This window comes from Buteo buteo, chromosome 16 (assembly GCF_964188355.1).
Source record: "Buteo buteo chromosome 16, bButBut1.hap1.1, whole genome shotgun sequence".
Classification (NCBI taxonomy): domain Eukaryota; kingdom Metazoa; phylum Chordata; class Aves; order Accipitriformes; family Accipitridae; genus Buteo; species Buteo buteo.
The window spans coordinates 31,040,952-31,314,828 of NC_134186.1; the positions used below are offsets into that span (position 1 = coordinate 31,040,952).

A 273,877-nucleotide genomic window follows, 5' to 3' on the forward strand; every position below is an offset into this window, starting at 1 on the left:
GGTGGGAGAGGAGCCTCACCTGCAGTCAAGGGTCCTTTCCAAGAACATTGCACTCCCCAGCCTACGCAGGAGACAGGCTTTTCCAAAATGCAGCCCTTCCTCTAGGTGTGTAAAAACCAGTGGGAAAAAGAGCAAGCCATGGCTTCCTTCCCCAGTTCTCAAACCTCACCTACAACAGAGGTGAGACGTTACGATCCCGAGGGACATGGCAGGCCGTCCCCCTTCTGCAGCGCAGCCCGGGACACCAGCAGCCTCTTGCGGGGCCACCTCAAGGCTCCATCACTTCAGCAGCTGACCTGCAGAGAGCTGTTTTAAATGGGACTGGGTTTGGCTAAGTTTTGGTAATCTCCGAAGGCCCCAGTTTGGCACCTGGAGATTTATCCAGTCTCTCACAGATGCCAACTAATCCATTAAAAATCAGTTTCATATTGCTAACAGATGGCATGACTTTATCATCACCCTTGTGCTTACTTAGGTCAGGCCTTTGATAGCTGTGAGGATAATTAAATAACAGCAGTTAAACAATGCAGACTGCTAAAGCGAACCCTCCCAGCGACCAACACACAAGCAGTTCAGGTAGCGACAAGGTGGCCCGCACACCCCTCCTGGGTTTATTTACTTTTTTTCCACCACATGGATGTAGCAGAGGTCCCTCAGCTGCCTTCTGCTTCTGGTGGCACGTTCAGCCAGCCCACCATGCAGGAAAGCTATTTATTCTTGGTCAAAATACTCCTGGAAAAGCTCCCCAACAATACTTGTGTCAGAAGCTGACAATTCCATAAACATCACACAGGCCCTTTAAGACCAGTAATAGGACCAAAAATTCACAGGGAAATTAAAAAAAAAAAAGCAGCAAAGAAACCCTTCCGCAGCCCCAGCTGCTACTGCTCCCTCCTCCCAGCACGACAGGCAGCTGGAATAGCGACTGGGGGGAGCAGAAAGGATGGCGAGATGGACCCACAAACTGGTGCTAATCAGAGCCTTAGAGACTGGAGGGTACAGGCCACTCGCATCGAGCCATTTTCTGACTGCCCAAGTCAGCAGACTTCCAGTGTAAGCCTGTGCAGTGGGTACTTCTATCTGGAACAATGAAGTAAAGCTAATTGCCAACTAGCTTAAAATGCTCTGAAGCAGCTGTTTCCCCCTGAATTTTCACCCAGAACGGCACGCCTGCCGCTGCGCCGGGTCAGCACCTCCTCTGTGCAACACCAGGGAGTTTCAGGCAGCCCCTCTGCTATCGAACCCAACGGCTGCATTCACTAGAGCTGTGTGTGTACAGCAAGGGGAAGGCAACAACAGGCTTGTAAGGGCTGTGGAGCACTACTGCATCATGTGCAAGCAGGGACAGAAACGAGGCTGCGGGCAGGCAGGTGGTCTCCTCAGAGGCAGTTACCCAAGTACTAACAACTTGGAACCACCACCTAAAATCCTGTCTTAACAAATATAACAATCTGCACAACTGGGCTTGAGGGACATCAAAACTATATACCTCAAGGCAGTGTCAAATCCCCTGCCAGCTTGCCTCCAAAACAAAGAGAAAAAACACTTGCAAGAAAAGTCACCCACAACAGCATTAGCTGAGCACATTCTCACCCACTCACCCATTTCCCTGCATTTCTTCTTTTTTAAAGCCAACAACTTACCTTTGGTAAATCTCACTACAAATATTAGGGCCTACCCACATGAGAAAGGTATCTTGTTCCAGTTTTCTGACAAAGAAGGTAAGCTAAGAAAATAAGCAGCAAGATACAGGTGTGTATAGAAGTGGGAGACTGCTGCCTCTTTCATCTCCATAGGGATGGTCTCATTTTATGACACTCCAAATGTAATTTAAGTGAGGCTTATCAGCTGTCCTTTCATCTTCTCCACAGGAGGCTGCTTTTGAGTACTTCTCTGAGAGATGATCACAAAAGGATTCCTAAAACCAGGCAAGACTGCAGTGATTAGAGCCCACCTGCAACACTAGACATTAGTCTGCAAGGGAAGCACTCAGACTACAAAGTTACTCAACACATCATGCATAGCCCAATTCCACTTTAGAGGGGAAAGATCACCCTTGTAAAATGTACTGCAAGAAGCATTTCCAAATTACAGAAGTGGACCGAGGGCTTGTAACATCTATTTCTCTGAAAACCTGGACAAGTTCATTAAGGCCCAGCATCCATTACGGACAGTGCCAACACATTTGATAGCCTTGCTACTGGAGGGGAATTCAGACCAAGTCCCCTTAGCCCCCCAGTTCCATTCGCGAGGCAGCAAGCAAAATAAACCATGAACACACACACATTGTACCAAAGAACACACCAGCAAACATCGCTTTATTACACCAGTTCAGTTATCCAGACTAACCATAAAAGCTGTTTAGAAGGATGTAGACAAACAAGTCAGTGTTTTATGTATTAGGTCAAAGCTCCAGAATCGTTACCAGGGAACATATATAGAAGAATACCTAGAATACTAGGTGTTCTTCACCAGTTGTTTCAAATGTACATAAGTGGGTCTTTGGCAGGGAGGGGAGGAGGAGGGAGGTACAGTGACAGATCCTCCTCAGGTGCACCGGCTACCCCCCAAATCATGAGACAGACCCTGGAGGTTGTATTGCAAAGAGATCGGAGGGGGGGGGCCACAGTGTTAATCAGCACAAACAGAATGGAGATATACCGACCTGAGCCTTGCTCAGCTGGGACTACACGAGCACAACACACTGGTACGAGCTACCAAACAATCAGTTAACAGTTTGTAAGACTGGTCTAAAGCTGGAACTAGAATGACTCTGGGTGGAAAGGCATAGAAATAAATACTTGCTCAACTCAGCACTCTCTGCCCATTTACAAATTTGTCAGCATCTAGTTACACAGCCGTATATTCTTCACTACCTCACAGCAGCAAAATACTATCATTTAAGAGCAGCCGTTGAGCGACTATCCACAGTACATTGTACATACTCGAGAAAGAAGCCTGATGCTACCTCTCATATTGGTCACCCTCCTCTGCACCTGCTAGGCAACTGGGGCATCCCCCAGCCCATAAACTCTGGCATCATTTGTTGAGCTCTTCAGATGCAGCCAAACTGCTCAACTAATTGAAGACTGCCCAACTGCTGAGTGCCCATTCTTTAGGGGTGGAGAGTATTTGGGTCACTCTGTAAACATGGGAGAAATGCAGATTTTGGTTGTCATTCACGTACAAGACCAAAACAGATAAAAAATGCAGACGTTTGCTAGTCAGCAGCTCTGCAGGTCCTCCTGCCACTTAAAAAGTTTGGGGTTGCACTCTCAATATTTTACTGGTGGTGTTTATGTTCTTTTCTTCTGGATAAACACTTCCCTAAAAAATACCCTTTAACAGCCAGATTAGATCACAGTATTTAAAACTGATATGGTTACGGTTACGTCAGTGCCTTAGATGCCAATGCAAAGGCTTAGAGCAGAGGTTACAAAATTGATGCTTAGTGTAGCACTTACATTTTGGAATAATGACCCCCCCCAAAAAATGCAGCCCAGGTTTCCGATTTCTTTTCCTAGATGCTGAGTCACCAGCAAAAATGCTGTCTAGCTTAGCCTGCAGACCTTCACTGCTACACAGTGCTCAGGGAAGAACGATGCACTTTGCCTCAGTTTGTTCTTTTGGCAGGGATGGCGGCACGTTAACAGCTATTTTGTGCGTGACTGCAGAGAACGCCTTTTCCAGATGGACTCAGGAGATTGCTCAGTCTGGAGTTACCTTGCGAGGAAAGGGGCAGCTCTGAAGGATGGCAGAACCTGATGTGCCCCATACAGCAGACATCAAGAATGAAACCCCTTGGTAAGTGAACTAAAAGAGCTGAGAATAAGGCAAATAACTTAAGACTGATGGAGTAACTCCCAGTTTTCTGCTTGTAATACATTTTACTCCAGGAAGCAAAGGAAAGGCAGGTTGACCTTTCTTATTTAACCTTCCCTTACATTTAAAAGACGACCAAGACTAAAAGAAAAACTTAAAAAAAAAAAAAACAACCCAAAAAACCCCCTAAGGAGCAGCTGTCTGTCTCCCTAGAGCTGTGATACAACATAAAACTATTGTAGGCTATTCAGGATGTTGAAAGTCAGTTTAGAGAAAGGCAATAACCCCCGTACTACAGGGGCTGTAACAGTAGTGTACTGTATTACATTCTGTGCAAGTTACGCAACTTGTTCACAAGTTTCAGTTTATCTACTTTTATCTCACTGCAGTTCTACTAATTGGTGGCTGAACACTTTACACAATCTTACTCCACAGCTCAAGGTAACTTCAGCAGAAAAAAAAGATTCGTTTCCTGTGTCTGGTATCTGTACACTCCAAAACAAGTGTTCCTAATGCCCAAATGTCAAAATCGAAATCTCACAGTTTACTGGAAATAGATCAGCTAGATTCCCTTTGCGCTTTGTTTTAAAGCCCCTTGTCTCTAAACCTTGTTTTCAAGGAAGACATACAACATGCTTGAATGAAGATCCCATCTCGTTGCAACAGCGTTGGTTCTGACTTCCCTCTACACAGACTTTCTCCGACTCTGCCTAGGTGTACACAAGGAGAAAGGGCGTGTATGTCAAAGTGACATCTTTTCCCCAAGAGGATTTTCACATGTTGGAAAGCTAACAATGAAAATTACAAGTTAGGTAAGATACGGTTGAAACTGTCCACCAGGCCAACTTGAGCACTCTGAGTTCCTTTCAGCCCTTTGTCTGTTCCTCAAAGTTTCCTCTCCCTTAGTTTGTTCCCATTTTGTTCATCCATTATTGATGAGTGTCCATCACCATTGCTCAAGCATTTGTCCTTTTCATATTTGTGCTCTTGCTTCTGTCGCCTTATCTCCTTATACCGCAGAGTGATGTCACTAAAAAGAAGAACAGAGGTGAACCAGTGGTGTGAATAAACGATTTCAATATACAATAAAAACAGTAAGGCAAGCCTGTTCTGGATGCAAGTGCCCTTGGGATAACTTAACCCACTTGAGTCTACTGGCTGTAAATTTCTAAAATTGCTGATGGCATCGATTCACTTGAAATTTGTGTTTCTTGCTAGTAGTCTGGCTATTATCACCTCTTTCAGAAGCATAACACAACAGCATTCTCAACAAGAGCAACCACTGCTGTTGCACTGGGCCTCCTCTATAGATTAGTGTAATTCTTTCAGCCTTGTGTAGCTGGTTTTCATTTACTTGCACAGAGCAGCATCCAAACCAAACACATTTAACTACGCTCACTTGTTGCCGACACTGGGACAGCTCAGACAATTGCAACACAGCAGACTGTTCTTGCAATGAAGCTGTAAAACACTTTAGTCTTTTCTAATTCAGAGCACAGAAAAACCAAAACACTGATCTTGTCTGCCATCTTCACTCATCGAGGAAGACCAGGTGCAGTCAGGCACTTAACTGTTCACCTGCTTCTACAGCAACACTAACACAAGTAGTCCCACAAAGACCAAAGCTACCAGAGGCTTGATCCAGAAAGAAAAGCGCCAGGATCATGCACAGAAAACTCCCTGTTTATTTAATAACTCTTACAGAAAACCACTGCAGCTGTAGCCATCCAAAAGAGTTGTGATCTATCTTCAGGAGGCACTAAAGGCTAATGACTGCATACATTTGAAGATGCACTGTTGAATGGATGTCCAGAACAACCCACCCTATAAGACCCAGGCTCAACCTGAATGTAGCCCATCAAATGCTGCTTACCGAATGAAAAAACGCCAGGCTGTCCAGGTGAGCACAAGTATAATCCCCAAGATCCAGCACTGGGTAATGTAGAAAGGAAGAGAAAGCGTGAGTGTATAGGGATCATACTTGACGACAATCAGAAACTCTGTGGCAGTAATAGCAGCAACCAGCCATGCCTGCTGACCCAATTTCTTATGGAACTTCCTGCAAAATAAATGCACAGATAAAACAAAGCTATTGCTGTAAAGTTAAGCATTCAGAGAAATATTCATAAAAAGACAGCTGGGGTAATAATTTCATTCATCTTGGCACAATTCTAAAAGTCTAGTTCGGATTACACATGTACTACGGCTATGCAGGCTGAGGACTTTCACGTTGATGTTACTTAAGTTTCCTATCAGAGGCTCTGAAAACACATGAAAAGTCAAACATCATCATATGATGCAAGGAAGAATCCCAATTTTCAGGTCATTGGTAAATCCACATCAAAAAATTATCTGACCAGCTTGAGATCAGCTGAGGTTCAGGGTATGGTATGAAATAGGAGCTCTGCTCCTAGATTTCCTCTGCAAACATCAAGTCACACTGCTGTAACCATATTTAACTCCTATACAATTGTATTCTGAAACTTACTCTCTTTCCAAAAAGGTACTCAATGAGCTGTCACTAATGATCTCTGAACAGATTTTAAAAGAAGAAAGCTTAATAACAAACAAGCAAGATAATGAAAGATGCAAGGACAGCCTTTCACTTCTAGGACAGCACAACCTTGGGGCAAATACGTGATTAATATTTAATCCCCAGGGTTTGTTTTTAAGCAGTACCAGACAAGTCAGTGAGAAGCTGCAGTGCTACGTACAAGTCTAGTGAAAGACTCATCAATCAGTAACGCTAGAAATTAAACTGCAGTAGAATCAAGACATCTATTCAGAGGCTCTACTTGCAGAAGGAGAGATTGGAAGTATACCATCTCTTGGGTCACCTATTCCTGCATGGCAAATACATAAAACAAAAATACCTATAGGCTGCCTTTCAGGAAACCTCATTACCCTCACGGGTAACAGCCTATTGCTAGAAGCCTAGGTAAGTTGCTTGATCTAAACCAGCCAGATCCTCTACTTCTTGACCTGGTCTGCTCATGTCATTTCTAGACTTGACATTTTTACAGCTTACTGACCTGACAGGGCAGATGATTCATGTGTCAATAATCAAATGGGATTCTGTTTGGGCAACAGAACAAGCCCTTTTTTTTATGCATTGGATTGCACTGAAATCTTGCCCACCACAGCACCACTGGTGTGTGCAGATGTGCTATCCATCAGTACAGAGTCAAGTATATCACTTCCTGCTTGGTAGACTAAATTTTTGTTCTTCCATCACCCATCTTCTGAATCCAAAATGGGATTTTATTCCCATTAGAGGAAAGAACCAAGAGAAAGCTACTAGAAGTTTTATGTATTTTTTTTTCCTTTTCTTTCTCAAAGGCATGATTTACTTAAATATTTCCTGAAATGCAACTGATTTGAATCAAGTAAGACTGAACTTGAGAAAAGAAATACCCTCAACCATCATAATCACCAACTGTTTCACCAGCAAGCACACACAACTAACTTTTCTCAACAGCCTTTGGATTGTATTTTACTTAAAAACCACACAAAGAGGCAGTTTGGTGCACCTTCCTGTTAGCCCTAAACCTACTACCTTAACTGATCATTATATCTCTGAAGATGCCCGAGATAAACCATGCAAATAGAAGCACCACCAACTAAACTTAAAGGTGGCTGTTCTTTTTGCCTTCTATTACTCCTTATTCTGCCTTTATTCTACATGTCTCTGCTTTAATCACAAGGTGCATCTATTCTGCAGAGTGCCTTGCTCTCTCACTTAACCATAGTATATTCTGAAGTACATTTTCCTACCAGGTCCTTTCTCTTGTCCAGCTGACTGTGTTATTCCATTCCTACCACAGCATGAGATGTGAAGTGAAACACACCCAGGAAGAAATCCGTGTAAAGTGGCAGAACTACTGGGGCAGGACAGAGGAGATGGGGAGCAAAGCAATATAACAAATCTACAGAGGGCTGGGGAGAGAGGGATGGACATGTTAAGATGACCTCTGCAGTACTTCTAGGGCATTGCAGCAATGACAAATTCTAGTCTGCTCTATGACCACTGTGATGCATAGCCTCCTGTCTGGCAGAGGCACTGATTAGTAAGTGCTGTGACAGCCATGTAAGCTCTCTGGGCTGTATTTTCTTGCCGGTTTTGCCACACAGTGGATGAAAGAGAAGCCACCTAACAAATCCCTGATTAGGATTTCCTCAGAGAGTAGCTGCTCTGCTAACACTTCCCTCTGCTAGGCAGAGAAACAAGCCTGCCCGACACCCTGCCACCTCCAGCTGGTATACTACCCAGTTCACACACATTCAAACAGGTCCCAGGCATCTCCAATAGTGCTGGGGCAGAGGGAGCTGCGACTACACATTTGCTCCCAGTTTCTCCTCCCCTCTTCTCATCAGATGCCAGCAGCTGCACTGGGGAGACCATCCTTCCTTTAGCAGGTGTTTTCCTGTTGCTAAGACATTATCTGCTCCGCTGCATCCCCGTGGATTCTCAGTATCTGGGAAGGGATCTAAGCACAGAGAGCAAACAGAGCTTCTCTCCCCTCTCCTGAATCCAGGGGAGTCATTGCAAGTCAAGCACACAAACCACACAGTTTCTTAAACGTGAGGCCAGAGAATCATATTTGACACCAATGCATAAGTTCAAACTACACAAAATCATCCAAATACACTGGAAAAAAATATGATGCAGTAAATCAAGTGTAGGTTATTGCTGATGCAGATGGGATGAGCGCATTCAATTTTGAAAAGTATCCCGCCTAGACCAACTCAGATGAAAGGACTTCAGAAACTGCTCCAGGTGGTTCATCTGGTATGACAGATTAAATGGGCAGAAACTAGCCTTAACACATGGATAAAGAGAAAAAATGAAACAGCAAATCTCTCACTGTGAACTCAAGCTATTCAGATGACTAGGTCAGCTTTCTGCTTTGTTGATCTGCTTCCTCATTTGCTATTGTTTTCTTTCACCAGCTTATGACAGCACACTGACAAAAGAATTAAAGGTAACACCGACAGAAGAGCTGTGCAGAAGTTAAAGCTGCTGAGGAAGAAAGTTGGTTTCCTGCCCTTCTGCTCATGAAAGATTTTTAAAGAAAAGTCCTTTTTTTATTTGATGAATGAGATTAAAAATCATGGCCTCAATGCAGACTCCTTGGAAGAGATGTGAAGACTAGGAACTAGGAAGATATGACAAGGTCAAATACTACACAGACTCTTACATCAAGACATTTCTGGTCAGGAATATTTCACACAGCCAGTCCTCAAGAACTCAGAGGCAGCATGTCGATCACAATAGCAGCGTGGTATGTAAGAGCTGGAGAACAGCTTCAAGAACCACCCCTCTTCTTGGACTATTTCAATTCTAGATACTTTATTGTCACCATGCTCAGATCAAGAATTGTCTGCAGATACTAAGAATCCTGAATAAGAAAAAAAAGTCTTCATATTTGAACTTCACTACTTTCTATACTAAATATTGGAAGGTTAGCTGAAAAGATCTAATCAGTTTACCTCAATCTCGTCACTACCAGACAAGGCAATGAGCCATGTTTCTGACAAGGAGGGTCAATGGAATATTCCAACCTTTGTCCGTTAAGTTGAGCATTTCCAAAAGGAAAAGGTCAGGAAGGTTTCTCATGTGCTGTTAGCTGGGAGCCTCCTGTACAGCCTGCTCTCCCCCAGCAGCTTCTCCCTACAACACAACACAACAGGAAGAATCCAGCATGGTTCCTTGGTTCAAAATTATGTGCAAGTAAAAATGCACCCAGGTAAGTTGGTAAAACAGGGGTAGATTACCTCTGCTTGGATGACCTGAAATGCACAATGGAATTGAAGTACAGTTGCAAAAGCCTTCGCAGAGAAGATATTAGGTAAGACCAGATGCTAGTTTCTGCCATTTTGCATGAACGGCCTGATGAGGTCATCTCTGTGGTGCATCAAGCAGAGCCATGAACCTCAGAAGTGAGCAGGCTAGTCACCTTACCCACCAAGAGAAACAGAACAGCAGGTGGTGGTGGCAATGATGAAGACATGCAGTTCAGGATGAGTCTCTGCTTACTGGATTAACTCCTCCAGCTCATTGAAAGAATGGCAACAAACTGAATCAGCAATGAGGCACCAGTGACTGATGATTCTCCTAAATTCCAATGTTATGCCATGTGGTTGAACAGAGGGCAAAGGAGTTTTTCCCCAAACACGAGGGCCAGAAGATTGTGAATGGTGCTAAGGAGAGGAGCTCACCAGTGAGAGGCAGAGACCTCTTCTTACCTTTGAGTTGGAGGCACGTCCCAAACCAGTAGGTCCGACACCAACGGCAGGGGCAGCCTGCCACTGCTGAATGTCCTGAAATCCGACTAAGCAATGTGGGTTGACCCTTCTTCCCAGTTCTAGGAGTCAAAGCCTTGCAAGGGAAACTGATCTTCATAGAATGTTGGAACCCTAAATTCTGAACACAGACACTTTTTGTGTTGGTCAATGACAGACAATGAACATCCCTTGAAGCCAGATGTTGTCTTAGGCTTAAGATGTGGGCTCAGGCAATTTGTGACATTACTACTAAAACTTAAAAGAAAACATGATTTTGAGAACAAAGCTTTCTCAGGTCTTACATGGTCTGCAGAAACAAAAGCAGCAAGGACAAATATGATGCTTAAGTAGGAACAGTCTGAAAGTACATGCACTGCTGTGTATGGGTGCACTTTGCCTTCAATACACTTTGCTATACAGGGTCCTCTGATCTGCAAGAGGATGCCACAAGAGCTCCAGAGGACCAGGGACCAGTTGGAAGAATGCTCAAGAAAAGAAGCACCTTTAAGAAAAGGGTTTTTTTTTTTTAGTTTGGGCCCTGTTGTCCTTAGAAGGTACGTCTAAGGACTGTAGTTCCTGGCTATCAACCTGAAAGTGGAGTTCAGTACTCCTCTGCCCACAAGCCAGTGGCACTCCAGCTAATTTACGCATTACATTCTCAAAAGAGTGATCATTTATTAAAAACTGATGTTAAAAACAGTGCAGATAGAATGCCCTTAGCAACAGCTGTTCTCTAACCAGATGTAGTCAGAATTTTACCTCCAAAACAAAAGAACACAAAGTAGATGCTTTGGGATTAGGTCTTTTTGTCCCCAAGAAGCTGAACTCTTTCCCTGAGATGGATGCCAACAAGCTGGAGCAAATTCAAAATAAAGCAAGTGAAGCTTGACATGGTATATACACAAGAGGACTGGCTTACGGGTCATCCATGAAGTCGTAGATCTCCCTCATAGCCACACCTCCCACATTGACAAAAAAGACAAGTCGTAACAGGACCAAGTAGTGTTCTGGTGGCATCCAAAGGACAAACTTCAAGTAAAATGTGTTCAGCTCTGCCAATAAAAACTGAGAAAAAGGACATTTTAATTACATTCAGAAGACTTCACTGAATGAAGCCTGGAATCTCCCTCTCTCCCTGCATGAATCCCCCCACCATTTCTCTAACACCACAAAGCCCTACTCAGTATTACTGAGTACACTATTATCAGTTGCAATAATGACCAAGAACAGCTGGGTTTTTTAAATTTTTCTGTGTTGGAAGAGGTATTCAAAAAAACCACAACAGAAACCTGGACAAGCACTACCTCTAATTTTGAACAAGTTTATTGGGAGTTTGAAGTACCTGCAGAACCACTGATGACAAATCCTGAAAGCAACCACTTGTCCTTTCACTATCATTTAAAATCCGACTGAGGGAACCCCAAAATAACAAGAGGCATAAACAGTACATCCTGGGTTTTGGTTCGTTTTTTTTACAAAGTTATGCAAACATCACTGCCAAAGCCATCTTAGGAGAATTGGTTATACATTTATAGCAAGATGTTCTCAAGTGAGCTGCCCTGGCAATGTGATTAAGTGAGCAAGTAGACACAAGTTTCTCACTTCAAAAGAAATGATAACAAATGGCATTAAGCATTGTTTAATCCAAAAGAGCAAGCCAATACCTGAAGCTGCTTATAAACTGTCAGCTGAAGCTAGGCTTTGCTAAGAGAAAAATTATTATACCAAAGACTAGTATAAATTCAATACTCCGAATCTCTGAGTTGCAAAATCTGCTCCAGCACCTAAAACCCAATTTCGTAAGCGTGCAAAAAGTTGGGAGCATGCACACAGTAACCATTTGGAGAAACATGTTAATTTTATTTATGCAGGCACATTTCCTTTACTTCTATAAACTATGGGAACCTCAGCAAGGCTGTTGTACTATGTGAACTTGGCAAATGTTTTATGTAGCGGAAATCAGGTGATGTGAACTTGTATTCAACTGACTGAGTTTGCAAACTGCCTGGCACTCGCTGCTGGCACTGCTGTATGCTGCTTGCTTACTTACAGACAGCACATTGTTCCTGAAGCACACTCAGGTCTGAAATTTGACATCAGCATAAAATGCAGGGTTATTATGAGAGAGAGAGAGGTGGTGGTGGCTTGCCAAGCTCACTAATGTGTCCCACTCAGCAAATCGTAATAGGGAACTTCACTGGACAGACCCAAAATAAACCACCACCATTTTTCATATTCCACATTATTTCAAGATGCTTAAAGGTATGCTGTCCTAGCATCTGTTAAAAAATACACACTTATATCCTGTACCATAGCAGTTATACAGAAGCTGGTTAATGCCCATTGTCTCCGGAATCACTAGAAGTGTCACATTTTTTTTTAAGTTAAACTTCACAGTTGCTGAAATGAAGTAAGTTTGAGTTGCTCAAAACTGAGCCAAGTGACATCCAATGGATAGCACAAAGGCCAAAGTCCCCTAGCTGACAAAAGACAGGAGTGGGGTAAAAGCACTTAAACTGCCAAGTTTATCCTCCCTATCAGTGTCATGTGCATCATACCTGTGACTGTGAAATGGAAGTTATGAATTCAAGATGTTACATTCCCATAATATAGCCTCAGCCACTCAGGTGGCTAGATGAAGGAGGCAAGACTGTCAAGTTGCTGTGGCTGCTGGAGAAGCCAACTTTCTCTTTTGTCTAAATGGGGGAGCTAGTTTACCTGAACTGCTCAAGCTGGATACTGTTAACACCACCAGGTGCTACATGTTCAGTGAAACAAAAATTTAAAAAATAACCTGGGATAATTGAATTAAAGTCTGTATAAAAATATTATCCGAGGCAAAACTGTGCACTTTGGGAGCTGCGCTGCCCAGAGCTAACAAAGAGAAGCCTAAAGCTTTGGTTCCAGACCTTTCTAACTGTAATTATGATATATATCTGCTTAAGACTGAGAGAAACAAGTCATTTTCATGCAAAGCCAATGTTTTTGGTAGAAGCAGTTACATGCTGAATTAGGAGTAGATCACAGTTTATATTGCTTACACTGCCAATCAATGCTGTTCAGCAAGAACAAATATTTATGCAATGGATCTGTAAACTGTACCAGAGACATGGAAACAGATACTGAATCCTGCAGGATTCGGAAGTGATCTCTTCCAGCTTCAACTAAAGAAACATCACCATGTCAAGAGTTTCAGCCTAAGTTACCGTTTGTACAATTGCTTGAGTGTTACAAAACATTAAATCAAATGGTAGAGAAAAGACAGAGAAGTTTCCTTACTACAAAGATTATGCCACAAACTGCTAGCCATCTGCGTAAGCTGGATGCTGGCTTCCACTCAAATTTGACCCAGCTATACGGGGTGAACTGGAAGACAATTCTCTTCATTTTACCTCTGAAAAAAAGCAGAACACATTCTTGCAATTTTAAGAAACAGCACATAAGAGACATCTCCTAACATTTCCATTTCAGAAACTAATTCACATATGCAAAATGCCTTAATTTACTCCATAAAAATTACTGCTTAATGAAATTAACATTCTGAGTTAGAGAAGCCTGTTATTTGGACTATAATTTTAAACTTTAATATACCACACCCACTGTAGTAAGCAGTTCCTCAGTTCTGCTCTGCTCAGCAAATGATAGTTCAGAAAAGGACATTTCATTACTGGTACAAGACTACAAGGGATTTATTAAGTTTTAAGTTTCAGTGTCCCAATTACTATGAAGTTCTGATTACTAGGGAATGCATTATTTGCACAAGGACCAAATAGATCCTTGCTGTGAATTAGAGAGTATGATCCCTACTGCATTGCCTTTAACAGTTTCATTGAATAAGTTCATTTCCACAAGATGCTCTCACTCCTAGACATCAGGCATCAACGATTTCATTGACAAGTTAAGTAGAACTCTCATAACAAGCTTCCATGCAGTAATAAGTTACTAGATACTTGAGTCATCTAAACACACATGAATTCTTTAATTCACATTAACCCTAACAGAACAACCCTTCAACAACCAAGATCTTTAACACGGGCCCAAACTTTGTGCCATGCTACTACTTGCGGAATTACTTTCTACACCAACTTACTTGTATGTAGGAATGTTCCAAAGTCCTTGCCATTTGTATGTTTTCAAAGAAAGCCAAGACAGAGTCTTCATCCCACAGTAAATTCCTAATCCATTACATAAGATCACATCCATTATCCACTGAAAGGAGAAAAACACAGTGATGCTGGAGAAGAAACACTAAAGGTTGTAAAGGGGAAGATACTACAGGTACAGAAACACACAGACACACTCTCAGTCACAAGGACTGAACATCCCCACAGAATAGAGATGCGTGAACTGTCAGGAGAAAGAATCTCAGCTACCCAAGCCTACTCAAATAAGCAAAAGTGTTCTACATATGATGGCTGTTGATTCTCTTTTGCTGTATTCATTCTGCTACAGAACAGACTTCTTCCTACTTACTCTCAGCTCAACTCCACTCTTAAGCGATAACTTTAGAAACACACCAAAAAAACCCATCTGAACAGGTTCCTATGGACTGGTTTTTACTATGCCCAATAACTTAACATACTCTTTAAGCTTCAGGCTGCCTCCTAAAGAAGTTATTTATATCCAGGCTCAAGATGTGAAATTAAACAAGTGATTTCTCCCTATGCTCTGTTTTATGGCTAAGCATTAATTCTAGAGATGGAGCTCTTGAGCTGAAAAAAACCTGGCTGTCCTCCGCATTCAAAGAAGCGGAGCACAGAGTGTTAATTTTGTAAGAAGTTTTTTTTGAAGGCAAAATAGCTTTGCTAGATGTCTTTATACATAATGCATTTATTTTTATAAATACAACCACGTAGCAAATCATTACAAGCTTGGGAAAGAGCTTGTACTTTAAGTATAAAAACAAGCCAAAATAATGTTAAGAACCATAGCTGTGTGCCCTGAATGTAGATAATTTTGATCGCTCTCATAACCAATTTACATTTCATAGGAAAATAAAAGTGTCACTTTAAGCTACAGAGCTTTTTTTTTTTTTTCCCCATAGAGACACTACTAGATCACAGTAGTCACCCTGACTTGAAAAAATAGACACAAGCAGTATTTCAGGACAAGAACAGCTACAGACTATCATGTGCAAAGACCATACAGCTTTTCAAGTAAGGCCAAATGTTTATCTTTTAAAATCTTTTTTATAAGCCACACCAGAAATTGTAAACACAGTACTATTTACTGTTTTCAGAAAACAGCGAAGGTAGGTTTGCACAGAAGGAAGACCTGGACACAAATTGCACTGAGTCTGTGTGTTGCGTTTTTTGGGGTTTTTTTTAACAGGCAAGAAAAATCACCATCTGAAACTTTATAAACAATGTTTTACGTTTCTCTTAATTTCAGATTTTATGGTTTGTACCATCACCAAATATTTGAAAATGTTCAGGTAAAGCTTTAGATTCTTTCTCTGGTGTGAAATGAACCAAAACAAGTATTTAACTATGTGCAACAGTTTGAAAACATGCAAAATTATACAAACAGTGACAAACATATTACAAACGCAACACAAAGAAGCACCAATGCTCCTGAGCTGCAATAGTCACACATACATCTTTGGCCACATGCACATGATATAATTTAATTCTCACCACCTCCTACCCACTCCCATTAAAATATATACTTCCATTTAGACAGATATATCATGATTTATGCAGTACATACGTGATCCCACCAACATTCACTGAAGTTTGGAAGTTGGTGTTCCAGACTGTACTCCAGAAACTCAAACATTACACTGATGATCATACACATCCACCAGTCTCGAATCATCAATGTCTATATAAAGGGAGAAAAAAAAAAAGTCTTTCAAATATCCACAAGAGTTGCACAACATACTAAAAAAACATTACAAAAATGAATACTTGCACACCAGACTGAGTAGAACCAGACACCACTTACACTAATGCCCTTTAGAAATCTAAATAAAGGAGAACTCCATAAACACTTGTCCTGGTTTCAGCTGGGATAGAGGCACTGCTCAGATTTACAGTTTCACAACAGTGTATGGAAAAATTATTACCTTTTTTCCTAATTTTAAAACTGATCACATAAGGGATATGAAATTAACCCTTCCAGACTCTGAACACACAGGACACACATGGTGTTCTTTGTTTACTGGTTATTTCTACAGCTGAGTATCTTGTCTCCAGCATCCAGCAAAGGATCAGGAAACTCATGACAATCTTATTTTTATCACGTGATAGTCTAGTAAAGCCAAATGCTCACAGGCCTCTAAACTTATCAAGTATGCAGCATAATAGACAAGAAAGACGCTGAAGAATATGGATGATGACATTAATACCATTACATGAAAGAATAAAGGCAGGCAAGATGGGATACAGAAGGAAGTTAGTTAGATGAATGGAATTACTGGGTGCTCAACCACCACAGGTAGCATTGTTCTAATGCTGCTCAAAAAAGGCTTTTCAGAGCCTACTTAATGCAAACTTTAAAAAAGTCACCTGCACTAAATCTCAGCCCTAACTATGCTGGGACACCTGAGTCTACTTTATACCAGCTAGCAGCTTGTCAGGGCAAGCACTGAAGAGCAGCATCTTCTTCCACATTCAGCGTAAGAATTCAGCTGAGCTGCAGTCCTAGAACATACATATCATCCAGGCTTACTCTCAAAACAAGGGAAGAGATTTGTGGTAACACTTTATTTCATATTTGTAAGTGGATAAGAGCACAGAGAGCCTGTACATATGGTCTGCTGCATGGGAACTCAACTGTGCATGCAAATCCTCAGCAGCGTGCCTAGATGGAAGGCGGCAACCCCAAATGTGCTAGTACCAGTTCTGCAGAAGTAAATGTAGCTTGGTGTTGATCGCCTCAACCAGAAGATGGAAAAATACGATAAGCATTATCACACATTAGTCTGACAACATGTGATCTAAATGACTCCAAACCAAACAGGGAGGCCCACAATAATTGCTGATGAATGAGGCACATTAATTCTCAATATTGCCATTCTGGTGCTTTGAGATAGATATAGCTTAAGAGTCTGTTACTCAAACCAGATTAAAAAAAAAAAAGAAAAAAGGAAAAACCCAAACACATGCTCATCTCTGTTTATGAAGACAACATACTCAACTTCCAGCTTTTTATTAAAAAAAAAGTTAACTGACAAATAAGAAATATAGCAGCTAGTTTACTTGAAGGAAAGCTTGAAGCTTAGCGGCACAGAAGTAAACACCTTGTGGAGCATGCTGGGCTCTTCAAACCAGACTGCAGGTTGACAAGATGACATACCATCTCAAGCATTTCTGCAGGAACAGTCTCTTTAATAAAAACTATGCTTCTTCCAGACCAAGACAGATAATAGCTTGACTGAGTAGACTGGCATATTGATTTCTATCCCATTCTAGTTCCTCAGGAATGTGTTACTATTCCCCCTATGTCTTGTTACCAGGCTCTCACTATTTTGGCATTTTTTCCTCAGTATGACATTATTTGTAAAAATAAATATAGAATGTAACTGAAATGCTGTTTTGATATTTAAGTTTCTAATGTAATTCTCTTGGATGAAGAAGATCAAAGTTTCTCCAAATGTACAATTCTGTATACTAACAGAGCAAGCCACTGACAAGTTGATCTGAAATCAAAGCCTCCCCATGCCTACCATACTCATCTTTTGGTTATGGGAGTGGGGCAGGGGGAAACAGACCAAAACAAAACGCTCATAGGAAGACATCTGCACTTTCAAAATGGAAAACCAAAACAACAGTTGTAGCTTATTTTTAAAACGGCCTGAGCTTTTTCAGCTTATTATTTATGGTGGTCTTCTAAGTTTAAAAAACCAAACAAGGTGTGCAGGGCAAAATAAAAGTTAGCTAGTAAATTTGCTCAGGTTAAAAAAAGGCTAATATTTAGACCAAAGTAATCAGCAAAACATGTGTTGAATGTGTTCTGCCAGACAAGCACAAGTGGAATTCCTTCCACAGTTGGTTGATACTGACTAGGAAAGTAAATGGGTAATGGTTTAATTCTTGTTAACAATTTAAAATCCTGATTTAGATGCCACTGGGAAAAGCCTGCCTTAGAATAGTAGTAGTATATCATCACGCATTTGTGTCTGGGTAACAGTAGACTTTCACTGCCTTCTATAAACACTGTCTTCCCCATACTCTCTACACTCATAGGTCAATCAAACATTTATCTTGCTACAGGAGTAAAGGTTTTTGCTTTTATTGATCTGACTTCAGAATGAATTATGGCGGAGGAGGGAGCTTGTCAATGTAATGTTACTTTGGAAAGAAATGAGGTGACCTAACATGGTCGGGGCCAGGGTTGGGCGGGGGGGGAAGCGCCTTTCATGTATTACAAACACTTAGTCTAGTTCACAGATGACTGCCTAACACAATTGATCACGAAGACTGGCATCACTAAAACAGAAGCAGTCAAGCTTTATAAGTAGAATAGCACTGTAACAGAAATGTAACAGAAGACCCATTCTTACTTTCAGGTACCAGCCAAAAAAGTGAGCAGGAACAAATCCATCCAGTTTGTCCTATAAAGCAAGAAGAGAGTGTAGGTCACTTTGCATTATAAACAATAACCCATTCTTAAGGCTTACTTTTTTCCCCCCCAAGAACAATGCAGCAATAAGCTTCAGTTGTTTCACATATAAATACAAATGCATTTTATGAATTTCTTTGTTCTCAAATACAGTGAGCAAACAAGCTATCTTCAAAGCGAAGCCACAATTTTAAGGGGCAGAAACTGGAATTAGGATCGTATTGATAAAGCAGAGACTACCTTTTTAATGCTAAATGTCATGTTCCTTGCCTTCCAAGGGGACAGAAGCAGAACACATTCAAGCCAGAGCAAGAACATGTATTTCTTCATCAGACCCCCATCTTGTATCTAGCAGAGCTTCTTAAATCTTATCAGTCCTGCCACCATAAATCCCTGGGCAAAGAGTGCCTTTCCTCCTCCTAGTTTTGATGCAAAACTAGAAAAGGACAGCTGTAATTGCTCTCAGTTATCCCAGCGCCTGATGCACTGAAGACGCAAAGGATTCAGTGCTCCTCACTACACAAGCACTAGCAGCTTCATGCAATCAGGGAGTCCTAAATAATCAGAATTCCTTTGCCCTTGAATTTCAAGTCTTCTGTTTGACAGCAAGAAACAATAACCTGACAGTTTCTGGTATTCAGAAAAGTGCCACTTAAGGGTTGCTTGGCAACATGCAACTTTTGAACTTTGTGCCTCAAGGTGACTGTAAGTAGAAGATTCTTTAAGCACACAAATAAACCCAGACTCCTAGGGGAAAAGGTTTACATCAATAATCTGAGAAACAAGGGTTATTAAGCGGTTTACCCTCTCTCCTGTGCAATGTAATTAGGATAGAGACACACATCTCCATCTGATCAACAGGAAAGGTCAAGAGAAGAGAAATAAGGAAGCTAAAAGAGTCAGTCATGACCTGTTCTCTCATTCAAGACTCAGACTCATGACTGCACTTTTAAGAGTTCAATTAAGCAATCTTTTACCAAAAAAAATAGTCAGACTTATTAGCAAGTAACTGTATTTGTTTCTTACCCAGACATTGTGAAATGGATCAGTTTCATTGCCAGGATCATAAATAAGGCAGTTGCCACCATAATCTCTTTCTGGCAAAGGAACACCTAAATGTGGATCAATGTACTTCATAAACTGTCTGCCATCTTGTACAGTCTGCAAAAGGAACACAAACCCCATGTTTCCCTCTTAGTAAGTATTAATGCACAGAAAAGTACAAAGATAATTCAGATCAACATTGTATCTTCAAATAGGTGGGTTTTTTTCAAATTTGTTGCAGAACAATTATTGAAATATATCCAGACCTCAAAGCACCACACAGCATATACACCTGACTTTCCAGGCCTCTAATGCTAAGTATTAAGGAAAAAAATCACTACAGAATGAACTTAAGATTTCTTAAAGATGAAAATTGGAGATACTTAACTCTGTTTCCTAAGCCACTTCTGTATGCCCCCTCCCTCCCAAAAGCTTAGTACTCGAACTAGCACACAATTCATCCTTCCCACTGACCCTTTTGCCCTTCCTCTCCTCTCCTCAAGCTTGGCGAGGGTAAAGAAAAAGCAGCCAGTAACTCAGGAAAGGCTCATTTAATGGCTGCATCTCCTGCTTTGGTGACCTTCTGGTTTCCTAGAACGGGAAAGATCCAGCAGCACTTTAAACAAGCAGCTCAAACGAAACACAGTACATGCAAACATCAGCAGACTGAGCACACCAATTAGGTGCACTGTTAGCAGGATTAGTTGCACATGTGTGCTCAGCTCACTTCAGCTACAGAAAGTCAAGAACTGCACTGCATTTCATGGCAGAAAAAAAATTAGTGCCACTCATTGAATAAACAGTCATTTCAAATAAGGTCCCACTAGCAGCACAGGTAATAAACTTGAAGCAAACAGCAAGGAAGAAATTGTCAAAATATTAGTTATAAACAGTGACCAAATTTACTAGTAACTCAGACACACATTTGCTGAATAAGTATTTTCCAATGAAATTGCTCACTGTTGTGGTCAATGTTTTACAACAGAAGCAATGTAACATCTATGACAGACTAGCAGACAGTAAAAGCAGGGCAAGGCCAACATTAGTTAATAGCAATAATAAAAACATTATAGAATAACACCACTAAAGTCACATTAACTGTAAGACAAGCTTCAACTATGAGCGAGCTTGTATTTGCTTTTAGGGAAGTTTAGTCACTTATGGACTCAGCATAATTTTAACCTTATTTAAATCTATGCAAAGTAATAATGTATTTTTAGTAAAGAGCTGAGCAACAGCTAGCAAGTGTCCTTAACAACTAAATGGCTGGTAACATAATATACCACCAGAGGAAAGCAACACAATTCCAGGCTTTTCTATTAGAATTCAGAACTACAACAGTACCATCAAATAAAAATGAAACATATTATTCAGTCTGACTGCAGCTAATCAGCAGTATCATTTACAAGGATGCCTGGAAAAAAAAAGGTGACATGAAACAGTAGTAACATAAGAATAAATTGGAACTGAGTAAGTATTCCTCAGTGGTGAGGAATAACAACAAAAAAGGCAAGACAGACCTGTTCATGCCCGTGAAAGGGTCAGAACTCCACTCCCTCCAAGCAGGACAGGCAGCCTGAAAGAAACCCTAATGAGACATTAGGGCCCTGCATAAGGGTTTACACTGAACCCCCAAGTTACATCAACGGGACAGAAACTCACACTGTTGTTTACTGATCTACTGTGGACACAGTCCAGCTGCTGACTGAAACAATGAGCCAAGCATAAAAAAAAAAGAGAAAAAAATAGACACTTCTGTGTTCTTAAGAGAGCTTGGCACTGACTTTTGGGGAGGCTCCAGGAAAGCCAAGCAGAACAAGAAATGCTGGAGCCAAAGGAAATCTTTGATTAGCTGGAAAGGGTGTGATCAATATTAAAAACTCGTTTGCAAAGCAAATGCCCTACTCCAACAGAAGACAGATGACAGATCCTGACACCTCTGAATTCCAGCCCCACTTCTTCCAAGCTCACTTGGCCTCTAGAGGCAAAACGTTTTGGTTTTTTTTAAAAACATGTTCCTCATCCTTCTCATCTAAAATGATTTTTTAAAGCTACCTGATGAGTATGTGATGGTACTTGCACTACCTTTTTAAAATAGAGCACCAAATGTTACTAAGATGTCAGCAAGAAGGACCTATCTGAAAATGAACAAATGGGGACTCTAATTGGAATCTAAATCTGAAAAGTAGCCAGCTGTCTGACAGGACAGTTACCTCTCACGGTTTAGTACCTCTACGTTTGCTTTTGGTTTCAAATCATGCTGTTGCCTGAGATGACTGCAACAATTGGATTGAGTAACTGAAGAAAGGATGAATCTCCTTCAAATTCTCGAGCTCTTTCTTGGCACTCAAACTTGATTTGCAGTGGTGCAAGTATACATATAGGAGCACAAAGGCTTTGTTAATAGCATCAGGTTTACTGCTCTTGCTTATCTTAAAATATTTTACTTTAACTGCTGCATTTCTGAGAAGTCATAGAATTGTAAAAGCCAGGGGAAAATTCTCAGTTTACTAAAGGACAAGAATATGGTAAAAAATAAGGTACTTTATTTGGAAGTACCAATAGCATGTCTTTCTAGAAAAAACATCATCCTCAGTTTGCTGCCACTACACAAAATTGTGTATTAAGTTTTGTGAATTTTTGGCAATAAACTGAAGAAATGTTCAAAGCACCTATCATTCAAGGTAAAAAGTATTTCAAAAGATTGAACAAGATGAATTCACTCTACAACCTGTAGGATCTAAGAAACTAACAGCTGGTATGCAACTTCAGCAAGTCACAAAGTCCAGCAGAGCAGAGACTAAACATGAGAAGCATCAACTCCTGATTGTTTGATCTAAAGAACTCCTCTGACTTCTCATCGACTTATTTAAGAACACTGCACTGTGGTGTCTAACCTAGGCCGAGACTAACTGGAGGTTAGACAAGGTGAAATATTTTTGTAATATTGTAATTTTTCCTCAATCTAGAAGTCTCAAATAGCACAATAATTTGATTTCACAAAAATGAAGAGCATATCCTGTAGTCAGCGAGAATCCTAAAGAACACCACAAAGGATTTTATATCCACATTAAACTGGCATTTAGTAACTAGAGGTTTAAGTTACTTACCTGAAAGAGTATAAAGATGAGGAAGAGCTCATACACAACGCTGACACACAGCCAAAACCTCCAGTAAGCTACAGAAACAAATGGGATATTAGCAAGCTTTCAAGAAAAACAGCAGTCAATTATTCATTTACTGTAATATAACTTAACACTTCAAGAAGAGATGCTCCCACCAACAAATTATAAAGCCCAGCATTCAAGTAAAGTGTTCACCATCTCACCATCCTTCCTAAAGTGTATAACCAGAAAGGCTCTTTAACTACCAGATGGGCTGCTATGTAAATTTGCCAGAATTGCTCAGGCCATGACCTAGATCTGTGAGGATGGACCAGGATCCATAAGAACGCTTCATCCCAATGAACTAAGTATTTAGAAGGAATGATACATGCCACTTGCAATGCTTTCTAGCAGTCTTTGGAAGAGAACTATATCCTTCTTGAACTAATCTAATTTCTTTCTCCAAGATCTCACGGAACCAACTTTGGTTTTCCCAGCCCTATCACAGCTAACGTGCTTTGCCAACTTCTGCCTATGTACTGCTAAAACAGACAAGACTAAGACTGGCAGGAGGAACCACTGCTTTTACTTTTGTAAGCCCATTTTACTGTGAAGACAAGGTTGTTTCCTCAAGGGGCACAAAGCATTTCAAAATACCAAAGATATTTTCACTTTTACTAGGAATTAAATAAATCAAAAAAAGTACCAAAGGTGTAGCTGGTGCTAGATGCAAGACCTACAAGATCATCTGAAACTCTTCATAATAAGAGAAATATCATGCAAAACTCAGCTACTTCAGAGTCTGCAGTTGTTTTTCACCCTCCCAAGATGTGCTATTACAGATCTTCTCACACTTGAAGCAACACCTGAATCTAAAGGGTACACAAATTAAAGTATTTGTACACTTCCAGCTCCATCATCGTCACCTCAGTTCTTCTGAAAGACTCAGTCCTCAGGTAATAGGCTCTCTGACTGTCCTGGGTACAAGCCTTGTGGTCCATGGGCTGCATTCATGCCCCTAATTCATCCTACTCCACCCAGAGTCTGGTTTGGCCTCCATTCCGTAAGGTGATTTCTGGGCTCTGAAATCTCATCCAGCGTTTTTGTTAACTCCTATACAAGAGGAAGCAGGTTAATGCAGAGCCAGTATGTGTATGGAGTGCTCCAGCATTTTTCCTAACCACATCCAAAAATTTACACAAGGTAATTCAGCAAAACTTGACTCATTCCAAGTGGATATTTAAATTTCGTAGCAACATCACATACTAATCACTCTGGCATGATTTGAATAGACTTTCCTTCAGGTGTTTCCTGTTTACACTTATAAAACAGAACTCTTCTTACATGGTTACATCTAGGTGATAGTTAGAATTGGATTGGGGCAAAGAGGAATCAAGACAGTCGTTCATATGGTTGAGTGGAAACAGCAAGCTATTCCACCTGCATGAATATGGTTTGCCATGAAGTAAAAAAAACCAAGACCCTTAAGGCCTGATTTGGGCACTTATTAACTCCAAGGCAACTTAGGTATGTTAATGCTTAAAAGCAGGACCATGATATAAATAATGCAAGAACTAAACAAAGTCCAGGCTTGCAAACATACTTGTTTATCAGCTCAGAACCTGAAATCAACTAGCCATGGTGTTGCAGAGCTTGGTGGAGGCTTGTTTGACACCCGAAAAAAAAGTAAGTATTGTCTTTGCCTGCCCCCCCCAAAGAAATTCCACATTTTCAAAAGAACTCTCTAACAGCCTGCTTCTGACACCATCATTAAAATAGATTGAAATGTGAGAAGGTGTGACCTTTTTTCAGCAAAACTGCTAAATTAATTTCATAAAAAATGGCCTACTTTACACTTTTAGAAAAAAAAGGAAAAATAAGAGAGGCAGGTGTGGCCTGGGTAACAGGAAGTTCAGCGCTCTGTAACAGCTTTCACTGGAAATTTGGAACTTTTAAGACTTTTAAGTAAAAGTCTACAAACATAATTTTCATTTCTTAATTATGCAATATGAAGTGTCTTCTTAGGGGTCAGTCATTAAAAAACCAAACCAACCTCTAAACACACATTATGAAGTGGTTTTGCCCCTTGGTCTCCTTGAGGGAAGGAAAAGCAGAGTTCAGCCTACCTGCTCCTTGGTGAGGCAATAGCTAGTGCCTCTTGTGCAGCTGTCCTTACACAAAAGTTGTAAAAACAGTTATTTGAGACTTCTGTCCTTCCTTCAGATTTGATTAACTTTCAAATCCACTGGCAAATTTCACTTGGAAGGACTGACCAGGAGTGTGCATGCACCTTCTTGTCTTTCTAGAATGCAGCTTAGGAAAAACAAACAAGCAAAAAAACCCCTCCACTGGTCAAAAGATTATTTGGAAGAGAGGAACCTCTCCCCAAACCAGCACCACTGCACTGCTGAAAAGTACTTTAGCCTTTTGAATGCAAGCCTGCAGGACAGAAATACAGTGGTGACTTTCTTAACATGATTAAAAAAATCTTTTTAAAAGTGATTAAAATTTTAAAGTTTGATAAGGTGTTTTCTATCCTTTCCTATAACAGCTGCATACCTTGAAGAGTAGCCATTATGTTCAAGCCAGACGTAAGAATTAACCTTTCATTAACACACTTCTCCCACATGAACTAAGCATTGTTTCCTTCCAACATCACCTTCAGACTAGGAGCCTTAAAAAAAGCTGAGTTTTTTCTGACCTATCAAGCCTTGTTTGACAATTTTTACACTACTCACAGACATAAATGTGGCAGACTAGTTCTGACACTGATATACATACAATTCAGAAAGCAGAAAAATCTAAATCCTTATCTGAGCTTTTCTTCTCCTATATATGTAGGGTTCCAGCAACAGATGATCTGCAGCTGCTGATTATGCTCAGCAATACTACATAAGTAAAAAGAAAAATACAATCTGGTTATAATTTAGTGTGCTTTCCTCCCTGGCTGACATAAGTACCCAAGATGTTTTGAAGACTACTTTATATCTGTACATGTACACCAGAAACAAGATGTTTTCAAAGCTGTACAAACACTATGTTCTCTGTCTTCCTGGACTGGCCTCAGCTTTAGCTATAAAGTTATTTTTGGCATACCTCTAATATTTGTTTTCCTTAAATGCACCTGTCACCATGAACCTTCCTCAAATTAAGACTATCTTCCTGATTAAGTAGGCTTCAACTAATCATTTACATACCTGATAGTTTAGTGATTACTATGCTCAAACACTGAACTGTTGCCATTGTAGGGAGACTTGAAAACACAAGGTGAAAACTTAACAAGAGCGCGCTGCCTGGCTGAGTGCACAACCAGCCACTTACTCCTATTTAGCAACAGAGGTTTTGAGTTTGACCTATGCCACCTGAAAGGCTAAACGAGTAAAGAAAAAAAATTCCAAGGAAAGTAGACTTACATTGAGGGGGGAGACTAAAAGCAAAACTTGTTGCTTTAGCAAAACCAACAGTGAGTTGGCATACGCGAGCTGTGTATGAATAAATCAGGTGGATAAACACCAAGTAAAAAGAGCTATTTCAACAGAACAACATTAGGCACAAAAACCAGACAAAAATATAAAACATCTCTGAGCTAGTCATAAATAGGTACACACATACTGAATAATAGGGCTCCAAAAATCACCTGACAGAAGCAGGGCACGAAACCTAGCTACTTTTATGATACAGCTTGAAGAGTTCACGTAACAGATCTGATGTGGCTGTATGTGATCGTAGTGACCTCACTGACCCAAAGGCTTCTTTCTGCCCTATAAATGGAAGCAGCGCACACCAGCAGCCTGTGCTGCCAGTTCCTTTGAGATGAGATCTTTCTCCCAGAACAGCACCACAAAGCTAAGGTCAAAGACTTGATTGCCTGATGGGAACTTCCTAATACGCCCCTCTAACTGGAGAGCTGACGCTGAATCTCATGGGGCTGCAATGCCGTGCTCTCTGCTACCTGCTAGAGCCTTCCCACAGGAGAGGTATGGAGAAAGACTGCCATTCTCCTTTCAACAGGCACCCAGATGTCTTGCTGTGACTGTGGAAGTATCTGTTACCGTAGCAAACTGCTATAGCCCCTGAAAACCACTCTTCAAAAATCATCCCATCAAACAAGATAGAGGAAAGATGAAGTTAAGACAAAAGATGTCATGAATACACTCAATATTTGAAGTGATTGAATACATGGGAACTTCTTCAATCACCCTGTTCATGGACGATTTGATTCTGCTGAAAGATACTCAGCTTCAGTCCAGTAACTGCTGTTTCCAAGACAGGAGCATACAGAGGTGGTAGACGTTGGCTCAGTCTACACTAGAAGTTTGCTGCAGACATCTCTGACCTTTGGACTTTCCCCATCCAATTTGTACTATGTTGTTCTAGGGAATAAAAATTACTTCCATCCCAGACAAAACCACTGGATATTCTAAAACTGAAAGCACCCAAACATCACTGGTGTCCTTAAAAGGAGTAATTTGACTTATAGGAAGAACCAGAATTAACTGTAACAGAAAAGGAAGACTAAAAACTGCTATTTAATAAGACCTCAGAAATGCAAACTTCTGAATAAAACCTTAAGTTTGCAGAGGTGTGCTGTGGGCATTGCTCTAGAACAACATCTGCTTTGATCAAGGTTTTTAACATGTCTGCTGTTTCTCATATAGAACAGCATTCCTAAACTTTACAGTTTAAAGGTTAAATTTTTGGCATAAGAAATACTTATAGCTGTATTTGACTGTAGGAGAGACTAATGCTTTCAGGAATATTATGTAAGCCTATATATATTCCCTTAATTATTTCTCAGTGATTCACATCTAAAAATAGGCAAAAAGATCAAAGATATTAAAACATTTTCATACTTCATCTGATGTAACACTACATGGAAGAGGTTTTGTGTTGTGCTTTCAAATGCTTTCAAGACTTACAGTCTTACTAGAAATCTTTAAAATCATAATCAAGGGCTTCTAATTTACCGGTTATTGTGGATAATGGACATACAGTAAAAGGAGCATAGTGCTCCAGCAACTGGATACATGGTCAGAAGTGCAGTCCCATTATAGAAAGGGGGGGGGGGGGGGGGAGGAATAAGCAAGGGAAGTTAAGGCTTCGAGAATCTGGCAGTTCACACAAAGCTTTTGCTAACAACAGGAAGCCAAAATAGGGAGACAAAAAAAAAATCCTATGCTACATGCAGATTGAAAGCACAGGAGGATCGCTATGCTGTTTGCAGACTGAGAGGCTATGTGCTAAGTGTGCAGTGTTAATGAACCTATATTATTATTACTTAAAATTACGACCTACCTTCTCTACAAGTAACACAAATATTTACATTCACCATAAACCATGCAATTTATCAGAAACATTTGAATGACTTAAGCAACATAAATTACCTGGATGAGGTCTTGAAAATGGTCCATCTTTAGCTTGTGTAACTCCAAAACATAAGAAAACCAAAATACTGGCAACAATACCTCTGAAAGTAAAAAACAGAACAAACTGTTCATATTGCTTCATCTTCCTAATGAAATTGTAATTTATATTCTTCGACGTAAAGAATGTCTGGTCTTTGTTTCTTAACTACTAAGCATGTCAATCATAAGTAGGTGACTTTTGGAGATTATATTTCAGGGAAACAGGTATAAATTCCTATACTTTTAAGTGTGGTTTCATGACAGACTGTCTCAAATGCCAAACTTTAGCCATCCCTCCTTCTCCCTTCCTCCTCAGTAACTGCATGCTTCCATTGCTTCCATTTTGCTGTCATTTACTAGTATCTGGCCAGCCAAGCAAGGAGCCTGATCTGGCTGAGAACTCATCCAGCAAAAACAAAAGAGCAGTTCCTTGATCGACATGATGAGCCTTAGCCTGCAGGTGATCGTGAGATGCACAAGTCAAATGCTTCCCTATGTCTCTGAGAAGCTTTCATGCCCACTTTGTCAGAAAGACACTTAAAATTTAGCAGTGAGAAAGCTCTCAAGTTAGAGAGCTTCTAATTGCTCCAGTAAAATTTCAATTAAATTTAAAAATGAACTGTTGAACTTGTCACCACTCCAAAACATTTTCTTAGTCAACTAAAGACAAGAAGGAGCCTATAAGGCCAAACAGCCACTGGTGCTATTTCAAAAGCTAGAACTATAATATAGACCCTAACAGAAACATTAAAGAAAAATAAGAAATATCAGACCACGGGCCCAAGTATACTAAATACCCACAATGTCATCCCAAACCCCTAAGCCCAGACCCACACAGTTTTGTCATCCTCAGCAAGGTAAGACCTAAATAAGGGCTGCCGCAGTCCTGCTGTCTGCCTCCTGGAAGAAGGCAGAATTTTCTGCATTACCAGAATGAGATGGTACAAGGACTGATCTGGCTGAAAACTAACCTAGGAAAAAACAAACTTCTATTCAGTTGGCTTGGCTCACCTCTCTCCCAAGGAAGGAACACAGCAGTCCCAGTTAAGGCTAAACCATCAGCTTAAGCCAATGTGGAATAGAACCCTTAAGGGCAGCCAGAAGGCTCCAGGAAGAGATCCTTACTGATCAAACAGCAAACTAAGCAAGTAACATTCGAGATCCAGGATTTGAAACCCACTGATCACATACAGTATGCTTTTCAATAAAGTTTTGTTTTGCAAGTAAAAGAAAAATGAGAAAATGCAAATACTCATGTCTGAATGCCTGACCCTTGCCATCAGGAACACCACTCCTTCAGTATGCAGTAGAGACCTCAAGAGACTGAGATGCGAGTTCGGTGGGTGAGGTCTGGAATTTAATTTCAAGGTACCTAACATCAACTTAAAATTCTCCTGAGATTTTAAGTAATTGAGATTTTAAACATCTTACATGCACAAAACGGCATTTCTTTTTCAGGGGGTGCCACCTGTTTTTCAAGAAGATAAGACCCCATGGTCTATACTTGGGCACGTTCCTTTAGTCTTAATGAATGAAGCAGTATAATGCAATCCAAAAATGCTCTTTTTTCTACATCTGCACTCCCAATAGAACTTTCATGCTTTCTCATATTACCTGCTTAAGAGCTGGCTGAAGAGACAGATAATTGAGAAATACCTCACTACATTGTAGGATAAGTGTAGGCCACATTTGCAGTAAATGATGCAACCCTTGACTGTAAATAAAATGGCTATGTTTGCAGGAGCCACAGAAAATACCCAATAATTTTGCTTTTATTAAGGAAATGTTACATACAAGAAGTAATAGTAGACTATTCATGCTTTAAACATTTCAAAATCTTATTTCAAAATAAAAACCAAAAGGATTTATGAAAACTATTTTGCAACATTCACCTCCGAGTATAAAAAGTATCTGCTTCCTGAAAATAAAAATGGGTTCTACTTAACAGATGCAACTCAGTTATTTTATTTGCTTTATGACACTGGGAAGCACAACAGAATTAGCTACCGCATGAATCAAAGATGAAGATGCTGAAAAAGTTTCAGCTGATCTCAAATGAGAATATTCTGCATTTTGAGTCACTAGTCTGTATTTGGAAATACCAGGACTACAAATTTACATTTACACAGAATAGTCTGCATTCTGTATCATGTAACAATGCACAGCTCTTTGTTCACTATCATTATGCTCAGCCATGAACCAGTGTCCAAGATCATTGTTTCAGGCCTTGTGAGGGTAATTTTCCCAAAGCTGGAGACGACATGAATCCAAATCACCACAGGAACTTAGTTATGTTCCTTTTTCTAAAATCTACTCTCAGCCAAACAGCAGCTGCAGCAGCTGTGCTGAAATAAGCTGGAGTTTCAGCTATATTATTTTACTTCAAGTTCACCATGAGAAGTTTTGAAGAAAATAACAAATTTGCATAATAACCATGTCAGCTCCATTATCTTTTTTTTCCCTGTGGTAAATAAATTTCTCCCCTTAACATCATCATACTGCCTCCTTATGAAGCTTTCAAAGCCTAACCAGCCTGCTGGCTTACCACAGCTTGAGGTAAGAACTTCTCTAGGATTTGGGGGCGACGGTTCTTCGAACTACCCCTGCAGGCAGCCTGGATGGATGCAGCTAACATATCTTCCTGGGCTAACAAATTTTCTTTAGCAGCAGATAGTAAAGCATGCCTACAAAAATAATTTTAGCACTTAACCAAATAAGAAAGGGCAAACATGGCAACAGTTTCATTAGTGCAAACAAGCTATTGCTTGTGTTATTTTAAGAGTTGATTCAGAGACACAAGACAATGAAGCTTGTCTGTATCTGTATATTGTCCTTTGTTCTAGGCTCTTAACAAGACAGCTCCCACTCCCTGTCCCTTCCCTGGCTGTATCTACAGTAGCATGACTGGTACAATCCCCTCAGTGGTGTCACAAGCTGAAGAACTGGTAGACTGGCAGATGGAGGTCTAGCCTCCTTGTTACCTTGTTTCCTCTGTGGGTGTTCAGCAATAGGAGGTAGAGATCATCAACTTATAAATACACATACACCTAGATTTGTTACCATGGCTGAGCAGTTATTGCCAAAAACTGGTGTAGAAAGGCATCTTAGAAGTGACACTGTTTCATGGCTTGAAATTCAATGTACAACCCTAATGCATACAGGATTTTAAACCTGAATGTGTTTTTTATATGGACAAAATATTAACATTTTTTCCTAAGAACGCCTACTCAGCATTCAAAGTATTTTGGAGATGTGGATTTCTTCCACTGCCATTGTATGCAAAGGAGGTTGCTGAATATTTATTTAGCTACCCTCAGAGCTGGAGCTCAGTCCTGTCAGCTCCTTCTGGGTGCTTAATGGCAGAGAAGTTGACAGTTGTCAGACGGGGTGGACTATTTCAAGGCTGCTTTGAATGCTGTAGGAACTGTGTGAATAAAGTCTCATCGATCAGACAGGCTTTGGAGCGCAACATCTCTTTGGCTAAGGAAGTAAGTTTTCAGCTGTCTCTACAACAGAGGCAATCTGGTCACATATCACATGATCACATCAACATTTTTGTGTGTGATCCTAATGAACTTTAACTAGATTTACATACAAAACGTTTCTATAAATCTTATCTTAAAAAAATAAATTCCTCCTTTATTTGCCCTAACATGCTGCAGGAAGAAAAATGGCACTCAAATGTCAGCATATAAACAGATGCCAATATAAACCTTTGCTATAGATACCACACCCCATGACCTCACAGGTTCATGCTCTAATTTGTTTTTTGGTCCATCATTTCTCCTGATGGCTTATTGCATGAATCCAGCCACTCACCCTGCCCTCAGCTGCGTCTGTAAGTGACTGGATGAAGCACTTTTATAGGGGAGAAGACAAGAGCCTCAGATGACTTCCTATTGCTTTAGCTAGTCCAGGAAACAGCAACAGCAGCTAGCACAGCAGTTTGTATACTTTGCTTCAATTTAATCATAGAATCATAGAATCATTTAGGTTGGAAAAGACCTTTAAGATCGAGTCCAACCTTTCTGCTCTAAGCACCTAATGCAGTTCACAGGCACTATGGCACCTCTCAGCAAGAGCTTAAGAACAAAGGAGGTTTAAGTGTTTGCAAGCATGTATTTAGACTTTTCACCTAAGCACCGAAACACTGTTCCACTGTCATTGTGCAGTAGTTGGAAATAAAAAAGCATGACAGCCAGAGACATTGCTCACTGATAATAAAACTACTTCTGTTCGTTAAGCAGGCAAGTGTTCCCATGAAATATTTGCACACAGTGACAGCCTCATGCAGGCCAAAATTTTAGATCAAAACACACAACAGCTCTACGTTAAGGCTGAAAAAGATCTGAGGGTAGGATAAGGTATTTTAAGTTATGGAAGCAAAAATAAAAATCTGTGAAAACTGGGGATATGGATATACTTACACAAGTTGTGACCATCTCACTCCTGCTCTGAAATGCCTCTTTTTATTCAAACATACACTTAAAAAGCCACATAAAATTGGTCAGGAACAATGAGATATGAGCACAGCAGGCACACGGATGCTAAGGAAGGTAAGGATAACGGCTGGGACATGAATTGAGCTGGAATCCTTCATGCTTAATGGTGATAAACTTGCCATAGCACTTCCCTCAAAGACCTCACAAAAGAGATTTAATTGGGACCAGACAGGAGTTCACTGAAAATTGACTCAGCATAAGGAGTGTGCTGAACAACACAGACACTTCCATCCATTTTGTAAATCACGGCCAAGGCAACAGAGGTGAAGCTTAGGAAAAGTCCACAGGACTTGTGCATTATGTTTGCATTGATCTTTAGCTTGGATGTAGAAATGATTTGACCAAATTAACTACCGTCTCAGACTTTGTCATGTAGCATGAATGACTGTGGCAATAGTGTAAGGGTGCAGCATGAATGGAAACAGAGATGCATTCTTCAAAACCGATTAACGTAAACCAGTATTTGGAAGACTGTATACAATTCTCAGGATGCTGCTTTTCAAGTATTTTTGCATCTAGATATTGCAGGCAGTATTCCACAAGCAGCGATGCAGAAGTGATCAAATAACATTCATTACCCATTGCCTGTTATGATGCTGTTACATTGATTTTAACAACTGGGCACATTCTTCCCTGCACTAAATATGCAGAAAGTAACTTCTATTTCATGAAAGAAAGCCTAGTCTGCTGATTAATCTTCCCTGGTTTTGCTTTTATTAAAGCAGTAAAGGCTCTAATCTCAATAATAGGATATTCCACTGAGTCACCTTAGATGTTTATTACTCCCTAATGATGTGTCATCACTTCTCTTACAGCTTTTCCCCTTCTTTATTTTTGAACTGCCATTCCAAAGAATGTCACGCCACCATCCGCTCCCCAGACTCGCTCGTTATAACTGGGAATAAAATGGCATTTATTCACACCAAAGGCTTGCAGAAATTTTCCCAGCTCCAGGCAGGGCACTGTGTTCCAACTTGTTTCATTTCACTCACACACATAAAAATACAAACCCTCAACTCGGCACACGTGTGAGTGTGAATTAAATTAGCTACATCTATTGTGTAACTGACAGAATAACAACCAAGATCACCTCAGGAAACACCCTAATTCCTGCATCTCCATGACAATGAATACTATATCCTGAGTCACTTTAAAAAAAATGTAAAAAATAGGAAGAAACCCTTTAACAGCAAGGGGAAAAAAAAAAAAAGCATTATATTTAAGCAACCAGACTGGTAGAAAACAGAATGATTTTCATGCTTATAGCACAGATGCTTTGCAGTCTGTAAGCACAGCCTTCATTTTTAAAATATACTTAGATTTTTAAAAGACCACTTTTCTTCCCCCTTTTTGTTCCTGACTGTATTTCTTTAAAAAGAAGAGAAATTCAACTACATTTAATCAGTTTAATTATGGTACAAATGGACTACATATGTAAGACTCTTCTCATTCTTATTTTCCAAGAGTTCCCCTTTGGGCTACAAGTTCTAATGTTAATTTTCAACAACAAATAATAATCTGTATTGAACTCCTGAACATAATTTTACAAAAACCACTTAAGTCAGAAAAATTTAGTCACAGCTCACGTAACTTAGAAAGTTAGGTTATTTTAAGAAAAAGAGGCAGAATCATTGCCAAAGAAACACAGCCAGTACTTCGAGGCTTTAGAAAGAGTTTCGTATTTTGTTCTAAATCACACACACAGCAGCCACCAGGTATGACAGTGAGTGACACTAAACTGATTAGAAATTAAATTCAACGACCAGCATCAAAGGAGCTTATAGACTTATGCTTGGTTTTGTCACTTTCTAAGGGTTGGGGCATTTAAACAAGTTAATGCAAAGGTCATTTGAGGTAGCTTATCCACAAGGTAAAAGCGTGTATGGTAACTTGTTCATACAGCTACCTTTTTCTAATATACACGTTATAGAAACACTTTCTCAAATATTTACCTCTTTGTATTATAGGCTGTATCTTGTGGTGTTTCTTCAAGCAAGGTTACGTAGCCCAGCGCACATGTGAGGATGAACAAGACTGTTAAGGTATGAGCTCTCCTAAAAATTAGAAGAGAGAAAATTGACATCAGAAAGCAGAAAAAACTTTCATCTTCACCTGTCAGTGAAGCCTCAGTAAGTCTAAATACATAGACAGCAGTCAATAATACTAAAGAAGCTCTATGTATTGTACAGCACAGAAAACGGAATTTACAGTGGCACTAAATTTAGTTATCAGTCCATTGTGCACTAGCACACAACAGAAGCCTACCACAAGAACGGATCTTGCTCATTTTCCCCCCAGTGCTCTGAGTTAAGGAAAATTTGGACAAACACTTGCCAAGTGAACAACAGCAACTTGAAAAAAATTAGCACCAACTGTGCTAACACTGAGATCTAAAAACCTCCAGATTTCTCTCCTGGTTTGTCAGGTATATACTTGATGGTGCTGCTCCACAGCTCTATTTCAAAGCCTGTTAATAAAAACTGCAGCAGACTGAACAGACTCTTAAGACTAAACAGAAGGGAACTCACTCCAGACATGGGAATTACACATTACAGGAAAAACTAGTCATTAAAAAACCAAAAACAAAAAAAAAACACCTCTGAATGAGACCAGTTGCAATTGTAGGAATTAGGATGCTGCCTCTAGATGCCTTATTTCCAGTAATTCTTACAGTTTCATTCCATCTTAGATCTGAAGAGCAGGTACAGACTGACAGCTAGAGGTTTGTGCCGGCAGAACTCTATGTGGCCACCTCTACACAAGGGGTTTCGGCAGGAACAACCGTGTCAGCAAAGCTCCACAGTAAAGCTTGGTGGTTGTTTTTCTACTCTCTTAAAGTGTGCAACCTTGCTGGTGTAATATACTGGTACAGGCAGAACATTGCTAGTGTATATGGAGTCACAAGTTCTTGTTTCCCCATCCATGAGAGTCCATTTGCTTATACTGATTTTGGTGTGAAACAAAAAAGAGCTAAGTACACACAGCCAGACCAGGGAGTTAAGAAGAGAGCTTACTGCAGCTAGTTGATGTGCACACACATACACCTACTGATTATGACATACGTTATATTCTTACATTGCACTGTCTGCATTTTTTTATTTAAAGTTGAAAATTCCTTTCCTAATGAGAAGCCATTTATTGTTTTCAGTAGAAAACTTATCTGACCTCAGCTCAGAAGCATGTGAAGTCTGGCCATTTAAGATCAAATCAAAGACACAAGTTCTGTTTTAGAGGACTACACAACATCTCTTAATACAAATGATTAAAATAACACAGGTATAAAGCATCAAGCTTAGAGAACAGAAAAAACATGAATTAAAATAACTGTATGTGACAAGTATTTATAGTGGCTCTTTTTACATTTTCTTTATATTATATTGTAATAGAAGCTAGCATTACATTTCCATTTTATGCCAAAAGACCAAAATTTATATATATTCAAGTTGTACAGTGCATGATAAACTGCAGATCACCAAAGATTTCTGAGAAGTTCACTGACTTAACTTTCAGAGCAATTCTAGGTAGGTTACTGGATTTGATGTTTAAAGGTAAGGTAAGCGTTATTTTGAACTACAATTTCATCCTAATCCAAAACACAGCCACTTCTCACAGCATCCTTTTAATCCCACTGGAAAACACATGCAATACCTCATAAGCAGATGCAATCCTCTTCTGCCACTGCTAAAAAGGCGTTCGGCATTTAACACTATCCTTCCTTGCAGTCCAGCGGACACAGACTAACCAACTCCAGGAAAAAAAAAAAAAAGAAGAAAAAAGGGAAGGACCCACAAGTATTTTCAAAATTTGCAAGGAAACAACACATAAAAAAAAATACGCAAAGGCTTTGCAGCGGCAAGCTTCCTGCCCAACAGATGCACTTTCCCTTTGACTTGCCACCCAGGATGCCAAATAACAGGTGATTCAGACATCATATACTTAACATTCATTTAACAGACACGTGACTCAGTGCCTATTTTGTAACCTACAGTAGTTTAAAAAACCAAATACAGTCCTCTCAAAGGAGGCAGTACAGCAGGGGACTGAATTAAATGCTCTAATTCACTTAAATCAGACCATGGTCTTGTTTGCTGCATTTATAGATGTATATAATTAATACAAAAACAACCCATATTTTGATCATAGAAAAAGGTTATGTTAACTGCAAGGCTATGCATTATGTTTTATGCCTTGCTTTATTGCTTACTTTTTTGAAACTAGTATCTAAGAGGCTACTAAAATAAATCTAGAAATGCTGTCTTCCATCTTACCATTTCATCATCTGAATGCCTATATGAAGTTGATTACTTTTTCAGTGCATTGAGTGTCGTGTAAATTGCCAAAACAACAGTTACTAGCACGGCCTCATTTAGATAAACACATCTAGAAACTCATCGATGGCCTAGGTTCATTTATCCCTGTGGGGAGTTTGTAGCAAAGTGAATGGTCAGTGTTTGAGAGCTACATGCACCCTGCTTTCGGTTTATTTTTGGTGCCACAACCACCAACTTGAATTTCAATGAGCTGCCCTGTTTAATGAGAAACAAGAGGCTATATATCTCATCATTACCCTTTTAGCTCAGTTTTCATTTCCAGCTGAAGCCAGATTGTCTTGTAGCAAGTTTTCAGGATGGTTAGTCATGTAAACGAATTTGCAGTCTAGCATGAAATCCAGAAGCCAGGATGAAAGACTTTATAGATTGGTTTGTCTTCTGGAAAGAGCAAGTTAGCAGCTCTAACCAGAAAATTGCAAGTAGCAACAAAGTGATGGCAGCTGCTAGAGGTAGCAGAGCACCATGCAAACCTACCTATCAGAAGGAAAAAAAAAAAAAAAAAAAAAAGGGCAAGCATAGATACACACCATATCTTTCCACAGCTTCAGAGTTAAAAAAAATAAAATAGAAATCCACAGTCATATGGAACAAGACAAAATGTGAAACAGTTACAGTAGCCAGAAAAATGAACAGCGTACAGAAGCACTTATATGAGTGATGTCAGTCTGGATGAATTAAACTGCATAAAGAGGGATTATTTTAGTCTCCACATACACTTTAAAATAACACAGCAAGAGGAAGACAACTAAGAACATCCCCAGCAAGGTAAGCATTACAGGAATTATGCAGAAAGGCTTTTATGTTCTCCTAGCCTGAAGTCTGTGGAGACTGAAAACAGCTAAGCAGACCAGGTATCTTCCCCTTGGAATCATACAGGAGTTCAGGCAACACACCAGAAGCAAGGGGGTACAGACTACAGCCAGTTCTAGGAGGTTTTATGTCAAAAATTCTGAGAAAACAGTGCCTAAAAGTATACGTGTACAAAAATATGTAAGACCAGGAAGGTCAAAGAGAATTCACAACAAATCCCAAACTACTAAAAAGCTGGAACATTAAGTAGTTTATTTTTCTGTCTTCCTGTACCTTACATCTAGCTCTTTCTCCATTTAAACACTCAGGCATTTAAGTGAAATAATTCAAGTTTTGTTTTTATAAAAATACTTGCCCTGCTAACTTACTTAAACACCAAGTGAGGGCAACTTAGGCAGTCCAACAGGCAGCATCAGTCACTACACCTCTCCAACACTGCAGTTTACAAAGAAATGGGGGCTTTTCCAATGCATGGGATTAAGTTTGATTCTAACTTCTGTTTTTCATGGTAATTCATTCTTCTGTCATATTTAGAAACTGTAGGTTTTTCAAGGAAATTACTATCATATCTTTTATTTTCCAAATAAAGTCTATGAGAAAAAAGAGCTAAGGAAATTTTTAAAGTATCTCTTTTCTGGGGAGATTCGGAGAGATCAGCTCCCTGGATGGAAAGGAGGGAGTAATACCCCAGCAGAGCGTGCAGTGGATGACCTCATTCAATCTCCAGTACAAACTAAAATCAGCTTAAGTGAATGGGACCACACCCTTATTATCCATTGCTTTGCATTAGTGTTCTTGTTTGTCATAAATGATGCAATAACTACATTAAAAACACTAACAATCATTGAGAATGGCATGCAAAGGATTTATTTATCAATCTTTTTGTCACTTCTCTAAGTGAAACAAAATTCCAAAGAACAGCTAGTACAGTTTCCCTCTTTGCTTTAAAAAGTTGCATTAATAGCTACTGCTAGAGAAAGAACCCGTCAACTAAAACAACTAGTCCCATCTTAGCCTATCATCAACTTTTTCACAAAGAAATATTTTTTTCTTTTTTCCAAATAATGGTAAAGTCATAAAAGCGTTTCTGAAAGAGATTTTAAAAGATGAACGAATGTCAAAGCTCTCTACCCTCCATACCAACGCATCATCTGACACATGCTGGGAATTCTAAAGAAAATATGACAAATAGACAGTACAACAAATCTACTACTTCAACAGCAGTATAGTGTTTAAGTTATTGTGAAGAATAAGATACAGGAAAATACAATAAAAATTAATAACAATTTAAAACTGACCAATATTTTGACATTCAAAATCAAAATTGTAATTAACAGGGAAACAATCCTGTTTGGATATAGAGAGGTTTTTGAAACCTTCAAGAAAAATTCAACCTTGGTCATAATCTTGATAATACATCCAAAATTAGAGATATGAAACCGAGACATTCATGTTGCACAGGGCCAAAGCAAGTGGTCAGGCCTCAACATTTCAAAACTAAGAGGTTAACCGCCAGTTTGTGACATGAGATCTCTCTCATCCACCTAGATCGCAAAAAAATAATCAGTGGCAGCCAAAGCAAAGTATGTACTTCGTACGTGACACTGTCTGAAAGCTCCAAGCATCTACATCTGTAATGCAACAGAAACATGGCTGTTGGTTTTAAGCTGTAGGCTGCATTTTAAAATCTGTTTAAACTCTCGGAGATAATAAAAATGTACCTATTCTTAGACCAGTAACAAGTCTTCAGTACATCTATAAAGGTACATAACACTGATTAAATTTCTGTACGTACTTGTGACACTCCAAAATAGTAACGTTGATTTTCCTTGCCATAAATTGGTGCCTCTCATAGAACAATCACTCAGTAAGAGAAGTACAACAACACATACCTTCACAGAGAAACTAGAACAATGGATTAAAAAGCAAAGCTTCAACAAATTAGTCGTTTCCTTTGAAGAAGAGAGGAAAGACAAAGTTTCCATTCATCAGTTCTAGAGAGTTCACAAGTTAATCAAAGTTTGCAAAATGATCTGTTTTAAATATTAAACATTTCTATACGTTTAAACCTATTGAAATCTTTGTTGCGGGTTTTAGTTTAAAACAGTTCCACAGAGACAGCATGACTTTGCATTACAGATAACACACACTTTAAGCAGGTTTTTTTTTTAAAAAAAAAAAAAGGCAATAATCAGGAACGAGAAGAAGGTGCCCTTACGCCAGATTTAACTGCATAAAAGCACAGAGCTAATTCTTCAGGCTGATGATTTGTTTTGTAAACTGCTGTAGAATTCAAGTCATATGACAGCGCTCTGATGAGCCAGAGTTCAAATGCCAGCATGGAAGAAGCTGTCTGCAGAGAGCTCCTACCATCCCAGTGTGCCCTCACAAACACAAACTCTTTCTGTGCACAGGGTACACCACTACAAGGAAAGTGACTTCCCCAGGGTGAAACTAATTCTGCATACTCTTGGCATGCTGAACCTTTGATTTCACCAGATACTGAAAACTCACTTGTATCACTTGTGGCAGCGGGGGGTCTGCCTTTGCACTCCCCCCTGAAAACCACCCCTAGGGACCCCAGGCTGACTTTCACCACGTTTTTCTCCATTCTCCTTAAAACTTCTGCAGCATGTTTACAAAAAAGAAACTGATACAGAGAATTAACACTAGCGTAAAGCCCAGCTGGGGCATTAAACTCTCACAGGGTCTCTGCACAAAGATACTTCTACACTTCTAGTTTACTTGAAGGAACTATGCAATCCCTTCCTTTCAGGAAAGGGTAATGACATTCTAATAACGCAATTCTCAGGAGACAGCTGCCCTCATCCTTGACAAGAGTTAATACGCCCAGCCGACTAACGTGGCTTAGCCGGATTGCACAACTGCCTCCTGGATGTTCTAGCAACCGGACACTGCCAGGGCATAGCTAAACACTAAAAAAGCACAGGCTGGGTGACACATCAGTAGCCTGATGCAAGATTTCTCTGCTCAAGTTAAGCAACATGCTTAAACTTGGTCAATTCTGACCAGGTAGAGAATCAGAAGAGCGGATTCAGCAAATACAGAACCTCACCATGGCCCACTTTAAAGCAGGAAGCTTTTATGGCATTGGGGGGGGTGGGTGGGGGGAACAATCCAACAAATGTTAAGTTTCCAACAAGCTTGAGGAACATTGCCTTGGAAGTGCTGCAGCCAACCCTCACGAGAGGGTACGAAAAAAGCTCCTGCTAATTTGCAGATCATCTCCCTAATCTCTCTTTCAGCTAAATCATCATCTCTTCCTCCAGACAGCCTTTTAGAAAATCTCACCCTACTGTAAAGTTAGTTTTTTAGAGGTAAGAACAATGTGCAAGGAGTGGCCAAGTAGTACTTTGCTTTGAATACTAGTCCTGTGTTTCCAAAAACGGCTGGTTTGCACACACATATCCTCATTTCCAAAGAAAAGTCCCCGCGCTGGCCATCAGGAAAGATTTCTCACAATACTGGCCAAAACAAGAGAAAGATCCAGGCACAGCCATCTACACACTACCTTTTCCTTACCTGCAATTTCTATGCTTTCTGCACCAAACAGGCTGAATTAATTCCTACAAAAGCTCTATTAGCCCATGGAGTCTTCTACCTACCATTCCCCTCTTTTTTTTTTTTCCTTCTTTTCCTTTTTTTTCCTTTTTCTTTTTAAAACTTCCTGAGCTCCATAGATCTCTGCTGCCACACTATGACCTTAGTAACTAACATCACATCCACATGATGGCAATATAGAATTATTTAGTGAGAGACAAAAACACATCAATAACCAACAGAGGACATTAGAGCTAATTAGATTCAAATTAAATTAAGGCTTACTTAAAGCAATTAACCCATAGAGTCACAATGCAATGTGGTGGCAAAGATCTATCTGGCACCTCCCAATGTCTTCAAATCAAGACTGGAAGCCTTCCTGGAAGATACACTTTTGTTAAATTCAAGCTATGAAATATATACAGAAATCAGGGGTAACACAGAAATTTTAGGAGAAAAACCATACACGATATTTAACTAGATGATCCCAAACTGGTAATCCAAGACCAGGCTGGGCTGGCATGAAAACACTCAACACCACACCACCTTCTGCTGCCTTTCACTGGCTGTGAGGAGGGGGAGGAACATTTCTTCTACTCTTTAAAAAAGTTGCTGCACACCTCCACATTTATCATTTATTTTATTTAGTGGAGATAAATCAATTTACTATTTCACTGAGCTTTTTTGCTCCCCTACAGAAAGACACACAGCTCCTCTTTTTCCAGCTTCAACTATCTTTAGGCATCTGTCATGGTTACTGCTCACAGGTGACAAAACCTCCAGTTCTATTGGATTCACCTTTTCCCACACAGAACAAAGTCCCACTAGCAAAAACCTGTAAGACACATCAGCACTCACTCTGCTGCAGGTTACAGAAACAAAGCCACAGAGATGTTGTAGAAAGCTCTATGTGGGGATATTTGAAAAAAAAAAAAACAACAAACAAAACCGGTGGTTCTTCCATGCTAACTCAGTAAAAATATCAGATCTACTGTGCTTCACACCATACAAAAAATAAAAAGTCAAAATCTCAGCCACAAAGAGGTCCTTTGTTTGTATTCAGAAAGCTAATTCTGTAAGCAGACAGGCAAGAAACAATCAAAGGTACTGGAAACAACAGTGAACATGTTTGCCTACAACAGCGGCTTGCCAGGCAGCCCTGATATTTCTAGCTCTCTGCTAGTAGTAATAGATGTTTTGAAATTAGTTCAGGGATAAAAGATACAGAGACCGCCAATCTGTTTCATAAAAGCTTCTTCCCATTTCCTTTCCTTGACATTTCCCAATGAGAAAAAGAGCTGTCAAGGTACTGACTGAGCAGGTTCCCACAACATAATTAACATATAGTATTTACCAGTTTCAAGTTACGACTGAATAAGAATAGAATTATTATATAGCATGTAACTTGTTTTTCAAAGTTTTAGGAAGATGCAAAAAGAGCAGGCAGACAGCTAGAAAGTACCACCTTTCCAAAGGATTGCATTTATAGCAGTAAAATTACCTTTGCAAATTGAACTACTTCTAGAATGATTTCTGACTGCATCTACAAGTCCCAAGTTCTTGAATTTTTCCAAACCGAGCACGCCACGTGGGTAACCTTATCCCCTAGCTTCTGAACTTCAAAGAGAAAAGGTATTTTCCATACAGGCAAAGACAGAGAGCGCCCACTCTCTTGAAATTTCCATTTTCTGTGACCACCTCCATAACACACAGCACAAGAAGAGTACCACGGGTCACAGGAAAAAAAATCATTCCTCTGTATAATCTTTATTCTTGGCCACTGTAAGAACTGAGTCATTACCAAAGGATACACTGACACACTCAACGCTGTCATGCACAGGTCAAAAGTAACAGTGGAAAAACCATGAAACTTACAAGCGTTTAAACTCCTGGCTGCCAGCACAAGTGACATACACTACTAGAGAAAATAAAATAAACAGGTAAGTTAAGGAACAATTCAACACCACACTTGTCCGCACTGCCCTCCTAGAAGGGACTAGCCAACATGGGGGAAAATCCTTAAAGAACAGTGGCACATTGGGACTTCCAAAGGAACAATTCACATGGACAAATTAACTGCAGCTACAGCCTTTATTTTAAGATGAAAATCCTGTAGGGGTGCCAGACTGCATGCTGGCCGCACACCCCCACAACAGGAAAAAGGTGCAACGAGGTGAGATTATAGAATAAAACCAGCAATAGGTGTTTTTAAGGCATCACAAAATACCTGGCAAGAGCCACCTTAACTAGATAGTAAGAAAATGTCAGTTTTACCCATTTTCCATTTATAAGATGGCACTACTCTGCAGACCTCAGCAGGATCCGGTTATTCAGTCGCTCACTCAGCCTACATGTGGCAATGCTAAGGTGCTCTCCAGGAAAGGTCCTCTTGCCCTCAAGGTGACAGTGTCCCTCGGCTACACTCACGTCTGTCAGGCTTCTGCAGAGACCACCCTGCGATCCAGCAGCATCTAAGTGTTTCTCTGCCGTTTGCACTGACAGAAATATCACCTAGAATCAGCGGCTTCATCAAGATCAACACCCTCCACTCCACTACTGCCCAGATTGGCAGGGTGAGAGCCAAGTGCCCTCCCCCTCCTACTCCTTAATGTCAAACTCAAGCCAAATCATATCACCCTCAGTTCATATTCCAAACAAGGGACTTCAATGTCAGCTTGGTTTCCTTAATCAAAAAGGATGTGCATTTAACATGCACAGAAAAACTATGGATGTGTTCACATGTGTGCTGAAGCGGATTTCTAGAACAACCCCAGCAAAGATGGGATTTAGAAGCACTTTTCTAGAAACGCATCCCTTCCTGCAAGGGCTGAATTTAACAAAAACTGATTTGCCCCACTGGCCTAACACAGACAGTCACAATTTTCTGCACTGATTTTCTGGACCGAACATGCCGCAAAACCATACCAAATACCTCACCAGCAGAACTTATGCATAACAACTTTAGCCTTCTAGCATAATTACAGGAAACAACACGGAGAGAGAAGACCTCTTCCGAGACCGAGGGAGGGGGAAGAAGTAGGTGGAGCTCACCTAAAGGACGCTGATAAAACAACCAGAGTCAAACAAGAAAGCTTGCCCACAGTCGGTGGGCTCCCCGAGTGCCAGCACCCACCTCCAAAGCGCTCACCTGGCGCGACTAGCCCTCCCGGTTAGCTGTAAGGCACTGCTCGCTAATGACCGGGACTGAGAAAGGAGATGCTGCTGCCAGAAGTCAGTCCCAAATCACTGTTAAATTGCCAGGAAGCAATAACTGATAGTGCCACAGTACCAGGAAGAACATCTGGAGACACAGCCTACGGCTCCTCAGTTTTAGCACCGGCGCCTGTCGCAGTCGCAACGTAAATTGCCGATAACGCGCGGTAACTTTTCATTTCTGCTCCCGGAGCCCCCAGCCCGAGAACCCATTTCCTCAGCGACTCCGCGGAGCCGCGCCGCCTGCACCGACAAGCCGCGCATCTCGCCACAGGCGACGGAGGAATTAAAGGCCGCTGCCGCCGGCGGAACCCCCGCAACAGCGAGGAGCAAGCAGGGCGAGCTGAGGGGAACCGGGAACCGCAGCTCGGTGCGGAGGCCTGCTCGCCACAGCGGGACCGCGGGGCCGGGCGGGAAGGGGCCCCGTCGGGGCCTCGGCGTGAGGGGGGCGGCTCTCACCAGAAGAAGGTGTTGGTACCGTCGTCGTAGACCTCGGACTCGGTGCTGCGGCGCAGGCCGGGGCCGGGGCCGTCCCTCTCGGCGCCGGGCGGCGGCGGGGTCCGCTCCACCGCCGCGGCGGAGGTTCCGCCGTTGGGCTGCGGGGGCTGCTCCTCCAGGGCGGCCTTGCCCAGGGCCCCGCCGTGGCCCCGCCGCTCCCCGCGCCTCATGGCGGCACCGGCCGCGTAACGGCCGCGCACGCGGGGAGGGCGGGCAAGAGGGGGAGGAGGGCGGGGCGGCCCACGCCCCCGACGCGACCCCACGTAGCGCGGAGCCCGGCGCAAGCGCAGAGCGCTCCTAAGGAAAGGGCGGGGCGGGAGCAGGGCGTCTCCCGTTGCCGTGGCAACCGCGCGGTTCCCGCCGCCGCCGCGGGGTGGGGGCGCGCGAGGTGCCGCCCCGCCGCCCGCCTCCTGATTTCAAGTACCCGAAATCGGGACTGAAGTTAACGATCTGTGTTGAGTGTTCTGTCTCAAACAGAGTTTAAATTCTTGTTCTGAAAATCAGATTCCAGCTATTTCTCGAATAATAAGGTCAGGTTTTAATATGGTATGTTGAACCACGGACATGCGCTTTCAGGGTCATTAGAAAATAATGAATGCTTCCTAAAGTTTATCAGAAATCACATTATCCTAAATTCCTCCCGTTTTCTACCCAAGATTCACCTTCCATCAGTAAAAATATTCAAGTTAGGTTTTGAAATAGAAGTTGTTACATATAGATCCATGTTGGAAATATAAAGATGGCTGTCAAGGAAATAACTTTTGTTCCAGAAGATGGAGCTATTCCATCACTAGCAATAATGTTTTTGAAGTGGTTACTGTGTTCAGATCAAACATTGTAAACTGCTGAGATACTGCATTTAAGAATGCATCATGGTTCAGTGCAGTTTATTCCCAAGTTTGAATGGCGACACAAAATGCAATAAAAGGCCTTAGTTTCTGAAAAAATAAAGACATACAATTTTATAATAATTAGGACTTCAGGGCAAATACATTTTCTTTTTCTTTGTAAGAACTGTCAGCAGCTGGACTAGAATCAGGTTGGCGTCAAGTGACCTGCAGGTTGCTGTGCAGGAGGACATACGATTCCCTCTTCTACACAGAGCTTCCAAGTTGATGACACACATTGGGAACCTGCCCTCACTTTCCACCTTAAGATGGTGTGAAGTGGCAACCTGGCTGTTCTGGCCATCCCTGCGAGCTCTGGCACAACTCCCTTGAGAAATGCGGCGTGGGGACTATACTGCTTTGTCCGCAGCGAGCCCTGCAGACGGTGCTGGCAACGCAGTCCCGAGCCCCGCCGCCATCGCGTTCCTCCCCCTCGAGGACCGGAGTCCCGTGGCCTGTCCAGCTCCCTCACCGAGGAGACGCGGCCTCCTCCCTCAGGGGTCTCTGCCCCGCCATGACAGAGTCATGTCTTCCCCCGGCCTCTCCGCAGCCGCCACGAAGGAACGTCTCCTGGGGCTGCCAGAGGTGGAAACCGAGGCCGAAGGGCAGGTCCCGGCCTGGAGGAAGAGGACCCACGGCATCGCTGCTCCCCACAGGGCTGCGGCCTTGCCCCCTCGTTGGTGCCGCTGCCCGGGACCCAGGACATGGCGCTGAGGGAGGAGATGCATTAACACGCTTCAAGACCGGTTCTGCTCAACACCCTCACAGCCCAGGTCCGGCAGTCCCCGAGCCGGAGGTTCGAGTAGCGTTTTGAGAACACAAAACAACGCTGCAGGATGGGAGAAGGGAAGCGTGGCTAATTGAAAGCGCACCGGGAATTTAGGTGTGTTGACATTTCAGGCGACTGTTTCACCGCGGCCCAGGAGGAAGCGTCCCCAGCGCTGCCGAGAGCTCCCAGGTGATCTTTGGTGAACGTGCCTTGAGCGTGTGAAACCTGGAGGTACCTTTGTTGGAGGTGGCAGGCATCAGGAAAAAAAAAAGCAGATGAGAATGCTGTTTTCTCTTTCCAGGAAAATACAAAGGGGGGGGAATAGAGTCCTTTCAGCTCTGACAGGACAGTGTTATGCTATGAGTACATAAACTTGGCATTTGCAAACTGTAGCAGTATTGTAAAAATATTTGATGCTAAAATTCTGTATCTTTTGGCAAAAGTAACCAAAGAATGCTAATTAAAGAAAATGGCTTAATTCTATACACAGTCACTGGAATTACTCAGGGGCAAGTGCTCTTTGCCAGAGTGTTGTGCAGCTTTCAAGTACCCCAGATTGTGCTTTCCGGCTAGTCCTATCCCTGATGCCGTGGCTGTCCCAACTCCCGCTTCCTTGTGCGATGAAACATTAACCGCCTGACCGCTTTCGCGTTTGCAAAAACGTGAGTGTTTTGCTGGCAGAGGTTTTTGTTTCCCCGCTGAGGGGTCTGGCCAGGGCTCTCTTCTTCAGGTGCACGCTGGAGCGTACCTGGAGAGACAAGTGCAAACGGAGGGTGCTGTGTGCTCCTGTGCCCTCAAGCCTGCTGTATTCTTAGAATTCCTCAACCCCCCCTCGCGGGATCTCTTACCTGCAGCAGGGCTTTCCAAATTATTCTTTGAAATCAACACCAGGTCAGGCTCTTCAGCCACAACAAATCCAAACACGACACGGTGCTGCCGGCCTGCAGGCAGGGAGACCTTTCTTTCTGGGAAGACGCTGGAGCCATCCTGACAAGGCAGAAAGCACCAGAGGATGCTATAGGGAGAAAAGAGAAAGCCCTGCAGGAGCAGAGAAACGAAAACCGAGGAAGAAATGACTTACGTGGCTGCAAATAAACGAGCTGGCCGCATGATGGCAGCAACCAGCTGGGCTAGGAACAGGGAGTGTGCGGTTTAGTGGCCGCCCGGGCTCTGGCAGCAGAAGTTACCTTAAACCACCAGTTCCCAACTATTAGAGCCATTTGTGTTTGAAAGCAGCTTTGCTGTGGTGGCAAAACCACGCTTCTTCTTGGTTTCTCTCTCAATTAGTAACGACAGCTTAAGTTGTGTAGTCGCCACGTCTGAGCGAGAAGGATTAAACCAAAGATTCCCTGAGAAGGTGGAATACTCCTGCCCTTTGAGAAAAAAAAAAACCACCACAGTTCTGCAGATACATAAGGACACTTCTGGCTGCTGCATAACCCCCTATCAACCTGAAACACTCTCTCCTGGCCACCCCACTATGTTTTATGAGACCTGGAGACACTTAGCTTGTTCCAAGAGATGCCACCTCCCACACTAAAAGCAAAGGCTGAGGTCGCACAGCTTTCTGCCATAGTGGGGAGCATGCACCGCACCTCATGAAGGAAATGTGAATAGACTCTTCTGGGTGTGCCTTTCCCCCCACCTTATAGCCATGACATGTGCAAAACATCAGAGAAAAAACACACAATACTCACGGCGCAGCTGATGATTCGGCTTTCTGCAGTCATGGCAAGCACCAAGACAGGTCCAAGTCTCCTGGTCACTCATGGCCTCTCGTCTGCCTGTGTCTATTGACGTGGGCCCATCACTGTTGCTTTGGGCCTTCAGGACAGGTAGGAATTCTTCAACGGAGGGAAACACTGATACCTTGCGAATGACATGTCAAGGAAAGTCCAGTGGAGCTTCTTCAGCAGGCTGAATGGTGTCAGTACATGAAAGCAGTCCCTGAGGTCTCAGAGCCTCTCGCACTAGCAGGTGGCAGCACAAAAAGCCTTTCCTCATGCTTGGAAAGGAGATTTACCCTCCTAAGCACCCAGTACTTTTTAATTACAAGCAGGGCTTCACCCCAAACCACATCCCCTGCTGTAATCTATCAACTGTAGCTCCAGGGATACCAATGGATCTAAACAGACTAGGGTTTGGGTGAAAATGCCTCTGTTTTACAAGAGAACACAGGCAATTGTACTGCCACTCAACTCTACAGCAAAATGGCCTTTGGCGTCACAGGACCCGGCTTTTCAGAGACACTTGCTGGCCAGAAGTAGTCCACAAGAGGCCAAGAATGTACAGCCAGAGCAGACTTTGCAGCAGAGGCCATAAACTGCAGTTGGAAAGTGCAGTTTGAACTTTAGGAGAAGCTTTTTCCTGAGGATGGTTGCGCAGGGCTGCAACGGGTCACCCAACGAAGGGGGGAGGAATCTCTGTCAATGGAGGCTTTCAAGACTCAGCTCGACAGAGCCCTGATGAGCTAATGCTGGCAATTCCCCCACTTTGAGCAGGAGGTTGGACTAGAGACCTCCAGGGGCCCCTTCCAACAGCACTTCTGTGTTTCCATGACTTCCAGGGTGAAGCCAAGCCTCCCAGTACTTTTACACAGAGCAGCACCACATCCCACAGCCAGAGAAAGGCTACACCACTCCGCTATCACCTCCAGAGGCAGCTGTGGGCTAGCCTCTCTGCAGCACACTGGCTGTTCCTCTGCCTGAGTCTCAAATTTCAAAACAACTTTTGGCCAAGAAAGTGGAAATTTTCCCAACCAGAACCATTCCTGCTGAACTATCCCCAAAGCACAGTTGGTGGTGCTGGATGACAGCAGCTTGAGTGTTCAGAGCCAACATATTCTTCTTGCCAGGCTCTCGGTTTCTGGCCAGCTTGCTCATTAGCGCTGTTTTCTAACAGGATTTTTACTGGCTGCTGAGAAACACAGACATTACAATCAATCCTAAAGCCTAACAGGTTCAACAAGTATTAATCAGGCTTCATATGCTGGTTCAGCATCACTGGCTTCTGTTTGAAGCTTGTCTTCCCTCTCCTTTTCCAATAGCAGATAGGATTCAAGTCTTACATTAATTTTTTTCAGCCAGTTTCATTTAGCAGTTTTACCCAGACACTTCTATCTGGTTTTGACGGATGCCTTCAAAATGAAGACAGACAATAGAAGTCCTGAATTCTTTTCTTTTTTTATTTTCCCCACCCATTTTGTGCCACTCATTACACAAACTGAATTGAAATTTCTTGTAGTAGCTAAGATATCTCTAATGCTGGGCTCTCATATGAAGCTGAGCAGCCAGCTACTGTGTTTCTTGGAGCAACCACATATCTGGGCAGGATGAAGGACCTCTGCTTGAAATCAGTTCATGAGTGACATAAAGGTAAGGTGGTTCAGGGAAACACAGCCCCGCTAACCAGAAAGTTGCAGTTTGGTGCTGAAAAACATCTAAACAACCTCTTCTGAAGGATCTTTCTTCTTTCCTGTCCTTCTAGCCAGATACACAGGAAGGCAGCACCCTTTAAACTCCTCTCCTGAGCTAAAAAAAAAAAAAAAGAAATCCAAGACCCTAGGAACTGAAAAGAGCAAATAAATATTTTAGCACCATCCTAAATTAGGGATGCTTGCATGCAGTAAAGCCTTTGTGCACTCAGAAGAAGAGCTCCCTGTCAGAAAGCATCATTGTCAGGTAAGGGTACAGACAGGCATCCTCTACCTAACTGGAGTGGTTTCATCCATGAAAGCCTTCAGTGGTTTGTTACCACTTCTCAGGCGGAAACTACCATTTCCGCATCCAGCCGGGATTAACAGGTCAAGGGAGTGCTCCTAGAGAGCTTTGATGCCAACTCGTGCAGTCGGGTCAAACCACTGCCCAAAGCGGTTGGAGTCTATCGGGCTGATGTGATGGCACGGTGGATTAGCATGGGAACACCTGACCGGCCCCAGCAGCACTAAACAGTGGAGGGTGATAACATCTTAAATAATTCTGGCTGCTTACAAAGGGTTTGTGCGGTTGCAATACCTCGGCGCATGTACAACATTTCACGTCTGTCATGGTTTAACACCAGCCAGCAACTAAGCACCACACAGCTGCTCACTCACTTCCCCTGCACCCAGTGGGATGGGGGACAGAATCGGAAACAAAGTAAAACTCGTGGGCTGAGATAAAGACAGTTTAATGGACAGAAAGGAAGAAAATAATAATAGTTATAATAATAGTAATAAAATGACAATAATAATAAAAGGATTGGAATATACAAACCAAGTGCTGCACAATGCAATTGCTCACCACTCGCTGACCGATGCCCAGTTAGTTCCTGAGCAGCAATCCCCCCTGCAGGCCAACTCCCCCCAGTTTATATACTGGGCATGGCATCACATGGTATGGAATATCCCTTCAGCCAGTTTGGGTCAGCTGCCCTGGCTGTGTCCCCTCCCAACTTCTTGTGCCCCTCCAGCCTTCTTGCTGGCTGGGCATGAGAAGCTGAAAAATCCTTGACTTGGTATAAACACTACTTAGTAACAACTGAAAACATCAGTGTGTTAGCCACATTCTTCTCATAGTGAATCCAAAAGATAACACTATACCAGCTACTAGAAAGAAAATTAACTCTCCCAGCCAAAACCAGGACAATGTCTTAAGCAGATTTTTCACCAATGGACTGGAAGGTACATCATCTCCCTCCCTGACTTTAGTTGTTCATGCTGCCATCCTCAGCATCAGTCCTCCAAGAGCAATAAATGCTGAGACGGTGCATTGCAGGAGGGTTGCCTGGGAGGGAAAGCACTGAAAGAGGAACATCATCAATTTGGTCACCTGCCCTGCTGCAAAATGAGCTAAATCTTGCCTAGGCAAAGCCAAATTCCTCCTAAACAGAAGCAGCAGCGCACCGTCTCCTCTGAGTGCCATGAGAGATGCTGCGAGGCTCGGATACCTTGGACAAAGCCAATCTGCAGGCACAGACTCACCTTCCCCACTGGCTAGTAAAGCCTGTGAGTTTTCGGGACTGCTGCTGGATTCCCGCATTCAGTTAGCTGGCCCATCTGGAGAGCAAAGTCCTCCCAGTCCTACTCGGCAAAGTTTGCAGGAGGAAGAAAGAGATGTGCAGGTGGAGTGACGTGGCTGTCCCACCTACACGTAACCCTGTTTCCGTTTAACCCAGCAGTGCTCACGTTGCAAAGGTCTTCGGTCTTCAGTCAGGAGATGTGGAAAGCACCATCTATCCTATCTTACAAGGCTTCACTCTCTCTCCAGGTAAACACACACACGTTCTCCCACACCCATGGAGAGCTGCTGGTGATAAAGACAGTTTTTCCCTCCTGGCCAGGCCTGCAGATTGCCTCTGGGAGACTAAAGGTCTGCCCGCTCCTTCCCCTGCTCTGCTTTTCATTTCACACACAGCAGGAAATTTGGAAGACAAGTTTTGGGCGGGGGGTGTTCCCCCTTCTTTTTTTTTTTTTTTCCTATTTTTTAAAATTCGCAGGTCTGATTCCAAGTCTGTTCAAGGCACTTGGCAAAGCCACAGAGTGATGTTGGCTTGACTGGGAACAACACTCTGGAAATGCTGGCTGCCTTTCCTGCCAGGACGCAGCCAGATCACTCCCCAGGATGTACTTTATTTAAGAGCAACACACAGCAATGCTGTTAGAGAGCCCAAGGGAATCCAGACCAGTTATTGGCCCTTCTGCTATACCCAGGAAAGGCAGCTCTTCTTACCTTGGAAACTAAAGCAACAAAAAAACCCAGAAAACAAATATAAGGAGAGCTGTCAGACCCGGCTTACACATAACAACCTTTTCACTCACGCTTTTTGTTAGAGAGCTATACCCTGCTCCAAGCTGTAGCTCCAGATGGATCAAGCCTTTATGAACAAAAAAAGTGCTCAGTGATTTGGTTACGATTTCCAGTGGGCCACAGCCCAGCTTCCCAACACAAATGCCATCAGGAAAGCCGAGGCTGAAGCAACTGTACTCTAGTAAATCATCTAGTACTCTAGTAAATCTACCTACTTAGAAGTGACAAGATTTTAAGGAGCAGGGAGGCAGGAGGGCTCTGTGGTTTGGAGGAACATTCAGAGCACACTTTGATGCTTTCCTCTTCAGCCAGGAGGGAGGGGACACTTGTTCTTAAGGACTGTAAAACACTTACAGATGTTCCTGTAATCATTGACGCCAAACCCTGATGCCCCTCATGCAACAGCACTATTACACAAAGGGAAAAAAAGCATGCGACTTCCAGTGCTGTTTTTGCCAGCCAGCGAGGCGTGAAGAAAGGATTTCTTGGTCTAAGTTCAGTCCTTCCAGGAAGCCAGATTTTTCTCTGAGGTTCACAGAAGGGTTTCTGAAGGCCACATAGGGAAACCAAAGTGGTGGAGAGCAAACCAGGCCACTGTCCAAGGCAGGGAGGAAGAGGGCTGCGTTCAAGTGGAAAAACTGTGGAGCAGTCTCCTCACTTATCGGGAAGCTCATGCTTTCCCTGTTTTCCTTGTCCTGGCTGTGAACAGGCTCACCCTTGGCCCCATCCCATCCGCTCTCAAAGCCTGTGCTGCTCCCATCCCCTACCTCTCACTCCCAGTCTCTTCTGTGGAGCCCAGACTTCACCCTGAGAATCGGGCAGGTTACGCACAGCTCAGCTTTATTTTCTCCTTTTAGGTTTAATGTTGTTTTCCCATCTTGTAAGAAAAAGTTTAATGCTTTCTAGACCTTTTACTAATACCTCCTTCCTCCTTTTGGCCCCTGTTTGTGATGCCTCTCTGGGGATGTTCACAGAATACAGCAAGCAGCGTTGGCACCGAGAGGGGCGAGGAGGAAGACGGAGGTGGCAGAGCACTGGGGTTGGCAAGAGGAACGCGGCACGGCTACCTGCCGGCTCTGCTGGGCGGTACTGGGCTTGCCACTCCTTTGAGCAAGGGTGAAGGGCAGATTTCTCACCTCCTCCTTGATATCTGCCCACTGCCAGGCAGAGGCAGCTCCCTCCCACGAGAGTCCCACACGGAAGTCAAGTCACTGCTCCGTTCACATGAGACCTCAGGCGAAGGAGCTGGGGAAGGAAACCACGCTCTGCGAGAAACCCCAGGAGCCTCGCGGCTCGTCCCGCCTGCGGCCCCAGCTTCACCATCTGCCCGACAGACAGCTCCTCAGAGATCTGCCCGAAGGAGCAAAAAGACCGTGGGGGAAAGAGAAAGGCTCTCCACTCCACCATGCAGGTAGGAAACAGAAACTGCTCAGCTATTTCCAAGAGGTTGCTCTTCAGCACCTCTGAGCCACCTGTAGCTTGGAAACGTGGGACACGCTAAGCTCCAATCTCGACCACTCACGTGCTTTCAGCCTTTAAAGTACTCAAAAAGTACTACAAAGCTCCTGTTCCTCTTTCCAGCCAGCAACCTCATTCCTCCCATGAATGTGCGATGGGGAAAGCGATGCGTGCCGCTGGCTCTGCAGTTCCCTGCAGCCGGGGAGCGAGGCAGAGCTGAGCCTTGGGCTGCTCCCCAAGGTGCAGCAGGGGCACGCAGGGCCCCAGACGTTGGTACCAGAGTTCAGAGGTGCCAGAGCACAGGTCAGAGAAGGATGGTTTGGACTAAGACCAGATCTTCAGCTTATATAAACCCAGGGAAAGGCACTGCGTATAGCAGCGGAGGTGACAGCCCCAGATGCTTCAGGAGCACCTGAAATAAAGCAAGGGGAACTGGGGAGCTGTGAAGTTTAGTTTCTCTAGCTTGAAAGAAAAGATGTGGTTTTCTCTTATTCAAAAAGCCAGGCAAACTCTCTAAGATTGAGGCAGCTAGTAAATGTACAGGCATACCATCTGCCTGTTCAATTAAAGATTGTCACATTTCTTAGGAAACTATGAGGTAAGGTGGAAGTGCTGCAAGGGAAGCGTTTGTAAGAAGCATCCCTGAGATAAGAGCAATTTGATCATCTCAGTGTGGGTGATGGGAACCACCCAAACCCCCACCAATCCACAATTAGAAAGGAAAACAAGGATGCCAGGTCCTATCCGGGTCCTTTGCCTGAGTTACTCACACAGGTGACTACACCTTCAGCCCAAGGGTGCCTGTTACCATCTCTCTGGAGGATCCAGTCACCTCACGCAGGGCAGCGGGTAACCTGGCCTGCAACAAAGGGACAAGGACTCACTGATACAGCTGGAGAGAAACTAGGCACGCTTCAGGGCACGCCAACCCTTTTTAACATTGAAATTCCTGCTTCTCGTTGTGCCAGTTACTTCTACACCTTTGCACAGCACACCTCCAACCCTGCTCCAACCACTGGGCAGGAAAGAGTGAAGCAGGCACCGTCCTCCTTGATAGCAGGGATTAGAGTCCAGGTTTTATACAACCGCTTCAGAGCCACGGTGGCCTTGCCTGCACGTGGGGCCAATCTGACTGTCTCGTGCTGCCAGAGCAAAGCAGCCATAATCAGACAGTGTCACCAGTCCCCCAGGGACAGAAAAAAATATATAGGTGTGGGAGTACTAGTGATCCGAAGTCCCTGCCTTCTGCAGCTGTCCCTGTGTACAAGCCACATCTGGTCCCAAAAGCAGGCTGGGCTTCTGCACAACGGTCCAAGCAGCCAAGGCTTACAGCAGCCACTGTAATGAATTAAACCTGCTGAAATGCTGCTCTTCCATCATCACAGGTTTGCAAATCCCCCTCTGCAGCTGAATGCAATTTTTATCTGTTAACTCTCCGGAAGTGGGTAGCGGGAATTGCCTGTGCTAATCTGCAAATAATTCACAAATTCCTCCCCATTTTTCAGTCCTACGCAGAAGCACTCGCAGTGCCTGCAGAGTGGGTACCAGGTGGTAAATTACACTGCTATGGGAACACAGAGAAAAGCCAGACCCTGCTACCATGACATCCTTATTGCCTAGGGAGCCGTACCATTTCTTAGGGCTTGACTGGAAAATTAGAAAGCAACAAGTCCCTCCTGGGATTAAAATCAGTGCTTGCTATTTGAGGAACATGGAGAAGCAGTGACAGGATCTGGCTGCATCAGGTCTGAGAGACCAGCAATATTATGACTGGGAGTGCTGGTGGAGGAAGGATGCTCTGCTGACGCTCTGCAGGCTCAGCCTGAATGGTCTCCTCGTGGGGAAGGCCCTGAGGCACAGGCAGGGGCTGGTAGCACCATCAGGGATCGGGGGGGGGGGGGGGGGGGGGGGGGGGGGGGGGGGTGGCAAAGCTTCCGATACTCCAGCCACCCAGCCTGGCTACACAGACCAAGCCCCATGGCTGGATACGTCCCATTTGTGAGCCTTCCTCTGTAATCCCACCAGCCTCTTCCCCAGGAAATGGATGTGCTGGTCAGGATGCTCTGACTCCTGGGCAGGGGGCACGCCTGCAGACGGTGGAGGTGGGAACCACCTGGAAACAGAAGCTGCGGTGCTAGCAGGTCCATTCCCCTCGTCCTGAGCTCTGTTGGGGTCAACACCAGCAGCACAGCTGAGTCAAGGTGCTGACCCTAGTGGCATCTAGGAACACCCTGAAACCCCGCTGTCCGCAAAGGGTGGTTTCCCCTCCACATCGCAGGGATCAGCGATAGGGCTGGAAGCCTGGCAGCCCCAGCAGGCGATCTTTGCAGGATGAGGCTGGTGCACACGCAGGCTGAGAGAAACCAGCCAGGCGGGAATGAGACAATGCGACCTGCAGAGAGGGGGTGCCAGGCTAGATCTGTGCCAGCATCAGAGCATCAGCAATGGGGTAGAGCCCCGATGGGACTCCTACACCCTCCCCTGTGCCCAGAGAGGGGCTCTCGGCCAGGGACAGGGAGACCTGCCACACCAGCTAGGCACTTACCCACCTGGGGAGACCAACCCGAGCCAAAACCCAATTCTCCCACCCCAAAGCCTGCTTAGAACTTTGGCAAGAGCAGATGACAGCACCATAAACCCCCCTCTGCGTCCTGACCTAAACTGGGGTACCTTTTAGCAATGAGAAGTTCTGGTTCTTATTGCTACAGCACCTCTGGGGGGAAATATCCCTCTTCTCAAGCCTTCTCACTTTGGCTTTCTGTTGGCCAGTCTCCTCATGGCTCTTTCCTTTGGGTGAAGCCAGGGCCTTAGCTCCACATGAGAGAGCATTTGGCAGAGCATTTCAGCCCTGTCCTCATCCCGGTCTCTTCTGCTCCCATGGCCTCATTCTTCAGTGGAAGCTTGGGATCCAGATCTTGCATCAGGGCATGGTTGCACCACCACTGCTCTGCTCCCAAGATTACAGCTGGATGAACTTGTCTGGCTGGCCACTGTTTCAGGTCACAACACCTTTGGTGGCAATACTGACTGACGATACCCCTATCCCCTGGCAGCTCCTTCCCACTTCTGTGCTGCATCACTATGCCCTCAGGAACAGCGGCATAACTCTTTGTGGGGCTGCACCATGAGTCGCATCAAAGAACTCCAAAAAAAACCCCCAAATGCTGTTTTTAAGACAGGATCCATTCCCTGCCCCTGTCACAGCATGGCCTACAGAGCGTGTCTTTATTAAACATTGCATTCACCGGGATGTGAAGCCTGGCATGCTCTTGCCAATCCATTGAAAGGCTGGTTGGACTAATCCCTTCTTGCCTAAGAGGGAACTATGGCTGCAAAACCAGGCTGAGATCGCATCAGGGAAGCCAGGCATAGAGGACAGGGACAAAGTGGTTTGAAGGTGATGCACCCCAGTTCTGGGCACCCACCAGGTCCGGGCCACCCAAGGGGGCTCGCTGCAGCATCCTTTCACAGAGGGACACCGCAGGCTGGAAATCACGCTGGGCAGAGGGCAGCTGCTGCCACAGGGCCACCCTCTTTGCTTCATGCACCACCAGAGCTGCACCACTTGGATATCTGAGCATAATTAGGCTTAAATAGTGAAGGCGAGCAGCTGCAGTCGCCCCTGCACACTGTCTCCCTTCAGAGCTGGTAGCAAACAGGAGGGAACCAGGCAGAAGCCAAGTGTCAGCAGCTCATCTTCCCCTCTCTGTCCCTTGGCCGCAGACTGAGGCTTCTGAGGTGTTTTCCAAGAACTCATTTTTCACCTGCTTTGCTGCAGTCCGCAGGGTTGTGCAAGCCTCCAATTGCCCGTGCCCGACTCTCCCTTCACCGGAATTTACAACTACCTTCCCCACCCTTGCCAAAAAGCTAACAGTGCCCTATCTGAAAGGAACAACTAAATAGGGGAAAAGGTTGATTAAAGATTGTAAAAACCACTGTAGCATGGAGGGAGACTTGAGTGTTGACACTCATCCAGTACAAATGTCAGGGCATCAGCTGAAACAAGACAAAGTGGGGTCCAGAACAGAGGGAGGGTTTTTTTCCCTCCTGCCTGGCCTCCTTGTGACCCCAGGGTGCCATAAATTTTGGGCATTACATGAGTTCATTCAAGATGAGGCTGCACATACTCACAGAGCAGCATTCCCTCCGGGATCCCTAAACACAAAGCCATATTTGGCTCAGGAATTCTTAGAACTGGAGAGCAGTAGTGTATGGGAGAAGGTTTCAGACAAGCCTGTTCATACCCTCCTCCCTGGGCATCCCTTCGTGGCTGCTGGAAGAGGAAAACTGGGCCAGGTGGATCTTGATCTTATGTTGTAATGCAATTTTATCTACACGGGCTCTGCCTTTTTTGATGTACTGCAAGTACAACCAGTGACACATCCGAGAGCACCCAAACGCCAGGCAGGCTTTGCTGACGGGCAGGTTTCTGTGTATCACAAGCAGAGCGCTGCTCACCCGCACTCACCACCTGGAGTGGGGCAGCTTGATCCCAATGCCCCCAGGAGGCTCTGATCCAGGGCATTGCGATGCCATCCAAACATTTGTAGGGAGAGCTTTGCTCTGTGCCCAGACATGGGATCTCCCAGGAAGCCCACTGGAGCCTTGGCTGGTTTTCTCTTCCGCAGGATGAAATTCTGTTGACTCCCTGGAGGGATTTTCCTGTCGAAGACACGGACCCATTTGCCCCCCCGGTAAGCTTTGCTCCCTCTGCACTCACAGCAAGTTCAGCACAGCTCAAAGAGGGGAGTGGGGCAGTGTCAGGGCAGCTGCTGACTCAGTTTCCCCATCCCCATTCTCCTGCTCACTCCCAGTTCCCAGGGACCCTTTACACAGTCATGATGAAGGTCCAGACCTCTGAGAGGCTGGAGCCGAGAGGGAAAGGTCTCAGCTTGCCACCCCCATAAATTCCCTGGTGTTTTCTGTGGGCAGGATGAAGAGAAGTGGGATTTCGTCCTGGTAAGCAACATTCACGAAGTGGGCAGCGAGAAGGAGATCAAGAGGAAGAAGTTCCTGGATGAGCTGAGCAAGAAGGGGTTTGCCATCAAGGTGAGGTGCTGTAGGAGGAAAAGGCAGCAGATACTTGGCTATCTTGTGGTACCCAGGATCCAAGCATGGTTTGGGCTCCTGCATCCCAGGAGATGGGAGAGACCTGAACCATTGAGCTGATCACCATATCAGTGCTGGAAAATAAACTTGCTCCACCAGGGGAGACCCCAGCCCCAGGACTCACACAGCCCCTGGCCTTTGCAGGTCTGCCCTTTTCCCTGCACCTCTGGCTCTGCCCGCATTGTTCTAACAGCCCTTCTCTTCCACCCACTAGAAAATTGAGGACAAGAAGCTATTTTATGGAGTCCGTGCCCCAAAACAGATCTTCCGGAAATATCAGTGGCTCTTGAGGAACCCCGACAGCAGGCTGCAAAACTGTGATGTCCATCATGACATACCAGTGACCACCAGGTGGGTGCTGAGCTGGACTACTGACTTCCAGCATCTTGCACTCCCCTTTCTCCACACCAGCATCCATTTTCCAGCTCAGCTCAACAGTTGCCTCAGGCTTTTCATTTTCCACAGAAGGCCACCTCCACCCACCATGTGCAAAGTTGCCAGCTTCTCACTGTCCACAGCCAGCTCCCTATTTCTTCCCACCCTTTCTTCTCCCTTCCCTTCTCTGTTTTCCAGGGCCACACAACACAGGTCTGTATCCCCAGAGCAGCCTTTAACCACTGTTTCTCCTTGCTCAGGATACGGATCGTGAACTTCATCCTGCAGAACACAACGACGCCCGACCTCGGTAAGGGAACAGGGCCAGCGGGGGTGATGCTCAGCCTGGGTCTGCAGTAAGGCTTTTGCCCCATGGCAGGCGCAGGCACCTCCAGCAGCCTCACCACCCCCAGGGACGATGCAGAGGGGAGGAGAAAGCCAGGGTGCAGCTCAGACAAGTACCTTTGCTGCTGCATCCAGAGGCTGGGAGATTGGGACTGCAGGAACCAGCAACAGCCCTCTACTCCCTCTCCCCAAACCCCTGACCTCAGCTGCCCACCGCCACTCTCCTGTGTCCCCAGAAGAGTTCATTCCTCTCTGACACCCCAGGATGAGCAGAGCAGCACAGGCTTTCTAGCCATCTCTAAGCACCTGCCTACCTGGCTTGCTCCCAGAGCCAGCCACAACACAGCCTGTGGCAGCCCGGCAGAGTAGCACAACCACAAGGATTAGTGCTGATCCCTTTCGAATAGTTCAGCCTCTCCCAGGCTTTTTTTTTTTTTTTAACCCCCCTCAAAGGCTCCAGAAAAGGTTTGGGGTGATTCTGCCTGGCAGGGAATACACAGGCGCAAGAGCAAAGCTTTGTCTCACTAATCCTCTCCATTCTGCTCTGCTACCAGAGAAGCTGGATGAGCTGATAAAGAAGAAGGTCTTTGAGGCAACGTTTCCCCTGCACGAGGTGAGGCCGAGCACACATGTGCCTGGGAGGAAAAGCCATGAGAGGTAGAGGAGCAAGACTGGGCGGGGGAAGATTTTTGGGTAACTGGGGCTGCATCAAGACCTCTCTGGATGAAGGACATGACCATGCTCCCAACAGCAGCCTGGGAGCTGGGCTGGGGACTAAGGTTGCCCTAACATTCCTGTGTCTGACCAATGTCTCTGCTCTCCAGAAAGAAGAAGTAAGGGAATTCCTAAAGGAGAAATGGTTTCACTGGAGAGATATATTTTGCGAACAGCGGATTGAGAAGATCAGGTAACACGGGCAGAAAAGGCACGGCAGATCCTTCTAACCAAGAGGTCCCACTTGAAATCCAGACAGCTTTATGCCCTTTGCCAGGGTCCTGTGTTTTCTTTTAAATCATTAGTTTGAACCTGGCTCTTCTTGCACATATTGGGCTTCTTCTGAAGCCTGCAAAGTTCTTAGCCTAAGGGTTATCCCTGTGGCACCAAGCTCCATCTGCTAATTTTGCAGTATGAAACAACCCCCGCATCGGCACGGTTTTTAATTAGCTGTTTCATTTTCAACCACGCATTCCCATGTTCAAAAGGAAGGCGAGATGGGAACAGAGCATCAGTGCAGCACATCCAGCCTGAGGCAGAACTTGGGGCATTAAAGGCAACAAGGGGCTCCTATAACCACATTAAAACTCAGGGAAGAGCACAGCTCTTATTTTAAAAGGAGAAGAAAACTAACTCTCCATGGTCAGGGGAAGGAGGGCAAAAAGAACATGCTACTTCATAAAGTTGTCAGTGGGCTCTGTTAAGAAGATGAGATGTTAAAATGGAGATGTGCTCTCCTTCCTTATATGTTTACTACAGTTCACAAGTCTAGCAGAGGCACTAGGGACTCGTGATGCCTCCACGGTGCACAAGGTCAGACAACTCATCATTTCTAAGGTCAATGCATCATGACTTGTTGCTATCACGGAAAGATTTAGGGGCCGAGTATGAAACTGGGGCAGGGGGAGCGGGAAGTGTTGGGGTTTTTGTTTGTTTTAAACAAAGGTCAGGGAGCACATCACCACCTTTGACTGCTGGTAGAAAGTTAATTCCTCTGGAACATAGGAGCAGAGGCAGGTCCATCAGTCAGTAGTTACCATCATTTCTTACCTATACCCCCAATCCTCTTCCCCACACCAGAAAAACTGGGATACTGCCACCATAAGAATGAGACATGAAAGCATTGCAGGGAACTAGCTGAGCCCGGAAGAAATTGCTCTGGTTTGAGAAACATTGCACCCTGCAGCCCCCTCATCATCTTCAGGCCCAGTGTTTCTAAAACTGTTCTGTAGGTACTGATTGCAACTGTTCCCACCCTTCTTGCCTGGCATACGGTCAATCTGACCAGATGCAGGCATCTCCCCTTGAGTTAGACCCTCTGGGCTCCCTTCATGGAAAGGCAGAAGCAGCGCTTGTGGGACTGTGCCCACTTCATAGGGAAGTGGGCATCAGTGAGAGTGGCTCTCCTTGTGGCATATTAACCAAGGGGGAGAAAAAAAAAAAGGGGGAAGAAAAAAAAGAAATAAAATCTCACTCCTTAGTTTGCATCAGTCACCAGGTTGACTGAGAACAGGAGAATCTTCTCACAGGTTTCTCTAAACCTCTGCAGGACAGCGTGCCCTGCACCATGCGGTGTAGACCAAGGCAGCCCCCACAACGGCCTCACGTTGCTCTCCGTCCTGAGTTCATCCCTCAGCCGGAGCTGTGCTCTCAGCACGTCTTTGCTGTGCAGCCCCACAGTGACATCCACAATGCACTTCACTGCACTCCCATGCAGTCAGAGCACAAGGAGACCCAGCTGTCTCTCCTTGCACATGCTGCTGCTGAAATCCCCTGGGAAATGCTGCACGCTTCTGGTTCCTCCAGCTCCTCTACTCAGTTGAGCTGACCCTCCCAATCCCAACAAAATCCCCAGACATGCAGACAGCACTGCCCCTCCTGGACCTGATATCCTTTTAGGAGTGGAAGAGCATTTTCTAGCATCCCCTAACAATGCGGTCTCTTCCAGTTGCTGCAAACCACATCTCACCTTTCCTTCTAGGTGCTATTTTGGTGAGAAGGTGGCCTTGTACTTTGCCTGGCTGGGCTGGTACACCTACCTGCTGGGAATCGCTGCAGTGGCTGGACTGGTGGTCTTCACAGCTGGGATTACTGTTTTCAACTCCAGCCAGGTGAGGTAAGGCAGTTGGGAATGCCAAACACGCATCCCGTTCACAAGCCTTTGTTATGCGTGCCCCTTTGAGCCACTGTTATTCCCCTTTGCTTCCCTCTATACCTTTCTCTCTAGCAAGGAGATCTGTGAAGCCAGTAACATCATCATGTGCCCGCTCTGTGACCAGAAGTGCCCATTCTGGCTCCTCTCCGACACCTGCACCTACGCCAGGGTAGGTAGCCCCGTTCCCAAGACAGGCTCAATGCAAAGGATGGGGAAACACTCCCAGCTTGTGCTGTTCCCACACCACTAGAAAGAAAAGCCACCCCAGCAAACTGGCTACAACACACAGGAAACCTCCGCTAACCTCTGTAATAAGGAGGAGGTATAGCCAGATCACAGTCCCAGTGTCCATCCCCTTCCTGCATTTTGCCCTCCTGGAGCACCCCGACCTGTCTCAGGGGGGACCAGGGTGGCAAGAGGACTGCTGAGCACAGAGGCTTCTCCCCAGACCCTGAGGTGCAACAGCCCCTGCACCCTGCTGCTCCCATCACGCTCTTCCTTGATCTTCTCCAGGTCACTCACATGATTGACAACGAGGGGACGGTTTTGTTTGCCATGTTCATGGCGATCTGGGGTAGGTGTCAATGTCTTGGTGCCAAGCACACACAGCTTGGAAAAGGGATCAGCCCACTGTGGCTTAGGGGGAGCGTAGGTGGAGGAAAATGGGACACCAGCACAGCTCCACCATTCAGGAGCTTTTTAGTCCTTATCTCCTCCTCTTCCAGGGCCATCAGCTCCCCTTCCAGACAAGGCAAGGAACAAAATCACCCCAGCAATTTCCTTCAGCTCCCCAAACACTCCTTACCTGTCCTGCCTGAAAGCTTTTACTCCTTCACCCACCCTCCTGCAAAGCATCTAACAGCCTCTCTAGTCGGGCTTTTCTAGCACCAGCCTGTAAGTGGTGGCAGCTGCAAGAAGGAGGGACCACCAGATCCCTCATTAACCTTCCCAGATTGCTGCTGGGAAGCACAGCAGACCACTGGGCCATGAGCTGATATGATCCCATCACCATTTTAGCTACACATCTCATTTGGCTTTACTACAGCCCTTTCAGCTACAAACACCACCGCAGGGGTGGGCTGGGCATTTCACCTGCAAGACCATGGTCTGAGCAGGTCACGGACATGGTCTTGCGTGTCACTGTGGGCTGGTTTACATGGGGACAAGCTCAGGAAGGTCAATCCAGATTAACAGAAGAGGTGGTTGTAAATGGATTTGCAGATGTGTAGCCACGCTGGGGTGCAGTCCAGGATACCTATTCCACTTGAAAGGTGTATTTTTCATTAATCCAGAATAATGTGTCTGGCTGGCACCACATAAACATGCCCACCACAGCAGAACAGCCCTGATGCTTACTCTATGCCAAAACTCCTACAGACACTAGAGCTGGCCTGACTCCCGGTGAAAACTCACCCGCACACCTCCATCCCCAGCCCCACGTGGGGCCGAGTGCTCATTGCTGCATGTCCAGGGTCCTTCCCGGTTGCTGAGATGCAGAGGTGGCTGCCTGTCCTCCATGGGCCAAGGGCAGTCCAGGCTGATTTGCCATCAGGGTGGATAGTAACATGACTATCCATCCCACTCTGTGGGACGGAGAGGTGACTTTGAGAGCTCCTCCAGTGTCACAGTGCTCTATCCTTCCCCCCACAGCCACTGTGTTCCTGGAGCTGTGGAAGAGGAAGAGAGCCAATGTGGTCACTGACTGGGACCTGTACAGGTGGGATGAGGAAGAGGTGAGGATGTCATCTTTCCTGCTTAGTGCTTCCCTTTTCAGGGCAGGAGTCAGCCCGACCTACAGAAAAGACACGTCACAGGGACCCCCTTGCCCAGCTTGATTCTCTGTAGATGTAAACATCTAATGGAGACACTTAAACAAGCAGCAAAGCCAACATCTGACAGTCCTAGGAGAGTTCTGGGAGAGATGGAGCCCTCCAGAGACTGACGCAGATGCTAACCACTTCTCTGCATTGCTAGTCACCTCTCCACCTGTACAAGGGCTTGAACTTAATCAGGATTGGCCATGCTGTTGTGCGTTGTGTTGCATGTTCATCCCTGTTGTTCTCTGGTGCTGCTCATCCCATATGCCCATTAATACAATGACCCCTGGACTTCCCACTACTTGGGCACAGCTCTGCTGCATCCTTTTTTTTTTTTTTTTAAAGGAGGAGCTGGCTATGGAGCTGATCAATAATTTGCAACATGAACCCCGGCGGTACCAGCACTCCTACTTCCGCAGCACCATCATGCTCCTCTTGGTTCTGGTGATGGTATGTGCCAGGGTGATTATAGGAAGATCTGATTTAAGGGCACATGGGCTTTCCTCCTGATCCCTCCTTACTCTGCTGCAAGAACAGCACCTCAGTGTGTCCTACGGCTAGAGCAAAGGCAGAAACCAGGTTATTAGGGCAGGTCCATGCCCATCACAAGGATCCAGTGGTATCCCTACATTCACACCTTGCTGTGCTGATGGGAGAGGCCAACCACCCCTTGGGGATTTGGGCTGAAGACTCTGCTCTTGCAAGGCAGTGAGGATCAAGGCAGTAACACAGAGGGTAGGAAAAGGCAAACCCTTGATGCCCTCATTTCTCCACGCGGGCCAACAGAGACAGTCTAGTGGAGTAGTTCAGGTGGAGACATCCACCTTATGAACCTCTCATCCTTAAGTGAAAAGCACAGGCTTGCATTTGAGGCCAAGGCCGGATGAGCTCTGGTGAAGGGAACCAGGGTTTGAAGGGCTGGTGGTCCTCAGGCTGGGGTGGAGCACGTGCCCTCCATGCACAGCTTCTCACCACCCCACCGCCCTCCTCCGCAGATTGCCGTGCTGATCGGCATCGCCCACGCGCTCATCATTTACCGGGTGATAGCAACGGCTCTCTTCACCCAGAGCAACTTTGAGTTCCTCCGCGAGCAGGCTGACACGATGGCAGTGATGACGGGGGCCGTACTGCACTACATCACCATCGTCATCATGACCAAGGTGTGGAGCGAGACACGGGACGGGCAGCAGGTCTTCTCCTTGCTTTTCCACCATCAACCCTCCCCTCACATTTTATACCTCTCTCCTGCAGGTCAACAGGCACGTGGCCCTCTATCTCTGTGACCTGGGTAAGGGAAACTGGGGGCTGTCTCCCACCTGCAGCGCCGAGCCACCCAGCAGTACCCAGGGAGCGCAGCGCAGCACCCCCTTGGTCCCCAAATGCAGACAGGCTCCTGGCCCGTTCCCTTCCTCCGCCATCACAAATCATCTACTGGGCAGCTCTTGCCATGCAGGTCCCCGTGGGAGGCCAGCAGCCCTCCAACACACAAGCTCATCTGTGGCCACCAGGCTGCCAGCTGGCTGTCCCACAGCCACGTTACGCTTTGGAGGGGCAGCCACCCTACGGGGCTGAGACCTGGCACGAGCAGGAATCCACCACAGCTGCAGGAGAGCTCTCAGTATGGTTTCCCTCCCAGCTGAAGTGCCCCTTCTCCCCCAGCTCACGGCTCTGAGGGACCTCCCTGCTTAGCTGGGCTCAGCTCCATCTAAGGGCTCAGGGGAAGGGCAGGGAAGACTCCACAAGGGGCAGACACCCTTCCAACCTTCAAAGAACTGCTGTGGCATCCAAGGGGGAGCAGGGCAAGGTCCCACCACTCTGTGACCAAGCCCCTGCGCCTTGCTCCCTTCCCCAGAGAAACCGCGGACCTTCTCCCAGCGTGAGAACAACTTCACTGTGAAGATCTTCACCTTCCAGTTCTTCACAAACTTCTCTTCACTCATCTACATAGCCTTTTTCCTGGGACGGTGAGCGGTGGCTGGGGACCCGGGGGAGAGCAGAGGGGAGTCTGGGTTTGGGGCATACCTCCCCAACTCTCCCCAGGGTCTAGGGACAGCCCAGTCCCTCTACCCACCTCACCAGGCACAGGGGCCCCATTTGGGACCTCAGGAGGGCCATGACTTTTCCCCGTGGGCATGTTAGATGGGGGAAGCCCCTTGCCTCTCCACCAGTGCCCAGAGGATTGTGGCCTCCATCCTGCGCCTGGATGTTCATCCAACAGGGGTGAGCAGCGGGGCTCAGCAGGTATCGCTGTTGTTGCTTCCTTGCTCAGGATCAACGGCCGTCCAGGGAACTATGTGCGCATTGCTGGCAAGTGGAGGCTGGAAGAGGTGAGGGACTTGCCATGAAGCTCTCCGACTCACACCACAACTCCTACTCTGCCTTTCCCTACTGCCCAGCAAGGCTCTGGGAATCTCAGCCTCCTCCTATAGTACCCGCCTTGGCCAAACAGCCCCTTGGGCCAGGCCACCCTGCTTGCAGAGCACAACTCCTCTCATCCCTTCGCAGTGCCACCCCAGCGGCTGCATCACCGACCTCTTCATCCAGATGGCCATCATTATGCTGCTCAAGCAGACCATCAGCAACGTGATGGAGTATCTCACCCCGTAAGCTTTCCTCCAGCCCGCGGAGCGCTCACTGGTGCTCCTGCACATTCAGGACAGCTTACGAGCTCTTACAGAGAGTAACCCTGGTCTTTGGGCCAAGAGTTCCTCCTTTTCCTTCCTCGGGTCTCCAGGGCTGTCGCTGGCAGCAGTTCAGCCCTGCTGTCCTCTGCAGGTAGCCGTACAAATCGCTCCCTCCCCTTGCAGCTGGGTAGCCCACAAGCTACGCAAGAAGAAGCAGCGCCCCAAGAAGAGAAGCATGATATTAGGAGAGGAGGAGGAGGAGGCCGAGGACCCCTGCAAAAGGCAGTGGCTGAGCAACTATCAGCTCAAGGAGGTCAACATCTTCAGCTTGTTTGACGAATTTTTGGAGATGGGTACGTAGGGCAGGGGGTCGAGTGAGGTGGGATGCTGGGTGCAGAGCCACGTGCCCTCCTTGCCTGGAGAGAGCCTGATGCTGGGGAGCCCATACACAGGCAAGGGAGAGCTCTGAGACCCAGCTCCAAGCCCAGCCCTGCTCCAAGAGCTCTGGCACACCAAGGAGATCATTCCCAAAACAAGAGAGAGCGGGCAACTGTGCTGGCCTTGGGCACCTGCCTAGGACCTTCCTCTCCTCCCAAGAGTGCCAAGGTGATGGCTGTAACCCCAGGGCGGTCCCTCTGCCTGGCTGGCTCAACCAGCGCCCTGTGGGGCCCCCCCAGATCCCCCTCTCCAACAGCCCTGTAAGAGGTGGGTGTCCCCTGTGGGGGTGTGGGGTCCCCAAGGTAGGTCTATCTCCCCCTTTCACCTCTGCAAAGCCCCTCTGACACAAGCCACAAAGCAGGACAAACCCAGAGAGAGGTCAGGACCCTGCGGGATGTCCCCTCTGCTGTGGCTTCGCACCAGCACCCGGCGTTTTCCCCCTCCACAGTGATCCAGTACAGCTTCACCACCATTTTCGTCGCTGCCTTTCCCCTTGCCCCGCTGCTGGCATTCTTCAACAACCTCTTCGAGATCCGCCTGGATGCTATCAAGATGATGCGGCTGCACCAGCGCATGGTGCCCAGGAAGGCCAACGACATCGGTGAGATGGGGCCCAAGGAGAACTCTCCTTCCACTACTGCTGCTTATGCAAACGGTGCCGGCACTAAGCCCTTTCTCCAGTGTGAAGCCCTTGAGCATCCATCCCTTTGCCAGGGACTGGTATCACTTCACTGTGGAAGTAGAAGAGCACAGGGAGAGCTGTGGGTTGGGGAAGGAGAAGCAATTTCAGACCCTGCAGAGGCTGAAGGGCAGCTTGAAGGCCTCCTTCCTTGACCTCTTCTGGCCATGCCAAACCTGTCCCTGAGCTGGGACTTGGTCTGCAACGCTGGAACGGCAGCAGTGAGCTGTCAGAGGGGCCTCGCTGACCGCTCCTTTCCCACAGGAATCTGGCTGCAGGTCTTGGAGGCTGTCGGCATCCTAGCTGTCATTGGGAATGGACTAGTGATCGCCATCACATCCGACTTCATTCCCGTGCAGGTCTACAAGTACACATACAGCCCCTGCATGATGGAAAACAGCACTAGCGTGGAGTGAGTGCTGCCAGCCGGCTGCTCGCAGCCCTGCCTGCCTCGGTGCCACCAGTGCAGAAGAGGGAGGCAGCTGAGCGGTCCCCCACAGCAGGGTGGGGGGAAAGGGGAGCAGGGAAAGGTTTTCCAGATGGCACCACCTTCAGCATCCCAGATGGCCTCCCACTCACATCATCCCCGTGGTGGGTAAACTGGTACCCCTGAATGAAAAGAGCACCATGTAATGTTGGAGAGCTGCAGGACTGCCCGGGTGCCTGTGCACACTCTCCCCTGCCCTCCCCCTTTTCCTCCAAGCCTTGGCTCACCAGCCAAGTTCAGTCAAACTGGACAGAAGTCTCAGAGACATTAATTTCCCCCAGGCTTTGTGCAAATGGGTAGCTAGGGAGGGGAGGGAGAGCCCCAGATGGGTGCTGGCTTCCCCAAAATGGGAGGCTACAGTCTGTACTCAACCATACTACTAGTCATCTGAGAAGCCACACAGCAGGGAAACTGTAGAAACGAGAGCTGCAGATAGACAGGCTTTGTAGCAATCAGAGGCCTTCGAGTCCCCTAGAAGACACAAGAGCTGCAGCTTTTGGTTAGGGCATGCCACAGCCCCCCAGCATGGCCATGAACCAGGAGCGCCCACCTTCACCGCTGGGCCCATGTCTACAGACAGACATGATCTCTCCCCCCTGCAGCTGCTCAACCGGCTACATCAACCACAGCCTCTCCGTCTTCCGCATTCAGGACTTAGAGCCATACACAAAGCTGCCCGAAACGCTGCCAGGCTTTCTCAGCAACGAGATCAAGGAGTGCAGGTAACAGCAGCCCGCGGCCATTGCTCAGCAGCCTTCCCCCCACCCCTTCCCCAAGCCCCTCACCGTGACATCCAGCCCGCAGCTGGGGAACAGGCAGGTGGTGGAGCAGGGCTTGGAGGCAGCCGTGCCGAGGAAGCTGCCGGGGCTCCTCTCGGACCCCCACGGAGGGAGCCGAGGCAGGGCACGATGCCCGGCACGGGGGGACCCTGGGCTGGCACCGATGGGGCTGTGCTGCAGGTACCGGGATTACAGGAACGCCGATGACTACAGCTACACGGTCCAGTTCTGGCACGTCTTCGCAGCCCGGCTTGCCTTCCTCATCCTCTTTGAGGTGAGCACCCAGGGAGGCAGGAGGAGGCTGGGGCAACTGGGGGGATGGCAGCAGGGGGAAACAGGCTGGGTCCGTGCCGCTCGCACAGGTCACATTAACCAGCCCGGAGAGCTCCTCACTGCCTGTGGCGGCTCCTTTTGCTTTCTGCAGCACGTGGCTCTGTGCGTCAAACTGATTGCAGCCTGGTACATCCCTGATGTCCCCCAGTCGGTTAAGAATCAGTTTCTGGACAGAAAACACAGCAACCTTCGTAAAGATCTGAGGTGGGTGATGCCCTGGAAGGTGCCAGGGGCCGCTGTGCTCAGAGACGGCACAGCCTCCAGCAGGAGACCTGCCTGGCCGCAGGATCCATCTGCTCCAGAGCCCCAAGATCAGGCTAACAAACACTCACCACCGCAGGCATGGAGAAGGTGGGGCTGTGAGCTCCTGCCCTCGGGGCAGCTCCTCCATCACCCTTGTCAGGGTAGCTTCTCCCCCAGCTTTCAGCCCAGCCTCTACTACGTGGGACCTACAGCAGAAAATGTTCTTTCTAAGATGAGCTGCATTACCCATAAATGAAGATCCATCTCCCTCCATGCCGGTGGCCTTGCTCATTAGCCCAGGTGCCTGACTTTTAGGAACTCAAGGCCAGTGAAATGAGTCCCACCTGAGGCAATTCAATACTAGTGCTCACCAGAGGAAGCGTCTGCTTGGCTTTGGCTTTTCCTTCAGAAAAAGGAAAGCTCCAAGTTAAAACAAGGAGCAACTTTGCCCAAATTTTCCATTTAAACTTTGTTTAAAAAAAATCAAGTATTTCAGCTGGAAACAGAACCAATGTAGCTGAGAGCCATAGGGCGGGCCGCCCTGGTGCTTCTGTCCTGCATGGACTGAGCCCTGTGTTGGAGGACGGCTCAGACTGCCCCTCTTCACAGTCACCTTGTCCCAGCTGCCACCCCAAAATCCAAGCAAGAGCAGAATTGAGTGGGGCTCAGGAAGCACCACGCTGCCACAGTTCAGCTTTCAGGCTCTGGCTTCCCGTTGACGGATTTCCCACAAACAGGGATTTTCCACAAACAGTGTATCATTCTTTCTCCATTTATTTCTCGCAAAAGGCCCTGCTCCCACTCTGAATATTTTTCCACACCTCCCCATTGCTTCCCATTTCGGACAGTTCCCTTCCACAATGCCCCTCTCCTTTCTCCCCCAGCGTGATGGAGTACTCCACCGAGGTGTAGCCACCGCTCACCAAGGAGAATGAGAAACACGGACTTGAGCCCCCCTCCCCAGCCTGGCAGTGCCATGGGTGCAGGAGAAACCACCGCAGCACCATCCATGGAGACGGGCCATGTGTCCCGGCTGTGACCGAGCTTGGACTTGAGCTGGGAAGCGACAACATGACGGTGGCTTCGCAGGAGCAGGATGCTTTTCAACTTGCATGGCTGCGAGAAGGAAGGAAGTTGTGGCAGAGCTGCGGGAATGGCGCCTTCCCAGCATGCCGAGAAGCTGGGGAAGAGCTTTGGCACTAGGGACAAACCACAGTGCAGCATCCAGCCACTGTCGGATGAGCACGACGCTGGTCTGCAGGAGGATGACCTGGCTTCCTTGTCAATCATTGCCTTAACATGCAACTCGGCATTGCAGGAAAAGCCAGCTACCTCATTCCAGGTTCCCCCTCCGCTCTTTTTTTGCACTTTGGCTTCTTTTTCCTCTGCCTTCAGTGACCTCCCTGCTCTTGCACCGCTGAGAAACTTGAGTCCTTCCTCTTTCACCACAGCCAGCACAATCCTTCTCTTGGCACAACTACCACATGGCTGCAGCTCCAACCTGCTGTTTTCACAGACGTTGGGAAAAATCCAGTTGTTAGCCTGGCTGTGTTTTGCTCCAGGCTCAGCCGAACCTCTGCATCTGCCCTAAGCACACCCGACAGTTGTGCCTGGCTCAACTACCATAAGCAAAATGGTAAATAAACATAACACCCATGCGGACACAAGTGGCCAGATCTTCAGTTGCCGTTGAGTCACTGCATTCACACTGGTATCATTCCTGCCTCCCTCCTTTGCCATCCACATCACCCAAAGAAATTGTCCCCCCCAAAAACCTTTTTTTGTCTTAATGTGGACAATCAGAAAAGGCTGGAGCTGGAGTGTGTGCATAGCCCAGAGCGAGGGCTGTGCGTGGGTGCTGGCTGGGGAGACACTGAAAAGAAGTTGGCACTTTGGCCACACACAGTGGTAAAACAACCTGTTAAATGTGCTGGGGTAACAGAAATACTGAGCTGCACAGAAAATACTGAGCTGCACAGAAAATCCCGAGCAATAGGGCTAGCAAGGGTCATCTCGTGCTCCAAAACATGAGCTGCTAGCCTAAACCCGAGCCCCACCACCCTGACACCAGTGCTGGCTGCAGCTGCTCTCTTCTCCCTACAACTGCAGACAGAAGGGGGTTTGTCTGCAGCGGAGCACAGGGGTTACATCCCACGGCTGGACTGGTGTCACAGCCAACACTGTGACTTTTCAAATATATGTGCTTTCCCAGCCTCTTAGCTTTGCTCTTTGCCGGGTCTACCTTTAGCAAGTCATTTACTGACTCCAGGCAGAGTTATTTGTGCGTAAGGAACAAAGTCTTTGTTCATCGCTGCCCAGGAATGATAACGTGCCCTCAAACACGTGACTCTTCGCTCAGCTTTGAGTGCACAAACAGCCCTTTGATGCCCCGTGAGATTCCCCACACATTACATCAGGCTTACGCAGCCTCCCAGAGCTGGGTTTGCAAATGTACAGGGAAGAAGCTTTTCTCTTAATTTTTCCGAATTTCAGTTAATGAGGAAGGCAGTAGCATGGGACAGGCAACCGCAGCTTGATTTCCAGCTTTCTTATGGTCTCTGTAAACTCCAGGGCAAATCCACTGACTTTCAAAGCTTTAGAGTATTTTTTCTTTATAAGACCTGGAAACTTTTAACCAGTTTGTAAGTTTAACCTCAAGCTCCACCCTTTCATCCCCTCCTCTATAAAATGGCAATAGGTGCCTCCCTGTGTTGGAGGTGAATTGTGGGGATAAACTGAATGAAACGTGGGAGTTAAAAGGGTGCCACAGCGTGAACATGTGTGTGTGCACGTGTAACAGCTGTGACAGGCTCCCTGCGAACTCAGAAAGATGCATATAAGCAAACATGAGCACCAGAGGTCAGGAACAACTATTTCATTAGGGCTGATTTGTCTTGTTCTGTAATTAAAAGTCAGACTGGCCCAAGCCCCTGCTGTGGCTAAAGCTGTACTGCTGTACAGAAGTCTGCGCAGTGATGCTTCTTCTCATAATGAAACCAGTTCTCACTGTATAAAGCGCTGTGAGCGCTGCATGTGTCACAAGAGGCCACACCGCTTTCAGCTCGCTTGAAGGGTCAGAGCAGCCATGCACCCGCAGAGTCCTCGGCCCCGATTTAAGAGCAAAAAGCCAGCACTCACTGTGCCTCCTCAGAGAGGAGCAGCGATTGTGATTAAAGGTCTGTTGCTAGGTGGCACCTCATCCTGTAGCAATATTCTTGTTTCTGGGACTTGGAAGCGAAGGTTTTGTATTATATCAATGGCCTTGGAACACAGTCACCTGGCATCTCTAAGTAGCTTAAATTTAATTAGCTTCAAGCTGTTAAATGCATTGAGAATTGGCTATTAGCGAGCTCGCACTACACAGGTATCTTCATTCACCTGCTAGTTTGCAGGGAGCCATTCGTGCCTCAGCAGTGCCTGCTCACCTCGGGCTGGGGTGCGGCAGCAGGCAGGATGGGGTCACAAGCCCCGATGTGGCACAGGGTCTGAAGACAACAGCCTCAGCTCAAGAGCATTCTGTCGGGGGAATTCAGATGCAGGGCTGGAGGAAGCCACCTCCTTCCCCAGAGACATGCTGACCCCAGCCACTGCCCTCCTGGCAGGACACAGCTCTGTGGAAGCACAGGGCAGGCTCACGGCTGTTCCGCTGCAGAACCTGCAATGCTGTCAGAGTCCCCCGAGGGTCCCACCAAAGGCACCTCCACGAGGTGGTGGGTCCGCAGGGGCTGAGGCCAGCCACAGGCAGGAGGTGACTCTCCCGGAGGTGACGTGCCTGAGTCAGTACTGCAGAGAAAGGCACCAGGGTTAAGTCAGCCTCAAAACTTCACTTCCGAGAGCATGGAAAGCCACTATCTCGCAGGGAACTGAAACAAGCTGTGCTCTCAGCCCTCCGGCTTGTTTTGCCCTTTCACCACTGCAACCAAAACCACCTCCACTCTTTCTCGCTTTTAACTTACCTACCCACAGGAATAACGCTGGTGGATAAGAGGTTTTATCAGCTCCCAATTTGCTACCAAGCCTCCTCACGCTGTTACCATCCCCTGGACCTGGGCTTGTTCCTTGGGATCCTTTATCATCCCACAAAGCCAACTGGTTTACACTGGCTTTCGCAGCCCATACATCAAAGTGACTGTGGTATTGTGGATGACAGAGCAGCCCTCCCCAAAAGAGCTGCTTAAATAGCTGCTGCCCTGAACACACACACAGCTGCCTTGCTGAAGGGCACAGGACCGAGGCCATTCCCAGAGCACCAGCCCTCCAACAGGGCTCCCGCTATCCCATTTTTTCCTCCCACAACAGGTCAACAGCACCAATATTTGACATAATAACCAACAGGGATTCAGCGTTGGGGGGTGTTTCTCCTTGTCAACAGGCCCACAGACCTACCTGTGACCTATACCTCTGTGTGTACATTAAAAAAACCCCAACATAGATATGTTGCAAATATTCTGGTAAAGAAATAAAAATTTAATCCCATAGAAGAGTTAGGTTTGCTTAAGAAGTAAAATTGTGAAGCATAATGTATAGGATTGTTAAGTTTGAAATGTAGCCATAGAAACTTTAGGAACTGTGTTATGTGTGACTATTGGAACCTTAATATTGTTAAAGGCTGAAATAGCTAACCATAGAAACCTCACCAGGAAATTACTGGTTTTTCTATGTTTTGTTTCAAGAAACTAAAGAAACCGTCATGGACACCAGTTTGATGCTTCAAAACCCCCTTACCCTTCCCATCTCGATTTGAGTATTGAAGATTCCCATCAGTAGAGCTAAGTGTAACTGACCAATGATTGTTTTTAAATAAGAATATTGATAAGGTTATATAATCAAAGGACCAATCGTTATAAAGGTTAAATTTAAGAGTGAGCACAGTATGCATTTTTTATGTAAAGAGCTTATGTAACAACGACCTGACAGAAAAAGTCTGTAAAAACTGATGGATTTTGATACTAAGCGGGACACGCCTTTGGAGGAGCGATCCCCCGTGTCCCCAGCGCCGCAATAAACGAAGTGCCTGCTTCTTAACTTCACATTGGTGTTAAGGATTCCGGATTTCGGTAACAGAAACACTTCACCCAGGGACAACAGGCCCTACCGGGAGCGGTACACGCTTTGCCAGCGCTTGCCTCCCTCGCCCCTAAGCTGTCCCTCACGGGGTGGAGAAGGCCCCGGCGACGCTCCGACCCCCGACCGGCGTTATTCAGCCCCCGGTGGCCCCCGTTTCCACGCGCGGGGAGAAGCCCGGCAGTTGCCCGGCGCGGGCGGCCCAACGGCCCCGGCCCCGACACCGGCTCCGGCCCCGAGAGCGGCGGCTGGCTGAGCGGGCTGCCGCCATCTTGGCGCCGCGCGGGGCATGCTGGGAGCCGTAGTGCCGCGGCCGCAAGGGCGGGGCGAGCCCGGCGGCGACGGGACTACAGTACCCGGCGTGCACCGCGCGGCGGGCAGTTGCCATGGAAACGGCGGGAGGGAGCGCGGCGCTGCGAGAGGGGTTTGCTAAAAACAGTACAAATAAAAGAATAACTAGAGGCGAAAACACGCCGGGCAGGGCAGCGGGGAGGAGGGGGAAGGCCGGGCGTTCAGGGTGGGGGGCGCCACGGCCGCCGTCTTGCCCGGTTCCGGCGGCACGTTGCAGCGTTTGACCCGCCGCGCGCTGCCGCCCGCCCTACAGCACCGCTCCTCTGGAGGGGTTTTATTCTTTTTTGTTTGCAAAGGGGAGGTTGGAACCTTTTTTTTTTTTTCTTTCCCCAAGTCGGGGATTGGGGAAAGCTGAAGGAGCCCTTCCCGGCCGGCTCTTGGCCCACCCCAGCCTCATCCCGGAGGTGTGAAAGCCGCCGCTGACGAGGCCGGCGAAGGCACGAGGGCCCCGACACCATCCCCGAGCCTCTCATCCTGCTTGAGCTGGGGCCTTGCAGGAGGGAAATACCCTCTTTTTTTCCCTTCTTTGGCCCCAAAGCCCATGCAGGCCAATGTTTTTGCTGCTCAGCCACTGCGGCTCGGGTCAGTGTTTCTCTTGCGCTGGCTGAGGCTGTTCAGTGCCAGGCGGTGCCACCGCTATGAATGCAGCCCGTGCCTGCAGTGTGCTAGGGCTGTAATTGCCTCCTTGGTAATTATTACAAGTGATCACCTGCTGTTTGCAAGCAGCCATGGCTGGGCCCGGTTCCCTGCGGCCAGTGCCGGGTGGAGGAGCCACCCCGCGGTACCGGTTTCAACTTGCAAAGAGGCTTTTAAAATCACGGAGGAGAAGGAAACAGACAGGAGACCCCGAGACACCCGTAGGCACAGCCGACGGTTGGCCGGCCTCCCCTCACCTCCCTCCAACTCACCTTAAGAAGCCTGAGAGTATCAAGTTTGCTGGTGCTCAGCAAACCATGGCATCAAAATGCAGGCTCTGCCCTGGGCTCTCCCCACAGCGCTGTGTCGAACAGACACCTCCAACCCCCCCAGGCACGCTCCAGTGCAAGCCCCCGGCTGCCGCCGTGGCACGGTAAGCTGGTATTACTGGTGGTGGCGGATGCTGGGTGTGGGTTTTATCTTGCCCCAACACCTCCATGGGCTTTTCCAGCCATGGAGAGCTGGGGGGATTCCTCCTCGGCCCTGGGAGCCTTGTGCAACCTGTGTACACCCAGCTCCCCAGGGCTGCTGGGCCAGCAGGCTGGGTGGGTTGCCTTCCCCCTCCTTTTTTCTCTTTCTTTTTTGTTTTTCTTTTCCCCTTCCCAAAAGCCAGAGTTATTTATTTTTTTTCCCCCCACAGGTTCAGGTGGAGGTGGAGCAGCAGGAGGGAGGGACGGCCAACCCCTCCTGCAGGCCTGGCGCCCAGCGATTGGGGCGGCGGGAGAACCCAGCAAAGGGCAGGGGCTGAACCGGGGAGGGGGAAAAATAAATAAATTTGAAAAAAAAAAAAAAAAAAGGAGAAAAAACAAGCACTGATCTGGCAGGTCCAGTCAGCTCGAGCAGCGCACAAGGGAGGCAACTGGCAGGAAGCCTGCGGCCAGGGCACCGGGGGAAGCTCCAAAGGTAAATGCAGCTTGCCTCTGCTTCCCTTTCTGCGTCGATGCTGTCTCAGCCAGGGTCAGCAGGCTTTCACCCTCGCCCTGCTGCTCTCCTCTGGCTCTCTGGCCCCGCTTGCTCCCTCGGCTCCCTTGCTGCTGTGCCTCTCTGCCTGTCTCACTTTCCCTGTGGCCGTGCTCTGGGGAATGCCGCAGCCCAACCATTGCCTACCACCGCACGGTCCTCTGCCGCACTTAGAGCACTACAAAACCGGGGTGTCCCCAACCCCAAGACATAGGAAATGGGAGCGTGCTGCTGCCCGTTAACCTGTGCTCCTCCCTCCCTCGCAGTCAGCAGCCCTGACACCCGGCTGCCCTTTGGGCATCCATCGCCATTTCATGCCCCAGAGCAAAGGGGCCCCAGCTGGCTGTGTGTCTCCATTGGCCTGGGGAGGCATTTAGGGCCTCCCTGAGCTCTCTGATCAGTCTGCATCTTATCGGGGCTTCCTTATTTCCGACCATCGGAGCGAAACCATTTAGGAGTGACCCATCCAGGCAGGACCGAGCAGAGTCAGAGCATCCCCATCGGGCAGAGAAAGCCCCACGGCACCCCGGTGTAGTGTCTCCCATCCCCTTCCCCACGTGAAAACCAGGTGGGCTGCCTCATCTCCATCCCTTGCTCTTCCATCCCCAGCCACAGAGAAATCCAGTTAATACTTTAGGTATAAATCGCTTTCCCGCTGCTCAAGCTGAACATGTTATAAGTGTCCCTTGCGTACCTTGACCCACAGTTTCACCCCATGCCTGGCACCAGGGCTGCTGTGCTGAAGGGGAGCAACGTGCCTCCATCCCTCTTCACAGCAGAGCAGCGCTGCAGACCTCTCCACTTCCCGTTTCACACCAGCAGCAGAGACGCGGTTTCTCCAGGGATGAGCCCAACCTCAGCAGCCCTGCTGTTACCCAAAACCAGTTTGCAATCGAGAGCGATGAAGCTCTGGGGCAAAGAGGCAGCTGAGAGAGATTTTTATCCCTCCTGGCCCCAGCAGTTATGCTGGATGTGTTTACAGTCAACCTGACGTCCTTGTTATTTCCACGTCAGCCCCGGCAGACACACCGCCCGCAGCAGGGGCTCTGCGGGTGTTTGGGGTTGGAGGAGCCCGACCTCGCCACTGGGATCTGCGGTGCCCCTTTGCACCGCTGCAATTTATCGGCGGGGCGCAGTGTGTCCTCCCTGGTCCCCCTCTTCCCGCGGGGCTATTGCAGCGGCGCTGCTGCTGGTTGTGCGATGCCGGCCGGGGACCGGTCCCCCTTGTCCCCCTGCACCATCCTTGCACTCCCCGCTTGCCTGCACGCATGGCACGTTGTGCGGCTAACGCCTCTCCCCGGCACGGCCGCAGGGCAGCAATGCGCCGAGCCTCCTGACGCGAGGGGAGTGCTGCACCCACTTGGCTTAGCTCAACGCTACAAGAGTTCATGAGATAGGAAGCCTGTGTTGCTATAAATAAACCACCCTGCTGTTTAATTAGCAATTCCAATGGGCACGTCAGGCTGGAAGTAGCACTGCAGCCAAGACAGGGAGTTGGTCGCATGAAGGGGGTCCCCCTGAGGCCCCCCAAATGCAGCCATGGGGCAGCTCACTGTGGTTTCACAGGGAGGTGTTGCACGCCCTGCAGTTGAGCTACGACCGCAGCTCGTTTCCCCTCGCTGGCCTCTGGTTTGAGCCAAAGCCACATTTTTAACATCCTGCAGCCCCCGGTTGGTCATTAATCGCCTCCCGCCCTTAAATTCACGGTCAGGAAAGCCAGGCTGCGAGTCGACGCTGCGCAGGGAGGGCAGGTGACACGGCGGCCACCAAACTGTGGCGGGGACATGGGTTTGGCTTTACCCCAGAGTGGCACCCGCCGCCCCCCGACCCGAATTGCTGCGGGGAGCAATGGGGACTGCTGGGGCCCTCCCTGTGCCGGACCGGCCCGGAGCAGCCAGCACTCGGGGAGCCATTTCTGATCCATTCCAGGCCCAGCCCGCCCTGCGGCAGTGGCAAGTGGACTTTGTCCCCCGGAAGACGCCGCGCCGTGGGGGCCCTTCTGTCGCAGGTGGCCCGCTGGTGATGCCGGCAGCTCCCCCGCACGGCACCTGAACATACCATGGCAGGTAGGCTGCAAAATCAAAACTTTCACCTGTTTTCAGCTGGGAAGGACCCCTCACTGGTGGGCATGGCAGGGGTCCGGCTCGCTGCTCCGACTTTGCCTCGTAGGGCAGGCGAGGGTCCATCTCAGCCCCGAAAACCGGCTCAGCCTGTTGAAAAACAGCTGCAAGCGCCGCTTGCTGCCAGACCCCCGTGGCAGAGCTTGTTTTTCCGGGGAAGCCGGGATGGCTACGACAGTTGCCCGCCCAGCCGGGAGCTGGATCAGCTTTCCCATCTGAAACCCCCTTCCTACTGTGCCCCCAGACCTTTGCAGTGTGCCCCCCGAAATCCTCGTCCCAGCCACCAACGAGACACTGGAACTGGCGCTGGGGAGCCAGATAGCACTGAACTGCACCGTGCGCTGGGCGGCCACCGAGGGCTGCGAGCCTGTCCCTGCCTGGATGAAAGATGGGCAGTGGCTGGGCAGCGAGAGCAGCCAGGACACCACCTGGTAAGGAGCCCACCCTGGGGTATGTCCATCCGTCTGTCTGTCCATCAGGGTGGGTGACCACATGGCCCAATCTCACCCCAGGTTTGCCCAAAATGCCTCAGAGCGGCTCCTCGCCAGCGTCCTGCAGCTCAACCTCACACACGATGCCGACTTCGGGGTGTTTGCCTGCTGGGTCAGCAATGCCACGGCCACCTTTACCCTGCGGCGAGCGGGTAGGGACATGCTGGGGACAGAGGAGGGGCACCTCCAAGGAGGGCTTGCTTGCCTAGGGCAGGAACAGGGATCCCATGGGGCTCATCAAGGCGGGTGTTAGGAGCATTGCTGCCTCTTCCAGGGCAGTGCAACAGGGTGCAGATCTACACCAAACCCAGAAAACCTGGTCCAGGGTTCACCAGTCACACTCACCGTGCCCTTCCCTGTCCTTACAGAGGTGGCAGGGCACGTGCCTGCGGTGCTGGCAGCCCTCCTGGTCCTGGCGCTCCTGGTGCTTCTGGCCGGGCTCTATGTCCGATGCCGCCTGAGCGTGCTCCTCTGGTACCGGAATCGCTATGGCGAGCTGGAGATCAATGGTGAGGCACTGGGAAGGGCACAGATGCGGTGCCCCCACCTTGGGAAAAGCCTCCCCTGGGCCAGGGGCTTGCCCATGTGCAGAGCCCTCCCTGGCATGACACCCCTCCCTTTCCCCATGGCTCTCCCCAGACGGGAAGCTGTACGATGCCTACGTCTCCCACGCCACCACCCCAGATGACCGAAAGTTCGTCCACTTCATCGTGAAGCCGCAGCTGGAGAACCGCTATGGCTACAAGCTCTTCCTGGATGAGCAAACCATCCTGCCCAACTCAGGTAGGCACCAGACCTGCGCAGGGTTGGGCAGAGGGGCAACACCAGCACCTGGGGGCTTGAAATCCTTTTGCCTGCAGAGCCATCAGCCGACCTGATCATGAACGTGAGTCGGTGCCGGCGTCTCATTGTGGTCCTCTCCGTCGCGTACCTGGAGCAAGACTGGTGCAACAGCAGCTTCAGGTAGGAGCAGCTCCTGCCTGCTCCCGGGGTAGAGGAGCCGGTGGATCCTTTGCTCTCCTGCCATGTGCCTGTCTCGCAGGGAAGGGCTTTGGAGGCTGCTGGAGCTTTCCAAGAAACCCATCTTCATCGTCTTTGAGAGCCAGTACCGGGAGATCACCCACCCTGCTATCAGCATACTGAAGCAGCACCGGAGCGTGGTGACCTTGCTGGTGTGGCGAGCCGGCTCCATGGTGAGAGCCAAGCAGGACCCCATCCTGCCAGCACCCCCCTTTCTATCCCCAGTGACCCATCTTATGTCAGCCTCCCCGTGACGCTCTGGGGCTGCTCCCCGTGCTTCAGTGCTCCTAAAAAGCAGGTTGAGGCCCTCATCTTTTAGAGGCAATTTAAAAAAAAAAAAACAACCAACCAAAACAGCCCTAGTTCTGGGTGCTTGCTCCCCAAACTTGTGCGATCAGGAGCCTTGTGCCATTCTGGGGTCTCCCCCAGCCGAAGCACCAGCACAAAGCCTCAGCTCTCAGAGTGAAGCTTTGGCCTGTGGCTGCTCCGGCCATTTCAGGGCCAGGTTGGGAGCTGCAGCCCTCAGGAGCATTTCAGCAGGTCAGGCCGGTTTCTCCACCGATGCATGGGCACACTGCCACGCCAGGAACACAGCCCTCGCCTTGGCTGAGCTCCCAGCACTAGGAAGAGCGAGCTGAGCCCCACAAAGCCTTCCCCAGCCCTGTGCAGGGCTGGGCTTGGCTTCGTGGTGGTCCCAGCACAGCTCGTCTCCTTCCTGCCCCACGCAGACCCCGTCATCGGACTTCTGGAAAGAGCTGTGCCTGGCCCTGCCCCGCAAGGTGTCCTTCCAGGGGGCCGTGGGTGACCCACAGACCCAGCTGCAGGAGGACAAGGACCCCATGCTGATCCTGCACAGCAGCTACCTGGACAGCAGTGGAGACCTCCACCCAGATGGGGACCTCGGTACAGGTCCTTGTCCCCTCCTTCTTCTCCTGGGGGGGGACATGTGCATTGGAGGTCACCTTTGGGCTTTGCTTCACCCTCCTGTGGCAGGCAGGCTGGGTTTAGCCCCTTCCCCACCACCTAAAACCCAGCTCCCCGCTCCTTCCAGGCCTCCGAGGGTGCGTTTTCAGAAGCCTCCCGCCTCCCCGCATCGGTGGCCCCAGCGCTCCCATGGCTTCAGCTGCTGGCGTGATGGAGGACGCACAGCTGAGAGCCGGCCAGAGACCTGAGCTCGACATCTCGGACCTGGGATCACGCAACTACGGCGCCCGCACAGACTTCTACTGCCTGGTGACAGAGGATGACATCTGAGCAGGTCCGCAGGCCAGCAAAGGCAGCATCCCCCTTCCCCGTGGGGCTGCACAGTCCCAGATCACGGCCAGAGGAGCCTGGGCTTTATGATGGGACCAAAGCCAAGGTCTCGGTGGGAAAGACAGGAGCCGGCTCCTTCTGGCAGCATGCTCCATGGTGGAAAACCATCACCAGGGGACACCCCTGCCTGTAGTGCCTGGGCACCCTTGGGTGCCAGGCCCCACTTCCCTCGCCATGGGCGGCAGGGACATTTTTCCTGCATGATGGACAAGCGTTGTTCACCCATCACAAGATGGGTGATGCTCTCTGAGAAGCAACGTGCCCCAGTCCCAGCGACCCAGAGGCTGGGAAATGCCTGACAGGAGCAGCTGCGGCACACGTGGAAACCCCTGCGGCAATAAAATCCTGCTGCTCCGAGTGGGTCTTGTCCATCTGCGGGGACGTGGGTGCCACTGGCAGGTCTCTCCCAACCACGGGCAGCAGGGCAGCCAGCATTGTGCTGTCTCCCGTTCCTGTGCCGCATCCCATCCCCGTGCCAGCATCCCCACCACACTGAGTCGGAGCAACACCCGGACGTGGCGAGCAGGCTGGCACTGCAGGGTAAGCCCACCCGCACGCCGGTGTCCGGCGGGGCGCTCTCCTCCCTTCACGCATGCCAGCTGAGCACGGAGGCAGGTGGGCATCGTTCAAGGCCTTTATTTCAGGGATACGCAGCGCTCGGGGAGTTTGTACACGGAGAGCTAGGGAGACAAACGCACCATAACACCCCACCCTGGACCGCGCCGGGTGCCAGCTCACCGAGGGGACCACACCAGCCCTGGATGCGTCCCCTCCTGGCAGCGCCGCTGGGTCTCCCCGACCCTGCCACCCCTGTACCTACTCTACCTTGTTTCCCAAACGGGGTGTGCCATGCCCCCCCAAGCGCAGGATCTCCCCACCCAGCCCCAAACCCGCCGGCAGACCAAAGCCACCCCGCAGCCCACCCGCGTGCCCCGGTCCAGCCACCGCCTCGGCAGGGAGAGCTTTGGACCCGCTGCCCCACCTGCGCCAGCCGCGCCGGGCACCGAGGGCATCTCCCCACCCCGCGGGGAGACGCCTTCCAGCAAACACAAGCCGGCTGGCCCTGCCCGGATCCTGCTTACACAGCACCGGCCAGGCCCAGCCCTGGGCAGAGCAGCCAGCAAAGAGCGGCAGCAGCGGCTCTGCCTGCACAGGGACGGTCCCCGTGGGGTGTACGGATGGGGACGGCGTGGCAGAGAGGTGCCCCGGCTTCTTGAAGCGAGGGCACGGGCAGCCTCAATCAACCTCCTCACGCCCAGCAAAGGAGGGGACTCAGCACCATGTCACCGACGCCATTTCCCAGCTCCTTACAGCCGCAGTGCCAGCCCATAAAAATTTGGGAAGCCACCTCAGACCTCCCACAAACCCCCTGAGCCATGCGAAGCCCCCTCCCCACCCAACCAGGGCAGAGTGTGTGTAACCCACGGCGCACCCCGCACCAGCACCCTCCCAGCCCCCGGTGCGCTGCAATTCGGGGCGCTGGGACGGGGTGCCCCCAGAAGCCCCCCTCCCCACCAGTATTGCTTTGCAGGAGCGTCCCCAAAGCCCTGCAGCTCCTGCCCCTCCGCCGAGCCACCAGACAAGCTGAGCTTTGCAGCTGGCTCCCCGGGAGCGGAGAGGGTCCCCAGGGGCTGAGGACCCTTGGGTGCCATGGGGCAGTCCCCCACTAACTGGGGTCCCAGCAGGGCCCCGCCACAGAGCCAAAAGCAGTTGCTGGGTTTAAGGCTGCAGCAGGAGGGAGGACAAGTGTCCCCCCACCCAGGGAAGGGGGACCCGGTGGAGGGGGAGGTGTGAGGGACGCGGCGGGGGCTACACTACGGAGCGGGTATCCAGCGGTGAGCAGCCTCCCCAGGCCAGGGCCAACAGCAAGGAGCATCCCGGTGGGGAGAGTCAGGGCCGGGCAGTCTGGCTCCCGGGGGTTGTCCTCACAGGCCGAGGAAGTCCTCCTTCCGGAACCCCTTCTGCAAGGAGACAGGCCACCCGTCACCTTTCCTGCCCGAGGACATCCCTTTCTGTGCCTCGCTGGGCAAGGGGAACGCGAACACAAACCCGCTCTGCTCCGGCACCGACGTGGCCACGCTGTCCCCACACGGGGCACGGGGCTGTCCCCACCCCACTGGTGCAGGTGGCACCACAGGGACGATGCTCTGGGGACATCCCCACCCCTTCAGGAGGGGGAGGCGTGGAGTTGGGACCTGTTGTATGCCTGGAAGTATTTGGGCGGTGTGACTTTCTGGGGTGAAGCCCTGGGCCTTAACTCCCTTGGGATCCACCGTCGGGATCCATCCCAGGATCCCACCGGCTGAAGAAGATGCCGGAGAGTGGTACGTACCATTTTGAAGTCCCGGTGGAGCTTGGTGTATTGCCACATGTTGCCAAGGAGGCTGGCTGCTGCTCTGGAGGACTTCTCGTTGTCCGAGCTGGGACAGGGAGAGGATGCAATAAGCTTTGGTTACCGCTGGGCATGGGATGGTGCCCACCAGCCCAAGGATACCAGCCCAGAAGGGCCCGGAGGGGCTGAGGACTTAGCACTGGTGGGAAGAGGCAGAAGACTAAAGGCTGGAGCCCACCACAATGGGCAGGGTGGCAAGCAGTTCTGGCAGGAGAGGTGAGAAGCACCCAGATGGGAAGAAGGTGGCTGCAGCAGTGGGCAATCCCATAGCAGGGTGTCCTGAGGAGAGGGCAAAGGGCTGGAAGGTGGCCATGAGGCCACTCTACGCTGGTCTGGGGACTCCCAACGCCAGTCCTTGGGAAGGGAGACTGGTTGTGACCCTCTTCTACCTCGCTGGACCAGGGGAGTAAGGGGAGAGCAGGACTGGACCCCAGGTCTGAGCTGGGACAGCAGAGCAGACAGGGAGCTCCTACCTGTCCCTCCTCTTCTTGATGTAGAAGAGCTTCCTGAGGCCATCAAAGTAGACGATGTCACGGGCAGCCATGGGGCTCTCCACCACCAAGTTGTTGAGGACCGCGATGATGTTCACGATGACGTCGGCGGGCGGCGCCTTGTCCCCGATGCTCCCTGGCAGCTTCTCAATCAAGTGGCTGACCACCTTGGTTGCTGGTGGGCAAAGGCATCATGTCAGGGCTGGTGGCCAGACCCAGGGGACACGCGGCAGCCTAGGGATGAACCTTGCAGCCTCCCGCGGGCAATGAGGGGACAGAGAGTCCAGCCAAGGACCCACAGGGCAGCACCAGGGATGTCTTCAAGCCCTTTGCTCTCTGGAGCCTCTGCTGAGACTCTTTAGCACCTGAGAGAGGAGTTGGGGGATGAGGACAAAGCCAAGTGAGATGGTGGGGTTGCGGGCAGAGCACAACGTGGGGGGGGTGTTCGGTAACTGGGGATGGACTAGCCACCACACGCTCAGCTGTGAGCAGGGGTTCAGCAGGCAGGAATGTGCTGAGACATGGCTAGAGGTAACTGGAGGCCAGACCAAGGAGGAAAAAGAGTGGAGGGCATCCATCGGGCTCCTGCCCACAGCCCCAGCCCTGCCCATCCCTCCCTAGCACTCACACATCTCGTCCTTGTTGCGGGCATGGCGGGACAGGTTGCGGATGAGCCCCGTCAGAGAGCGTAGCTGGTGGTGGTCGGCGGTGCGGACACGGTCCAGCACAGGGTTCAGGATGCGCTCCTGCTCCAGGGCCAGCCGGCTCAGCACGCCTGCCCACTGCCAAGACAAACATCCACTTGGAGACTCCCACCTGGAAGCCGCCGGCTGCCTTCTCCTCCCACCCCATCTTCCTCCTCTTGCTCGACGGGGCCAGGTCAGGGTGACCCATGCCCAGGTGGGGTGAGTAGCGTGATGGCCATGTCCCCCACCCAGGAAAGGCTGGTACCAACCTGCAGGGAGATACATCCCCTCCCTGGGCACGTCTGGTGACTAGCCAGGTGGTGGGGACAACCAGGCAAGATGGGGCGAGCCCCAGGGGATGTTCCCCTCCCGTGCTCTCACCCTGCGATCCCCGGCAGTGATGTTCTGCAGGGCGCCCGAGGCCGCCTCCGTTGTGTGCTTGTTGAGCTCACAGCGCTGCAGCAGCCGGTTGTAGATGCCCACGATCTGTGGGTTCCAGAGCCACTCCATGCCCTTAGGGTCCTTGGAGACCTCCGTGAAGGTGACGATGTCTGCATTCAGGTAGTGCTGCGGGGATGGGGGTGGCACTGTTAGACTCACAGGGGACGTCCCCTCTACGGCATCCCTCGCTGCTGGTGTCCCCTTTTTCCCGCGTGCCTGGCCTCAACCATTGAGCAGCTCCAGGCTGGCAGGGACCCGGCAGGTCACCCTGGCTGCGCCATGCCCCGTGGCATAGCAAAGTGGGGTTTTGGCACCCTGATTCACCCCACACACCTGATTCACGCTTCGCTGAGCTCACCCGCACGTCCCACCCATCAGCTGAGGCCAGCATCCACCTCCACCCCAGCGTCACGTCCACTGCCAGCTGCTTCCCAGTGCCAGTCCCGCCCCAGGTGACGCGGCCATCACGGTGCCCACCACCTCCCAGCCACTGACCTCTCGTGCTTTCTTGCTCTGGGGGCTGAAGCAGCCCACCAGCTCCCCCGTCACCATGCTGCTGTTATTCCTCCTGTGGCCTTCCAGGCGCTGGAGGGAGGATGGGGGCATTTCGTCGTACAGGCGGTAGGAGAGGTTGCGTAGGACACAGACGGCGTTCTCCACGCTCTGGGCCGGGGGCAGATGAGACATGAGGGTGTCAGTCCTCGTGCTGTCTGCCAGGGCAGCTCCAGCTGGCATGTCCCCTAGGGTGCAATCCCATGGGGCTCCCTGGCCAGAGTCATCCTGATGACACCAGCAGTGCCTCACTGTGCCCAGTAAGCCCAGATGGAGCCAGGCTGGTTTTCCCACCATCACATCAAGACACGCCTTTGTACCATGATGACCAGGCAGCCGCCAGGAGGAAGGGAGCAGCACCCTGTCTGAGGGCACCCAAACCCTCCCAGCACCCAGCTCCCGGGGCTCACCTTGTCCTCTGACTTGCCCACTTCCAGGGAGCTGTTCACGTAGTGGATCATGGAGTCCACCAGCCCGTGGCACTCACGCATCTTCTGTCGGGTCTGCTGGCTGGCAGAGCTGAGATTCCTGTACGGGGAACGTGGGTCCATCATGGCGAGAAGGGGCTTCCCCACAGCCACCCCCCCTCCTGCCACTGGGCACCACCGCGGGGAGGGCAGCTAATACCTCTCCCATGGGGTTGACCAGGCTTTGCCTTGATGCACAAGTGCTGCAAGGGATGGGGACCCCAGAAATGAGCCCTAGAGACCTTGCTCCCTACGTATACAGCACAGATGGTGTCTCTTCTTCCACCCAAAACTTTACCCACAGTGGGAGGACTGGAGCCGTCCCAGAGCAGGTACCTGAGGAAGCCTGTAGAGTTGTAGAAGATCTCCGCCTCTGAGGGGTTCTGCTGGATGACACCCGAGCCCCCCAGCCCAGAGAGGGGGACCAGGACCAGGTCTGTGAGCTGCTCCAGCGTGTCCCGGGCCAGGCGATCCTTCAGGTTGTCACTGGAGGAAAGATTCCACAGGATCCCTGCGCAGAGGGGGATCTTCAGTCCCAGGAATGGCTGGAGAGCACGTCCACCCTGACTCACCTCCCCAGGGGGCTTACGCCGACCACCCTCAGCTAGGAGCAGCCACGGGACAGACTGGGTAACAACGACGCAAAGAAACCATCCCCGTGAAGCATTGCCCCAGCTTTACTCATGGGGTGGGGGCACCACATGCCACCCCCAGGGGAGGAGGACCCTTGCCTGCCCCGCCATCGTCTCCAACCTGTAACATTCTTGCGGAGCTCGTCGTCGGGCTCCCGCAGCGTCCGCATGAGCTCATAGATGCCATTCTCCTCCACCAGCGCCAGCTTGTTCTCAGCGTTGTCGTAGATGAGGTTGCGCATGGCGCCTGTGGCATGGCGCTGCACCTCCTGGTTGGGGCTGTTGAACAGCTTCACCAGCTTGGGCATGGCCTGGAGGCTGCGGGCCTGGGAGGGGAGAGCCCAGCCAGGTTGAAACACCCAGCCGTTCTCCCGTTCAGCTGGGGCTCCCTCCATCTCCTCCACCCTCCCTGGGGTGCCCCACCACAGCAGAGGGGCTGGGGACAGCCCCTTCTCCTTCAGCTCCTCAGCACTCACCTGCTTCTTGGCATTGCTGTCGCTGTAGCATTTGTGCTGGAGGTAGGCAGCGCCCAGAACCTGCAGGTTGGGGTCGCTGGCTATCAGGTATTTCACTGCGGAGGGCAGGTCGATGTCATCAAACCTGGAAGCCATAGGCAAGTGAGGAAGATCCCAAGCAAAGCATCCCACAGTAGTCCTCCACCGCTGCACCCCACCACGTCCTGCATCTCAGAGGATACCCATCAATCCATCTCCCTCCCCCGTCACCCTCTTGGGACCCAGCCGATTGAGCACCTTCCTACCCTCCCGTCTCAGGATGCATCCATGAGACGAGCTAAGGCCACAGGTGGGACATGCTTGGAGGTCAGTCCATGCCACGGTCCATCACTACAGGGCCAAACTGTGCCCACCATCTCACCCCTCCTCCTGCATCCCTCGCAGCAAGGTAACGCCAGGCAAGAGATGGAGAATTTTGCCCTCAGTCGGCCAAGCGACTAAGGTGGGGACAAGGACTAAGCTGGTGCCGGCCCAGCCCCGTTAGCACTCACCCCCCCGACTGGTGGCTGAGCAGCGTGCTGTGCCCGTTGTACATCTCCATGGCACGCTGGTCCTGGAGGTGGTGGCTGGACTCGGCCAGGCTGCGCACGGAGGGGGCGCGGGAGCTGTGCTCCACCATCCCCATGTACGAGCTCCCGCCGCCCGCCTGCGAGGCCGCCTGGATGCTGCCGAAGGAGCCGGTGCTAAGCCGCGACCGGTTGTTGCTCTGGAAGCGCTGGAGCGTGCGCATGGCAGGCGCCCGGATGGTGCGGCTCTGGGTCACCTCACCGCCCTCCAGCCAGTCGGAGGCAGCCTTGGCGGTGGAGCCGGCGCTCATCTGCCTCTCAAAGGTGTAGGAGCGAGTGAAGCCGCCGTTGCCTTGGCTTTTGTAGAGGGAGCGGTGACCCACGGGGTCCAGCTGCTCTGAGATGATGCTGTAACGGTCGTCTGCGATGGCGGTGGGCTGCAGCGGCCCGTCGGCCAGCCGCAGGGAGTGCAGCGAGAGGGTGTCGAAGTTCTGCCGGGGCCGGTAGTTGCGCTCGTGGAAGGAGCTGGGCCGTGGTGAGATGTTGGCGGCCTGTGACATGGTGTAGCCGGTGCTGTAGCCCCGGCCCTTCGCCAGGCCCCCATTGCTGATGGTCGCCATCCGCTTGTGCGGGGTGAGGTCCACCGCCGAGCGTGAGGACCAGCTGCTGCCCTTCAGCGTGCCAAAATCCTTCTTGGCCAGCGGCTGATAGAGCTGCAGGGGGAAAGCGGGGGGTTAAGGGATGCCCACAAGCCTCCTCCTCCATCCCCACCGTGGGGAGAGGACAGGATGGAGCCAAGAGCCTCCCCTGGCACAACCAAAGCTACAGCCAGCAGCTGGGTCTCCACTGGCATCCCCAGCTGCCGCGGTGATGGGCACTAGTGTGGGGCGGGAGACAAAACCTCCTTGTACATACCGAGGCTTTGGGGTCCAAGCCATTGCTCTGGGAGCGGGAGCTGAAGGAGGAGCGCAGGGTTGTGCCGTACTGACCACCTGCGAGACGGAGACAGAGGGATCGATGTGAGCACTGGGGGGCCTAAGGGGCGGTCTTGGGTACCAAAGATTCCCCCCCAACTCATCCCAGGGGGACCTGCTTCGGGAGCTGCGGCAGTGCCGGCAGCGCCGAGGGGAACGAGGGAGTGGGGGGACACTGCCTTCGCCTGCCTGCTGGCAACGGAGACCAGGAGAGACGGCGGCAGCACCGAGCGGCAGCTTCCCCGCCTTTCATCGAGCCCTGACGGCGAGGGGACTAATTGCCACCTTGGCGGGGGGACGCGGCGGCTGAAGCCCGGTCCTCTCCGCCGTAGCCAGATTGGCAGACCAGGCATCCCCCCAAAAATCCAGTCCTGGCTTCGCCACCCTGGGGACAGGAGCCCAGCAGGGACCCGGCCGCCCCACTGCACCCCATGCCGTCCTCCCGCCTTGCCACCGCCCCAGAGCCGCCGGCGGGGACCGGGAAGACGCTGCCAGCCCCGGCGGTGATGGGAGCGTGACTCACGCCCGCGCCCGGGGCAGCCCTCGGGGTGCCGGGGGGGGTCTCTCCCCACTGCCGAGGTACCCCGGCACTTTGGATCGGGGGGGGCCTCGGTGAAACCCTGTGCCGGTGCCAGGCGAAGCGGCAGGGCGGAGGCCACGAGCGCAGACGTTAAATGGAGGAGCTTGGAGCCCGGCCAGCGGCGCTGCTCAAAGACTGGGGGGGGGGACAAGGAGGGATCTGCCAGGGCAAGAAAAACCTCACCCCCCCACCCCGCCAACCCAAAGCGTGTTGCGGGACGCCCCCGGCGCCGATCCCCCCGTGGCGGACAGGTGGGGAAACTGAGGCACGACCCCCGAGCGGGGTGAAACAAGCCCACGCTGGGGCCGTGCCTCCCCATCCCCGGTGCTGGGGGTGCTCGGCCGGGGTGGGGGACACCCCCCCCCCAGCCCCAAGCGAGGGTGCGAGCCGAAACCCGGTGCCGGCCGAGGGTCTCCCGCCACCCGTTTTGACGCGGGCGCCCGGGAAGCCGCGGGGGTTTCTCCCACCTCTGCCGCCGTCGGCGTGGTCGGGGCCCTCGGCGCGGGCGGCCGCTTGCCCCCTCAGCATCATCCGGATGCGGACCTGCTCCTGGACGCGGGCGCTGCGCAGCCGCTGGGCCTCGGCCGCCTCCCGGCTCCTGCCGTCCAGCTGCCGGTCCGAGGGCAAAGCCAGCGAGCAGACGCCGGCCTCGGGCTGCAGGGCCGACAGCAAGAAGGTGTTAGTCTCCTGCATGGCGGCGGTGCGGAGGCCGAGGCCGCCCGGCGCAGGTGAGCGCGGCCGCTTCCCCGCAGCCGTAGGGAGGCACCGGGCCCGCCCCGCCGCCGCCACGCCTCGGCCGCCGCCGAGCGGGAAGGAGGGGGCCACGGCGGGCCCCCCGCCATCGCCATCGCCGTCTCCGCCGCAGGTGGAGGTGCCCGGGACGGACCTCGCGGGGACGAGGGCGCGAGGGAGGCGGACGCCCACGGCGGGGCGGGGGGCGTCCGGGGTGGTCGTACCTGCGGCCCCAGCCACGAGAGACGGACACCCACCCCGGGCAGCCTCCCCGTGGACCCCCCAGACCCCTGGGCAGCCCCAGCAGCGAGCCCCAGACCCTCACGTTGTCCCTCTGGCGAGACCCGGACCCCCATTTGCCTCCCAGGAGAGCCCCGGACCCCCACATGGTCTCCTGGGAGAGCCCCGGACCCCCATTTGCCTCCCAGGAGAGCCCCGGACCCCCACATGGTCTCCCAGGAGAGCCCCGGACCCCTATTTGCCCCCCCGCGGACGCGCAGAGACCCGCATGGCCCTGCTGTTCAGCCCCAGACCCCTGCATTGTCCCTCCAGGTGAACCCAAGACCCCCAGGCCACCTCCCTGGAAAGCCCCGGGCAAGCTCCTCAGCCAGCCCCGGACCCCCCCACGGCCCCACCAGCGAGCCCCAGGCAGCCTCCCCAGAGAGCCCCGGACCCCTGCGCCACCTCCTAGGAGAACCCCGGACCCCCAGGCAGCCCCCACTGGCAACTCCAGCCCCCCGGGCTGCCCACCACCATATGGGGCCAGCAAACCCCTCCGGCACGGGGGGGGGGGGGGGGGGGCTGGCCTGCCAAAGGGCCAGAGCAGGGGCTAATTGGCAGTAATTACTGGCCAGGCCCTCCCTGCTTTGCTTTTCAAATCAGCCGGGGAACAACACTAATAATAAAATGAAAAAAAAGGGGCGGCTCAGCGCCGGCAGGCCTGACGGTAAGGAACGCGGGGTGACTCAGCCGCTGCCACCACACAGGTACTAATTAGGCTTGCCCCACCCGCCGAGCCGCCCTGGCCGACCCCGGCATGGCCGGGGTGGGGACGCCACGTACCCCCCAGCCCGGTGTGCTCAGGCACGGCTCCCTAAATCCCCACAGTGTTGTTTCACACCGCTCTCCCTCAGCCCCCGACTCACTAACTGAGCTGCTCACTCCTGAACAGAGTTGTGCCTGTCCTCAGCCACAGCCGGGTGCCGAGGCTCTGCCCCTGCTCATGACCATAGGGTGTTTGCCCATCGGCTCTGGCACAGCGCATCGGCTGGAGAAGCCGGCACTGGCTTTGGCCGTTTGAAGGTGAGCGTGGCAACGCGGCCTCGGCTCTGCAGCGAGCCACGGCTCAGCACTTGGCGTCACCGCTCCGAACCCGCCTGGCAGAAGCATTACGGGCTTTGCCAGCTGGTGCTTACGACACCCGGTGATGACAACGCCGGGACGTTGATGACAACACCGGGACGGCTTCTGTGCTTTGTTAGGAGGGTGAAAAGGGCGGCTGTCCCGGAGGAATGCGCCGCCGTCAGCAGGAGCAGCGGCTGATGCCGGGGCAGGGTTGCAGGAGCTGCGGGCAAGTGTTTTGGGGTGACGGCCCCTACTTTGATGGCCTCCCCAAACCCCAGTGGGCTGTAAACCCCTGTGCCACCATCGCATCGTGCCTGGGGACCGATGTGGGGGGGTAGACCCACCTCCCCAGCTCTTGGGGGGGGGGGGGTCCAGGGACTCTATGGGTTCACTGGGAGTCCCCCCTTTTGCTGAGGGGTCAAACCTGACCCTTTTGGGGTACAGCATCCAGGGATAACCCCAAGGCCCCCCCCCTTCTCCCACCTCAGCACCACCCACACGGGGAGCGTCGGCGGGTGCACCGAGTTTGGCAGAGCTCAGCGGGGCGCTCCCAACCCTCCGAGCCTGGATGAATCACGGGTTCCCCCCCGGGAGCAGGCGGGGAGGGTGGTTCGCTCCCCACGCAAGCCGATGCTTGCCCGCCATCCCCGTGCCAGACGCCGAGGGTCTTGAGGACAGCCCCAGGAGCCCCTCCGTCCCCAGGGGATGGAGGGGCTCCCAGGGATGGCCCCGAGCCCACTGGCAGCCCCGCTCACCCAGGCTCTGCCTCCGTTCCAAGCCCCCATCCCCCTGGTGTGACACTGCCCTGCAGCTTAAAGATGGCAACTGGGGGGGGTCATGGGGGGAGTTGGGGGGGGGTTGCGGCAGGTTTGAAGCTGAAACCAGCAGCACTCGCCCTGTAAAGTGGCTCGTTAATAGGGGAAGTGTTGGATGGGAGCAGGGATGCGCCGGGATGCTTAAAAAGCAGCAAAGCAGCAGAAAAACCCCTCAGATTTGGAGCAAAAGTGGGGGATTCCCGAGGGGATCCAGCCACATTCAGGGTGATACAGGGTTAAATAACTTGGTCTGGGAGTCCCTAAAGTGGTGAATGATTCCCCAGCCTAGAGGCACCCATATCCCTTCCTCTGCAGGGTGACAGAGCCACGTCCCCAGGGAGACCCCAGCTCCTGGGCGCGCATTGTCCTCTCCCACCCCCTGAGCACCAAGTGCCTGTTCCCCAAAAGCGGGTCCCCGGGGAAGCCTGTGGCTGCTGGTGCCATCGGCGTTTCAAGCAGGGAGTGGCCGACACAGCACCACGCAGCCTGGCCACGACGCACGTGTGCCAAGAGCCACGCTGGGGAAACCGAGGCACGAAGAGATGAGGAAAAAAGCCTCTCGGCCAAAGTTGGCCGGGAGCAGGCAGCTGCTGGATCCAGCATCCGCGCTGCCCCTTTCCACTGGGTGCATGGGGACTGGTGGCAGGGTGGGTACCACCAGTTTTCCCAGGGGACCCGCATCGGGGACAGCCACGCCGATGGGTGCGGGACCGGCCGGCACGTACCTTGTTGGGTGGCCCCGGAGGGCCGTTGCCCTGCAGCATCCTCCCGGGCAGGCGGGTGCACCCCTGGGTGCCACACGGGTGCCGGGCGCCCCGGCACGGGGTGGGCGATGCCGTCTGCGGCAGGCGTGGGGCTGCGGCACGATCCCGCCCCGGGAGCTTACCCAACCAGTCTCTTCGCCGTTGTTTTGCATGTGCGCTCGAAACCCGCTCCCCTCGCAGCCAAGTTTGCGCTTTTGGGGCTTGTGGAGGCTCCACAAAAAGCCTCGGCACAGCCAAGATGCCGGCGGGGTGGCCGGGGGTCTCGGCTGCCCCATCCCAGGCAGCAGAGCCACATCTCAGCTGCCTTCGTGGTGCTCCAAAAAATCACCGTCAGTCCCCACCACCACGGCCATGGTCCAACGTGACCTTTCCACTGTACCCCCTTGAACCTCCCCAGCACCCACGGGTGCGGCGAGGAGGGCTTTGGGATTGCTGAAAGGAGAAGACGGAGGGGAGGCAGAGCTAGGCGGGCACAGGTCTGTGGGGTGCAGGGGGCTCCCCCAGGCCCCAGGGGTTCACGGGGAGCATGTTTGTGTGCGTGGGATGGAGCAGGAGCCCTTTGAAGCCAGATAAGCCAAGAGGGAGCGCTTGAAACGGGCCAAACCAGTTCGGGGGCCATCGCTTCCACCGGCACTGCAGCCCGGGCTCCACACCGCACCCGGCGCTCACTGGGGGCTGCTGAGAGGTGACCCCTGGGCAAAGCCCAGCGCAGGGCAGGAGGCTGCCCAGGCCCCTCCACCTGGCCGCTGCTGCCACGCTCGGCCAGTTCTCGGTCCGGAGGCGTTGGGTGGGCTCCCGTGCTCCCCCTCGCCCTCCACCGCCACCTCGCTCGGCCCCACGGCCCAGGCAGCCCTACAGTGAGGCCGCCCCAGGCTGGGGTTCGTCTCCGCCACCCCAAACAAGCCCCAACGCCTTCGCAGCACCCCCTCGGGGGAGGGCGAGCCGCCTGGCCAACGCCTCGCCCCAGCACCGGGGCTGCTCCTCTAAAAGCGGGGACCTACCTGCACCCCACCGTCACTTGGGGCTCCAACGCCTGGCCTGGGAGAGGCTCCCCGTGGTCCCCATGACCACAGCTCAGCCGCTGCCGGAGAGGCAAAACCCTCCGGCGTTTTGCTGCTGGCCCTACCCCAAGCAGTCGCCATCGGCTGGCTCCAAATCGTCCGCCCAGCAGGGCTGGACCAGTGTCCCCAGTGGGGACAGCGCGGGTGGCACCAGTCCCTTCCAGCATCAGCGGCAGCTCTGGCTTTGGCTGAGCCCGGTGCCTACTCCGATGCCGGTGGTTTTGTGAGCGCTCCCAGCTGGGAAGCTGCTGGAAAAATTGTGCCTAAGGAAAGGCAGCTTTAGGGATCCCGCTGCTGGCCCCGGGGACCGCGGGGCTGCCCGCCCTGCCCGGGACTTCTCAGCCCACAGGGCCAACTCCCGGTGCAGCGGGCAGAGCCCTCGCCCACAACAAAGCGCTTCCAAAGTGCTGGAAAAAACAGGCAGCAGGGTGAGGAGAGGAGCCCGCGAGTGCCAGCACAGAGAGAAAATCCCGCTGCCTGCCGAGACCGTCCCCTCCCGGCAAATCCTGGGGCCAGAAGTACCAAATTCGGGATAAAAAGCCCTCAGCGCCCCAGATTGTGGCTGTTTTCTGATGGCAAGCAGGTTGCTGAGCCCACCACCTCCATCCTCACCCCAAAACTCAGCGGATGCTCAGACAGAGCCCAGGGGATGCGGATGGGGAATAAACACTTGGGGAGGGGGGGAACTTGGGGGCTATCTCCCCTCTCCCGGGGCTGCTCACAGTTGTTGCAAGCTCATGGTGGAGGGCAGCAAGGACGCGGTGGTGGCAGCCCAGGGGATCCTGCAGGGACGGGGTGACCCAGCTGAGGAGCAGAAGGAGCTCACGGCAGCCAGGCCCGAGGCAAAGCGGGTTTGCCAGAGCCCACGAGGCGCTGCGTGCAGGCGGGCACGTCCACGTGCAAGTGGAAAAGGTGAGCAAAGAGCTCGGGCAGGGGCTGACACGGCCACGCGGCGAACAAGCGTGCAAGGGCGTGCGGGAGCGAGCGGAGCAGCTCGTGGCTCTCCCTTCGGCTCACCAGCCCCGGGGGCACCGGAGCGAGCCCCCCGTGCAGCGTGTGGGGTGCAGGCAGCTCCCCGGGAGGAGCCCAGGTGTGGGGCGGAGGCTCAGCAACCTCCCTGCAAGCCCGGGCGTGCATCCGGGCATCAAAACACGGCTGCTGCCTCCTCCTCCTCCTCACTGCACGAAACAGCAAAGGGGCCCCTTGCGATGCCGCTGCTGCCCGCTCCCACCGAAGAGAGCGGATCCTTGCCCCGTACCCGTCCTCCTCCTCGGTCCCAGCGGGAATTTCTGACCTTGCCTCCCGGCGCCAGCCAGGCTCAGCCCAATGCTTCCACCAGCGTGCTCCCTGCAAGCTCCTCTCTCCTCCAGGACACGCCGGCGGTCGGGGCTTCCTGAGCCCCCCTGGGTGTTACAGACGGCAGGGGTGATTTCAAGTGGGCAAAAGCATCTCCCAGCCTGCGCGGTGAGGGACAGAGGCCAACTTGGCTTTTCGTGCCCTACGCCCAGCCGAGGGCCACATCCCTGCCAAGGCACGAGGGTGACGGAGGGGAAGGAAATCCCAGCCAAGACATTGATTTTATTTTTTAAGAATAAAAAAAACCCCAAAACAGACAAAACTTCCTGAAAACAGCTTCCTACCTCATAATTTCACAGAAATTAGCTTGGAAACATCATTTGCTCTCCCCCTGCTCCCGTACCTGCTCTGGGCTCTGCCCTTTCCCATCCCAACCCAGCCCCCCCCGAGCACAGGCAATGCCAGCCCATCGTGCCAAGGGGCTCTGCCCCCCACCCCGTATGGCCGCAGTGGCATGTCCCCATGCGGCAGGGACAGAGCCGAACCCTTTTTTGCCTCCACGGTGGCTCCATGGGTCCCAGGGAGGGGAGCAGGAGGGTTTGGGCAGCCCCAGCAGGCTCATACCCCCAGTTCACTCCTGTGGGTACCGGCAGCCGCCCCAAAAAGCTCAGCTCTCCAGCCTGGCACAGGGACAAGGTGTTGGGCATTTGGGGCGGGGGGGGCGACCCAGCAAAGGGGCTGTAGAGCGAGCGCCGGCTGCGAGCTTGGGTACCACTTTTCCGCCTCTGGCATCACTGGCCCAGCACAGTCCCCAGAGACCCACCGGCTCTGGGGATCAGCTAGGAGGCTTTATCCCTCCCGACAGCAGGATGCCCATTGTCCCGGCACTAATGAGTTAATAAATTCGTTTCTGACTAAGAAATTAGACCCTTAAGAAAAAAATCACCGCCCGCTTTCACCCTCCCCGCTCCCCCCTTTCCCAAAATAACTGCGGTTCCTTTACGGGTGCCCTCCGTGCCGGCACCGAGGTGCGTCGGCAGAGGTCGGGGACAACCGGGCGCCGGTGGTGGCCTGCCTCCGGCGGGTGCGGGGGGGTCAGTGGCTTCAGGCCGGGCTCGGGGCGCTAGTCCTTGGGTGGCTTCTTGCTGCGGGCGTTCCACATGCCGCGCTTGGAGTGGTAGTAATGGTAAAAGTTCCTGAGACGCAAGCGCTCCACCTCCAGCCCGCTCTGAAGGACCCTGCAGCCAGACGGGGGGACAGCCGCTCAGGGGAGGGAGGGGACGGACGCGGCCCTCCCAAAGGGAGGTTTTGCCCCTTCTCTGCCACATCGCCCCAGCCTTTAGCCGGCCAGATGGAGAAGAGGGCAGGTTTCCCAGGCGATGTGCCCAAATCCACATGGCCAGCCCTGCCCCGGGGGGGTAGGGGGCTGCCAGGACCCCCAGCCTCACCTGTCCAGGAGCTCCCAGTCCTCCCCGCCCCAGCGGTCTCTGAACTCCTCCGTGTTCATCCCTCCCACGCGGTCGAAGTCCGACTTGTAGATGCCAAAGAGGCCAAAGCCGTTCACCTCCCAGTAGCCTGGAGGAGGGGGAGAGCAATGAGGCGAGGGGTGCGGGGGGACCCCAAATCCCCAGGCCATCACGTCCGTACTCTCCCTGCTACCTGGGAACCACAGGAACACCCTGTCCCAACCTCTCTTCCCACCACAGCTCTGTCCCCATCACTGCCACCTCCTGCGGGGGTGCACCGGGTGACAGCCCGGTTCAGGGGGGGCATCGCACCCTGCGTGCCTCGAGCACCCTTGGGTTTGAATCCCATCTTGCCAGAGCAAAAACAAACCCATCCTCCCTGCGCATCCGAGCCCAGCTGTAACCCAAACCCAGCGCCGCAGCTCTCTTCGGGCAGGCGGTGGACATTTTCCAGCTGGAAAGGTGTCACGGCAGAGGGGACCCCGCTTACCGTTGGGCTCCCGTGGGGAGCTGCCACAGCTCAGCCTCATGACGATGGGCGCGTAGGCCAGCTTCCCCTCCACGCAGTGCTTCCGGATGCTGTCCAGGATATTGGGGGGGAAATGGATGTGCAGGTCGCAGAGGAACACGATACTGTGCCCGTCCTATGGGAGGGGACAGACACAAGTGAGAGGATCAGGGCGAAACAGTTCTGGGAGAGAAGCCAAGGCGAGAGCTGGTTCCTCTCCCCCAGCTCACCTCGACCGTGTCCACACCAGCCTGCAGCCCAGCCGAGCGCTCAAAGTTCCCCGTGCGCCGCAGATACTGGTAGCTGAGGAGAGAGGACAGGGTAGTTAGTGCTGGTGATGGAAAGGGACACAGCCAAGAGGGGGACAGGGACCATCAGTGAGGAGAAGGGACCTTCTCAGGAGGGGGTCGGGTGCCTACAACTCACGCCGAGGGTGCCCCCACGGAGGCAGAGGAGGTCTCTGCACCCCCGACTCCTCTGTGCAGAAAACAAGTTTAAACCCCCAGAAAAGAGGAGGAGGCAAGGGGCAGTGAGGCAGAGACACGTGCTGGGCTGGGGAAGGAAAGGCAGGTTGCGAGAGCACCACCAGGATGGCCTGTCCCACCATGAGGAGCCCCGCAGACCCCCTCGGCAGCCTCAGAGGGAGCAGGGTGGGACGTGGAGCTCGCACAGGGTGGGTTACCGGGGCAGTCGGGCATCCCGTAGGGCTTTCTCGACATCCATGTCGTCGCTGTCGAAGTCCACCAGGATGACGTTGAAGTTGGCGTCCTTCGTAGCCCCGTACAGGCGGGCCATGTCCGAGATGAACTGCTGGACCCAGCGGGCTTGGTTCTTCACTGCCAGACACAGCCACAAACGTCCCTCAGGCTCACCATAAGGGTCCCAAGAGCACCACCTTCCCCAACCAAACCAACACCCCTTCTGATGAGAAGCAATAACCTCAGCATCTCATGAGAAGAGAGAACCTCATCCCCCTTGGGCCAGCCTGAAGGGTACAACCAGGGAGCAAAGGGGTTGCCTTCCCCACACCAGAGGATGCCGAGGGCAGAGGGAGCAGCAGAGACCCTGGAGAGACACGTCCTGCTCTCACCTACCAGGTACCACGAAGTGCACCATGACGTCCTGCTTCCAGCTGAGCCGCAGGGGCCGGCACAGGACGGGCTTTCCGTAGAGGATGCTCCAGGTGCTCGGCTGGGGCTCAGTGGCCCCCAAGGCCAGCCCCTCGGGGTTGGCCTCGGCGCTGTCGTCCTGCTTGCCCTGGTGCAAAAGGACGTAGACGTACTCGGAGAGCCGCACCGTCCGCTGGCCCCGCTCTGCCAGCTCCAGCTCCAGCAGGTAGCGGTTCCCCCGGGCCGTGTCCCGACGCTTCTCCACGTTGACGATCCTCAGGAGGGTGTAGATGCTACAGGGAAAGGAGAAGCACTTGAAAGCACCATCACCATGAGCTTCGCTCCCCGCAGCTGCCTTGCTCGAGGGGTTGGCCTGAACCCACCATCCAGCTCACCTGGCCCCAAGGAGCCAAGCGGGATGAAGGCACATCCCCCCGACCTCCCGCCCACACCCCGCTCCCTCCCTACCCTCCATTCTTCTCGTTGAGCTTCTCCATGTACTGTGCCACCACATCGACGACCTCGCTCTCGCTCAGCTGCAGGTTGCCCGACACGTTGCAGCGCAGGTCGTTCCAGTCGGAGCGCAGGAGCTCAAAGTCCACCGAGCTGACGCTGAACGTCCTCTGCCAGTTGATGGAGTCTTCCAGCCAGCTGTGCTGCAGCTCCCCGGTCTCATAGCTGTAGTCCGACACCTCTTCCTCCTCCTCCTCCTCCTCCTCCTCCTGGCCCTTTCCCTCCTCCTGCTGGGATGCCGTCGTTTCTGACACCTTCAGAAAGGATGTCACCCGCGTCCCCTCTGAGTGGGTCGCCTCGGAGGAGTTGTAATCAGTGGTGGCCGCTGTCCTGCCCGGGGCAGGGGTCGTGTCCTCGTGCATCTCCCTGCTGAAGAGCCCTTCGGTCCCCAGGGCAAGGAGACTGGGCAGCGCCCGCCGCTCAGTCCCCGGCTTGGACGGCTGTTCCCACCTCCTGCCACCCGTACGGGCACTCTTCCGCCTGGCAGCGTCCCTTTCCTTGGAGAAGTTGCTCAGGAGCCAGGGGGTCCGGCGGCCAGGGACAGCATGGAGCTTGCTGGAGGCGATGGGATGCTTCTGAGGGGTCCTGGAGCGAAGATGGACTTTCTTCAGAGGTTTTGGGTAAAGGAAGATGCCAGGGAAGGCTGGCTCCTGGGCTGGGGCTTTGCGCTTCCCCGGCTGCAGCCTGGTCACGTAGACCTTCTCCTGGGCTTTCTGGGGTTTTTTGTCCTCCCTGGTTGCTGCAGCCTTGCTGGGACCCGGCGTTTTGGCTTTGCCACCAAAGATGGGAACAGAGAGGTGGGGTTGGAGGCTCAGGGCCCCAGCATGCTTCGAAGGCGCCAGCAGCCCCAGTTCATCCTCCTCGCCCTCGCCGGGATCCTGGGGTAACCAACTGAGCATCCGCCCACGGACCGGCTCCAGCGCGGGGCCCACGTCCTCCTCGCCGTGGAGGTCCTCGAGGACAGCCGCCGGACTGGCGCTGGCCTGGCGGGACGTGCTCCATCTTCCCGGCTGCCCAGGCGTGCCTGCATCGTCCCGGGCCTGACCCTGCTTGTGGCGAAAGCTGTAATAGTCCAGGTCGTCTCCATAATCCCCAGTGACTGGCGGGGCCTCTTTCCCTTTGGCTCCGGGTACCGGCCCAAAGCCCTTCTCCTTGGCTTCGGGAGGTGGGTCTGTGGGCTCAGGGCTGTCCACTCCTTCCTCCTCCTCCTCCTCCTCATCCTCGAGGAAATCTAGGGAGTAAAGGCATAGATAAATACCCCGAGGGTCCGAGCCGCTGGGCACACCCCCCCGCAGCATGCTGGTCCAAGACAAGGAGGCAAAGCTTGTCTCCAGCAAGAGATTAACCTGCGAGCGGCCGCTGGGCGAGGGAGACTGAGAGCTGGTGGGCACTGACTGATGCTCACCGGGGCTGGTAGCTCCAGGCTCTGCCCGTTAACCCCTCCAAACCTTGGCCACATATTGGCACCTCTCTTGTTTCATCTGGGAGCAAACCCAGCCTGCCAGGGCTTTGCCAGGCTGCAAACCAACAGCAAGGCAGGCTCTGAACAAACCAGCTCCTGCAGGTCCCCATGAGCATCCCCAGACTCCACACCAGGTCTGGTCCCACATCCTGCTGCCCCCTGACCAGGCCAACCCAGGAGATGTGGGTACACAGCTTCAAGAATTAGGGAGGGCGAATCCCAACCCTAGCATCCCACTCCCATATCCCACAGCGCTTTGTGGCTGAGCTGAGCAGGATGCGTGACCACGGAGCGCACGGGACCACTCAGAGGCAAGCTGCTCTGCGCAGCCCAGCCCTCCTCGAGGCCCCCCAGCATCACTGGAGGCATCCCTATGAGTTGCATCTCTGAGTGGATGGGCTGGTGGGCAAGGATGCCAGTGCTCAGCCCCATGCCAAGCTGATGAGAGATGCCCAAAAAGCTGCCAGCGGGGAGCGGTGACTCACTGTCTGGGTTGAGGAAGAGAAACGCTCGCTGGCGTGGATCCTCCTCCTCTTCATCCATCTTCATGTACTTATAAAAACCAAACCTGGGAGACAGAAGAAAGATGAGGTCCCGGAGGTAAGGGAGGGGTGTACGCGCAAAGGGACAGGCTCGCACACACACAAGCCCACGCAGGGAGGCGCGTCCCCGGCTGCGGCACAGGTGCCTGGGCACAGCCCGACTCCGAAGGGAGGTGGGATTCCCAAAATCCAGGAGCACTGCCAGGTCCCAAGCTGCTACATGCCCAAGAGATGGGAAGAGAGCCAGCCCGGAGGTGGCCCTTCCATGGAGGATGGAGCTTGGGGACACGCGGCTGAGGATGCATCATCTCAGCGCCGTTTCTCCAGCTCTTTGAGCACCCTGTTGACATCAGCCCCTTCCTCTCCTTCCATGTACCACCCCCAAATACCAGCCCACCAACACTTACTTCTCCAGGTAGAGGGGGGACTCCCTGTAGAAGCACTTGTTCTCCGTCTCCATGTGAGTGAGGCGCGTGAAGTCGTTGGGGTACACGAACGAGAGGTAGACCTAGGGAGACGACCACGCCACCATCACCCCGGTGCAGAGTGGGCTCACTCCGAGGAAGTGGGGGCCAGCAGGACTAGGAGCCAGAGACCCAAGGCCAGTAGTGCAGCCCCTCAACACCAAGGTGACCTCCAGCATCTCAAACACACCATGGGGCTTTTAACCCAAACCCTCTCGGGTCAAGATGGGGAAGCTCAGCCTGATCCTCCAGCAAGAGACATTTTCTCCTGGATTGTAACCAGGTGGAAAAATCCCTGCCCTGGGGTGAGGGCAAAGCACCCTGCTTCGCCATGTCTCCCATGGGAGCGTGACCCCATCCCTGTCACAGGGAGGCACTTACAAATTGCAGGCCCTGATAGCGGGCGATGGGGAAGTCCTTCACCACGTAGGTGGGGCTGTAGGCACAGGGCACCAGCACGTTCTCCACTCGGGAGGCCTCGATCGCAGGGGCTGAGGAGAAGCAGCCGCAGCTCAGCCTCAAGCCGTGCTCTGCCACCCTCGTAGCCCAACCCACCTTACAGTCAGTAGCCCAAACCATCCCAACTTGCCCCCCTACAGACCCCAGCAGAGATGCCCTCCACCCAGGAGACAGGCAAGAAGGTAGGAGGGATGCTCTGGGTGCCCCTGGCAGCCAGGTCCTGCCTTTTTCCTCCTACAAAATTCCACGGAGATTTGCAAGGGTCTGCTCCCAGCTGCTTACTGAGAAAGAAGGTGTCCCTGGGGTCAGACTTCAGCATGTCAGCCCCGTGCTCATCTTGCTGTGCCTCCCAGAGGTAGCTCCCGCTGTGGCTGGCCAAGGTCTGCGGGATGTGCTCCACGTGGTTCATCTTCAGGGACGATTCATCTGAAGAGGGCGAGGACAGGAGCTGAACCCCAAGGGCATACCCATACAGAGCATTGTCCCAGGAGCATCCTCCGAGGTGGCACTTCCCAACCTCTCCATCCCTCCCACCAAGAGAGCTCAGAGAATTGTGGATTCCTCCTGCTCCCAGGGGCACAAGGGGAGCTGACGTGTTTGCACGAGGGCAAACCCAGCTCCTCCAGCCCTCTCACGTGCTCACAGACCCCGTGACTAATCAGCCTAATGATTATTGCCATCAATTAATGAGCACCGAGAGGACAAGGGTACAGCTGATCTCAGCCAGGCAGCCCAGCTCCCATTACGGCATCGCTCACCACGCTCAAAGACAAGGGGTGGGAACGCTCTGGGCTTTTAATTCCCAAGGACACAGGAATTAAACCGTGAATGTTCTTCCCCGTAGAGGTGCAGGTAAACGTAACATGAGCTGGTTTTGCCTCCTATTCAGGGATGAGGGTGGCATGTTGTCCTTGGCTATCAACCAGCCCCCAGACCTCCCCAAGGGAGGTCACCTTGCTCCGGTCACCTTGGCCATGCTCAGAGCTGCCTGCCCCGAGCACCCGAGGGTGCTCCCTTTCCAGGCAGCTCTCCCCGCTGCAGAGCTGCAGGGAAACAGGTGGGTCCAGAAGCAAGCAGGAACCCCCTTCCCGAGCCCCAAATTCTTCTGCTTGCAGCAGGGAAAGGCTCCCCAAACACCTCTGTGCAGCTGGCTGAGGTTGGGCTGCAACCCCTGGAAAAGCCTGGAGAAAGGGAAGGAAGGAGGACGCTCTCCACGCTGCTGGTGTCCCCCACGCCATGGGGACAGGCTCCCTACGAGTGATGTGGCTTTGCCCTGGGATGCTGCTGGGGTCCGAGGGAGCACTGAAGGACAGCGGCTGGGGAGGGGGAATTTATCTGCACGCCATCCGTCTCATGGGCACCTGCATCAATACCAGCAATACCCCTCCATCCCTCCTCTCCCCACTAATCCCTGCCTGTTGCCTGTCCCCTCCTGCCTTATCGACACCTTCCAGGGCATGTTTGATGACCGGTCCTCCAGCGTATTGAGCACTGGGGCAGGACCCATCTATCAAGTCCTTTCTTGCTGCCAGGGAAGGGGCAGGAAGCAGAAGATCTATAGATTTAATTAAACCTTGCGCCATCCATCCCTGGTTACACGACAGCTCCTCATAACTCAGGGCCAGGCCAAGGAGCCAGCCCTCCATGGTCTCATTAGCAGGGACGAGGCTGGAGCACCAGGAGAGCTGTGTTTCTGTGGCGTGTCACCTCTCCAGCCTGTTTTTAGGAGGGTCGCAGCACACTCCCAGCATCACCACTACCTGCCGCAGCCCCTTGCCCCCTTCCTTACACCCAGCAGAAGCTCTAGAGGGGCTGAGAGGCTGAAGTCTTCCCCCAGGATCTGGTTTCCTTCCCAGGCTCTGGTGCCATCTCTCCCCGGCTGCACCAGCACATACAGCCCCCTCGAGAGCTTGCTTGCCATGGCTGCAGGCGGACACGTGTGGCCCTTACCTGTGTACAGGGAGATGTAGGAGGAGTCGATCACTTCGAACTTCAAGCTGGGCAGGAAAACTCGCCACTAGGAAAAAATGAAAGGAGATGGAGAATGAGCGAGAGGGTGGCAGGGGTTCAGGATGCAGCTGCCCAACCCCAGGCACCCTAGGATGGGTTCTCCCCTGTCCTCAGCTCCCACAAACTTGCCTGCACTGGTCCCAGCCCCAACCCTGCAGGAGGGAAACAAGGGAGAGGACTGATCCTGCCCCAGCACAGACCCAGACCCATCTCCTGCCTTTATCCCGGGTGATTTGGGATTAGTAGGCTTCCCTTGTGTGGTCAGAGAAGGGAAGGCTCCCGGAGGTGGGACACGGGCTCATGCTGCTTTCCGCTCAGGACTGCCACACGACCATCCGTTGTCCTTTTGGGACAGGCAGGCCAGATCCAGCCCCGCATCAGCAGCAGCATCAATAACATCATGGGAGGCAGCACAGTCACACGTCCTGCCTCGCAGGGGAGGGACGATGCTGGGGCACAGGGCAGCTTCTCCGCACACCCCCCTTCAACCTCAGGGAACAGAGCAGGGAGGCCACGGCACCCATCAGGACCTGAGCCAAAGCCAACACGCACCGAGCCCTACACCACCTCCCCTCCTTCCCGTGCCTCACTCCGGTGCTGCGCAAACGCACATTAACAGCAGACAAGTTTGCATTGACTTAAGAGGGTCTTCATAGCTGCCTGCGCTGATCTAGCTACATGCATTTTAAAAGCATGTCTTGAGCCTTTGTCAGGACAAGCCCTCAAATGCCCGCAGGGAGAGACGCATTGGGGTCCTGCTTTTTTGTTGTTGTTTCTTTCTGAACATCTGAAAGGCTTCCCTCCCTCCAGCAAAAAAATGTCTCCCCCATCTATTTGTTTTTCACAGCAGAAATGCAGATCTTATCAGGATGGATGGAGATGGAGCCCTGGGAGGGTGAGGTTGAGCGATGGGGAGGAGAGCGCCAGCAAGGAAGGGGTGTTGTCAGCCTCCCTGATGCTTTGCTGGCACAAGTTTGACTCCAGTGATTAATGACTGCTTGGGAGAAAGGAAACCTTTGCTAACGAGCCAACATCTTCCCCTCCCAAAGACAGCCCCAGCTCCTGACACACACGCTCCAGGCTTTGCCAGGGTTGTGCAGCCAAGGCAGACAAGTTCAGATTTGAAACTCACGGTATCTCTAAGGGTGAAAAGAAGCAAGGGACCCACTCCATCACCCCGGCCATTTCTCCCACCACTGGCCCTGGGATGCAAGCCAGCAAGGTGGTCTGCCACTTGCAGATGGTGTCCTGGGACCTGCCTGCTCTGATCTTACACGGTCTGGGCTCTCCTTGCCTGTGGCAACGGGGTCCTCAGAGAAGAAGCCCGCAGGGGACCTTCCCCCCTCTGCCAGCCCTTCTGCAGAAGGCCAAGGAGAAAGGAGAAGGGATGGGACTGGCCACGTGGAGCTGGATGTCCCACCACCGCTGGAGCCTGGAGCGGAGGAGGGGCTGCTCTGTTAGCACCCATTGTGGGAGCACATCGGCAAGGCAGGAGCACAGTGGAGGGACAGCAGGGTCTTTAGGTCCCAGAAGGCCATGGCACGAAAGGATCAGATGAGCACAGAGAAAAGCAGCCTGTGCCAGGTGCCCTGCACAGCAATAGCCCAGGGGCACGGGGACACGAGCCCCAGCTCCATCGGAGCAACGCTGACTTGTCCCCTCTGTGGGCTGAGCCACTGGCAGCCACGGGACAGGGGAAATCGTGGCTTTGCTCCAGGAGAAAGAGTTTTAACGCACATCAGGAAAAGCCCTGGCGCCAGCTCTTGACAGGACAAGCCTTGAAAGGAGCACCGGGTGGGGGCATTTACTCACGCCAACTTCCACGTGGTCTGAACCTCGGTCGTCTTGTTTGTGGAGCAGCTCGAAGTAGTAGCGTCTGGAGGACATGAGGCTGCGCAAGAGAGGAAGAAGCCAGTTAGAAATCATTGCTGAGCCAACTGTTACCGCTGCCAGGGCAATGGGAGCTCCCCTGCTAGAGCAGCCGTCTCGGGAAACCCTCTCTGTCTTGCTCACGTGTGGCTAAACCTTCCTGGGGCAAGGAGACAGGCAGCATGATGTGGGTATCTGCTCCCCCATCCCACTGCTGAGAAGCTTCATGAGATCAGGGGGATCCCCTGTGCCCACTTCATCATCTGCAGAGGTGGCTGCGGCCCCCAATACCTTCAAGCCGTGGACCTGGAGGCATGGCTGGTTGAAGTCCTGCCCAGCCCAGACCCCACGTGCCTTTTGGGAAGAGGCCATGGCTGGGGTCTCCTCCCAGGGAGGAGGAACTGAGTCAGCATGGAGCCAGCAGCTCCGTCTCCCCGACTCCATCCACCCGGGATGGGCAGCGGGAGCAAGCACACACTTACCGCAGAGGCTTGGAGACTTGTGAGCTGAATTTGGTGAACTCTCCCGGTGCCGTCCACTCGGTGCCCAGCTGGGGGAAGGAAGAAGGAGCATGTGAGAGTACCGGGGACACTACGGGCCAAGCGGGCAAAAGGCCCAAACCCCACCAGGCTGCGAGAATCTCTCCTCCACCTCCATCAGGCACTATGCCATGCTGCAGAAAGGCTCTTCAGGCAGGAGGATATCCCAGAGGCTCTATCCCAGGGGCCGCTTGTCCCCAGCTGCTGGCACTCCTGCCACAAGAACTTGTCACCAGCTAACACCACCAGGATCCCAAAAAGGCATGGGTGCAATGACGGACCATGGGGTTTCCGATTATAGGAGTTAATGCCAAGAAAATCCAGGAGCAAATATTAAATCTCCTACTCTGGAACATAAGCTGGTCTTTGGTAGCTACAACTAGGATGGGATGCAGGGGCAGAGATGGGACCAGGCTGAAATAGCCTGGCATTTCCCAAGGGGGCAAAGAAGCAGGAGAGCTGCTTCTGGCAAAGTCACACATGGACCCTGCACCCTCCCTTTTTAAGAGGTGCTGCAGCAGAGGGACCTGTAGAAGGGAGAATATGCGATGGCTAAAGAGCGCCCATGGGTTTGAAACATCGTTAATTGAACACTGCGGATCCCCAGAAGGCACTTGGAATGGTTATCAGCATGCTGGGAGCAAGGAGCCAGGCACCCCAAGGGAGGAGACGCTCTCAGTGGGAGCTCCAGCATCCCTGGTGCAGGGAAAGGCAGAGGGTCAAGGACGATGGCGCGTACCTTGCCCACAAATGCAGCCAGCCGGGAGTTGGATGGACTCTCGTCGGAGCTGAGCCAGAACTCCGAATTGTCATCTGAAGCCACAGAAAACTGGAAATCCCCTGCAGAGAGCAAAGGAGAAGGTCACCACAGAGCGATACAGCAGCTCCGGTGGCATGGGCTCAGTCCCAGTGCCTCATTGTGAGATGGGGAAACAGGGATGGATGGACAGAGGTGATGGGGCCACCCCAGACCCCACGTCATGGCTCTGTCCTGGATGGGTCGTGGGCCTTGCCTCCAATTGAAGCAACCAGGGAATAGAGTCTTTGCTCCAGAAAGACCCTCTTGCCTGGGAGCCAGTGATTTGGAGACTGTCTTTAAGAGCTTTTCTGTCCTCGTGTGGCCCAAGAAGGGGGAAGGTGGCAGCTTCTCCACATTGCTGCAGGGGGAGAAGAGGCCAAGCTCCATCACTTACCATCCTTGAAGGGGTGGATGTAGCCAAAAATCCTCAGCCCATAGTTCTTCCACTTGGGCGACACAGCCAGCTTCTTCACTGTGGTGCGGGTCTGTGGAGGAGAGACAGAGATGTGAAAGCATGAACAGTTCATGCCCAAGGCTCACGCCTTGCACCAACATCACCCAGCCCACCTTCTCCTTGTTATCCCAGGGTCCTGTGCCCCTGGCACCAGAGGGAATGTGGATGTCCCATCACCACCCACCTCTTCTTCCATCCCTGCTCTGTTGAGAATTACCTGCCCCAAACCAAACCAAAAAGCCTGCAAGTAAAGGTCTTGAGGACCAAGCCCACACCCAGTGGAGATCCAGCAGCATGAGGAGAAGGACAAGCAGACCTTCCCTCCGACCCACCACCATCAGCCCTGGAACTCACGTGGGGAAAGAGTGGAAAATGGAGGTTCTTCCTCAGGTGCCTCACGGCCCCTCCGCACCAGTCTTCAAAGACGTGCAAGTTTGCCTTCCCTTTGTACTGCAGGACAAGAGAGGGAGGTGAGCGGGGTGTCCTTCTCAAATCCCCCCTCTGCAAGGACAGCATTAGGGCAGGCTGAAATGTGGATGTCAAGCCCTAGGGATATCACGCCCTAGGGGTGTCACCTGCCCAGCCTCAGCTCTTCTGCAGTGACACTGAGGAAGGGCTGAGTTCCCATCCCTGTGCCAGCCCCTGGGTCACAACACCAACCCCCAGGAGATAACCCTCCTGCTGCTACTCCTTTGGGTCCCAAGCACACTTGGACCCTTCACCCACCCCCAGCATCCATCCCACCGGCACACAGCCAGCACCGGGAGATGGGCACAGCGTGGACCCATCCAGAGAAGACATGCGGCAAGATGTCCCCTTGCACACCCGCACAGACCGATGAGGGGGCTGACGCACACCCGCAGCACACAGCCAGGGAGCTCATCCTCACGGGCACCACGTTAACCCCAGGACCAGGCAGAGCCCCCGGGAGGGGTGATGGAGAGCAGGGAGGAGGATGGCTGGAGATGGCTTTGGAGCCTGGCATGCTGGGGGAACATGGGCTGCGGTGTCCCCAACAAGGGTCAGTGTGGACCTCCTTCTCCACCATCACCCCTTTTGCTGCTCCCTGCCCACCTACCTGCTCATTCCAGGGCAAAGCCTGCTTGGTCAGGTTGAGTTTGGGGTGTGTTGTGGCTCGGTCGGACCGTTGGCCTCTGGAAAACCAGCCGTCCAAGTCCTGCCCATCGTTCTGCCAAGGAAGAAGGAGGGAGATATGAGAGATGGGGGAGGATCAGGGCCAGCCCGGCTGCATTTGCATGAGGTCTCCCTAGATCTAAACATTTCATTTTGGATGTCAAGCATTGCCAAACCAAGGCGAAAGCTTTCAAGGCTAACAGCAAAGGAAAGCAGGGGCAGGAGGAGGCAGAAAAATATTGGCAAGGTGTCCCGGGGAGCAGAGTTTCAAAATGTTCCAACTAAACTCATTTCCCTTCCTCTGCTGAGAGAAACTTCTCCAAAACAGTGAGTTTTCTGTTCATCCAAAATGTTTGGCCAGTCCGATGGGCTACTGGAAATGGAGTATTTTGGGCTCCATCTCCAAAAGAGCAGAAGCAGTCTCTATATCTGCTCATGGGCAGAGGAAGCAGGATGCTTCTCTGCTCTCCCTCTTCCTTTAAAGGGGATTAGGTTAATCTGATCGCTTGTGTCTCGTAATTTAGAGGGATTAGGTGAGCATTCACCTGCCCCCGGCTTGCTGAAAAGGTGATGGGTGGCAAGGAAGAGCCAGGAACTTCTGGAGCCCACACAGAGCATCCTCCTCTTCCACCACGTTGGCAGCTGCAGGCAGAGCCGGAGTGAGCCCGTGCCATCCCCGTGGGCATTGCCCTCTGCCATCACATCCCGGGAAGCGCGGGCGGAGGAGGGATGAGGGACCAGCTAGCACGTGCGGAAGGAAAAGCCACCAACCCTCTCCAAAGCGACCGCCGACCTGCCGCTGTGTCCCTTGCTTGGGGTGATGGGAAGCTGTGCCTGTCACGCAGGGAGCTGGCTGGTGTCACAGCCCATCGTCACACTGGTGATGCCCACACGCAGCATCAGTCCTCTCCGGGGATGGGACTGAGGGGGACGTGGATGTCCCTGCCACCCTCCACTCAGGAGGATTCACCATCATTGTCCCCTGTGGCCTTGGCCAGGGAGGGAAGGACCATGCCACCCCGCGAAAAGCAGAGCCAACACCTCTTTGAAAGCAGAGCCCAGCTCTGAGCCCAGGCGAGAAGAACCACAGCACCGACAAAGCGCAGCCCGTTAGGATGTACAGTGCCAAAGGAATAATTAGCAAACTTTGCCTGAATGAACTCATTAGCGTCCCGGAGGAGGGGAGCGGTGCCCTTGGAAGATGTTATTAGGGAGGTGGCGTAATTGTGCCGTGCTTGTTGGAAGGATTCACCCTCCTCCCAGGGAAAGCCACGATGCAATTCCTGCTGTCCCCCTCCATCCTCACCCAGCACCAGTCTATGTTTTCTCCAGGCACATCATTTTCCTCCTTTGCCCATCTGCCCCTTATTTATGAGGAGCTGGGAAAGATCAGAGCAGGGGTCGTCCTTTCTCGCCCACCCCCTGCCTGCCAGCCAGGCGCAACCAGCCTCTTCCCCATCCGTATTTCTCACTGCCTAATTGCTGCCTAGCCTGAAGCCAGCTCTCCTTACTGGCACATGGCTCTCTACACCCAGCGCCTGGAAAAAACTCTCTGTCCCTCTATGGAGAGGGACTGGGAGGGGTCTCCATCCCATGGGTGAGACAGGTAAAGAGGACAAGCCACCGGCATCCCTGCCCTGCCCCAAAGATAAAGAGCCAGCTGTGTCGACAGCAAGATCCGTGGTTGGGAGCTCACCAGGAGGAAAGTTTTCCATCTCCTTTTTTGAAGCAGCATTTTTTTGCTCCAGTTTGCAGAGTCCTTTCGAGCCAAGCTGTTTGCTTTCAAACTGGAGTGAACTTTTCCCCCGCCTGCCCCAACAGAGGGGACTATTCACAGCCCAGCTCTCTGCAGCTGGAAACAGGGGGTGGGTTATTTGCTGAAGGTGGGGACAAACCGGCCTTTTAATTGCAGAGCCAGTGATGCTGTAGATGTCCAGCAGCTGCAAAAGACACTGGGCAGGGCGAGGCATAAAAAGATGGGCACCGAGGGGGTCTGGGTGCAGGGACTCGATGCTTTGCCCTCCCTCCAGACACAAAACACTCACCTGTGCTCAAAGTACCGTGGCTTGGGAACAGCCCAAGCAATGCCCACCCCGATGGTGACTCGCTGTCACAGGGACCTGCAGCAGTTTGGCAGTGACCTGCTGTTGGGACGGGGCAGGGGACACTATGTGGTTTCCCTCTCCTGCCATCCCACCTGCCTGCCCTGCTCCAAAGCCTCTTGGTGACAACAGATTGAACAGGGTACGGCGGGGTGTCCTCGTGGCTACAATGCCAAGTGCCTCCTGGGCTGTTAGCAAGGAGAGATCCTCTCTCTGGATTCTGTGTGGAGACCCCACCTGGGGTACACTGGGTCCAGTTTGGGGTTCTCCAGTCCAAGACAGACAAGCGGAGGTTAGCAAGACGGAGCAGAGGACACAGGAGAAGGTGGCTTTGCCCAGCAAAGCAGGACTTTATTGCCATCAACAGCTATGCAAGAGCGGGGTGCAGAGAAGATGATGCTGGACCCTCCTCAGAGAAGCACAGCAACAGGGCAAGAGGCACAAGGTGCAACACTAAAAGTTTCAATGGGGTATTAGGGTTTTTTTTAATTCACGACGAGGGCTGTGGAGCAGAACCAGAGAGGTTGTGCCCTCTCCATCCTTTGATCTACTCGGATGGACAAGGCTTGGGGCACCCTGCTCTAGCTGGCCATGTGTTGGATAGGGGACTCGGATGAGCAACCTCCACGGGTCCCTTCACACCCGACCGCACTGCGGCTCTCCGCTTACCATCAGCTCCTCCTCATGGCTCTCGCTGGAGTCCTCGGCTTTCCTCCGCCGTGCCGACGCCTGGGCTGCCACCGGCCGCCTGCCGGGATCAGTCACCTCCCCCAGCCTCTCGCCATCTGTGAGGGGAGCAGAAGGAGTGAGACCACAGCCACCTCCCACGTCCTCCCCATCCCAACATCGCTCCTCTTTTGGGGACACCCCCTTGCCCTGGCAGGGGGAAGGGCAGGTGCTGCCATCGCCGCTGCTCCCAGCGGGGAGGGACACAGGGGACGATGGCACGGGACAACGGCGGGGGGCTCTGGCTGCGATTCCCCTCATTGCATTTGTACTAAGCAGCTTGCAGCAGCTCATCAGCATCAGGTTTAATTACACTCGCCGCAGCCCAGCTCATGGCCCTTTACGTAAGAGACAGTCGGGATAAGCTCCTGTGGGATCTCACTCCCCATCCATCCTCAGGGACGCATCCCTGCTCCCCTGTCCCTCCGGTCCCCGGCTCTCCTGGTGCATCCCACAGCTCTGCCCAGAGCACACTGGCTCCGAGCACCCCCCAGACATATGCTCCCCAAACCCATCTTCCCACTCCCCAACACCACACTAAACGCACCATCGTAAAGACCTCACTAACAGCCCTGCTGCAGATGACTTTGTTACCGTGTGCTGCATTAATTATCCCCAACCTACAGACTCCCCTCTGCTGCTCACACCCATCTGCCTTGGGCTGCGAAGGGAGGGTTTCTTTTAAACCACCCTCACTTCCCAGCATTAAAATAACTGACTTCCCCCCAAATAACGGCACAGTCTTGGAAAACGTATTAGTTATTGGGGGGGGGAACATCCTCTATCTCTGACATAGCAGGTAGCTGCCTCTGAACTTTTTAGACAGGCACCCCAAAACCTGGTGGGATGGAGGGAGTTTGCAGTTCAGCCGTTGCTTCTGGTGCCGGTGCACGGCTCAGCTCTGCATTTCAAACCGACATCAAGGGAAGCTCAAGGCGATGCTCGGACAGGAAGGTGTCTAAGAACACCCATGGGTCCCCCCAAAAACCAGCCACCCCCATATCACAATAAGGGGGAGCCCCAGACGTTGCGAGCAGCCCCACAGCCCTGGCCCCAGCCGTGGGCATTGCAGCAAGGGGGTCACCGACACCCTCCAAAGGGTACGGCAAGACACTCTCCAGTCCCTCCACACCCTCTTTCCCCCCAACAGCAAGTCCTGGGGGGGGTCCTACCCCCCCAAAGTGAAACAGCCTCCCTGTGCTGGGAGCTGCTGGGGTGGCTTCAGACCCCGCAGCCTGGCCAAGGAGGGGCTTGGGGTGCCCCTGGAGCCCCCCACCGCATGCCTCCCATGCCATTAGTATTCCAGCAGCCGCGCAGCTGGCGTCTCCTTGGAGATGGCAGCACAAATCCCATCCCCACCGCGGGGACAGGAAATTAAGCTCTAAAGCCCCTTCTTCTGCTCTCAGCCATTCTTCAGCCCCTGGCAGCTCCGACTCTCTCCTGGCAACTCCCTGCCTCCCTCCAGCCACCCTCCTCCCCTCGCCCATCTTCATCCCCGCACCGTTCCTCCCGTGGCCCCAAGGAGGGTGATGGGGAGCATTGCAGGGAGGAGCGGGACCAGATCCAGCACCCTCCTTTCATCGTCTCTGCTCTCAAGACCCCCCATCACTCCTAGGGATGCTCCTGCCAGCACAGGCGGTGGAAATAAAGCCAATCCTCGCTGTGCTGAGGCTGCAGATGCTGCTACTCCGGCACAGAGTGCCGGGGACAGCGTTATTTCCCCCCCACTGGACACGAGGAAGATCTCGGTGCATCCCCAGGGACCTGCCAAGGGATGGGATGCAGCAGCCAGCTCCATGGTACCCGTGCAGGGTATCTTTCCTGGCCTTGGAGGAGATGAACCTGTCTCATGGGATTTGCCAACTCGGCATCTGTTTGCGACGCAGGCTGGGGGTGCCACGCTGCAAATCCTGTCCCTGGGATGGACTAAACCCATATGGGCCTCTGCTGCCAAGCCCCGGGTCCTGGTGAGCAAACCCGAGCCAGCAGCATTCCAGGCTGCATCCGCAGGGGATGGCTGGACATGGGCACCCCCACTTCGCTCAGCCCTTTTCGCTCACCTCTGGGTACAGCACCCCGGTTTGGGCCCCTGCTACAAGTCATTGGGTAAATCAGAGAGAGATTATTTGATATAAATTGGAGCAAAGCGGGGAAAAAAGAAACGCGTTCCCCCCAGCAACGCTGCGCAGGCTCCATCCTTGCAGGCTTTCAAGAGCCAAAGCCATAAGCCCCTGCTCGCCCTCCACCCCCATCACCCAGCTCCAGTCCCGTCAGGGACCCTCTCAAACCCAAGCAACTCCTCTCAGCCACCACAAAGGAGCAGGATAGGGCTTGTGCTCCCTGCTTCGGTTTGCATCTAAATTAAACGCCGCCGCTGCTCTGGTGGGGTTTAAGTAACACCGAGGCTCAAAACCTGCGTGCCTTCAGCAAAACCCTCTCTCTTCTTGGCGGGGAGGCTAGTGCTTGCATCCCCGGAGGAGTGAAAACGCCAGCAAAGCCCCAGAAAAAGGCTTCCAGGCTTCTGCGCTGATGTTTATTCCCCTGCAATTTAAATATTGGATAGGAAAGTCAAGGGCAGCCTTAGCCAAACACCCAAATGCTAATCAGCCTGTGTGGGAATGGGAAATAAATGTTGCCCTTGATAAGGGGAAGGAAAAGCCAGCACCTTGTACCAACAAGCATCACTTTGCTCCCCTCTCAAAAAATCAAGCCCCTTTGGTCTGAACCTCGCCCCTGCAACAGAGGAGTGGGTCAGGGGGTACAAGAAGAGGAGGGAGAAAACAGCACCAGGAGGAAGGAGGGTTTTGGTTTTCCCCAGCTTGGTTTCCTCCTACGCATCCTCCCAGCGCCCTCCAGGACTGCTCGTTTGCCGTGCCCAGCCCGGCTGCTCTCCCTGCATCCCTCCGGGATGCAAAGCCAGCACCGCCGCTCTGATTAATTCTGCTAACCTGCCTCTTTTTCAAGGACCAGAAAGAGCCGCATAAAGGCGGGTAGCAGGGGGTGAGAGGATGGGGGAAGGTCTGGAGGATGAGCAAGGGACCTGCTCACTCGGGGATGGCATTACCCGGGGGGATGCTCGGCAGGGATGCATTAAGAGCTCTTCCCCCAACAAGCGCGGGAGCTACGCTAATGCTTTCAGAGCGGCGCAAGGAGGGGTCAGGAGATGCGCACGCCATCGCATGAACCATCTCCAAGTCACAGCAGCCTCCAGACAACGAGCCAGGGCCAGAAGCGGTCCTCAGGATGAGACCGTGGGTGTGAGGGACCAAGTTCCAACCCCATCGCACGACCCAGAGACCAGGGTGACGCCTCTCTGGGAGATAAGAGTTTCCCCGTTATCACAGCCGTATAAACCCCCTGCTGTCGCCTCCCCCCTCCGCCGGGAAGCACAGAGGGCCTTTCACGCAGCCAGCTCCTGCCTCCCCACCTCCTTCTCCTCCCCTCCTGCTCGGCTGACGGCACGCAGCTCGCTCGCCCCGAACACAGCCCCTTTCTTCGGTTGGGTTTCGGAGCCGGGATTTCTCTTGCAGCTTTCTGGACCCTTGCCAAACCCTCCAACGTGGTTAGAGATGCCCCCTCACTTATGCTTCCTCCTGCATCTCCTAATTGCTTCTAATGAGTCTCCCCTCCACAGTCACTTGCTGCGAGCTTGCTCTGCTCTCACCCAGCACGTACCCAAACCAGTCACCCAGGGATAAACCCAGACACAGCCCAGCGAGCCGAGCTGCCTTGGCACAGGTAGGGGAAAGCTCATAGGACCATCCGCAAAAGGATCAGGGCTGAGATTCCCAAAATCCCCAGCTCTTGCCCTCCAGCTGGATGCTCAGCCCTGATGAGCTCTGGCTGCTCAATGGGCAGGGTCCCACGGGGAGACATCAGGTTGGACAGGCTGGTCCTGGTCATCAGGCAGTCACGTATGGAACAGATGGAGCCACCGGAGAGAAAGTGCCGGGATGGGACAGTGGTCGGGCAATGCCTTGGCATGCTCTGCCCAGCTCCAGCTACTGCCAGGGCTCTGCTCCCCGTCCCGGAGGTGCCCACACGAGGATGAAAACCCCTGAGTGGCAGACTCCGAGGACTCTTCGGGGATGAAGAGCATCGGCTCGGCAGTGGGCATGGCCCTGGAGGACGAGGCAGCACCACCCAGGACCTCGGAGCATCTTCCCATCCCACACGGGTGTGCAGTCAGAGTCTGACCCTGCTTTGGTCCAGGCTGTGTGCCCTGGTGAGCAATGCTGAGCCCTTGGGGCTTCAGGGGTGAGACTTCTTCCTTTGGGAGAGGTCTCCTGCAGCAGCACCAGTGGCAGCGGCAGACCCTTGGGACCCTTCTTCTCTCTTTTTTTCCCCCAAAACAGAGCCTGAAGGGCACCAAGCACTTGGGCTCAACCAGTGAGAGGAGAAACGACACACCCCAGCCCCAAGTTCCCAAGCACATCAGCTGGGTGGGATTCAGGGCACGGTCCCAACCCCTTTCCCACCAAGCTGATGCTCCAGAGCAGATATGTGGAGCAATTCATCCATTGCCAGGAGCCATGTCCCACTGAAATACAGCCCTCTGCAGGGCTGCCCATCCCCTGCCTGCCCTGCACCTCCCTGCCCAAGCCCGGCTGCCTGCAAAGCTCCCAACCCCTGCAAAGCCCAGAAAAAGATGCAGGTGAGCTGGCTGGGACCAGAGTGGACTGGAAAAATGATGACATTCAAGCAAAAAAATTGTGTCTGAGCTCAAACACCCAAAATCTTGTGCAAAAAAAAAAAAAAAAAAAAAAAGGCCTTTGAGCTGCAATTTGGAAGTGCCCTGTGGGGCCTCCCAGGAGCCATGGTTTGGTTTCCCAGGTCCCATGTTGCCTGCGAGGATCTGACACCTTGGCCAGCCTCCCCTCAGTGGGGCATGGCACCATACCCCAGGGGACATGGCTGGCAAGGGCAGCCCGGCCACGGGAGAAGATTCCCGTGCCTGCGAGGAAGCCTCAGCGCCCCAGGAGCCTACAGTTCCCTACCAGCTACCCCGACAAGCAAACCGTGACCAGAGCAATGGAAAAGGAGAGGGATGGATTTAGCTTGGTGCTCCAAGAAATCCCCCCTGGGGTGACCATCTGCTTTCCTGTCTTCCCATTCCTGCAGCAAAATCCGCGCTGGATGGGAGATGCCAAAGCAAGCCAGAGCTGCCTCCAGCCCAGCTGCAAGCAGCCTCGCCACCATCCATCCCTGAAATGCCAGTGGACTGGGCTGCAACGGGTTGCCAAAACCATGTAGGTGTGTTCAGAGCTGCATCTTAACCTGGATCCCCACCTCCCGGTAAAAAGATGAGCTGAGAAGCAGCACCACCATCCATGCACAGAAGATGGGGAAAGGCAAGGAGAAACTCAACCAGAGCCAGAGCGCGGACATCCCCACCGATGCCAAGCCCTGTGGTCTAAACCAGAGCTGGAGGTGGGTCTTACTACTCACAGAAACACAAACCTGGGATTTGCTGCTCTCCTCAGCATCCCAATGCTGCTCCCCAGCACATCCCAAAGCCGAGGGATGGGTGACGGGGATGAGATGTGGGATGAGCACTGGTGCCAGGCTGCCCACCCCGAGGGATAACTTCATCCCATGTTGCACTTCCCAGCAACGTGGGGCTGCTCCCCCTTTTTGGCTTGGGGAAGGAGCCTGCCAGAGCAGCCAGCTCCAATGATCTAAAATCAGGCAAAGCCTTTGGAGGCTGGAAAACATGAGGCCCTCGGTTATTTCCCTTAATTCCCACTGCCAGCTGCTGCCGGAGACCTTGGGACCAACGCAGGAGATTGCCGAGGGACTTTCACAGGCACATGCCGCTACCTTGCCTTCCTCAGAGGATACAAATACAAGAGGAAAGGCCAGGGAGGGGCTGGGATGGGATGTATGTCCTGCATCTCCCTGCCACAAGGAAGCGCTGCTCAGGAATGTGCTGGAAATACCAGGACAACACCGTGAAGGTCAGGATGCTAAGGACCAGGTTTCAGGCATGCTGAGTACCCCACATCTGAGCTGACATCTTTTGAGGTCCACGACCCAAGGGAGATCTGCACATGTCCTGGCTGCTCCTGATGTCTGAAATTCTGCAGGATGCTTTTGAGCTCTCCAAATCCAGAGGGACTGGAGAGGGACAAAGCTTCTCCAGCATCCAGCCCAGCTACTGAGTCCATCTGCACAGCTGTGAAATGCTGCAAGGCTTCTGTAAAGAAACCCTTGCCCATCCAGACCATCGCATCCATCCCCTCTCTCCCCATGGAAAAAGAGAACTCAAACCCTACCAAACCAATGAGCCTGCAAAGAAAGGGGGGGGGGGAGCCAGTCCTGCTCTTGGGAAAAGTGTGGTGGTGCAAAGATAGGGGAGAGGACCTCACTCATGGCTGCACATGAAGCTATTATCGTGCCAAAGGGGAATGCCAAGCCCCCAGCAAGAAGCGGTACCCGTGTTGGGAGGATGCCAGCAAAAGAGGGATGAAGGCAGCAACTTGAGCCAGAAGATGAGCCAGGGATGCGGCAAGCGGGCGAGCAGCTCAGGAAGGACCATCCCAAGCATCTGCCGTGGGTTCAGAGAATAGAAAAGGAGGAGACAGCCCAACTCCAACACATTCCCAGGACAAGGAACAGGGCAGCTCGGGGGAGTGGGGCTCTGCCCAACAAGTCCTTACCAGCAAGAAGAGACACCAGATGCACAGCTGCAAAAGCAGTGGGGTTAAACTGGGTTTACACCCCTGGGGAATTCAGGCTGATCTCTCCCCGACTTCACGGGGGACACGAGCTCGGTGGACAGTAACAAATTAGTCCCAAACCATGTCAAGACCAGCAGCAGAGCGATGCCCAGGAGGTGCCCACCTCTGCAGGAGCCAGCAGAAAGGAGAAGTGCCCTTCCCAGGGCTCTGGTGCCCATCCTCAGACCTCTGAGCGCTGCTAACGCTCCTGTTTTCCCCTGCAATGCGAACAGTGGCATCCCTCTGGCCATGCAGGACCACTTCATGCCCCAGCACATCCTTCCAGGATGCTGCCATGGGGCAGAAAACCGAGTCCATCTCTCGGGGCTTGACCCCCAAGGGCTGAACAGGGGCACCCCGCCATGACGGAGCTTGGGGATGGAGTGAAAGGAGCGGCAATGTGAAGCGAGGTGACATATAAACCCAGACACAGCTGCAGCAAAGGTGGCAGTGTCGGCATTTTTATTAAACCCACCGGTTTAATTACCAACAGCCCGGTGCTCTCCAGTGCAGACACAGCCTCCGAGTCAGCCGCCAGAGAAAAGAAGCACAAGCATCCCTCCACTGATCCTCCTAACGAGCTGTTAAGCAATTATAATTAGCCAGCAAGGAGTCAATATTGCAAATCCCCTTCCACCACCACAAAAACGCAGCACTGCCCACCGGGAAAAAAATACTGTGCTGCCCGCTGCGCTGCCCGCAGTAATGCGTTTGCTCCACGGCACCTGGGGGGAAACCCAGGCGGTGGGTGCTCACACGAGCTGGGTGACAGCCAAGTGACAGCAGATGACATTGATGGGGCTGAGGCGAACGGGGCTTGTGACCGTCATGGGGATGCAGGCAGGGATGCAGGATCAGTCCCCCGGACAGCCCTTCCCTGCCTCCTTCGGTCACTCTTGCCTGCTTAGACACCGATTTTACCTGCTGCCGGCTGAGAAAAGGGTTTTGGGTTGGTCCCTGGGTCACCACCTCAAGGAACAGATGCCTCGCCGAGGGAACTAGAGGAGCAAGGGGAGTTTTTTCCTGCCTCTCCCAAACCCATTCGTTTCATGCTGTTTACCCACTCTGTGACATCCCTCTCGGCTGGAGCAATGGAAATCGATACTGAATCGCTCAGGGCTGGCGATGAAGCTGCCATGAGACCACTCATGCTGACAAACGCCCACCAGGAGTGGCAGCCCTGACACTTCCACGCTCAACTCAGGGTCCCAAAATCCCTCCTGTGCATCGACAGCACCCAGATCTCCCCCATCTTCCCCCAGCCCACACCTGACCGTGCATCCGTTGGCCTCCGGTCCCCATCTGCTCCAGCAACGTTTCATTTTCCACCAGTTCCAAAGTGAGCCAGGGCAGCTCCGGCCAGACCATGCACCCATCCCTCCACCCTGCCCATTTGAACAGGGATGATGCTCACTCACAGCCCTCAGCACAAAGATTTCGCTTCCCGGGACACAGCCTCCGGAGGTGGTCACTTTTAGCCCACGATGTGCCGGGAATTGGGCAGAATTCATTTCACCCTAAAAATATTTCAGTCTCCAACCTCCACGCTGCCCTGCAGACAGCCCGTGGGGTTCACCATTTCACCTGCCAGCTTTCCAACCCGTTTCAGCCAGCGTCTGGTTTATCTCCACCAGCGCCAGGTGCTTTTAACCTTTCCCTTATCTTTAATTTGGCAGCAAATTTGGCTGAGCTCTACCCCTTTGCAGAGACCATCCTCTCCTGCTTCGCCTCCCCCCCGAAATCCTCCTGTGCATCACGCTCGTGCCGTCCCCGCCGGTCAGCAGCTGGCTCCCACCCGTCTCCTCGCCCAGCCGACATCCCTCGGTCCTGCCATTGCCAAGGCAACCAGCCACCGATACCTCGGGGCGGCTGCTCATCCCCTCCCAAAGAGCGGCTCCGGAGAGGGGGAGGCCTGGCCACGCACAGAGCGGGGAAGGGATGGAGGGCAGACGCGTGGCGGTGCTGGGAAGCATACAGCTCTCCAAACACCAACGCAAAAAGCTCCTGGTGCTTGGGAAAAGCCCGTACCGTGGGGTGTGGAAAGGGTTTCTCCCTCCCTGAGTGTCTCCAGACGTAGAACGGCTACACCTTCGGAGCAGAGCGTTTTCCTAATAAAAAGCCAATATCCCTGCCCCGGTCCTCGCAGCCGTCACCTCCAGGCCAGGGGAAGCCGAATGCGACGGCAGCAGCCGAGAAGCGTGTCGCCCACCGAAACGCCCTTTGGGGTAACTCCGCGGCACCTCCCAGCACAGCCACGGCCGCCCGAGCGCCCGCTGCCGGAGCGGTGCCGTGCCCGGCGCCGTCACGGGCTCGGAAGGCATCGAGCCAGCCAGCTGCGGGACAGGGCTCGTGCCGCCACGGCCGGTCCCGGCACGTCAGGACCCACCTGCTCCTCTCCCCCCTCCGCCACGCTCCCTCAATCGTCTCTTTGATGCCAAAGCCAGCGGCACAGAGAAGGCTGTGACCGCGGCCGCACAGCTGGCGTCCAGTTGCCTCCCCGCATCCCTCCGAGCCCGGTGGATGCAGGCAGCGAGCAAAAGTCCCCCCCGCGCCAAATCCCCCGGGCCAAATCCCCCGGGATGCAGTGCTGGATGAGCAGAGCTACGGGTCCTCCGATGCCCTCTCCGGGATGCTCTGAAAGCTGCTCGACTCCGTCGCAGCACAGCGAGGGCGGAGGAGAAATGGAGCAGAGGGACCTGCCGCCCCACCGCTTGGCCAGCCGGGCTTTCCAGAGGCCCCTTCCTTGTGGATCTGCCTTTTCCCAGACACAGAGGAGGCGACTGGTGACCCCGGCTCGCTGCAGAGCATCAACAGCTCTGCAGTTAAAGCAGACTTCAAAAGAAACCCCGAGAGGAGGAAAACAGCACAGGAAATTAATTGACAGCAAATGCCCACATTAAAGGGGACAGAGAATAATATTTATAATCAGGTTGTTTTATGTCTCTCTTCATGTTTTTAAAAGGACTCAAGCTGCCAGGTCTTGGAAGAGCCTCCATGGCTGAGGAGCAGTGAAGGGACAGAGCACTTTGCTCTCTTCTCCTTCCGCCATCACCGAGGTCCAGCGGGACCTGCTGACCCATCCCCGCACAGACACACACACGCCGAAACCATCCCCTCTGCCCGGGGTCTGGGGTTTCACAGAGACCGGAGAGACAAACGCACCCACGACATCCTTTCCCTAGGGAGGGACCGTGCAGCTCCCAGGAGGGCAAAGCAAAGGGCAAAGCATCCCTAGAAATAAAGCCGCATCCCTGCTCCTGCCGTCGCACGCTCAGTGCTGGAAATCCTGGGGCTCGCAGGGTGAATCCCCAGGGATCTGCTCCCACCCTCACCCATCCCGCACATGAATATTTCAGGCAGAGGAAGCAGGACCCAGGGCCAAGCCCTCTTCCCTGGGTACGGGGTCAGATCCAGGCTCCCCCCACACCCTGCCTTACTGGTCACAGCTGCAGGCAAGAGGACCGGCTCTGGCACCGAGCTCTCCGCGGCCGAGCACAGCTCAGAGTCCCCACACGGTCACTCCAGCCCGCCATGACCCTGGGGACAGATGGCCGGAGCAGAGACAGGATCAGGCCCAGGCTCCCTGCCCCGTCCCACCGCTGAGATGCATCACAGCCAGCCCTCAGCCCCCCCAAACAGGCAGCAAGGGGAGCTGCAGCAACCAGCAGCAGGAGGGCAGAGTTAAGGATAAATTACCCCAGCGTAACCCATTTGTTTTCGCTCCACTATCAAGCCCTGCAATTCCCCACCTCCCCTGGCTTCAAGGGGCTTTTTTGGGGAACCCCCCCAGATGCCAAGGGGACCAGGTCACAGCCAGGCTGGGGAGAGGTGCTGCTGCAGGGTGGTTCAAAGCCAGTTGTGCCTTTGAATAGCCAAATTTTTGCCTTTGACTAACCCAAAGTACCATATTTTTCCCATACTTCTCCCCCACCACCTGCCAAAAAGCCCCGAGATGCCCACAGGCCCCCCCAGCCAAAGGACAGGGCTCGCTTGTCTGTCTGTCCATCCGCCTCCTTTTCCATCCGGCTCGCTCTTGGCAGGTCCAGCGCGGTGACAAAGAGCCGATTCAGAGGAGCGGGGCACCTGAGAGGAGCAGGGCAAGGAGCCCAGGGCAAACCAGGCCACAGCCTGGAGAGGAAGACGAGGGCTGCGGGGCTTCCTGGCTGGAGAAACAGTCCCAATGACACCAAAACCAGCCTCTTCCCCTGCTCCAAACCTCCCTTGTCAGCAGCAGGGATGGGACCAGCCTTCCCCAGCACCAGGGCCCCGCACCAAGGGGGTGTCCGACCAAGGAAAGTAGCCTCTTCTAGCAGGGATAGGAGAGCAGGGTGATGCCAAGAGAAAAAAAAGCAGCACCCAGCCTCCTCGCAAACCCTGCTGCCCTTCGTCTTCAAAGGGCTCTTTCTCATTCTCTTCCCTATCTGCTCCCAGCATCCCTGACAAAAGGAATGAAACCCACAGCGGTTCGCAGCGTTTCAGCATCCCAATTAAAATCAAAGTGCCGATCGTAACTGCTCCGTCCAAAAGAGATGCGTTATCCCCTGCAGTTCAGGGAAATGCTGCTGCACATCATCCCAAACCTTCTCCCTCCTGCTATCCCTGCGTGCAAGACCCCGAAGGACAGGTCCCCGGGGAGGGACAGGCAAGTACAAGGCTCTGCAGGCAGTGACGGGCTGAGCCAAACAAAGAGCATCCAACCCATCACTGCCTCTGGCTCACAGTATTTTGGGGAGCCCTCTGGACCATGGCAGAGGGGTGTCTCCTGCTCCCACACATCAGCAGCTCTTCTTCCAGACAAAGTTCACGAGGACGCACGCAGCCAGACCCAGGCAGTGCCACATCCTGCCGGCACCAAGAAGCCCGGCTGGGTTTTCCTCCCGACGGCCCCGCTTTAGCAGCGAGTTGGCTTTAGCATCCTCCAGCACGCATCCTGCGCTCCCCCAGTCGCAAAACTCTTCCAAAACCTGGCTCCCAGCACCACTGCTTGTTCAGCACGGGCAGTAGCCCCGTGTGCTAAATCACTGCCCCAGCGAGATGGCTGCCAGGGGAGCAGGACCAGCCCCACGCCCCTGCTAAGAGCCATTTTAGATTTTTACTGACATTTTTTTTCCCTTCTTCCTTTTCTTTCTTCTTTTTTTTTCCTTTCCACCTGGCACGCCAGCATTTCCACCCCATTGCCTCCGAGCGGTTTCCAGCCGGGAGAACACCGTAATGGCCTCATTATTTCAGATGAGGAATCTGTGTGTTCAATTACGCAGAGAAGGGTAATTATCTACTTGTAGAAGATAAGAAAAGGGGGGTTATTTTACCAGGGACATAGCACCAGCACAGTTCCCAGCCAAGTCTCCGGATGCTCCAGCTCCATCTGTGATCACCAGCTGGGCCGAGGGGACACGGGTACCCCCCAGATAATCCCCCCACGCCTTCGCTGTGCTCCCCAACATGTGCAGACCCCACTGCCACCACTTGGCCTGGTCCTCCCCACCTTACACCCTTCCAAGCTGCCGAAAGCCCTGTGCACTGCACCTTCAGCCTCCAGAAAGTACCTCTGCCAGGTGATACTTCATTTAATGAGTAATAAACCCTTTTTTTCCATACATCCTCTGCCAGCTGACACAAGCCGGGCAGCATCCAGACAGGTTCCGACTCACAGTGGCCAAAAAAAAAAAAACCTCATCTCCAAATCTCAGACACCTTTTGGTGCACAGACCCTTGCAGTGATGCTGAAGAGCCCTGCATCCTCCGCAGCTACCTCTCCCCCTCCAGGGACAGGTGTCCCCCTCATCCCTAAGGGATCTGGGACCAGGACACACCAGAGCTCCCTGGAGATCCCACGGCCCCACTGAGCAGGTAGGAGAAAGGACACATGTGAGCCAGGAGGGCACGGTGACCCCCTCCTCCCACTTGCTCACCCCAGCTCAGGGACACCCACTAAGCCCCTGGGAATATCGGGTACTGGCTGCTTTCCATCGGGAACACAGTGCACACCAATGACTGTGCTCTGCCACCAGCTTGGGGGATGTCTCCTGCAAAAGCTGGGACATGGAGAAGAGCAAACCCCATCCCCACCGTGACAGGACCCCCGTGGCCATGAGAAGCAAGCTTGTCCTCCCAGCACAGCTCAGAGGAGCTTCAACACAAGCGAGGTGACAGGGGAAAACATCACCGGGTAGAGGGGGGCTGCCCCAGAGCCCTCCCCCGGCACAGCTCTGCCTTTCAGCTCTCTCCACGACTCAGCCCCAAACCCTTCCCTCTCCCCTCAAACTCTCGCACCAAGCTTTTTCTTGAATTTTTTTTTCTCAGATATGTTTTGGTTTTTTGTTTGGTTTTTTTTTTTTTTTTACTCCATTCAATATTTTTTCCCACTAAAACAGCTCCCTGGCTCTCCCACTCTGGCGCTCTGTTGGGTCGCAGCAGCAGGTCTAGGGTCCATCTATGTGTGACCGAATCCCCTCCCCAGCCTCCACCCAACCTCTCTCCATCACCACACTTCCAAAAAGACTCAGCGGGACCTAAACTCCAGCTTTGCCACACGTTCAGCCAGGCTTTAGGCACCGATGGGAAAATCCCAGTGCAAGGAGCAGCATCTCCCTGGAGTCTGGTGCCAGACAGTGGAGGGGGCAGGATCCAGCCCAGGCAAGGTTCAGCTTGCCCTGGGGAAGCACCCACCTCGCCGCACCCTAGCCAAAAAAGATGCCCATGCTCCCCATGGCATGGGGCAAATCCAAACCCCATCACCGGACCAGTGGAAAACACTCCGGAGCGCTGTCCTTGCCTGGCACCTCCCAAGTCACGATCCCCCCACGCTATCCCCATCTCTTTCCCCACCTCCCGCAGACCCTCTTCTCCCCAAAAGCCGCGCGCCTATCACCCCCCCAGCTCACAGCCGTCCAGCCGCGCTGCAGGGTATCCCCGCTGCGAGCCGGAGCGGGGCTGTGCATCTCCTCACTGCTACAGCAAACCCTACGGCCCCCCCTCAGAGCACCCTGAGGGGCAGGCTGGGATGCAGGGCACATAGGGAGGAGGTAAGGGAGAGCAGGAATAGACACCCACCGGGTTCAGCACCCGAAAACACACTCAGGGAAGGCAGCAGCACACAGGCATTGCTCTGTTCACCCTCCCTGGGTGAAGCCACGGAGGAAAACCTCATCTCGCCCTCGCACCGCTGCATCCTGACACCCAGAGGGACCCCGATCCGCAGTTTTCACAGCCAGCCATCCGCAGGGCCGGTGATCCCACACCATCTACCCCCCTGCCCGGGGCTGCCGGCCCCGAAAGAGGAAGGACTCGGCCCTTCTTAACACCAGGATAATTGCAGAGACATGGGGCAGCCGCTTGCGGTTAGACTTCTGTAACTTGTGGCTTTTCCATTAAGCACGACCCTGCAGCGGAGAAAAGAAAACAAGCGGCGCAGCCTCCCCATAACCCCTCCTTTGAGGCGATGCACAAGCAGCCTCATTTCCTGCTTCTCGTATTAGCATTATCCCGATTTTACCATAAGGCCCAAAAATTTGCAGGATCATGCTGCTGCTATGGTCGGAAACTTTGGGTTTGCCAGCTGAGAGGCTTCACTGGTCTCCAGAACTGCTCTGACCCACTCAGGAAAGTAATTTCTTGCCTAAATAAGCAGTAACGCTCATTTCTTTCTTTTTTTTTTTTAGGACAAAAACCGCTAGACAAGTTCAGTCCGACCAGAAATGTTACAGCTCAAGTTTCACCCGGCAAATATTTTGTGCAGTTTTATGCCACCCAAGCAGCCCAACGAGGTCTGCAAGGGTAAAGCTGGGAGCAATTAACCACAAAGCCGAAGCGTAGGGCGAGTGCTAGCACCTGTCCCTCCAGATTAGCCCTGCCTGAGCATCCCAGATTGCATCCCTGGGTGCGAGCCGAGGGTTGGAGGAGGAAGGATTTTTATTTTTGTTTCCCGATAAAGAAGGACAGGCTGAGAAAGTGTTGGGAAAGGATGGGAGGGTTTGGGTTTGCCCCTTCCAGGCAGCAGCGAGTGGCTATAAATGGCCTTCTTTGTCATCGCAGCCAAAGCGGCGGGCGGAAAAATGAGGACGGAGCCGCTCGAGGCTGGGGGGGCGGGGGGGTGGCGGGGAGAATGAAACCCCCCCGACAGGTTTGGGGTCCCTCCTGGGTCTCCTCCGGTCCCCCACTCCCTGACGGTGCGATGCCGGGGCGCGGTGCCGAGGTGCCCGTGGCAGGGTCCCGCTCCCCCCAAACCCACCTAGGCGGTGCGGGATGGAAAGCCGCCGTCGGGCCATGGGCGGGGGGGGGGGGGGGGGGGTGTCCCACTCTGCGGGTACTGGGTGGGAGCGGGGCCGGCAGGAGTGGGGGGGATGCTCTAGAAGCCCGGCGTGGTGGGGGGCACCCACCACCCTTTACGGGGGGACCCCAAACCCCACCGAGGCCTCGCACCGAGGGGTGATGGGGGTCGGGGGGGACCCCCGGTGCTGTCCCCGGTTGGGGAGGGACGTCGCCCGCCTGCCCCCCCCTCCAGTTACCTCTGCCGTAGGCGAAGGGGAGGCGCAGGGCGCGGCCCTGGCGCACCAGGCTGATGTGGAGGTAGGTGAACCAGACGGCGAAGGTGAGCAGCACCAGCAGCAGCAGCAGCTTCAGCTGCTTCCGGAGCTTCTTCACCGGGAGCCGCGGCATCCTGCCGCCCGCATCGCCCCCGCCGCCGCCGGCCTAGCCCCGGCCCATCGGGCCCCCCGCCCGCCCGAGCCCGCTCGTTACGGGCCGGCTGCGAGGGCAGCGGGGCGGCGGCGCGGCTCGGCGCGGTGACCCCCGGCCGCCCGGTGCATCGCCGCCGCCCCGTCGCGCCGGCACCCGCGGGTGGGGGAATGAATGAGCGGGGCCGCGGCGGGATGGAGGCGGGGGGGTACTGCGGGGCGGCGCTGCCGCCACGCCCCCTCGGCCCGAGCGACGGCACCGCCGGCCAATCGCGAGGCGCCCGGCGCGGGACCGCCGCCAATGGGTGGCCCGCGGGGGAGGAGCCCGCGGGGGAGGAGCCGGCGGAGGCGCCGCGCGTCTCCACGCCAACGGGCCGGCATCCCCGCGAGGCGCCGCGGGAGAGGCCGTGGGGAGCGCGGCGGGACACGCACACACACACACACGACGGGTGACCGTGTCCCCGTTCCCGTTCCTCTCCCTGTCCCTGCGCGGCGGCGGGGCGGGAGAGGAAGGGTTCTCCGCGCCGCTGGGCCCGGCGGGACCGGTGACGCGGGCCTCGGCGGGGCCGCCCCCCGACCTCTCCCCCCCCCCGGCGGGGATGGTACGTTCCCGCGCGGCCGCGGCAGGGGCTGCGGGGCCCGATCCCGTCCGCGGGGGGGAGCGGGATCCCCCTCACTGGCGCGAGGATCTCCCCGGTGCGCCCTCGCCGGGTGCAGGGATCCCACGGGCTCGGATGCAGGGAGCCCTGGGACCCCCCCTCCCTGGGTGCAGGGATCCCATAGGGGCGAGTGGTGGGGTCCCCCTGATCCCCGCTTGCTGCGTGCAGGGATCGCACGGGGGCTGGGGCCCCCGGGACCCCCCCGCTGGGTGCAGGCATCCCACGGGGGCTGGGGTCCCCGGGATCCCCCTCGCTGGGCGCAGGGATCCCTTTTGCTGGGTGCACGGGATCCCACAGGGGCTGAGATCCCCAGGATCCCCCTCACTGGGTGCAGAGATCGCCCCTCGCTGGGTGCACAGGATCCCACGAGGGCTGGGATCCCCGGGATCCCCCTCACTGGATGCAGGGATCCCCCTTGCTGGGTGCAGGGATCCCATGGGGGCTGGGATCCCCCTCACTGGGTGCAGGGAATCCCCCTCGCTGGGTGCACAGGATCCCACAAGGGCTGGGATCCCCGGGATCCCCCTCACTGGATGCAGGGATCCCCCTTGCTGGGTGCAGGGATCCCATGGGGGCTGGGATCCCCCTCACTGGGTGCAGGGATCCCCCTTGCTGGGTGCACAGGATCCCATGAGGGCTGGGATCCCCAGGATCCCCCTCACTGGATGCAGGGATCCCCCTTGCTGGGTGCAGGGATCCCACGGGGGCTGGGATCCCCGGGATCCCCCTCACTGGGTGCAGTGACCCCCGGGGCCGAGGCCACTTCTGTCAGCAGGACCGTCTGGAAGAAGGAAGGCTGTAGCTCACCCTGTGCAAAGCCTAACAGTAATTAACAGTAAGACGTAATTACACCGACAGCAACCGAGGCCTCACTGACGGAGGGTTACAGGTCGCACCGCCTTGAAGGAGCCGCTTGCCAGGGCTACTCCTCAGGGCTGCAGGGGCTCAGCCAGGCTGAGACCGGCCACAACTCACTTCACCGATGCACAGGCTGGTTTTTCCCGCTGCAGCGCAGTGGCGAAAACATCGGGGCGCTTTTTTTTTTGTCTCCTTTCCCGCTCCACAAGTTGAGGCAGCAGCTCCTCCTTGCTGCGGCTCGGAGCTGGGACAAAAACACACAAGATATCAGTTATTAGAGAAAAAAGTGCATTCACAGCTGAGAAAACTAGAGGGCACCAGTGCTCTGGGTTTCGTTTCCCTGCGCTCCCCTCCCTTAAGGATGTGGAAGGTTAATTAGACGGTAATTAAGCCCAATTTAGACAAACAGGCAGGGAAAGCAGCAGTGGGAAGCTCGGTCCTTGTTAGGAAGCAAACCGGCACTGAGCCCTGCAGCGGGCTGGGGTGGCCAGGGGCTGGCAGGGCTGCCCCAGCCAGGAGGAGGAGGAGGAGGCCGGGATGAAGGGGATCTCTGCACAAGGCTCTCCCAACTGATGTGGAAGACGCACATCTGGGGAAATTAAGCCGTTATTTCTCCCATTTTTTTGCACCTCTGCAGCAAAGGGAGCGGGAGGCTGTGGGTCGGGACGTGGCTGTTTGCACAGCCTTCAGCCAAGGGACTGAAGTTCAACCTCTTCCCACCCTGCCAGCAGTCCTGGGGGGGTCCGGGAGGTTTGGGAATACCGGTGGGACATCCCAAAAGATTTGCGACTGGCCCGTAGTGACCAAGGAGAGAAGCTGGAACACAAAGTACAGAATTACAAAAGCAAATATTCATGCACAAGGGGTCCCAGCCCAACTGGGGCACCCCAAATGTGGCTTCGCAGAGGGTTCTCATACCCTTCGATCGGTCAAGTACAAGACGACTCAACTAATCACTGGCACCTACGCTACCGATTACGAATTGTAGTCAAACTTTGCAAAGCAACTCTAGTTTTGCGGTATTGCAAATTCTCACTGATTATCCACTGAGCCAGATGTCCCTGCAGTCAGTCTTGCCGGAGTGACTGCTCTGTGATGCCAGATGATGCTGGGAGGGATTCCAAGATGTGTCAGAAGGGTTTAGGATGCTGGCATGATCCTGGTTGTCCCGGGGCATCCTTTAACCTTCATGGACAACTCGAAGCTTCTGAGAAGCAAAGTCCATATTTCCAGGGCCAGGCTGCCCTTTTGTTTGTTTTACTTAAGCATGAACAATCCCAGAGTTGCCAATAAAATTTTGTTACCTCCTCATATTACAGTGTATAATCTGAATTAAGATGTATTAACAAAGTTAATACACTGTCATACTATAAAGACTGGTTGGTATAATAGTGAGGGAGGGGAATTTTCATAAGGGGTCTGGTACCCTTGGGGACCGCAGGGAGCTGGCACAGGGCTTTTTGCAGGTCCCAAATGATGTCCCCAACAAGTGGCATCTTCTGGCCTCCCCCCATATTTGGGGGGGATGGAGTCAGACCCGGGCTCGGGTCCCTCTGCGAGAGCAGGGTTTGCTCCTGACTGCTTCGACCCTGTAAAGGGCTGCCTGAGAGGTAACAGAGCTGGAGGGGATGAGCTCGCAGCCAGCCATCCCAGCGCTGCCTGAAGCCGGTCTCCCCCCACCCCAGCGGGATTTCGGGGATTTCACAGGCAGGCACAAGCCCAAGCCCTTCGCACGGCATCCTGCCTCCCCACGCCAGCCGTGCACTCAGCCCTGCCTCGACGAGGTTTCCGGGAAGAAACCCCCTCCAAAAAATTAAGGGAGCGGCAATCCGCACCCTGCCAAAGGGACAATAATCCCGGCCAGGGCTTCTTCTGCCAAAAGCCTTTCTCCTCGATGGAGCTAGAAACTTTAGGGGCCTTGAAGTTGTGTCCTGTTGGCCTTGACCGCTTCTACTGAAAATCCAAACTGTGGGGAGCTGGGGTTTGAGGCTGACAGGGGGAGGCAAAGGGGGTTCCCAGTGCTATGCGGCAGGGACCTTATTTAGAGTTTCTTCACCAAGCACCCCAAAACGCTCACGGTTGACCCCAGATGGTCACCCCGGGAGGGGACAAAGAAGGGGACAGAGAAAGGGGCAAGGAAAGAAGGGGGCAAAGAAAAAGGGGGCAAGGTAAAAGGGGACAAGGAAAGAAGGGGGCAAAGAAAAAGGGGGCAAAGGGAGGAAAGAAGAAGGGGTAAAGAAAAAGGGGGCAAAGAAGAAAGAGGTAAAGAAGAAGGGGTAAAGAAGAAGGGGGCAAAGAAGGGGTAAAGAAAAAGGGGTAAAGAAAATGGGGGTAAAGAAAAAGGGGGCAAAGAAGAAAGAGGTAAAGAAGAAGGGGTAAAGAAGAAGGGGGCAAAGAAGGGGTAAAGAAAAAGGGGTAAAGAAAATGGGGGTAAAGAAAGGGGGGCAAAGAAGAAGGAGGCAAAGAAGGGGGTAAAGAAGAAGGAGGTAAAGAAAAAGGGGGCAAAGAAAGAAGGGGGAAGAAACCGGGTAAAGAAAGAGGGACAACGAAGGGAACGCAGAAAAAGAAAGCAAAAAAGGGGGCAAAGAAGCGGACACGGAAGGAAGGGGACGAAGAAGGGGGCAAAGACGGGGGGAAGACGGGGACAAGGGGGGGGCCAAAGGAAGAAGGGGGGGGCCGGGGACAGGCGGGGGACGTCCCGTGCCGCCCGGGGGGGGGCGGGGAGCTCCTCCCCCCCCCGAGAAGGGGAGCCCGGACGGGGCGGCCCCGACCCGCCCCATCCTCGGCCTCGGGGAAACGAAACCGCCGGCGGCCGATCGCCTCCCCCCCCCGCCCGCCGCAGCCCCCACGCCGCCGGGATGGAGCGGTCGCGTCCGCTGGGGCCGGCGCTGCCGCCTTACGAGCCGCTGGCGGAGGGGCTGGACATGGAGGGGCTGCCGCGGAGCACCGTCGTGTCGGTGGAGCCGGCGCCGCCGCCCCCCCCCCGCGACCACCTGGCCTGGTCCCTCTGCACGACGCTCTACGCCAACGTCTGCTGCCTGGGCTTCATGGCGCTCGTCTTCTCCGTGAAGGTGGGGGGGGTACCGGTGGGGAGGGGGGCGAGCGCGGGCGTCGCCTGCACGGTGGGGTGGGGGGCGGCCCCGGGACCCCACTGAGCCCCCGGCCCCAGGGAGACTCATGGAGCCCACAGAGCCCCCCGCAAGCAGCCCCCGGAGCCCCCAAGCCCAGGGAGACCCGTGGACCCCCCAGAGCCCCCAAGCCCAGGGAGATCCGGGGACCCCCCAGAGCCCCCAAGCCCAGGGAGATCCGGGGACCCCCCGGAGCCCCCAAACCCAGGGAGACCCGTGGACCCCCCAGAGCCCCCAAGCCCAGGGAGACCCGTGGACCCCCCGGAGCCCCCAAGCCCAGGGAGATCCGGGGACCCCCCAGAGCCCCCAAGCCCAGGGAGATCCGGGGACCCCCCGGAGCCCCCAAACCCAGGGAGACCCGTGGACCCCCCGGAGCCCCCAAGCCCAGGGAGATCCGGGGACCCCCCAGAGCCCCCAAGCCCAGGGAGATCCGGGGACCCCACAGAGCCCCAGCCCTGGGGTGCCCAAAGCACCCCACAGCACTCCCAAGACAGGAGCCCCATGGACCCCACAGAGCCCCAAAGCCGAGGGTGCCCAATGGACCCCACAAAGCCCCCACTCCGTGGACCCCTGGCCCCACAGAGCCCTGGCTGGAAGCTCCGGAGGAGGCAGGGGTTTGGGGCAGTTGGCACCCCAGAGTACCCCAGTGTTTCACGGGGAGCTCAGCCCGGCATGGCGGCTCAGGCTTAGCACAGCCCCTCCAGCACCTCTCCCACCCGGCTGCAGCCTGGAGCCCCCCGGGGTGTCCCCCTCCGCTGGCTCCCCCCAACCCTGCTGACTGTCCCCTCTGCCTCCCCACAGTCTAGGGACCGCAAAGTCCTCGGCGACTACAGCGGGGCGCTCAGCTACGGCTCCACCGCCAAGTACCTGAATATCACCGCCCTGTTGCTCAACATCTTCCTCGTCATCCTCGTCATCGCCCTGATCGCTAGCGGCACCATCGTCGTGGTGAACCTCTTCAACCAGGAGCATCAATCCTTGTTCGGCCCCACTTAGCCCTTCCCTTGCTCCGTGGGCAGAGCATCCCCCCTTACGTCTGCTAGGAGCCCCCGTCACCCCTCAGAGCTGGGGGTTGTCATCCATGCGGCCTCCCAGACCCTGCTGGGGTCCTGTCCCCCTTTCCTCGCTGCTCAAAGCCCCTACGGAGCCCTCTCTGATGGCTGCCCTCATTGGCCTCCCTGGAGACACCTCTCTTCTGGCAGCAGCTGAGCACCCAGGAACTGGCTGTAGCAAAGGAAAAGAGCGTGCTTTTCTGCTTGCTGTTTCACTCTGATTTTGTATCCCCAAGTGCCTCTAAGAATAATCCGAAGGAGAATTGCCTCGTTCGGAGAAAACCTGGTTTAAATAAAGGTTTCTTTCACTTTTGCCCCGGCTCGGTTTCATTTTGGCAGGGGGTGGTTTGGGGTCCCCCCACCCTAGTTTGGCCAGCTGAGAAATGGCATCCACCCTCAGGACGTGCCTGAAGAGGGAAAATTGTCCCTTGGCATGGAGCATCACACAGATGATGAGCCAGGTTCGGTGAACCCGGGTACCCATGGGGAAGAGGCATCCACACAGGATGCAAAGCGCTTGTAAGGCTCACCCCAAGGATGCGAGTAGCACCTCGTCTTTGCCGGGGTGTCACCAGGGGCACCCCCATCCTCACTGACCCTCAGGAGGGTGGTAGGAGCAAGCAGAGCTGAGAGCAAGCTTGTTCTGGGAGGGGGGGGCGCTGTGCAAAGGGCTCAAGCAAAATGAGCTCGAACATGACTCTGTGCAGCCATGCGTGGGGCAGTGGGGCCAGCAGAGGCTTCCAGAAGGAAGGGGAAGCTGTGGGTGGTGTGGCTCCATCCCAAATCGCCTTGCTGCAGGACAGAGCCGTACAACTCAGCCCTGAGACATGGGGTGGCGCTGGGACCGCCGGGTGACAGGGACACCAGCTAGGCAAGGCTGCTTTTGGGGTGAAGTGAGAAGGTGAACCCCCCCACCCCCCCACCCCAAAGCTTTTTCAGCATTGTGCTGGGATAGAGTTAATCTTCTTCATGGTAGCTGGTATGGGGCTATGTTTTGGATTTGTGCTGGAAACTGTTGATAATTCAGGGATGTTCTTGGTACTGCTGAGCAGTGCTTATACAGAGTCAAGGCCTTTTCTGCCCTCACCCCACCCCACCAGCGAGCAGGATGGGGGTGCACAAGGAGCTGGGAGGGGACATAGCCGGGACAGGTGACCCCAACTGACCGGAGGGATATTCCAGACCGCAGGATGTCATGCTCAGCATATAAAGCTGGAGGAAGAAGAAGGAAGGGGGGGGGAGGGGATGTTCGGAGTGATGGCGTTTGTCTTCCCAAGTCACCGTTACGCATGATGGAGCCCCGCTTTCCTGGAGATGGCAGAACGCCTGCCTGCCCATGGGAAGTGATAAATTACTTCCTTGTTTTGCTTTGCCTGCGTGCGCAGCTTTTGCTTTACCTATTAAACTGTCTTTATCTCAGCCCATGAGTTTTCTCACTTTTACCCTTTCAACTCTCTTCCCCCATCCCACCGGGGGAAGTGGGCAAGGGGCTGCGTGGTGCTTAGTTGCTGGCTGGGGTTAAGCCACAACAGTCCTTTTTGGTACCCAACACAGGGCTCGAAGGGTTGAAGATAACAACAGCTTTGATTGGAATGTGCTAGATCAAATTTATACCTGTTATTGCTGTTTAGCTATTAATCGAGAGGCTCCTGTGCTTGCCATGGGGCTTGTTTGCCTCACTGTGTACTAGAGTCTAGTGCTCGTTAGTGGCTGCTTTTTGCTTTTGCTGCTTGCTGTACTGCTGCACTGCTTATCTTCTGACTGCCATGCCTGGGAACATTTTGATAACAGCAATGGCGATGCGCCTGGGCTGGCAGATGGCCATGGCATCACTCCTGTTTCTGTGGTGCTGTACTGGACAGGCTGGAACTCCAGTATGAACTCGAGTAGAAGGGACTGCGACCTGCAGATGAATTCACATGGGAGCAGGACAGCCCGAAGCATCTGTGGCCGTGGATAACCCCATGCCAGAGCTGGTACATCTTGAAGCATCTGTGGCGGTGGTTATGTCTGTGCCACAGCAGGTACACCTTTGAAGGGATTGTGGCCCAAGGAGAAGTCCAGGCTGGAGAAGGTACACCTCGAAGCATCCGTGGCTGTGCATGCGGTCATGCTGGAGCACCTCAAAGCAACTGTGGCTGTGGATAAGTCTCTGCCGCAGCAGGTATATTCCTGAAGAGACTGTGGCTCATAGACAAGGCTCCACTCGGAGCAGATACACCCCTAAGGGACTGCAGTCTGCAGGTAAGTCCAAGCTGGAGCATGGACAAGGGGAGGAGTTCATTGCAATGTTAAACCCTACGGTCTGCTTTGCATACTAAACTGTTTTTATCTCAACCCATGAGTTTTCTCACTTTTATACTTCCAAGTCTCTCCCCCATCCCACAGTGGGGCAGTGAGCGAGGAGCTGCGTGGGGCTTAGTTACCAGCTGGGGTTAAACCATGACAAGCATCAAGCCTTCACGCCAGCCATTCCTGCTGCCTCAACATAAGGGCTGGCTGGGAAGCGGACAGTAATCCTCACGCCTCCAGGGCTGCTGGCATGTGGCACTCGGCTGCCTGGCTTCGGCAGTGTCCGAAGTGACCTGGGCAAGGCCCCGCAAAAACTCCTGGCTGAAGCCCATCTGGCAGAGCTTCAAGTATGTGGTTGGCCTGGCTTCCCCTTTTCCCAGCTTGCTGGAAGCCTTCGCACTCCTCGCCCTCGGCAGGCTCAGGTCCTTGGGGCTGGGGCCTCACAAGGATGGGAAAAAAAAGCTTTTTTTTTTTTTTTTCTCTCTCCCCAAGAACATCAGGCTCCTGCCAAGAAGCCACGCTCATGAGTAAGATGTCAGAAATGCTGCCCGCAAAACAAAACGGTTATTTGTTGCAGGCTCCCTGGCACCGACCTTCTGGTGAATCATTTATTCCTCTGCTTCTTCCCGTAAGAGCAAACAAGCACATGCTCCCAGTTGCAAACTGGGCTGCTCACTGCCCACCCGGCTCACAGGCCACTGACATGCTTGCCAGCAGGATACTGGTTCAAACGTCCCCATCCAGCTGTGGGAGGGGTGAGAAGTTTTTTAAAAGAGCAGCAAACCCCTGCTCGAAAACATCGCCCTGACTGTTCAGGCTCTTGGCTGCTTCATTACAGTGCTGGCAGCAGCCACATCCCATTGTCCAAGGGGTTGGCGGCACGCCGGCGGGCTGTGCTGGATCGCACCAGCTCCTGTACCCGCCTTCCTCATCCTGCTTTCTTCCCGACCCCTGCAGAAGCGGGATCCAGCCTTGTTCTGCCCAAATCCCTTGCTGTACATCGCTGCCCCAGGGGGTTTTGATGCCCGTCTGGGCTTGCACGGGGGTGTGGGCTCACTGCATGCTCTTCCCCCTCCTCAATCAGCCAACGCATGCAAAAAATCCTGGGGCACATCTTCCTAGGGATGTTCTGCAGCCCAAAACCCACCAGGGCAGTCCTAGTTGGATATCCCTGTCGGGAGCAGGATGGAGTCGGACAGGAAGAAGCAGCCCCTCACCCTCTGCACCCCCCCAAAACCCTCCTCTGTCTCCCCAAAGTGCAATTGGGGCTTTTCAGCATGGGGATGCCCCTCGGCACAGGGTCCTGGTGAGTGCTGGGAGGGAGCCAGGTGGGACGGCAGGAACAGGGTGGGCTTTGAAAGCAGGGAGAGCAAAGCCCTTTTTCTGGGGTAAATCCACCCGATCCGGGGGCTGCCGTCCCGCAATGGGGAGGGGCAGGACAGTGGTGCTCTGAGAATGTGAACAGCCTGTTCCTGCTCTTACGGCAATGGCTTCAGGCTGTTGGCAAGGAGCCACCGAGCCCCTGAGCTCCCAGCCACACTGCCAGAAGCGAGTGCTGAGCAAGCGGTGGGACCCGTGCCGGCCCTCGATGGGCCGTGTAACCCAGTGAGCCGCTCTCAACCCAGCTGAACAAGCCTCCTGCAAACCTCACGGTCCTGCATTCGCCTTGCAGACCCTTCCCTCCAGGCATGCAAAAGCCACCCTCCACCCCGGCGTTTTGCTTTCCAGCACCTTCCCTCCGGCACTTGCCCCAAAAGCCATCAACCACCACATCCCCTTAACTCTGCCCGGCCCCGCTCGGGAGCAGCCCTGGGAACTGAAGCACCTCCCCAAGGGCTGGGGTGCGGGTGGGAGTGGGGCCAGGCAGAGGCACCCAGCCAGCAGCAGTAATGAGGATTGAACTTTGTCTCTTGGCTTTCTAGTGTCTCGTTTGTTCAGGTGCAAGGGCAAATAAATGAAATAGCTGGAAATGCAGATGGGGAGGTAGGGATTTCGGTGGGAGGGTGGCAGCAAGCGTGGGTCAGTGAGACACCAGCTGTAATCCCACTGGTGGCAGGGGTTTGCAGGAAATGTCCCTAAACGGACACTCAGAAATGAGGGACAAGGAACAAACCAGCTGTGCTCGGTCCTGGTGGCGGCCAGTTGCCCCGGCCAGCATCCCAATGCCACAGGTCCCTTCGCCTCCACACAAGCTGCAGAAGCAGATAATGCCCCATGGAGGGACACCAGCAGCCCAAAATGGGGAACCTCCGCTGGGCTCCTGCCAGCAGCTTTTTCAGCAGCACATACATCAGGTGTTGGGTCTGGGGTGCAAACACCCACCCAGAAAACCCCACCGAGCCCAAGCCCTCCTCCCTCCATCCCCTTGCCCATCTCCACCAGCCTCCCTGCTTCTCACAGCAATTCCTTAATTATCACCACAACCTAATAAACCTCATTACCAAGGTAATGTGTCACCATTACCACTTCCTTGTGCCACCAAGGAAGTAGCTGAGAAGGGGAAAAAAAAAAAAAAGAAAAAAAAAAAAAGAAATCTCTATTTTTGTGTGGGCTTGGGACAAGTGACGTCAGGGGCTGGGACTTTCAGATCCGCACCCAAATTACAGGGACAGCCAGAAAACCTGAATGGCTACAAGTGCAGGTGACGAACGCCTTTGCCCTCCTCCTGGTGCAAACCCTCTGCTCTTTCTGAGTGGGATAAAACCCATTTCTCAGAAAAATACGAGGGCTGAGTTTCCCTTTATCAGCCTCTCACTCGGCTTCCAGGAGCCAGCCACCAAGCAGGAAGGATGCTGATATTTCCAAAACCCACATAGTTTGTAGCTCTGTGCCTTGGTGGTTTTTTGATTCAGACAGTTTTTATGTTCCTGCTGCTTTCTCAAAGCTTTCTTCTTTCTTTTTTCCACCCCTCAACCTTCTTTTGGAAGCCACAAGACTTCATCACAGCTGCAAGACCTCATCACGGATGCCCAAACCAAAGAGAGGAAGACCCCCTTGAAACCCAACAGGCAAACCCAGCAGTTGGGGGACCCCCGCCACTGCTGCTGGTTTTAGCTTCCGCAGATGGGGATCGAGCCCTCAGTGGTGGTTTGCATCTGGGGAGGGGGCTTTGGGGGGCTGGTGGGTGTCCCCCACCAGTGGCATGTCCCCTCTGCGACTGAGTAACCCCAGCGGCGCACCTCTGCCCTAACCTGCCCAGGGCAGGAATCGCTTATCAGCCCAAGAGGGCAAAAAGCAAAGAAGCGCAGGTGAGGCACCCGCCCCGTGGCATCGCCCGACCTGTGGGCATCCCCCTCCGCCTGCCCCGCAGACCGTGCCCGGGGCTGCGTCTCTCTCCCCCAACCTGGCCTTAAGCCCCCAGCCCACCCAGGGAACCCACCCCACCCTGTGGCCCGTCCCCCAAGAGAGCCGGTGTGCCCATCCCAGTGCCCTGAGTGGTGTCAGACAGGGTGGCCCCACCCTGGCAAACCCTTCCTCTTACCTATAACTAGCCCAGGCACCTGTGCACCTGCTCCTCAGTAGTGCCAAGCTGCCATGGAGAACTTCCCCCAGTCCGTCAGCATCAACATGCAGCCCTATGGCAGGAACGGGGCAGGCTCCCCAGCCACTGCCTTCGGCCCCACCATCACCTCTTTTGTTCAGCTGGAGCCTGTCCCCAGCCCCCCGGACTTTGTGCTCTGGTCCTTCTTCAACACCCTGTACGGCAACTTCTTCTGCCTGGGCTTCGTCGCGCTCATCTTCTCCATTAAGGTGAGGTAAAAGTCACCCCCATCCCACCGCTCCTGTGCCTGGCTCGGGGGTCCTGCCTGCTGCCTGCCCCCATACCAGGGCTCCCTAATCCCATCTCTTCCTGGCTCATCTTGTCCCACCCCGCCAAATCCCATCCTGTCCCATCTTGTCCCACCCCATCTCACCCCATCCCATCTTGTCCCAAACTGCCCCAAAGCCACCTCCGTCCCCATCTTCCCCCTCCCACTCCCTCCTGCCGCATCCAGCCCCACCACGCCGCTCTGCACCCAACGTCCCCAGCAAAGTCACCGTTCCAGGACTGCCCATCCTCCTTTGGTGCTTTGGGAAAGGGGGACCCAGGCAGTGCGGCGGGTCTGGCTCTCCTCCCATGGGCTCGAGTGAGCCCCGAACCGTCTCCTGCCAGTGGGGTAAGGTGGGCAGCCAGCTCCTGGCTCCCTCCCACGGTGCTCCTGAAATCATGGCAAGGCTTCGCCCCTACCTGAGATAAGAAACGGCTGCTCCCTTTTCCTTTATTACCTTGAAAGTGAATAATTTTTAATGGGCACCTTGATAACCCCTCCGCCCTGCTCATCTGATACCCACCTGCCTCACTCGTGGGGGGAGACGTGCGGGTCCTGTGGGGCCTTTCTCCCCACTCCCACTGGACAAGGGGGTGTCCTCAGGCACCCTCCTGGTGCCCCCTGACTGAGACAACCCTCTTCAGCATGAACCCGTGGGGTGAGCTCAGAGAAAATAAAGCTCCTTCCCCACACTTCTCCTTGGAAATGTCCTGATTCTGGGTTTGGGGAGACGTTATTCCCCCCAGGCATCCGCACCTCAGGGGGCCGGGGCTGCCCCGAAACTCAGATGAGCGGGGAGGCAGGGCTGAGTGAGGAAGAGCAGCAGCAAAGGGGCTTGGCAAGGGGGTGCCGTGTCTGCGCTGTTGGTTAAAAAGCAGCGCGCACCCTCTCCCCAGGCTTCTGGGGTGCTCAGAGACGCCCCGCACCCCTCCCGGCTGGCGTTATCTGCCGTCCCAGTCCCAGCCGGAGATGGCCACCGCCAGGCTCTGCAGTCGCTGCCGGGGAACCCGGGGCTCAGTGGGGGAGCTGGGGGGGGGTCCCACCTTTCCTTGCAGCCGCCTGCCCCTCGTCTCAGCACCCTGAAACCATCTGCCCAGCCCACTCCCTCCCTGCCCCACCTCGGTGCCGTCTCCGCACCCTTCGCTGACAAGGGAGCGGCCCTCCAAGGGGGAAAATTTCGCTTTGGAGTCCCCAAAGTCCCCCCCGAGCCCCCAAGGTCCCCCCGGAGTCCCCAGAGCCCCCCCCCCCGAGTCCCCACAGCTGCCCCACACCCGCCGGGTGGAGGTAGAGGGACACGGGCGACCGTGCCCTGGGGCGACCGTGCCCTGGGTGGCAGCGCCACCCACCCAGGAGGGGGGCTGAGCCCACCCACCCCCACCCGGGTGGCCCCGGGCCGGGGGCTGTCCGGCCGCTCTGCCCGCCCCGGGGGGGGCCGGGACCGGGGCCGGCGCGATAGGGCGGTGCGGGGCCGGGTTTCGTTTCCCCAGCGTTCCCTCCCCTCGGCTGCTGGCTCGTCCCGGCCATGAAGCCCCGACAGGCGGAGGTGTCCATCCCGCTGCAGCCCCCCGAGCGGGAGGCGACCCCCGCCGCCGGCCCCGACGGGCAGCCCCGGGACTACGTGGTCTGGTCCCTCGTCAACGTCCTGCTGGGCTACGGGCTCGCTTACCTGGGCTGCCTCTGCTTTCCCGCGCTCGTTTTCTCCATCAAGGTGAGGGGGGGGGGGGCGGCCCGGGGACCCCCACCCGCCACCCCCGCACCAGCCCGGCTCCGTCCCCTCGAACCGGCCAAGCCGTCCCGGGACCCCCGGCCAGCTCCTCCTGCCACCCCCAGAGCCAACCCGGCCCGGGACAGCCGACACATCCCGATCCCCGCCCTGACCCGGGACCCCCCCGCCCCAGCCCCCTCCGACGCCCCGATCCGCCCCCCCCCACCCCGACCCGGACCCTTCCCCGGCCAGTGACCCCCACTCCCCGGGACCCCCCGACCCAGCCCGACCCGGACCCCTCTCCTGTCCCAGCACCCCCAGCTCTGCTCTCCCGTCCCAGGCGCCCCTGATGCCACCCTGCCCTGGGACACCCCCCCCCCCGAGTCAGCCCTCCCCCGATGCAGCGTCGTCCCCGCCGCCCGAGCCTGCCCACCCATGTGTCCGTGAGCTCCCAGCACCACGTTGCAGCCAAGCCCAGTCCGGCCCCCCCAGCCAGGTCCCCCCCTAATGAGCCCCCCATTTGCCCCCACAGGCCCGTGACTGCAAAGTACTGGGGGACCTGGAGGGTGCCCGGCAGCATGGCAACCGTGCCAAGGTGTTGAACATCATCTGCTCCGTCCTGCTGGTCCTCAGCGTGGTGGCCGTCATTGTCATCGTCATCATAGCGACCACCCGGTGAATCAACTGACTGCCGCATGGCCACGGACCTGCTTGCTGCCACCACGTGGAGTGCTTCTCCTCCCCTCCTCTTCCTTCCCCCAAAATGTCCCCACTTGAGGCGCGTGGCGGAAGGGAGAGAAGCCCTGGCCCCTTGCTGCCCGCACCCCTGGGCATCCCAGCGCAGCCACCGTGAGGAAGGGGAGGGGTGGGCCAGGTTGGGACGCAGGGGACAGCCCCCCTCTTTTCTCTACTTGGGCGCTTCAGCAAGGAGCTGTTGAGCTTCCTGGGATCTGTGACACACATGTACATCACTGCTGCCACAAATAAAGCTCGCCTGCCAAACCCAACTTGCCTGTTGCCTTATTATCAGTGGGGAAGAAGAGCGTCCTTGTGCATCTTCAGGGCAGCCTCCTCCTCCTCCTGCTGCCAGCTCCACAGCTCTCTGCTTCTATCCCCACCACGGTGCAGAGATCTTCCAGTCCAGAGCCAGATAAGTTTCTTCGTAAATGCTAAGGCATAGCAGAAGGAGGAAAGAAAAAAAAAAAACACCTCTGTTTTTCTGGCTGTACACACCCCATCCCACTACACAGCTCCATCTCCTCTCGCTTCCAGGGAATCCTGTAGAAGTAGCTTTTCCAGATTTTGGTATTAAGTTGCCATTTAATGCATTCGACAGCCCGAACATGCTGCAAACGAGGGGTCTTCCCAGCCAAGACCACCTGGAGGGATTAGGCTGAAAGTATTGGTGCGAGCCAGCGCAGCCAGAGGTCCCGGCACCAAGGGTCTCTCTCATGTCAGCCCCTCGGAGTGACAGTCACTTGGCTTCGAAGTCATCCCATGGCTCCATTCTGATGGTCCTCCTCAGGCGCTCGGCCTCTCCTTTGGTGATGCTGGAACTGTCTGTGCTCCTCATCGCAGGAGGAAGGCTGGATATAAAAAGCGTGTAGGCTCACAAAACCAAGTTTGTTTCTCCTAGCTCCCAGCCAAGCATGTCTGATAACCACAGCCCGGGGAGGGCTGTAATTTCTCGGGTTTATATATAGAGGAGACGAGGCCGTGCCATAGGCAAGGACTATATAAAGGGGACGCCCTGTCCCACTGCCCCAGCCAGGCTGCTGGAGCAGGAGAACCGCGGTGTGCCCCTCTCCGTGGCCATGGACACCTCCTACCCACGGGAGGACTACCTGCCCGTGCCATCCCACAAGCGGGAGCCGTCTCCGACCGTCCTCATCTCCTCGCCACCCCGCGACCACCTCATCTGGTCCATCTTCAACACCATCTACATGAACTTCTGCTGCCTCGGCTTTGTGGCGCTCGCCTTCTCCGTCAAGGTAGGGGCACCAAGCGGGGATGGGAGACTTGAATGTTTAGGGTCACCTGGGAGCCCTCCCCATGTTGGTCCCAAGGGATGGACTTCCCAAGGAGGCATAGAGCATCTGAAATAACTACCTGGGAGGGCTGGGGTAGGGGACAAGAGCCCACCACCCTCAAGAGGCTGGTTGCAGCTGACACCATCGCCTGGTAAAGCCCCCCCCATTTTTCCTGCCACCTATTAACGAGGCTGCGAGATGGCCTGGATAACCACAGCCTCCTGCCACTGCCAGAGGACCAACCGCTTCTTCCTAGAAGGTGTTGGGGGGCCATGATGCCCCCGGCCCCTCCACCTGCCATCTGGCAGGAGCAGCTCCAGGACCGGACCAGGGTGGAAAGACGGGGGCAAGCAAGAGCTGGAGCCAGTGAGGCTCTGAAAGACGCAGAAGGGAAAATCCCAGCGGCAAAGAAAGCGGGGCGAGAGGGGAGCAGGAGCATGTAGAGCCGGTGCGGACTAAATTGCAGGCTGCAAGAGGGCCAAAGCCACGTAGCAGGGCTGGGGGGAGGCACAGGGAGGGAGCTGCAGGCAGCCCAGGCACTGCTGCCCCATCTCTCGGCTGTTGCAGGCACGGGACCGGAAAGTGGCCGGGGACGTGGAAGCCGCTCGGCGCTTCAGCTCCAAGGCCCGGTGCTACAATGCCCTGGCCACGGCGGGGAGCGTGGTGCTGCCGCTGCTGCTCGCCGCCCTGGTCATCACGGGCGTCATCCACCTCTCCAAGCTCGCCCAGGAGTCTGTTGGCTTCTTCACCTACCAGTTCAGTGGGAGCGACGATGAGGACAAGTGACCGGCGGGCGACGGGCTTATAGAAATTCCTTCGCATGGCTGGTGGCCCCCCCCCCAAGAGACCACTGGTCCAGCATAACCCTGCCACCACCCATCTCTGCCACCCAGGACCACGTCCACAAGCTTTCATGCCCACTGGGCAGCGTGTGGCTGGGGGGGAGGCAGCCCCACAAGCTTCTCCCACACCGTTGCATCTCCCCTCACCCTCCGCTGCCTGGTCCAGCACTCCTAGCCCTGCGGTGCCCAACCCCGGCTCCTGGCCACGCTTCTTGGGGCAGCTCACTTATTTTTGTTTACCCTGGTGTTTTTTTAACTCCTTTTATCCTGTATGGAGCACAGCATCCCTCCAGCTTCGGTGATTACTATTTAAATCATTAAACCATTTCACACATCACGAATCTTCTGCGTGCCTGTGTGCAGTGCAGGGGGGGGTGCTAAAGGAATAATATAAATACAGCTTTTCCACTCCGATCGTGCTCTTCGCAGCCAAGAGAAGTAATAATCTCCGTGAGCCTTAGAGCCACCCAGCGACTGACGAGGGGAAAGAAGCAGAAAAGTTTCTTGGCCCTGTGAGGACATGCTCAAGCAGATGAGATGTCATCCCCTCCAAGGGGAGCTGAGACTTGCAAACTCATTGCAGTAAAGCAGATGTCCCCCAGCAGGTCCCCAGGCAAGGACAGAGGGGATGAGCGCAGGACGCAACCCCATTGCTCTGTGCTATCCCTCCCTATTGCACTCCCTGGGCCAGAGCCAGCTTGTTTTGGCAACTGGACTAAAAGGATGCCTTTTTAGGGGGAGGGGAGACCCCTTTTAACGCCATCTGAGATGCAGCTTAGAGCTGAGCTTTATCCCCAGCCCCACTGAAATCCAAATCCAGGTGCAGCCCACAGGGCTGTTATCAGGGGCGAGAGAACGGAGGGGTCCCTTTGTCCTGCCCTGCTGCTGAGGACTGCTGCTAATTAGGGGTTGGGTGACTTTTGACTAGGCCTGATGGAGAGCCAGCATAATTACAAGGTGGGGGAGTCACTTTGCCTCCTTCCCTAAGCATTCCCACATGTTGCCTGCAGCAGGGAGTGGCCGCAGGGCTTTTTATAAACTCCGTGGGATTCAGCTGAGGTTCCTGGTTTTTTTTGAGAAAGTACGGACCCTGGCAGGGCAGGGAATGCCGTTGACATCCCCTCGCTTTGACCCATGTCTGCTCTAGCAAAGGCTTGGGGCTGGGAAACAAGGCACCAAACCCACCCCCAGGAAGGGGGATGCAGGAGGGGACAACGCTGTGAAGTGCAAGCTGCTTGCTGGGGGGGCATCATGGCCCCCATTTGCATGTGTACATGGGCACAGCCCTTCTCCTTCTCTCCCTCGGGCTTTCTAGGACACCGAAAATGCCTTTAACAAATACACAGCAGGTCTGTGGTTGCCCTGAGGCTGCTTAGCCGGAGGAGGACTCTGCTCAGACCCTAGAAAAACACTGCACTTATCATCTGACATAATATTAATGATAACTGATGCCTGGGCTTCCTATAGCCCTTCAAATGTCAAGTTAGAAGGGCTTTAACTCCAAAACTGCTTAAAAAGAGAGATGATAATGTAGATAACACGATAGGGATTTTATACGCCAAATAAAAGAAAAGGAGCTGTGTGCTGCCCAAATGGGGCTAAAATGCTTTTGGCTGTGTATTTTGTGACTAACATTAGTGCCAAAGTAACACTCAGCTCCAGCCTTACTTCCATCCACCCTGCCACGCTGCCTGCTGCCCCATGCTGCCTTTACTGAGTTTCTTATTATGGGGGTCAGCAGGATTTGGGGTGTATTGAAAACCCCGGAGGCTGCTGTGCGTCGCAGCCGAGGGATCCTCCTCTTTCTGCTCGCTGGCAGGTGGGACTGACATGGCAAAGCAGCACTGGCTGAGCCTCCACAGCCCTTTGAGGCCCCGGAGTGACGCAGGTGGCTGGGAGAAGGTGAGGACCAAGCCAGGACATGCCAGAGGAGCTGGGAGACAGTGCCTGTACAGGCTGGACTAATTACAGATCCATTCAGCTTGGGGCATCCTTATAAACATTTATGCTTTCAACATCTGCAAGTCATGGGTTTTTAGAAAACTGGTTTAAAACAGTCGCTTTCAGGCTTGATGTCGTCTCCTCTGTTAAATGAGAGATGTTGAAGGCATGTGAATGGGAGTCAGGGGGCTCAGTGCCACCTGGCACAGACAAAGATGCTCAGCATCCCTCAGGGAGCTGCTGCCACCCCAGCCACAGGGAGAACTCCGAGTCCACCCCCCTCCCCAGGGCCACAAAGACAGACAGTGCACACACTCCCATGGTGGCAAAGGGTTTATGGCACAGCCTAGGACTGCCCCCTTCCACCCCACCTTTACCTTCCCCCTCCGCCGACATCCACTCTTCAACTTGTTTCTGCTTTCTCTGGTGGGTAAAACCTGGATCAGCCAAAGTTTAAAATATCTCAGTGGATGACTTCTGAATCCAGCCGGCCACCATGGGGATAGAGATGCTCTGCCCTACAACAAAAAACAACCCATGTGAGATATGGGAATGGTTTCTCCCTAAATTGTCTTTATTTTAGGAAGCAGACCCAGGTGATGACACCATACCTTCACGCAGGGGAAACCGCTGCCCCGACTCCTCCAGCACAGCTTCCAGGGGAGGTGCCAGAGGGTCCTGGTGAGACTCGATCACTTTGATCCTGATCTCTTCTTTGGCGATGGTGAACTTCAGTTTGTTGCCAAAGTAGGAGACACCGGTGACGTTCAACTTGTTGATGTCATTGGGAAGGGCAGGGTTGAAGCGGAGGCTGGACCTTGTGATCCTGGAAAGGCAGGAGCACGTCAGCAGTGGGAACAAAGGGTGGCCACAAAGGAAAGGAGCTTTGTGGGGTCGGTCACCTCCGCAGGCAGCACAGCCTCATACATCCCAGATGCCCCTCCCATTACTCCGTGTCTCTGTGGGCAGAAGGAGTCCTTGGTGTATCCCAAGGATCTCCAGGCAAATCCCAAACACACGGATGAAGCATGTGGTGAAGAGCTACTCGGGCCATGATTACACAGCCCAGCACCCTAAGGCGTTCCTGTCCCCCTTCCAGTTCCTCAGCTGGGGTCTGTGATTTCCATTAGGTTGGATTTTTTTTTTTTTTTTTTTTTTTTTTTTAATGAAAAAGAGAAAAAGAATTTTTTTTTTTCTTCCAATGCAGCTCCAGTTCCCCACTCTGGTTCAGAGGTTGGCTTCAGCAGCAGCTATGCTGGCAAAACTTCAGGAATGCCCTGCTCTGAGACAGGGAGGGGAATGGAGCACAGGAACAAGCAGAGGTGCCCATGGACCCCAAGCAGGAATTGCCATTGAAATCTGGTCACACGAACCTAGGGGCACAGGCTCTGGGCCATGTACTGGAACTAAACTCCAGCCACGTAAGGAGCTCAGGAGATGGCTGTAGCTGGGATTTTTAGGATGCAAGTTTAGCTTTAGCCCAAGCACCTAGCAGCAGGTATCTGTTCTCACCTGCTGTTGCTCTGAAAGCTGTATGATGCTAGCGAAGAGATGGTGGGAGCTCGCCTCACGCCTGGTGAGATGCTCCTGGAAGCGCTGCTCAATTAAATCACGAGACACGCCCGACCACTAGCACTGTCCCTCTCCTCTGTAATTTGCCACCTCAACAAAGATGCGCCCACACAGCTCGGTTTTCACTTTCCCTCCGGGCTGTGACCAAAGTGCGTTGGCAAGGTGACCTTCGGAAACCCACATCAGCTCCCGCTCCCACCGGTTTCAAAGGCTTTAAACTCAGCACCACTATATGTCTTCCTTCACCGAAAGATAAAAATCAAGCAAACAGCTTGAATCCTTTCTCCAAGACTTTACCCAAAGTCAAGCAGAGCCCATTTGTGTGTTTTGGCTTTGGGTGAGAAGAGACAATGGCCACTTATCTCCTACTCAAATCTTGACACAGGAGAGCTCTTGACCATAATCTCCAGCCTGTTGAGAGGGCTCAACAGACTGGAGAGGACTCAAGAGAGGCTCAAAAGACTGGAGAGCCTCAGGGGCAGGCCAACACACCAGTCAGGCTCTGTGGCTCACAACGGGCAAGGCAAGAGCGCAGCCTTGAGGGCTGCATAAATGTCATCTCAACATCTGCGGAAATTTGGCTGGAGCCCCAAAGCCTGTGGCTTAAGCCTGTGCCAAGAGGGGCCCAACCTGACACACAGAGCATCTGAAGACCTTTGAGCTTTGCAAAAACTGAGTTTGAGGTTTTCAGCTGGGAATATGGTAGCTCACACCCAGCTCCACCAAGAAACTGGTGGGTTTCTCAGCAGCTTCTGCCCACACACATGGAGTAAAAACACATAGTTAGTACTAGAAGGTTTCAATGGAAATCAAAAGGCTTGTCAGTTTGATCCATCCTCAATTAAACTAAGAATATGCTCAAGAGCCCATTGCTTCAGGGTTGAAACCACCGGGCTGCTTTGGATACTAGACACAGCTTTGAAATTATATGAACAGCTTAATGTTTTTTCTAAGATATTTTAATGCTGTGGCGATGCCAGCTGAGCACTTTCCTCCACAGAGGCTTGTCAGCCACATGTGTGCAGATGTCAGATTGCTTCAGAGGGGCTGTAGAAGGTCTTTCCACACCACATCCAAAGGAGATGGGATGATGTTATAGCTAAGCCTGAGGACAGACTTAGGGAATGACATTTAGCTTCTCAATTGTGCAACTAACTCATCAAGCGACCCAGAGAGAGTCTCTTACCAGTTCTGAATCTGTTTCCTGTCTTTAAAGTGGGACTAGGCCTACGGCAGCTCAGTGCGGTTGTAGAGGACTGGGGCCTCCATTTACAAAGGTCTGCTTAGAAAGGCCGCAGTGTATAAGGTGTGTTAAGAAGAAGTCCTGTATTTGCCTGCAAGGTGCTTGTACAGACTTTCTCTTCAATTAGTTAACGAAAAGGCCAATGTAATTGGTGGATCGTAGTCTTTAAGCTTCATCCATGCTTTGTGAAGAAACCAAAGCTACAGCCGCCTACGGAGCAGGCAGGTCCGGATGTGTTTCTGACGTGCAGACATCAAAATGATACAGGCTGCCCGCAATCCCGAGATCATACAGCGATGTCCCTCTTCACTGAGGGTGTCAGCTAGTGTTGAAGAGCTCAGCGTTGGCCTAGCTTTGACTCCTTTTGAAGCCAATAGCTTTCAACACTGACATAGCTGGAGGAGAAATGGGCCAAAGCTTATCATTTCTGATAACTCCACCCTGTTCTCCACCAGTGACTAACTGTCCCCAGTGTCCACAGTTCATCCGGGATCATTGACGTTCCTGTTTGTTCGTTACCTGCTGGGAGTTTTGGAGGATATTCTGGATGTTGCAAGTTCCCTTCTTTTTCATAAGTAAAACCACATTGCTCCAGCTAAACAGTAAGGTTTCGAGTGACATGTAGTTGCTAAATGTAACATAACATAGGGGCTCACCTGAACCCTGTGTAGCCAAAGAGGACAGCTTGCAAGAATCCACCCATCCCCGTCAAGAAGTTCACAGCTCCTGACCCGTCCGAGTTCTCCACCCAGATCTGCTCCAGCAAGAGAAAGAAATGACTCAAGAGTTGCATTGGGACTTTTCATACAATTTTGTGGATTTGAATATGCTTATCATTGGCACTGTCACATACGTGGGGTGTTGCAATGACCATGCCCATCCTGGCATGAGGCGGTGGGTGGGCTCTGATGCATCTCTAAATACCACCATCGCCATTCCCTTTGCCATCCCTGGCAAGCAGAAGGAAGCCTGGGGCGAGCATGATACTGACCCTTGGCTTTGTATTGCCTGGTAGGAAGCAGATGCCTCCTTACTGCTCTTCGGAAGCATACAGAGAAGAGACAGAGTGTGCAACCACCTAGTTAGTATAACAATAACCTAGTGACCCCCCATGCAGTCAGCACAGGCTCCAGTCCAAGTGATATCTCTGTGTGACGTGACCTACTTAGGGACAGGCAAGACAGAAAAAAGAGGTGTTTGTCACAGGGAAGTACCCATGACACGACACACAGCTAACCTTGAAGGGCTCTGTGATGTTGCTGAAACACTTGTTCAGTTGGCTCTGGGCTCTCTGCACCTCCTTTAGCTCCAGCCAGCCCACTGCAAACATGCTCTGCAGGAGAGAAAAAAAGGCCTTTCACCAGCTCCTGTCTCCCCCAGGGGTGACAATACAGCAAAGGCTCCAGAGTGACACCACATCTGGCACCCTTCTGGCCCAGAGCAGACATGTGCAGCACACATCTCTAGATCTGCACTGTCCACCATCCCTTAGAGTTTAAAGCAGGTCTGAAAAATCATGCCCACTGGTGGGGCCGGCAGTGACTAACTCGGACAGAAACAACCACCTCGTGGATGAATCCCACCTTAGGCTTTGCTTCTCTCCTTACCCAGGACATGGCTGGCCCATCCAGCTCAGTGATGGGCTCATACATCTCCAGGTCATTTCTCCGGACTTCAGAGCTCATGGGGTACATCAGTGGGAATCCAAGCAAGACAACGTCAGCTTGTTTCACAGGTTCACCTGGGAAAAGGAGTTGGTGAGACCACGTATGCCAGCTGGGAGTAAATGGAAGACTGATTGTCTATTTATTCATACGCTGAACAAACCTGACCCACACAGAATCATAAACTTAGAACAACAAAGGCCACATCAACAGGGGGAAGGTAGTGGAGCTGCAGGGAGGATAACTCCTTGCTGCCTTGCTAAAGGCAGAGCAGAACAGCAGCTTATGGTTTGTCCCTGGTGCCATGTTTGCTGGAAGCTGTGTCAAGGCAGGACGCTGGCACAGCCCTAACATGATGGCACCCAGACTGCTGTCACCTAAATTTCATGTGCAAAGAAATAGCTCCCACGACGCTATGCACCCACATTACCCTGCCTCTAACTGTGAGAAAAGGGGCACTAAACTGGGTATGCATTTCTACTGGAATCAGCCCCTTCACTTCCAGAGGGCCCAGGGGTGCTGGAAGGACAACACGTGGCACTTGACCTTGGAAAGATAGACCTAACTGTCAGCAATGGCTTCATAGCAACCATGTCATCGCAGCCTAGTACTAAAAGTCTCTTCCTACTCTCTGTGTTCCCAAATTTCCTAATTTTATGAGCCCACTAATGAGAAATGATCTACCAAGAGGCAGAAAATACATCTACGAGCCAGGCTCTCCACACTGGCAACCCAAATGCTGCACTTGGGAGAGCAACACTAGAGATTTTTACTTCGGCCAACCATTCAGCCACTGTTCCCCTCTTTGAAAAAGTCAGAGTCCCCACTTCTTGCAGGCTTACAAAGAAAGAGCAGTGGCCAATTCAAAGCTCTGCTGCTGCGTCTCCGCTCACCTGGGCTGTAACCATCGTACTCGGGATGATATTTCTTCTCTGCATCAAAGGGCACTTTGATTTTCTTGGCACAGTCCACCCACTCCTCTGGCACAGGGATCAAGAAGTCCCGAGCAATATCAGCTGCAAAATTTAAGCTGAAAAGAAGCAAGGAACAATGCTTTATGTCAGGCATGGGTGCCTGTGACCACCTCAGAGAGGGGAAGAGAAGAAAGGGAACAGAAAGAACTAATTGAGCCATAACTGCAAAGAAACAGCTACTCTGAAAGAACATGGGTCAAAGTTTAAGCTTGGGGTAATAGCTTTCATTGCTGGAGTTGGGAGTCCATTCCTCTAGCTTTAGATGACTCCAGCTGGCTAATTGTATAGACACCTCATAAAATGCAGGGAGAGAAACCCTCCTGTGAAGTGGAATCCCTCTCAGTCTCATGCAGACACCTGAAACAGGTCAGACAAACAACCACGGGACCACCTACTTCTTTCTGCTGACTGCAAAGGCAGGCAAAGGAGATGAGCTCAGGTAGAGGTATGTGAAGAGAGGAAAGGTGTATCCCACGTGGGAGCCCTCCTGCCTCCTACCCCTGCCATATTGCTAGGCAGAAAAGAAGAGAGATGAGCCAGTGCTTCAACAAGGCATGCGCGTTACCTCCGCTGGGCCACGGCGTTGGTGTAAACAGAGTTATCAACCTGGTAATGATACTCATCTGGGGGCATGACACCTGGAGAAAGAGGAAGGGGACACTTCACACCGCAGCAAACCCAAGGTTTGGCATGGCTTTGTGCCCCTCCTCAGGGAGGTGGCACAAGGAAGGGAAGCTCTCCCGTTGCAGGGACACCTGCCCACTTGGCAAGGTGTTGCCTCTCTGCTTCTGGCAGGATCCCACAGTGATCTTGGTGCAATGCTCAACAGAGGAGAATGTAAGTGATGCTTGTTGTGAAGAAGCAGCAACTTGGCTTACAGCTTTGGCTGATGGGCAGTAGATACCTCAACCTGAGGGCATCTCCCTCACTTCACAGGCAAGATGACCTATAAATTCTTTCAAGTCATTCAATCAAGTCATTAAATCTTTCCCTAGCTACATGCTCAGCTCCTTCCTTTGCTGCTTTTGTGCAGATTGTCCCCAGGAGGAGAGATGGCCACTTCCCAAGAGAAACATGAAAATAGACAATTAAATATGTGACTCCTTTGGGGGCACTGGGGCTATCTCCGAGGATCTTTGCACGAAGAGCCAGCCTGCAGTAACCCCAGAGGCTCTTCTAGCTCTGATCACCCCATTTTCATCAAGACCCCTTTGCTCTAACCCAGCCTTCTCCTCCAGAACCTCCTCCCACAAACACATCTTCACTTCTCATTTTCTTCCTCAGTGTCCCCTTTCAGAAGCAGCCCATCACTGGTAACTTGCACTCGTTAACATAATGTTGCTTCAGCAGGATTGCTGCCTGGGGAGAGACCCTTTGCCCTGCCAGACATTGTTCTTGTCTGTTGTACTTGTTGTTGGTTGTACTTGTTCTGCACCAACAGCACCAGATGTCCTTCAAGGGATTAAACACCTGCAGATTCCCTGGGGAACTTAAACTCAGGTCTCCTAGAAAAGACTTAGAAAAGTTCTTCCTCTCTAAAGCCCTTGCACTCTATTTTCTCTAAGTGCCACCAGTCACAACAGCAGATCTGAAGGCACCCATGCTTGTGGCATCAGCTTGTACCCCTATGGAAGGAGACATTTAGATATCATGTCCTATAAGTAGCAAGGGGTTGAAAGAAAAAACAACCAATACCATGGCATTGGACAAGAGCCAAGCATCTTGCCCTGTGTTCGTACAGACACAAACATTATCTAGGAGATATTCTAGAGGGCCAGAGTCTGAAGAACCTGTGCATTCCCGTCCAGGTCTGACTGGAGGGGCTCCGAGCCTCTGCTCACAAACCCCTTCCCTACGAACAGGTCTGGCAGTTGCAGAAGTACCTTTGATGTGGTAGCATTGTTCCTCCTCACTCCATACCATCCTGCTGCACCAGTACTGAGCCACAGCATCTACCAGCTTCCAGCCTCCATCCTCCCTGAACAGCTTCTGGTCCTGGAGGGAGCCAAAGCCAGAGGAAAAACAGGCACATGAGGGAGACCCAGCCAGACCCAAACTCAGGAGAAGGACAAGAGCTCTAAGGAGATGGATGTAGCAGGAGAAAAGGTCAGAAAACTGGCCTGGATTGAGGCAACAGGATGCTGAGCCACCCATGAGGAGCAAGGACAGAGGAGGCAGGGCTGAAGAAGGGACCCTGGGGTGCTACTGGCAATTCTGACAGGAGCAGACAACAGCAGAGTTTCTCTGGGAAGGGACAGTGACAGTCACCAGATGCCCTGCAGGCCTTGCCACTGGGCCATGCAGGTGGCACACGCTCCCTTTACCTGCGTGGTGCAATAATACTGCTCAAAGGCCATCAAAACATCCCCAGTGACATGGATTTCTTGGGCTCCGTAGATCTCTTCAGGGCAGACTTCCCGGCCGGTGGCTGCACTCTCCCACGGGAACTTAGCGCCCTGCCAGGAGAAGACGTCCACGAGGCAGCTGAGCACAACATCTTGAGATGCTCTCCCCTGTCCACCACCTGTGGGCAATGCCCTGCTCACAGCCCCTGGTTAAAACTAGAGCCAGAGACGAAGAGCAAAGCCCAGCTGTCCTCCCGGGTGGCAGTGGCCGGGTTGCATTGCCCTCAGCCCAACATCTCTGTCCCCACCTTGTAGCCCTGCTCCTGTGCATTGCGTAAGGCCCCTTCCAGCGTGCGAATCCGGTACTCCAGGATGGCTCTGGCAGCTTCAGGATAAAACAGCAGAATGTTTGGGAACATCCAGGTGTCCTGGAAACATCCAAGCAAGGCAAGGTGGTGGGATTGCCTGGCGGGGCACCCAAATGCTCCCACCAGTTTCACCCTTCAATTCCACCCCCATGCCAAATGCTCTGACTGTGATTTTGCTACTACTTAAAGGTGCTGTCCCGTGGGCTCATTAAAAGGGATAAATCCACAAGGGACTGCTTCTGCCCCTGCCTGCTGCTCTCTGGTATCTCCCTAGGATGATCTCAGCAGGACCTCCCTCTCATCATGCAAGAGAAGGGAGGCAGGAGTCCTCCAAAGCCAGAAGCTCTGGAGAGGGTCAAAACCACACGCATCACCAGGAAGAAAGCACACAAGGTCCACAGGACTGAAAAGCCCTTGCCCGCTGAAAGACCAGACTAGGTTTAGCACAGGAGCCTCAACACCACCCAGCAGTGTCTCCTGCTCACCCCATGCAATGGTTTTTCAGCTGCAGAACTGTGCACCCAGTCGCCGTGGCTGCTCCGAGAGCAGATCGCAGCCTCTGGCTGAGGCAAAGCCACCCAGCCCAGCCGGTTTATCGAGTACACACCAAACCTACGTTTAAAAGCTGAATGACCCCATCACAGAAAACATTTCTGTTTTTTCAGTGGTTCAGGCACAATAGGGCTTGCTGATGCCACCAAAGCAGGAAGGGGAAGGGCAGGTTTCAACTTGCTTTATTTTAAACAGCTAAAAGTTGGTGGCCATGCTCTAAGCTGGTCACTGAAGCTCCCTTGGGTGAGCGACCTGAACTATCTTAGCCCCATGCCTCAGCTTGGGGAAAGGGTCTGCCCTGTGGTGGGGTCTCTCCTGGCCCCTCGGCCTCACTGGCTAGGCAGCAGCCCCAGGCACCTAGCTTCAGTTTTGGCAATTTGCCTTTGAATTAGAGGACAACCCAGATAAGTAACTCCAGCGACCAAGCTGGGTCTGGGCAGCCGTTCCAAAAGGAGCAGGAGGATGGTCTCTAACAAGAGGCTGGTGCCAAGGTTGGGGTTAAGGAGAAAGCCGTCTCCTGCTGGGTCTTCTCTGAGTCTTCTCCATCCCAGTCACTGTACAAAGCCCCCAGGTTACCAGCCAGCATGACCTCCACCCACCTGGTCCCAGAAGACGTGCCCCCAGTAGTCCTCGCCCTGAGTGCCATTGGACAAGCCACCAGGGCTGATGCCGTGGAAGAGGAAGCCTGGGTTTCCCCGGGGCGGGATGGCACTCAGCAGGTAGTAGAGACACCCGTAGAGGGCCTGCCTCAAAGGCAGAGGTCCATCCAGGTCTATGCAGCAGCCTCGCCACAGCATGGCCCACGCGTGGACGTGGGAGGAGTGCAGGGAGCCAGCAGCCATGAGGGCCAGCCCTTCTCTGTAGCTCCTCTTCGCCTCCTCTTCGCTCTCAGCCACGGCCATCAGGAACTCCCAGGATCGCTCCCGCTCCTCCCCACGCAACGTCAACGTTTGCGGCACGGGAGTCCAGAGCATGTGAACTGTGGGACGTGGTCCCCCCTCCACCTCAGGAACCAGCGTCTTCCCGTAGACATATCTGTGGGAGACATCAAGCAACCAGGGAAGGGACAGCAGAGTAGGTGGGACTCCATCGCATCCACCCACGCAGAGGGGACCTCACCCAGCTGCAGGTATCAGGCTCCCGTTCCCACCCAGGGTGGAAGCTCCTTTGTCCCCAAGCTTCAGCTCAGTTGCTGTCCCACCCCCAAAGTGCAGGAGAGTGAAATGCATTACGACTGGTCCCCAATCCCAGCAAGCCATTTTCAGAGGCCATCTCCTCCAAACTCGCCATCTTCCCCAAACTCCTTTCTTTGTAATCACATCTAGTCCCTGTGGCCTTTGTTGCTCTTTTACATGTTGGTAAGTACTAATTCTGGAGTTGCAACTAATAAAAATATTTCTATGCTTAATTTTGGGGTTGGTTTATACCTGCCAGGAAGAAGCAGATTTGCACAAGCCTCCATGCTACTTACCATTTCAGTCTAGCTCTAGCCTTACTTTTGCAATTTATTTCCTAACGGTGAGCAGGGCAGCGTGCAACAGCCCATGAAGGATGTATTCAGGGCAAAGTCCCCCCGTGATCCAAACTCACTGTGCTCCCTGGAAATCTGGTCCTTGGTTCAGGTCCAAGTCCTGGCTCTTTGGCACAAAAGGAGTCTGGAGCTGGACCGTGATGGGTTGGGTGGTGTGAGCTGATCGCCAGATGGTGATGCTGAAGGCCATCAAGTGGACAAGGGAATGGTGAGCATAGATCTGATGGGTGGCTCCATAATCCATTGCCTGAAGCACATGGCTGAAGGTTCCTGTAAGCACAATGAGAGCCGTCAGCCTTTTGAACCATCAGGTCCTGATGTTCTGCCCCAGATTCCCATTTCTGCCCTATCTACTGGTGCCTACTGACAAAGGAACCATCTTACCCAAGTCCAGATCCAAACACAGCTTTTGACTGGACACCACTGTTAACATACTGAATCTGGCTAAGCCACTGAGGAATGATTTGTGCTATAAAACATTTTATCAGGCTTCATGATTAAACAGTGTTTGCCAAGCCTAGCTCCAGCTGGGATTGAGATACAGTCTGAAAATCACTCTTATTCTCACAAGAAAGGGGAATTTGCCGCTTGCTCCCACATGACTTCAGAAGAACACCACCCCTCAGGCAAACAGAGAATGGGGAGAAGAAAGATGCGACCTTGTGGAAGAGCCAACACAGGCAAAGAGGGATTTAACTTCTAGAAGAGGGTCACCAGCAGTTAGAGGGAAAAAGCAATGGGTGCCCAAGATGAAGACGTGAAAGGAGGCAGCAGGACAAGGAGATTCCTGCCCGTGCTCTACTGTTTACCCGTCCGGGTGTTCAAGGTGAAGGTCTCAGCCAGGCTGTCCGCACCAGGCACCATCATCCTAACGTTAACGGGGCTGGGGATGTCGGCACGGTGCGTGTCTCCCACCGCCCCGTTGTACACACCGTTGATGTGGAGGATGTCCCGGTACACACGGGTGCCCAGGTAAGCATTAGTCACCGTAGCCAGCAGCCGTGGGTCTGAGGGCAGAGAAGTGGAGGTGAACACGGCGGGGTCCTCTTTGCCATCAGCCATTTTCATCAGCCGGAGCTGCAGAACAACAACAGAGTCAGGTACAAGGGCTGAATGGACAAAATTGGGACAGGCTGATCGTGGCCATGTTGGACGCCAGCCGAAAGCAGGGGCTGCAAGCTGCTTCTCTCTCTGTAACCTGCCTGTAACACCCCCGCCATCAGCAAAGCTGGCTGCTCGCCTGCTTCCAGCCCCTTGCACTCCTAGGGTCTCCATTTATTTTAGTCTCCCTTCTGATCACCACCAGCAGTTTTCCTCCATCCCAGCTTTCCTCCCAGTGCCTGGGGCAGCTCTCCTCCACCCGGGCTCATTTCCTCCTTTGCAGCTTCCCTTGCTCTCTCTCTGCTCCAGCCATCTCCCAGCCAAGCAAGGCAGCTCCTCCAGCTCACCCAGACCTCACCGACTCATTGACTTTGTTGCTTCCCCAATTTCCCCCCCTTTTCCCCTTCCGCTGCCCTCTCCGTGGCAGGATCTCGCCAGTTTCTCCCAGTACAACACAACCACCTTCCTCCTCTTTCCTCCTCTTCCTCCCAACACTATTCCATGACACTATTAAACACTCTTCTGTGGCCCCAGCGGCTCCCCATCTCCCAACTCACTGTACCCCTGTGCTCCTCCTCACTCTCGCATCTCTAGCTCAGCTTCAGTTACTGGCTTGCTGGGCTAGGAGCTTTTTATTTCATTGAGATAAATATATATAAAAATATATTAAAAGATATATTTATACACAATATATAAACAAATATATGAATATATATTAAAGATATAGACACATGTAAACAGCACCTCACAAAAGGAAGCAGTAGCTGGTGCCTGGCAAAGCTAAGCACTAGAATAATATAGAAACGATAAAGTAAGGCACTAAGAGACTCTCCAAGCAGAGCTGGAAAGCCAGTCGGGAGGGCACGAGAGCAGGGAGGACATGCCCAGCCCAGGCTGGCAGTCCCCAAAATCCCCCCCCCGCTAGCAGCTAGCTGCTGGCAGCTCTCGGGGTTGGCTCTGTTTCTTCATGCCAGGCAGTGCCTGAGATTGAATTGTGAGAAAAATCCTCTTCCTGCCTTCAAGAAAGTTAAAACAAAACAAAGCAAAACAAACACAAAAGGGCTGCAGAAAGTGAGGAGGTTAGCTCTTGCCTTTGGTCTAGGGCTGAGAGTGAACTCTGGCCGTGGGGCTCCCGTGCGGGGAGGGGAAGGACGGAAGTTGCCCAACTGAGAAAGAAGGAAGGAAATTACTTTTTTTTCCTCCCTCCTTAAAAAAAAAAAAAAAAAAAGTAATAAAAAAAATAAATCTTGACAGGCAGGTGTTTGCCCAGATGAGCTCATTGCCCACAGCAGAAACCACAGATATGCTGGGGCTGCCCTGTGCTCTGGGAAAGGAGGAACCGAGAGAGAAAAACCAATCTCCAATGATTTACCATCTAAAAGCCGCCTGAGAAATGCGGCAACAGCTCTGGCGGAGAGCTGCAGCTGCTTTCCAGCCAGAGCGCGGGAGGAAGAGCACACACACCTCTGCAGCAGGAACTATGTGGGATAACCGCCCTTTGTCCCCAGCCACACTCTAACCCTTTTCCTCGCCTGCTTTCAGAGGGAACAGATCCAGACTTCAGTTCTGGCACGCTTTTCCTGGCTTCCTTCCCATGACCCCTCTGTCCCCACCGCAGCGCGCTCTTCCGGGCACGGCACCGGTGCCAGCGAGCACCCTGCCCTGACTTCCCGCACCACAGGGGTACTGCTGGCGTCCAGCCCCCTTCTCCCAGCCCCTGACTTCTATCGCTTCTAAAGCCCAGTTACAGATGGAGCAGCATTTTACCATGCTGTGCCCAAAGAGGGGCAGGTCACCTGCCATTACACAAGAAGATGCCCATCCTTCCCCAGGCTGAGCTCCGCCACGCACCCGGACCACGCTGTCTTGGACACAGCACCTGTCCCCAGCAGGCTTTTTGCCCTGGCGTGACCATGCCCAGGCTCTCGCGTTGCTGCAAAGTGGTTCTCTGAAGACATCCATGATCGAGTTTGACCGGTGTGAGTCCTCGAGACAGTCACAGTGCTGCACGCGTGTCCTCTGACCGTGGCAAAGGCTCAAGCTGTTTCCCTGCAGACCATTTGGAGCTGGCAAAGATCCTGCTGCCTTCTGTCGCAGGCAAGCCAAAAAGCAGAAGCCATAACTGCTGAATGCAATGGCCAAAATTCACCCCACGTCATGCCCTTCAGCAGAGGGAGGTGAAAGCCCCTCAAAAGACACTTTCACTCCCCATCTAACACAGCAAGTGTAGGACAGCACAGAATTATTGTGCTACAAACCCAAGCTCAGAGACAGAGGGGGCAAAGGAGCAAATTACTGTGGATCCAGGTGGATATTCCCCCTGGATCCCAGATATGCCTCCAGCTCACTTGTCAATGCTTACTGAAAGATGGAGGCTCCCAGATCCACCTGTTACTTGATCCTATGTCTCTTCCATCTCAAAGCCTTTCCTGCTCCCTTCCCCACGCTCTGAGCCATCTCCAAGCACAGCCCAAGCGTGGGGCAGCCCCAGCTTTTACTCATCAGCTTTCACACTCCTGCAGCAGGAGCATCTTCAGGGTTCCCTACTCAGCCCCCATCAAGCACTGCCTATGCCTCTAACATGTCAGAGGGGCTTCACAGTGGTTTCACTGTCCTGCCCTGTGCAGAATGTTTGGTCCTTGTAGAAACAAACCTCTCACGGCAGGAAGATCTGTGGCCCTGTCCTCGTGGATCAGGGGAGGCACGGAGAGTGCTGCAGCCAGATGCTGTGCCTCTCTGACTGACCTACTGCCTCTGTCCTGGTGCTCAGAGAGGGGGATTATCTTATTGAACAATCCAGCATTTACAGGATAGATATTATACATCTGTTCTCCTCTCTGTAAATCCACAGAAAAGCCAATGTCCCACTAGAGCCAAGCTGCCGTCAGCATTAAGGAAGTGAAAATGTGTTTCCTCGGTTCAGAAGCAGTGAAAAACACTGTGTCTCTTTGCTGGCTGCTGCTTGGGAAAGGCGAAGGCTCCTCACCGCTTCCTCCTGAGTGAGGTGTGACAAGTCCCTCCAGATTCAGCCTCAAGCCTGCCACTGCCAGGCCCAAAGAGAACAGATACAGCCATCGACTGAGTCAGACAGAACAGAAAGAAGGTCAGAGACTGCACTGGAAACATGAGCTTGTAGGGAAGAAAATGGGGGGCACAAATAAAGGCAATGTCGTTTGTCCTACCTCTGGGTCCAACGCTGCTGAACAGGACCAAAGAGAGGGCTTTCCACGGGCACATGTGGTATCACGTCCTGGAGTGGCCTTCCTGCCAGAAAATACCCAGGGAGGAAGCTGAGGAAAAAGAGGAGGAGCAGCAAGGGTGTCCAGGTTAAGAAGAAGAGCTGCTGTACACCTTCCTTTCCAAAACAAGGGGTGGAAAGGGTCAAAGAGCTCTCCTGTGTCAACTACTGCTGGTCTTCCACTCACCAGCTTCCCAGATTCACCAGGAAAGCAGACGAAGAGGCGGATGCTCTCTGCACAACAGAGCCTTCCTGGATCAGCGCTGTTGCTGCAGATACCTGAGAGACGCCTTGGAGAAATCCAGCAAAGGGCAGAGCCCAAGCATTGATGTTTGCTCCCAGCTCTACTCCTTTCACATTCAAGGATCTAAGCTCATACCTTGCCACAGCAAGTTTAATTTAGTCTTTTCTTTAATCTTCACGGCCGCCAGCTGGTCCAGGCGAGGGCTGAGTCTATGGCAGAGGCAGGGACACCCACCCCCCCAGACAGCAGGCAGGCTCCCCCCACACGCTTCAGAGCAGAGGGGTGCGAGTACCTCCTCCAGCAGCCACCAGCAATGAGCTGAAGAGCATTTCACTCCCCCAGCTGACCCAACAGGCATGCACTCTACTTCCTTTGCTTTATTAAAGGAAAATTGAAATATTCTTTTTCAGAAAAGCCCTTTCTCACAGCAAGCCAAAACCTCCTCGAACTCTGCCATAGCTGATCTTTCCAAGTAGCTGATCTTGCTGTGGCCAGCACGGGGGGGTTCTGAAGGCTTCCCCCCCCCCCCCTTATTTATCTGCACAGTATGATTTTCTGAGGAAGTCGGGGCACAGACAAGTTTCTCTAAGCATTTCAAGGGAAATCTGCTAACCCCATGCGAGAGATTGAAAGAGTTAATGTCTCAAACACTGCGGCGGGGCAAGTTCTGCTTAAAGACGAGCTCTGCATAACAACAAACCCTGCACAGCGAAGAACCAAGCTTAAAAGCAGGCGCTGAGCACCCACCAGCACTGACTGCAGCGGCAGGGCGGGATGGAGGGGGGGCGCGCAGCTCCCCGCTCCGACAAGCTGTTCTGATACAAAGATCAGACCACGGCCACGTCTGCAGGGAAGGGGAAGTTACTCCCCAAAGGACCCCCAAGTCCCGAAGGCTCACAAACCGCTCGTGGCACCTAATTAGCCTAATGAGTTCGAGTGCCCGCCCGAAGGAGGGGCAAAGAGGATAAAAGGACACAAACCGGAGCCCCAGGTCCACCAGCCCACCGGGACTGGACCCCTCGGCTGACTGAACCAACGCTGGACCCAGGACCGGTGAAATCCTTTTCCTTTTTTCTCTCTGTCCTGTTCTCTCTTTCATTTTCCTTTTCCACAGTCCCTACACCTCATCCCTTTAAGACATAAAACCGTTGACCAAGTCTGGGACTAGGAGCAGATCCAGCCACCCCTGGGCCCTTCTCTGAGGAGTCTAGAAAGCAAGGGGGTCTGCTCTGAACCTCCTGACCCAACGGGAGGGATCTCCTTCTCCCCTGAATTGATGTATAGGGGTACCACGGGTTACCTGGTTCACCGAGGTAGTCTCATGCCAATTCCTGTTGTGAGAAACCCCACCACCTACAGCTATATCTCCCAAATTCAGTTTGCTTCTGTCATGAATAAAATGTTTAACTGATCATTTGGTGTCATTTCACCTTAATTTAGCGTGAGGGAATCCCAAATTCAACATGACTCCCTGGTCTGTCCAACCCGGGGTCGTGACACCCCAACTGTCCTTTACCACCAGCTGTTTCTCCAGCTTCTCAAGGATTTTAATTGGTGCTTTTCTTTAGCTCCTGTTCAAAAAGTTTGCAAGGCTTTGCTCCTCAACAACAAGGTCATTCTCCTAGTACTCATAGAAAACACAACCAAGCCTTTCACAGCTGCCCCGGCTCAACATGGCCACCCTTGCTGTCACCCCTGTTAATCCCAGCAATATTCCTCAAGACAAGCTCTTGCTACAGATGAAAAGCTTGATCTACAGGAGCAAAAGAAGGTTTCTAGGTAGGTTTTCAGGCAGGGACTGAGGTACAGGAATGCTCCCCCCTCCTTCACACCCTAAAATGCTGAACACGTGAGAGCTGGTGGCACGAGGGGATCTGAGGTGCCTGCTTTGGTGCGAGAAAAGGGCAGCCCGGTGTGGCCGTGGTGCCGGTGTATGCGGGCACGGCCGTTCTTGTCTGAGTAGTTCCGTGAGCAGACAGGTCCTTCTTCATCATTTGGTCTAGACTAGAAACAGAGCTAGAACTGCTCACAGCCCACAGGCAGTTGGGGCAAGATCGGGAGATGGTTGCTGCCTGGATGCTTCTTCCTGACAAGGAGAAGAAAGAAAAGCCGCTCCCAACGACACGCAGGTCAGTACTTCTGTCACTAAAAGCAGCACGAAGAGGCACAGCAGAACATGGGTTTGCTCTAGAAAATCAGCTAAGGCTAAGGGGGAAGTAGACAAGTGTGAGATGTTCCTGGAGGTCACTTATTCCTTTCCCTTGTGTCACAGAGGCAAATGTTTTGTGAAACTGCTCAAAAGAAAAATCTTTAGCACTGGAGGCTCCGCCACCCCCCCCAGCTTTGTGTCTGCTGCAGTGAGAGATTACTGACTGTCAGCTGGTCGAAAAAAGGCTCTGATGAGCAGGGAAAGGGAAATCCTTTGGAAAGCCAACTGCAAGAAGCAGATATAAGGTAAGAGGATTCTGTTACTGCTTTTAAATTTCAGTAGTTATCTTTTGCCAACAAACGTGTGCTTGACCAGTCATGGTCCATGTAGCCCATCGTGCCATTTTTAAGGAAAAAGCCTGCACCTTCCCAAGATGGTTGTTCTAGCAAAAGAGCTCTGACCTCCTTCTAAAGACAAGACCCCATTTCATCCCGCAGAAGAGCCTGCTGTGACCACGAAGCCCCAGGAGCTGCAAGGAGGGTCAGGGAGAAGAAGGTGGCCTTCTTGACTCTGGGAAGGAAAACTCTGAGCAGGTCCATAAAAATCCTGGCAAACTTTCTGCAGAGCTGTTTTTAAGGGAGAGAAGGACACAGCTGGGTTATTCAGCGAAGCAGACACATGTTCAAGTTGAAAGGGTACTACTTCTCCCACTGACAAGCATCCACACGTCAGAGGAATGAGACCCAGGCTCAAAGCTTTCAGCCACTTCTGCTCTCAGGTCAGGCAAGTTGGAAGTTGCTTTTGCAAACTCCAGCCCAATTTGACCAAACACCTGCAACAGTTCCATCAACACCTTAGATGGTCCGTGGCTGCCCGGCTTGCTGAACAAATAACACCATGTAAGGAGGAGCCTGTGCATACTCGGTTTTGAGCCTACGCAACACCAAGCCACAAAGGAAGATGGAGAAGCCATCGTCACAGATGGGGTGAGCAAGGTCCTGCCCACTACCATCAGACAGAGAAGATCAGGCATCACGTCTGCAACAGCTTAAGAAAAAAGTACACTGTGTTTTGAGTGTTATAAATTTTAAAAAGCCCAAGAGAAGAAGAGGTCTGCTCTCCAGCAGAGCATTGCAGAGAGGTCCCACGTTGCTGGCTGGGGACATGGTTTTTGACCTCAGAGGTGCGGGGAGTTGGGTGCTGTTGAGGAAAAAAACCCAACAAAACAGCGAATGCTTAAGGGAAGCAAGAAAAAAAAAATTTAGTAGCGAGCAATTTGGGAAAATCTTGCCATTTAAGGGTTTTCCGCTGCGGTGCCTTTGGGAGAGCAGCAGGCCCCGTGCCGAGGGGTGACAGCGGGGGGGCGGTGGCAGCGGTGACAGGCTGGGCAGCTGCAGCCCAGCCACAGTGAGAAGAGCAGCGCGCTCACCCTGCCACCGCCATGTGGGGCTTTCAGCGGGGCTCCCGGCTGCTGGCCGCCATGCTGCGGACTCCACGGGTCCCCCAGGCACAGGTCACCTCCAAGCCACCTGAACATCCACTCTCTGCTGCTGTGAGTAGCTTATGGGGGGCTGAAAAGGGGGGGAGCCACCCGCTCCCAGGGAACATCCTGGTCGGAGGAGCACAAAATCCCTCTCTGCATTATAGCCAAATTATTTTTGTTGGGAGTAAAAGCAACAGAGGAGGAGGGAGAAAAAGGAGGAAAGGTGCCCACAGAGCAGTGCAAGCTCCTGACTGCACCCCCACGGGGGGGGGGGGGGTGCATGCCCTGCTCTCCCCTTTCAGGCTCTTGCTTCCATTTTATTTTATCCTTTCATCCCCTTTTTTAACCTTTGGGGTTTAGGGTACCTGCTGAGGGTCTCCTGCAGCCCAGGGTGCCCCCCCCAGGGAGGCAAAGCCATGGGGCAGCCTGAGGAGCTCAGGGAGGTGGCAGCAGTGGCACCGACAGTCCTTCAAGGCACCCTGCCAGCACAGGGACAGACCTGGGCCCTGTCCGTCCGTCCCCCGCTTTCATGGGACATTCACGCCAAAGCAGGTGTCCCCATGGGCAAGGATGGGGTCTGCTGTCATCACAGAGCCAGAGTGTGTCGGTACCTCTGTCATTCCTCCCTCTGGGGATGATCCCCACCAAAATGGGAGCTGCTCCAGCAGCGGAGACCCTCCTGGGCTGGGTGAAATGAGCTTGGAAAAAGGAGCTTTTCACCAGAAATCCTGGCTGGGTTTCACCTCCACCCGTTGCTTGTGGAGTTTACCCCCTGCTGCCTTTCCAAGGTCTGCAACAAAGTGCTTCACAAGGCTGCAGACTCTTTTTCCAGCCAAATAAAAAAAGAAATAAAGGTGACAGTGTAAGGGGTTAAGTGCCACCCTGGTGTGCCGGAAATGTAAGACGCTGCTGCTGGTTGCAATTCACACCTCAAAGTCATTTGAAAGTCAGGCGCAGCTGCTTTTGGAAACACTGGGAGCCCAAGCCTCTGCTGCTGACTGAAGGTCACAAGTTGCTCTGATTTTGCAGTGAGTATCATGACAGAGAAACACGGAGGGATGGAAAAAAACCTAGAGAGCAACCAGCTTGGTCCACAGTTGGTGGAAACTGCTGTGCTTACCCAAATCTTCCTCCCACAGCCCCAAGGTCTGTTCATCTGACAGCTGCAGGGCTGGAAAGAGCAAGGAGCATGGACAAGTACGCTTGATCCATTGCATTAGAACACAGCACCAGTGCGCAGCCATCCCAGAAACCCCACATACGTGGCCATCGCACAGCCATCCCACTAATTCTTCTGTTTCTTCTCCCGCCGACAGGAGCAAGTCATTGCGTTTTCCATCATGTCTGCATGCTTCCTGATACCAACAGCCTGGATCCTGGCACACGTGGAGCACTACAAGCACAGATCAGGTTAAGAAGCAACAACAACCTGCACCCTGTTGAGAGCAGAAGTATGACTGAAGATAAGACCACAGAACAGACCTTCGCCGGGAAGGAACCCTCTGAGTTTGTTCATTAAAATTCACATTAGCATTCAGCGCAATGGCTTGTTGGTTTTGCTTCAGCTATGTGCTTGTTCATAGGGGAATGGATCTGTAATCCTGCTCTGTTGGATAGCATGCTGTCCTAAAGGCACTATTCCTTTATAAGTTCGCAGCAGGCTCTAGCAGGGACGTATATTTCCCACTGGAGCATTTAACCTTGTACAGCTGCAGCAAAGCAGAGGCACCAGATACCGAGGCACCACTCACAGCAATAGCAAGGAAGCAAAATCAAGTTAAATTCCTAGCAAGTAAATACTCAAAGGCTGTAAGTGATATTTAAAATGTTCCCCAGCCTGGGTGCTATACATCTGACTTTTCTTCCTGCGTGAAGAACCTCTCCACCCCTCAAACACACACCAAATTTCCTACATTATTTGTGTTAGGGAAGCAGACAGACAGCACTTGCTTCCACAGAGGAAGGTTTGGGTAGCAAATAATACTTCCAGATACCTTGGAAAAACCTCTGAAACAACTGTCATAATTCACTTAAGACTGCAGATCTTCACACTCACTTCAGTGAGCTGCTCAAAAATTTACATACAAGCAAGCACTCCCACAGTACAAGAGGGTTGTCAAAATACTCTCAGGAGAAGACTTTAGTACCGTTTCAACAGTAACGCTTCAAGTTTTTTTGTCACTCATCTAAAGCAATAGCAGCCCCACGATGCATTAGCATTGCCGCACAGTTCGCATTTCGTTTACTCCTAACACACAGTGATGTGACACTACTAAGGAGATTGTACTTTTTAAAGCCTTTTTCCTGTCCTTAGCTATGAAATAAAGGAAACATTTTCCTGATCAGAATGCTTGTCTCCTCCACATGCTCTTCTGAAGTCAGTAAAAGCAACATCAGGAATGAGCTTTGTAAGACAAGATGAAGCATGAACCAGGGAAAGTCAAATTTCACAACACAGGAGGAGAAAATGTGGTTCAATGCACATGCCAACAGCCAAACTAGCAAGGACAGAGCAAAATGATAGACTTGATGGGCTGGACAGGGAAGAGGCAGGCATTCAGAACTGAACAACTCCAAACCAGGAAGAAATTTAGGCCAGAACTGATAAGAGAGGCAGAAGGGTGGAGGGTGACCAGGTATAGGGTCTGATAATTTGAGGTTTTTGTTTTTAAAAGCTTAAGTCTCCCTTGCCTGAAATATCTTTGCACCTGTGTAGCAGTCTGGTGTCAGCCACATGCTTTCTTTTTTTCCATTGCTGGCATTAAACCCTCAGAGTCAAGACAGCAAACTAGAAAAAGCATGCAAAGTATAAAAATTCCAGTAGTACAGTTTGTTAGAGTGACACCAGAGAATCAAACCGGTAGCTAGAGCTCTTGAATCACAGTAGTAACCAAACCAGCACTGCGAAGGACACATTGGCAGCAGCATTTCAAAATCCACTTACATCCCAAGGAATTTAGCCAGATACGTGAATATGACTCCCGTTCAATTTAAAGTTACTGTTAAAAACCTTAGTGTAGTTTGCTATTACTGCCTTATGATTAGGAGTACTATGCATCCAAATGGTACTTGGAGGTAGCCCTCAGTTCAGACTTGCATTTGTTTCAAATTCTCTATGTGCACAATTATCTTCCATCCCTATAAAGGCATCGCAGCAGCAGTAGGGCAAAACAATTACATTACAGAAAGCTTTTAAAGCAGCAGTTGTTAAGAGGCAGAAGCAGAACAAAAACTTGTCTCAGGCCTTATTTAGGCTTTTTCAGTCCATAATGCTTACTCAACTTGAGAAAAGGCATCAGAACTACAGCTTCCCACAAAAGAAAGGAACTTGACAATAAAGTACATGCCAAGGTACCACGTGCTAAGTAAGTTACATACTAATCCCACTGGTGATTAACAGACTGTTTAAATCTGTATTGTCCTTGGACAGACGATTTTTGTAACATGAAACTTAAAAGGAAGCGTATTTTTAAACAGAACAAAGGCCCAACTGCAAGTTATGAAGATGACAAACAGAACTACAGAAAAGGGAAGGCAGAGAAGTTTATTCCAGCAATACTGCTGCATCTCACTTCAGCACAAAGTGTTCGTAAAAGACAACCACCCCCAAAAGTATATAAAACCACATCCACTAAACGGTAATCCTGGAAAAAACCCTTTGATGGAGTAAACACTCCCTCTGCTGCAGATGAGGAGGAGGGGTTGTGGAGAAAGAGGGCAAAAGGAGAAAGATGATTTCAGTAATGCTGCCTTTGGGCTGCTGCAGGGGCAGGGGCAGAGAGGTTACCAGGGAAGGTCATGCCCTCCTAAGGCCAATACCACTAAGTAATACCACATACAATGGTCAGGCACCTCTCTAGCATGTTTCCATAATGGAGCTTCTGCTACCCCTTTACCTGGCAAATAGCTTCCACTCCTGTAACATGCAACCAGCATCACATCCTCCCACAACAATTTGATAACAAGGCTGATAAATCAACCACTGCGGAGCCTTTGTCCTCCTTTTACGAGAGCAGGATGGGAGCTCTCATGTCAGTGCCACTAATGTTAGCGCATAGGGAAATCTTGACTCCAAGCACCAAAGGGTTACACAGCAAAAGGCCACTTACTCCTTCGAACAAGCTCAAGAAGCTGCTCTCCCCTCTGCCCACCCACCCCCCTTCAATATAATTCAGTACAGAGTCAGTGGTCTGAGTGCTGCTAGCATCAGTAGCAGTAGAAATTAATCTCCCAGGGGTAGTGCAAGGTCCTCTATGTTAGGATGTCATGAGCTTGGTGCTCCACCAACATCTCCATGCTCCTCACATCTGTGCACCAGAACTCCAGGCGGTCTTTCATTCCTTTGATCTGCAAGGCAAGCCCACAATAACTTTAATGCCTCAACTCCTGGAAATACCAATATTCACCTTTAAGGACAAACATTTGAGATCCCAAACAACTTCTCAAAACCCCATGCATCTAGAAAAGATGCTACTTAACATCTTTTACCATCAAACCCAACAATGTTTAAAGTTAAACTGAAATGCACAAAAGGAATTGTTTGAAGCTAGTATTACATGTACTGATTTTTTTTTTTTAAAGGTAAAGGCACCCTATACAGTCTCCTAAAATGTTAGGAGGATGAACTTGAGAAGCTCAGCACCTTTGTCTTTATCACCCTGGAATCCTCTCCTCCCAAGACAAGCATGCCACCTACAACCCAGATACTCCAAGATTTTGTTTCATGCATTTAGGCTTGAAGCAGCCACACAGATGTCTACATCCTTCTGAAAAAGTCATAGCATTTGTGTCTTATGGTGGTTTGTGTGGCTTTCAAAAGACATGCACCATGTACCCTACGTAAGAGCTAAAGGTGGCAATATAAAAAGGAATGAGGAAAAGCGGAAATAATTCCTCTTTCCCTGAGCATTTTCAAGAAGCACTAAGGAGACTAGTTCTCAGACAGTGACCCTTCACAGTTCTTATTTTAATTTCCAGATCACCTCACACAAGAAAACATGTTAGAACTACCTTAATATTCAAGCTGGTCATTACCTGTTGTAAATCCAACACACGTGGTTGTACCCATGTCATGTGCACCCTCTTATCAACTTCATCAATACTGCCCTTTACCAAGCCTACCGAGAGCGCCTTCATCACCAGCAGTTCAACCTAAAAATAATAAAATAAAATAACGGAAGGAAACAATTGAGAATCACCCAGTTTCCCCCAAGATAAATAAAACCCTTAAATAGCACAAGCTTGTGGAAGACTTTACTATACACAACAAACTCAAGAACAGCTGCAGCCTCTCCCACATCCATCCTCTTTTAGGTTTTAATCGACATCTACATATACAGGAGAGACTTCTTTCCTCTAAGAGCAGATTTCCTTTCTTTTCTCTGAAATCCCAGGAAGGACAAGGTAATTGGAAAAAGTCAGCATGGATCTACCATGGTCAAGATGTGCTCGACCAATAGGACTGCCTTTTTAAATTAAATAACTTGCTCAGTGGTTGAAGAGAGCACTGTAGGTGCCTTGTACCTTTCTTTTAGCAAAGTGCTCAACAAGACCTTCTACCACATCCTTGTTGACAAGCTAGTGAGCTACAGAACAGACAGTAGGACTACAAGATGAGTGAAAAATCCACTGAGCTCAAACAGTAGTGGTTAGTGGTTTGAAGTTCAACAGGCAGCTGGTCACAAGTAGCGCTTCTTAGGGGTTGACACTGGGTCTGATACTATTTAATTATCTTTAAGCTAGCTGGATGACAGTCTCACAGATGAGAGCACACTGGCAGGGAGAGGCTGATGTGCTGGAAATAAAAGCTACCATGAAAAGAGGCCTCAATATATTGAACTAACATGAATCACATTAAGCACAGTGAAGATAAGCACAGAACCCTTCACCTGAGACCAAACGATCCCAAGCAACAGCACAGACGGAGGTCTGACTGACTGGCTGTGGTATACTCTGAGTATACTCAGCAGAGTATACTCTGATGGAAAGGAGCAGAGTCGGGGGGGTGGTGGACGGGGACACGACAGCAAACTGTGCAAGAGCCGGGGTGTGCTCTGACAGCAACAAAGGGGAACTGTGTCCTGGTCTGCATCAGTAAGAACACAGCCAGCAAGCAGATCAAGGGAAACAATTATTCCACTCAGCACTTGTTGGAGCATAGCTGCAGCACCATGTCCAGTTTTGCATCACCCCCTTTCAGTTTTAGGGGGCCACTGCAAAACTGGAGAGAATCTAGCAAAGGGCCAGTAGGCTGAGAACTTGACATTAGGAAGAAATTTTATTTGTTCAGCCTAGAAGAGGCGGCTCAGGGATACCTCATCACAGTCTCCCAGTTCCTAAAAGGCAGTAACACGGAAGATAAGAGGTACTATTTTCACAAGAACATGGGGTGAAAGGACAAGAGACCACATGCAGGATTTGCTTCAGCAGGTATACCATCTGGATAACAGAAGAAGATTCCTCAACACAAGAAAAATTAAACATCAGTGACATTTCCCCTCTCTGGAAATACTCAAGACATCTTGGCACAGCCCTGCATAACCTAATCCAAAGGCCTGCTTTCAAGAGCAGGTGGGAACAGACGACCTACAGAGCTCTCTTCCAACTTTAGACTATGACTAAGAATCTTCAGAAATTTATTTACCAAGAAACAGGAGCACCAGTTAATTCCTTCTTAAAAAGAAAAAAGTTCTCCAAATGCACAAGAACAGGAGAGAACATTTCTACTTAAGAGTTCACCTATGGGAGTAGGTCTATCCAGACCCTTTTAGATCTTCAGAACATAGACACTAACAAGTTTGTCTAAACCTGAACTCACCTCATTCACAGTGACTTTGGCACTCTTGGCAATCTCTTCAAAAGTGAGCTGTCTGTGATTGGCTGGCCGGGTGAAAGTCATCTGAATTCAAGTAAACAAACAAACAAAAATCCCACACAGTTTTAGTTTTTTCCAACAGTGTGCACAGCTTCCCTCATACTGCCCTGCTGAGCTCTCAATCTGCAGTAGCAACTGCATTTCTCATATTTAATCAAAATACTTCAAAGAAAAATGCATTTACATCAGCAGAAAGGAGTCGTACCACTCCCTCCTCTCCAAGCAGCAGATTTTCTAGGTAACAATGTAACCTCCAAATAAAGCAGATCGATCAGTGTTGAAATGTCTCAGTGCGCATCAAATCCCTGAGATAACACAGTATCTATAGGTGGTAAACTCATTCACAATAAAACGCTAGATGTGAAATATATATATACACACACATTAACATACACACATACTGGTATGTGGGTGTCTATAAACATACGTTACACTTCAGATAACTCAATATTTAAGGTTTTGAAAAAAATCCAAGGCCATGGAGGCTTATACACCAGTATTATTCAGTAACAACAAAGCCAAAGCCTTCAAGTGACAGGAAAGAAACTGTTTAAACCTGATAGGGTTACCTATCAGGGAAAAGATTTTCAGTCCATAGGAAACTAAGATTTTAACTGCATTTTAGAAATCTTTGTTACACTAGAACATACTTTAAGAGTTGTCATTTCAGATACCACTCTCAAGATAAAAAGCTTGCGCTTTTCTTCCCCATTTCCACATCCTGCCTGAAAGAGCACACCCCTGAAACTACAAGTAGCACACCACAAGGCTTTCCCCACTCCCCCCCGCCCCCCAGCAGTATTTGCCTTCTGGCACCACCTAGAGGCAAAATTCGCAGTCAACGATTTATACCCATGAGTTTCTGTACCATGAGTGAATGAATGCACCCAGCAGAGAACAGAAAATTTAACAGCGCTACCCCCACCCAAAGGTAGCTGGAGCAGGCCCTTTCCATGTCCCACATTTAACACATCACAGTTCTCGGCTCACCTCCATAAGACATAACAGCTGAATCTTTTGCAGCAGAAGTGCTTCATTTGCAGCCAGATCTGGCTGCAAGAGGATAAAATTAAACAAATAAGTTCATTATTACTTCCCCCCTCCCCCCAAGGGGAGAACAGCATGCTACCCACAGAAGTAAGCCACTTGGGGACCCACTACCTTCATTTTCAAGGGAGAAGGTCATTACAACCCACCCACTACCTGGTAATGGTTCCGTAAAGTAAACCATAAGAACTGCACAACAAAATGCAACACTTCACAGGGTAAGCAGCCTTTTATCAAAGGTCACAGCCTTGCACAAGTGGACATACAAGTCAACCTGTAAATTACCGCTATGTCAATAATTTCCGGTACAGCCAATGTAGTTAATACCCAACACCACCACTGTTTTCCTCAAAATTCTTAGAACACAAGGGAAAACCACTATTTTACACTGGAAGCAGTTTAATACTGGGAGCAAATGGCATTATAGAAATTAAATCAGAGATTATCTTCCTGTGCAGAACTGCATGACATTCTTGTTTGCTTTGCCCTTGAATCACAAGAGATTTCTCTTTACTTTTTTCAGAGAGGGAAGCCAAAAGAAAACTAACGATACATATCAAGATGAAAGAAACATTACTATGCTATGACTAAAATAATACCAGTGCACCGGAGTCAGGAATTCTTAAAGTAAAGGTCCACAGAATCTAAGTGTCCTCTGTAAATACCGAGCCTAGGCCTTAAGCAATATAGCAACTCATTCACTCACCTGCTGACCCCATGCCGACTTCAAAGACTGAAACGTCTCTACATTACCACTGTTGAAGGCATAAAGTGTGTCAATCAGCCACTGCCGATCAGTGTTTCTCAGGGACTCCAGAACAGGGTGCATGAGCTGCAAAAAACAGGCAGGATAATGTTAATAGGGTAAAATCAATTCCTGATAGCCAACAGCTGAAGCAATGCAGCATCAACTTACCAGCTCCCCAAAGTTATAAACACCTTCTCCCAAGAGCCCTGCCAGTCCCAGGGTAAATGCTCTCTCCTGCTGCTCTGATACTGCAAGAAAACCCAAAGGGAAAAAAAAAAACAAACAAAAAAAACCCAAAAACAAAACAACAAAAATGGTTTGGATGAAGCAGGAGTCTAAGCCCCATCAACCCCTCCCTCACCCTTCTCTCTGCCTGTATTAAATCATTCCCAGCCCTCCTCCTCATCCTCTCCCAAGCCTGAAATTCAGAAGCCTGCAGCCACCACAGCAGTAGCACAAAAGGGCCACTTTTTGAATTTACAGTGAAGGCTTTTGGAAACTAGAACAAACTGTCCCTTCTGGTGGGGGCACTTCCCCCCTCCCATCACCTCAATGCAGCTTAGGAGCAGAACCCTACTCAGCCATTCTTCTTGTGGGTTCCCCCTCATTCTAGCTAGATCCTGGCCTAACTATGGCAGATTCCAAATAATGTTGAGAAAACCTGTTCTCTGCCAGTGCATTTATTTACATTGAAGTGATGAAACAGAGAAAGAAAACTAGGACTTTCTACGCTTGGCAAAGGAGGAGTTACCTGGCAGATCTTTAACATCAATGCATCCCAGAAAGCGCAGAGCATCCTTATAATAAGAGGCGTGGTTCCCAATTGTCTGGTAGTACTTGCTGGAGAGATCATAGAAGCGGCTGTGAACTGAAGTCACCCCAGGGAGATTGTTCAGCATCTCCTCAACCTCCTCAATGGTCTCCTAGAGGAGGGCAAGAACCTCTTTGTCACAGGTGAAAGTACACCTCATACACACCCATGCTCCCAGCCTTTAGTTCATCACCATAAGGGTTACAGCATTCTTGTGTGGTCCAGAAGTAATATTCACTCAGTACTAAAACAGATGAGACCACAGCCAAAGCCACTACCACAGCATTAAAAAAGCCATGGCATTCTCCCTTTACATAGTAGTTAGCAAAAAAAAAAAATCATCCCCAAACCCCCAAAAAACAACCCTGCAGCTATATTTATATACATATATATACACACACTTTATATATACTTATACCCACTAAACCCACAAACTTTGTACTTGCTTTAAGAGACACAAAGCTGCGCTGCATAAAAAAACCTCTCATTTCATATTTAAGAGACAGTTCTAAAAAAAGCCAAGAGATGAAATAAACAACATGCTTAGCACAGGAAACGATACACTAATTCAGTCACCATTAGCAGCTCGCCAACAAGCAGCACATACACTGTGGAATTAATGAGATCCTCTAAGCTGCGAACCGGAATATATCAAGGTATTTTTCCCCTCTCCTGAGCTGTGCACACCAACAGCTGCAGTGATCAGTTGCAGGCCACCAATAAGCAACAGCACCTCAAAGGCTATGTGCATCAGAATCTTACTGAAGCTTCAGAGATTTGGCCATAAGTATTATACAGCCATTTTTATGGCCTACAAGATGTAAAGCAGAACCGCAGGTCTTCCTGGAAATCCTAGGAGCTGCAAACTTATCTTCTCATTCAAAACTGAAGCACAGACTCAGGCAGGTCCATGCTGTAGCAATTGCTGAAGTGTGTCAGAGTGCTCCAAACTACCCGAACGCTTGAACTACTCAAGTCATCACCTCACCTTGGTGACCTGCAGGTCTCCAATGTTCAGCTTGAGTGCCCCAATGGCTGTTTTACACAAAATGACAGCTTCATCACTGCTTTTTACCTGCAGTTACACAAAGATACATGTTTAGAGAGTATTACCTTTGCAGCCAGATAGGCTCTTGAAACCTAGACTGTTGGTTGCATTTCATTTGTTAACATGTTCCTCCATTAAAATACGGAGTTGTTCACTGAGAAAAGGAGTAGGTATTCTCCAGCATAGGTTTCAACACACACATATCTGCCTCTTCAGCTATACCCTATATGCTCACATGCAAAACAATTCCCGTAGGTGGACTACCAGAAAAAGCAATTTCAAAAATACCTTTTCTCGAGTCTTTTCCAGAAAAGTAAGGGCCACATTGGGATCTGGAGAATTATAAAAAAGAAAAAAAAAGGCAGCAATATCAGGAATTCCCATGGAACTAAATATCAACTTAAAAATATATCCTTTTACTGGAATATATTTTTTCTATAGCGTACCGCTCAAACTTCAAAAGGCGCTACTGTCGTAGGCCAGGCTTTCTGTTCGCCAGCCATTTCTCTAGTGAAGCACACAACTTGCTACTCTATGTAGCAACAATTATTTAAGCTCTGATTAATGCTTTCCCTTTTCAATACACCAGAAAGACAATAGCTTAACATTGAAGATTTAGCTGTTACTTTTAACTAGTCAAATTTCATAGCCATCAGTTACTAAAAATACTGTAAGTAGGAGGTAAGGACACTTACCTGTCATCTGTCTGACTACATGAAGAATGATCTCTACCAGGGACAAGGGGTTCACCCTAGAACAAAAAGCTCACTGTCGTAACAGTCTGAGTCAACAGTAGGTTACCTAAAAACTTCCAAGCAAACAAACTCACCTGTGTTCAAACTCACTGATGAAGTTCTCATAAAGCTGTAGGCACAAAGATATCAAGAGTCAGGGCAAAAGGGTATTTTATTTCAGCTACAACACTTTCAACTCGCTTTTCACTGTATTCCAATTCATTTTTCCAACAAAGTAGTGGGGATCCAATACAGAAATGTCTACACTGTACAGAATGCAGGGAGCCAAAAATCACTCAGTTTAGATAATTTGATCTCTGCAGTCTCCTTCCAACTGCAAGCAGTGATTCAAGAAACTCACAAGCTAGCAGGTGCTACAACACAACACCTCCCTGCTACAGGCTGGCCTGGTGCATGTCTGCATTTATCACTGTACAGTAAGCACAGGCCTAAAGCTTTCAAATTTCTCTTTGCACACATTCAGAAAAGAGATTGTCTCTAGAAACCCATGGCTCTTTATCATGGAAATCACTAGCTCCTGGGAAGCTGAATTTTAACCTAAAAACACAAATGAGAGCAAAAATACATGATTACTTGTAGCATACAGAGAACATGTGACTCTGGACTGAGTATGCCATTATCTTCATAACTGGAAGAAGTCCCCAGACAGTGGGTGAAATAACCTACTGAATACTTTGAAGTATTTGTGAACACCTGGCAATCCATCCTACACTTGCAGTTGTAAACCCCTTGTTACAAAAGGGAAAGAAAAAGGCTCCTCCTGCCCCCCCCCCAAAAGTCTTGAGTGAATGAAATTGAAGAATCATTTTGAAGCTCCTAAAATTGACACATTTAATTTTAGCAGAATTTTCACACACAAACCAAATCCTGCACACTCACATCTAGTGCATAAACCCCAGAAAGCTGAATTCACCTAGTTTAATAATTCTCCAGAGACAAGTCACAGGCTGCTTATTTTTCACTGGTACAAAAATACCACCACTTGTATTCACTAGGGAAAGCTAAAACCCTTGGAAACAATCAAGCACTTCACCTTGATGAGTCCATCTCCTTGGGCAAAGCAAGGGTCCTGAACAAAGTCCAAAACCTGCAGAGTCAGCTGGTGCCAGAGCCTTAAGAAACAAGAAGGTCACTCAGCGAGTTCACACTTTATACCAGCTCCTCAGCCAGTGCCACATCCTGTATTTCACACCCCAAGTCTGCCAAGCCCGCCCATCTCTGCAGCTGCTCCGACTAATGACGGAGACGAGTCAGAAACGAAAACCGGTGGCAGAGACTCCCCCTCCAGGGCACCGACACAAAGCAACCCCAGGGAAAACAACGCGGAAATCAACTCCCCGATTCTCCATGGCTACGTGCTGGTCAGAGGACTACCGAGTTACAGACGGGACGCGGGGAGCAGCCCGGTCCCACGCACGGAGGGCCCTTCAGGCCGGCACGCCGCACCCCGGCACAGGGCCGCGGAGCCCCGCTCTCTACGAGACAGACCAGGACAGCACACGCCCGGCCCCAGGGAGGCGTGTGGAGGGGCACGGCCCCACAGCAACGCCCCGGGACAGCCGGGAGAGGCGGCCGGGAGCTGGGCCGGCCCCGCCGAGGGCAGCGGCCCCCTCCCTGGGGAAGGTGTGACCACGGCAGCGGGCCCCCCCCCCCCAAAACTCACTTCTTGTTGTAGAGCTCCTCCAGGCGGTGCCACACGGCGGCCTGCCCCGGCCCCGAGCTCTGGCTCTGCTGCAAGAAGCCCGGTACGTCCTTCATGGCGGCGGACGGAGGGAGGTGGAGGAGGCAGCGACACCGACACCCGCCCCCCCCCCCCGCCGGAAATGCACACTCACTTCCGGCGCCGCGCGGGGCACGCTGGGTACCGTAGGGCCCCGCGGCGACCGCTCCCCCGCCGCCCCCCCCAGTAGCCATGGCAACGCCTCGCCCCCGGGCTTCGCCCTCCCTCCCCAAACGAACTCCCCAAAAATCCCCGACACGGCCCAAAAAACGGAGGCGGTGCGGGCGGGGGAGGCCTGAGGCCGCGTCCCTGCCGGAGAGGCGGGCGCGCCTACTCGGGGCATTGCGGTAGCGCCGCGGCGGAGGCCCGGCGGGGAGCGCGGCCCCGGCCATGGAGCGGGGGGCTCGGCGCGGCGGCGGGCTCCTGGCGGCGGGTGAGGCCCGTGAGGGGCGGGAGCGGCCTGAGGGGAGGCCCCGGCGTCAGCCGCCCCCCGCCGCGGTTCACCAGCTCTCTGCTTTCTTGCAGCGTGGAGGAGGCTGTGGGAGCGCGGCCCCGGGGATGGCGGCGGCCCGGGGGGCCTGGCCCGGCTCTCCCTTCGCTCTGGGGACAGCGAGGGGGCGGCCGGCTCCGGAGCGCGGAGGTAGGGCCCGTCGCCTCACAGCCGGTGCTGGTGGCTGATGCCCCCCAGGGCTCTGCGTCGCCGAAGGGGAGGAAGCGGTACCGTTAGAATGGAGGCATGGGATGGAGGACGTCACCTCTCCTGTCTAAATGGGCAGGCGGGTCGCCTTCTCTGTGAGCCAGAGCTGGCCTGGGAGCTCGAGGGTAGAGAGATTTGCCAGAGAAACACTAGTGTTTGCCAGATTGCCAGTCTAGCTCCCCGGGAACCTGGTCCAACAAGGCAGATCTGTGTCCTTGTGAAGACAGTGTCGACCACACCAAGGCCATGGTCAACACAGCTCGGTAATTGCTGTTTGCGGATTGCCAAGATCCAGCAGCTCTCTCTTGGCTCTTTGCATTCCCACGCCTTCTCTGGACTGCTCATAATGTCCTGCACCAGCAAGCACTAATTGTCTGGGGAGAAGCTGTTCCTTGAGATGATAATGACTGTTCTCAGCCCCATCTGCACATAGCGCTGACCCATGATTCCTTCAGGCATTTGCCATTTACACGTGGAACTCTCTCAAGGCAGAGTCCTTGGGGGAAATAGAGAAATGAAAATGTCAGTGCTAACCTGGGCAGCGTTGTCCCAGGGTGACTGCATCACCCTGTTAGAACCTTCTTGAAACTTGGGACACAGAAAAGAGTTTTCGGTACGCCATGAGCAGTGTAAATTGACTAATGACACCCAGTGCTGCTGTTCGCACAGCCCTATGTCCACCCCCTGTCCAAAACAAACCCTCTCCTAGGGGTACCAGTGATTTGGTATTTTTAGATCTGCGTAAGAAAGCGCAATGGAAAGCATCTGCTCCTGGGGTATGGATTAGACTAACAGTTAAGCTTTCTCCTCATTAAGTACTAGCACACAGTCCTGCCAATTGAAGAGCTTTCTGCAAAATTCTTAGGGTGGTTTTCTCCCCCTGCGCAGTTTTCAGCTGATGTCACTATCAGTATGCTACCTGTTGTGCTTTCTCTCTTCCGAGCAGGATCCAAGGGACCAGGCCCTTCTCTTTGTCTGCTGCTGCCAGAGCCATTTTAGGAGTGGGCGGATGGGGAGACAATGGTGGGAAGCAGAAGCTCACCCTGCAGGATGTGGCAGAGCTAATTCGGAAGAAGGAGTGTCGTCGAGTGGTGGTGATGGCTGGCGCTGGGATCAGCACCCCCAGTGGCATCCCGGATTTTAGGTAATGCCTCCATCATTTCATTTGTCCTTTTTCAGTCCTGGGATGGCCAAGATCTTCAGCTTAGATAATACTGGTGCCTGCTACTCCTCTCACCCCTCCATTTTGCTTATCTGTGCCAGGTTAGACTAGGCACAGGAGTTTCTGTGCCTGCTGATCCTCCTTCTCCAGCCAAAGGCAGGCTGGCATCACCTGTTGGACTCCGGGCCTTTCCTTGGTCCAGGTCTTCAGGATGGTTAAGTCATGCCTGTTACTTGATTCTGTGGCTGCCCTCACTGCACCACCTTGGCCACCAGAGAAAAGCCAATGTGGCTGTGGTGCAGGCTCAAGACACTCCAGCCTGAAGAGAGCATGGTCCTCACAGCGTACCAGCATGGCCCTTCCCTTCCTCCGACCACAGGCACACCCCTACAGCTGGGAGAACGTGGGGTGGCAGCAGAACAGGAATGTGAGGCAGGTTCTCCTTCTGTGCAGAGGTAGTTTCAGCTGCTCTCTTGACACACAACGGACAGCACAAAGCAGCCAGAGAGAACCCAAGGACCTCGCTGTCTGCTCTGTCACGTCTTGGTCTGGCTCTGTGGTGGGTGGCATCTCTTCCTGCATTCAACTGCCAGCCCCCCCTCTCCTCTCTTTGCAGGTCCCCAGGGAGCGGCCTCTACAGTAACCTTGAGCAGTACAACATCCCTTACCCAGAAGCAATCTTTGAACTGATGTATTTCTTTGTCAACCCTAAGCCCTTTTTCACTTTGGCCAAGGAGCTCTACCCTGGCAACTACAGACCCAATTACGCCCACTATTTCCTGAGACTCCTGCACGACAAAGGGCTCCTCCTGCGCCTCTATACCCAGAACATTGACGGGCTGGAGAGAGGTGAGTTTTTTCTTCCCCATTTCTCAGCAGCAGAATGCCAGGAAGAGATGAGGGTGAGAAGCAGAATAGGAGGCAGGACTGGGGAAATGCCCAGTGAATGTGGAGTTTATGGTTCAGTCACCTCACACTGAGATGGTCCTCTCCCACGCGCTGTGTTCCAGTTGCTGGGATCCCTCCTGATAAACTGGTGGAAGCCCACGGCACCTTTGCCACTGCCACTTGTACAGTCTGTCGAAGGAAGTTCCCAGGAGAGGACTTCAGGGTGAGTGGTCGCAGTTGGGCATTGACACAAAAATTAACACAAGGAGGAGAACCTGTTGCAGGCCTGTTATTTTGCCCTCAGGGCCAAGAGGTTTTATTGGAGGGGACCACACTTGGGGCTGGATGTCGCTGTGAGAATATGTTGTGGTTCTGACCGTGCCTTGTGCAGGTATGCATTGCCCTGTAACAAGTGGTGTTGGGTGCTCTTGCTTCAGGGGGACGTCATGGCAGACAAGGTCCCTCACTGTCCCGTCTGCACTGGAGTCATCAAGCCTGACATTGTGTTCTTTGGCGAGGAGCTCCCACAGCGCTTCTTCCTGCATGTGACAGACTTCCCCATGGCAGACCTGCTTTTCATCATTGGAACATCCCTGGAGGTCTGGGACTAAGGGAAACCCCCCACTGACAAGGGGAAAAAGGCACATGGAAAAGAGGGCCGGAGGAGACTCTGGAGGAGAGAGAGGGTTTAGAAGAGAAGGCAAGAAACTGGGTTATTGAGGTAAAATTTGAGGTGGCAGGGTAAGAAATAGGGTGCATGCACTCTGAGAGACCCTCTGAAAGTCTTCTGTGCTCCTGATAAAAAGTGGGCACCTGGAGAGCAAGAGACAAGTTTTGCGGCTACCTGAGGAAGGGCCACCGGATAACTGGTGACTTCCATAACCTGTTCAAAGCTGGGGTAGCTTAGCCCACAGTGGGAGAACGTTAAACACAGCAGTTCCAAGCTTAGTGAGCAGCGAATTCATGCCCGCAGTGCCCCTCAGCGGGGTGACCGTCTCTCTCTGCTCCTTTGGGTTGCCTTCCTTTAGGTGGAGCCCTTTGCCAGCCTGGCAGGAGCTGTTCGCAGCTCTGTTCCCCGAGTCCTGATCAACCGAGATCTTGTAGGACCCTTCGCCTGGCAGCAACGCTACAATGACGTAGCCCAGCTGGGGGACGTGGTCAGTGGGGTCGAGAAGCTGGTGGAGCTGCTGGACTGGAATGAAGAGATGCAAACACTAATTCAGAAGGAAAAAGAAAAGGTGGGAAGGGGCTCAGAGCCCTGTTTCCCTCCCTCAGTCTCTTTGTTCCTTGTGCTGGGGTTATTCCAGGGGGAGCAGGTTCATGCTTGCTGGGGTTAGGCTTGCACCACAGACATTGCCACGCTTGCAGTCTGTATTCAGAGAAAAGGACCACAGAAGAGGGCAAAGAGGTTTTAAAAAAAACAAACCAAACCTCAGTGCTATTTCACGGTGAAGGCACCACAAAGCAGAGTGCTGTGTTGCTTAATGTTTCAGTGGTACAGAAGGGGAGGATGCGGATCTGCTGGTCTCAGATGAAATAGGAAGAATACGGAAAAGGCTGGGCTTTGGGTTGACTGAGAACACTTTAGGGCTTCTTCAAGCAGTGACCCACTCAATTAAATGAAAAGCTTTCTGTTAATTTCATCTGATTTGTTCCCAAACACACTGAAAAAGCCCTATAGATGAAGGTACAGTTTCCTGGAGCTGGAATTGACCAGAAAATCCTGTGTCATCTGTACCAAATTAATCCAGTACAATCTTGTAGGTCAGCAAAGGACTCACCTTTGCACTTAAGCAACACAAAACACAGGCATTCTCTTCTTCAGGCAATGCTTCCCTCAGATGCATGCGAGGAGACTGGAAAACTCCCCTGAGCGCACAGGCACACAGTGGAGCACGCTCCCGGGTGTCAAAGCTGCTGTTCAGGCCTTGGTTTTTATGTGGCTTTTTCCCTGGCTGAGCCTGAGCCTGTGATGCTGTTAATGGCACATTAATGAGAATAATTGCTGAGCCAGGCCAAGGAGCTGAGCCAAGCATCACCATAGCAGAGCTTACCTCTTTCTGTACATTCGCTTAATTGCTTTTGTTTCATTTCTAGTGGTTTTTTTCTCGTCATTGTGAGAAATAAGTAATAGCAGTAACAAAAGGGTGGCTCTAATTGTGCTATGTCCAAGGCCGAACAAGGTGCTGCAGTGGCCAGACATGCGACAAACAGCAAGCCACAGGCAGCAGTGAGGGTACTTGTTCCACCTGACACCATTAAATTGCTAACTAAAGACTTCACTTTTTTTACCCTCACTGATCATTTATTTCCCTGTGCTATTCTTCTTACTTCTGTAATCTTCTGAGATCTTCAGAAGTGAGAAATTGTATGAGAACAAGTTCTTAATTACTTTTGAGTTTAGTGCTAATGTTGCTACATTATTTTAGACCTGTTGGGAAGATTTTTTTCCACATTTGGCATCAAACACTTTTTAAATGTTTGGGGTTTTTGTGGTTTGGGTTTTGTGTTTTTTTTTTTAAATTTAAGCAGAAGTTGTAACTTGTGGGCTGGGCCAGCTCTTCCGCTTGTGCAAATGAGCACAGTTCCGTTGTCTACAGTAGGGCTCTGCCAACTCACCATAGCAAGAAGCCAGTTGTATTTTTAACAGATACACTGTTTGTACATGACTTCTTTGACCCAAGAGAAAATCTGGCTTCAGGATTCCAATTTTAACATTCAGGTTGTTCTTACTTTCATCAGGTTACAGGGTAGGGGTGAACAGGAGTTACTAGTCTTTTGGTCAGGTTTTTGATTTTTCACTCCGAGCCATTTTGCATTTGTATGAGATCAACCAGCCCTTGGTTTAACGCTTGTGCTGCTCTAAATCACTGATGGATAAAGCTGGTGCAAATGTGTTAAAGCAGGAAAAACAAACTCCTCTTTGCTCTAGGATTTTGGTGCTAGGAAGCATTGCTGGCTGAGCTAGCAGGGGCTGGAAGGTTTGAAACACCCTAGCAAACACTGTGTGGTCTCTCTCTTTTTAGCTGGTTGCAAAAGACAAATAGGACAGCTGATGCCCTGCTGCTGAAGAGCAATGTTCACCTTGAAAAGGAGATGTTGTCATGCCCAGCATGGGCAGAGAAAGAGATCATGGCAGGGAGCTGTGGAAGAGTCCGTCTGGCTCTGCAGCAGCAAATCCACACAGAACTGGCACACTTGGGAGGAGGGGATGCTGGTGGCTCAATCCAGCCAGCCTGGAAGCAGAGCAGAGAGGCCCTCACCCATGAAGCTGAAGGGAGTGAAGCCCGCATGCCAAGCTGCAAATTGGTTCTGCACATGAAGGCTTTCCTACCTGAGACTTCAGAACAGTTGATGTAGCCACCAAGCACACTGTTCCCTCCTGTCTTACCTCATTTCAGCACCCACTAAGAGAGACTTTCCTCTTCCACTGCTCCGGCTGTCACCCCATCAGCACACCATGTGATGATATCCAGCCACAAGAGCTTCACCAGTAAGCGGCCAGGAGCTCGTGGCTCATACCAGCATGTCAAACAAGCTATGCATATGCAGCTTGCCGTCTGGGTCTCCCTCTTTTGAGCCATCCAACCTCGGAGACCCTCAGAGGGCCTGGTCTTCAAGGAGCAGGAGTTGAAAACGCCATGAAGGTCAGGCCTTAAGGCAGGACAGTCTGGAGTGAGTCTTCCAGCTCCCCCCACCAGACTGAGCATCTACCAACTCCTTTCACAGCTCCTCCTCAGATACTCTTCTCTTAGTCATGATCTTTCAGCTGCTGCAGACTTGTAGTGTTTATGTTTCAGATGAAATCTCTGCTAATCAGGGGACAAATGCTGTCATGGGGGGGCCTGCCTCCCATTCCTGTTCAAGAATGCCAGCTCAAGCTGCTGGAAGAGTTTTGAATCAGTGTAGTGTTAATTATTTAACAATAAAAAGAGTTCTAATTCTTTTGCTGATGTCACCTGAGGGTTTTTCTGAAAACTTCACACCTTCCCTATTTTTTGAACACATTCTGTCCCCACCACCAACACCACTCCTTTCACCTGCTTTTTTATTACTTTTCTTTTTAACCTTACACAAGTGCCTTTCCTCCCTCTAAAGACTGTCCCAGGGAGAGACAGTATCAGAGCACTGCAGCGTTGTCCTGGCTCTTCCCCAAATGTGCCCTAGCAGATGTACTTTGCATATCACAGGTGTAGCAGAGCCTCTTCCCTGCAACAGGGCATAAATTTCATCACCCCAGCACCCAAATTTGGCTGTGGGGGTTGAAGTCCCTGGCTGACCCATCTGTTTATCACACCAGCTGTTCTAGAGGCAATCCCAGATCAGTACCAGCTCTAAACAAGCACAACAAAATGCAAAGCCTTTTATGCCACCATTTTGTTATGGTTAGTGCTAAACTGCAGAAAACCCAAGCGAAGGGAATAAAAGCATTAGAGCACTCAGCTGCATCTTACTAACACAACACTGGAACCCTGTTAAGGATTTCTGTGCCCAAAAGCTCTTCCCAGGGCAAAGCTAGAGCCTCAACACACTGTCTTATGGCTATCTGTTTAGATAATTGGGAGTGTTTGGACCCAACACCTGCTATAAATCAGACTAGCACCAGGGACCCCACAGAAGCCTGGCACATCTACTGCTAATGCTACAGGAACAGAGAGTTCGGTGCTTGGTGTCCTAGCTGCTTCCTTGAAGAAAGGTTTGAACAAGTTCTCATTCACACAAGCAGACTTGTTTATCCAAATGCACAATTCAAATATATCTGTGTGTTCCTCCTCACAGCCGGGACTGGCCCAGCAGATGTATTTGAATGCACAGCCTCAGGAAAATCAGAAGGGTTGTTCTCTCACTTTGCAGAGCACCAGAAGCCTCATGGCACATTGCTTCACACTGAAAACGGTGGAGACATGTTGTTTCTAAATCGTACCCTGTTTATAAACCCTTACTCCAGAAGCACCTTGTGCCAAGTTCAGCCCCTGCACTGGGGCTTTTCAAAGCAGGGCCTGTCAGTTCCAAGGCAGGGTTTTAAGCACAATAGAAAATTAGAATACAACAATATCAGAAGCATTGCATTAAAAATACCCCTCAGTCTTGCATAGAAAGCTTCAGAAAGCTTTAACAGCTGGGACGAGATCAGAGGTCTGCATTTTCACACAGAAGGTCTGCAGTGGGTTTTTTTGCTAGTTAATTGAAGAGAGATACACTTGGCCTAAATACTCCAACTGCGATACACTGAAGCTATTCTCATGACAGAAGCCCATCTGTGAATCTTAGTGGGTCAGTTTTACATAAATATTGTATACCCTTGGGAGAGCCTGGAACTTTAATCACAACTACTAAAAAATTCTTAATCACTGAAGAACTAAACTAAATGAAGCATACCTTCAGCTTTCCATATCATAGAAACCGTCTTCAGAAAACAAGCACTAACGTCTAAAAATACACAGGCAGGAACACTTGCAAACACTCTGCTCGCCCCTGCTGCACATCTGCAGCCTCCCCAGACCCAGATGTCCTGGATGCCTGATGCAGTGCCCCATTACAGAGCCTGGCCAGCCCGTCCTGCCTCCCCACCAGAGCCCCAGCCCCACTGCACTCACTGCCTTGCGGGGAGTCAGAAACCTCAGCAGACCCATGCAACCAAACGATCATCGAGGCTGGCTTGCGTCCTGCAAAGGCTGAGCAGCAAATCCCTATTGCACAGACAGAAGACAGAGCTGGTGTGCACAATTTTCAACCATTAGGGAGCATTTGTAAAGGAGATGAGGAACAGTCCTGTAAACAACTGCATATTGTGAGGCCTGAGAGGTCAAGCTAAGATTGTTTTGCAGTCCTCAGGCTTCAACACTTACTTTAACCTTGGGACGATCCTTTTAGTTATACTTGGTGGTTGTGGCACAGGGAAAGGTTCTGGCTTAGCCACAGTTTAATGCTACAATTTTACCTCCCAAATAAAACTGTAAAGTTCAGGGTGATCAGAGTAGAACCATGTGCTAGTCAGAAAAAGCCAAAGATGGGTCTGAGCCAGTAAAGAAATATCACGTTCAATGAATCACTGCCATGCACCCATTTATCAGGTTTTCTTTATTCTAGCATCACTTTTGCATTCCTACTTGTGATAGTAAGTTTTGGAACTCTGGTACATGAGGCAAACTGGAAGATTTTCTTTAAAACAAATTTCTTTAAAAAGAAAACAAACAAACAAACAAAAAAAGACAAATCTAAGCCACAGCAAAGGACAGGACCAACACCAGCCCCTGGGTGCAAACAGCAGTGGACCTGTGGGAAAGCCAAAGCAGATGAGGACACAGCAGACAAAGCACAGATTTCAGCCTTTCATTTGGAAAGCGTGAGATGGGGAAAGGCTAATGCCAAAAACTAAACCCCAAGGTAACAGGAACATTGCACAGTGCCAGAGACTGACTATCAGAGTGTTCCTGGCAGTCACCTGCACGTTTCTCCCCTGTGGCCGATGGGAATGCTGGAAGCTTCACACAAAGGCTTTACTTGCCTCCCCACAGTGCACACACTGCTACTCCCCTCTGCACTCACATACACACTCATAAGTCCACACACTCCTGTTTTTGCGCAGAAACCATCACGCTCACAGCCGCACACACACAGCACACACATCTACAGCTACCTGCTGATGAAATGGATGCACTATGCTGAGACACCCCGCAGACACCGCTCCCCAAGCACTGCCGTGAATAACCGCTCACACGCCTCTCCTGCAGTCCCATCTTCCCGCCTGCGTTCCTGGGGAGTGGCTCCCCCTGCACAGGGTCAGCCACACATAGCCACGCACAGCGACACATGTGCTGACAAGTGGCCACACAAACATTGGCACATACGCAAGATGCTCTGCAGATTGCTGAACCCTGATGGTGTGACAAAGATTTCCCCACTCCCCCTTTCTTCCCAAGCATCATGTATTTAAAAAAAATCCTACTGGAAAGTCCTGGAAGCAATTTGGAGTATGAAATCCTCAAGGGTGCTGACAGGAGAGACCAAGGTGGAGCCAGACCATGAAGACCCTCGGGAAGGTGAGGTGGTTATGGAGCTGGGAAGGAGGCAGGAGGTGTTCCTTGCTGTGGACTGTGAGGGGTCCAGGCTGGATCCAGATCCCACAGGGAGAGTCCTGGCCCAGTACTAGCCTCTAGGTGCAGCACCAGTTCTGGAGGGAGAGTGGATGGAGGGTCCCCAGCTCTCAGAGGCTGGGGGTGAGAGGTCTGGATCAGTCCAGTCCCAGGTCTGAGTCGGACGACGACCTCTCATCAGCCATGTCGCGGATGGCATTCTCCATGGGGGCCAGGTTGCCACTTGGTGTGATGCCCATGGGCTGGATGACTTGCTCTCTGCAACCAGGGAGGAGAGGCAGGAAGGTAACAAATTTGCAGCAGACAACACAGGAACAGATGAGTACTACAGCAGAAATGCAGGGCTTGTGGAAACTGCCTGTAGGCAGCCCAGAACAACCCCAGGCCACCACTAAGAATCCCTTTTTAGAAGTGGGGTACAGTTCTAGCCAAAAAACCTCCAGCATGGTGAGGCAATGGCTGGAAGCACAATCCACAAGTGTGGCTATTCTCAGGTTCCCCGGAATAGGCTCAGTTCTAGGGTCCTGTTCCGTGTGGCACAGGATTGCCAGAGGAAAACTAGCACTAGCATCAGCATTCCTCTCCCTCCAACACACAATGGAAATACATGGATTAAATGCACTTCCCTTTTCCCTCCCACCCTTGGGAGTGGTCTGAACTCAGCTGGCACTCTGGGTTCCTCTGTGGCACCTATTAATTATGGATGAAAGATGACTGCAGAAAGCACTCCTGCAGGGAAAGGGACTGGTGGCACTGGCTGCCACCTGTCCCCAAAATGCTGCTTCCTACTGAGCAGCTGTTCTCACTAAGCACCTGGCCAAACCTGGTGAGGCAGCGGGTGCTTGGAAACACAGTACAGGCACGTAGAGGAATTTCACAATATAGCATCATGCCAGAGAGGTGTGTGGGGCTTGCAGTGCCTTCCCCACATAATGGGGCCCAGCTTAAGGAAATAGTTCCCCATGTACTCCCCTACTCTCTCTCACATCCCTTCAGTTAGTGGTGGCCTTGGGAATGCATTCAAAGAAAGGCCTGTGATAAATGTAAATCACAGACAGGCAGGTGCTAATGCAGATGTGAATACACACAATTTTCTCGTACCTAGATAATTTGTCAAACATGTTGACTAACTTCATGGCTTCATATTCCTTCTGCTCTTCAGTCATCCCTTCCATAGGGTTGGGTAGTCTCTCCTCAACACGTCCCGTCACAGGGTTAATGCTGCAAGTAGAACAGTGAGGCCAAGGCAAATAAAGGACAAAGCAGAGGAGTGAAAACAGGGCTGTTTAAAAACCTTCTTTGCCTCTACTGAGCAGAGGAACACAACAGCAAGGCTGGTTGTCATTGCTGCTCATCTCATTAGCCCCAAGTGCTATCGCAGTGCAACATAGAGCTTCTGACATCCTTCTGTATGTCCTATGCTCAGTTGTCCTGTTACAAATCCCTCACATTTCTCTGGTGTGAGCAACATCCCCATCCTGCCAATTCCACAGTGCAGTTTTAAACCAGGTGCACAAGGGCAGATGACACTTCTTCCCTCTCCTTAAGTCAGGAGGCAAAAAGGTAATGGAAAAAAACCAACCCCAAAACCCAACCTGTAGACCACATTGAACAGGATGCTAGGAAGCATGGGACCCACAGCTGAGCACAGTCCTTGAGCTCTCCCTGCACATCCCTCATCCTCAAGTTACCACCATCCACTAGCAGGGAAAGAAAAAAAAAACAACACCCAAAACCCCACAAAAAAACCAGCTCATTCCAGCAGCACAGGACTCTGGAGATGGAGAGGAGTAATTGGCACTTCCAACCCTGCTACAGGAAGGGGCTACCCTTATCCCAGCGCAGAGTAAAAGCCTGCCACTGTACTGAGATGTGCGGATGCCAAGAAAGGGTATAAGATATGGATTAGAAAGAGATATACTGCCACATGCACACCATGAACAGGTCTGGTGCAGAATGGGCTGCAGCTGAAGGAACCCACTTTACTCTAGAGCCTGTGCCCAGCTGTAGGGACCCAATATATGCACTGGTGACCACCCACGCCATGAGCAGCTTGGCCATGGAGGCCAAGGAACAGGTAGAGAGGGTGGAACAGGACAAAGGTAAGGGTGAAACTGCTAAGTAATGCAGAATGAAATATGCATGTGAAAGAGCAGGACAAGGGAGATGGCAGGGAGGCAGATGAAGAAAGGGACAGAGCAGGAGTGGGAAGAAGGTGTAGGAAGAGGGGTGCTATAGAGGGGGAGCAGACTTCTTTACTTGGGCTTTGCCTCTTTATACTCCTCAGTGTCTGTGTCTTCATCTTCTGAGTACTCTCCCTCTTCCCGACCACCAGCCATGAGGCCTCGTGCTGCCAGGAGCCCAGCTGCATTCCCGTAGCCCGTGTACTTCACAAACCGTGACACTGCAGGAAGAAGGGGAGAGAGACCATTCTGTGCTTCCCCTTCTGCCTCTCCAGCCCCATCTGCTCTTGTGTGCCCCAATAGCAAGATCGGTACAAGGCCATGGAGACCCAGAAATGCCAATGCTTCTTTGAACTCTGACAGGGAGCAATGCTCCCACACTATGCACCAGGAACGGCAGGGACAACACCCACAGGGTGGGGGTCCAAATGCAGGCCAGGTTGTCTGCAGGGTGTTAGGGTGTCCTCCAGCAGAGCTTTTCACTCACCACTGGCAGGAGAGACAGCAGCTCCTTCCCACAGAGCACTTGGACACTCTCCACTTTTCCCTACCCAGTGTATCTGGCCCAAGGGAAGACAGAAGTTCCGGTTGGTTGCAGAGGGTCACCCATCCCACGCTCTCTGGCTTGCCCAGAGGCCAAGGTCCATGACTCCCTGCCACCAAATCCCACAACAAGCCCCTGCAACTCACCGCTCTCCTTGCAGAGCACAAAGAGGAACTCTGCCGCGCAGTGCTTCACATCAGTGTCAATGTGGGTCATCAAACGCACCAGCTTGTTCCGCAACGAGTTCCCCACCTCTGGCCGATTCCTCACGTCCCGGAGTGGAGGCAGCACCTACAAGGCCACAGTGAGGAGTGATCAGTGGAGCTGGAACAGCAACAGCAGGTCCGACAGGGGAAAACATATGTGCATTTTACAAATCAGCTAAAACTAATAAATCCATAGAATGTGGGAGATGTGGAAAAAATACTGTGGGTACCAAAGGCCTCAACCACTCATATATCAGAACCTAGCAGATAGATAGAGGTGGTCTCTGTCTGGAGGACAGCAATAACCAGGGGGTTTGCTATTCTCCTCTCTGCTCAGTGCAGCATCATTCAACCTTTGGCTGAACTACAGCGTACCTTCGCCTTCAGGAACTTCCTTGTCTGGCGGTGGACTCGGGCACTCTCAGTCAGCAGGTTCAGCACAGGGGTCAAACTCTCCTTCAGCTTGTGTCCCTGCAAAAGTGTCCACAAAACAAACAACACATTAGTCACACCAAGCTCAACCTGCTTGGTTTGTGGTGAAGTACAGACTGTCAGGAAAACAGATGGATGCTGAAGCTTTCCAGCCTCTGGTTCAGGAATTTCAGTGCTTCATCACTGCTCAAACTGCATGGTTTTCCAAGCCCTGTTCTGTGGCACAGCAGTGCTAGAAATACTTGTTTAGGGCATCCAGAGTAGAGAAGTGCAGTGGTAAAATTTGGAGGCCCTTTGGAATAACTCCAGAGACTGAAAGACACAGCCAGCTTGAAAATAATGCAAATTCAGGCTTCCAGAAGCTGCCCACTGGATCACTACTGAGTTGAGTGAAACAGAGAACTGATATTTTAATCGCCCAGCTAATCATCTACTGTTCAAACAATCTCACTACCTGGAGTCCATAAAGCAACAATGCAGTCATCTGCCCAGTTGACAGGTGCTGGTTTAGTCCTACCAACCATAAGTTTTGCCTCTGCTAAAAACTGCCCCTTCTATAAAGGGTTATCTCCAAATTAACCATGCCTTGCTGGTGCTCCTGTGGTGTTGGCACTGGGCTTTTCAAGGCTGAATGAAAGGTGCCCTGCAGTGAACTTGTGAAAATGAGCAGTGACGAACTCACACAGCAGCCTCGCAACTCACCCTGTCAAGGCGTCGCTCTAGAAAATCCAGCAGGATGCTGACTGCATCCATGTTGACACCCATGTACTCAAGGGAGCCTGGCCGGACTTTTGGGGTCAGGAGGACATCCAGACATTTCAGGGGCAGGTTGCCCAAAAGGTTAACTGTATGACTAAACGTATAAAAGAGAAGAGAAGTGAACACATAGTCATGGATCTTTGTTCACAGTTCTGCAGCTATGCAGAAGTGAAGGTTCGTTACTAACTTCCAGGAGTGCGAGGTCCCTGACATCGAAGTTGTCTTTAGACTGCAACCCAAGCTCCTCACACCACTAAAAGGGAGTCAATTAAACTGCTTTTTGGGTAGTTGAACTATTTACTGGAAGTCCAAAGAGATTTCATTGACAACTGAGAAACCATGGATCTTGATACAGAGGTCAAGTACGACCAATCTGGGTGGCCAAAGGCCTTTCTCCAGGGTCTCCTGCTGCATCACTCCTCACCTTGATGATCAATGCATTCCTTACATTTCCTTTGACTATAGTTTTCTTGGGGACAGGATGGTGTCACCTGCTCACAGCTGACACCCCTGCACCAATAATGCTGAGCAATGTGACACAGGCAATTTCTCAGCATGGCTCAAGAGACAGACAGTTAATTAAGGCCATCTCATGGACTCTTTAATTAGAGTACCAAACATCTGTTCTGGCAAGTTGCCCACTGAAGTGGGTGGCACTGCTGAGAAGGCCTGAGGTAGGATATCAAATATGGCCCTTGGGGTCAGGCAGGCTTGGAGAAAACACTTCCTCCTGCAGGCTGGGAGGCTGGGGCATTAGCACATAAAATTTAACTGCAGGAAGGGCAAGGCTATTTCTGAGTTCTAGCAGCATGAGGAACCTGCAGACCAAACCAAAGATGCCTGTTTGTCAGCAGCAACCTTAGCAATCACCAAACAAGCAGAGGATGTTAATGCCAAGGTCAGGCAGGATCTGCCTTGGGGAGACCTGTTTCTAGTGAAGATCATGACGTAGTTATCTAACAAAGACCTGTGGAACTCCTCTGTCCGGTCCTCTCCATCAGCAGAGATCATGAGGCAGTGGCGCAGGAGGGCACCCAAGTGCCGGTACAAAGCAGCATCTTCCTGGCCCCAAAACAGAAAATTAAAATCTTGATCAGGAAAGGGGATCCTCCACATCCCAGAGTCTGCTGCCCCTGCAGCCCACAGCCCCATCCCTCCCTCCAGCAGCGTGACAGCGGGGTCTTTAAGTGGAAGTAACTTCCTGATTCTCCTTTTGAGGTCAACACAGTCTTCCTGCTGCCTAGTACCTTTCCCCTCACTCTACGACACTGAGTCAAGGGCTGGAAGAGGCCCCAAAACAGGCCCATGGATTAGCCAGAGATGTTCTTCATCACACCTTCCTTTGACCTTGTCCAGAAGGTGAAAGACTACCAGGCCACATTCAGAAGCAAGTTATCTAGGGGCCACGCTCTGCCACTTGCACAACGGATCATGTCATTAAGAAGGAAAAAAACCAACTTTTAAATTGTAATGCTCTAAAAGTCTTAAGGGTTAGTAATGCAGTGGATAGAGGCAGTGCTCTAGGGAGGAAGATCCAGACACACGAGTCTCTTGCTACCCTTACACGCACCCATAGGCTGCATGAGTGCCAGTACGTAATATGAGGAAATGCAAGCAGAGAAGAAAAACAGTAGTCAAACCACAGCCCAGAGACCTGCAAATGCAGTGGAGTGGGACACCCAGAAGGCTTACCTCATCCACCTCCCTCTTGCTGGAATCAAAGGTGATATTGAAGAGCACTTTCAGGATCTCCATGGCTCGCTCTGTCTCCTGCCGAGGCAAAGGTGGGAGAATTCCCTCCTCGGTGGCAACTTCGTAGGGGTCCATCCACTTTACACCAAGGGTCAGCTCCAGGGTATCTGTCATCAGGCTGATGCCCCTGAGCTCCTGGGCTAGCTGCTGCCGGATGTCCACCCTCAGCGCCGTCAGCAGGAACAGGAGACGCAGGTCAAAGAACTTGACCTCATGTGGAAGGCTCCTCTCGTTGTACAGTTTGATGCGCTTGGCCAGGCCCACCACCAGCCGGGCTTCAGCTGTCAGCTCCTGTGCCCTAGGGCTGCTGAAGACAATGTTGCAGAGACATTTGAGGGATTCCAGGATTACATCCAAGTCTGGGACCTCCCGGATGAGGTCCTCTGAGTAATCAATGCCAGCATGCCTGGAGAGGGTCTTCAAGCCTTCCTTGGTGGTGAAAGGGTCAAGGCAGTATTTGTCCCGGGACAGGATGCGGATGCTTTCCAAACATGTGACCTGGCAGGACGGCTGCAGCTCTCTTTCCAGGAACTTGATCAGCAGCTGGGCCATTTTCTGTTCAGTTGGAAACAAGTAATGCCTCATGCACTGACACTTCATGGTGCTCCCCCCCAACCCTGTAATGTTCTGCCCTGGAAAATGCGAGCGTCATCTAGAGATGGGCCTGCTAACGGCTCTGGTTCAGGTGCGTGCTCAGCAGCACTCGGGAATCGTATGGCTCCAGCATCTGATCCTGACCCAGTTCGAGCAAGGACACCCAGCAAGAAACAAAGAACGGCTGGGAAAGCAGATCAGATGTAAAGGGAGAATATGAACAGGCAACTGCTACTACTGCATATTTTAGCTTCATCCAGTTAGGACGGTTCAGGCTAACACAGTTTACTTGACAGCTGCATTAAGCAAAGAAGGCAGGACAAAAACATCCCTTACAGCTTCACTGCAGAGCAGCAACCAACTCAACAGCAGTTCTCTATTCCTGCCCAGAGCCTTAAGATTAGAGAGGCATCTGCTTTGGGTGCTCCAGAAACAGACTGAAAAGGTTGAGAGATGTGTCAGAAAATCACCAAGGGAAGGTAAAAGGACCTAAGCGAGGTGAAAAGAGCACGTGACGCCCTAGGAAAAGGAGGTGAAAAGACCTCAGGAGATTCAAATAAGTAGTACCTCCCTAAACCTCAGTGCTGTCTGGAGACCTACTAGCCCAGATCCTCAGTAGGTACAGACTGGCAGAGCTCCACTAACACCAATTCACAAGAGCTGTAAATCTAACCCTTGTGGATAACAGCATTGTATGTGACAGCAAGCAACAGAAGAGTACAAGAGCAAAAGTAATGCTTCACACAACCAAGCACAGCTTGGTTTGAACCATGTGCAGCAGCACTTCACATTACACCAGTAATCCACTGCATAGACATTCACACCTTGGTGAGGTAAGATCTCACTAGATTTCTCTAACATGACACCATATCAAAGCACGTGTCTTTCCATGTGTATTACAAGAGCAAAGGAATCCAAGACTACAAGGTTTGCTATCATCCAGTGTAATTGGCTTAACACTGCCTAATCAGTTTACTTCATAATGATAAAAGGACTGAGGGAAGGAATTAAGAAAGAATGAATTTTAGTCCTTAACAGGAAGCTGAACAAACTTTAACTCAGGAAGTATGCCCCACAGTCATGCCCTTAAGAAGTGAGAAAGTACAGTCATTCCTCTTCTTCCATACAAGGAGACAGAGGCACAGGAATTAAAGATACAGTCATAAGTAACCAAAGCCTCTGACTCAAGTTAAAGAGATTCAGAGCCTGTGCCCAGGGCTAAACCTTCAGAAGAACTGAGCACCAGGAACTAGGTGGTGATGCTCAATTCATATTTCATGACTACACCCCAAAAGTGGAGCACGCCAAGGCTGTGCCTGAATTCACAGCCTGTGTGACTGTCCCAGCTCAAACAGCAAGTCAGTGCAAGGCAAAGAGCTCAGATCTTGTGAGATCCCATCCTACACATCAGGCTGTACCTGGAAAAATTTCATGCTAGCATTAGCTGGCAATGGCACAGACAAAAGAGGTCCCATTCTCCACCCTGGCTGCCTGGTCCACACTTGCTGTGCTAACACAGGCATTAGCGCAATGAACTGGACCACAAAACCAATCCAGCTGGAAAATAATCCAGGAAAAAAAAAGTCAGTTCTTTAGGCAGATCAGCCCACCAGCCACGTGCAGCCATGCAAAAGTCTGCCCTGGCATGAAAGAACTGCAAGAGTAGAAATGAACAGGCAGGAGCGTTTCTTTCCATTGAGTGCCAGATTACGCCAGCTTAAGTATCTGTTAATATACAGCCTCAGTCAAATCCTGCAGCTGACTCACAGCAAACACACTTACCCTCTAAAGGTTTGCATGTTGCTGTGATCTTTGCCTAGCAGACTCATGCCACAAAACACAAAGGATCACACTTTTTATACACCCATCGCTGAGACTATATGCATCACAGAACCCAAAGGGTTTGCTAGTGCTGGAAGGATGCTGAGCTTTATCCTAAAACACCAACTACTGATGGAAAAACCGGAACCAGATGCTCTGAGCACACCATTCCCTAACCAAGTTAATGAAAAAACCACTCATTTCTTTCCCTGTAGGAGCTGCCACCAACAAGCCCTGCTGGACACGAGTACAGAGCAGCAGCAGATTTATGCACCCAACTATAGGAAGAAAGCAAAGAATGTGCCTACCTTCCTCTCTTCCCGCTCCTCATCGTCAAAGGTGAAGCACTGAGATTTCTGTGGGGGCAAACCAAAATCAATCAAAATAAGTAATAGGTTAAAAATCCACAAAATTGTTTCACCAGCCAGGGGAGGGTCATTCAGCTGGAAAGCAGCAGGTCTAAAAACATACTGCAAAAGCAAGCACATCTTCTCAAGAAGAGTCCCCACCAGCACAGAGGCACAGAATCAGCATGGCAAGGGTGCCACAGCACTTACAGAGGTCTATGGTATTCGTAGGGTTTGTAAGAAGCAGCACAAGCTCCTGAGGAACATGACAAAAGGAAAAATTCACTGCCACTGAGTTTTTTTGCTTCAGTCCTGCCTTTTCTTTCCAACACTGTTCCTACCTAGGCAATTCCAACTCTGTGCTTCACAAGTAGGGGGAATGAATCTGGTTTAAAAAGCACGGAGATGGACCATGCCATGAGGTCTGAAGTGCTTTCCTTGACGGAGGTCCCCGCTTTTCTGCAGGCCCCTCTTTCATCCTTGAAAAACATCTGTGATGAGTATTACCCATTGCCCTCTTCCACTGGCTCTACAGTGGAGGCTGAATGCCACAGGCCAAAGCTCTGCCCATCTGACGGATGGATTTATTTTTAAATACTGCAGCAGTAAAGTGGGTACTCATCACAATCCAAATATCCCGTAATAGTCAGTAATTCCTCTGCTCAGAGACACCACCAAGCTGTGCCAACCCATTTCTCCCCTTGATATTTATTGTTCTTTTTCCTGACCTAAAGAAAGTACCTTCTTGTTACTTCTGAACAGATCATTGTGGTTATTCAGGTCATGTTCTTTAAACACACGAGACCTGATCTCTACACCTCCATCATGTCCCTTAATCAACAGTCCTGATCTTTGCTCATGGGAAACATTTCTGTGTTTCTCACTATTCTGGCTGTTCTTCGATGGATAGTCTCCTTTCTGGCTACATCTGCTTCCAATGAACTGAACAGCACAGGAGATCACAGGCACCCTGGTGAAAAGTAGCACCTTCCAGTAAATGATGCAATCTTCATTTACACCAAGAGAGAACTTGGTCCAAGCTTTGAGAATGAAAATGTTTAAAATTTATAAAATACTAATTATATATGTATAGAATTAGATTTACATATAGAGATATGCAAATATAATTGTATCATAATTCTCCCATCATTTTCTCAGCACTCACTGTCACCTTTTACTGAGTTACACTGCTTACACTTATGGAGCTGCTCAATAATGGTAATTAGTCTTACCACAATCAATCATTCTGTAGCTTGGACTTACACTTCTCTTGAGTGATCACAATTCATGGATATCTCACCCATAGGTCTGAACAGCTGAGCTCACCTCCCAATGTATTTATCACCTTATGAGTTGTCCAACTGTCTAACTCTACCTGATTTCCTGCCCAGCAAAGCTCAGGACTGACTGCACCGAGCTTTTGGAGATTGCAGGTGTTCCCTGACTTGCTCACTCTGCAGATGTAGTCTCCTGTGCTGTTCACTGCCTTTTTTACACGCTGCCAATTTCTGTCTGATTAAAAGCAAAAGATACAGTTTGCAAATTAACTGTGTCATAGTCACCAAGATCCCAGGGATGGCTTTGGTCTTTCCAGCCTAGAACAAGCCATGACGGACAAAGCAATGCTGACCTGCCGCTTGAGAAACCTCAGGTGTGGAGGCAGGACAGCTGTACTCCTGCAGTACTGTGCCAGGGGCTGCCCTCTTGTGCTTTAGCACTGTGAGCTGATCCACGCACAGGCTGTTGCGCCACATTATGAGGAACTGGCAGTTCAGTCCTGGAACCAATGTGCTCTCCAGACAACCATGCCACTTGTTCTTTTCCCATCACATCCTCTTTGCGGGCTCCTGTAATCTCATTTGTGTATATTTTTGCCATACCTGTGGCTTTGCTTTAGCTGTGGTTTATTCCTGGCAATCAAAAATTGGCTGCGTATGCAACAATGAATTAAAATATATCCCCAGAAAAAGGATACAGTACCATCAATTTTTACAGTAAAAATGAAGCAAGGAAGTTGCTTAGTTTATCTGCAGTTTCATAATCCTCTTTGATTGCTCCATTTCTTCTAGACGGGCTAGCAAAATCACTGACACTCTTACAAGTTTCCTGATACATCGATAAAGCATCCAGATGGAGGAATTCAACAGAAAATATTGTAGTTTGATGCCTCAAGCTGGTTACACATCAAACTCTGTTTGCACTCCTAATTTCTCCAGCATTACACTTGCTGTAGGTGATGTTAATCCCATGGACTGTCTTTAATAAGGATAGGCTTCTTCTTAGCTAGTATCTCCCCCGTTTCAAAACTGACTGCTGGAAGTAGTTGCACACTCTCCATCTTGCACACTCATGCAAAATATTCACAGGTTTTCCCCACTGGCTTCCCACCTACTCAGTGGTGCAGAATGAGTCACGGAGATCTGCAGGGCCAGCCCTACCCTGGTGGAAACCCTCTGAAGGAAATTTCCCTGACAACCAGAGTCTATTTCAAAAGGGAATTACCCCCACAGATAATCTTTTGCCACTTTAAGGCTAGAAATGCTTCCACAGCTACTTCCCAACCTTTTTTTTTTTTTTTTTTACATTCTATATTCCTTATTTACTTCTTATTGTCAGGTTTCAGATCAGGCACCCATATCAAGTTCCAGCAGCTCATCCATGTCCACCTCTAACGATCTTTTACTTGCAAATCACAACAACCATTTCACCTGCAGCTCCTCCCCACACCTCAGTTTTATTACCTTCAAACCTTGCCTTAACATAAAAGCTCCTCCTACTTGGTCTTCACACTGATGTTTACTTCCCTGCCAGGTTTTACTTGGGATCTGGATAATAATAATAATAATAATAATAATCCCTTCTACATGCTTTACTTCCAGTATATGAAGGAAGGAAGATAAAGAGAGGCTGCTTAGCTGCTTCCTAGCAAAAAAACAAGCAATAAACCATCTAAAAGTAAAAGCTTGAAGCAGTCTGTAACATTTTTATGGCAGTAACACGCAGACAGATGTGCTCAGAGGAGACAGACTGGGGACAGCCGGATGGCGCAGAAACCCACAACATGGCCAACCTGCTTCCAGGCTTGTAAACAGCAGCAGCTGACGTCAGGCAGAGGTTTGATGCTCACTCACCTCCTGGTTGTAGATCTGAAGCACCTTGAGAACTGTGTCTTGCTCCCCGCTTTCCACGGTGGCTACCACAGTCCTGAGCTCCATTATCTCAACAGCTCAGCTACAGCAGGAGGTGAAACTGGGAGGAAGGGGAGTGAGGGGAATTCCAGTGCTCCTGGATAACGGTGATGCAAAAGGACCTCGATTCACAGATATCTGAGAGGGAGAGAGAAAGGGGTGGAGAAAGGAAAGAAGGAAAAAAAAAACAAACACAAAAAAACCCAAGTGAGACTGCTCACACTGTTGCATCCATAAAAGCAGAGCAGATGGATAACCCAAGTAAAACCAGCAGCCAGCTTCCTCTCTCTCCCTCTAATCCTCTTCTTCCTCTCTTTGCTTTTCAATGTTTAATATATGCCCTCCCAGTAAAGCACTCAGGGAAAACCTTCCCCCCACCCAGCCAGGGGATTAACATAGAGCAGATAACAGCAGCTCCCTGAAATAGCTCTCTGCCTCCTCCTCCCTGGCTGGCCTGATTTCTGTTACTGCACAGGAGGAAAAAAAAAAAAAATACCCAGAAACATTCCTGTGGAGTAAAGGAATGAGGGATGGAGAGGAAAGCCAGACAGATAGGAAAGCATCCTCCTGGCTTAAAGTGGAGCTACCTTTCCAGGTGGTGAAAAGAAAGAGATCATTAGGATCTTGTTGTAGTCGCTGCTCTGTGCGGTCAGTGCCTGAGACAGGCTGTGCATCAGATTATGGTAGATACACTGCACATGCAGTAAAAATGCACGTACAGGGGATGGCTGGCAGCCACGGCTCAAATCATTATACCATTACAGAAGATAATGTGCCTCATGATAATAATGTAAATGAGCAGATGTGCATACAGACGTGGATGATGAGATGATTTTAGACACAGACACAAGTTTAACAGCTCAGAGCCGTGCAAGTCCACAGTGTTGGAAAGTAACTCCTAATGGTGGAAAATCTAGCAAATTTGAGTACGTACGTGAGCTTGTGCATCTGTTTAGACTCCGTGTAGCTATGTACCACATTCTGCAATATGACTGAGCACTGGTCATACCTAACTACAAGAAACCACACTGCCCCGGGACCCCGTGCCAAGAGCCCCCGGGGTTTTGGGCAATCACACAGGAACACCAGGTTATCCATCCCCTCCTGCCCCAACCCAGCCAAAGGGGGGTCTTCGGGACCAAGGGCAAGCCCTGCATTTCGGAACCCAGAAAACTGCCAGAAAAGGCGGACCAGCTCAGCTGGGGCAGGCGGCACAGCATCCCCAGCGCCGAGGGGCTGGGGTACCGCACAGACTCCTCTCCATTTTTTTTTGGGGGGGGGGGGGGGGGGAGGCAAGAGCATCTGTCATACCCCCCCGCCCCGCCTTTCCGCCCCCCCCAGCTCCCTCCTCACACCGTTACCTCCTTCCCCTACCATTTTTTTTGCACCTTCCCAAACCCCCTTCAAGCCCTTTTTTTTTTTTTTTTTTTGGCCCCAAAGAGCCGGGCAAAGCGCTGGCGGTACCTGCGGCACGTAATCCCTCGGAGACGGCCGAAGCGGGCCGGGGCCGCGGGGCTGGGGCCGAGCCCGGGCCCGACCCCGGCCCGCTCGGGCAGGGGCACTCCGGGCCTCCGGCCGCCGCCCTTCCAGCCCCGCCGGCCCCAGCAGCGGGGCGGGAGCCTCAGCCCGGCGGGTCGGGGCCGGCCCGGGTCGGGACAGGCAGCCAGGCCCGGCCGCCGGCGGGGGAGAGGGGCGGCCAGCGAGCCGGGGCGGGGAGGGAAGCGCCGTTACCTTCCTCTCGGCCGCCCCGGCTTCCTGCCTCATTTCCTGGCCCCGGCCCTCCCCCGACCGCGCTCCGCCGCCGTGCGCCCGGGGGGCAGCGGCGGGGACGAGGCGAGCGGCGGGGCCGGGCCGGGCGCGGCCCGATAGGCCTGAGGGGTCCCGGCACCACCCGGGCGCCGCCGCTCCCCGCCGGGGACCGCGGAGCCCTGCCGCGGGGGGGAGCGGGGAGGAGGGTGGCGGACATTTTGCGGAGGCGGGGGCCGGCGCGGCTCCGCCCGGCGAGGCGGGGCCGGTGGGCGCCATGGCGGAGTGGGGCCGAGGTGAGGGGCCGGGGGAGCGGCGGCGGGTCCTCCGCCGTTGCCATTTGGGGGGCGGCCCCGCCGCCGATGCTTGGAAGGGGCGTGAGGGGGAACAGGGAGCTCCCGCCGCCATTTGGGAGCCGCCGCGGGCCTGCGGCCCGGGCCGGCCCGGGGAGGGGGGCGGCCCGCTTGCCCAGCGCCTCCGGGGGAGGCAAAGGCAGGAGAGCCCCGAAATAACAGAGGGGGCGAGGTGCCCCGGATTTGCCCGGTTTCACCCAAATCCCGTCCTGGGGTAGCGCTTGGAGGCGTCGCTGAGGCACGAAGCCCCTGTGCTGCTTCGCACTGCTGCTGGGCGGTGGCGGCGGCTCGGGGCACACGTCGGGGTTTCTAAGCCGGTCCGTTTGGGGAAACTTTGGTGTGTTTTTGTCAAGAGGAGTTTGGGAGCGTTTCGTGGCGCAAACCCCACGAGGGCGTAGGTGCGAGGAGGCAGCCGTAATGGCTTTCGTGGCAAGCCAGAGACTGGTTGGGCAAGAAGCTGGCTCTGCCTCGCCCGCCACGTTGGGTGAGCAAAAGCACCAGTACATGTATCAGGCCAGATAAAACTCATTCTCTTCTTTTTTCCCCCCAGGTCAGAGTCCAAGTGCCGTGGAGGATATGCTGGATGTAGAGAACAAGCGTATGGCAGACAGCCTAGCCAACAAGGTCACCAGGCTGAAGTCGGTGAGTTGCCGAGTTCACGCCAGGCGCTGCGGCGAAGGAAGGATGGGGCATCGGTGATCTGGGTTGTTTTTGTAGGGTCTTGCAGATGCAAGGCTGTGGTCAATACAGAGGGCTTCCTATGTATTAATGGCTCTTAGTTGTTGGTGATATAATAGTTAACTTTCACTTGTGAAATGCCAGGGATGGGTTTATGAATTTCCACTTTCCTTTTGAGGTGTAGCAACATCATCTAATGGGAATGATGTGGGTTTTGTGGCACTGAGGGAAGGAGTTTTAGGCACAGAGGGAAACATAAAAGCTGCACAGAGGGGTATTGCTAAGCACACCTCCTTGGGGAAAAAAGTCATAATAAAAAGGCAGGTAAATTAGTTTTGAAAAATACACGTGTCTCTATGTAAGTGGTGTTCTTAAAGCTAGTTTGTTCCTACTAACATCAAATACTTTGATTTAGAGCTTAATAGAAATCAGTGGCTCGCCTTGTAGGAGGGAAGACTCTGACTCCCTGCTGTTGTGTCCCAGCGTTTAAATGCTCCTGTCTTACATATGACAGGTTCAGACAGTCAAACTTTATTTTCAGCGCTGCAGAGCTGAAGAAGTTCAGTAACCTGAATCTGAAATGAGAATCTTGCTCCTCTGCCAAACAAGCCTCTGTCTGTCTGTGTAGGAGATGGGGAAGCAGTGGCTTGCTTTTCTAATGTGCATTTCAAATTTTACCAGTACTAGATGTATTAGAGGTTCTCTCTACATTAAAAGTTCATTAATCCCCGTTTCCTCCCTTATCCTGTGTAGCTGGCTCTGGATATTGACAAAGATGCTGAAGAACAAAACCGTTACCTGGATGGCATGGTAAGGAACCAATGAAATGTAAAAAGCATGACTTTTTTGTGCTGGCTCTCAGCAGTTACTTTAACTGTGAAAGTTTAATAGCAGTTCAAAGTTAGCAGACAAAGTTAGATCCCAGTGGTCGGTTTACCAAACCAAGAAATGTAACTAAACCCGTTTCCAGTGGACTTCTTGATACATAAACATCAGGTACTTAGCAGCTGCTGGTATCACTTTGTCCAAATGGGTGACACAGTTGGTATCTAGCATCAGGAAAGACTGATGTAGGACAGCACACTTCAGAAATACAGATGGAGATTACCTCCTTACTGGGATTAAAGAGCTGCCTCCTGTGGCTAATGCTGGGAGATGGGCCTGTTCCTCAGCTGCTCCTGCGATTTTTGGTGTTGCTGTATAAATCTGTCAGGGTTACTTACTGAAACACCTGAAACACAGACTACCTGTCAGGACTTTGTAGTTCACTGACATCTTTGGAAGGAGCAAAGCTGATGCTCTGGGTCCACTTAGGTTGTTCGGTGCCCTGTTCTATCGTCTTTCTGACACACAACACCCAATAAAACCAAAATCGCTTTCCAGAGTAATCTGCCTCTTAAGCTTTGGTTGCTGATGGAAAATCCCCAGTGCACTGGGGAAAGGCCAGAATAGCACAGTCTTGTAGGAGAGGGGTTACCTTCTGAGGCTTTTTAGGAGAACTGTTAACTGAATTGTGAGGAGGGGTGTCCAGCCCAGAGATTTGAGAAGGAGATTAGCAGCATAATACTGGTGCTTGGAGAGCCTTTTCTGCATGTGTTGGATCTGGTGAACTGGTGCGTGGAAGTGAGAGAAAAGATAATTGTAGTGTTGAACCAGTTGAGTCAAAGGTGTGAGCTCAGCTTGGAAGCTTAATAATGGTGTATGCTGACAGTGTTGGAGTGTCTGAAATGGATATTTGCTCAGCCCGAAAATCAGGAGAATGGAGAATCTGAATAGAAGGTGTAATGGCAAAAGACTTTAAAGGAGGAGCCCTCAATCAGTATGAAATTGTGCTTCTGTTACAGAGAAGGTTTTGAAGCATTTCAGGAGCAACATGAACAGAAGCTCTGAGTAGTTTGTGGATAAGGAAAACAGACCAGAAGTCAAAATGAAAGTGCCTGAACTGCATTAATTTGAGAATTGTTTGCCACCCTCTGGCAGAGTTGCACGTGCATGCCGTCCCATGCTGAAGAAAAAATAGAACTAATAGCAAGAAATTGCACCTTTTTCTGTGCTTGTGAGCCTGCTCCGCTGTACATGAATGGCACTAGCTTCATGTAGGGACATTTCCTTTGGATGAAGTGCTCACTTGTAGTGTTGCAGTTAACAAGCTGTTCCAAGCAGAATAAGCTGCATGAGTACAACTGAACAGTCCAGCAGCAGGTAGTTTGACCCTGTTTTAAAAAAGGGGAGGCAGTTTGTTTTATGTTTGGAACAAACCTTCCTCTGTCTTTTCATTTCCCTGTTTTAAGCGCGGTGGGAATGGTGCTGCTCCTGAAGCCTGAGCACAGGGGGGGAAGGACTTTCTGAGAGAGACGCAATGGGTGCAGAGAGATGGGCAGCTACTGTGCCGTTCCCTGTGCAAGTGTTTTTTAGCCAGAAAGTGGGAGATTCTTCAGGGTTATCTTCGTCTGTTTATAATGCCTCCATCTTAATTTTCTTTCTCATTCAGGATTCAGATTTTATGAGTGTGACTGGCCTGCTAACCGGCAGTGTGAAGCGTTTCTCCACCATGACACGGTCCGGGAGGGATAATCGCAAGTTGCTCTGTTCTGTTTCAGCAGGACTGATTGTTGTTTTCTTCATCCTCTACTATCTTGTGTCCAAAGCAGGGACTTGAGCTTGTTGTTCTGCAAGTTGTACAGAACAAAAACACAACAATTGACAGACTTGTTCAACACCTTTCTCAGTCTGCCCTGTGGTGGAGTCTTTTGAGATGTTCCAGACAGACCTTCCAAATAACTTTTCTTTCCACCAGCTGCTTGTCATTGTTCTGGCTGGTCTCAGACATCTCTTTATAAAATGAGTATGTTTGATTCTAAATGGATTTTCATGTATAACATGATTTTGATGTTGTCAAATGCTTATGCCTTTATCTCTTGCCTTGTCATCCACATCTTGCGGCCTATTTTTACAGGCTGCTTTTGTGTTACCTCCCTTACTGATATTTGGTACTAGGCTTGTGAGGAGATGTGACTGACAAATCCGGACACTTGTTGATACTCAAAAGTTTAATAAACCAGCTGAGCTTTGGAAGCTGTGGAGTTTAGGATGCTGATTTATGAGATTTGGAAGTATGAATGTGTGACTTACATTCCAGTGTGGCACCTCAGCTGATACCTGGTCTCAGCTTCCCCTTGACTTGGAGATCTGTTAATATCCTTGGTGTCCGTGGGTTGAAATTAAATCTGTACTGCTTTGAAATGAAATTAGCAGTAGATCTGGACCCTGATACTCTCTAATTGTTGCAGTGAAGAGTTGCAGAGGAACAAGACTTTATTGAAATGCTAGCTTGGTCTTCTTTATCATCCTTCTGGGTAAAGCTGGGATGAACCCTGCAAGAAAGGGGGGGCAAAGTCCATAAGCCACCTTGATTTACACACGTGTAGTATCTCCCAGTACCTTCCCACACACTTGCAAATGCATTCCCTTAGACTATTAAATCAGTGCGAAGAAAATCTGATAGCAAAAGGTCCAGTTAATTTCCATTATTATGGTACCCTGGTACTAGAGCACTTTGGGAAGATGTGCAAATAAAAGCAGAGGTTGAAGTCAAGCAAGACTCCTAAACGGTGCTGTTGGGGTGGTGGTGCGAGGTCAAGGAAGGATTTGATCGAAGGGTTGATTTGTTTGTTTATTTATTCATGTAGAAGGTAACCTAAGAAACTCTAGCTTTGCCTTTCATGGTGCTTTGGGGGATCCCTGCCTGCAAGCTCCTGTGAGATGTGTGGCAAGGCACATCCCTACCAGTTTTGTTCACAAAGCAGTTGTTCCCGATGAACATGCAATGCATGCCAGATTTCCTCTCCTGAGGTGGTGAGTGCAGCTCTGGGAGTGCAGTAGCTGGGAACTCCATCTTCCCTTCACCCTCTTTGCCTGTCGTTGGGCTGATTGTTGGGCTGCTCACTCACATCACGACCCCAGCTGTATTCTTCCATAGCTGAATTATTTAAGTCTGCCTGTGATGGAAGTAAGAGATCTGTAACTTTAAAAATACTGTGCCTGTTGGGAGAAAGAAAAAAAAAATCTAAAAAGAAATCTAAACCACTTTTCCTTTTCAGACAAACCTCCACTGCCTGTTGTATAAACCTTTCACTTTCCAAAGCAGCTGAGCAGAGCTACTGTGTTTCATCTTGTCTGTTTTCTGTACCAGTTGCTCATGTGTACTGGTTTTCCTTGTTGGAAGTCTTTGCTTACTTGCTTCTCTTATCTTTCTGTAACAACCACCTCTCCAGGACTAAAGCATTCCTCCTCTGATTTTACAGTCTTTCTCCTCTCCAGCAAGCCTATATTCATCAACGGCTGGATGTTTCCTTTGGCCTTCCCCTTGTACCCATTAGGAATTCCTTTGTCCTTGGACTAACCTGGGTCCAGATCTGTAAATGGACTGTGTTGCCCTTTGTTCCAGCTGTATCAAACTGCTAACAAAATACTACCCTAACTGGATTAGGTGTCTTTTCTACATTTGGGGGAAAATGTGCAAGGAAAGCAAGTAGAAAGGAGGCAGCAATGACTTTCTTTGGTTCTTCTTCCTGCTTCTCTGGTAAGATGTGGCAGCTCTGAACTCTTTCCGTTTGGAAGAATGATGAGTGAATTGATGGACTTTGTTTTGATTTTCTGAAGCAGATAACTTCTGGTGAAAGGCCACTGGAACAGCCTGGTCCTCATAATGGTGATGATTTGGGTTTGCTTTTACTATTGTAAATAAAGCTCTGGTTTTTGAACTTTTTGCTCAAATTTTTTTTTCCTTGTGCTCTAAGTGTTAGCAAGGCTAAATACAAGATCAAATCACTCAGTTGTTCTACTTGAACTGTAGAGAACCTGCTGCCTCAAAGCCCAATTTCAACGTTATCCCAAGAAACAGCACATCTTCCATGAAGTGAAATAGGGAGATTTGAGCAGAGCTGCCCCAGCTCGGAAGGAGCAGGTCATTCATTGCTCTACAACATCTGCCTGTGCCATTTCAGGTGACTTGTATCTCCAGTATTCTCTTTGAACAAGCAATACTTCAGAAGTTGAGCTGCAGGGAGGAACGGTCTTTAATATCTTTCTGTGTTGGTCTAGGTACCAAATAGTCCAACTGTTAGTCTGGGTTTGACTTGCCTTTGGCCTTTCTTTGCAAAGGAAACCTTTTCCTATTTTTAATGCTTTGTCTCTGAGTCTTTGAACTCCTCTAGAACTCAAAAAAAGGATTTAGAAAAATCTATATTTAATTAACCTCAGGAGTTTTAAACTGAAAAATTGAAGTTAAAGGTTCTTGAACCTCAGGTGAGTTGTGCTCCCCTCCAATTCCCACCCCAGTGCAGCCGCACACTTGGAGGCAGCATTTGTAGGACCCTGTGGGCACCATACGCTCTTCTGCTGCTCCAGGCACTTCTCCAGGCTCTTGCCTCGGACTCCGGCCGCCTGCTTCTCCTGGCTGGTGCAGCGTTTGCCACCATCAGGTGTTGGCACATGGCTGGAGCAAAGGCTTCAGTGCGCAAAGGAAGTGGCATAAGCATTGCCAGGCAGTGAATTCCATCAGGAGGATTTATCTGTGTATGGGGTCTCCTTTCAGGAACCGGTTATAGCACCATGTAACCATGCTCAAGCCTCTGATGCTTAGAGCTGCAACATGAGGAAGTTCTTGGAAAAACTGAGTTAGGATGTGTAACCTGTAGGCGTATTGCAAAAGAATCTTGCACGACAGCGAATGTGCTGAGGATGTGCAAAATCTGACAGAAGGAAGAATTCAGAATACGGGTTAATCACAATAGCAACGCGGTCGTTGAAAGCAGCACGATAGGCTGCAGGATCAAGTACGTAACAGAATTAGCATTGGGACATACTCTCTGGAAGACAGCCTGCCACCCAGCCCTGCAACATTTCCTAGACATCTAGTTATTTAACTCGTTTATTTTGGTTTCAGTGCTTGCCCATAGTTCTAATGTTACAATGTTTTTTCTGAGGCATAAAATTTAGAGAGAGCAGATCTTCCTCTCACACATACCCCAGCTCAAGGTGAAAGTACACAAAATATTTGAGGGTGTTTTTATTGAAGTTGTAACGAACCAGGAACTAGAACCTGGCTGTGAACTGTAATTTTAAGCGTGGTTTTGCAGTGCCATCTAAAGGTGCATCTCCACATGGTTATGGTGAGTCATTACATGCAGAATGTGTGCTTTTCTTGAATGCTAATGCCACAATTAACACACTAGCTAAAGTGTGTAACATGCATCTGGGATCGCTGCAGCATACATGAAAAAAATTCTTTGCTAATAATGGGACAAGATGAAATGCCAAAAGTAATCGCTTTCTGAATCCATATGCTCATAATTGTTTACTGGAATTAGTAGCAGTTAATTGTCTGAAGACAGGGGGATTGCAGGTCTCAGGGAGGCTGCAGGTGCCTGGGGCTTGATCAGCATCACTGGGAAGGGGAAAAGTGAGAAGAGAAAAAGTGATCATGGTGCCTTGTTCTCCAGAAGACGTGTCCTCAGTGAAGGCCATCCAGCATGGCGAGTTGACGCGCACGCGTTTGCCGTTTGCCGTGCGCTGCTATGTGTGTGCCCGGGCACTTTTAGCTAACTCCCCCGGTGCTGGTGGCAGGCTTGTTGGAAACCTCCTGTGTTAGCAGGACACTTCTGATGGCCTGCTGCTGTTACTGATTGGCATTTCTCCCCTTTTTGGACAGGAATGTGAAGGCAAGAGAAGAGGGGCTTAGGGGCGGGTAAAATACATCCCTTGAGTGTTTTTTAGAAGGCCGCTGAAAGGGAAGATCTTGTGTTTGATGCAAAATGGAGCGACATGCCCACACCATCCCGCAGGGCAAACTGACGGCTGGAGCTGACATCCCCGGTGTCCACGTCCCCGACCTCCCTGATGTCCCCGACATCCCTCTCCCACACCTGTCCCCAGCACCCCCGTGGCCGGCATCGGCTGGTGGCCCATTGCCAGCCCTCAACGAGGAGGAGCAAGAGGGCGACTGGGGGAGCCGGGGGAACGGGACGTGTCCCCTGCGCTGTCCCCAGACACCCCGGCACCCGGAGAGGGACCCTGCAGGCGGGGGGACTGGGGGGGGTCGTGCAGCGCCGTGGGGACGGCGACCCGCTCAGTGTCACCTGGAAATGAGGGAACGAGGGGCCGCAGGGGGCTCGTGGGGACACCGGGGAGGCACGGAGGGGCGGCGGGGGGACCCGGGGCCGGCGTTGCCACCGGCTGCTCCCCCCTCGGGGGCTGGTGCCGCCTTCCACCTCCTCACCCCCGCGGGGGTCCTTGTGCCCGGGGCACGGCGGGGCGAAGGCCGCCGCGGCGGCCCGGGGCCCTGGGGAGCCGGCGGCACCGGAGTGTGGCCGCCATGACAGAGGGCGGCGGTCGGCTGCCGCGGCGACGTGGGGACGCTCCGGCGGAAGTGACGCTTAGGGGAAGGGCCAGAAGTAACGGAGGCGGCCGGAAGTGCTGGCGCGATGGCGGAGGTGGCGGTGGCGGGGAGCGGGGCTGGGGGTAGCCCCGAGGCCGGCAGCGGCAGCGGGTGGCGGCGTCCCCATGGGCCGCTCCAGCGGTACTACGGCCCGTCCGCGGCGGAGGCGGTGGAAGCAGCCCCGGACCCCACCGACATCAACGGGCCCCACTTCGACCCGGAAGTTTTCCTTACGAAGGTGACCTTTGACCCCACAGCGACCTCACCCCCCCCCCCGCGGGAGCCCCCCAGGTCGTGGTGGAGACCCCGGCCGCAGACACGCCCCCACCCCCGAGAGGGAACTCCGGGGACCCCCGGGTCGGCCCCAGGGACCCTGCAGGGCCCCCCGAAGGGGGCGGTGGGAGCCCTGTGGGACCCCCTGAAAAGGTCCCTGGCGCCCCTTAAAGGGGTCCTTGGGTGCGCCCCGGGGACCCGGCCAGAGGGACTCTGCAGGGCCCCCGAAGGACCCCCAGGCCACCCCCAGGAACCTAAGGGGACCCCACAAAGGGACCCTGCGGGGACCCTGTAGATATTCTTCCATAGACACTCTTCAGGATACCGTGTGTTTCTCTATGGAGACAGTATTGGGCCCCTCTGGAGTGGCTGGGGGGGGGCAGAGACAGTTAGGGCGCCTGGGGGGGCAGGTGAGGATCCCAGGAAGGCTTCAGAGGGCAGAAGGAGGCTCCTGGGGGACACTTACAGATCCCAGAAGGGAGCTGGGGCAGGGGGGGCGTTTAGGGGCCTGGGGGGCAGTTAGGGCTCCCCAGGTGGTAGTTAGGGCTCTGAGGGGGCTAGTTAGGGGTTTGGGGGGCAGCTGAGGATCCCAGAAGGGCTACAGAGGGCAGTTAGGGCCCCAGGGGGCCAGTTGAGGACCCCAGGGGGACAATTGGAGGCTGCAGGGGGTAAATTGGAGGACAGCAGAGGGTAGCACGGCCCCAGGGCGGGGAAGTGGGGTTGGGGGGCAGTTGTGCAGTGTTGCCCCCCTCCAGGTGCGCAGTGAGTGCCCCCTGGGGCAGCTGTTGGCCCGTGAGGCCGCGCTGGGGCGGGAGATCCGTGCCCTCGACAGTGACATGCAGACGCTGCTCTACGAGAACTACAACAAGTTCATTTCCGCTACTGGTGAGCACTCAGCAAGAGAGACCCAGGCATCCAGGAGGGACTGGGGAGGGGCCCTGGGCAGCCGAGGGACCCAAGTGTCCGGTTCCTTCTCCCCAGACACCATCCGAAAGATGAAGGTCGACTTCCGACGCATGGAGGCAGAGATGGACGATTTGGCTGCCAACATGGCCGCCATCAGCACCTCCAGTGCCCGTGTCAGCGCAGCGCTGCAGGACCGGCACCGCCGTGGCGCCCAGCTTGCCGGTATGGAGTCGGGGGGACCCCAGGAGGCAGATCTGGTGGGTTGGGGTCGGATCTTGGGGTTGGGGAAGGCCTTGGGAGTTAAACCTTTGGGCTTGTGGGGGCAGATCTGGGGGCTGAGGGGACCCTAGGGGTCAGATCTTGTAGGTGGGTGTAGATTGAAGGGGACTGGGGGGACCTCGGGGGACAGATCTGGGGGTTATGTGGCAGAACTGGGGGGTTGGAGGGCAGATAAGGGAGGGGAGGACTGAGGTGCCTATCCGAGGGGCTGGGGAGACCCCAAGGGGGGGCAGATCTGGGGGGTTGGGGGCAGATCACAGAGTGTCAGGAGACCCCGGGGGGGCAGATATAGGGATTTGGCAGCAGATAACATGGAGGGGGGTGCTGAGGGGCAGATCTAGGGGGTGGGTGGATGGGGGGGGGGCAGCGCCAGCCCCTGACCCCGCCCACATTTGCTAACGCCACCCCAATAACTGACCACGCCCCTTTCTTGCCCCCATGCCTAACTCTGCCCCTGACCCCCCCAGGGGTGCAGGCGCTGCTGCGGAAGCTGCAGTCCCTGGTGGAGGTGCCGGGGCGGCTGCGGCGGTGGGCAGCACCGGGGGCAGAGCCTGCGCGGGCCTTGCGCTGCCACGCCCGTGCCCGTGCTGTGCTCCGCCACTACCGCCACCTGCCCTCCTTCCGCGCCATCGAGGATGAGAGCCACGCCATCATGGCCGAGCTGGCCCAGCGCCTCCGCACGCGACTCCGGTGCGTTCACTCTGGAGCCTGTTGACGGCAGCTCTGGGAAATGGGGTTTTGGGGGATGTTTGCTCTGGAGCCTACTGATGCTCTGGAAACAGCCTTTGGGGGGTTCACTCTGGAGACTAATGATAGCCTTCTAGTAAACAGCCTTCTTGGAGGGGTGGTGGTGGTCGTGGTATGTTAACTCTGAAGACTACTGATAACAGCTGCAGGAGACAGTTTGTCAAGGGGTCGGGGGTGTCAGATCTGGAGCCTAATGATAACAGCCCCCAAGAAATATCCTAGGGAGGGGGGCATTTACCCTGGAGCGTATCAATAACAACCCCAGGAACCACGCCTCATGCATAAGATTCATAGAGGAAGGGGGATAATTCTGACCACTACTGAGAGCTTTCAAAAGGTTCTGCTACATGTTTTTTTTCCTCATGTGTTTATGGTAAAGGGATAATTCTGGAACCTACTGAGCAGTTTTAGTGATTTTTCATTATTGTCGTAAATGTTGGAACCTACTTTAGTGAGGTGAGAGTGATCTTTAGTGAGTTTTTTTATTACTGTAACCACTGTTAACTTTGGAACATGCTGATGCTATTAAGTATTTTTTTTCCCCTTTGTTTGTTGAATAATTACTGTTTACTCTGAAGCCTACTAATGACCTTTATTGCTTATTCCATTTTTTTGCTGTGCCAGTGTTAACCCTGGAACCTGCCACCATCCCCAAGTAACCCCCTCATTTCCCCCACCCCCTCAGGGATGACACCTTGGACCCCAAGGAGCTCACCGAGTGCGTGGAGATGCTGTTGCAGCTGGAAGAGCCACCTGAGGAGCTGTGCGAGGAGTTCCTGAGCCACGCCGGCGCCCGCCTCGAGGCTGAGCTGGCGGCGCTGGAGGCTGAGCTGCCCCCAGCCGACCCCTCTGGCGCTGCCGCCACGCCGCCCCCCGCCTCCGACATCCTCGACTTCGTCGACCGTGGAAGCTCTGCCTTTGTGGGCAACCTGTGCCTCCTCGCGGCCTCATACCGCAGCCTCTTCGAGGGACGCCCAGGGGCTGGGGATGGCCGCCTGGAAGCCTTTGCTGCCACCCTCACCACCCGTTACTTTGAGTTGCTGGAGCGGCGCCTGGCGCTGGAGCGGGGCCTTGGTGACACCTCGCTGCTGGTGCGGGCACTCGACCGCTTCCACCGCCGCCTCCGCGCCCTCCTCGAGCTGCTGCCTGCGGCCGGGGCTGAGGCAGGCGCCGCGCTAGTGGCCCGGGCGGCGCGCGAGCGGGTGGATCGCTACCTGCGGGCACTGCAGACCTTCTTCCTGGGGTGCCTGGGTGACGTGCGCCAGGCGCTGGCCGCCCCCCGGCCCCCTGGCAAGGAGGGTCCCGGCCTGCCCGACTTGCTGGCCACGCTCGCCTCCTCCGTTCTTGGCCAGCTCAAGGCTGTCCTGGCCTACGTGCAGCTCTTCACCGCCAAGGATGTCGCCTTCGCCAGCCTGCCCTACTTCAAGGTGGGCCGTGGGGCGGTTTGGGCAGTTGCGTGGGGCATTTGGTGGGTCACTGGAGCAATCTGGGTTTGGCATAAGGAACTTTGGGTGTTGCACAGGGCAGGTCGGGGCTTGCACAAGGCAGACTGGGGGTGTCATGGGCAATCTGGAGGTAGCACGGGGCAGTTTGAGGGTCACTGGGGCAGTTTGGAGATTGTACAGGGTAGTTTGTGGTTTTTCAGGGCTCCAGGGTGGTATTTTTGGGGTGTAACCCCCCATTTCTGGTCACAGGGGGAGTTCTGCGTGGAGGCAGTGCGCGAAGGGCTGGTTGTGGCCTTCGTGCGCTGGCTCTGCCGCACCGCCCGGGGCTTCGCCGATGGCCCAGCTGAGCGAGGGGCCCCCGCGGCACCCCCGGCCCTGCTGCTGCTCCTTGCCCGCCTCTGCCTTGACTATGAGGCCACCACTATCAGCTACATTCTCACTCTCACCGATGAACAGTTTCCTCCTCAGGTGAGCCCCCAAAACTGCCCCAGTTGGCCCCAAAATGGCCCTAAGGGGACCCTGAATGTCCCCAAGATGTCACAAAATGGCTCTGCATCCCTCTGTGTCCCAGCATCTATTCAGGACACAGTGGTGGGTACCGTGGTGTGTGTGGAGGTATGGGATCTTCCTTCTGTCTTTGTGTGCCCCCAGATGTCCCTGAGGGACCCCAAAATGTCCCCGAGTCCCTCCCTGTGCCCTGCTGTTGCCCCATGTCCATCCAGGATATGACCCTGGGGGTGGCAGTGCACGTGGAGGCAGAAGGGTCCTTGCCTGTGCCAGTGTCTCCCAAATGTCCCCAAGGGGCTTCTGTATGTCCCCAAGCCCCCCCAGATGCCCCAAGGATATGAGGATGGCAGCGATGCTGCTGCAGGTGGGGTGGCCTGAAGAGCATCCCATGTGTCCCCTGACGTCCCTGTGCCCCCAGGACATCAGATGGTAGAGGCATGGGGGGCATCCCCACATGTCCCATGTCCCTTGTATCCCCAGGCCACAGGGCTAGTGGAGATGGTGGGGACAACACTGTGTGCGGGGGTGTCGGGTGGTATTCCTATATGTCTCCACACATTTCCATGTCCCTTGCACCTCCCAGGACACAGGCCCAGTGGTGACACCGGGACCGGCACTGTGTGCAGAGGCGCGGGGGGCGGCGCAACGGCTGCTCGACCACTACGTGCAGGTCCAGGGTGCCGCGGTGGCACAGATGCTTAGGAAGAGCGTGGAGACACGAGACTGGTTGGGCACCGTCGAGCCCCGCAACGTTCGTGCCGTCATGAAGCGTGTGGTCGAGGACATCACTGCCATCGATGTCCAGGTTGGGGCAACACCAGGAGCCCAGAGGGGCTGGGGATGGTCCTGAAGTCCCTCAGGGGGTCCCCACATGTCCCGGAGGGTCCCTGGAGAGGCTCTGAGGTCCCCATAAGGTCCTCGAGGACTTTAGGAAGTTGCCAGAGGACCTCTGCAGGGGTCCTTGAAGTCCCCTGGTGGTTTCCAGATGTCCCAGAGGGTTCCTGGGAGAGTTGGGAGTCCCAGAGGGTCTTGGTGGGGGAGAGCTGAAGTCCGTGAAGGGTCAAGAGGAGATGCCCAAGATCCCCATGTGGTCCTTCAGGATCTTTGAGGGTCCCAGAAGGGTTTGGGAGGGTCACAGAGGATTTGAGGGATCCTGGGGGGGGCAGTGGGGGGAAACGGTCCCAGAGGGTATTTTGGGTGGATTCTGGGATACCAGCACTGAGAGGGTGCGGTGCCACAGGTTGGGCAGCTCTTCGAGGAGGGGGTGCGGCGGGCGCAGAGCAGCGACTCGAGCCGGCGTGCCTTCTCCGTCTACAGCAGCTCACGGGCACCTGGGCGCTATGCCCCCAGCTACACCCCCAGGTCAGCCCTGTCACCTGGACACCTCTCGGCCACCCCCTGGGCCTTCCCTGGTCACCCCAGGGCTGCTGTGTCACCCCTGCGGTACCCGCTATGTCTTCCTCGTGACCCTCTTCAAGTCCCCAAACTGTCCCAATAATTTCTGATCCCCGTATGTCCCAACCATCCCCACGTTCCCCCTGACTGTCCCAGTATCCTCTGATGATCCCCAAGTGCCTTGCGTCCCTCAATAGTCTTGTCTCTGTGTCTTTGACCATCCCCACGTTCCCTGACTGTCTCCACATCCACTGCCCATCCTCATGTTCCTGTCTTTGTGTCCCCAAACTGACCCAATATCTCCTGACCATCCCTGCATCCTCTGACCATCTCAGTGTCCCCATCCCTGTGTCTCCTGACAGTCCCTCTGTCCCTGCCCCCACATCCCCTGGCTTTCTCAAATATGTGACTGGCTCCATGTCCCTGACTGTCCTGGTGTCACCATCCCCAGTGCCCCCATGGACACCCACCTGCTCAGCAACATCCAGAAGCTCTTCTCCGAACGCATTGACATCTTCAGCCCTGTCGAGTTCAACAAGGTGAGGCCATGGGGACATCCCCATGTCCCCAAATGTCCCCAAGGGCCCCCCTGGTCCCCATATCCCCAAGGGCCCCTAAACTGCCCACCTTCCCAGCTGTCACATGTCCCTGGTGTCCCCATGACCCAGGTGTTGGGGCCCAGGGCGTCCGCAGGAGCCGATGACCAGGACAAGGGTGTTCCCACTGTCCCCTGATGCTCCCTTGTCCTAGGTATTGGGACACAGGGGGTCCCTGCGGCTGATGACCAGGGCAAGTGTGTCCTTGTGTCCCTACTCTGGCTTGACTTGGGGCTTCCCTGTGTTCCCAACAGCCAGGCCAAGGGTGTCACCATCCCCCTGTGCCATGTGTCCTCTATGTTCCACTGTCCCATGTATCCAAGCTTGGGGGTGGCAGCCAGGACAAGGGTGTCCCTCATGTCACCCATATGCCCATTGCTGATGGGACTTGGGACCTCCCTGCACTTGAAGAATCCAGGCCAAAGGAGCCCCCATTCCCCTTTGACACATGTCCCCAGTGTCCCCACATTCGATCCCTTGGGACTAGTGACCAGGATGAGAGCGTCCTAGGAGCTGATGGCCTGGAGAGGGGCGTCCCCAATGTCCCCACATGCCCGTGCAGATGTGACTCGGGGGGGCCTTCTGGTCCCCCTGTGCCACATGTCCCTGCTGCCCCCATGTCCCAGGTGTCAGTGCTGACTGGGATTATCAAGATCAGCCTAAAGACGCTGCTGGAGTGCGTGCGGCTGCGGACGTTGGGGCGCTTTGGGCTGCAGCAGGTGCAGGTGGACGGCCATTACCTGCAGCTCTACCTCTGGCGCTTTGCCGCTGACGAGCGAGTGGTCCAGGGGCTGCTGGATGAGGTGGCCGCCAGCGCCGCCCACCGCTGCCTCGATCCCGTCCCCATGGAGCACAGTGTCGTCGAGCTCATCTGTGAGCGCGGGTAGGACATGGGGACACACAGGGGCATGGGTTGAGGTGCAGGACGTGGCATCACATAGTGGGGGGATGCAGGGACATGGGACATCTGTGTCACCATGGGGCACAGCCAAGTGGGGACATCTCTGAGAGGGGGTCATGTCTTAGGTCCCGTTATATATCTGGGGACAGACCTGTACCCTATGACTCCCCACACGTACATGGGGACTTTGCATGTGTCCTCCCCCACGTGGCAACACACAAGAATGTCCTATGCCCCCACCCAGGGTCACCCCATGTCTCCCACCCCCAGCCCTGGTAACACTCCACATTGTTCCCCCAAATCAGTGACACCCTCAGTGTGTGCTGACACCCCGTGTTGTCCCTGTGGCCCCAGTGACACATCATGTCATCCCCCACCTTGGTGACGTCCCCTCATGCCTGGGAACATGCTGGGGACAGCCCCTTTGTCACGGTTGGGGACAATAAATAAAGTATGTGTGAGCTGTGCTTTGCGTCCCCTGCCTGTGCGTGGGGTGGGGATGGGGCACAACGGGGACAGATGCCTGTGTTCCTGGGGGGAGGCAGTGGGGGTGTGTAGGATTGAAGAGGGGTCACCTAGATGCCTGGGTGCCTTGGCCAACTGTGTCCCCGTGGGCCAGTGGGGAGGGGGGGCAGACCCGGCCCCTTGCACAAAAACCCTTCCTCACAAAAACCCTTGTGCCTTGCACAAGCACCCAGGGAGCATCCATCCCCTCCCATGAGCAACCTGGAGGTACCTAGTGCCTTGTCCAGCCTTCACATGAGCAGCCAGTGCCCTCCCAGCCACCTCTCACGAGCACCTCGCACGCGCCCAAGGCCTCACACAAGCAATGGGGCTGACTCTCTGCGCACCCCAGCTGGCTGCGGGACCTCAGCAGGGTCAGTGCTACTCATGCAGCTCCTGCTCATCGCTGCCAGGCACTGCAAGGGGATCCTGGGGTGCCCGGGGGTGGTGGGGGGACAACAGCAGGGCCAGGGGTGCAGGCAATGCCCTGGGTGTGTGGTTGAGGAAGGGCTGTGCTGGAGAAGCGGCCCTCTGAGCCCTGGCCCTGGCCAAACAGATTCCCCACCTCCGGGCTGGGATGAAGGGTGTCTGCAGGGGCCAGGGATAGCCGGCACAGCAGGGGTTTGTAAGGTGAATGAAGCCCCCGACCTGTCCCATGCAGGGATGAGACAGCAATGGACCAACAGCGATGAGAGAGCGAGCATCCATAAGGGTCCCAAACCATAAGAGTCAGGGACCAAAAACCTTAGTGGGTACTAAACAAAGTGCTGGGTAATCCTTGGGATCCTTAACTTAGAGGCACAAAACCCTGCAGCATGAAATGCTGGGGACGCTTACACTGGAGCTGTAAATGCTTGCACACTACTAATAAAATCAGAAGAATCAAACTTCTTCTCATCGCTGTCCCAGCCCTCCCAGGGTGACTTTGGAAAACTCACTTCATCTGACTCTGGTGAAAAGCCTGGTCACCATGGACTCCCCAGACATCTTGGAGAGATGGACAGACAGACAGACCCTCCTGCTGGAAGAGATCAGGAGCATCTGAGGAGTGTTGCAGACACTGGGGTCCCTTGAATGGAGAAGTCTGAGCAACTGAAATGAGAGCTTTGCTCCCTCACTTCCCTCTAACATTAAGATCATGATACAGACCTCTTGGAAAAGCATCAAAAGATACAAAGCGCAAGCTGAGAATTCAACATTATCAACTCCTCAGCTCAGGTCAGGGATCTCCCATTGCCAGCAACTGTGGGCACAGCAACTGGCAGTTACAGCTCCTTCACAACATTTATTCACCCTGGAGTAAGGAAGGCCATTTTGGTATTGTTTGTTAAACAAGGTTGGAAACTGGAGGGTTGCCCCTGGCCAGCCGTTCGTTCCCTCCTTTCCCCCCCACAGCGGGATGGGGGAGGGAACTGGAAGGGCAAAAGCAAGAAGAATGTGAGGGTCAAGATAGACAGTTTAACAAGTGTGTGGAAAAAAAAGGAAAACAAGTGATGCAACAGCATCCACCAACCACCTCTCACCAGCAGACAGATGCCCAGCCACCTTCGGGCAACAGCTACCTTAGAAAGCTTCCCCCAGTCCCAGTTTTCTTGCTGAGCATGAGTGTTCAGACCTACTAAGAGACAACCTTTACTGAGAGTGATCAGACTTGCTCTCAGGGGAATGGGGGCAGATACGAATTGTGACATCACTGATTTCTGTGGCAGATCCAAAAATTAAAGTGAGGTATCCTGAGAGGCATATCATGTCTTCTTATGGGATTGTATTTCTTTTCATATTGCATTCTCGCTTTGCAGACTTGTATGATAATTGGAGACTATCTCTGGGTTTGGGATTAAGAGAGAAAGAAGAGCTGGCGAGTGCTTTTTGTTCAAATGCATTTATGCGTGGTGGCAAAATTAGCTCTTTCTTTTAGAAGTATCCTCAGCTGGATGAGAAGGAAGGAGAAAGTAGAAGTAAATTGTTTTTACTTTTGATTTCAGAGAAGAAACATTTCATTTTGGTTCACAATAAAGCAGCAAGAACAACCACCATTTTTCATGTTCCTGGAACAGACAGAATAATGTTCAGTTCTGCTCATACGAAAAGAATTGCATCCTGCTTTTAATAAACAGGTTTATTGTTTGGCTGATTCCTTGGTAGGACGAGAAGTACATGGACATACCCTTCATTTTTTCTGAGCTGGTGAACTCCTTGACCTCATCAGTCCAATGTTAAATTGCTTCTGTTAGTAGCAAGAGTGATAGGCCGTATGGGCAGTATACTTAAATGGGATGCCTGTATATTGGCAATTGTCTAATCTGCTCTTGTACAGTTCCTGTAATCAGAGCAGTTTTTTGTTAAAATAATTGGGCCAAACTGGCAGAGATCTGGATTCAGATAACATTATTTGTCTTCAGAAAGACCTGCTGTGATCCTTCAGCAGGACATCAACATCCTGGACTTTCAATTGCTAATCTGTGCAAAAAAGGACTTTGCAGATTGCCTTTCTTGGTAAAACTGGGTCCTTGCAACCCCTTTTGTAAAGTATGCAAGTTCTCATGGGCCTGGCTGCCCCCTGCATGTGTCATGCACATCCCCTTCAGCTGGGATCATTCATCCTCTGTGACCAAAAGGTCGGTCGCGTTTGGTAATGTTAATGATCCAGGCCATTTGCTAGGACAAATTTCCTTCATGTTGTCCTTTGCAGTCACTTGAACAAGGCTTGGAAATGTCAGGCTATGCTCTGTCCATGGTGACAAACTATTCAGCCCCTGCTGTCGTCTGCCTTCAATCAAAAAGATTTTCCAATGTGCACAACGTTGTTCTTGTCAGGGTGGGTTCTGCACCTGTGCAGGAGGCTTCTGCAAGTTTTGGAAAGCAGCAAATGCTGGTTTTTGTCACTCCTATCACTGAACTTGGTCCTGTCTTTGAAAGACGAGGAGTGGTACTGACCATCTGAGGCAGGTAGATCTAGGTCAGCCTCACTGCTCATTGTCTTCCTGTGAAGGTCAGTGTCACTGAGAATTAACTAGCCTGGGATGGCTCTGCTTTTACATATATGTAGTGGCAGTTAAAAAATGTTCTGCTTCTGGTCTTTGGCACCTTTGTGGTGTCCTGGGGGTGGACCCCATGGCACAGGCAGCATGGGCAAAAGCATGTGGCAGGGGTGTGAGGTGGAAGAGATGGGCAATGGGGGAACACCTTTGTTGGCTCACTTTCCCCTAGAGCAGTCTATACTCAAGATTACACATCAGTTTGTTCCAGAAAAAGGACATTACCCTTCCCTCAATCCTCACTGCATTTGTGAGTTCATGTAGAGTCAGTATACCTAGTAGGAGAGTGTGAAGCTGAAGAGAAGAGGTAGGAAAGCACCAAAGAAGATGTACAAGGAGCCATTTTCTCGGGTGTTTAGAAGGTACACTGTCCCTTCTGGTACTTTTCTCTCAGTCCCATCTGCAAAGGAGCAGCCAAGAGCTGTGGGGTGAGGTGCAATTGTGCTGTCTGCCCAGTTGTCCACTGGGAATCACTGGGCCTCCAGCTTGCTTTCAGGTTTTTGCTGTAGTCAGTGCTGACACTGAAAAACACCTTCTCCTCCAGGTGACTCTGTGTGTGCCGCCTGGGGATGCTCGGAGCACCATGAGAGTGGTCCAAAGTGAGCCGATGTTCAGCTCATGCTCAGTGAGTTTTGGATCCTTTGCTATCAGAATTACTGCATTTATTTTGAAAAATTGTCAACACTTGGAAAGTTGCTTTGGTTGAGGACGTGATTCCCTCAAGTCATTCAGAGTTAAATTGCTGACCCATGTGCATGTTTGTGCTGTGTCTGTGTGTGTTGTGGGTGAGTCACTATATATAATAATGCTGTTGTTTAGACTTTACCAAAACAAACAGCATCTTGTCCTAACAGTAAGGAGAAAAAAAGACCTTTATTTATAAAAACAGATGACAGAAATAATTTTAAAACACCATCTGAATTTTATTTAGAACTTAGATGTTATCTCTAAAGAAATAAGATCTAAAATAGACTGGAAGGTGACAGAGTGTAATACTCAGCACAGAGAGTTTAGAAAAACAGCTGCCAGCGTCGTGGTTTTCTCCATTTTTTGTATTTGTTCTTTTCCCAGAGGCTTTGGATATGAGAAACTGGAAGTCATCAGGTAGTGTTATCAGCAGCTGGGTCAAATATTTTGCCAATTTAAGCCTCTGTCCGAACAAGTTTCTGAAACAGAAAGTCAGAGCAGTGAACATAGCATGCCAAAATATACAACTGCAGAGAAAAGCCAGACTTACTTATGATACTTGAACGATATACTGAAGTTGTAACCTCTGGCAGAACTTGCGTGAGGACAAAGGCTTAGTCTCGCACCTGCAGGTGCTCACCAGGTCAGTACATGTCGTGAGCTCATGTGTGAACACTAACAAAGAGCAAGTGTGTCACATATGCCAGAGTCTTTCTTGGTATTACCTAGGAGTTTTCTTTCATCTTGGCTCTGTTCCTAAAAACACACCTGCATGAAGCAGGTGCTTTTTCCACAGGGGAGGTAGCATCTCCATAAATTCTAGCCAGTAAGAAAAATTATGGTATTTGTTGCAGAGACCATCTTTTGTTTGTCAATCCCTCAAAGCACTTGGAAGCTTTGTGCTGGTCTGCAACCAAACCTGAGTCCAAGGGATGCTTAAGTTAACGTATTTGGGTGCTCTAGGTCCAAAATCTAGCACGAGGCTGCACAGTTACATACATTTATGATAATAATAAAAGGAGTGAATTACCAGCAGGTTGACGAGGGCCTTTACATGCTCAGGAGAAAGCTCATCAATACATTCCTTTAATGCGGTCAAAGCAGCTCTAGTCAAGTCATCAACTTTATACTGAGAAATTGGTCCAGTGTACAGCTGTTCAGCAGAGCCTTCAAGAAGCGTCTGAAGAAAGCTAGGGACAATCTCATGAGCAGAGCCAGCTCCTGGAGTGTGAAAGACAAAGTGGAGTGCAATGAACGAACCTTTCACTTGCTCAGATTCAGCTTCTTCTACCCTTTAACCCCCTCCATCCCAATAATGACATACAAATCACACTCAGTTTTTGCTGAGTGTGTTCTCAGCTCTGCGGGGCTTTTTTTGAAGCCTTCAGAGAAATGGGTTGCCACTGCAGGAGCTGCTCTGTTGCACAGGTCCCTTGGTGGAATCCCACCGTTCAAGGATAAGCTTCTGCCTGTCTGGTCCTCAGCCTCTTCTCAGGCTTTGTGGGATTTTTTTCTCTTTTCCATGCACCTTTGCTTTTTAACCAGATATCAAAAACGATTCAGCTCCCTTCTCTGAATATGTTTGCGTATTCATCACCCAGGTTGTCTGTAATATTCAGTAATTACATTTTTTCTCCTGTCTCTGGAATTGTCAGCATTTTAGATGAAAGTAAACTGAAAATGTTTCTGCTCTCTTAATCTCTTTTCTTCAAGTCCAAATCTTGTCACCTTCTGATGTTGCTACCTACACAACTGCCTACAAAGGCTGATTTTTGAATTTACACATAACATGCTCTTCTTCCAAGACCTTGCTAGGTTTTCCAGGGTTACTCATGCAATCTGATCTCCTTTCCATATTGTCTTTGTATAAACTGTCTTGATTTATTCACTGAGCCTTGATTTAAAAAAAATAATAATAATCATGTCTGCTAAGTTCTGTCCCTTCTAGTAAAATTCTGGTGGTTTTTCTCCTCTTTTATTGTCATGCCTGTTCTTAATTTATGAGGTTTAATGTGAGTCACATTGATTAAAATCCATATGCTTTACCTGCTTTTATAAAATTATTAGGTTCTTCAACTGATGAGATAATTTAGACTGTCTCATCAGTGTACAGCATATTCCTTATCACTCTGCTGTTTCTCTTCCTCTAATTGCACATAACTGTGTTTTTGGTTAATAACCTCAGAGGAATTAACCAAGCTGTGAGTTCACCACCACCCCCTCAACATGTTGAATTACATTGCCTCTGTTTTCACCTTCCAAGTTTACTTCTTTCCCTATATTTATTTTCTGTTTTCTGACACTTTGGCATCAATGTTGCCTCAGATTGGGCACCTTTGTGGGCTCAAGGAGCCAAGCCTAGAGGTAAAGTTAGGTAATGGTAGTAGTTACCCATCATTAAATAACAGACTAATGTTCGGTTCATTTTGCTAAAGGTTGAGTTGCCACATCTGCTGTAGTCCCTGGAAGCAGCAGGACATATCATTTAATCTAGTGTAGGTGCTTGTGCTGTGATGAGGTCACCAACTCCAGCCCAATCCATGAATTCAAAGCACAGCCAGGGTGAGTACTCGAACACCAGGCATCACGTTGCAGAGATGAAATTTAGTCAGATGAACCCTACTGTACGTATCCAAGTGAAAAAAATCTCAGAGACCTTACGCAACCTGCTGTGATTAGTATTTTCTTGGAGGCCAGGTACCTAAATTTCCCTGTCATCACTATAAGTCTTCAGTGGGAATCAAAGGGACATCATTTCTGCCAGCAGGAACACAGCATGCTTTCCCTGCAAATTTTAAACGAGGCATCAAGATGCCTTTCAGTTGCTTCCTAGAGTAGTTTTCACCAGGTGTTTTAATGGTACTCTGAATAGTTTGAATACTTTGTGCAGAAGTTCAGTAAGTTCAAGGTTATAAAAAAAAAAATAAAAATCCTATTTTTTTAATTCGTGAAACTTACCGAGGGAGCTGCAGAGCACCACGGTGATGAGCAGAGTAACAGTCAGCTTCATAGCAGAGAGTGCCATTTTCTGCATGTTGTGTGTTAAGCTGTGAAGGCCAGTGACCGTCCTTTGCAACTGAACACAAAAGACCTGGGATATATATCTGTGGGGAATTATGCAATGCGATGGAAGGAATGGGCCCAACAGGTCATGCAGCTGTACTAAAATTGGATCCAGGTCATACTTGTTTATGAAGTGGACAGATGAAAAATGTGGGTGACCTCTGCTTTCATCAACTGCTGTCATTGGACCTGGAACAGTGAACATGGTGCTTTGTTAGTGAGAGTTCGCGCTGACATTATGTGTGGGATGTATGGGTTTTGAAGCTCAGCACGAGGAGTGAGATTGCTCTGTCCCTGTAAGATGCAGAGCTCCAAAATCAGCAGCCAATAAACTGCATCAAGCCATTTTATCCAAAGCACTTTCAAGTTCATTTATTCCAGGCTTCTGATGTGATTTCATGCAGAACTGCTGCCACTTCTCTTGCATAATTATTCTTCTATTGTTTTTCCTGCTTCTCTTCTGTAATTCCAGTTCTGCAGGGACTAATGTCTTTATAAGCATCATGATCTGTGACCCAGAAATATATATATATAAAAATATATAAAAAAGTTATAGAGATATATATAAAAAAGATATATCTATATAAAAGAGTAGACTGATGCGTGAATGAAATAACCACACATTAAAGAAGAACATCTTTAATAGCTGCTTCTATAGAGCTTTTTAGCTGCTCTTAGCCAAGTGTGCGTTGTTGAGGCATGGAGAAATTGCCTCCAATAAACTCTGAACTGGCAGCTGAGTCAGATATGTTGATAATCTTTGGAATAATATCACAGTGTCACTCCTGAACTTAAAAAAAGTGAAGCACATTTTTAAGGTCAAAATTAATGGACTGTTGGCCAGCTGAAGCAACGTTCAGCACAGATGGCTAATTCTTGAGTTACAGACCTAATTCTGCTAGCTGGCAGCCAGGAAGGATTGGTAGCCTCCTTATCCTTTCCTCCCATCTGGGGAAAGCCCAACCAATTTTCATTCAGCCCTGTGCTACACATGACTGGAAGGGCTCCTGGTGCACGTGTGGACCCCACTAGAGCCCAAAGGTGGATGGGGTAAGGAGGTTAGGAGAGTGAAGATCAGATCCATGGATGTTCCCAGTAAGATGCGAGCTATTACTGACTATATGGTGCTGTATTCTGCTAACCTACTAAAATCTAAAATTACCCTGGCAGAAGGGAAGCAGTAATGGCAGTGTATGTCTTGGAAAAAAAATGAGATAGGAGAAAGGAAGGGTCTTTCTGTGGACATGGGGCATCCTCCCTTCTGACTCCTCCTCTAGGAAAGAAGGGAGCCTCCCCTGGAAATGTCAGGAGATGCTTTCTGCAAAAGAAAGTGCTCTGCATGATTAACACATTGGGGGGGGGGGGGGGGGGAGGAACATGTCATGATCAACACTTCCTGTGGCTAGGATTTCATTTTTTGGCTCTCAGGTAATAGGAAATGCTGCACATTCAGCATATCCCCTCTGTGAGAAAGAAAGAGGCAGTAGATTTTACAGGGCCACATCTTCAGCTGAAAAAATAGTGTATTGCAGTAAATAAAAGGAGGGGAGGGGGGCTTTTTTGAATGATTCAGCTATCACACATACAAGCTACGACCATAAAATGATATGACCATGGTATTGCGAAGACTAAAAATTTTCCCCTATCTTCTTCTCTCCCCTATCTTCTTACCCCCAAGCATAAGAAAAGTATGCTTTATCTCTGAGATCTTACATAGTCCATGTGCAACCAACAGCATTTGAAAGAAACACTTATTTTCCTGCTATACTACCTGATCCCTTTTAGTATCTGTACTGAATAGGTATTCTGAGATCTCCCTCTTGGATTTGTCTGCATAGTCTTGAGTAACTTTACATCTCAGGTTGTTCTTTTGTCATTCATTACCCCTGATTCTATGATTCTATGATTTTTAGCAGAGGGTTTCAAAGTCTGTCAGCATTCAAGTAAAATGTGATGAAGTAGTGGGGGCCCTGAAAGATAACAGGTCCACCACTTACCTCTTAAAATGTTATGTGGTTGTGGAGGGGTGTTCAGAGCCTCAAGGGATTGTTGGAGGATATAGTTTATTTTTAGATGGGTGTGAAGAACTACCTAAACTGTGAATACCTGGTGACCTTCATATAGGACTGTAAAAATATATTATTTTAATCTTTTTATGATGTGAAGTTCATTGTCTAGGTGACTACAGTACTGAAATATGAAATTATAACATAAAATCCCTTCCTGAAAATGTTCTCATTAGTTTTTCATGCCATTTTGGGGACGGATTGGCAGTCAAGTACTTCAAGTTGTAAAGTGGCTTAAAGTGCATCAGCAAAGTCTTGAGAGTCATTCTCCAGGTGGGTTTTCCCTCTCCTGAGATTTGGTGGGAGGCTATTCCCCAAACATGACCTGGCCATAAAGGAAAAGCACAGAGGAGTGCTTGAACTCCCTTGGGTTGATAGTTAATGCACACAAAGAGATAGATACAGCGTGGATGTCTCAGGAGCTGAAATCAAAGCGCCGTGGACTGTAAGAAAATGTGGTGGCTATAGGAGCTAGCAAATAAGCAGTACCTGCAGGATGTACTAAATTTAGGGACCGGTCCTATGGTTTGGACAAACATGATCAGCTGTTGCTTACCTGGACTTCAGGTATGAAGCATTGGGTGCTGGAGACTTCTTCACTGTCCTTGCTTAGATGCTTAGCTCAGAAGGGGTTTGCAAATACTGTTTTTGTACTTTTCCCCTCAGTGCTGGGTCTATTTGCTTAGGGTTATTTTTCCAGTTTAAATCAGGACACCAGGGGTTTCTCTATTTTGTGCTCCAACATGTCTATATGGCAGTCAGAAATTCTTAGGGTACAGAAAAGCTCCTTCACTAGTTTTTGAGGATGTCCACAGAAACAAGCAAGCTAAGTGCCATTTGGGGCAGGCTGTGTACTGTGTGTTCTGGATAATACACTAAAGCATTTCGCTGCAGCACAAGTGGAAGCCACACAGTCCTCAAGATGTTTTTATTTGTTGTATGCATGAAAATTCTTGGCAGAGAATTCCAGAGAAGGGGAAAGGGGTTTCATTTTCCTATTTGCCTAAAAAATTGATTCTTTTTAGCTAGGAGCAAGCTGTGATGTTTAGCAAGCAGAGCCTGGCAGCAGCCATCAGACTGCGTATGGCAGGACCACAGGAGAGATGCAAGAACTGTGCTGGGAGCTCCAAGGGATCTTATTAGCCACTTGGCTTCAATGCTCTTGCTTATTCATCATGCTTTAAAAGAAAGAAGTGTTTGACTGTTGAAATAATAAACATGGTCTCAGAAGGCATCTGTGGTACCCTTGTACCTCTGGCTTTGCTCCCCTCACAGCATCACTGCTGGAGGCAGCCTGAGCAGGGATGCTGCACGGCAACAACCCCCCCACCCAGCCAAGCTCTTGATCTCATTTCACTTCAGAGATCTGGCCACCTGAAAGCAAAATGACAGAAGAGTATTGCAGGATTCCCAGGACACAGGCTAAGTCAGTGCTTTGTATTGTGGCTGTTCAGTTTCTAAGCTGCAAGTTTAAGGAATTCAGTTTGAAAAGCTCCAGGGAGGTTTCACCACCAGCTGTCCTGGCAGGAGCTTGTCCTGGTGTTTGCATCCCTGGAGCTGATCCCACTGGGAGTGAACAAGTGTGCCCTTGAAAATGAGAGGTTTTTTTCATGTTCTTCTGGTTTTAAAACAAAGAATGTATATAATTTTATTTTAAAAGAGTGTGAATTTCAGATTTGCATCAATTAGTGACAAGCAGCTTAACAAGGTCCGTGATGAATGGGAGGGGAGTACATCCTTTCATGGCATATGCATCCTATTATTATCTTCATGCTGGAACTATGACACTAAACACCTCCTTCCCATTACAGGGACATATCAGTGCTGTGGGGTGATGGCACTGCACTCAGCCCGCGTGGTTTTCTTGCTTTGAATATGTTCTTATTCTGAGCATAGGCAGTTCGCTGGGCACAGGCTGCCCAGAGAGCTTTTGGAGTCTCCTTCCTTGGAGATACTCCTGATGTTACCAACAATGCTCTCTCATGCTACAAATGATCTAAGAGAAGAGAGTGCTTTGCATTGCTTTGTGAAAATCCATCACATTTTTCTTTGAGAATGATTTCTGTTTTCTCTTCATTGTGCATAACAATATAATTGAATGACAACTGCAGTGGTATTGAACTTGTTCACCTCGTAACTATAGATGTTAATGTATATATGTTTCAGCAACTGCTTGTCTCACCAGTTAGACAGCTGGTAAGGATGATCTCAAAATGAATTATCAAATCCTACATTTTAATAAGATTAACGAACAAAGACAATTATTTGTTTTATCATATTGTAATAAGAAACTTAAATTATTTTGAAACAGAGTACCTGAAAATACAGTATCTCAGTGAAAGTGGAGCTGAAAATTCATTGTTAGCATGGCAAAAAAGATGGGTTTTTTTGCATACAGTCTAGCACTTTTTTTTTTTTTTTTTTGGTGGCAGATATTATTTAGTCTGAAAAAAAGCTCAAGGTTCTCTGTGCAGCTTTGGGAAAAGTGATGGAAGTATATAAAGAGCTTGCTTACTGCTTCATTGCTATGACTGGAGCCAAGTAACAGGTCCGAGCTGCTTGCGAGTGAATCAGATACTGCAGGCTGGATGCAATAAAAGATTCCCCGCATCTCTACACTGTGTGTGACAGCATCTGTTTCATGACACATTCATGCATGTTAAACAGGGACTGGAGCATATCAGGAACATGCTCACATCTTTATGGCTGGTGTCTACTCTTTTCAGAAGCTGATCTGTAAGGTCCTAAAGTGGCAAGAAGCTGAGCACATCTGAACTTGTTGAATTGAGAGGAAAGAGATGGTGGAAGCACTAGCAAAACCCCAGGCTGGTCCTGTGTCTTGTTAGGAAAGAAAAGGCGATTTGGGTGGGTTTTCAGGAAATACTGAGAGAACATGAGGAAGCAAAGATCTAATACTAAAGTAAAGATCTAATCCAGCCAGCTGGGACTGTTCAGCCTGGAGAAGGCTCCAGGGGGATCTTTCACAACGTATCTCAATACCTGAAGGGAGGGTGCAAAGAAGATGGAGCTAAGCTCTTTTCAGGGGTGCCCAGTGACAACGGGCACCAACGGAAACACAGGGGTTTCCCTCTGAGCATCGGAAAACTCTTTTTCACTGTGAGGGTGACCAAGCACTGGCACAGGTTGCCCAGAGAGCTTTTGGAGTCTCCTTCCTTGGACATATTCAGAAGCTGCCTGGCTGTGGTCCTGGGCAAATGGTTCGAGGTGGCCCTGCTTGAGCAGTGAGGGTTGGGCCAGCCAACCTCCAGAGGTCCCTTCCCACCTCAACCAGTCTGTGTTTCCATGAACTGTTCTTGTGCCAGGTGTGTAAGTGCCGAGTGCTTCTGTTCCTGAAGGGCTCAGTGCTCTCAAAAGGGGAGACTGCAAAAAATCAGCTGTCCTATTCCCCATTAGCCCCCAAAAAGAAGAAAACTCCCCCTAAAAGATGTATTTGGATGCAAATAAGCTTCTAGAGTCCCTGAAAAGACCTGTGATGGCCCTGGAGGCAAGAAATAGTATTTGGAAATATGTATCCCTTGGCAAGGACTGCTAATCTGGATTTTCATTGTAAGCTACTTAATGTCATTTGGGGATTTGTTTAAAAGTGTGTTTTTCTTGTTTTCCTACTGCTGGCAATATTGTCAGCAATCAGGTCACTAGAATCCATCTTAATTGATAATATTTTCAGGCTAATCCCTGAACAATCAAAAGATAAAGTGTGGGTCCACACTTTACTGGAAAGACCCCTGTATACTTTGGAGCGTGTCCCATAGCGTGCCGGCTCAGGGAAAGCTGGTGTCTCTCCCTGTGTGCACAGAGGACGTGACAGATCGGGGACCGTGAGAAGGGGAGGATGTGAAAATGATAGGATTTAGCATCTGTTTCATCATACAGCCTTTCCTCTGACCCAGCAAAGCCCTTTTAAAGACAGCGGGGTTTTCTTGCCTGAGTAACATTGCAGCCATACCACCTACTCACTTCTTGGCCACTGCTGAAGTCTGTCCAGTGCCACTCCAGGCCAATGCCACATTCCCCAGGGGGTATCCTGTCTGGGACACGCAGGCTCTGCTGCTCCCTGTGCAAGGGAGAAGGGGATGATGACAGCTAAGAGAAAGGCTTGGCAGGGCTATAAATCATGAGCAGCACCTTGTGCTGTTTTGACATTCCTGTAGCCTTGGTTTTAGTCTTCCACCATGAATAAGTCTTGAGATTTAGTAAGGATGTAGGCATGGATCTCTTGGGATACACCTGATGCCTTCACATCTACTTGCCAGCTTCTCCACCGTCTATCTGTTTCCCTTCCCTACTTGCAAAGTCATTGTGCTGGTCATTCCAACTCCACTACATCCATTTGCAGGTGGTGTCGAAGCTGCCAGATCTCATTTCTGAATCAGGGATGACTTGGAGAGTTTAGTAATGGCTCTCCTGTGTCTGGTAGAAAGAGGGGGCAGCATGAAAGGATTATGGCTGGATGCAACCGAGAGTTATTTTCACATGTTCCTAGTGTTAAGACACAGGTAAGTTTTAACAAATTTGCTGTTGAAAACACTGTGGTTCATGAAAGTAGGTGATGAATGATACTTTGTTGGGTTGTGTCTCTTGGCTGGTGCAGGTTGGATAATCTAGAAAGCAGCAGATAAAAATCTTAATGGCTTAATTCTCTTTTATTATCCAAACATTGGAAAGACCTAACTATTAGCTTGTCTTACAGCAGATCAGTACAGGAGTGAATTTGCTTGTGCACAGTGACTTCTGCAGCTACTCTTTGTGGGTTTTCCTTTCTTGTCTTTAGGGTGCTAGGGCAAAGACTAGTGGGAGAGTTTGCGTCAGGTGGTGTGGGCCAAGTTCTGATTTCTGCAGTGCTCTCGCACCTCAGGGCTGAGCCAGCAGCATGGATTGGAGAAAATGCCGTGTGAGACCCTCTGCCAACACATCTCTAGGGCATTTATTTTCATTTCTAGGAATCCTTCCTGCTTCTACTTTGTGGAAGGGATCCTGTAAATAAAGCTGCTGTGTTTCAGTGACAGCATTGAAGAGGTCAGGAGAGGGGCACAGCTCCAAACTCAGCCGGGTAAGCCGTTCATTTTCATGATGGTGAGGCCAGTCAGAGCAGAGCCAAGCCATGAGGCACTTATTTCCACATTCTCTGTGGTTCCAGAACCACCTAACCTATTCGGGAAGGGAAAGCATACATGCACATACCCCTCCTTTTCCCCCAGCCCCAAGGAGTATTTCTGGCATGTGGATCTCACTTTGTACCAAACAAACATTAGGCTAAACTTAATTTCGTTTTCCTTTTATTTCTTATTTTGTTTCCAGGTGTATGCAACTTTTACTCTTTTGCAACCATTTTGCATGCTGTTTTCTGGTATCCTGCAAGCTACTTACCATCCACAGCTCATAGGCTGCGAAACACTAGTCCTGGGTACAAGGCAGGGCTAGAGCTAGAGTGAACATCAGTTGTGGGTTTGAGGCTGCATCTAGAAGGTAACCGAAGCCACATCCCGTCATGAGAACACATAGCTTAACCTTCCTACAGGACGTAAGCAAAGACCTACAACCACCCTATTTGTGAGCATTTTGGGCTAAAGGTGCACAGAAAAAGGCCTAATAAACAGTGTTCTCACAGCAAGAAGTAGCAGAATTTGGCTTGACCTGCCACAGGGGGATTGTTCATTTGTTTGTTGTTCCAGGAGTCAGTGTTTTGTGCAGTGCAAACAAGCGCCTTGGAGGACAGGCAGCCACCTGGACTCAAAGGCAGTAGCAGGCGAGGTAGAGAAAGTACTCTTGGCACTTGGAAACGGAAAGTTACAAATAGAAATCAGAGAAGCTGATTTCACCAGGGCATGCAGTTTCTTCCCACTGTCATTTCAATGGGGGGAGATGACAAACCCGCATTCAGGTCTTTGTGGAGAGCCCTCTTCCCAAATCTCTGCCAACCCCCCTGAGGGGTGCAGCCCCTGAACCAGGCCTGCAGCAATGCTCTCTCTTCCCAAGGACTGTGTGCTTCAGCTCAGTTTTACAGTCAAACAGCTTCCAACATGGCTCCATTTTCTTCAAAACTTCCTCCTCTGAGCTGTTTCCAATCACAACTGCAATTTTTTCATGGGTTTTTTGGCTGCCAGCTCATGGTTTAGTGCTGAGCAAGCAGCAGGCTACCTTGGACAGGGTTGTTCTCCTTGGACACAGCTATATCCTCCAAGAAAGGCATTAGCCACAAAGAATACAGTTGCTGTGCTCCAGCTGCAGAACAGCCACATATGCTAGATTTAATTCAAAGAATAAAGGATACTCAGATGTTTAATATAGGAAAGGGAATGCCAGAATAAGTTGTAAGTGTCAATGGGCAGAGGCAATGAGAACCAAACCTCAGCAAGGCTTTGTCTGGGATGCCAAGCTCTCATACATGCTTAAATGTGATTTTTAATAGTCCTATTTACTTGAAACCAGCTTTTCTTGCTAGATTTTCAGCACCCCTGAACCCAGAGAAGATTGGGATCCCACCTGAAAACAAACCTGAAGGAAATGCTTTGAAATGTCAGTGATCCTGAGGGATGTGTTGAGAGGCCCTAGTTCCTGTTCCTAGTCCTGATCGTGTACTACTGAGAAGACCTGGTAAGAAAACTCCCTGTCTTTTTTTTTTTTAAATTGTTCCAAACAAAGCTGAACCACGACAGCTTAGCTCAGAGGGGCTAGCTGCTTTTTCTACGTACCTGCTGAAGCTTGCAAGACGTCGTCCCACTCTGCTTACCTTCAAGGATGAGTCTGAAGCATCTGACAGAGCAAAAATCTTAGGTAATTTTTTTGAGATTAGTGGTATAAAATAAGAGTTAAATGGCTCAGAAGTAATACTATGAGCTTTTGCTTTGAGGCCTTCTTGAGGCCAGAATCGGTCTCATCATTGCAAATAATACCTGATGGCAAAAGTCACAGTTATAGATTTACCATTGCTACGAAGCTTAAGTGGTCCTTGAAGACTGGAAATAGCTTTTCTCTCGGCCAAGAATCTGCCCTCTCAACCTTTTGTTTGGCTGTTTGAATTCCCAGTATTCCTTTTTCACAAGGTATTAACATTCATCATCATTAAAAAGACAATATTAACCAGCCTACCACCACCACCAGCCCCTTTTTTTGTTTTTAGACTTCTCAGTAACTTGCAATAAACTGGTAGGTACTGGAAAAGATTCTAGTATCCCAAGGCCACTCACATTCCTTAGACCCTAGGAGGTCTATGGTGAGGACAGATTGTCATAAAACCCTGAGCCTGTCCCCCAGTTCTGTGAAGGGGGGAAGCAATCACCCTGCCTGTACTACACTTTCAGCGCAGTCTTCTCTGCAGATGAGACCTCCCTGCCCTGTAGGTCCCCGGGGCTAACCAGAGAGTGCTTTTTGTCAACAGCTGTTCAGAGAAGGCTGTTCAATGAGGGCTGTTGCTTCCCAGATCTGCAGATGAGTGTCCTAAAGCCAGGTGGACTAGGAAGCCAGTCAGGTTGTTACAGCCAGACTGATGTATTGGCACCCACTCGGTATGTCCTTGGAGGCCCTGGATTTGTACAGACCTGCAGAACTCTGCTGTCTTCCCAGTCTGTGCTCTGATAACCAGCATGCTGGAAAAGACACCACAGCCATATTACTGCTAGTTTCCTGCCCACAGGTACCTGTGAGAATGGAGGTCATCTGCACATGTGGTGTCTGGAAAGCCTCAGGTACAGGAGTGTTTTGTTCATCAAGCCAAAGCCAGGAACAATGTGCTCTTTAACATTCTCATCAAGAAACATCTTTGCTTTTACTTGTTCTTTCTTGGAGCAGTTTTAGGTTTGAGACCTCAACTAACTGATGGCCAAGTTTACTCACTTGAGAAATACAGCTTTATGCTTGCCCCATTATATTTTTCTAGGTATCTGCTGAGCACTAGCTGCAGTGACAGGTTAGGTGCATCTTGCCATTCTGTCACCTATGCTTTTATCAAACTTTTCTGTAAGTCAGAACAGGCAACGGAATACAGGAGCTGATTCAGAGCCAGGGGCGGGGGCAGAATAACCTCGGCACGTAACCAGGAATCTGTCTTGGAGAACAGCGAAATAACTGGGGTTTTATGGTTAAGACTGTCTTCACTCAGGAGCAGCTTCTAAAATCTGCCTGTGCAATACTTACTGAAATTCAGCCCACAGGCAGGACAGTCATCTAGAGCAGTATCTCCAGGGAGGCCCAGCTCAGGGTCAGGCACAAACCTAGTCACGCTGTACCAGAAAGCACATGCACTTAGAGCTTAGGAAAGGCTGCCTGGGCAGGAATAAAAATTAAGATAAATACCTGAAATCAAGAGTGAAAATCTCTTTCTTAAAGTCTTGAGGTTGTAATTTCCTGGGATTTTTACTTGTGGTTTTTTGTGTGTTTTTAAATACCAGAGCTCCAGTTGCATACTGTGAGTGAAGTTCTTGCTCCAGCTGGTGGTAGCAATTCTGAAAATTTTCTGAAGTTATATAAGTAGTGAATTACAGGGATGTAGGTTAGTTCGTGATGAATTCAATTCATGTATTCCTTAGCAAAGATTTCTGGGAATATATCATCATGCCAAACTGTCCCTCAGAAACAAAAGAAGAAAGTAAAACTAGTCAGCAAATTCTGCAGGGTTACCAAAGTACAAATATTTTCCGCTGTAGCAGGAATTATGAAGTTCTTCCTAGACAGAACATTCCTGTCTTAAGGAAACAGTGCAAAAAGCAACCCAAAAGGACAGATTCCAAAATACTGTAGATTTTTCTAATAAAAAGCTATAATGAGTCCAGAAGAGAAGCCCAGAGATGATTTAACTCACTTTTATCAAATTGTCAGACATTCAAACAGCATTCAACTTTAAAGATTTCACCATTTCAGCAAGCTTTCTTACAAAAAGGTTATGTTCATTCTAAGATACAAAATTCAATCTACAGAGCTTCTATCAAAGTACAATCATCTCACAGATATAAACACTGATCAATAGCATAGCATCTAGCAGTTGATGTATTTAAATATAAAACCCCACATCATTTTAAAAACATTTGCTTGCAAACAGTTCATTAATTATATGCACAAGGTAGAAGTCTCCTTACACATTGTATAATCTCCGTACAGTGTTTTGTTTAAAGGACCGAGTTGTATCTAAGGAGAAACAGTGTTCTTCAGCCGTTTGCTTACTGAAATTGCAGCCATGAATGCTCACCCATCTTTAAAACAAATCAAGCCACAAGATGAATCAGAGGTAAGAACCATATAGGTTGCCTAATTTGTAGAAGACAGACTTCCACAACAATCTACAGAAACTAATGTAACTGTTTCCCTTAAAATCTTCCAGTAAGCACTCTTCTATTGAGACCTCTACTCTCTGTACAGGAGCTTGTTGCAGAGAAAACACAAGTGCCTGTGCCATTTGCAAGTTAGGTGTAGAAAGAATGACTAAAACACCAAGTGCTCTTGGAACTGAAATTCTGAGCTGATATTTTGCTGTTAGGAGGAAATTGTCTTGATAACAGTCCATTTGATACTGTCTGATTGAACATGAAGTGCAAAACAGGCCTAGAAATAAAACCGATGCTGAACAAATGAAAGAGCCAAGGGGAGAAAAGAGAAAGATAGGTTAAACTCATTCTTTCAATCCAATCTATGCCACAGACATGGAATTTAAATTAGAGAAACAAAATTCTGTCAGAACCTTTGTACAATTTCTCTTAACAAAGCCTAGAACAACAAAGCCTAGGATCAACAAAGCCTGCTTACACTACTCTGGGTATTCCTGGAGACACGATTACACTGAGGGTCACATCTCTCTTCAACAGCTGAAGGAAGGGCAATAAAATCCTCTGGGTATTTCAGCCTGAGCTGTAATAAAGTTGGCATCAATCTAGCTTAGGCACATAATTGCACTTGGTGTTGGCATAAAGTGTATTGCTGAAAAATGAAAAAATGAAATCATTTTGCAATTTGCAGGAGATGAAGAAGATGACAGCTGCTAAAACCTTGCTTCTGCAGAACATCAGTAGTGCATATTTGGATTTTACCCAAAATGCGCGCAGTGGTCCTTAGCTGTACAAGTACTCTGGGTTCAGCCATGAGGTGGGCAGGGACAGTACAGACATACAACTTTTGTCTACTGCTGGCAGCTACTACCAGGCCTGCTTTGCTGAACAGGACAGGATCACACAGCTTAGGTGATGCACTCTCATGACCTAAAGGTCTAAATCTTTGCCAGCGTCAAGCTAAGGGTAAAAAGGAGATGCATCTTTCCAAGGCAGTATCTCCCAAAAGCTTGCTGTTTTGCCTAACAGTGAGAAAATAAGCCCCGAAAACTGAAAATGCAAGAGGCCCAGTAAGAGCTGACATTTATTCAATGCTAATACCTAAAGATTTACAGATACTGAACAGTAACTCTTTTCTCACCTAGAGAGACAGAAATGCATACCCACCAGTCCACAAGAAACAGCCACTGCCCACGTCAGTACTTTTTCAGGCTGTATGGCAGACCTAGAACCGATTTGGCACCTGGAAATGGTGGGGAACTCCACACAGCAGAGCTTGTGCGCTTGAAGTAGCGTGGTTTGCTTTTGTAAAAGATGTCCTCCAGCTTGGGGCTTGCAATCACCCCAAAGAGTGCATCAACATTGGGAGGGTTGTAGTACTGGCGGATTACAGCTTGGCTAAGCTGATTCCCTAGAGAAACAAAAGATTAAATTTTCATTAATTTTTTTAATTGAAATTGCTGTGCAGGCTGCTTGTATGCAATGTGTCCCTGCTCTCCTCATCTCTAATCAGAGATCACAAATGGGAAAAATCCTGCAGTATTTGATGTTTTAAAGCACCCTGTTTAAGCCTTAAGATTCACCACAGTTCATTTGGAGGGCAAATATCGCATGTGCTGAGTTCTGCCCAGGAACTAGAATAAGTTTGCAAGAGGCAAGGTTTCTCAGCTTTTCTTCCTGGAGATACCATTAGTTTCCCCACAACGTCTTAGCTCCCCTGGGGTAGGTGGAATATGAAATCATGGAAATGAGTATTTCAGAACCAGAACAGCCAGTCTGAAACCTGGTCCATGACATCTGGCATTACTTTGCTTTTTAAAGCCAAATCAATGTCAAGCAGGCTCAAGGCCACAGCACTAATTCATAATTATTCCTTTCACGTTGGCAAAATGACACTAGAAGCTCTGTTAAGGCAGTTTAACAGAGTATTTTTTCCCCAACATTGTCGCAAGAAGATCCCCAAGTGGTAGAGGAGCCCTTAACTCAGCACTCCAGCCACGCTGCTGGAGATTAGTACTTTTAACTACAGTGTGCAAGTAGGAGGAACTGGGCAAAAATTTTATACCAGGTCTTACTATCCATTGGAGCAAAGCTGTAGTAGGGTTTGTCAGGGGATCTCAGCACAGATATGAACCTGCTAACACATACCAGTGGCCCAGGCAGGGATGGGCTTGCGAGGCTGGCTTTCGTCATCAGTAGAGTCATCGCTATTCAGATCCATTCCATAGTTGTTTGGATTTACCGTGGGGGCCTTTGAATCTTTCTGGGCCTGTGGAGTCATCTGGTATGAATTGCAGGCAGGTGAATTCTAGAAGACAAATATATTACACAGGCATTAGATACAATAGCACTGCTACGCTTCCGAGCTGCAGCAAGATGCTTGTCGGCTAGCGTACCTCAATATTCCATCTTTGCTTTATTGCATAATTGCAAAGCCTGAAGCTTGGCAGTTCTAAAGTTTTGATCCAAGAACTTGACCCGAGTTCCAAAGTTTTGAGCCAATTATGACTTTGCATTGCCTTCTCCTGTTTAATTAGGCTGCTTAACTAACTGGATATGTATGACATGAACAAGCCAGCAATAGATGCATCTAATATACTTACAGCAGTTCCATTCGATTCAAGCAAGGCTTGAATGGAGTTGTTACGTCCTCAAAGCTGGAGCTGAGTAATGTGCTTTAAATAGTCTGCAACCAAACTTTTGGGCTTAATAATATTAAACTGATTATTACCACGTAGAGAATATACACAGCTCAGGACAAACTGTATTATAATTTTTTATGGGAACAGCATGACAGAGAAACGCAAGTGATGAAGAAAAATCTAAAACTGCAAATTTCACCAACCATGAAATATATCTAGAGTTGGAAAGTTTTTCTTCCTCATAGGACGGTGCCTTCATGGCTTTGTGTCCATTAACATTAACTCATATTTCACTAGTTTTGCACTTAAAGATTAAAATATATAGCTTTGCAAGGAGATAAAGATCCATATATTTGTTTTCAATGTTCAAGACCTGTACATTCACCTGCAGGTTTTTCTCAAGTTCCATCAGCAGTGAGGCCCAAATGCAATACTCTTGCACAGACTCTGCTGCCATCATGTGGCTGTTTCCAGCTTTGAACTTAAATAACATTTGCAACACCTCTTCCGCCTGTGAGGTTCATCCAGTATTTAAAGAGGAGCTTAAAAAGGCAAGGTAACTGTAACAGCTACTGCCTTATCGTGACAACAAGAAAACCCTGGCAAATACTTGCTGCTTCTCTTCCCTCCTTTTGACTCCCCAAAAGTTATTTAAATACTCAAGGCCACCAGGAGTCAACCTCAGATAACCAGGAAAAACGTTTACAGAATCCCTTCATTACTGAGAGGGAATATAAAAAGCAGAGGGTAAAACTGCCCATTGTAACAGCATGTCAATGCTGGAATCAAAGTTCTCTGATGTCATCCCTTAAAGAAATTTCACCAGAGAGCGCAGAATTACCTCTTTGTTTTCTAGGTGCTGTGTTTGGGCTATATCTTTAGCCTTTTGTTCCTTTGGTAGTTTCTTCTGTTCTTGCTCCTGACTCTTCATCTCTGCTAGCCTCTGCTCCTCCTGCTGGCAAGCCAACGCCACAAATTAATTAATCTTATGAACTAAGCTACGCTGTTAACCCAGGTATCCATTTTTTTGATATGCAAAAAAAAAAAATAAATCTAAGCACCTGATTGCAAGTCTTTGTTGCTTGTGATGCTAAGGAGCACTTTGAACAAATGCAATGCAATGGTTAGCTTTCCTCACAAAGTGGCACAAACTGACCTTCCCATTTAAGAGCATTAGTTCCCGTCCTCTGACAATGCAATGACCTCATGCTTTGAAAAACTTGCTACTGACTTTATCTTCAGGATATAAACATCAGAATCCAGCTGACCATCTGCAGATGGAAAAGTCTATGCTACTGATCTTAGCCTCTTTTTACACTAATAAACAGTATTTTTATAGACCAAGTCATCCTATTGTACAGTAACCATCCCAAACAGGTCAAAAGAATCTCACCCTATGAATGCTTAGTTTTTCCTACTGAATCTAAAGGAAACCAAGAGGCTGCTAAGTCAAAACAGTAGACATCTAAAATCTACTGAAATAAATCCCACCCAGTCTTACCGGCAGAACAAGTTGTACTGAGGTCTACCATCAGCTGCCTGTCAACTTCACAAAGCTAACTGAGAGCGAGGGGCTTGCTGGGCATGGAGGGATCCCCACCAAGGAATTCAGCTCCCTGAGGGCAGCTGGACAACTGCTGTCAGTGTGCTAATACCACAGGTCTGCTAAGTGGAGTGACAATGATTTCAGGCAAATGTTGGAAAATTTCCAACCAACTATTCCAACCTTCTGTTCTTTCTCACAAATCATCTTGAAAGCGCAAGTTCTCCCAGATCTTATATAAACCAAAAAGCAACAGTCCCAATAGCAAAAGGTTTGCTACCAATTCCCCGCAATTACTGTGTGCAAATACTTCAGAAGGGACATTCCAAAAGCTACCCGAACGACACCTGTGGGCTTTATCTCTGCTCTGGTGAAAATGTATGCTGCAAGTTAAGCAAAAACCTGAGCCTATCCAGCTGCAATTGCTTTATTCAAATAGCATGAACTGCCAAGGCATCAAAAGTTCCCTCTTCAACACGACAAGCAAAAACACCTGCTTAGTTTATCTATGCTGCATGACTGTTGCAGAAAAAGCCTACAAGTCTGTACTTGTGGTTCTGTTGAAAGTGGCACAAATGTAAAATTAAGATGTTGCTTCTGAAAAGTCTGGAATAAATTATTGATATCAAGAGAGGTGCGGATACACCTGGGCACAGAAAGGGGGAAAAGCTGAAAACCTCACTTCAATGTGTGTGTTTTCTGTTCTTCCTTCTTGCACTGCTGCCATCTAAAGAGAGCAAGCATACCTTCTGAAACAGACAGAGAACAGACTCTGGGTAAAAGCACCTTTGGTTGGCTCAAGTTCAGAAGTGCAACAACTCACTCATCAGGGTTCTTGATGGCTTCACAGCTCAGCTGCTCCTAACAGTAATGGCTACTGAAGTCAGATCCATGTGGCTCTACCCATCTACAAGTAGAGAGTACTTACTTCTTTCTTTTCCGTCTCTTTGTGGAGCTGTTCTTTAGCAGACAACACTTCCTTTTGCAGGCGAGCAGCTTTCTCCTGCTGTTCATGTAGCCTGAGAACCAAAGCAACAGACCATTACTCTCAAAACTATGCAGGGGTACCCTCCCGTCCAGTGCCTGCTGCAAACCCCTCTTTTTCTCACAGCTTTTCAGTGCACATCCCACCATACTTCCTATGTTATTGAGCCCAGAATTTCTTCTTGGCATCTCAGTACACATAATGGTCCAGAGTTGCACCGACAGCACAAAGTAGCTCTTCGCTGCTTGGGCGTTTCAATAGAGCCCTCAGTTACTGCTTCTTTTCAAAGTCCCAGCACAGAATTTAGTACATAAATGGATATTGTCTTACTTTTCTGCCTGGATCCTCTCCTGTTCCTTCTTCTTCTCCATCTCTCTCTCTACAGCCAGTTGTTTCTCTCTCTCCTGTTCTGCCTGTCTCTGCTCAGCAATCTTCCTGGCACGTTCCTGCTCCTCTTCCTTCCTCTTCTGCATTAGCTCTTTGTGCCGACGTTCCTCCTCCTCCTGGTAAGCCCAACAAGGCAATTACACACCTTACATTGTAGAGGAACAAGCTCCAGAGTAAAGGAGCAGGAGCACCTTATTTGACTCAAGTCTCCAGCACCTATCAGTACACAGCAGGGAACCAACTCAGGGCTTAAGTCCCAGTGCTTTCAAGGTAGGTGCATGATCTCTCCAGCTATTTCAATGCTGGCCTTCCCCTGCCCACAATGTACCCCAAAGGGCCTAATGGCCACCATGCTTTGGATCTCTGAGAGACAGGTTTAACTGAGAAATTTTAATACGTGCCAATCCACAAATTAAGGTCTTTAGTAAGAATCTGTTCAGAACTGCAGAAGAAATGTGGGTCACAATCGCCACTAACAGCTTACAGCATATTGCAAGAGGAAGCAAGAAGCACAACACTGCAGAGAGCTTTAAGGACAAAGACTCTCCACTACACTAATTTCAGTCAGTTGTTTTGTGTTAGTACTCCCGCTGGATTCCTTGCTTACAAAGACTGTGGCAGACTGTGGCCATTCTAATTGCATGCAGGACGACAGGATGGGCTCCAGCACAGACCTGCTGCAGTGCTTTTTGTTTTCTGGCCTCTTCATCATGCCTGCGCCGGGCCTCTGCTTCTTCCATTTTCTTGGCAGCTGCTTTTTTTTTCATCTTCTCTTCTGCCAACCTTTCTTCCCGCACCTAAGACACACATGTAGCTAGCTGAATACCTAAATCTCAGATGGGACAGTTCTCTCTGCATGTGAAATACCATAGCAGCAAGTCTCAAAGATGCAGAGCTCCCACCCTCTCACAAAGCAAAAGCTTCCTTCTTTGCCACCAGGAGCCAATGGGATCTGTGCTTTATTTTAAAAAGGTAATATTTAGGGAAATGACCTTCTTTTACATCTCCATAGGAAGAGCTCATCCTATTCTGGTATTTATACACCTAATACCACAAAAAACATCAGAATATGTTCTCAGAACCGTGAAATAATAAAAGCAGATGGAGATAATTAAAGCAGAGAAATGACTGCTATGGTCCCATGTGCAAATTGTCTGAAAATCTCAGATACAAGAAAGGGTCTGGAGGAAGTATGTTTATTTTCACCTTTTCATCTATTAGTCAGATGGGAGAACAACTTCAAGTAGATAAGGCCTCAGGGCCATTAGGCTGGCTTTATCTACTTGAAGTTCTTCCCCCATTTGTCTAACAGAGCCTTGCTAAAGCCCATTTAGATTCATAATTCTGGAAAATAAGGGTTTTCATCTGCCATTTGCTGTAACCAAGAGAAAGGCAGTCACTCAGAATCACCAAGTTTCTGGAAAGATCTTTATTCAACCATCCTCCAGTTCATTCTCCAGATTTCAACAGCCTCAGTTCCTCTCTTTCTGGAAGGCATGGTCACGTGGCATCATCTACCTCAACAGACTTTATTCTCCCAAATAAACTCTATAGGTATATTGGGCCTTACCTTCTCAGTCTTCTCATCAAACAGAGCTATCTTCTGCTCAATGCGCCTTTTCCTCTCTTCCTCTATTTGTTCTGCCCGTTCCCGAGCTTGCAACACTTTGCGCAGGCGCTCCTCACGCTTCCTATAGGACACAGCCCAACTTCATCATTGTAGTCCAGCTAGATGAGTTCTTTACAACTCAAATACAAGGCCAACAGACACAGCTCTTGGGCAGCATGAAATTCACTGAACAAAATACACCATTCATTTAAACATTAGCAATATTTTTAAGGTCCACCTGAGACAGAGGACTTAAGACAAAAAGCTGAAGAAGCAGTCAGCTAGGATAGTTAACTTTTCATTAGCATTCTAGACACATACTATGAGAACAAATACTGTCTTTGCAGTGTGAGAGCAGGCCAACAAGAATATTTGCTGCATGTAAGAACACTGCAAGATAAAAGACCTAGATATAGGGACCTACAGGTGCAGAGAGAGCAATCCAGACAAGGAAGAAAGCATATACTCACAGCCTTGCCTCTTCTAGTCGCCGTTTCTTTTCTTCCTCCAGTTTTTGTTTTCTCAGCTGCTCAGCTTCTTGCTTTTTTCTCAGAGTCTCTAGCTTCTGTCTCTCCTTTTCCTAGGTGGATTGAAATGTGATTATACCTACCTGCCAGGGCTTCCTTCTACCTCAACTTGCTCAGGTTAAGGGCCCGGAGGTAACACCAAGGAACTGCAGCCAGAACCAAAGGATAGTAACAAGCCTGAAACAGAGCTCAGGTAGCCTGTGATGTGGTCATGGATGTTTGGGAACAGATGTGATAGAAAACAAGGCAGTGGTATTAATCTTAGAAAGCGAGAGAAACTAGGCCGCTGAAACAGAAGCATCAGCTCCTGAAGTCCAGGCAGCTTCCGCAGAGATTGCAGACAGACAGCACTGTGATTTATGTTGGTAAAAAGAACCAAAAAAGCAGTGTTAATGCTTGGCAATGATACTGACATCCTGCAGCAAGTGTAGGGGACAGATGGTGCTCTAGGAAACACCTTGCTTGCTTAACTCAGAGCTCCCGCTGGTGTCTTTGCTTCCCACAAAGCTTCATGTCATGGTAAACCACCACCATTTAGACAGAGTGCTTACAGCTTGTTTCAAGCACACAGTCAGCCCCATATGTCATTCAGGCAGAAATGCAGGACATTTGTCCCATTTTTTCCAAACAGTCCATCTAACTCAGCCTAAGTGTACTGTCAATTAGAAGAGCAAGATCCAGCCATCACCACAGTCAGAGCAAATAGATTAAGATAAACTAATGCCAGACTTGATACTGCAGATGCCTAATTATGACAGGCCTGCCTGGTTTTATTACAAACCCATTGATAAGCATGGTGAACTATTCAAGTGATTACCTTATGCTGGGCTCCATGTTGTAAATGATTGGTGTTATTAGTATCTAAACTGGCTAATTTGAAACTAACAATTATATCTTATTGCTCTGGTGCTATTTAGTTACATTTAGCCCCCACAAAATAAAAATCCTGAGAGCAGGTTGGCCACAACAAAATAAAACCTAAAATGTAACATTCGATGAACTGACAGCAACAAAGGATGCACTAGTCAGAAGACTCTTCTCATCATATTAGGTCCTTTGCCAATACAGACACTAACATCAACAGGAACACCAGTGAGATCGAAGCTCGAATCCTTCACTACTTCCTCATGATAGACTTTTCTTATCTGCTGGAGTACAGCAGCAACCATGACAGCTTTAAGCAATACAAAGTTCTGTTACTAGGTTGCCAGATAGAAGCAACATGCAGTAAAACCAGTTTCTGCAGTATGCCCTCCTCTCTGTCCCCAACTCTCCTGCAAGTGAAAACAAGCCCTAGAACTACCTTATTTTGCAGGCAAGTTGTTGGGTATTAGAAGTACGAGCAATCTATGCTCAGCATGCCAGCTTCTAGCATGTCCCTAGGTGCATCTGTGAAGCTACACCCTTGTACTTGCCTGACACTGTCAGAGAGCTGTTCTGGAACAGGAACTACAGCACATTGATTGAAACCTACTTTTCCTTGAACACTGACTTCTCTTCTGAGTCAAATACCAAATCTAAACACAGATCAGGTAAGAGTAAGGGCTGCCCATCAGTGATGCGGGTAGTATTCCTACTGCAACTCCAGCCCATATAATTAAGTGATCATGATTTATGACCTGTGTAAGCAGAACACAGGGAAAACCAACTCCCTTTGGAAATCTAGAACCAGATCTCAAATCCCATCCACCCAAAGCACTAGTCTGTTTGGGGTACAGGTGCTTCCCCAGTGATGCTATAAACTTCGCTGTGGTATTGCATAGGTAGAGGCATCGGCCTGCAAACAGCAAAGGTGCGTTGTTTGTCTTTGCTGGTTGGAACAATTATACTACACAGATATTGATGCCTATTAGATTTGGATACTGGCATACTTGTCTCACTGACCCAGCAGTCTCCTATTCAGGACAGTCTCATGTTTCTTCCTGCTTCAAAGGTCTGAAAAAACTCAGAACACCAGAAGCTTGGATTTAAGAGGCATTTGCTCAGATCTCACTCACTAAAAAGGAGTCCTAGAAAGGAGACTGTGGATGTGCAGACTTCAGTTTATATATACACCTCAACTGCAGTATTCAAAATCCCTGTGATTTTCGTTTCCCAGTTTTCATTCCCAACTGTTACTTGCTAATACCACAGGGGAATGCTACAGTAATAAACCTTAGAGTCCAAATTAGGACTCTTTAGGAAGCTGTCTAATCACAATTTTATTTAGTTTATGTAAGTGTAAACAGACTGCTTAAAGTTACTTCTTTGTTTCGTATGGGTTGAAAAGTTTCTTTCATGTCTGTGCTTTAACTTAGACACTCATCAGACCATCATGTACTAGCTTAAAACAGTCTCGTCTTACCTTGGGATTAGATTGGAGAGGAGTGTTGTACCTGATAAAAGATTTTATTACTCCATTTCTCCCCACAGAGCTTGGCGTCATGAGGAGCTGGTTCTTCTGCACAGTGTGCAAAAACGTTTTGAAAGGACGTACAACCTATGAGAGCAAAGCCAAAAACGATCCTCAGGAGCGTGAGTATGAAGCAGGTCTTGGTGAAGTACATCAGGGTTACAAGGATCTTACTTTACTGGCTGGAAAGGTAGGGGACGGGGTTTTTCTTCTTGGAGGAGAAAGCCCTCCATCTTCTGCCTGCTGATTGTCATAGCGTTCATCCACAGCTCTTTTGTAACTTGGCTTTCTCCTGTGAGAAAAACGCAGTCCATCACACATGGCAAATCCTCCTGATTGTCTCAAAGTCAGGCTTAAAAAAAGGTCATAAAACTATCCTAGCTTAAAAGATATTTCATTGTGTATACACAAGTAGGTATTAAATAAAAAATTTCTAATGTGATGGAAGATACAAATTAAATCCTCTTTTCATAGAGGCAGAGGAAACTTACTGCAAGTTTCACAGCCACAAAACACTGAAGCCATTTAACAATGTTCAGCATTGAACCTGCTTTGAACTGAACTACAGATCTCCAGAGGCACCTTCCAACCAGAATGATTCTACGAACATACCTGGCACTCTGGGGAGGTTCCTGGGTCTCCCCATTCTTATTTAAGTTGCTTTCTGAAAAAAAAACCAAACCAACAGTTACACTGTTAATTCTAGCAGAAAAAAAAATCCCTTCCAACCCAGTGTATTAGGTCTGGCTGAGATGGAGTTAATACTCCCCATAACAGCCCTCGTAGCGCTGTGCCCTGCTTCAGTAGCTAAAAAGGTGTTGATAACACACCAATGTTTTGGCTACTGCTGAGCAGTGCTGGCACAGCATCAAGGCTGTCTCCCCAACATTTTTGCCCTCCCCTCAATGGCAGGCTGGGGCAGGGCAAGATCTTGGGAGGGGACACAATCAGGACAGCTGACCTAAACTAACCAAACAGATATTCTATACCATATGACGTCAGCTCAGATATAAAAGCTAAGTAAAGGGAGATGGAGGGGGGGGGCATTTTGTCTTCCGGAGCAACCACTACGCGTACTGAAGCCCTGCTTCCCGAGAAGTGGCTAGACATCGCCTGCTGATGGGAAATAGAGAATAACATCATTTGTTTTTCCTTTGCTTTCGCACGCGCAACCTTTGCTATCACTATATTAAACTGTCCTTAACTTGATCCACGAGCCTTTTGTTATATTTTCTCCCCCCGTCCAGCTGAGGAGGGGGAGTGATAGAGCAGCTTTGGTGGGCACCTGGCATCCAACCAGGGTCAACCCACCACACCCAGCTTTGAAAGTGGACAACAGATTTAGCAGCTCACTAAATAAGAAAAAAAATCTGCCATGAATTATGCACAGCAGGACTTTTCTTGCTTTCAGCAAGCAACTGCACCGTGCCATTCAAACCTAGAAATACAAAATAAAGCAAAGCTATCTAAAGTAATCTGTGGTATGCAGTTTGCACTAATGCAATGCTATTGTGTTCTGCACAGATACAGAGCAACTGCTTGCTTCAGAAACAGGGTTCAACTAGGTCTCCCAGGGAGAACATGCATCCCTCCATCTTCATTACATCTGTTTCCATGTGCTTCCCAGGGTGGAAAATAACTCCAGCACAGAATTTCCTAACTGTTAATCTCTTCAAACAAATCCTTGCTTGTCAAAGGTTAGTCTTTCAAACTGGGCTGTCAAATTAACTAGCCAATCTTTCAAAGCTCCCAGTCAGCCTCCCAACAAAGTGACAATTTTTTAAAATTCTGCCACAAAAATTCTCTGGAAGCTACCGTTGTTGCTCATCTCCTGCAGCTGTTCATTTCTGCTGATGGTTCGAGAGCGAAGGGACATTTGTGGACTTTGAGGACTCTGTAGGAAAAGCAAATGGGTTTCAGCACGATTCTCACACAGAAACAGCCAATTACTGTTTCAAATCATTATGTCATTCTGACAAGGTCACTCTTTGCAATATTACCAGAGAATGCAAAACCACATACATAGTATAAAGTATTGGTGGCAGTACCCAGAGTGAAGTCCTAACCTCCAGCTGCGAAAAATACCTCAGGACACCATCTTGGTAAATTTCTTGATGTCATGTCATCACTAGAAGCAGGGATGTTAACAGAACATAAGTATCTGCAACAAGGGATGCACTGCTTAAACTGAACTCATGAACTATTAAGGACAAAAGCATTTCAAGTTGGAAATCTGTTTATGCTTGCTGGACTTTTGGCAAGAGTCAGGCACCGCTCATTTTACTTAGCAGTGATGAATGGACAAACAGAGAGACAGCAAACAGCTCATTGCCTTGATTTATCTGTTTCTGTTATGAATGTGATAGGCATTGCTATTTGCCACCTTTGCACTTAGACCGATAAAAAATTACTTCTGTTTTGATAATGGTTTTATATGCCTGCAAGAGAGCTGGCAATGGCTTTTGAAATCTGCACTCTGCTAGCAATGCAAGCATTAACTCCAATCCCCAAACCCATGTTGGCCAGCATGTAAGCTGGCAGACACAAAGGAGTTGGGAAGAGAATAAAAAAGAAGTATGGAAACTTTATCCTCCCCAAATGCTTCTGTAGGGTCTTATCCTAAGGCTAGGTATAGGAAGCATCTTGTAGCGCAGCAGAAGGACATAGATCTAATTCATTTGAGATCAGGCCTGAGAAGAATCTGACCTTTAAGTAACAGCATGTATACAGGTACTGTCTTTACATGTTCCCATAGACAAAGATGTTTTCTAGTTTGAGAAGGTTGCTGAGCCACATTTTCACACTGCTCACAGCTCCCAGAGGAATTCTCTGGCAGAAACCAAACCACATTTGGTTTGCCAAGAACACTGCTGATAGATAGAAAGACAGATAGATAGATAGACAGAAAGACAGACAGACATACAAACAGAAAGAAAGAAAGGGGGCGGTAACCTGGTGACATAGGCTAAGAATGGGACAGGCTACAAGGTCCCACTCCCAACAGCAGCAGTATAGAAATAAAAGGTGAGGATCAAGGGTAGATCAAATACACTACATGGACTAGACTGTATTTATAAATTCATCAGGGTACAGAAACAAAAGATAAGAGTCCTCTATTCACAGATCTGCAAAGCAGTCTGTCAATTTTTCCTCTTCTCACCATTTTCCCTTTAAGCTTTTCTACAGTTCTAACTCAGGCAGCTAAAAATCCAAAGGCACTAGAAAAACTGAGTTTATTTGAACTTTTGCAGATCTACTGACAAGCACAGCCATAAAAGCACGTATAAACCTGTCCTTGTTTACAGAAGTGCTTAAGGCCACAGAACTCCGCTCCATTAATTCAGTCTTTGCTTATAGAAAATTATTCTGGACAAAACACTGATATAATCCTGGGGTTTCTTCCTCAGGAGGGCAATGAGAATTGTGGAGGGATATGTTTTGACCTTAATGATATTTACAAATTTCTGTGGTTGTCTTAAGACAAACTGACAAGCTTTGAATAATCTGCAGGACTAACGAAAAGGTCAAAAGAAGCTTTAAAAACACAGAAATAGTAATAGTGTACAAACTGTGTCCAACTGAAAAAACTTCCCTGAACTGTAAGAAGGTTATTTATCTGTATAGATTCAGGATTGAATTTTCATACAATTGATCTCTAGCCAGAGGCTAAGAAACAAGAGCCAGAAAGTAGGACTTGACTCTGAATGCCAGTGATACCAAGGTCAGTATTCAGTGCTGGTATGTGTCAACCCATCATTTACATTTACATCTATTTATGCTAAATGACAGAATGCTATTTTGTAGTCAAAGCTAGCCTTGGCTTTGAAAGCACCTGAGATTGTAACACCATACTGACAGAATACCTCTACTTGCATCCAAAATAAGCCTTGGGTCACATGTGCTTATTTTCCAAAGAAAACTTTAGTGGGTTTTGTTTTGCCAATTTTGGAACATTGTGATTAAAACAGACTTGACAATCTAGAATTTCTCTAGTCTGTGTATCAGAACCAGGGAGGCTATGTATAGGCTCATGCATGTATGCGAGCCAAGTGCTCTATGCCTTCTCTATTCAAGTGCTATGCAGCCCATTGACCAAATCCAGCGATCTGTGGCCAGAGCTCCTTAACTCCCCAATAACAAATGAGAGGTGTTTTCAACACATTTTGCTTGCAAGTCCACGCAAACAGAAATGCTTTTAAATCTCTCCTCAAATCTTACCAACTTGGAGGGGGTACAAGGTCCAGGAGGAGGCCTAGAAAAAAAAAAAATAAAGAAAAAAGGCATCCATGTTTAATAACATCAAGGAAACTGGGAAGCCACTTGTTATCTGCAAGCAGTGCATTTTATACCAAGAATGTCACTGTAAAAAAGTCCTCCAAGCAGGATATTAAGGATAAAGAAATATCTTAAAGTAGTCTCACCCAGTTTTGACAACTGTTTCTTCATCCTCTGGCGCCTCTCCAGAGCTGGAGACTGCAGGAAAAGAAAAAAATGCCAGAGCTATAACGTACAGGTGCAGGCCAAGACTCTTTGTAGGAGCGAAGTTCACTCATGACTGTTACAGAGGCATTTGCTCTGCCTCCTGGGTTACTGCCTACAATTCAAATGCATGCTGCTACAAGTAAGGGCAGCTGAATATACCTAAGTAGCACTAGAGAAAATGCTGCCTGCAATTTTAATATAAGAAAACAGATGTTTTCAATTATAGATGAGTTCTAAGTGATATTCAATGAGTTTACATTAAGAGTGACTAGGTTTGGACTCAGACTCATTTTGCAGGGCTGCATCCAAGTATTAGCAGTATTTAAAAACAGCATTATTTACAATCCCAGTGCTGCTTCCTGCTAAGCATTCCAGCTGGCTCAATGGTAGCTAGCTTTTAAGTACCATCACAGCCGGGAACTGCTGTTAATAATTAAGGCAGCAATGCAGCTTCAGCCTGGGTGGAGTACACAAGGGCAAACTTTGCACAGGCAAAGCATGCAGTCTGCTCCCATACTTCCATCGCGGGTGTTATCGAGGAAAGCACAAACACACGTGCTGTGTACACACATCCAGTGCAGGATCTGCTGCATCAGAGACACAGCAGATACACTCTGCAGTCAATTAACGTGCTTTGGGCTTTTGGACATTCACCAGCTTAACTGGAGCTGCCTGAAACATCTCAGTTCCTCTCCTTACACCTAGAAATTTTGACTAGGCAGAAGAACAGTCATGTCAAGTAGCACAGAGGGAAGAAATAAAGCCTTCCTTAAACCCCCAGGTAATCCAGATCCAGACAATATGGACTGATCATTTAAACTAGGTAGATAAAGCTATTTCAGTGCCTCTTCAAAGTTACAGATGAGGAGACTTCCCTACAGTTTCATTTTTTACTGAGGGACCTCTCAACACTGCACTTAGAAACTTACACAGCACTCCACACTACTCTGTTACCGGCACAGGAAATCCTCTACTAGGTACTGCAGTGCTCTGGTTCTGGAAAAACATTCAACTAGAACAGTTAAGTTGGTATGGAAAAAAAATACTACAGTGCTTGTCCAAACATATCCTTCTACAGCAAAAATAGGATAACTCTTCAAGAAAAGTCAGTTTTATACAGCACAAATCCCACAAAGCTAGAACACTGCAGATGAACACATTACAGTAATGTTATTTCAGCTGTATTAGTCCTCCCTTCAAACGAAAAAGTACGCTGTGCAAAAGAGCCAATCTCTCCTCAACATCAAATTGTGTGGAAGAGGTTCTCTTGCATCATCTGCATTTCAGGAGCCATTTACTAGTCCACCACTTACTAGCCACTTCTTTCCCTCACCTTGAAAAAAGTGATGCTATATCCATCATTGTTCTGCACCAAATCCAATGCTTATGTTCCAGTAGCACAGAAGAGTATTTAAATCAGTTTATCCTTCACTGAAGTTACTCTAGAACTAGCAGACAGATTTTGCTTAGGGCAGTGCATCTGTGATAGCTACCTCATTTCCCAGAAAACATGCAGGCCTTTGTAAGAGCCCACACCCCTCTTAAGCAGCCACCAGCAAAAACAAACCCCTTTCGCCAGCTTCCTCCTTAGCTTTGCAAGCTACACCACAGAAACTCAGAGACATTAAGGTTGTTCTCCCAGATGATTTACAAGGCTGAATTCACAGGCCACAAACTAGCAGTTACCTGGGTTTCTCTACTCACATAGGTCTCTAGAAAGCCAGTTAGAACATCCACACTTAATTGCAGCTTGTCTAGCCTAGGAGGATCAGCTGCTACACCCAAAGTGAAGAAATAACTCCATAACATTGTTTTTCCTCAGCAGCAAAAAGCAGTACATCAACAAAAAGAGCAGGAAAGGTGCAAAGCAAACTCATCTGGTGACATCCAATCTTACCATCCATGCGACTGGAGGACACAGATGACTTCTGAGCTGCCTTCCTCTTGACCATTCCCCTGGCAATAGATTTCCGCATCATACTTTCCCTTTTGCTGGCTAGTGAGTATTTCTCTGCCAGGGAGGTTCTGTGAGTCATGGAAGTTTTACCCATCAGACTCCTGCGCACTGAGCGACGGCTCAGCCTGGAGCCTGTTGGAGTCCCTGGGCTATCCCTTATGTGCTGGGAAGGCTCCTTATCAGACCCCTCTTGTACCTCAGCAGAGTCATCTACCTCCTCCAGCCTAGGCCCTTCACTTAAAACAACTGTAGTATTAGCTGCCTTTGCTGTCTTCAGCTCGGACACAGCCTCGCTTTCTCCAGCATCGTTTGCCTCGGGGGTATGAGGGATCATCAGCTCAAAGGCTGTGGGCACAGGCAGCGATTTGGCAACACTGCTTTCCCTGGGAGAACCATCATCTGAGCTCAAGACAAAGGTCGTGGAGAGCTTCTCTGCTGCTTTAGATGCACTCTTCTGGATGTGTAGCTCAGTGATAATGTGATCACTGACATCAGCTTCTACTAAGGGAACCTTCCCTTCTACTTGCTGGACAGGAGGGGTCTCAGGAAGGACCTGGAAGCTTTTAGCAGATGTTGCAGCCTGGGATCTTGTCACACGTTGAGGTGGACAGATTTCTTTGGCCTCAGCCCTGATTAGTTCCAGGTTTTCTTTATTGCGGAGTCTTTGAGAGTATCGTATGGCGGGTACCACCTTGAGACTGCTATTCCTCCTTCTAGATAACCTAAGAACAGAAACAGCATATTAGACTGGAACTGGATTCTGGGATAGACCGAAGCCCTTCTGCCCACAAACGAGAACTCACAGACAGACAAAGCTAAAACACGTGGGACGAGTCCCTCTAAGAGCTTAACACTCGGAGAGCTGCAGAAAGCAGCTCACGCAGACAGTAGCAAGTGTACATCATCGCTTTAGAGCAGAAGAGATAACTAAAGAAAGGAAACAGAGACATAAAAGGGAACCGAGTGAGGAAGACCAGTGCCTTTCAAGAGGCCCCCTGGACTGGGCCTTTAACCAGACTGGAGGAGGGAACGCCAGGGCACAGGCTTCGCGGAAATCACCCTGCGGCCTCCTGCAGCGGGATTTTTAGCCTCCCGCCAGCTCCCTCCCTCCTCCAGGCGCTGAGAGGACCGCTCGGCTCCACCAGCCGCCGGCCCGGCCTCTCCCCAACGCGGCGCTGTCAGGGCTCCGGCCCCCCCCCGCCGTCCACCCCTGGAGGGCCCCGGCGGGCCTACCTCTTCCTGCTCGGCTCCTGGTTCTCCTCCTGCAGGGCGGAAAGGCGCTTCCTCCGCTGCCGGTTCTTCTGCGACGGCGTCTTGGGCATCAGCTCCGGCTCGTCGCTGTAGTGGCTGCGAGAGGAAGAGGAGAGGCGGAGGGGGGGGTGTCAGCGCGGGGAGCGGCCGGTACCGGCCCGGTGCGGGACCGGCGGGGGTCGGTACCTGCTGAACATCCTGGCCGCCTCCTCACGGATCTCCTTCAGCCACACTAGGTCGGTCTCGTCCACCTGCCGCAGGAACTCCGCCAGCCGCCGGTTGCATACCGCCGGCAGCTGCGCCGGGCCCGCCGCCGCTGCCGCCATCGCCGCCGCCATCATCGCCTCAGCCGCCCCTGCCCCAACTGCCCGCCCGCGCGCGCGCACGCCCCCGACCCACCCCCACCGCCCGCCTGGAATTCAAACCTAGCGCCCGCCTTCCGCCCTGCCGACGCCACCGCCCCGCCAGCCTATCACCGCCGCGCCGCCCCCCAGCCCGCCCTTCCCCATTGGCTGCGAGGCGACCACGGGAGCACTCAAAATCGGCTCCCCTCTGCTCGCCGGCCTCTGTGGCCGCGGAGGACTTGGCTTGGAAGGCGGGGCTTGAAGGGGGCAGGCAAATAGGCTGCGGGGCTTTAACGGCGGGGGAGCGATGGACGTGGGTCGTGGCCAATAAGAGGCCCCGCCTCGGGGCGCGCGCGCCGTGATTGGTAGAGGCCGGGATGATGGCGGGGGGAGGGAGAGGGAAGCTGTGTTCGCGGGGGCGCGGCGGGCTCTCGGTCGGTGCCGGTACCGGAGCGGGTCTGGGGCCTGGGGCCCGCTCTGCCCTAGGGGAGGCAGGTGGAGAGGCCTGGGGGCCCTTCAGCCCCTCAACTCCGGCCTTGCGCCCGCATGGGGCGCAGCGCTGAGGCCTGGCCCGCCCTCGCACCCCGCTCTGAGGCTGGGGGCGGGCCCGGGGCCTCCCCGGGTGCCTGCCAGCCTTCACCGCTTCCTTTGTGTTTCAGGCAGGGCCATGGCAGAGGCTGGCGGTCCCACGCAGCTGCTGGAGGTGTGCGGGCAGAGGCTCTCGCGTTTCCTCCATGATGCCGAGCACAAGCACTTGGCCTGGCTGCGGGAGGTGGAGGAGCAGGGCATGAGGATGCTGGATAGGTAGGGGCTGCCCTCAGGGGGACCTCTCCATCCCCCAGGGAGCTGGCTGGTCTCAAAATGCCTCTGGCCCCTGTGAGCCTAAGGCCGGGTGGGCTCCCAGCTGCTTGGGGGCCAGCCCCGGTGCCAGGCCTGGTGGGACTTGGGATTCGCAGCTGTGCAACTGTGATTTGACACAGCTGTGGCTTTGGCAGCTCCGTTTGCGCCTTGGTGCCAGGTGGCTGGCATGCTTCACTCCCTTGTTTCTCACCCAGCACTCATCCTTTTCAATGAGCAGCCCTTGTTTTGTGGGTAGTATTGTTTTAGGTGGGGGGGGAAGCAATCTCTGCCTTCCGCATTTGTCTGCTCAACAGCAACTTTGGGGCTGGACCTGAATTAATGCCCAAAACACCTTCACAGAGGAGGCGTCCCAAGAAAAGGCAGTCCTCCTGCCTGAAAGATGAGCATAAGGAGCCAAACAGAAGGAGGTAGGTGAGCCGGTTTGTTCTGGCTCTGCCGCACAGTGTTTAAGAAAGAAACAAAATAGTAACTGTTTCCACATACACAAGAACATAAAATAGCTGTTTTATTCCCTGAGTTAGCAAATACATTTAAAAGGGCATGTCAAGATCAATCAATGTTCTGATTCTTGTGAAAGTTTGGGATAGAGTTGGCTGGCTTCCTTCACTTTAATTTTTGTTTTATCTTTTTTCTGGTTAGAAACAAAGAATAATAAATATTCTATTTTCTTGTCTGCTTGGATTTGGTTTTCAGCCTGAGGTCGCTACTGGTGTTCACTCCCTAAACCTTTGTACTGGTGCCTGAGAGAACCTGAGAACAGAACTTGCTACGAATGACGTGCAGAAATGGCACATCCACAGTTGTTTGAACTGGCAGGCAGAAAGGCTCAAAGGGACTAGCAGTGAAACTGAAGTGGAAATTCCAAGTGATTTGCTTAGAACTGACTGTACTTGAGGTTTTTAAAACCAGTCCTAAATAGACAACAGTTGCCTGCAAACAGATGCCGAGGCAGGATGGTGTAGGGCATGATTTAATTGCATGTGTAGTCAGGGATGGCTGTGATGCTAATTAACTTCCTTGATGTCACTGCTTCATGGTAGCTGACTGTGTATCTGCTCTCAGCTGGTGCTCAGCAACAAGGTGGTTAAGGTAACCTTCCCTTCAGAGAAGCATATGCTGTGAGCTCACACTGACAGTTGCTGTAGTGTGACCCAAACCTCGTCACTGGGCACGCAGTAGTAAACTGTTTATGCGTTGAGGCACTTAAATTTTGATAACCATGGTGAAAAACCCACAGAAGTTGGACAGGAAGAGGTAGAACTAAAAGACTGTCAGAAACCAGACATGGAGGATGGAGAGAACAACAAGAATAGTAAGGAAGCGTGGGAAGTTCATGCATGTGTGTGGTGAAGGAGGGCAGGAGAAGAAAATGTTGCAGATCTAAACGGGAGAGCTCTTAAGACATGCTGTTAGTTTTCAGGTAGCAGCTGGATTGCTCCCCTGAAGACAGGTCTTGCATGTATTTTTCCTCATTTAAACCTAGTTTTGAGAAAGATCTGCTGATGTGACAAAATGCGTGGGCAGGCGGTCATTTGTCAACGGGAAGTTCACAATGCAGTTCAGCCCATTGTGCTCCATCCTGCAGGGTCAGGCCGTTGTTGTTTTTCTTGCTCTGTTTTTCTTAGTGTGTATTTTAAAACCCATTTCTTAGTGTATTGTTAGTTACACATTTCCCAAACAGTAGTCTTTTTTGCTAATTGTAGCAAAAAGTCCCCTTTCTTGCTAGACATCAGAATGAGAAATTAAGAGAACAAGGCTGGAAGAAGGGCAGAGGGTATCAACTTGGAATACTGGCAGTAGGACAAGCCACTGCTTGCTGGTGGTCAGGCACCAGGGGCTGTAAAACCTTGTTCTTACACCGTGGTGGGTTTTCTTAGCTGCCTTTAGCTGTTGCGTGCTTCCATGTTAGCTTTCCATTTCATCTTTGTCTCCAATCTCCACCCTTTACCTGGCTACCTCTGGGTCACTTTGGCATCGGAAGCTGCCTTTGTTTGGACAACCAAAGTTGTCCTTTGGTTTTGGATTCATCCACCTCAACTTGCTGATCAAGTGCGTGGCTCCATCCTCTCATGCCAGGTTACCTAATGCAGAAAAGAGGATTTCACTGCCCAAGTTCCCCAAACCTCTGCATAGTGGGTCAGGTTTAACTGAAGCAATAGAGCTATACACAGTTACTGTACCGGATAATCTTTCTCTTAAATAACAGGTAATTCAAAGAATTTGTGAGTCCTAACTGTACAGGTATTTTTTTGTTGCCTTCCTCAGGATTATGCTGTCAGGTACCATGTGTGTGGTGGCATTGCTGTGTTTCCTAGCCTGTTCACAAACTCTGTGTTTAGAGCTGTGGATGTTTTTCAGTGCTTGGGTTCCTGCCTCCCCAGTGCTCAGGATGTGTTTTATCTAAGTAGCCTGCCAGAGAGCAGCAGAGCCTTCTGTTTCTAGCTGGGATCTTGTACATCTCTACAGGGGAGACTTCCACACAGAGTTGATCATGGGAGACTGCAATATCTTCAATCCAAAATCCCTCCCTGTGTGGATGTCTGTACTTTGCTCAAGGCAAACAGACTGGAGTTGGTTGTACCAGTATGACTTTACTGTCCCCTGGTGTCAGCTCTGCCTGGGACTGTGGGTTAGTGTCTGCAAACAGCAACGAGTGTCCTGGTACCTCAGCTGCTGCAGTTTGTGTGCATACAATACAACCTTTATTTGTGAGTCAACCCAATATGCCAGGCTGATAGCTGGGAGGGTTGCAGTGAGGGGTATGTGCCCTGCATTCCTGCCTATGGTAGAGAGTGATAACATCCAGCAAAAAAACATCCTGCAGCAGCAGAGAGCAGTAAGCAGTAATTTCTAAATTGTTCCAGCTAAATCTGCCAGAGCGTATCTGCGAGCTTGCAAGGTTCAGCTCCTGCATTTCACCAGTGATAAGAGCTGGGTTGCAAGGGGGACTGGTGGAGGGAAGAAGCCTGCAGGCTCACTTCAAAAGTTGTTGTCTGCTTTTTTTTTCCTCTAAAAATCATTTGGGTGGGAGACTTCCTCATCACTTCATTTAAAATTGCTTTTATTTAAGGTTGTCCAGAAGGAGAAGCAGCATCAAGCCAAGTTCCCAAAGGCACTACAGCAAAGAGCAACCCTGGAACCCTGGCTGTCAGGGGGAAGAGGTGTCTACGCCCAACTGTGCGGTGAGGTCTCAGGCCAGTGTTGAAACCAAGCTCCCAGCACTGACTGGGAAATGGCTGGCAGAAGCACAAGGTCCTGTGGTGCAGATGGATTGTCAGGACTGCCCTCAGGGTGCCGATAGCAGTGATGCAGCCTGTAAGGCTGTTACAGGGGAGCAGCTGCCCAAGGGGGGTGCAGCCACTGAGCTGCATGATGTGTCTTCTGTCCCTGCTGGCCAGACAGCAAGGGAGAGGGAGGAGGCCCCCAGGAGAAGAGCAAGTACATCCACTCCCAAGGCTGCTAGAGGTGGAGATCCTGCCATGTTCCAAGATCAGTCTCTTCAAGGCCTCGAAAAGGTGCTTTTGCAGGACTCTGACAGCAAAATGACTACAGTGAGATCCAAAACGCGCCGTTGCTCTGGACGCCAAAGCTTTGTGGGTGGCCCCCACAAGGGCCATAGGGCCTCCTTGGCAGAAAAATATTCACTGGCCAGCAAAAGAGAGAGCATGATCCGGAGGTCTATCAGCAGGGCCATTTCGAAGAAGGCAGCAGCGCGAGAATCATCCTCTGCCTCCAGCAGAGTGAGCTGTAAGTTTCTTTCAGTTGTCGAGTGCATTCATTTGGCTAAATCAGCTTCTTGACTTTGGTGTGGGGAGTAAGCAGCTGTGGAGCTGCTCATCTGTATTAACTCTGCCTCTGACTCCTCTTAGTCTCCTTGTTGATGGACCTTGTGGCTTCCACCCATTTGGGGACCAATCTTCGGGTCCTTATCTGCTGTCCGACCAAGTCTCAGGCCGTGTTTTGCTGCAGCAGGTGAAGGAAGTGTCTGCTGGGACATAGGCACAGGGATTGGAGGTTGGGTTACATAGGTTGTGGATGGGCTAAAAAAAAACAAGAGCAAAAAGGAAAATGCGGTCTGGCTGGTTCTAGCCATGCGTGCGGTTTGGCCGATCAGAAGAGGCTGTCGCATTCCCTGGGGAGGGGCTTTAAGTTGTGTGTCTTCTGCCAACTCTCAAAAAAATCTATAGGAACTGAATGTCTCCACCCCCTGAAATTTGGCCGAAACTGGCAGAGGAACTTAAATGCTTTTTGGGTGAAGATAGAGTGGATGGACTGAGAATCAAATAGCACAGTCATTGGAGGAAACAAGATTCAGAAATCCAGGCTATTCCTGGTAGCACTAAACTCTTCATATCCTCTGTTCTCACTACTCCTCAGGAGGTTTTGCTATTTGGACTTTCTAAAAATCATTGCTTCTGAAGTCAGATTGGCTTCTAATAAAGCACTGAGGCCTTTGGTATTTAGTTTTGTCAGCTTTGAGTCACGCTGTAGCTAGGCATTTGTTATAACACTTTCAGCTAAGTGGTGTTATGGGGGGAATGAAATCAGCCTAAATCCAGCAAATCTCTGCATAAAACCATGTAGGGAGGCAGGAGCTGAAGTCAATTGACTGGGAAATGCTATCTCTGACACAGGCAAGAGCATGTTTGTGCAGCTGGAGCAGTCTGCAGGCAGAGGAGCTGCTGCTTCAGTTCTCTGCCTTCCCAGCCTACACCAGTTTGTCAGTGACACTTGAGGGAGGTGGTAGTGCTGGTGTGGAAAGCTGAGATGAGCAGTCGGCGTGTTCCCTGGGAGGAAAGCCTGCACAGAGACCTGAGCTCTACCACACACACATTGCTGCTGTTGGGAAGCCTCAGAATGAAATCCCCAAGCTAGCATATGTTTTTTCTCCTCCAGGTCAAAGCTCTTTGGAGGTTTTTGTGGAAGAAGATGTGACCAGCAGCATGAGGTGAGGCTACCATGTAAAGCAGGCGGGAGGAAACCACAGAAAACCCTACAAGGAAGCTATATGGGTCACTTTTGTCTTAGAGATATAGGACTGGTTTTGTAACAGACTGTTTAGGTGATGATGTCACCTGGGGCTGGTTGATACTTCAAAGTTTATGCTGTTCAGGCACAGCCCTTTCTTTTCAGACGTATGTCCAGGGTACAGTGAGGTTAAGCACTGCATTGGGGGGGTGTCCAGCCTATGCCATAAGGCTTGAGAGGCTGCCAGCCGTTGCTCTGCCTGGTGTTGGCTGGCATCATGTCAATTATGTCCTGGGACTCCTGGCTGTAACCAGCCTCCAAATGCCTGGTGGTGCTGGAGGTCAGTCAGTTGTGGTCTGACCTAAAAGGTGGACAGATAAGACTCAGCCTAAGGCTCACAGAGCTTCCTTTTTACCTGCTGTGTGGCAGTTTTGCAGAAGGGGACAAAGTTTGTCAGTGTGTTGTTCAGTAATGCAATGGAATGGTCTATCAGAAGAATTTACAGCTCCACCTCTGTGTGTCCCGGCTAAAACAGGCTTGTGCCTCTGGATGTGCTTAGATTTATCTGCACTTCCCTTGGGGTCCCATATGCTGGCTCCATCATACTTTTATCACCTGTAACTCACCCTTCAGGGACTGGAAATAATTAAAATAGCTTTTCTTTAACAGACCTGGACTGGAACTGAATCCCCCAAGTGAAAAGGTAAGTTCTAAAGAACAACGTACAAACTATCTGTCCGGACATCATCTTACCTGAATTGATACCTTTTGCTGAATGTTGCCACTGGAAGCAGGGAATGTGGCCAAGGATCATTCTGTCACATCCCTTCCAGCTCAGCGAAGGCGCTGCTGAGTTGGACAGCGCTGCCCTTCTAATGCTTAGGCAGCTAGTTAAGCCGGTTGGCTTTCTGGCTCCAGAGACATTTTGTGCCTTGATAAGGCCTCTTCAAGATGGAGTTTTTGGAGGTGCTTGGCCAGGTTCCCAGGAGTCAGCAAGCTTTTGCCTGGCAGCTGGGCATGATAATTGACTGTGTGTATTCTTAGCCTGTCTCTGTTGCATGGCTGGTTTGAGCTACAAAAACCAGGAGGGCAGTTCACATTAATGTGCTTTCCTTGGCCACTGAGGCTATGTATGCGATAAGCTAGCGTAAGCCTGCAGTGCTAGCAGGACAAAGAAACCCACCCCCTCCTTTGAGCTGGCAAAAACATCTTGTGTGGTTGTGCTGTGAATGAGCTGAGGTGAAAAGTAGCTCAGCAGAGAGAGGGGTGGGCTGTGCTTCAGAACAGCTTCCTGGTGCTGTTGGGAAGCAGCAGCAGTAGCAGGAATGGGCAGGTGGCTCTGCTCTGGGTCATGGTGGTGGTAGCTTAGCAGGTGGGGGAAAGCACAGCCTGTGTGCAGGCAGCTAGGATGCTGTACTGCAGCAACTTTTTTGCTTGTCCTCCTGTGAATATACCATAATGGTACTTGAAGTGCCTAATGACCTTGTAACCTGAAACACTTTACAGGGACTTGTCTTTCAGGATTGGAGTATCTGTAGTTTGAAAATTGGTGTCTCCAAGGTGTGTCGAAGATGCCTGTCATTCTCAAGGCACTTTGACTTTGGAGTCCAGGTTCAGTGAAGCTCCTGCTCTGGTTGAGAAGTGCTGGGCAACTGTCCTTCCTGCAGAGGCTGGTGTTTCATGAGGAGACCCCTTGTTACTGAAACAAGCCAGTTGGTGTCCTTGCAGCACAGCTCTAGTTGGTAGAGAAGCAGACCCTAACCTAGCAGTTGGATTGCAGTTGGAAGTGACTGGCTTTTTCAGGGCAGCAGACCCATGGTAGCCTTGTTCTTTGGAGCAACTGTGCTAAGAGAATGCTTGTTTCCTTTTCCTGCAGACTCCTGAAGATGTCCTCATTTCAAGCAAAAATATACAAGCTGCCAGCCCTCCGGCACAGCACTTATCTCCTCCTGAGCAGCAGACAGGGAACAATGAAGGTAACTTCGAGTTGGTCTTGCTTTTCTTGCATGAAGCCCTAAAGACACACAGACCAGGAAGTCAGCATGAGGGTTTGTGGAAAATCTGGGACTTGTGTGGAAACAAAACCACCTCTGACCAGTCAAGGTAATTTTTCAGATAAGCTTTTGATCTCCTGAAGAGGTGAGACATGCAATTAGATAAGCAAGGACATCTTGTAAATGTGTCGAAGCCTTGAGACAAATGCTGTCCTGTCCAACTTCAGTCTGCATAATGAGTAAGTGGGGACATTTTGAAAGGAGATTGCTCTTAGACCTGGTATCTTCCACCTAGTGTAATGTTCTGTTAAAGCACCTTGACATCCCTTTCCTCTGGGTTTACATTTTGTGAGGATTTACAGGTCCCATTTATTTACTGTGCCTCAAAGCAAGGAGAGGGATTGATTCAGGCTTTTTGTTTATCCCCTGTGGGAACTGCAGGATCTGACAAGCAGCTGTAGCTGGAGTAGAGGGAAAAATAGCTGGAGGCCTTTTGGTGAGACAGGTTGTGCCTGTTCAGAAGGGTCTGTACAGGATGCATATTATAGCGTGCTTCACAGTGTATGTCTACAACAATTATGTTCCAGGTAGCCATCCAGGCTTCTGGTTCCTCACTTTGGTTACGTGCCATGGGGCTCTGAGCACACGAGAGCTGGAGACAAGAACCAGAGCCCTGCAGGATGCCTTGCACATGGTCCTAATTACAGGTTTCTTCACAGGAAGCTGTGTAAATCCAAACAGTGAACCCCAGAATGAGAACCAGGAACAATGCCATTGTGCCAAGTCCCAGGAGGATCCCTCATGCATCTGGTATGAGACATTTCGAAGGAGGAGGAATGAGCCAGTGGTCTGGAAGGACTCAGGCCTGGTCTTTTAAGTAATCTGTTTTAAAAAGCTTTGGGTGTTTGTTTCCCTACCTTTCCCCCCGCTTCTGATGTAGTTTTGAAATCTTCTTTGGCCAAATCCTGTCTCCTGGGAGTTCCTTGTGACTTCTTGAGCCCTGTTTGGGTCTGGGACCCAGGTCTGGCTTGGGAAGCAGACACATGACTTCATGCACAAACCAGGAAAGGTGTCTAAGATAGCACAGATAACTCACAGCTTAGGTGTGAGTCTGAGTGGCTCATAAGGGGGGTGGTCCGGGAGTAGTTTCAGAAGGCAACGCAAGTTGGTGACAGACCTCTTTATTTTTATCTTGTGCAAGTGTCTGGAATACCTGACTTGTTTCCTCACTGCTTGTATTACTGGTGTTTCACGTGAGATTTCAGCTGCTTTTAGCCTTGGCCCTCAGTCTCCTGTCCTGATTTTTCTGGGGTGAATTTGCTGTGGGTAGTGGATGGAAAGGGGAATAACCGTAACCTCTGTTCTCATGTGGATGCTTAGCACTGTGTGATGGGTCAGGATCTGCAGCCTTCCTCAGGGCTGCTACTGGATTGGACTGATTGTGCAGTGAAGCAGTTCCCCCTGTTCTTCCCTGGAATTAGGGGAGGCAAGTGCAGTCTTTTCTGACACAGGTAAATCTGCGAGCATCCAAAGTATTTATAAAGTGCATGAAACCCTGCCAGTGAGATGAGCTGGGCTGGCTAGTTGCAGACACACAGGGGTTATGTCTATCTTGTGCTGTTAATACCAGATAGAACAAAGACTTCTTGCTTGGTGGGACTCAAAGTGGAGAATGAGAAGGAGTGTTATGTTGTACATCACTGCTCTGGAAGCTGGGTATTCCCCTACCAAGTTGTCGTGTGCCTTTCCTGCCCTCATTCAGGACTGGGTGGTGTGCCTGCCACAGGGCTGACTGAGTTCATAGGAGGCCCATGTCCTCTGGTAGCAGCGAGCGGGCAGAGGGAAGTGTGTAACAGCAAGTACATGCTTCTAGCAAGACTGGGGAGTGTGATGGTCACCTAATGTTCCTCTTGCTAATCCCATCAGGACAAGAAGCTGTAAACAAGCAATGGGAGTTATATGGAATGGGCAGCAGCCACTGGGTCATACCCTTTCCCCTTGGAATGACAAGCACAAGAATTCAGCAAACCAGGCTGCACCTTCTTCCTCTCCAGCTAGCAAGGTGAGTGGGTGGCATGGCCCTTTGCCTCCCTTTCCCTGGCAGGTACTGACATCCCTACATCTCCTCCTCTTAGGTTGTTAGACCATTGAAAAACTTCCTGCAGGCTGTGCAGCAAAACCATCTACTCACGAGCCCGGGGCGCACAGGACGTGGGGGTGTCATAAAGAACTTCATCAAATGCAATACTCCTACCCGACCTGATCTTAAGGTGCATCAGAGTCCCACCTTCCCTCATGGGGCTGGAGGAGGGGCTCAAGTTTGGGGGAGTGGCAGGAGGGACTGTTTACTTAAAAAAGCATAAACATATTCCTAGTTCTGTCTGCTACCATGGATCAGTGCAAGTCCTCATAGCAAACTGGCCTCACAATTCTACTTCAGTCTCCCCAGGGAAGGGACACTGGTTGGTGTCGCCTTGCATCACCTGTCCACACACTGTTATTGGCCAGGGCACTTTAGCACCAATTCTCAGACCTTCCTCATATGCAGAAATATCTCAGCTGCTCTATCTGTAGTCAGCAGAAACATTTATATTCTGGGACTGTTGAACTGTAAGAAAGTGGGAAGCTTTTATCTTTGCAGTGTGAATCTGCCCTTGTCTTGCGTAATTGGCTGCTGTGGGGCTGAAAGACAGGCAGTGTGGGGTCAGGCAATGGGTTATCTACCACAGGCTGGTAAGGAGGTGCAGCTAAGAACAGGGGCTGTGTGCTATGAAGGGGGGTTCTAGTGTTAATTCCAAATCCTTAATCATTTTTTTATGTCTCTTCTCTACAGGGAGACTTTGTTGTAAGTAATGACACCCTTAACTGTGGGGGCTGGACGATTGTAACAGCTGTGCTGCTTGCCACATGGGCACTGATAGCTCTTTCCCCTCACACTGGCATCTGTGCAGCTCTCTGTCCAAATAAGTAAACTGGCCACACCAGTGGTGAGGTGTCAGGATCTCTTTGCTGGTGTGTTCTGCTGGGGCTGGGAACTGCTAGGAAACCTTCTGGCCTCTAAGCAAGACTACTTGTACTGTGCTCTTCCTCCCCTATTCTCCCAGCTGCTGGTGTAGGTAACGCTGTCCCAGGCAAGAAGCATTTGCTACAAGTGGTCACCTACAGCAGGAGTGTGCTGTTCCTTGCCTAAACCTATTCTCTACAGCTGAAGGACTGAGGTGTTTCCCTCCTATACCTGTGACTCTTCTGCTCTTATTAGTTAAATAAGCACTATTACCAAACCTGCATTGTTTCTTCCCTGCTATTCACTTCCCATCCCAGCGTGTGGGTGAATATGAGTCTGACAGTGACTTCTTTGTTTAGCAGGCTGCCTAGCCTCTAGCTGCCTGTGCACAAGCACCCTGAGGGTAGAGACAGGCCCCAGCAATTGGTACAGTCTGAACTCATCTCCCTTTAGGAGAAGGAGCGGCAGAGACTGGAAAGCCTCAGGAAGAAGCAGGAGGCTGAGGAACAGAGGAAAAAGAAAGTGGAGGAGGAAAGGAGACGGCGGCAGGCAGAAATGAAACAGTGAGTTGGGTCCCTAACCTTCTGCTCCTTCCTTGGTTCAGCACAGAATTGCCTTGGAGGCCTTTCCTGCCAGGCAGACAGCACTGCTGTACTGTGCTTTGTGCCTCCCACTTGGAAGGAGCATTTTGCAAGGTATGCTGACTGGGGACCCTGAGCCCAGCTGTTCATGGCTCATGGCAGTAAGAACTGCATTGATGCAAAGCACTGGCTAATGTCTGAAATTAATCCAGAAGTGAGCTGGGGCTAAGCTCAGCCAAAGCAAGTCAAGCAAAATAACTGTTTTCCCCAATTACCATGACAAGTCCTGGTTCCCCCATCATCCTCAGTGCTAGAGCAGATAAAGCTAACAAGCCCCTCTTGCACACACACTGCCCAGGAAGAGGGAAGAGCGTCTGAGAAAGGCACTGCAGGCTCGGGAGCGGGTGGAACAAATGGAAGAAGAAAAAAAAAGGCGGATGGAGCAGAAGATTTTACAGAATGAAGAGAAGGTAAGAAGTCTGACTGAGCTTTGGACCACTCAGTACAGTGACATTATCTTGGTGAGCTGTGAGACCAAGAGGGGGAGGGTGCAACAGGCCGCTGGCATGATATGTGCAAGCACAGGGTTGCTGCTGATGGTGACTAATCTGGTGGTGGGTAAGTCTGCATCAGAGACATTGAAATTCTCTGTCTAACAAGAGGAGGCTTTTGTTCTCCATACCTCCGCAGTTGTTCTAAACATTCCTGTTCTGACATGCAGTGTTTATGGTGCTCTGCATTTAAGGAATGTGGCAGCATCCCTTGACTGTCCTGTGAACAGGCTCTGCAGATGAGACAGCCTTACTCAGCTTACAGTGTACTCTGAGTGTGCTGTTTCCACAAAACATTACAGACAGCGAAGCCATGATGCTCGCAGGGGGTTGCAAAGATGTGGTGGGAAAGAATAGCTACCAAGCATGCAAGAGATGCTTGTGACTAGTAGCCTTGGCTGTGTGTGTATTTGTATCGTGTTTGTTTTTTAAAGCCTTGTATGGCCCTCTTTTGAGGACAGGTAGAAGACGAAGAGCATGCTAGGGTGGGTTGTTGATGGCTGCGTGCAGACAGTGTTGCTGCTTTTGTACAACTGTGCAGGTTCTGCAGGATTGAGGGATGCTGTGCCTCACTGACCCAGAGCCCTAGCAGCATTTGGGAGAAGGATGGTTGCTCATTTCAGGGAGTGGACTAAAGTGACCTTTGGAAGGGGTCAGCCACAGAAAACAAAGGAATCATGTTCCTTTCAGCCTTTCTCAAAACCTGAGCAGCCAAAAGTACACCCAGCCCTGACTAGTCTGCTGCTGCAGACACGCTAGTGCTTTTACTGGGACAGACAGCTCAGGTGAGGGATCCGTGTCTCTGGGGCTCAGTCAGCTTTCACATCCCCAGTTCATTCTGCAGTTCAGTTAGTCAACAGCAGCACTGTAGGCAAAGCAGAAACCAGATGCTAGATCCCCTTGTTCAGCAGAGAATTACTTACAAGATGGAGGCATCTATTTTGGGGTTGTGTAATGGTCTTTGTGCTCCTTTCTCCTGTCACTCCAAGCGATGGGTGTCTCTTCACATGGCCTGTAGTAAGTGGTGGACTTGCTGCATGAGGTTGGTACTAAATCCAATGCACATATGCCACTTGCTGGGTATTGGGACCTGGAATATCACAGGATTCAGACTTCGGAAGCAGTCCCTGTCTTCCATTTGGACAAGGCTATGAGGTGTGCCCTCGGGGGCGATGGAGCAGACATGTGTGGCTTTCTCAGGTGCGCCTCTCACAAGTGCGGGAAGAGAAAGTGGCAGAGGAGTGGAGCAAGAAAAAACTGTTGAAGAAGCATGGGGAAGCTGATGCAAGGAAGCAGAAAGTGCCGAGTGTGGTAAGAGCAACTCTAGGTCCCTCCTGCATGTGGAAAAGGAAAGGAGTAGCAGGAAACCCATGCGCTGTTCTGAATGGTGGGAGAGGGAAAGGTTACTGCCTCTCCTGCTGCAGGGATTTTAGGGTCCATGCTCCAAGATTTCTGTCTAGACAGTTGATGTTGGGTTTGAACCCAAGGGTACCTGTGGGGACAGAAGGGAGAGACCGCCCAACTGGTAGGCGGCAGGCCATGGAAGGTCAGAATGAGGTGTAACTAGCACAGGTTGTGTGAAAGCATTCACTTCATATCCTCCCATCTTTCCCCACTTGAGCTGGAGGGTTACAAGGGTTTTCTTCTTTCTTCAGGAGGAAGATGAATTTAAGCAGCAAAAACCACTGCAGAAAAGGAAAGAGGATGAAGTGAAAGAAAAAGGAAGGAAAGTCTTGGAACTGAAAAATCTTGTAGGGCAGCAACAGGTGGAACAAGTGAAGGAGAGGTATTAGCTTGTCTCTGTCCTGGAGGAGGGGACTTGGCAACAGGCATGGTGAAGCAGTAAACATAAATAGTATTGCTGAAATTGGGAGACTGGTGTGAGTGTCAGGCTGTCCCAAGGTTTGGGGTGCTGAAGCAAGAGGCTATAAGAACACTTGGGAGGGTGGGCAGACATGCTTTCCTCTATAACTAAATTATAGGTTTTTTTCCCCAGGGATCACAGACCGCAAAGTAAAGAGAAGGCCACCCAACCACAGCTGGAGTCAGCACTGTTCACTGAGAAGAACATAAAGGTGGGGAGTTGAAGTGGTCTTGGAACAACTTCTCTGTTGTAAACTAGCAAGGCATAGGATACACAGACTTATTTTAAGATCAGACCTGTTTTCCAAGTGCTGTGTTGCTGTTTAAGGTTTTCACATTCACTATTATGTTTAGAGAAACAAATATAGTGAAACTGATGATAAGCTAAACATGTTATTGTAAGGAGTTGGGGTTTGTGCAAGAATAAACCAACTCTGACAGAGTTGGGGTTCAGTCTTTTCTTGTTAACAGGTGAACCTTCTCAGCCCCATCACAAGATGGATGGCAGCCATACAATGGCACTTCGAAGAACACCTCCAAATAACATTCACTGATACTGAACATGAAAATTAGTAAGAGGGGGGGTTTTTCCCTACTACATTCACTCAGTGTATTTGGAGGATGTGATCCCCATAACAAACTTCAGGTATCATGGCTTCATGTAACTTCATTTGCACTTATACAAAGAATGTTATGGCTTAAAGTCAAGGCTGGCTGTCTCAAAATATCACAGTAACATTTTCTTTCTGCTCTTTTTCTACCCTTAACATCACTCTCTCTTCTGCTTTCTTCATTAGTAAAAAAATCAACCCCTCAAATGCTACTCCTCTTAAGGATAAATTCCTCCTTCTGTATTTGCTCTTGCTGCTCTTACTCACCAGGTCCATGACATTCAAACTCCTATTTGTGCTATATAATTTTAATTAAGGTCTAAATTCTTCATATGTTGCCAGCAACTAGGCTGGAGTGAGCCATAGCAAAGCTCCTCCAGATAAGAGAGAAGTTGAATATAATTCAAAGTGCCTGCAGCTCTTCCCCTCCTATTAGCTCTTCCATACTGAGTAGTATGGGAGAAGAAACTCCTGGAAAAAGTGGGTTTGGTTGAAAAGGAGCTTAAGCAGTGAAATTTTTTTCTCTTTATTAGGAAGAAGAGAGCCCAAAAGAGCTGCACCAGCTGCCTGGGCAGGAGAAGAGACCCAAGCAACCAGAATCTATTGCCATGGCTTCTAATCCCTGGCTCAAAGCAGTAAAGGTGAGCATGGGCTGTAGAGGCCTTGTTGATCTGGATCTGAGCAAAGACAGGAATCGCTTTATCTTTGAGTCTTGGGGTTGTTTTTTCTTCTGCAGATGAAGACACAGAGGGACTGAGGATATTTTTTGCAAGGGCCTCAGAAAATATGGCTCAGTTCCAGAGATGGTCTGGTTGTTTTGCTTGGGTGAACATGAATGAAGAATGACTTAATTCTTGCATCTTAACAGAAGGAAGATGGTCTGCAGGAGCCCCAGCAGCAGCTGGGAGAGGAGAAAAAAATCAAGCGACCAGAAGCATTGACTGCTGCCTCTGGCACATGGCTGAGCAAAACTGTAAAGGTGAGTCCTGGTTCCAGCAGAGCTTGCAAATAAAATGAGTTGGTGGTGCCTAATCGGCTCCTGTGGTTTGGAGCCAGCCTGCAGATTTATTATCTATCAGTGGTGGAGCAGGAAATTAAATCCTCAAGTGTAGGCTGTTGGGGTTTAAGAGGCATCTGTGCAGAGGATGGGGATGTCTGTCTTCTTGGGTGCTTGGCCGAGAGCTCAGCACAGGGGCAACCTGCCGGAAAACCAAGTGTTTTATCTTGGAAAAGATGCTGGAAATGGCCACAGGATGGCAGCACGTCACGAAGCGTCAGTATCGCTGCAGCCCGGCCAGCCGTCAGGCTGTTTGCTCTCCAGAAGCCTGTTTGAGCTGGAGCTGCTTGAACCTGGCAACTGAAGAGGTGGAAAGCTGCTCAAAGAGTCGGACTGGAGTACTGCCTCTGCCGGTAAACTCTCTTGTCTTGCGGCTGACTGGTTCCTCTTCTTCCGCTCAACAACTTTGTGTTGCGACTCATGCCACAGCTCTGGAGAATGAAAACCAGATCCGCTGTGAAAACTGTGAAGGGGTTTGAGTGGTAGAGCCATGTGTGCAAAAGCCAAGTCCTTAGACATACATGGTATGTTCTTCTAAGGCCTTTCTACAAAAAACAGGAGGGGAAGAGGGTTAAAAGTAGTTATCAAGTCACTGAGCACAGTGACAGTTTGTGCATTTGTACAGACGTGTATATACTTCTGCATTTCCTTAAGGCAGAGTCCTGCAGAATTAGGGTTTCCTTCCTGGTTTATTCTCTGGTCAGCACCTCTAGGCACTCCTGTACTACATATGACTGTCAGGTCTGCTAGTCATCCCTGTTCCTCACCTCAAAGCCAGGAGATATCTCCGAGCTTTGGCTTGTGCTGTTCCGACCTGCAGCTTCAATGTGAAACGGAGCCCTGGCTTTTTCCTGGACGGGTACTGGCAGGCTCTTCCTGGCAGCTTGGAACCTGCAGGATAGGCAAGTGACTGTTTCAGCTCTGTGGTTTGCAGTCCCTGCTGCAGTACACAGTCTCATGCTACAGCCTGGCTTTCAGCAGGCCATGGTTTCAAAGCAAAGTCCAGTAAAGAAAAAAAAGCCAAAAGGATTTGAGCAGTTCTGGGTTTTACTGAAAATCTCAGCCCAAGTTACTTGTCAGGTAGGAATATTATAGAGGTTCCAGTTAACATGTAGATCAAAGGCTTCCCATACAAGGTAGGTGACCTTTTGGTGCTCCTGTTTTTTGAACTAGGGATGAAAATGAGTGTGAATGATGCATCTTGTTTCTGGCTACCTTCCCTTTACAGTGAAGTTCCTTGCTGAGCTTGTGGCATTGGGAACTCACTCATGGCTTATGCTCAGTGTGAGGGTACTGCCTAAATACCTTAACAGCATCTTGCTGTGGGATCTAAGCTGGGACCTTAGCACGGTCTCTTTGTCTTGCTGGTGCCAGAGCTTTGAGGTGCCTGCAATGGATCAGGCTGCATGGGTCTGGTAGTCAGCCTGCCCTGGCGAGGCAAGCTCTCCTGCCAGACTGGAAGTTTGCTTCCTGCTCTAATCAATGCTGTCTCTGTGGTTTCAGAAATCTATCTCCACATCCTACTTAGAGCACCCGAAGGGCACAAAGGAATCCAGATCCCCAAAGGTAAATGAAAATAACTACGGGATGGATCTGAACAGTGATGACTCCACAGACGATGAGAATGAACCTCGAAAGCCTGTCCCTGCCTGGGCTGATGGTAGGTGCCAAGTTTGGTTTGGTTTCCTTTAATTCCTTCCCTGGGAAGCTGGAGCTTTCCAAATTCACATGGTGCAATCTCAGCTTCTCCAAAGTGCAGTCCAGGAGTGTGTGAGACTTCAGCAGTGCTGGCAGCTGCTGGCTCCAAGTGGTAAGGGGGACTGGAGCTGCTTTCCTGCAAGTGCTGTTGTGTTGAAGTTAAACCAAAGTCCTCCATGCATGTGTTTGGATCTGAGAGTGTGAAATGAATGGTGGGGGCTCACTAGTGATGAGGCAGCCTGTCCTCCTGAGAGAAACCAAGGTGTGGTGGGTTTGGGATACGTCTAGTGTGCTGAGTAACTTGAAACAAGCACTGCTGGCAACCTGAAGATGAGTGTGGGGTTCAAAGCTTTGCAATGAGCAGGAAAACTGGTAATCACACTCACTGTACCGTAATAGTTTTTCAGGTGTGAAAGAATAGTAACTGTCCTGCAGGCTCTAAAAGGGAAAGGGCACCTTAAACAGAGCACTGAAAACTTAATGAGTCTGCTTCTCTGATATGGTCATTTCCACAGGGTCTCAGCTTAATCAAGCCATTTTACATCAATACTATCACCCAGTGAATGTTGACCAACTCTTTGGGCTAATTCCAAGCCCTAAGCTGGAGGATATTTTTGGCAAGAGCAAACCTCGATACTTCAAGCGCACAAGCTCAGCAGTTTGGCATTCCCCGCCCAGGACCAAATCTACCTGTGGCCCATCTTGCAACTTCAAAAACTGAGAAAATGCAAAGAAATGTGTTTTATGACAATATGGTGTATCAGTTTGTTTTCTTAGCATGCAGTGTATTTACAATTTTAAGGGGTTTTTTTGTACAAAAATTAATAATATTGAATAAAATCCTGTTGCAATAAACACTCTGTCAGTGTTTGTCTCTCTCCTTTCCCCCATCATGGTGGGATGATGCTTCTGGATGGCTGATTTGAGGTTGTTGGCTGTGGTTTCTGCAAGTGAAAATGCAGATGTTTGAAGATATGATACTGCACTGTTACATGTTCCCTCGGATTGCTTGCACAACCTTACACAAGGAAGCTATGAAATTGCTGTAGAGAAGATAAAATTTTTTACTCAACCTGAGGGTAATGTTTTCATAACCTTTTCTGTACTATATTTATTTATTTAACAATGCTTCTATCTGCAAGTAGTTTTCCTTCAAGAATTCTTGTGACCTCTTGTTACTTGGAGCCAGAATCTTTTTTCCTGCAGTTAGAAAAATGTGCTTGGACAGTTTAAGCAATGTCTAAATGTCTTGTCACTGTTCTTTTCTGATGGAAAAATGAAGCCCAAGCTAAGTTCTTGGTCCTGTTTTCTAGGAGACTTTAGTGTACAGTCTTGCTTGGGCAGGAGGCAGATTTATTTGGAAGTTGTGGCTTGGAAAGGGTAAGCAGTAAAATTATTTCCTTAGGACCTGCTGCGTGCTCCCCTGCCTGTGTGCTCCCTGGGGCGTGCTTAGTGGCAGCAGGCAGCTTCCTGGCTCTTGCAGCGCATCCTGCACCCTGGGCAGCGGTTGCCTGGGGACTGGTACCGCATGCTGAGATGCTGTGGAGGGTCCCAGGGCCCTGCGGAGTTGCGTGGGGACAGCTGTGCATCCATGCTGTGCCTCAGCTGCCCTCCAGGACGTTCTGAGATGTTCCCTCAGCAGCATTCTGAGAGCGATTCAGCTAACTAAACCCTGCTGACAGTAGCAATGAGGAAGATGCTTAGATGAAAAGGGAAAGTCCCCAAACCGAAGCCAAGTCCCGCACTTGCCATAATAACCTTTCCTTCCTCTTTCTTCACTTCTTCCCTCTCAGGCTGTGCTGTCTAGTACAAATGCAAACACAGCAGAGGGACTCTGTCCCACCTTAGGTGATGCGATGTGTTGCAATGGGATCCCTTGTGCAGGTACAGGGCTGGGGCTATTCACTTTCTCTGCATGAGCAGAGCTGTGAGCCTGCTGCAATGAGGAGGAGGGTCCCTGTCCCTAGCTGGTGCAGCCTTACGCTGTCCCCAGCACTGGGCTTGTGCCATTAAGGTCTCCTTCCCTCTGATGTTCAGGTGCAGGCTGCCAAGAGCAAATACAGAAATGTGGCCATGGACCCGTTCAGAGCTCTCTAGGGCTGCTTGCCTCCATTCAGAGGAGGTTTCAAGCTGGTCAGAGTGGTTTTATGAAGCTTTATGACAGGCTTGGAGAGTTTTGAGTAGTTTAGAAGAGTTTGCAAGTATCTCAGTTGAAGAGTCTTGCAAGCAGTTAGAGCTTTTGATGGGTCTTTAGAGCTGGTAACAGTGGTTGAGATCAGCTTTGCAGAGGCACAGAGCAGCTCAGAGTGTGTGAGCAGAGCTCTACAGCAGCTGAATGCTGTTTAAAGCTGCTCACCAGGAGCTCTGTCCTGGCTGCTGGATTGCCTCCGAACTCCTGGGTCCCCCCAGCTTTTCTGTTCATCCTGGGCTCCCTCATTGTCCCACTGGATGTCTGTGGGGCTCTCAGTGACTCTTGCTCTTCTGGCCCATCTTTCTTGGGTCGCCCTGATCTCTCTGGGTTTATCGCTGTGTCTTTTGGGCTCTCAGGTTCTTCCAGGATTTCAGTGTCCCTTGGGTCTTGCAGCCTCTCTCAGTGGCATTACCCAAAAAAATAACTCACAAGGTATAAGACACATTTGACTTGTTTTTTACTGAAAGAGGCTGAGCCTGTTGGAGGGGAGACATGCTCAGATGCAATCACCACTGTACCCATGGGGAGTGCTCCTGCTACCTCCTCATCAGTGCACTACATTTTGAGGGCACTGACAGTGCTCTCCCCAGGGCAGCAGCACTCGAAGGGTCCTGCTGGTCCCACAGCTCTGGTGGTCACCTCGGTGCATTCCCACTTCTCTCCTGCTCCCTGCTGTGTCCATCCCAGCCCAGCTGCTCCCCACTCCTTCCTCCCACACAGGGTGCTGCAGAGCTGATTTCAGCCTATGCAGCAACACCCTCAGTTTGCCTTTCTTGGATTTGCCAGGGGGTTTTGTTGTCCAGCCCTCTTGGGATGCTCTGCACTTTCCTGGGTGCTCTGGGCTCCCTTGGTTTGGCTCTCTGGGGCTCTCTTGGATTCACCTGGGCTTTGCTGGTCTCTCTGGGGCTCTCTTAGCATCACTTGAGCTCTCTTGGGATCTCCCTGGAGGTTTTTTCCCCAGTTTCTCTGAGTTTTCTTGGACTCTCTTGACTTTTCTCACTAGTTGCTTTCTCAGGTGCTTTCAGGGTGGCTGTGGTACCTCTGAGCTTTCTTAATTTCTGCAGACTGGGATGCTCT

At 50.8% G+C, this 273,877-nt stretch overlaps 17 protein-coding genes and 2 long non-coding RNA genes across 45 annotated transcripts; 11 read left to right on the forward strand and 8 right to left on the reverse strand.

Annotated features, from left to right (window-relative positions):
- Positions 1–2,290: 2,290 nt before the first annotated feature.
- Positions 2,291–52,167, reverse strand: PTDSS2 (phosphatidylserine synthase 2). Of its 5 annotated transcripts, XM_075048553.1 has the most exons (13): positions 47,645–52,167; positions 45,102–47,544; positions 34,680–34,781; positions 28,205–28,287; positions 22,827–22,894; positions 19,699–19,833; positions 18,614–18,664; positions 15,817–15,930; positions 14,198–14,316; positions 13,387–13,501; positions 11,027–11,172; positions 5,696–5,754; positions 2,291–4,852 (listed from the first exon to the last, which is right to left on the reverse strand). In XM_075048553.1, the coding sequence occupies exons 2-13, from the start codon at positions 45,308–45,310 to the stop codon at positions 4,824–4,826; spliced, it is 1,230 nt and encodes a 409-aa protein (XP_074904654.1). In that variant the 5' UTR covers positions 45,311–47,544; positions 47,645–52,167; the 3' UTR covers positions 2,291–4,823. The 5 variants fall into 5 exon arrangements, with proteins under 5 accessions (XP_074904654.1, XP_074904655.1, XP_074904656.1 ...); XM_075048554.1 differs by lacking the exon at positions 11,027–11,172; XM_075048555.1 differs by lacking the exon at positions 47,645–52,167 and having other exon boundaries at positions 5,696–5,881; positions 45,102–45,523.
- Positions 52,168–53,806: 1,639 nt separating this feature from the next.
- Positions 53,807–71,307, forward strand: ANO9 (anoctamin 9). Its single transcript, XM_075048687.1, has 25 exons — positions 53,807–53,993; positions 54,628–54,638; positions 58,630–58,734; positions 58,973–59,089; positions 59,364–59,500; positions 59,785–59,834; positions 60,424–60,482; positions 60,694–60,776; positions 62,565–62,699; positions 62,811–62,907; positions 63,252–63,312; positions 64,389–64,471; positions 64,901–65,005; positions 65,551–65,715; positions 65,807–65,843; positions 66,408–66,519; positions 66,825–66,882; positions 67,061–67,158; positions 67,363–67,532; positions 68,066–68,218; positions 68,561–68,708; positions 69,386–69,505; positions 69,743–69,836; positions 69,987–70,099; positions 71,023–71,307. The coding sequence occupies exons 1-25, from the start codon at positions 53,807–53,809 to the stop codon at positions 71,048–71,050; spliced, it is 2,526 nt and encodes an 841-aa protein (XP_074904788.1). The 3' UTR covers positions 71,051–71,307.
- A 5,733-nt stretch (positions 71,308–77,040) lies between these two features.
- Positions 77,041–82,350, forward strand: SIGIRR (single Ig and TIR domain containing). Its single transcript, XM_075048556.1, has 10 exons — positions 77,041–77,152; positions 79,139–79,275; positions 79,574–79,760; positions 79,842–79,972; positions 80,189–80,329; positions 80,460–80,603; positions 80,681–80,783; positions 80,863–81,013; positions 81,569–81,743; positions 81,892–82,350. The coding sequence occupies exons 2-10, from the start codon at positions 79,269–79,271 to the stop codon at positions 82,092–82,094; spliced, it is 1,242 nt and encodes a 413-aa protein (XP_074904657.1). The 5' UTR covers positions 77,041–77,152; positions 79,139–79,268; the 3' UTR covers positions 82,095–82,350.
- Positions 82,351–82,780: 430 nt separating this feature from the next.
- On the reverse strand, positions 82,781–91,083 carry PKP3 (plakophilin 3). The gene is made up of 13 exons (XM_075047168.1): positions 90,858–91,083; positions 89,752–89,828; positions 88,822–89,549; positions 88,292–88,415; positions 87,937–88,141; positions 87,520–87,694; positions 87,127–87,244; positions 86,660–86,827; positions 86,105–86,290; positions 85,666–85,819; positions 85,020–85,212; positions 84,487–84,574; positions 82,781–84,115 (listed from the first exon to the last, which is right to left on the reverse strand). The coding sequence occupies exons 1-13, from the start codon at positions 91,081–91,083 to the stop codon at positions 84,080–84,082; spliced, it is 2,478 nt and encodes an 825-aa protein (XP_074903269.1). The 3' UTR covers positions 82,781–84,079.
- A 5,587-nt stretch (positions 91,084–96,670) lies between these two features.
- Positions 96,671–127,935, reverse strand: B4GALNT4 (beta-1,4-N-acetyl-galactosaminyltransferase 4). The gene is made up of 20 exons (XM_075047169.1): positions 127,785–127,935; positions 112,502–112,617; positions 109,675–109,785; positions 108,951–109,046; positions 108,537–108,627; positions 108,083–108,183; positions 107,287–107,354; positions 106,748–106,826; positions 104,876–104,942; positions 103,208–103,351; positions 102,848–102,957; positions 102,410–102,510; positions 101,946–102,028; positions 99,954–101,229; positions 99,471–99,778; positions 99,059–99,212; positions 98,607–98,679; positions 98,359–98,512; positions 97,851–97,977; positions 96,671–97,640 (listed from the first exon to the last, which is right to left on the reverse strand). Exons 1-20 carry the CDS (start codon positions 127,933–127,935, stop codon positions 97,526–97,528), a joined length of 3,525 nt encoding a protein of 1,174 aa, XP_074903270.1. The 3' UTR covers positions 96,671–97,525.
- A 4,299-nt stretch (positions 127,936–132,234) lies between these two features.
- LOC142040530 (dispanin subfamily A member 2b-like) lies at positions 132,235–133,962 on the forward strand. Its single transcript, XM_075048563.1, has 2 exons — positions 132,235–132,540; positions 133,399–133,962. The coding sequence occupies exons 1-2, from the start codon at positions 132,328–132,330 to the stop codon at positions 133,591–133,593; spliced, it is 408 nt and encodes a 135-aa protein (XP_074904664.1). The 5' UTR covers positions 132,235–132,327; the 3' UTR covers positions 133,594–133,962.
- A 1,367-nt stretch (positions 133,963–135,329) lies between these two features.
- On the forward strand, positions 135,330–140,180 carry LOC142040533 (uncharacterized). The gene is made up of 4 exons (XR_012653235.1): positions 135,330–135,893; positions 136,038–136,540; positions 138,869–139,189; positions 139,584–140,180. It is a non-coding gene; the product is annotated as an uncharacterized LOC142040533 (long non-coding RNA).
- Positions 140,181–141,196: 1,016 nt separating this feature from the next.
- LOC142040532 (dispanin subfamily A member 2b-like) lies at positions 141,197–142,462 on the forward strand. Its single transcript, XM_075048565.1, has 2 exons — positions 141,197–141,458; positions 141,988–142,462. The coding sequence occupies exons 1-2, from the start codon at positions 141,273–141,275 to the stop codon at positions 142,132–142,134; spliced, it is 333 nt and encodes a 110-aa protein (XP_074904666.1). The 5' UTR covers positions 141,197–141,272; the 3' UTR covers positions 142,135–142,462.
- A 2-nt stretch (positions 142,463–142,464) lies between these two features.
- PGGHG (protein-glucosylgalactosylhydroxylysine glucosidase) lies at positions 142,465–161,400 on the reverse strand. Of its 6 annotated transcripts, none has more exons than XR_012653234.1 (15): positions 158,710–159,361; positions 157,327–157,594; positions 156,577–156,787; positions 155,586–156,021; positions 154,375–154,494; positions 154,046–154,177; positions 153,605–153,716; positions 152,287–152,359; positions 151,641–151,777; positions 150,691–150,824; positions 150,321–150,416; positions 149,740–149,837; positions 146,880–147,094; positions 146,646–146,786; positions 142,465–142,624 (listed from the first exon to the last, which is right to left on the reverse strand). XR_012653234.1 is itself a non-coding variant. In XM_075048562.1 (15 exons), exons 2-15 carry the CDS (start codon positions 160,853–160,855, stop codon positions 146,722–146,724), a joined length of 2,082 nt encoding a protein of 693 aa, XP_074904663.1. In that variant the 5' UTR covers positions 160,856–160,908; positions 161,044–161,400; the 3' UTR covers positions 146,595–146,721. The 6 variants fall into 6 exon arrangements, 5 of the variants coding, with proteins under 5 accessions (XP_074904663.1, XP_074904662.1, XP_074904660.1 ...); XM_075048562.1 differs by lacking the exons at positions 142,465–142,624; positions 158,710–159,361 and adding exons at positions 160,801–160,908; positions 161,044–161,400 and having other exon boundaries at positions 146,595–146,786; positions 157,327–157,524; XM_075048561.1 differs by lacking the exons at positions 142,465–142,624; positions 158,710–159,361 and adding an exon at positions 160,801–160,817 and having other exon boundaries at positions 146,595–146,786.
- Positions 142,685–144,662, forward strand: LOC142040531 (interferon-induced transmembrane protein 5-like). The gene is made up of 2 exons (XM_075048564.1): positions 142,685–143,446; positions 144,053–144,662. Exons 1-2 carry the CDS (start codon positions 143,270–143,272, stop codon positions 144,269–144,271), a joined length of 396 nt encoding a protein of 131 aa, XP_074904665.1. The 5' UTR covers positions 142,685–143,269; the 3' UTR covers positions 144,272–144,662.
- A 247-nt stretch (positions 161,401–161,647) lies between the features above and the next one.
- LOC142040536 (uncharacterized) lies at positions 161,648–166,269 on the forward strand. 4 transcript variants are annotated; one of them, XR_012653237.1, is made up of 4 exons: positions 162,139–162,153; positions 162,669–163,229; positions 163,373–164,801; positions 166,049–166,269. It is a non-coding gene; the product is annotated as an uncharacterized LOC142040536 (long non-coding RNA). The 4 variants fall into 4 exon arrangements; XR_012653238.1 differs by lacking the exon at positions 162,139–162,153 and having other exon boundaries at positions 162,865–162,879; positions 163,104–163,229; XR_012653239.1 differs by lacking the exon at positions 162,669–163,229.
- Positions 166,270–168,255: 1,986 nt separating this feature from the next.
- On the reverse strand, positions 168,256–177,863 carry PSMD13 (proteasome 26S subunit, non-ATPase 13). Its single transcript, XM_075048567.1, has 13 exons — positions 177,679–177,863; positions 177,049–177,127; positions 176,090–176,124; positions 175,956–176,011; positions 175,549–175,592; positions 175,201–175,287; positions 174,153–174,324; positions 173,570–173,649; positions 173,360–173,485; positions 172,597–172,659; positions 171,550–171,630; positions 169,767–169,883; positions 168,256–169,079 (listed from the first exon to the last, which is right to left on the reverse strand). Exons 1-13 carry the CDS (start codon positions 177,771–177,773, stop codon positions 168,984–168,986), a joined length of 1,131 nt encoding a protein of 376 aa, XP_074904668.1. The 5' UTR covers positions 177,774–177,863; the 3' UTR covers positions 168,256–168,983.
- A 109-nt stretch (positions 177,864–177,972) lies between these two features.
- On the forward strand, positions 177,973–184,430 carry SIRT3 (sirtuin 3). 5 transcript variants are annotated; one of them, XM_075048568.1, is made up of 8 exons: positions 177,973–178,168; positions 178,261–178,375; positions 179,379–179,576; positions 180,211–180,443; positions 180,605–180,705; positions 180,920–181,081; positions 181,511–181,720; positions 183,509–184,430. In XM_075048568.1, exons 1-8 carry the CDS (start codon positions 178,126–178,128, stop codon positions 183,527–183,529), a joined length of 1,083 nt encoding a protein of 360 aa, XP_074904669.1. In that variant the 5' UTR covers positions 177,973–178,125; the 3' UTR covers positions 183,530–184,430. The 5 variants fall into 5 exon arrangements, with proteins under 5 accessions (XP_074904669.1, XP_074904671.1, XP_074904672.1 ...); XM_075048570.1 differs by lacking the exon at positions 181,511–181,720; XM_075048571.1 differs by lacking the exon at positions 178,261–178,375 and having other exon boundaries at positions 178,040–178,168.
- Positions 184,431–186,531: 2,101 nt separating this feature from the next.
- On the reverse strand, positions 186,532–201,269 carry RIC8A (RIC8 guanine nucleotide exchange factor A). Of its 4 annotated transcripts, none has more exons than XM_075048576.1 (11): positions 201,137–201,269; positions 199,349–199,543; positions 196,179–196,226; positions 193,396–194,010; positions 192,671–192,765; positions 191,647–191,797; positions 190,888–190,983; positions 190,453–190,597; positions 189,839–189,983; positions 188,681–188,800; positions 186,532–187,837 (listed from the first exon to the last, which is right to left on the reverse strand). In XM_075048576.1, exons 2-11 carry the CDS (start codon positions 199,430–199,432, stop codon positions 187,717–187,719), a joined length of 1,620 nt encoding a protein of 539 aa, XP_074904677.1. In that variant the 5' UTR covers positions 199,433–199,543; positions 201,137–201,269; the 3' UTR covers positions 186,532–187,716. The 4 variants fall into 4 exon arrangements, with proteins under 4 accessions (XP_074904677.1, XP_074904675.1, XP_074904676.1 ...); XM_075048574.1 differs by lacking the exon at positions 201,137–201,269 and adding an exon at positions 200,870–201,010; XM_075048575.1 differs by lacking the exon at positions 201,137–201,269 and having other exon boundaries at positions 199,349–200,360.
- Positions 201,270–201,293: 24 nt separating this feature from the next.
- Positions 201,294–205,257, forward strand: BET1L (Bet1 golgi vesicular membrane trafficking protein like). 3 transcript variants are annotated; one of them, XM_075048578.1, is made up of 4 exons: positions 201,294–201,447; positions 202,055–202,146; positions 202,936–202,992; positions 204,674–205,257. In XM_075048578.1, exons 1-4 carry the CDS (start codon positions 201,429–201,431, stop codon positions 204,839–204,841), a joined length of 336 nt encoding a protein of 111 aa, XP_074904679.1. In that variant the 5' UTR covers positions 201,294–201,428; the 3' UTR covers positions 204,842–205,257. The 3 variants fall into 3 exon arrangements, with proteins under 3 accessions (XP_074904679.1, XP_074904680.1, XP_074904681.1); XM_075048579.1 differs by lacking the exon at positions 201,294–201,447 and adding an exon at positions 201,526–201,902; XM_075048580.1 differs by lacking the exon at positions 201,294–201,447 and adding an exon at positions 201,526–201,821.
- Positions 205,258–209,621: 4,364 nt separating this feature from the next.
- On the forward strand, positions 209,622–217,135 carry VPS51 (VPS51 subunit of GARP complex). The gene is made up of 10 exons (XM_075048581.1): positions 209,622–209,858; positions 210,649–210,778; positions 210,875–211,021; positions 211,546–211,768; positions 212,511–213,252; positions 213,520–213,738; positions 214,361–214,582; positions 215,018–215,139; positions 215,624–215,711; positions 216,395–217,135. The coding sequence occupies exons 1-10, from the start codon at positions 209,667–209,669 to the stop codon at positions 216,653–216,655; spliced, it is 2,346 nt and encodes a 781-aa protein (XP_074904682.1). The 5' UTR covers positions 209,622–209,666; the 3' UTR covers positions 216,656–217,135.
- Positions 217,136–221,308: 4,173 nt separating this feature from the next.
- Positions 221,309–224,433, reverse strand: SCGB1C1 (secretoglobin family 1C member 1). Its single transcript, XM_075047170.1, has 3 exons — positions 223,857–224,433; positions 221,929–222,119; positions 221,309–221,377 (listed from the first exon to the last, which is right to left on the reverse strand). Exons 1-3 carry the CDS (start codon positions 224,164–224,166, stop codon positions 221,354–221,356), a joined length of 525 nt encoding a protein of 174 aa, XP_074903271.1. The 5' UTR covers positions 224,167–224,433; the 3' UTR covers positions 221,309–221,353.
- Positions 224,434–234,845: 10,412 nt separating this feature from the next.
- INCENP (inner centromere protein) lies at positions 234,846–253,415 on the reverse strand. 3 transcript variants are annotated; one of them, XM_075048583.1, is made up of 18 exons: positions 253,264–253,415; positions 253,060–253,173; positions 251,767–252,548; positions 249,809–249,860; positions 249,606–249,639; positions 247,203–247,281; positions 246,000–246,051; positions 245,562–245,679; positions 245,340–245,474; positions 242,939–243,048; positions 242,430–242,550; positions 241,534–241,656; positions 240,803–240,975; positions 240,416–240,506; positions 238,786–238,899; positions 237,451–237,610; positions 236,470–236,713; positions 234,846–235,954 (listed from the first exon to the last, which is right to left on the reverse strand). In XM_075048583.1, exons 1-17 carry the CDS (start codon positions 253,413–253,415, stop codon positions 236,499–236,501), a joined length of 2,625 nt encoding a protein of 874 aa, XP_074904684.1. In that variant the 3' UTR covers positions 234,846–235,954; positions 236,470–236,498. The 3 variants fall into 3 exon arrangements, with proteins under 3 accessions (XP_074904684.1, XP_074904683.1, XP_074904685.1); XM_075048582.1 differs by having other exon boundaries at positions 234,846–236,713; XM_075048584.1 differs by lacking the exon at positions 238,786–238,899 and having other exon boundaries at positions 234,846–236,713; positions 253,264–253,406.
- A 423-nt stretch (positions 253,416–253,838) lies between these two features.
- Positions 253,839–271,464, forward strand: LOC142040542 (inner centromere protein-like). 4 transcript variants are annotated; one of them, XM_075048585.1, is made up of 19 exons: positions 253,839–253,916; positions 254,081–254,225; positions 254,576–254,689; positions 257,353–258,029; positions 259,179–259,230; positions 259,920–259,953; positions 261,127–261,226; positions 261,964–262,054; positions 263,171–263,306; positions 263,380–263,514; positions 264,702–264,811; positions 265,188–265,299; positions 266,581–266,691; positions 267,036–267,166; positions 267,377–267,455; positions 268,388–268,495; positions 268,723–268,833; positions 270,415–270,571; positions 271,125–271,464. In XM_075048585.1, the coding sequence occupies exons 2-19, from the start codon at positions 254,089–254,091 to the stop codon at positions 271,328–271,330; spliced, it is 2,601 nt and encodes an 866-aa protein (XP_074904686.1). In that variant the 5' UTR covers positions 253,839–253,916; positions 254,081–254,088; the 3' UTR covers positions 271,331–271,464. The 4 variants fall into 4 exon arrangements, 2 of the variants coding, with proteins under 2 accessions (XP_074904686.1, XP_074904687.1); XR_012653241.1 differs by lacking the exons at positions 270,415–270,571; positions 271,125–271,464 and adding an exon at positions 267,715–267,815 and having other exon boundaries at positions 253,869–254,225; positions 268,723–268,748; XR_012653240.1 differs by lacking the exons at positions 268,723–268,833; positions 270,415–270,571; positions 271,125–271,464 and adding an exon at positions 267,715–267,889 and having other exon boundaries at positions 253,869–254,225.
- Positions 271,465–273,877: the final 2,413 nt, after the last annotated feature.

Bases quoted from the DNA above. Each gene is read 5' to 3' on its own strand.
- VPS51 (XM_075048581.1), top strand. From the start codon at position 209,667: ATGGCGGAGGTGGCGGTGGCGGGGAGCGGGGCTGGGGGTAGCCCCGAG. The intron at 210,779-210,874 runs GTGAGCACTCAG...CCTTCTCCCCAG, and splicing joins CAAGTTCATTTCCGCTACTG to ACACCATCCGAAAGATGAAG. The intron at 213,253-213,519 runs GTGGGCCGTGGG...TTCTGGTCACAG, and splicing joins CCAGCCTGCCCTACTTCAAG to GGGGAGTTCTGCGTGGAGGC.
- LOC142040531 (XM_075048564.1), top strand. From the start codon at position 143,270: ATGGACACCTCCTACCCACGGGAGGACTACCTGCCCGTGCCATCCCAC. The intron at 143,447-144,052 runs GTAGGGGCACCA...CGGCTGTTGCAG, and splicing joins CGCTCGCCTTCTCCGTCAAG to GCACGGGACCGGAAAGTGGC.
- ANO9 (XM_075048687.1), top strand. From the start codon at position 53,807: ATGAGACCTCAGGCGAAGGAGCTGGGGAAGGAAACCACGCTCTGCGAG. The intron at 64,472-64,900 runs GTGAGGATGTCA...TTTTTTTTAAAG, and splicing joins ACAGGTGGGATGAGGAAGAG to GAGGAGCTGGCTATGGAGCT. The intron at 65,844-66,407 runs GTAAGGGAAACT...TCCCTTCCCCAG, and splicing joins CCTCTATCTCTGTGACCTGG to AGAAACCGCGGACCTTCTCC.
- RIC8A (XM_075048576.1), bottom strand. From the start codon at position 199,432: ATGGAGCTCAGGACTGTGGTAGCCACCGTGGAAAGCGGGGAGCAAGAC. The intron at 196,227-199,348 runs GTGAGTGAGCAT...TTGCCCCCACAG, and splicing joins TTCAGATCTACAACCAGGAG to AAATCTCAGTGCTTCACCTT. The intron at 188,801-189,838 runs GTAAAGAAGTCT...TTCTACTTGCAG, and splicing joins TATAAAGAGGCAAAGCCCAA to CATTAACCCTGTGACGGGAC.
- INCENP (XM_075048583.1), bottom strand. From the start codon at position 253,415: ATGGCGGCGGCGATGGCGGCAGCGGCGGCGGGCCCGGCGCAGCTGCCG. The intron at 247,282-249,605 runs GTAAGATTTGAG...CTTTTCCTACAG, and splicing joins CTTGTACCCCCTCCAAGTTG to AGTCCTCAAAGTCCACAAAT. The intron at 245,680-245,999 runs GTATGTTCGTAG...TTTTTCTCACAG, and splicing joins GAACCTCCCCAGAGTGCCAG to GAGAAAGCCAAGTTACAAAA.
- SIGIRR (XM_075048556.1), top strand. The intron at 80,330-80,459 runs GTGAGGCACTGG...GGCTCTCCCCAG, and splicing joins TGGCGAGCTGGAGATCAATG to ACGGGAAGCTGTACGATGCC. The intron at 81,014-81,568 runs GTGAGAGCCAAG...TGCCCCACGCAG, and splicing joins TGTGGCGAGCCGGCTCCATG to ACCCCGTCATCGGACTTCTG.
- PKP3 (XM_075047168.1), bottom strand. From the start codon at position 91,083: ATGCAGGAGACTAACACCTTCTTGCTGTCGGCCCTGCAGCCCGAGGCC. The intron at 86,828-87,126 runs GTGAGCCCCGGG...CCCCCGGCCCAG, and splicing joins TGGGCAAGTCAGAGGACAAG to AGCGTGGAGAACGCCGTCTG. The intron at 85,820-86,104 runs GTGAGAGCACGG...TTGTCTTGGCAG, and splicing joins TCACTGCCGGGGATCGCAGG to TGGGCAGGCGTGCTGAGCCG.
- BET1L (XM_075048578.1), top strand. The intron at 202,147-202,935 runs GTGAGTTGCCGA...TATCCTGTGTAG, and splicing joins AGGTCACCAGGCTGAAGTCG to CTGGCTCTGGATATTGACAA. The intron at 202,993-204,673 runs GTAAGGAACCAA...TTTCTCATTCAG, and splicing joins ACCGTTACCTGGATGGCATG to GATTCAGATTTTATGAGTGT.
- SIRT3 (XM_075048568.1), top strand. From the start codon at position 178,126: ATGGAGCGGGGGGCTCGGCGCGGCGGCGGGCTCCTGGCGGCGG. The intron at 180,444-180,604 runs GTGAGTTTTTTC...GCTGTGTTCCAG, and splicing joins CATTGACGGGCTGGAGAGAG to TTGCTGGGATCCCTCCTGAT. The intron at 180,706-180,919 runs GTGAGTGGTCGC...CTCTTGCTTCAG, and splicing joins TCCCAGGAGAGGACTTCAGG to GGGGACGTCATGGCAGACAA.
- LOC142040530 (XM_075048563.1), top strand. From the start codon at position 132,328: ATGGAGCGGTCGCGTCCGCTGGGGCCGGCGCTGCCGCCTTACGAGCCG. The intron at 132,541-133,398 runs GTGGGGGGGGTA...GCCTCCCCACAG, and splicing joins CGCTCGTCTTCTCCGTGAAG to TCTAGGGACCGCAAAGTCCT.
- LOC142040532 (XM_075048565.1), top strand. From the start codon at position 141,273: ATGAAGCCCCGACAGGCGGAGGTGTCCATCCCGCTGCAGCCCCCCGAG. The intron at 141,459-141,987 runs GTGAGGGGGGGG...TTGCCCCCACAG, and splicing joins CGCTCGTTTTCTCCATCAAG to GCCCGTGACTGCAAAGTACT.
- PTDSS2 (XM_075048555.1), bottom strand. From the start codon at position 45,310: ATGAGGCGCGGGGAGCGGCGGGGCCACGGCGGGGCCCTGGGCAAGGCC. The intron at 15,931-18,613 runs GTAAGAATGGGT...CCCTTTATATAG, and splicing joins TTTTTGGCTGGTACCTGAAA to ACATTGATGATTCGAGACTG. The intron at 5,882-11,026 runs GTAAGCCAGTCC...TTTATTTTGCAG, and splicing joins TACGACTTCATGGATGACCC to GAAGTTCCATAAGAAATTGG.
- LOC142040542 (XM_075048585.1), top strand. From the start codon at position 254,089: ATGGCAGAGGCTGGCGGTCCCACGCAGCTGCTGGAGGTGTGCGGGCAG. The intron at 259,231-259,919 runs GTGAGGCTACCA...TTTCTTTAACAG, and splicing joins GATGTGACCAGCAGCATGAG to ACCTGGACTGGAACTGAATC. The intron at 265,300-266,580 runs GTAAGAAGTCTG...TGGCTTTCTCAG, and splicing joins TTTTACAGAATGAAGAGAAG to GTGCGCCTCTCACAAGTGCG.
- SCGB1C1 (XM_075047170.1), bottom strand. From the start codon at position 224,166: ATGTTCACTGTTCCAGGTCCAATGACAGCAGTTGATGAAAGCAGAGGT. The intron at 222,120-223,856 runs GTAAGTTTCACG...TTCACACTCCAG, and splicing joins GGTGCTCTGCAGCTCCCTCG to GAGCTGGCTCTGCTCATGAG. The intron at 221,378-221,928 runs GTAATTCACTCC...TTTCTGTTTCAG, and splicing joins AGGCCCTCGTCAACCTGCTG to AAACTTGTTCGGACAGAGGC.
- PGGHG (XM_075048557.1), bottom strand. From the start codon at position 158,898: ATGAGCTCATCTGGGCAAACACCTGCCTGTCAAGATTTATTTTTTTTA. The intron at 154,178-154,374 runs GTGGGGACAGAG...TTCTCCTGGCAG, and splicing joins CACAGGAGCAGGGCTACAAG to GGCGCTAAGTTCCCGTGGGA. The intron at 153,717-154,045 runs GTAAAGGGAGCG...GGCTCCCTCCAG, and splicing joins AGTATTATTGCACCACGCAG to GACCAGAAGCTGTTCAGGGA.
- B4GALNT4 (XM_075047169.1), bottom strand. From the start codon at position 127,935: ATGCCGCGGCTCCCGGTGAAGAAGCTCCGGAAGCAGCTGAAGCTGCTG. The intron at 102,958-103,207 runs GTAAGCAGCTGG...GCTTCTCCTCAG, and splicing joins CAGGGACACCTTCTTTCTCA to CCCCTGCGATCGAGGCCTCC. The intron at 99,213-99,470 runs GTAGGTGAGAGC...TGTGTCTGGCAG, and splicing joins GGTGCACTTCGTGGTACCTG to TGAAGAACCAAGCCCGCTGG.
- PSMD13 (XM_075048567.1), bottom strand. From the start codon at position 177,773: ATGAAGGACGTACCGGGCTTCTTGCAGCAGAGCCAGAGCTCGGGGCCG. The intron at 169,884-171,549 runs GTGAGTTCAGGT...TATTATTTTTAG, and splicing joins CCAAAGTCACTGTGAATGAG to GTTGAACTGCTGGTGATGAA. The intron at 169,080-169,766 runs GTAATGACCAGC...CTTGCCTTGCAG, and splicing joins GTGTGTTGGATTTACAACAG to ATCAAAGGAATGAAAGACCG.